Genomic DNA, 288,358 nt, shown 5'->3' with positions numbered 1-288,358 from the left:
ATAAACTCCTGAAGTTAAGTAGGAAGGAGTGGTGAGGAAAGGAGAAGGAGACGACAGAGACAGTTAAGGAAACTTTATCAGGCAGCAGCTGTAACTTGAGCCAGTGCATTAAAACAGGCCACTGGTTTTATTGTTATTATTTTGATAGAGGCAGTGGGAAATAATTGAAACTATAAATTAAGTTTCAAATAAAATGACCAATGATTCATAATGAACTTTTAAAACAGGCCATAAAAACACTGGCCAGTCACAACTGAATATATTCAACATATAACACAGCATCTTAGAGAAGAAACTTCTCTAGAGTTCTTCGACTTGTTTTGATTAATGTTGTTACATCCGAGTTGTGCTTTCCCCCCCATTACTCATAACATAATTCCTTATACATTACAATAAAACGCATGTAATCCAGGATACCACTGTTACTCTCCTATCACTGTTAGATTTATTTGTCAAACTAACAGTGAAGATTAAGCCTGTGTGATAACTTTAACCTTTATCTTAGATAAATTGAAACAATAAATTAATTAAAGGTGGGGAAAACAAATACATAATTGGAGCTTGTCTGTTCTCAGCTTTAATGTTGATTTTAACTTTTTGTTTTTTAACCCTTTCTGTCCTTTGCCTCAAACTGGAAGGCTGTGGTTTTATTTGTCAGATCTTCACTGTCCAACTCTCAGGTCATACACCCAGTAAGAAAAGTGTTGAATCCAAATTAAAATGAATTCCCTAACCAGCCAACTGCTGTAATGCTGCTGTGGCTGATCGGTGCACAGGAGTTTTGTTTAAAGGAGACATATTATCCCCCCTTTCCACATATTAAAATAGTTCCCAGGTGTCTTAAAGACATGTCTGTGACATGCTTCGGTCAAAATACCCCAAGGATCAAACATCACAGCTCTTTTCATCCTCTCAAAACAGCCCTGTTCAGAACGGCTGGTTTCAGTGCCTGTCCCTTTAAATGCAACCACTGAACCACTGCTTGCCTCACCCCCTCTACCGTTACCAGGTTGGGGTGGTATTATGCAAATTCGAATCCTAGTTACATCACTGGAAGACAACTGAGGGAACAGCTCGTAAAATCACGTGGATTTCAACCAAGGGAGCCTGAACATTACAGATTTATTTGTAAATTCTCACATTTCTGGGGCTGAAAGGCAAAACAAACATCTAAATGTATGTTAAAGAGCCTTCAAAAAGTGATATTTCAATAATATGTCCCCTTTAACTCACAGTAAACAGTGTATAGGTCACCTGGTCCTGATGTACTTTGCCCTGTACGGTGCATTTAATGGAGCAGAGATGCAGATTTTTCCCTTTTACATATGAGTCAAACTGTACAGTAGGTGGTGGAAACGTCACAACACTTTGAGTGGAGTGTCAACGGATTTAACGTCTCTCCTTCTCTCTAATCTCGTATGTGTGTGTGTGTGTGTGCATATTGATGCTTCTTCATCATCTTCTTCTTCACTTGGTTCGTTTTCTTTTAATTTTCTTCCTCCGCACTTGAAATGATTTACCAGCCCTTCTCTCACCCCTCTCTTCTCTCTGCAGTTCTCAGGAGACCCAGTAAAAAAAAAAAGAGGTTCATCTATTGTTGTGTTAATAAAACTGTCATAAAGCACTTGATCCAGTCACCGACCTTCTGAGACGGCTCTATTGTTTTAAGTAGAAGTAAAAGTGAAGTTTCTGTAACGAGGACAGTAAATGGCTCGCGGAGTTTAAACAGAGACTCGTCAAAATGAAACAGGTTCTGAGTGAGAATCAGCTCAGATGAAGAGAGAGAGAGAGAGAGAGACGCAGAGCTGTTCGGTAGGAAATTTAGATTTCAGAGCCGGAAGTGCAGCAAAAAAGTGTTTAATAAACAATTAAAAAAGTTCTCGTCGGGCTGAAAACCAACCTCCTCCCTCCTCCAATAAGGTCACGGCTCGCTGCCTGAGGAGGCTCAATCAGGCCACTAAAGTTCCTCCCATGAATATATTCTGGTGGTTGAAAAGGCTTCATCGCTGCCGCCGCCTCAGAGGAAATCACACACTGATGCAATTTCACAACAGTATCACCTTTTTAAAATTCATATGTTTTGTTACTTTTTTATTGCAGCTTAAGAATTTTTTGGGGGAGAGCGTTTTTCTGCTGTCAGCTTTGCATCAAGTCGGTGTGGGATGCAAACACACAAACTAAGAGCTTCTCTTCTTCAAGATGGTTGGTTTTCATGAGTCATAGTTTTGGATACAAACTGCTGAGTCACTTTGTAAAAACTCACGTCAAGTTACTTTACACACAGCTTATGCAAACGATTTAGTTTTAATAAGGTTTAGATGTTTTCTATCAGGAGATACATGCAGATTTGAACTTGACCTCAGTCTTGTTTTGTTTTGAGGTTTGAGTTTATGTGAGGGGAGGTTTAATTTGGTTCGTCTGTTGAGATAATGATTAAGTGATCTCATTTCTTGCAATCGACCAAAAAACTCTTCAAATATTCTCATGTATATGCGTGAAGAACAGTGTTTTTACCTTTTCTTTTTATAGTAAATAATGCATTGTGGAATAAAAATGAGCCGGAGCTGCGAACTTCTCACCTTGACTTTAACAAGTGCCGTAGGAAATTGCCTGTCTGCCGGATGATTAAGTCTGTTTTGTTGTGTTACTCAGAATTGCCAAGTCTGTGCTATAAAATTCGAGGCCTGTCTTTATGTGGCTGCATGAAGGTTGAGCTTCTCGCAGCTTCTCTGATAACAAACCTCCACCTTTTCACGTCATTTTTAATCAGCATAATGCCCGATCCCAACGCTCTGTGATTACGTCTGGTTTTTTATCTCTGAGCTGCAGAATCTGCGCTGAAAGTTTCAGGTCAGGGCCTCGTCTGTGATAAAACATGGAGGGGAAATAACTGGGGCTTGTTGCTGTGAGTTTATTCTTCTACTAGTATAAAACCTTTGAAATGATCCTCTGCTCCAAGCAACACACACCTTTGAACGCAACTCTCACCTGCAAGGCTTCAGACATTGACCTGAGGAGCCGTCCTGAACACAAATGTGGAGGCTCAGTGTTCAACCACGCAATGAACTGTAAAAAAATAAATAAAAACAAAACATTCATACAATGAAACATAGTGAGAAACTTTCTCAAAATTGAAACAGAGAAGAAAGAATTTTACTTTACTGTATGCACTTTTAGATGGCCTTTAACACCCTGCAGCACTGGTAGCACTTTATTGTGTTTTCTTGCAGCACTGTGGCACTTTCTTGTGTTTTGATGTAATATTTTATTGCTTTGATGTAAAGCACTTTGGGTACCGTCTGGCTATTGTTAAGGGCTATACAAATAAAATTTGATTTGATTTTTGATTTGATCAGAAAATGTTACGCAGCTCATTCGAGAGATGTTCTGCTTTTAGAGCTGTTGTATGTAACTTTTTTTTAATAAGTTGTGTCTTTACATCATCAGTATGTGATTTTAAATGGTAAATGGTCTGTATTTATATAGCGCTTTACTATACCTGTAACGATACCCAAAGCGCTTTACAGTACATCACATTCACCCATTCACACACACATTCACACACTGATGGTGGTAGCTGCCATGCAAGGCGTAAGGTGTCTTGCCCAAGGACACTACGGCAGCAACCGGGACAGGGCGGGAATCGAACCGCCAACCCTCTGATCATTGGACGACCTGCTCTACCACCTGAGCCACTGCCGCCCATGTTAATCATGATTAACATTTGATCACCTGTCAGCGATGTCATATCTTCTACCGTATAAGCTTGTTTCAGCTCCAATTAGACTTGAGACTTGATGTGTCATTTCCAGCTAATGTTAATTTTTTAACTACTTGGTTTTTATTTAAGTCATTTTTGGCTTCATCGTGACAGGGGCAGAGAGAGAGGGGATGACATGCAGCGAAGGGCCTGAGTGTTGAGCTACCAGAGAAACTAACGTCACAGTGTCACTATGCATCCACAGAGTAAATACAGGAAGAACAGGTTATAAAGTGTGTGTTTTACATGTTTGCACATGTGTTTAATTTGGATCAGAAGTCTTTTAGAGCTCGGGTCTTGGAAATAAAATGAGGAAGGAGTGTGGATGAGATGTTGACTGGAGCAACGAGGACGACTCCAGGTGAACATGTGAACTCCATCTCACTAAAACCTGAACAACTGGATCATAAAAACGGCAAAAAATCAATCAAATTCACTTTTTTTTTGCAGCTTCCACAGTCGAGGCAGTGAGATTTCCTTCTCTATGTTGAAACCATTTCAGCCCTCTATTAAAAAGTTGAGACAAATTTGACCTTTAATATTAAAAAAGTTTTTTGGTGGGGGAGGGGGAGGGGCGGAGGAACTTGATTAAATGATCTCAGTGTCACATCTGAAATTTTAACTAAATATGCAGTGACGTCCCGTCCTGACCTCGTCCTCCGGCGCCGGCGGTGTAACACTAATTAGTCTAATGGGGAGAATAAGCTGTAATTACAGTTTTTTTTTTGTTTTTAAACGCTATAAATTTTTACCCCGTGATGCTAAATGGCACTAAACCTGTCCGTCAAATCCTGCCGCTCTCCACCAACAGGCCTAATTACGCTCATTAGGTCGCTCTAATCAGAGATCAGACTCATTGAAATGCCATCAATCTGAACTCATATCCACCTGTTAACAGCTCCAATTGGAAGATTTCTAGTTTTAAAGGGATAGTTCAACATTTTGGCAATTGGTCCAATGCCATAATCCCTATAGTCATAGCAGTAGGTTTGTTACCTTTAATTGTCGGTGCAAGCTATTTTTAGAACGGCGGAGCAGAGCCGCGAGCTGCTCAGAGCTACGCTACGAGGCTCATGGGATTTCTTGGTTTCTCTCATCAAACTCATCAAATACACAATCCAACAACTCCAAAACGCTCTGGTGGACAAGTTGTGACCTGCACATTCACCACGCTATGAGATAATAACACAACGTTACGAGACAGAGTTGTTTTAGAGGTAAATGCAGAGGCTGCTTGCTGAAAAACTGCCCCGGCAGGAACGCACATCAGCGGTTTTGCATGAATTTACCTCTAAAACAACTCTGTCTGGTTATTATCTCATAGCGTGGTGAATGTGCAGGTCACAACTTGTCCACCAGAGCGTTTTGGAGTTGTTGGATTGTGTATTTGATGAGTTTGATGAGGGAAACCAAGAAATCTGCGACTCTGCTCCGCCGTTCTAAAAATAGCTTGCACCGACAATTAAAAGTAACGAACCTACTCCTATCTATATGGATTATGGCAATGGGCCAATTTGCCAAAATGTTGAACTATCCCTTTAACAACGAGTTTTTATCTCAAACTTCGTCAGAGCTGCAGAGATGATCGAAGTTATTAATTATGCATCGGTTTTGTAAACATAATTACCTGGGGGGGCAGAGTTGGAGGACACTTTCAGGCTTCATTCTGTCACTCGCTGTAAATGTTTTTTAGCCCCAGAACCAAACTGAGATTAAAGGCGGCGGTGGCGTCGTTGCCGAGGCAGCGGGGTGATAATGGATCTGCTCAGTGATGCACACAGTCGGCGGCGTCGGCCTCACTCTGCTCCATGTTTCATGATACCGGAGCCGATACCGGAGCTGCCATAGATTTCCAATAACAGGATGTTAAATGCTGAGAGATGATATTAATCCAGATGTATTTAGCTTCCACTCCTCAACATGATGCTAAAACGAGCCCACACACACACACACACACACACACTGGTATACATCTACAGCCTGATCTGGCACAGGTGCGTTATGGTATTGATTCTCAGTAAAGTGTGCAATTGTCGACAAGCTGTGTGTGTGTGTGTGTGTGTGGCGCTTTGCCTCTTAGCTTTTGATTTATAGCAGCTGCGTTTCACAGGCAGCGATTTATCAAGAAGAAAAAAATGAGCGAGGCCGTGGAAAACAAGCCCACTTCATTACTCAGACATCACATCGCGGCCTCCTGCGTGATGGAGTCGGCCTGTTAACAACGAGGGCTTATTAACAGGGTTAGCTGAGAGTGAGCGTGTGTGTGTGTGTGTGTGTGTGTGTGTGTGTGTGTGTGTGTGTGTGTGTGTGTGTGTGTGTGTGTGTGTGTGTGTGTGTGTGTGTGTGTGTGTGTGTGTGTGTGTGTGTGTGTGTGTGTGTGTGTGTGTGTGTGTGGTCGTCATTGAGAGCCGTGTTATCGCAGCATTACTCTGCCAGTCAAAACTTGTGTGTGTGTGTGTGTGATGGAGACGTGGCTGCAGCAGGTTTCTATATGAATGAGTGTTTTTGTCAAACTCTTAATGCGCCGCTGAACCTCAACTCTCCGGATGAGTCATGAATCATCTACTTTGCGCCGCTGTCTCTCCCTCTCCCCTTCTCTCTCTCTCTCTCTCTTCAGCTTCTTATTCATGCACAGCCTCCCTCGCCCACCACCACCGCCGCCACCACATCTCTCTCTCCATCTACCCATTCACTTGTAATCCCTCACACACTCATTTTCTGCATCACTCCATCTTCTCATTTTCCTCTGGAGTGTCCATCTCTCTTTCACTCACTCTGACTTTTCAATCACAGTCTTTTGTTCTTTCTGTCTCTGACTCATGCATCAAACTCTTCAGCCCTTTTTTTTTCCCTTCATACTATTTTCTGCCGTTAACACTTAAGTCAATCTGCTGCTTTTAAGAGTTTAACAATCCAGCTATGTGTTTGTTAAACCCTTGAACAAAGTTTAGGATCCTGTTTTGACTGTCAAATTCCAAGGGAGGAGGAAATCTTTGTCTTTTTTTTCCATTTCATTTATTCGTTTATTTGGATTGGACTGTGCATATTAATGGACGTACAATACAGGATTGTCATAATTAGCACAACCCAGTCGTCCCAAGACATAAAAGAAAACATAAAACCAATACAGACATACCAACACTACAATATCACATACAAATACAATACAAACAACAATTGTAATAAGATAAAACAGGACTAAGAAGGGAAAGTGCTAGTGCTTTAACTTGTGTGTTTGGAGAACTTTGTCACACAGATGTCGTGGATTTAAATCAGGATTTTAGCATCTGTTTAGTAACGACAGCAGGTTGACATGTCGTCTCTATGGGCCGTGTTTCATTCACTCATGACGTTGTGTTTAAACCAAACTAAACCGGACTTTTAAAATGAAATCTCACTAAATCAAATTCATAACGCTCCCAGTTAAAGCTGGATTTCTCCTGCATGTAGCTACACAATCACTGCAACCTCCTGTAGTAGAGTTGAACATGCTTCAGTCAGTAAATCAATTAAACTCCTTCCGTGCTTGTTTACCAGGAAAAGGACAGTCGTCTAATTACATTTCTTCATCGAGCTGTAACTGTAGCTGGACTAAACTGTGCCTATAAACCTACTGACTGTTTCAAACCCGTCCGGTCGTCTGAACCAGAAACAGACGAACAGGCTGCATTAAAACACTATACGAGAGGAGCAGATGGCCCAGACACATGCTGAGTTATGACCTAGTCTTGTTTTATTGGCGTAAATGAAGCCAAATTTAAAATGAATGGAATTAGTTTTCCACTGAGTGTTAGTTTTAACGCTCTATCATATTTCTAAAAAATAAACTCGGTGTCCTCAGTGAACTGATTTATGAAAAGCTGAACAAAAACATGAACAGAGTGTGACACCAGCACCTTCACAGACATCAGACAATCGGCTGCTGCCGGTTGAAGAGATCTTGACCTCTTGACCTCTATTTTCATCGCCGTCCTTCTTGTGCAATTATTTAAAAAGAAAAAAAAAAGCAACTGCCGAGTGAAAAGCCACAGAGATTTTCTCATTTTTGATCCACAGGTGCTGCTACTGATGTAAAATCATTCACCGTTGACTCCTCAAAGAGACGCGAGGGCAGATTTTAATTTGATTCTTATCTCATTTATAGATATGTCCTCCAAAACATTGATTAATGTTGACTCACAAACAGAATGTGTGACTTTCTATTGGGCAGAAAAGTTGTGACTCCTCGATGAAGTGTCGGTGGTTTCTGCCTGAATCCTCCGTTTATGTTGTCAGAAGAATAAGACAGGAGGCAAAACTGTTTATAAATTCAATTTTTTTCATGTTTATACAAAAAAAACTGAGAAAATAGAAGAAATAAGGCTGCAAAGTTACAGATAATTGGTCCTTCTTTAACATTTTAACCAGAAATCTCACTGAAAATAATAATTATTATAAATTCACTTTTTTTTTAAGGATTGATGTGTATTTTAAATCATTTTCATCTGGTTTTATCTACATGATCATATGAATATTCATGTAAACAAACATTAAAATCCCCTGACGAACACACAGACTCCCGACGGGTTCGTGTCTCCCAGCAGATCCAAACAGATTCATCTGAATTTCAGCGGCTGTGAGGGTTTGAAAAAAGTGATAAAAAGCCTTTAATATAAACTGCTCTGAACAAAATGAAACACATTTCTCTTGTTCAGCTGCATCACGGCTGTTGTCACAGACCCACCGCTCGGTCGTAAAATGTTGTGGATTGTCACTTTAAACAGAAGAGGCAGCAACCACCTCTTCTCCACCTCCTCCTTCTACTTTAAAACACAAGATGAGAGGCTTTTTTTTGTGTGTTGGCAGTGTTTGTAGTCAGATGCATTTTGCCCCTAAACCATCTCTGACTGCTCTCATGTCGAGGCTGCCGCTCTTATTCGGAGATCTGATCTATCTGAGGCAGCCGCTGCCGTTGGAAGCGCTTGATAGAGGTGTATCTGAGCTGTCATTTCGGAGCTGCGTGGGGATTTGTCAGCTAAAGCCAAGTCAGCTCGGCTCACTCTCACTCACTCTCAGCTGAGCTCCGCTTGTCTGGCAGCATATAATGTTTCTTTTTAACACGGCCTACTGTTGTTTTTTTTTCATAGAATAAGATTCAGCTCTCTGCAGGCGACAGTTTGGCAGAGCGCAAGACCTTCTTCCCCTCCTTAAGACGTTGAAGAAAGAGATCTGTTAGGGGACTGATTTGTATCTGGGTGGCTGGAGGCTCGGGGTCCATGAAGGAGTTGAAAGCTGTGAGGGTTTCCCTGCAAAGATCAGTCAAGTTGGGAGCGGCCGGTTTTCTCCCGCTAGATGACTCCCACCGATAAAAGAGACTGAAATGTTTCCTCTGGCCTCATTTAGCTGAGGCTGCCCAGCCCGCCTCGCTCTGCGCTGCTTGGCTGCAGGATCTGTCGTTTCAGCATCACAGTGTGAGCAGTAGTCACATCGCAGGACGTGCAAGGTTGTTTTGGTTTTTTTTAGAACATTTTAACTTTGTTTTGGCTTCAGAAAAGCATCTCTGAACCAGCACCTTGCTCCGCTGTAGAGTTCTCAACCGGTCTGAAAATTAAAACCCAACCCGGGGGTGTTGATGCCTGGACCCGACGCGGCTTGACTCACCAGCAGTAGTTCTGCCCAGCAGCCAAAAAGAGGAAGCCGAGGCCCGACCCGAGTCGTTTGTATATATTTTCACCCCGAACACTCTGAAAATGAGTGACAAGCAAGAGGAAGAAACTTGAAAGGGAGGAAGGATCTTCTTCATTCTCAGATGAGCCCCCTCATGTTAGATCATTGACCTTAACCTGGGCCAATAGAAGGGGATTATATGGAAACAGTTCTTTCCAAATAGCGCTATTTAAGTCAACGGGTGAACATTCCTGTAACTTTTAATATCGCAATAGAAAAAGAAAATATTGCATGTCAGTTTTTTACCGGAACTAATGATCGCGGTTGCCAGCGTCTTCTTTTTTTTTTTTTTTTTTTTGGCCACACATCTTCCGGCTCCTTTCATTTGTAAATTCAATTAGCGATCATGAATGCATTATTTATTTATTTTATTTATTTATTTTGCTTGTGTGCGCCACCTGTTACGTTGTGGAGGTGCACGCAGCTTGGAGACTGTGCCTAGATGACGGCTGTTTCCAGAGCCCAGTTTGACAGCGGTTTGTCAGCACTGATGGGCTGTCGCGGGGCGGACTTGTTGCTGAAGTTGAATATTTCAAACTTACACGACAAGCAAGTCGCCTCCTGCAGCGACAAGTCAAGTTTTAGACACATGACTTTGCATGTCATTCCAATGCGCTGCAAATTAAAAGTTGCTTTTGGTGCGTACACAGTTTATGAGGCCTGTGATCAGCGGTAAATCCTCCTGACTGTGTGGTCGGCCTGCTCTGGAGAAAACACTGTCAGGTTGTGTAACTATAACAGAGATTTAGAAACGCACTATAGTTGGAATAAATTATGTAAAAAACCCCTTAAAGGAAAACTGCAACTGTGGTTTAACATTCATAGCTTCTGTCATCAGTTACAATAACATTTGCTCTCGCAGGGTAATTTCTTGAGATAGAGCAGCAGAAAAAAAGTGGGTCAGCCAATCACGGGACGTAAAAACAAACAACTGCTTTAGTCAAACTTATTTCAAAAGAAAGTTTAAGACACACAGTGAAATTACTCTCAAACCGCCCATGTAAACACCTGTCACAGGTTATGCACACGATTTATGTACGAGCTTATCAGTGTTGCAGGCGTTGCAGTTTTTCCTGTGTATTTAAGGATTATTACGTACACTTTATGTGCACCAATTTTTTTTAGTTTTGCCTCCAAACAAAGTGGGACCTGCTGTAATCTATCTGAACACTTGTTTACAGCCGACCGATTATCCCACTGTCCTTGTTTGGACCTGTTTTTCGGAAACGACACCGTGCTCTGAGATCTGAGTGACTACAGCAGTGAGAGCACGGCGTTTTCACCCTGTACATGTTGCAGCGGCGGCGGCTGTTGTGTCATTTCGTCTCAAAGAATCAGGACCGAACGCCTCGTTGTTTTGAGTCCATTATCAGCAGCATCCTCAGATCCCACACGCTCCGACATCTGGCCTTTACTAACTAAGTGTAGTGAATATTTTTAAGTAATTGGGAGTAAGAGGAATCGCTGCTAATGCGTTGTGAGACGCTGTAATAACACTTAAGCATCTCTGGGAAAATGAATCCAGATTTAATAAGCTGACCACATGGACCGTAGATCTTTGCAGCAGCACCAGGATCAGATATCCAGCTCAGTGTGTGTGTGTGTGTGTGTGTGTGTGTGTGTGTGTGTGAGTGAGAGATTGTATGAGTCACTGCAGATAGCTGTGTCTGGTATTTTGACAGTCTGCTAAGCAGGATTGACAAAGACACCATCCATACCACAAGACCTCAGCTAGTCTGGCTCCCAGAGAAGAGGCCAAATCAAATACCACAGAAATGTCATCGAGCGTATAAACGAGACCCCGGCTTTCTAGTACCAAGACACACACTTTCACACACACACACACACACACACACACACACACACACACACACACACACACACACACACACACACACACACACACACACACACACACACACACACACACACACACACACACACACACACACACACAGAAATATGCACACTGATGAAAAGGGAGCATGCACAGGAACACAAAACAGACACACACACATCTGGACGGAGACGACCGGGTCATTTCTTGTCTCTGTCTCTTGTTGTCTGTCGTCTCTTTGTGATGAATTAACTCCAACTTTCCGTCCTCTCATTAGGAAGCAGCTCTGCCCGAGGTTTCTGCTTCTTCCTGTCGCCACTTGACATTTTCAAGCTCACAGCATTAAGCAACGATGAGCGTCGATTCCTTCATTAACCTTCACAAATACACAGTCAAACATTGTATTTGATTTTTGAACCATCGTTGAAAAGTAAAAAAAAAAAAAAAGAAAAGTGGCACAGTTGAAGAGTCTGATGAAGGATTTTAGAGAACAGGCAAAACATGTTGTTGAGGGAGACACTATTTTCTCTTTTTTGATCTTTACAAGTATGATTTAAGAAAGATTATGCAACAGATGCTGCCTTTTATCAAGATTTTTTTTTGAATTTCTTGTCTAGTTTCATAATCATAGACTGGAAAAAGTAAAATAGTGACAAAGTCTTGATGTTGATGAGCACACACATCCTCATCCCATGAAGGTTTCAGGTCACAGTCACAATATGTAAACATGGAGGATGCTGTTGTTTCCGACAGTTCGTGTCGTGAAGCAAATTGATTCCCTCTCGTTTCCATGTTCCACCGCGATGTGGTCTGACTCTACAGAGGTTTTATTATTGTTAAAACGCTGTCAGCTCTTACTACAGTGGACAACATGTCCGGCTCAAAGCTCTGGTCTCAGGCCTGGAAGCAATTTGCTTTATGCAGCAATGTCACGCTGCTTTTTGCTCTAATTGGTAAAACACAGGGTTACAAGAGTCATGCAGACACGCTGCTGGTTTCATGACATCACAGAGTCTCCAAACATGTAATCCAGGATTCATGTGGAAATGATGGAAGGACTGGCTTACATGGCTCTGAGTCTATGTTGGAGCTGCACTATTAACCCTCAGGCATCTATTATCACGCTGACATGATGATTTCTGTGTATTTTTGGGCTCAATGTGTTAATACAGTAGGTTAAAGTGAAAAAATAATACAGTGTCATGCAAAAGTTTGGGCACCCCTGGTCCAAATGTCTGTTAATGTGAACAGTTCAGCAAGTGGAAGATGAAACAATCTCCAAAAGGCATAAAGTTAAACATGAAACACTCTTTTGCAATATCAGTGTTTTTTTTTAGTTTTCTACAAGTTTAGCATGAAAAGGGGAAACAAAAGAACAGGAAACCCAGGAGACTTGAGCTCTCAGAAAACTTTGACCAAGGTATCAGACAAGATATTTACTATTTACACACTGTGATAGTTTCTAAAGGCAGGGGGGCTACTAGGTACTAACTGCTGAGGGCCCTTTTCTTTTTCTGTCATTTTGAAAATGTAAAAGTATAGTGTAAAAATATATATAAGAGAATCATTTGTAACTTTATGCCTTTTTTCCTTTTTACCAGGGGTGCCCAAACTTTTGCACTCAACTAAAAGATAGATAATAGATCACATACTGTAGATGAAGTTGTGCTGAAAAAAAGATACCAAGCATTTTTTTTCTGTGGTATAAAAAGCCAAAATCAAAAGTATTCAAAAACAAAATAGGCTCAGACCCCTAAGGGTTGAACCAAATGCAGTATAATCAAACTGCAGGAGCGTTGCCGTGGCAGAGAGACGCCGCAGCAGCCTGCAAACACATCCTGTATTCTCCAGATGTTTGTTTGGTATAAGTTTTTGAAACCGAAATCACAACACGGTTTGTTTACGTGCATCACACAGGACAGTTTCCACCGCCTTGCGTGATAAATCTGCGCCGCCGTGTCCCTTTTGTCGTCATAAATGAGATCATGTGCAGAGCTTAAGTCGCCTGGCGCTCCCCCTCCCTCCTCCCTCCTCCCTCCTGCAGGTTATTGTGATTCTCTCCTCTGCTCCCAAACTTCTTTCTTTGCATTTACCTGCTCTGTGGGATGTTGTAAATCCTTTCACTGTCAGTGGCATCCGATCCCTCCTCACCAGCAGAGCTTCTATTTCTGTCTCCAACTTAGTTCCCACCCCTGCATCTCTCTCCTTTCACACAGGAAGATGTTTGTTGTTATAATAGTATCATCACCTCCTCTGTCTCCTCTGTGCACTGTTTTCATTTGAAGTAGTATTATTTTTTACTGGGGATTGAAGTTAACCTGGCTTTCAATGTGTGTCACTGAGCCTCTTGTCCCATATTCCCTGATAAATAATGGAGTCTATGAGGAGGCCTGCTCTTCGCCAGCTTGTTTAAATAGCTGATAGCTGATTCCCCTCATTGTCAAATCACAACTTTCTCAGCCTTTATTTATTTAAGTCGTATTGAAACCCTGGAGAAACGGGCTCGCTGCCGATTCTGTGTCTTAAAATACATTTAGAAACATTGCCAGCCTCTGATTCTGTTTTGCATCATAATCTTTATTTATTTATTTATTTTTTAAATGTCTGACCTATTTTATTTCTCTCTGTTTCAGGATATTCTACGTGTCTCATGACTCCCAGGATCTGAAGATCTTCAGCTACATCGCCAGAGACGGACAGAGCAACGTCTTCCGCTGCAACGTCTTCAAGTCCAAGAAGAAGGTACGGCGGTTTACACGTTGACATGACACGAGTGCATGAGGGTCGCACGGCCACAGATGGACACACACACAGACCGAGCTCTGGAAACTCTCAGAGTGACTCCAGGATCAGTCGATGTCTTTGATTATTATAAATGAACCGTGGGAGCACAGTGATGATCAGGATTAAAGAGTCAATGGCAGGAGCTGCTTGTTGTGTTTGGGTGCAGCTCTTTGATTCAAGAGCAGCGATCGAAAGACAGAACAAGTCGTTGAGTTGAGTTTCTTTCCTGTAGCTTCTTATGGTTGTAAAAAAGAGAGATTAATTATTTGTTTTTTGTGACAGAGGAGGAGAGAGACGAGCAAAGATCATGATGTGACTAAATTAATTCAGAAAGAAAAGGACTCGTTTTTATCTCTTTTAATTGTGTTTTTGCACAAGTTGCAAAAAAAACCAACTCATCAAACTTTGTGTCTGTGTTGTGGCGACATGGGAGAAGCCAGAGTGTGTGTGTGTGTGTGTGTGTGTGTGTGTGTCACTCTCAGTGTGTTTTCAGTCGTGTTGTGTTTAAAGCGATTCCTCCTCCTCCTCTCGTGAATCATGTCCCCGTCTGAGTCACATCCTGACGTCCTTCGGTTCGGAGACACCGAGCAGCAGCGATACCTCCGGCCTCGTCAGCGCCGAGGGTCTGACGAACAAGTTTTTTCTTTTTTTTTCTGGTGGAGTTTGTGTTCCTGCGGAAACAGAGTCCAGTTGTGTGACAGCATCAGTTAGAAAATCGACTTTTGTTTTTCCTAATCCGTGTATCTTCGTTCTATCTATTTTCTATTGGCAATCAAAAATCAAAAAATGAAAATGTGACGGATTATTTTGTCACAAAAAAACAAAAAGTCTGGTTTTTCATATTTCAATTTTAGGCTCGGATCAAAAATACAAAATGGAAAAACAGGCCACAGGATTGAATTTGATTTGGATAATTAATTGGTCGGGTTTACATGTGCCCCCCCTTGGGTACTGTTGCTATGTTTGTTAAAGGGATAGTTGACCATTTTGGCATAATCCCTATAGTTTTAGTTTAGTTAGTAGTTTTAAGTTTTAAAAACAAAAAACAAAATAATCTGTCACTTTTTCATATTTTTGATTTCAGATTGCCAATTGAAAATAGAAAGAACGAATGATAGACAGATTTTTTTTTTCTCTTCTGCAGCCAGTTCCTAGAAGTTGATGCTTAAGTCCAGGGGTCAGCTGGGTGAAGCACGCCACTGCCTCATTATCTGTGAGAGACAGAGCGACAGTGAAAAATGAGCACGCACGCACACACACACACACACACACACACACACACACACACACTGCTGGGAAGACAAAATGGAAAGTGACACATACCAAGGTTCTCAGGGGCAGCAGTGGCCCTTAAGCCATTAGGCTGGAAAGTGTGTGTGTGTGTTGTGCTCTGGTGATGGAGACACTGTGGGAAATATTTTGATTTTAATACTAAAAACCTCATCATCACGTGTCGTGGTCAAACTTCAGCCGTCGCCGTCTCAGACAGTTCTAATCAGCTTTATGAGACACACTGATGTTCAGAAGTGTTTTTGTTTGTAGGTGGTGAAGTGTTTTTGTCGTGTCTGTGTGGTGATTGACAGAAGGAGGACGCCGTGTGCTGCGGAAAACACTCACACTGGTGCGGCGACACCAAAGTTAACAAAGTAAAGAAAAGTTAATTTGGTTCAACTGTGAAAGAAGCACATTATAATATAGTTTACAAAGTCAAAAATATTGACCCCTCAGTGTTTACCTGCTTGCTTCAAGCTCCAAACATCTGTCACTTGCATAGATTTAAACTTAATTTATTTATTATATTATATATTATTTTTATTTGTCTTTTAAAGGGGTGAAAAAGGCAACAGGCTGCAGATATTAGACCAAAATAAGTTTTAAATATAACAAAACAAAGATACAGTACAGTAGAATCACCGTATGATGATTAAAAAAACATTAAATCCAAGAAGTATTGATAAATATACAATGAAAGATTAGTCTTTAAACATCTTAGGACATGTTGGAAATAAATGTTTTCACTTGGTTTTGAATTGTCAGCGGCCCATAGATCACATCACATGTCGCAGCCACTGTCATAGTCACAAAACGGGGTTGTCACTCAAGAGTGAATCAAAAAGAAAAGGATGAATGGAGATGAAGAGGAGAGTAAAGAGACAGTTCCAAAAAAAAAAAAAAAAGTGACACAGTCAGCGACAGAGGGGAAAGTTTCACAAGATTGATTGAGCGAGACAAAAAGAGAATGAAACACTCTGCCGTAATGAAAAAGGGGATATACATATCAAACGTGCAGTAAAAGTGTCATCCGGGGGCAGTGTGTGGTTTTGTGCGAGTGTGTTTTGACGTGTGGAAGGTTGCGAGTGTAAGATTGAGTAGAAGATTAAGCCGACTTTATTTCCCTCTTAACTACCAGCAGTGAAAGAATGGCCGCGCTTTAAATCACAGCCGCATAAAAAAGACCTTAGCAGCGGCAACGGCTCGCTCCTCGCACTCGGACAGGTAGTGTGTGTGTGTGTGTGTGTGTGTGTGTGTGTCTGTCCTTTCCTCCCTCGCATCGACATTTTAAGGAGGCTAATGAACGACCTGCCCTCTGTGATGTAGAAGTGAAGAGGGCGTGAGCACCGACCAGCGAGTGTTCATCAGAATACCGAATGAGACGGGATGACACTTTATTGATCCCACGGAGGCGATCGATATCTACAAAAATAAACAAAAAATTGGTAACCCTTTAATTTACAGGCCACTTATTATGCGATAATTCAAGAACTAGCCAAGAAATAACAAGTAATTGCGTCATAAAGTCTAGAAATAGCCTAGAAATAACAGGCAATTTCATAGTAATGTCGAGAAATTGCAAGGAAACTTAATATGTGTACAGAGGATGTAAAGATAGCTTTGTTCAGATCATATTGTACTACACTGTACACAGCATACTTGTGGTGCAAGTACAGTGTTAAAAAAATGAGAAAACTGTTGGTAGCTTACAATGATGCAATTCGAATACTACTTAGGCGCCCAAGATGGACAAGCGCAAGTCATATGTTTGTATCTTGTAATGTGTCCACTCTTCATGCTCTTTTAAGAAACTACATGTATAGATTTATCTATCTATCTATCTTTCTTTCTATCTATCTATCTATCTATCTATCTATCTATCTATCTATCTATCTATCTATCTATCTATCTATCTATCTATCTATCTATCTATCTATCTATCTATCTATCTATCTATCTATCTATCTATCTATCTATCTATCTATCTATCTATCTATCTATCTATCTATCTATCTATCTATCTATCTATCTATCCATCTATCTATCTATCTATCTATCTATCTATCTATCTAATAAGGCCAAGAAATAACGGTCAATTGCAAGAAGACTTGGTGGAGAAAAATTCAAAGCATGAAAAGCATGTGTAATCTTTTGCCTTTATGAAAAACATGACATTACTATTATGAGATTGACCGTTATTTTTAGGCTGTTTATTTACATTATCAGGTAATTAGCGGCCTGTGAATTAAAGGGGTTACCCAAAAGTTCAGACAGTATGCAACAGCATAAGAGCAAAATGAACACAAGGATATGAATAATTATATATAGATGCACACATTATATGTGCTGTATGCAGAACAAAAGACAAAGTGACAAGTGCATGAATGCATAAACACCAGTACAACGTATAGCAGAGAATAGTAATTACTGTAGTGGCAGTAATGACAGGGTGATCGTAGTCCAGATGTGAGTGTGACAGCCAGATGTGGGCTGTGCTGGCAGCTGTGGGAGAGGCCGACCGCTGCAGGGGCAGACAGAGGAGCAGCTCCTTCAGCGACAGGCGGCTCAGTGGAGCTGCTGCAGGGGGAGGGGGGTGAAGTTGGAGATGTCATGAAATCTGGCGTCACCTTCCTCCCACTCGCCACCTCCACAGTGTCCAGCGGGAAAAACTGCTGCTGCTGCTGATCGGTTTCCTAATCAGCCACTGCAGCTCAGACAACTGTAATAACGGTGGCTGAGTCAGTGGGAACTCCTCCGTCCTCCTCCGTCCTCCTCCGTCCTCCTCCGTCCTCCTCCGTCCTCCCCGGCCTCATTAGTCTCTCTCCGGACCTGACGTAGCTCCTCCCTGTCTCCTCTCTCCTCGTTGACCCTGCTGGTCCCTCACTTCAGGTTTGATCTCCTGGTTTGTTGTTGGAGAATCATCACTGCCCCCCCACGTAACACACAGTCACATAGTCACAGTTCTCCTCCTCCTCCTCCTCCTCCTCCTCCTCCTCCTCCTCCTCTCTCAGACGACGTCCCAGTGCGGACACAGAAATGAGTTTGTTGTTGAACCAGAGGTTTGTGTGTAGGCAGGAGATGAACCAGCTCACCGGCTGAGAGACGCCTCAAACACTCAAACGGTCGTATTTTAAATGTGAGTTTAAAGAGGAACTACATGTATGCAAGATTGTTACCTTAACTATGCTACATTTTGACCTGAATTAAACAGCTTCAGAGTAATAGTGCTGGTTAAATAAATGACTAGTAACTTGTTATGAGAGAGAATGGAGGCTCTTGCATCTCTTGGCTGAAAACCAAGCTCCACAAACGTAATCTCTTGTTTATGACAGAAAAGATGACACAAATATACACATCGTAACATTGTATATATAACTATATCTAACGCTTTATTAATTGATTTCTCGCTAGCTTCGTTGTAAACAAATGCACATGACTCGATAGTTTCTCTGCCCAAAGTTTTCAGGCTGTGAATTTTTTATGCCCTCGCTCCTGCAACAGTTTTCAAGATGTTCAGTTGGACTCAAGGATGAATTGATTTTGATGGTAAAAGGCTAAAAGTTCACCTCATGAAATCTGAAGGGAATCCCCTGAAATCTGGTGACCTTTTGACCTGGTTTTAGCACCGTGTTTGGCCTTGGGAGTGTGATATCTGGACAACGCACAACGATTTTTTACAGAGGTGCTAATTACAGATTTGTGCTCCAGTGGGTGGATTTGGTTTCTGAGCCTGCGACTGGATCCCTGCTCATAAAACGCTGCAGAAACCCTAAAGCTTGTGAGCTGATTTCAGCTGACTGGTCAATAAATATCACATTTCCAGGTCAAGGCTGCGCACACTGAACAAATGTGACCTTCTACCGAGTCCCACCTTCCACCCCGTTGGCTTTACCTGCAGTCATGGAGCTCACGGGATTAATCCTGTGTTTCCTTCAGCTCCACCTGCACCTCAGTGTTTTGCATTTATACAGAAATCGAAAGAGCTATAAAATCCACTCAGCACCTCCATGACGGCCAGAGGACGAAGCCTCTCTCTCTGTGTGCGATCCTTCATCCACCGGTCAGATTCTTAGCTTGATGCCTTCGCTGTGCACAGTGATTAAAGACAACGAGGTGTAAAAACCCAGTTATGGTCTTTTAAACCTGATAATAGACTGCAACACTAAACATCCTATCACTGCTGCTGAGTGGAGAGTATAGCTGCCAGCTGCGCTGTTTTATGCTGTTATTGTTAAAATTATACTGACAGGACACACAATTCTTTCTGTTTTGTTTTTTTTAACAGGGGGAGTTCTGCAAAAGCACTTAACACCCACTGGATTAAAAACATAAAAACATCAAGTAATGGAGCATTTTTTAGGACTTAATTTATTTACTCATCCAACAGTTATGTTGGATATTGAGTCTGACTCGTCTCTTGTCCTTTGCTAATTATAGTTATCATATCAAATGCTGATTGAACTCCCTCTCTGCCCTCCAACCACAGTGTCATCTAATGGTTTGATGACGACAAACTGAATCTTTTGCCTTGGAAGATGATTACAAAGTAAAAAAAGAGATGCTTTAGATTTATTTATTTTGAAAAATTGCTCAAGGCTGTTTCCACCTGAGCTACAGGATAAATAAAAGCAGTTTAAAGTTCAATTTGAAGATATAAAATATAGAACTGAAGTGTATTTGTAAGTTCACATGGGCAGAGTATAAGTGTAAACACTCGAGCCGAGGGTCAGTGGGTTCATCGTTGTCAGTGAAGAGCACAGATATAAAATGACATCAGGCTCCTTTTGGACAAATTGATGGTGAGGACTCAGGTTTTTTTTATTTTTTTTTACTTAACTCAAACCAGCTTGGTATAAGATAATTGGATTTAATAGCCTTTCAGCACTTTTTATTGAATATCCATATATCAGTGAAACGATCCCTCCGTCTTCAGCTCTCTGCCTTTTTTTTACTTTCTCTACTTCATTTATTTTTTACCTCTTTGTCTCGATTTTACAGCAGCAGAGTCTGAATTTAATCATAAGTCAATGTGAACACAGGGTCTGGTCTGTGTGTTTGCGTCATATCACGACTTTTCCAGAAACAGTGTTGCTCATGAGGTGTCAGTGCTGAGGCGTAAACAGGCAGAAATCAATACATCTCCCCATATGTGCACTTTTTTCCCCCTTTTTTTTATGAGGCAGGATAAAGTTAAGTTTCCAGAAAGTACACCACCTTCCTGACTTATTCTCCAGCGGCTCAGACTCTGGCTGTTTCATTGTTTACACCTCACGCTCTCTGTGTGAGTCCAAAACCGTCCAGCAGGTCCAGTCTGAGACAGAGATAAACTGCAGGACTCAGGTTACACTAGTGTAGGATATTATTATTTTATCTTTATTTGTCACTGTACATTTTATAAAGCTGTGAAACTGTGCAAACCTAGAAAAAAAAAAAACACAGATTATATTCAATAATTCAATATTATTGATCAGCCCAAACTGATTCCGCAGCCTCTGAAGTGTACCACTGTCTGCTCCGTCGTCTTTGAAGCTACTCCTGAACCGTGTCCGTGATAAAAAATACATCATAACCACCACAACCACCATCTTCTTCATCTTCTCTACCTGTTTTTCCTGCGCAGGGCTCAGTTTGGACAGGACACCAGCACGGTTATTGTAGTTAAAGGTTATACAACGTTTTCATCAAAACGATTAATTTTTCCATAATAATACAGCCACAGAACGTCTAGAGGGGTGAAGAATAAAATTATTAATTTTACAGAATTTCATTAAAAGTATATAAATAATTGTTTTATAAATTTTGACGGGTCCTAAATATATAAATATTTACATCTGGTTACGTTGTCAAAGTCGGCATGAAATGATATCTGCAATGAACAGAGAGCATGCAAGCACTATGGTCCTGCTCTGGTTGGGTGTTAATAGGCAACATGACCGGAAGCTATTGAGAAAAAAACACTAATTTTTTTACATTACTTACGTTATGAAATGTCTCAAGAATTAAAAAATAAATGAGGAGTGTTAAAATGAAAAAAAGAGGCAAGTCTCACAGAGCATGTGTAGCACTATAGTCCTGCAGTGGTTTGGCATCAATAGGTCACATGACCGGAAGCTTGTCGTCGCTCGGGCCCTAACTAGTCAATTCCTCAAAAATAAAAACTTAACTAAAACTACTTAAAGCAGAAGTAAGCGATATTTTTGTGTTAATATAAGTCTTAAATAGTTATATCTTCCGACGGCAATCACTTACATAGAGTGTTTGGACCGAAACACGGGTCTGTCAGTCCCTCTGCTCTGCTCTGAGCCGAGGAGAAAACATTTATCGTATCCTACAATTTTTATCCAATGAGGAGAGAGAACAGCATGAAGGGCTGTGTGTGCAGCCAAGGGATGCGCGTGAATGTGGTGACGTAGGGACGAGGACTGTTATGGTGCGTTCAAGGCAACTCGTAACTCGTGTTTTTCCGACCTGTGAAGTCGTACCAGTTCGATCTGGTAAGAGTTTACAGGTCGGAAGTTACGAGTGGCCGTGCACTTTCACAGGTAAAACAGGTCGGAAAAACACAAGTGGGTTGCCTGGAACGCTACTAAGTTGTGACTTGAAGCTGCAATTTACGGTTTCAAAAGCCTGCCTGGAACGCAGCCATTACCCCGCATTACCCAAAACGACCGGATCGCTTACTTCTGCTTTAATCACTTGTTGAACTAACTGAAACTAAACTGAAACAAAAAAGCAAACTGAAAAACTAAATAAATATAAAAACTAATGAAAATGAAAACTATAATAACCCTGGACTCACCTCCGTCACATTCAGTAACGCCTAAAATGTAAAACATTCAAGTGTTTTCTGAACTCATCACATTTTGATAAAACTGCTACTACTACATTAACAACTCTGGTGAAAGCAGACGGAAGAAAAAGAAGAAGAAGACAAAAACTTTTATTTTGTAATTTTTCAGCAGTGATGCTGCAGACTGGATGAGCCTCTGCTGCCGTGGCAACGATAGATTAACCTGTGACAGCTGTTACGTATGAAATATGGGCCCAGCGTGTGTTCAGGAGACCTGCGTCATCTGCTGCTGCTGCTGCTCTGCTGGATTCATCGTGTCTTGGTTTCTCTGTGAGAGCGACTAGACGGTTGTTGATGCTCAGAACTCATTTCTGTGTTTACGGCTCCATAACCAGGTCTAGTCTGAGCTACGTGAGTGTGTTTGACTGTGTATGTGTGTGTGTGTGTGTGTGTGTTTGTATGATGCTGCCTTGAGCCACTGGGGCATCACAAACGAATTTCTCCTCCGTCAGGTTCTCCGACACAAACCTGCCTATTGATTAGTACCAATTTTAACCCTGATTACATCCTCTCACACACTCAGGCTCAGTATTATTCCTCTCACTTCTGCACTTGAAGCTAAAGTGTGTGTGTGTGTGTGTGTGTGTGTGTGTGTGTGTGTGTGTGTGTGTGTGTGTGTGTGTGTGTGTGTGTGTGTGTGTGTGTGTGTGTGTGTGAGAGAGAGAGAGAGAGAGCATCAGGTCCAGTGTGTGTCCTGATGGGGTCAGAGGGCGCAGAATAAATCAAATTGAGGCATCCAGGCCTCTGGATGCTGTAATCTCTCTTTTGTCTGTGTGCAGAGTGATGGATGTGTAAGTTGTGGAGATGTGGGGTGAATATGTAAACACGAGAAAAGACGAATGAATGCGTTCGTCACCAGAGGAGAGAGAGACAGAGAAAGAGACAGAGACAGAGTCGGAGAGAAAAGGCTTTAATCAGTCGTAACTCTCATTGTTTACCCTGCTTTTTCCTGGGTTGCGTTATATTCCCCCGTCTGCCTCTTTTGCTTGTGCCAAAAGCACCGAGAGGGCAACAGAAAGCACAGCTGAAGCTCTGTGGGTAATCTGGGATAAATAATGCATCAGGCTTTCTGACTGTTGGTCCTATCAGCTACTGAGATCCAGCTCCCTGGCAGTTTGATGTATAGAGAGAGGAGAAAGTGAGAGAGAGAGATGCAGAGAGGGTTGCATTTATTCAGAGAGGGAAAGTGATGGGGGAGTGGAGGAGGAGGAGGAGGGGGGACAGAGATAGTGACAGATGTCCAACTTAAGAGCTACTCTGTATCTTTACAACAGGATGTACAGTACAGTCTTTTACGTTTCAGTGACAAATCTCCCGGATGTCCTGTCAGCCTCCAGGAATGGAGATCCACTGGAGTGATATTGATGGCTCAGGGCAAAAAGAAAAAAACGAAAAAGAATAGAGAAAACGAGGGGGGGGGGGGGGGTGGAAAACCATCCTGTCAAAAAGAGAGAGAAAAGTTGAAGATACAGTAAGTGTGTGAGAAGACGACAGTCCATTTAACAAAGGTGGAAATGACACAAAGAAAACGTCAACAATCATACATGTCGTCTTTTTTTTATCTACCTCGGATACGACCGATGGGAGGGAGTGTTTCCATGGTTACAACAACAGCCACAGCTTAGATCTCAGATTGAGGATGAGATTGTTTCAATAACTACTTCACTAAAAACTTACAAAACAGTACTGTACAATACAATAAATAGAGTCCACATTACTGTTTTGTATTGTGCTGATGGACTCTGTTTATTCTATTGTCCATATGTATTTGCTTGTGCTGTATGAACTATTGTTAGAGCCGTCTTTGATCTAATAAGTATAGTTCATCGACATCAAATGATCTTTGTTGTCATGGTTACAAGAGATAACAACGTGGTCAGCCATGTCGAACACCTCGTGTGTGAAGAACCTCGTTGCTCTTAGTTTGTGCAATGTCACCAGGCGTCTTTGTAATTACTTCACCCACTAGATGTCACCTAGCAACAAAATGTAACTATAGATCATAACAACCTGCTGCACAAACAACTTGTTGACTTACTTTTTCAAACTAAAACTTTTTAAAATGAGATTAAGTTAAACCAATGGAAACGCTTCTGTTATTATATAATGAGGGATTATAGTTGTGGTTAAAGTTAATTAATACAGAATCCAATTAAATTTCCTTAATTAGGACCAGATGATGTGGCCTATAAATACTGGAAAACAATCACAATATAACATTTTTACTTGAAAACTCCTCTAAAACGGTTGATAAATGTGTGATTCAACCAGTGTTATTCTAGTGTCGGTATTGTGGTCTAATTAGCTTTTTCTGTTGGAGCTATTTTAAATTTGCATGTAAACAGAGAAAGTCATGATCAAGTTAGATTTGACTCTTCACAAAAACAGGGTTCAACAAAGCAACAACAACAAAAAAAAGCGTCAATAACAAACTTTAATTTGCCTCCACCTCACCTACGTCGCACCCAGGGGGGGGGGAGTCTGGTCTGTGAGAGGGAAACATCCACAGAGGAGAGAGCGAGAGGAGCAAAACGCCGGCAGCTTAAAACAATTATGTAACAATTTGTACTTAACGCTCACGGTATTAAACTCGTCCCACTGATAAATCACCTCAACAGACTCGCCACTGGTCGACCTCCTTTCTAAGTTGGACACACAGAAGCTTGTTGGCGTTTTTTTATTACATTTTTGGCAAAAAATACTTTGCCCCCTCCCCAAAAAAAAAAAAAAAAACTCCATAAAACAATTGCAGCTTATAAAAAGCCGCTGGCAGAGTTTAAGTGGAGCAAAGAACACAGCTCACATCTCTGCTCTCCCCAAGTTTCCTACACTGGCTCCGAGGTATTTTAATATACATACATTCTCACAGTAGCACACAACACTGGCACTGTGTAGTTGATATGCTGCGAAGATTCGTCCATGACCTCTGCAGCGCCCTCGCATGCTCCGACTCTCTGCTGCTGTGCTCACCCTGCAGAAGATTAAAGACCGGATGCTGCTGTTTTGGGTCCAAAGTGCCTGCTCAGAATTCACCTTTTACCCAAAGGCTGTTATTACCGCCACACAACATCCCTGCACACCTGAGTTCAGGTTTTAAAATATTAAAAATAGGGGGTTTGTCGCCATCGACCAGAAAGATGGCCACAAAATGTTGACATTGACATGAGTTGGATGCAATTTATCGGTGTATTTCCTTTTTTTTTTTTAAGAGGTCATTGAAAAGTTACAGTTGAGAGGAAGGTACACATAAACTTAAAAAAAAAGTGTGTGTGCACAGAATTGTGTTTGTGTGTTTTCCAGACAGTCGGTGTTTGAGTGCGGGGAGCTTCAGCCTTTGGTGTGTTCGCTGTGTGTCTGCTCTCGTCCCCCGTACAGCTGCCTCTGGAAACATCTTCAAAGGAAAAAAACACATGTGTTTACTGTCAAGCTGAGGGCCGGCGTGGGGTGGAAAGACATGAATGGAGGGTCCACAGAGGAGGAAGAGAAGGAAAAGGAGGAGGAGGAGGAAGAGGAGGAAGAGGAGGAAGAGGAGGAGGAGGCAGGGGAGTGGAGATGATGAAAAAGAAGGGTGCAGCACAGAGGAGAGTGAAGGGTGGAGGCTTCCTGAAGTGAAGCACACAGGATATTTCCCATCTCGTCATGTGACAAGTGCAAATGCAGCAGCAGCTTCCTACAGAACTCTCAAAACACACAACAACGACGACAACGACGACTCTCCCGACAGTGACACTGTGTTGTTTCGTATATGACTCTGTTAGTTTTTGACTTGACGTCTTGTCTGGCTCCGAAACCAATTTTCTCTTCAACTGACAAACCGTTTATCTTTGTTTTCCTCGATGCCGTCAGAACCATCTGTCTCATCTGCTCCAGGATATTAATACTTGTGAAAGTAAAGAAAGAAAGAAAAATTGGAAAAGAGAAGAAGACAGGTGTCAGGTCGTCGAATAAGGAACAAACTATTTGTTGTCATCTATCTATCTATCTATCTATCTATCTATCTATCTATCTATCTATCTATCTATCTATCTATCTATCTATCTATCTATCTATCTATCTATCTATCTATCTATCTATCTGTCTATCTGTCTATCTATCTATCTATTAGGGCTGACCTGATTATCATATTTTGATAATCGAAGCTTTGCGGACATAAAATCGATTGTAATCGAAGCTTCGGCGGCCGGCGGGGTGCGCGATCGTAACGTATGACCGGGGGGGGGGGGGGTAGTGGCAAACAAACACTGCATATCTCCAAAATCAGGCAGGTTTCCAGGATGCCAAGTTGCCTACTCATTTTAATGTAACAATTGCAGATGAGAACCGGTGTCAAAAAGGAAAAAAGGAAGACAACAAAAACAATCGATCACGGACTTTCATGATCGATTACCATGGCAACGAATGAAGCTTCTAATTTTTTGGGTCAGCCCTTCTGTCTGTCTGTCTATCTATCTATCTATCTATCTATCTATCTATCTATCTATCTATCTATCTATCTATCTATCTATCTATCTATCTATCTATGTATCTATCCATCTATCTATCTATCTATCCATCCATCCATCCATCCATCCATCCATCCATCCATCCATCCATCCATCCATCCATCCATCCATCCATCCATCCATCCATCCATCCATCCATCCATCGTTCTATCGATCATATCTATCTCTATCTCTCTGTATCTATCTCTATCTATCTATCTATCTATCTATCTATCTATCTATCTATCTATCTATCTATCTATCTATCTATCTATCTATCTATCTATCTATCTATCTATCTATCTATCTATCTATCTATCTATCTATCTATCTCTCAGATGCAAACATGATTAATTTCCTGAGGTACTGAGGTAAAATTGAACTGGACCGACACCAAAATTAAATGGATTCCTCCCGGGGTCGGGACACATGGTGCCACCAAGTTTGGTGCAAATTGGTTTTGTGCATCTTGTCTAATCTTGCCGACAAACAAACAAACACACACACAGACAGATACAGGTGAGATCAGGTGAGGAGCTCCTTATGCAGAGGTCACAACTCCACAAGATGCTTTGTAGTGAGTTTGCTTCAGTTTGAATGTGTGCAAAGTTTCAGGCTTTCACTGTGTTTCTTATTTGTTGTCTCAGTGGATGTGGATCAGATGGGATCAGAATGTGTATCTATAACAAGGGCCCAGTACAAAGAAGCTAAAAACTCCCAGAGGCGACCAATAAATGTAAAGCATCTTTTTTTTTGTTTGTTTCGATTGTATTGAGCTTGTGAGCACATGTGGGACAAGACTTGAGAGTGCTGTAGAGTGAGTTGACCATGGGGACGAGACAGAGAGAGAAAAGAGAGAGGGTTTTTGTCCTTTGGCAGAGTCCTGGTTCTGTTCTGGCTCTCGGGCCGCGGTGCATCTGTTCTGCTCATTCAGCTGTGGAGGAGTGGTGTTTGGAGGCCAGGCCTCAGCGCTTTAAAATGAAATCTTTTCTGCCTCTGCGCCTCCCCTGCCGTCTGACATGCCAGACAAGAGAGGGCAGATGGCAAGATAGAAGTCACCTAAGCTGTTTTCACTCGACCTGCCTTCTTCTCGGAGCGGGGTGGCGGGAAGAGGCGGACGCAGAGGAGATAAGCAGCCGCATCCAAGTCGATGCTCCCCGGGGTATAAAACACAAATCCATAGAAATCGCACAGTGGATATTTGCTCACATAACACTGAATTTGTAATTGATTCTGTGACCTACATATAAGAACTACCTATTGTGTGTGTTTGATATAAAATAACACATGTGGGTCCAGTCTGCACCTGACACCGGAGGGAAAAAAGCTGGAGACTCTGGTGTTTCCTAGAAAAATCCCCAGCTACATGAGAAGCGATGTGTTTTGTTTTCACCTCTCTGCAGGGACAAAAAGCAATAACACAAGACTCAGATGGTTTAATGATGAGTGTTTTCATCCTAATGACGACATAAATGTGTTATTGATTGGTGTTTTCTGAGAATTAAAACAGTGTTTTCTGTGTCTCTGTCCATCCAGAGTCAGGCCATGCGCATCGTGCGGACGGTCGGCCAGGCCTTCGAGGTTTGTCACAAGCTGAGTCTGCAGCACACGCAGCAGAACGCAGACGGACAGGAGGACTGCCACAGCGAGAAGAACGGCAACGACTCCATCTCAGGTACACAAACACACAAACACCTGCAACACAGTCGGTATCACATTTGTTCTGCCTTTGCATTGTGTGTAAACGTTTAGCTCTGCCGCCGGTTTCTAAATGATACAGTAGCTCTGAGGAATCCAAAGGTGACATTAGTCAGGGTGAATGTTTGCATTGTGGTCTGAGGCGTTGAAAGGAAAAACGAACGTATGAATATCTTGTTCAACCCTCTCTTTTTCTTTGTTCATCTCCTCTCTTTTCATCAGTAGCCGTTCTCGAGCCTCCTTGACTGTGTCATTAAGCAACAAATTGCAGACGTTCAAGGACTAAATCTGTGAGAGAGGACAGAGACATTGTTTCATACTTTAGAGAGGTCTGTGCCATAGCTCTGCTACATGAAACACAGCAGGTGATTCAACAGAAGTCAACTCAACACAACCAGAGTGTTTTCTGTGTGTGGAGAAGCACAACAATGAAGAAAATGCAGAGGCATTCAGACGTTGTGGGTGGAGCTGATGTAACGGGTCGGGGGTTCACTGATGGAGGAGGAGGCAGACGGATGAAGAATGTGTCCAAAAATTGAAAACAAAACATAAAGTGTCTGAGAGGAGGCAGCAGAACAAAGATCATCATGTGATCAACAGGTGTCTGCCACCTCTCTCAGCTCGGAGCCTGTGATTGGCTGTTTTATGAATGATAAAATTAGGGGTGCACTGATACCACTTTGCGTACGAGTACTTGCATTTGAGTACTCACCGATACCGAGTACTTACACATAAAGTTACTTTGAATTTTTTCACACAGGTATCGTCTGTTATCTGAACAACATTCCTCCTCAGTATGTTTTTCTTGTACATGGGTGACTGTCACAAGTTTCACTGCAGTACAAACACAAATTTAACAGAATTGTCATATAGTGTACTGACATTCAACATTAGTGCTTTTATAAACATACTGCCGAACATACTGTAAGATTTCGGTAAAACTTTGAGTACTGACATTTAACGTGCTTTAAACATGGCACTGCCACACATACTGTCTGAAATTTAATAAAACAAAAGTGAACTCCTTATATTCTGCGTCGTGCTGAGATTTCAAATGTTTAATCAAAGAGGAACTATGCAAGTCCGGTCGCTTTCCCGCTGTTTTGCTATAGCCGTCCGCCTGGCCATGTGCATTTGTTTACAACGATCGGACCGATACCTGATACCGGTGCTCGATGCATCCCTAGATAAAATAAATAAATATAGAAGATTTCAGATAAAAAGAAACATTTAAATCCTGCAGAACTGGACACTGGGTCCAGGTGGGCGGGGCTTGGGGCATGGTTGAGAGCGGAGGCTGCTTTTCTGTGACATCACAAAGTAACAGCTCCTGACAGCTGGCTTTAAGACTCAGTTTTTGATACTTTAACAGTATTGATATAAAATCTAGACCTGATCTATAATCAAACTACACATGGACATCCACCTTTATCCAGTACAGAACATTTAAAATAGTTATAAGGTTCATGTTTGATAAAATCCCAACGTTTATCCCACCTTCCACTGCACAGCATTTCTCTTACTTGCTGTCATCTCACTACTTCTTTCTTCAAAATAAAAGCATGAAATGCCTCCTATATATAAACATTAAGTGGAAAAATAACCATTTATTATCATTTTATGTGCAACTTACCTTTTTGTCGTGAAGCTCAGTAATAATGAGATCCTTTAGATGCTGTCGCCTGCCGAGCTTAATGGGACAGATCATATCGCAGCCTGAGTCATAATCTGTTTAGTTGCCAGGTGACAGCATTAACAGCTGTCTCATTAAACGTATGGCCTCCCTCCCTGAAGGCCCATGTTTGATAATCACAAAGGTTTAAGAGGCCCAAGAGAGAAACGGCCCGAGTCGTGTTTCCTGACAGAGCTGATGATCGGGCTGCGACAACACAACCAAAACAAGCTGCAGTTTTTATTTCTGTAAGAGGCTCGAAGCGACGCTGAGGGGAAGTGGGTCAGGAAGGAAGACGGAGTTCCTGGATCCGTCCGCAAGGTTTCAGCTCAGCAGAGGAGCCGCTCTCACCCCCCGTTTGGTTAAAACAAGATAAACAAACCTGGGTGGATTTTTATTTTTAGGTCATCGAATAGAAGTAAAACAAAAAAAATAAAAAAATAAATAAAGTGTGAAACCTGTATAATGGAGGACACGCTGGAGACGGTGGCAATTGGATATACAATCCAAAAATAATGCAAAATGTGAAGCCTCGTCAACCCATCGCGCACCAACACCTACACAATTCTCACAGTCGAGTCTCGTCAGATTGCACAAACAGATTGTGCTGTACATGTATCACACACACACACACACACACATGGGCACACACACACACACACATGGGCGTGCTAATTCCCGCCTGCATTGTGCCCAAGTTGGCAAGCAGGAGAGTGCAATGCTTGGGTTGAATGTCACGGATGAGTCAACCCAGAGAAAGGCTGCACAACAACACTGATGGGATGAGCTACTTTTATCCGCGGCCTCGTGCCCGGACGGGGGGACGGGGGGACGGGGGGACGGGGGGACGGGTCTCAGCGCGGCGGCGGCAGCGGCAGCGACAGCGGTGACACGTAGCTCCGAGGGGGGTCTGAGATGACAGACGTAGAGAGTCGGCGTCCATAAAAGTCGTCTTCTTTCACTGCACTGCTCCAGTCATTATTACAGCAGCCGGGCAGTGGTCAGCTCACCCTCCTCCTCCTCTCCCTGCTCCTCCTCCTCCTCCCCCTCCTCCTCCTCCTCCTCCTCCTCCTCCTCCTCCTCCTCCTCCTCTTCCTCCTCCCTGATGTGAAGGCAGGCGTCAGGCCGGGTGCGTTATCTCCACAGCCCCCTGCAGCCCTCCAGAGACGAGCTGGCTTTCACATGCTGATGAGCCCAGAGATCACCCACGCGCTATAACTGTTCATCCACACACACACACACACACACACACACATAGAGAAACAACCGCACATGCATACAAATGTGCACACACACACACAGACACACACTCGCTGTCATGGTGTGTTTGGCAACACAAGAGCTGCCATGCACAACCAATGAGCTTATCTGGAGAACTAATTATCATGGCAATGAAAGGAGAGAAGGGAGAGGAGAGTGGGAGATGGTGGATTAGAGAAACGCAAATCTGGATAGCATGGAGAGAGGAGAGAGAGAAGGGGGGAGGAGGGGAGGAGGGAGGAGTGGAGAAAAGGCACATTAGAGGAAAAAGAACGGAGGAGCAAGAAAAGATGAAATGTAGAAGTGGATTAGAGGAGGGAGGACGAGACTGAGCAGCAGGGAGTCCCAAGAAAAGACGATAAAAAGAGGAGAAAAGTGTGGAGAAAGTGATGTTTTGTTCATGAAAAAAAAAGTTTCTGCAGCTTTTCAGAACAATCGCACAAAGTTCTGCAACATAACATAAACAATATAATCCCATTAGCAAACAAACAAGCATGTATAGAAATGCTTAGATCTCTGGAACTAATAATGCCCAGTCAGTGGAAAACCATCATTACAGTTCACATTAGCATAAGACATAACCGCGCCGCAGGCACTTCCATTCAGCAGCTCGGTGCGCACTAAGCACTGAACACTGAATTAAAGCCTGCAGGACACACGGAGGAGCTTCTTATCGGCTCGTCAGCGATATTCACTCATGTTTAATGTCGTCTGGAATAAATCTACAGAACAAAAAAACGTTTATCGGAACAAGTCGTTGAGGCCTTTTGAGACGTGTTTCCGACGCAGTTCCACTTTCAAACAAGGCGAATCATTTTCCAATCACACAGTTTTGCAACGCACCATAGATAAGATAAACTGTTCTGTACTGCACATAAGCTTTACAGACATTGTAATACAAACACAAACAGCAGTGTAGTAATGTTGCTCAGGAGTTCATTAAGTTTCAAACAATTTAGTACTGGCAATATGCAAAGATTACATAAGAGCAATTAGATTTTATTATTCTGTATCTGTTGCGCCCGTCTCTTTCTGACCACCTTTCACATTAAAGCAAAATATCAAAGTCAAAACTTAAAGAGGAACTACGCAAGATTTTTACCTCAATTAAACAGCTTTGAAGTACTGTAATTGTGATGGTTAAATGACTTGTTACAGGGAGAGTGGAGGCTCTCTGTCTTCCATCTAGCGTCCTTTGGCTGAAAACCAACCATGTAAGATCAGTGCGTCTGACCCGGTGTCCCAGATCTCATCTCACAAGAAACGTGGACGGCTTTATGGCACAACGACACAAACACACCTGGCAATCCGTAATCTGTAGTTAACTTTATCCACCTGTGTAGGCATCGCTCCATGGATTGCCTTCTCGCTGGCTTCGTTGAAAACAAATGCACATAACCAGAGGGAGGAAGAAAATATGCACTTGAAACTGAAGGGGGAGCTCGGCAGAGAGAAAAAAAGCAACCAGACTTGCATAGTTCCCCTTTAAAAACAATCTACTACAACTAATGAAAAGCCAATCACAGGTAATGTTCCTTGAAACAAACCTGCTGTCAGACATATCACATTTAATCCACATTTAGGTCAAGAGGTTAAAGAATAAACAGAAATAAATATATTTATGACTGAAACAATGATAAAATCATGAAATAGCTTCTTTAGTTTGGTATTGATTCATTATAAAGAAACTCACGTTCACATCTTTGGACAATTTAAAGTCATCAGTCGATATAAACCGGCATGTGTTTGGCCTGAAGAGGAGGTACCTGAGGTACCTGGAGGAAACCCAGTGCAGGAAAGGAAACTCCACACAGAGCCGTCTCGCTGTGAGGCATCAGTCCGAACCACTGCACCACCGTGACGCCTTCAGTTTGGTACATTTTGCATTTAACTGGAGAATTGATTCAGTTCGGTAGGCATTGAACCGCCTCTGATGTTTCACTTTTTTTTCCCTTTTCTTTTTTTGTAATCCATATCTCGCTCAATTCACATTCACAGTCTCCTCTCAGCTTCCATGCTGGTCTGTTTGAGCCTTTTATATTTAGCTCATACAGCGCTCGGCTCATTTCTGCACCGTTTCTCTATTTGCATGTTGTAATGTAGAGGAAAAAACACCGTCTCTGCACAAAGATCCTTTTCTTCTGTCACTTTAATTGACAGTGTTGAATCTGACTGGGAAGTGGGAGAGAGGGGGAAGACATGACAGCAGCACAAAGCAGGAGGACGAGCGGTACAGCGCCGATCTGGAGAGAAAGTAGGAGGCAGAGGAGGGAGCTCAGAGCAGGTTGTTGAGGATTTTTGAGGAGGGAGAAGAGGATGGTGGTGTGTGCTGGTGCCAGATTGTCAGAGATGAGGTTTAAGTGTAGGGGCAGGATGGCGCTAATAGACGGGTAGGAAGAAGTGAGGCAGAGATGGAAGAAGAGGTTGAAGGAGCATGTGGGATGGACAGCAAGAGGGTGAAGGACAAGCCGTGATGATGATGAAAGGCCAGAAGGAAGGAGGAGACGAAGCGTGAAGGAAACAGCTGCAAAATATGGGCACGGAAAGAAAAAGTGAACAATTTTAAAGACGTGTGAGTTATAAGAAATAAAGTTTGATTGAAAACAAATAAGTGTAAGAAGTTAAACATCAAAGCTTATTGTCCATTTCCAGCAGAGTGGAATTTCTTTGGGGGGAATAAAGGAAAAGGATCAGATTGTCGGTATTGATCTGGAAGCTAAAAGGAGAATATGAGATGTGTAACAGAGGAGTCAGAGGAAATTATGTCACTTCCTGTTCAAAGCACCTCCAGCTTTTTTTTAAGAGCCAGGCAACACACACGTATCACACTTCTACCTTTCACCATCTGCTCCCCAATAAATATTTATTATCTGTTTAAACACTACGTTATCAACTTTGTAATCCTAATTAGACTTCTTAACCTAAAGGAATAGTTCAACAAATTGGCCCATTGCCATAATCCCTATAGTTGGTTCGTTACCTTTAATTGTCGGTGCAAGCTATTTTTAGAAAGGCAGAGCAGAGCCGTGAGCTGCTCAGAGCTACGCTATACGGAGGCTAATGGGATTTGGTTTCCCTCATCAAACTCATCAAATACACAATCCAACAACTCCACAACATTGTGTGTGAGGGTTGAAATTGTGGATGTGATTGTAGATCGATGGAGTTAATATTCCTGTTTGTCCAGAGTGAATGAAATCCAACAGGTGGTCAGATCTCACACATTTCACCTTTTGGATGTGTCCCAGTTTGCCTGCAGAGAGCTGGTTTATGTTCACCGGAGCCTGTTGGAAGCAGCGTTGAGGACGTATTAGTACCTGCCATCTGTTTTGTGTAGAAAATAGTTTCACCACTTCAGGGTTTCCGCTACATGTAATTGATCGTGGCGCACCGCCACGGCAAAATAAAAGCCGCCACACCTTCAGAATGATGATTTTTTTTTTTTATTTTTTTTTTTTTTTTAATGTTAAAACAATGTAAAGCAGGTTTTCCACTAGGGGTTGCACAGACTAGTCCCCTGCTCCACAATGACGTTTTGAGCTTGACGTCGACTAGTCGCTGATCATGTAACAGTAGGCTACAAGAGTAGCGGCTTGAAACAACAGCTGAGTGCGCTGAATGAAAAAAATACGAGCGCCGTCAAGCTGGATAGAACGAGCGCGTACCAGACAGGAAGTCAGGCACAGAAAAGGCGAGAGAATCCGGTCAATTTTCAAAATAAAATAAAAGTTTGCTTGTCCGTCTATAAATATTTGTCAGTTGCGTCTGCACACAAGACACATCCATAGGCTACATACAGCGCTAGAGACAGACCTGTGTGTGTGGAAAACCGAGTAGCCTACAGACGGGTCGATGTTTGACCGGCGTGGAGAGAGAGAGCAGGAGAAACTGCCGCTGCCGCGGGCAGTGTGTCCGGGCTGCCGGCAATTAAAAAAAAAAAACTCCGCTCATATCGACAGCTTTACGTCGCGCACAACAACAACAGCAGCAACCAACCAGGAAAAACTAAAACTGTGAGTGAAACTGTGAGTGAGCAGGACTGTGATGGTGACGAGGCCTGTGTGTCGTTTTCCTCCCTAATTGTTTAATGAACAGTAGCTACAGTATTTTCTTTTGCACCTGTAGGCTATATGTTACAAAAGAACAAACTGATTTACAGTTTGTTGTTTATAAAGCTGCTGTTCTGTGGACTAATTTCAGTGCGTGAGCTGTCAGTCAGTGAATACAGATTGTTGCAGAGCATTTCCCTCCTCCTGGGATTTTAGTTATGATGGGAAAAATATGAATGATGTCATCAGCGACTAGTCGACGATCCGGTCGCGCGCACCCCCCACCCCCCACCCCGTTGATCAGACCACCCTCGCCGCCACTCTTTAAAAAAATCCTGGAGGAAACACTGCCACTTAAGTGACCACAGTCCCTGCAGCGCCTGGTTATTTTTAGTTGGCAGAAACCGAATGCTTCTGTCTCGTAGGCAGTTGTTGATCACTTTGCTTTAAACTAGAAAAATTCAAATTCAAATTGTAGCAGAGCTGTGGCATCGTATAGTCAGTTTATACTTGTGTGAAGAAGTTGTGATGCACAGCCAGAAACTTCAGGCATTTTAGTCGAGGGGGAAGGAAAACTGTGACAAACAGTGTTACAAGGTTTTTATTCTGCTGAGGCAAATCAAATACCCTCCAAATAATAAAATGCTGAAAGAAAAGACGGGTTTACAATAAAATCAACATGTTTCTCAACAAATTAAACTTCTGTGTTGATTTTATGGGTAAAAAAAAAAGTTTATTATGATTATTCAAGTGTTTTTCCGTGTGTTGATTTAATACTGTTAATGTTGTGGATCTCCATTGTTAATTACGCCTCCTTGGGTGAAACCGCACACTGTTTCCCGTTCCGACCAATATGTCCCATTAAAAATGCATTAACTATAATTGAAAATGGAAACTCCAGGAGAGAGATGTATATACGTTATTATTATTTATCTGCATTGTGTTGTGGCTCTTTGTGCGTTGATGTGTGAACTAACTTTTCCTGTTTATCAGCAGCTTAAACAAGTCTTAAGTCTTTTTCAGTGACGTGATGTGTATAAAACTGTGTGATGATGATGTTTCTCACTCGAGTGTGTTTGTGTGTGTCCGCCTCATGTGTGCGTGTGTACATGCTCATGCCCACATGTGTGTATGCAGGCGTGCGTGCTCATCCACCTGTATGTGTGTGTACTTTCCTCGGCTCAGCTCGGGAGCTTACAGGCGCCGAGAAGACGCCGATCGTCGTCGCCGAGGAGACGGACATTGACGCAGAGGACGTTAGCCAGGTGGCGACGGTGGCGACGACGGCGGTGGAGGAGGAGTTAAGCATCAACAGAGGAGTGACGGATCTGGACGCCACGGTGAAGACGTCTGATGTGAACCACACAGACAACAAGGTAAAACGACAACACGGACGACAACAAATGTCTCGACGATAAACACGAGGAAATAGGAGGTCTAAAGTAATAGTGAGCTCTCAAACCTTCAGGCAGAGTTGAGGATTTGCTTTGCTCAGACTTTTGGGGAAGAAACACAACCCGGAGGTGAGAACCGATCTCAGCAGGGACAAAGAGAAAATGTTTGGCTTTGGCTTTTGTAATCCGGCTTCTCCTCAGGTGAAGGTCCAGTCGCCCCGGGCTGGTACCACCGGCCCCCGACTTTACTAACATTACTTTATTCAGAAAAGAGGAAAGACTTCAAAGCATCCCTTTCCCAAAACATCGACAGTATTCAAACTGTGGCTTCTCACAGGAAACGTTGGTGCTGCTCAGCTGGTGGCGTCTAGAAACTGAACCAGAGGTTATCACATCTGTCCAACCCATAACTGCACTTTAAGAAGAGGCTAAAACAACTCTATTCTCTGATTTTACTTCATCTCAGTCTCTGTACTTGAATTAAATACAGTATTGCATATTACATAATCCGTGTTTTATATAGTTTTTTAATGCCATTTTTATTATTCTGGTCTTTATGCTTTTTCTGCTAGTTTCTGCTAGTTCTTCTTCTAAGTTTAGCTGTTTCCACTGGAAGCTGTGGTGACTTAAAGGTCGGGTTGGAGATCCTGGAAAAACGGCTGCAGGCTGCAATTTGAAAATACACAAGTCAAAAGTCCCAGCCCCCTCTCCTCAGACTTTCCCTTTGCAGCGTTTGTTGCTGGATCCGACGCAGTTGACAGACGGCGGCGGCGTGTTCTTGAGGGTGGTGTTTTTTAAGGTGTCTGATGAGATTCGTGGTGTTGAAACCAGCCCTGTTGCTGCCGCCTCGTGAAATTTCACTCCTACACACATTACAGGTAGCAGTTGGAGACCCGGCTTTTGGTATTTTTAAAATGTTTCCACATTGCAGACATTTTAGCGTGCTCCACTTTTCCAAGCTCGCTAATGGCGGCTGACAACGACGACAAACTTGTGGGAAGCACAGCATTTTAGTGCAAGTTATTCAATGTAAGTGGTTAAAATATTTATTTTCGTTTGTGCAATATGAATATTTTATTATAATTAGTTTTATTTAGGCTTTTATTTTGAAGAAAAAAAAAAGAAAGGATCGGCCTTGAAATTAAGTATGATCGGCTGATTCCGATCCACCTTAAAAGCCCGGGAGTAATCGGGACATCCCTGCTCTGAAGCCTTCACCTTTCCGTGGCCGTAGGTGAAGACTCTGATCACGCACACGAGAGAGAGAGAGAGAGAGAGAGAGAGAGAGAGAGGGAGAGAGACGGCAGCTTGACTGGGCGAAGGCAGAACTAGACATGAAGGCATCTGATTGTTTTTTTCCTTTTCCGAGTGAAAAGCATGGATTGGTCAGAGTTTTGTGCGTCCTGCAGCTGCCACAGACGTCTGATTATTTTCGTTCCTTTTCCTGAATAAATACTGTATTGACTACTCTCAGGATTAAAGGACCATTTCACCCAGTACAACAAAAAGTGTTTCTGAACATGATTACCAACCATAACTTTAAAGCAGAGTTACATCCAGACCCAGTTGTGAAAGCAGCAGAACATAAATATAAATACTCCTTCTGTAGCTGCATGTGTCAATACACAGTTTTAGTCACAACCACTACTGTACATAGCTCTCGTCTGCTTAAAATCTAACATGTTGCTAAAAGGCAGAAGCTCAGCGAGCGGCAGGATGCTCCAACAGGCTCAAGCTGCTATTTTGTTAAAAGAAGATTTGCTGCAGGTGCTTATGGGGGATTGACGGCTTTTGAAAGTGGTTGAGTTTCTCACCATGAACCCTGACACACCTGCTAAACATCCAGCAGAGAAACTCTCTCCTCTCACTGTCAGATCTGTGATAAAGTGATACATCGTCAAAAAAAAACTAACTAACAAACACAATTTAAAAGAGTATAAAACAAAAAACACCTGAATAATAAATGCTGTTGAGTTGTTGATGCAGTTAAAGCAAATAAATGTTTCTGTGTCAGTGTTAGAGTTTGGGTTCAGGGTAAAAGCTATAAAAAATGCACCAAAGAATCTGGAGTCAGCTCAGGTTAATGTTTGGAAACTTGGCAGGAAATCAGAAATCTGTTCATTCACCTCCTGCCAGGCTGGACGCTGGAAATCCAAACTTTACACAAGCTTTTCTTTAGTTTTATGTCTTTCCTATGGGCCTCGGACGAGAAACTTCTTATTAGACTTAGAGATTTGAAAAAAACACATTCTTGCGTTAACTGGCGGTAAAGTCGAGTTAACACCAGGTGTAGGAATGATCTCCCTCTCTCTGCCTGCCGCCGGCCGGGTGTTGGCAGCTGAGCGCTCAGACCACAGCGCCAGTCATCCAGCTCACGTGTTTGTGTTTGCGCGGCCTCATAGTGTTAGAGATATGATACGGCTCGGTCAGGGACTCACCACCACCACCACCAGCAGCAGCAGCAGCAGCAGCAGCAGCAGCAGCAGCAGCAGCGTTGTCGTCTATCTATAACCAGAGAAATGCTCTGTGGCCCGGCTGGAGGTGTGTGTGTGTGTGTGTGGGCGCCGTCGCTGGGATTTCCAGCAGTATGCAGGGGTGTAATTGTGTTTTTGATGGAGGCAGCAGTGGGGAGAAGAAGACACTGCGGGGTGAGGGCACAGAGAGGGGATGTTGGGGTGGGGGGTTATTACATTACTCTTTGGCTCCGGCCCTTCGGCTCTGCGTGCAGTTGGCAGCGATGTTGCATCATAATCATTTTATTATGTTTTTATTTTTATTTTTTTCACCACTTCCCCACCGGTCCAGGCCTCGGAGCACCTGGACCGGCTCCATGTGCTCCATCCTCACCGCGCCGTTAACAGGAAAATATTGTTTATTGTCTCAAACAATTTGGTAGAATCGATGCTTTTCGTAGTTTTTTTAAAGAGACAACGAGGAGTTAGCTTTTGGTTATCAGAGAATCTCATATCAATGTGGATGAATCTATGTTACCCACACTTGTTAATGGCTCCATTTTCGATAAATATATGGTTTTGTCTTTATAGTTATTTTGATATTATTATTTAGTGGTCGACTCGCCCAGCATTTCCTAGTTTTCGGTCATGGGAATAACACCGCCGAATCGCTATTTATGGTTGGAACTACGACGGTATCTGATCGTCTTCGAACCTCCGACTTTCATTCTTGATCAATGAAAACATTCTTGGCAAATGTTTTCGCTTTCGTCCGTCTTGCGCCGGTCCAAGTATTTCACTGTGCACGCGGAGGCTCATGGGAAATGTAGTGTGAAAACACTTCCTCTTTCTGAAAGTCCTCTTAGTCCCTTTAAAGATGCAACCTTGTCTCCAAAAACACTTTCATTTCATCGCCTGAGTCTGAGTCTGAAACGTTGTTGTACGCACATAAACCTCCAGCTGTTTAACGTGTTAACTTTTTATGCTGGGGAAGATTTTTATTTTTTTCTTATTTTCTCTTCTTAAATATAGAATAAATACTGAGGGCTCTATTTTAACGATCCAAAGCACATGACCGGAGGCGTCAGTGCGTTCAGGGCGTGTCCGTGTGTTATTGTGCTATTTTAACAGCGCCAGGCTCGTGGGTCAGAAGAGTTGTATACTACATCTCCTGATTATTCATAGACGTGTTTTGGGCTTCACCTCCCATTCCCATTGAAAGCCTGACTCAGGTGTATTTCTGTTACAGTGGTGCAGACCAGTGAGTCCAGTCCCAGCACATGCACTATAACTCCTCCTCCTCCTCCTCCTCCTCCTCTCTGTGGTGCACCGAGCGGACTAAAAGGACTAACTGGTTGGTTTTGTAAATGTGTGTCTGGTTAACCAGCCCACCCCTGTAAAAGTAAGGCTCGCAGCCACTTCCTGGAGTTTTTTTTTTGTCTGTTCCACTTTCAGAGCTGGAAAAATCTCGAACAGAACTGGAGGTCGTGACACCGACTTCTTCTTCAAGCCGATTTAACCGCATCCACATTTTTTTTCCCCCCTCAACCTCAGTAAAGCGTTTTAGTGCCCTAAAGGTCTCGCCGTGCTTCAATCAGAGAGCTAACAGTTTGTGAAGACCATTGTAGGAGAACCGGGGGCTGCGTCCAACTATTTCTGGACCGTTCTGACAACAATAAAAAAAAAAAAACATTTCACACAGCGACTGTCCAGCTGTGTAGCGGCGCGGTCGAGCTTTTAGAAAAGTTTCTAAAGTAAGTTTCTAAATCAACAGAATAAAAAGAATGTATAGAAATCAGCCACATAAGATAGATTCAAGAACAAGGCTGCAGCAGCTTTCTTACCAGGACAAAAAAAAGATTGTTCCTACATTCATCACCGAGCGCTTTTGATACAGAAGCTGCGGCCTGAAAAGCAGCAATTTCGTGGTAGAATGTTGCAGCATTTGTCAAAATTATCCAAAGGCAAATCTGCCAACACGACTATGAAAACACACGCGTCCTGTTTCTGTTCCCGGAGATGAATTATTGAAGCTTATTGCAGCAAAACCTCATTCAAAGAAAAAGTTTTTAGTTTTTCCACTTCTCTATGTTGTTCTTCACCTTTGCCATTAAAGGTTTGCAGGAAGAAAAAAAAACCCTGATCAGTAGTTAACTCGGGGTAATTATGTGGTTCCTCAGGCAGCCTCCATCAACGCTGAATAATTAAGCAGACGAGCTGTGAGGCAACACCTCCAGACACAGTTTCTTCAACTTTTCATCAAGACCCCGGTGAGAGCGATCATCACCCGAGGCGCCGAAACACAGAAACCTGCGAGATCTCGGCGGAGCAGGTCTCTCTAGGACTCATTCTGGGTCCCAACTCGGAGTTACCGAAAAAGAAAAAAAAAAATGAAGAAGAAGCCCAGAGCTGTTCAGCTGTTTAACAGTCTCTGGGTCCCATTAACGTGAAGTTATGAAACCTTTCATTACAGCCCCTGATTGAAAGCAACATGGCGTGAAATCACTGAAACAACGAGCTCCCAGCAATGACCTCTATTCTCAGGTCATTTGAGGGAGTGTGTGTGTACGTGTGTGTGTGTGTGAGTGTGTGAGACAGTCTGTGTAGCTGCATATACACTCCGCTGTATGTGCTCTCTTCAATTTTTTCTCCCTTTGACAGATTTGTCACTCCTAACAGTTTGACAGATTAAATGGGAATGTGCAGGGACAAGCAGGAGGAGGAGAGGTACCACGGAATAAGATGTGTGTGCCAGTGTGTGTGTGTGCGTATGTTCGCTCAGCGCGGGGATCTGATGCACTACGGGGGTTTCTCTGGAAGCTCATGAAAGGGAAAGCAGCCTGCGAGTGTTAAAGTTCATTCTCTCCCTGTCAGCTCCCGTTAGACTGACAAATCTCTGCGTTCAAACGCTCCCAGAGGACGAGAGAGAGAGAGAGAGAGAGCATCAATTCAATCCTACCTTGGGCTCGGTGCGTCGTCGTCGTCCGTGCGAGGGGGGGGTCGAGTCAGGACGTTGACTTTTAAAGGGCTTGAATTAAACTCGAGACAAAAGGGGAACGACTGAAGTCACAGTCTGGAGATAAATGCGTTTTTACACTTTTCAAGAGGCTGCGTTGTGGAAGCAGGTGGTCATCGATACTTCAGTACAAAGCCTGTGGAGTGTGTGTGAGTGTGAGTGTGTGAGTGTTGTGCATAACAAAAGAATAAAGGAGAAAAAAAAAAATGCACCGTGCCTGAAACAAAATGTCAACATGATCTCAAAGCCTCGAACCACCAGATTTCCTTTCTCCTCTGTTGATCCTGTGTTTATGAGCTGCTGTTCAAAAAACTGCAGATCAGTGCAGCGGTTAAAGTCGAAGCTGCTGTTTCCTTTTGTGTGTGAATTAGAGAGTGAGTGTGTGTGTGTATATGTGTGTGTGCTTTAAAGTGAGGCTGTACAACAAATGCTTTGATAGAGGTTTTTGCCTCTGGCCTGCTCTCAGACGCTGTCAGGCAGGTGTAAACACTCTGATCTCTGAGTAGCGCTACAGGCAGCGCCGCACCGACACACTCCCGCTCTCTCTGCTGCTCTCCTGCTCTCATCCCGTCATTAGTCTGCCTCACTTGGTTCAGACCTGAAATTACAAACACGTTCCTCACATGGATGGATTATTATTGGATGGTATCTAATGGGAACAGGCTGAGGGGCTCAAAGGGTCAGGGAGGGAGGGGCCCCCTGGTCCGGAGCCTCTGTTTGAAGTGACAGTGGCAGTAAAGTCACAGAGCTCAGTTCTCCTGATGCGTTCACTGTCTACTCTGTTCAACCCAGTGTTTATTTTTGACATTTAAAGGTATAATATGTAGGAATTCCCCCCATCTAGCGGTGCGGTTGCATATCTGAACGTATTCTAGATGTTGCATTCACATGAAATCGGGCAGACGTCAGACAGACAACAGACGCTGCATGTAACGGGATAAACAAGCGTCTATGTAAACAAGTGGTCCGCCAGCACGAGGCAAAACAATACAGGCGTGACAATATGTTGTCATGGTGATGTCGTATTGTTTACCTGACCCACGTTTTACCGTCTTTCTCTCGTCGAGTAAAATGACATCCGGGTGGTTTGCCGACGGCCGTCTGCCTGACTGCACCTGAATGCAACACCAGTGCCTCCGTCCTTCCTCACGCTACACAGCGGTGACAGTTTTAACAGGCGCTACCTGGAAAACTTTCTCCCCGAGCCGACAGCTCCGGTGAATTTCTATGGTTACCTACAGTCACAGCCTCGGTTCGGTGCGTCGCCCACTTATGTATTTGTAACGACTTGTAACAACTCATTCTAAGGTACGAGAAAGCTTTCATTTGTATGCGGGTGTGATTTGACTCCAGTGAAATACGTATTTATGAAAGCAATATTTGATTTTTGCTAATAAAAAGCCAAATAAGTTACACACTGGGGCTTTAACTTAGGGATAGACCGATTATTGACATAATATTTGCCGATAATTGGTATCGGCCGTTTTTTCACTGATAACCAATATAATAAATGTATTATTTAAACGCACTCCTTTGGCTCAAATGTAGCCGTCTATCCGCCTGAAGTCACCGCTCTGAACCAATATCTGTGTTGGAGTTTAAGTATTATTCTACAAAAATGGATTTTCAAGGTGTACAAAAATTACTGTATTCAGTCTAATCCCGGGTGTGATATTCTAAATTCTGACACCAAATGAATATCGTTCTAAATGTCAGATATCGGTTTCCTTGATTACTAATAATCGATATCAGCCCTGAAAAAAACCATATCGGTCAATCCCTAATTTAACTCACAGATTTCATCATTTCCAAACGAATAACTACTGTAAAAGACATTTCAAAGGAGCTGTGATAAGTCGGCACATTTCTAATTGATTCATTTAAATGAAGTACGGAGCAATTTAGTCAGTTCACAGCAGGACAGCTGAGCATGTAGAAATGTGAAATTTGAATTACAAACAAACATGCGGAATGAAAGTTTCCACTCATAAGCAAATAACAAATTAACATTTATTATAATTACATGGTGCTAAATGACATAGTTTCTTTCCAGGAAACCTGTTGGAAAATAATGAGAAAATTCAGTAAATAGAGTAAATAACAGAAAGCTTCCCCTTATTTGCAGGTTAAACTTGAAAAGTTCAGGTTAATCAAATGTCGTCTGTCTGCTACACTTTGACCCTGCTAGAAATAACGCTTTGAAATTATTAATGAGTTGTTTGTTCTATCCAAAAGTTTGTGTTTAATGGGACAACAACCGCTGCAGCGCCTCCAGGTCACTAATGTAATCTCAGACGTACAGAATGTTTTTCTAACTCATATCTCCACATTAATCATGATGAGAGTGCCCGTTCCCGGCTTGTTTTGATGTGAAATTATCAGTGAAGAAGTAATTTACTGTCAGAACCTTGACATGTTGATGGTCCCATATATTAACTTGTCTTATCTAAATTGCTTTTCGCCATAATTTGCAAAGTGCGGCTGTAATTGATTTTTATTCCCTTTATTTTTGTGAGTTGTTTTGTTTTGCTGAACTTTTAAGTCCCTTTTCACTTCGACCGCACTGCAATTTGAGAAAAGATGCAAATATAAATTCAGGAAACATCTTCATCAGTGTGAGTTTGCAGCACATTTGTGTGATTGCATGTCTTGTCTCAAGTTTCCTATGAAGAATTGTTTTAATTTTGTTATTATGAATGGTGCTCGTGTTGTAGCAGTTGGTGTTCAAGCAGAGAAACTGGCATTATTTCCCTATACAGCTCTGGGGATGTACAGCTTTACTATGAAACACCCACACACACAGTGCAGTATGTGGTTTAACTCTGAAGCAGGAATGTTTGCCTCTCGCTCTTAAAGCTTTTATCGAGTGAGACTGCAAACACCGTGAATTTTTGTGTTTTCACACTTAAGATTATTTTCCTGACCTCGGGACAGTGGTGTGATGATGACATGGAGACTTGTGTAGGAAGTGTGTAGGAGGTGTAGAAATCACAGTTTTCCTGACAGTGTGACTTGGAAAGGAAATATGTCTATGCACATCATGCAGCCATCGATCTGGAGCAGAGCAGCTGCAGAGCCGCCAGGATTAACAACGACTTAGGGACGGGACAACTTCCTAAAATGCAGTCAATAGGATTCTAAGCTGAATGTAAATGTGGAGTGTAGAAGGAAAACATTAGAGACTAATTGTGCCTAAAAGCAAAATTCAGGTTTACACAACTAAAACACAATAATAAGGTTGCATAAAAAGAAAATGCTCCCTATTGCATCTAGCTCTGAATCTGATTTTTAAATAAATGATGATGCAAAAATGCATTTGACTTATTGTGATGAAGACCCATCAATTAGGAGGACCTATGCAAGTCCGGTCGCTCTTCCACTGTTTTGCTAACCCTCCTTCTGGCCATGTGCATTTGTTTACAATGAAGCTTTTGAGAAATCAATCAATAGAGCGGCACGTAAAGTTATACGATGTTACCATGTGTATATTTGTGTAGTTTAATCTGTCATAAACAAGAAATTATGGATTGGCGCGTTTGTGCCGCATAGACGAGAGCTGGGACACCGGGTCGGAGGCTCTGATATCACAAGGTTGGTTTTCAGCCAAGAGACGCTAGGTGGAAGGCAGAGAGCCTCCATTCTCCCAAGTTAAGCCATTTATTAAACCATCACAATTACTCCAAATCTGTTTAATTAAGGTAAAAATGTAGCATAGTTAAGATATAAATCCTGCATAGTTCCTCGTTAAATAGTTCCTCTGGCTGAAAATCAACAGTAGCCTATATCAATCCTGTTTTTTTTTTCATTATCAGATTTGTCAAAGAACATTATAACTGTGTTTCATCAATAAAAGGCCACGAATCAACCAATGTTATAAATGTAAATAAACACCATCTATACATCATATAGATAAAGTAAACTGTCATCTGCGTACAATGGTGTAACTCCACAATCATTTCCAGTCACACTCTGTATGTGGACTTCATCTGATAAAGAAAACAAGAAGGTTCAGTACTCAGAGCCAAAAGAGAAGATAAGACACAACATCTCTCTCTCTCTTTCCTTTCCTTCTCTATCTCTCTCTCTCGCCCTTTAAAGCCGGTCTGGACCAGAGCTGTTGGCAGGACATTGCACCTAGAAGCTAGACGTGGGAGAGCTCAACAGTCCGACCAGTGTGATTAAACATCCAATTAATTTGTTTCCAATATTTGCAGTGCTGCTGTGGCAGCTGAAGCAGCCAGAAAGAAAGAAAGAATGAGGGTCAGGAAGTGAGAGCTGGAACTAATAAAGAGAGGGATGTAGGAAAGAGGGAGGAGGAGGAAGACGTGCTGTTTTTAAAGAGCCAGCTAGGACACAGACACAGATAGAGCTGTGCAGTTATTTATGTGTCACAAAGTATTTTCAGTGCAGCATCGTATATATCCTGTTTTTACAAGTAGAATCTAACTCTGCAGAAGAAGTGAACTGAACAGGAAGTCATTTCAACCTTTAAAGGGGACATATAATGGAAATATATCTTTTTGAAGGCTCTTAAACATGTATTTGGGTGTTTGTCTTGCCTTCCGGCCCCAGAAATGTGAGAGTTGACAAAAAAACTGTAATTTTCAGGCTCCTGAGGTTGAAATCCATGTGGTTTTATGAGCTGTTCCCTCAGTTGACATGCAATGATGTCATTAGTTTTTGAATTTGCATAATACCACCCTTACCTGTGAATACTGGTAGAGGGGGCGGGGCAAGCAGTGGTTCGTTTGTATTTAAAGGGACAGGCACTGAAACCAGCCGTTCTGAACAGGGCTGTTTTGACCGGATGAATAGAGCCGTGATGTTTGATCCTTTAAGACAGCTAGGAACTATTTTAATTTGTGGAAAAGAGGCAGAATATGTCTCCTTGAATGCTAAAATGTTGGCTATTATGTTACAAACCATAATGAAAATATGCATTCCTCATGTGTCGGCCTTTGTCCACAGGCTCCTTCTGCCCTACATCCTGTTGGCAACAGTCGCCACTTCTCCTCATCCTTAAACTCTTGACTAACTCTTGACCTCCGTGTTGCAGCCGCACACACTCACACTTGGCTTCTCTCCCCCGGTTGCATTCTCAACACAGCAGCCTCACACGACAGAGATTTATCTTTTCAATACACTTCACGCACAAGCAGGCAATAAAAATACAGCCTATACTCCGACCCATTTATAACAGAGACCACAATCTCTTCTCTCTTTTTTTTCCACTGCTGTTTTCTCTCAATCGCCTCGCACTCGGTGATGATTTGATTTCTCAGGGAATGTTTTCCTCTTGAGTTTTCAGCTGATGACAAACCGCAAGAAAAACCCAATGACAGGTGAACAGCACTGACCTGATCAATCCTCGTCTGAGCGGAGTCAGTCTGGGATTGATCAGGATTACTTTTCGAGTTTCCACTGTCTCAAACAATCACACACACACTTTCACGCCCACACACACACACACTCAGGCTTTGTTTCCTCCCTCTGTCGCGCTCTGTCTCTGTCTCTGTCACTTGACTTTCCGCTCTATTAGCTTCCTTTTTGCGCCGCTATTCAATCTATATCTTTCTTTCCAAACTAGGCCACGTTCACGCCAGGAATCGAGTTTTCAGTGGAGAAGATTTTAGACAATCGTGTCACTCATGTCCAAGAAATAAGACGATTCAACTCCCAGGGAAATAAGAAGTGACAAACTAACAGGACAACGTCAAAATGCGTATGATCAATGAGGAAAAACTGCTGAAAAAAGCTGTAAACAACTTTTTTCAGAGGAATTTAGCTAGATCTTATTTAGATAATCGGCATATTCATGACATCTTCACATTGTATTTGCATTTAGTGAATGTCTTTGCTCTTCTCAGATGGATTTCCCACTTCGTACCACATTGTTTAAAAATCGAATTACACTTTACAAATCATACTGAGACATGATTTTCAAAAGCGAGACGGCAATATTTCACCTCAGAAACTGCTCTAACCTGCTGCCCAGGTTACCTTTTAATAATATCCTCAAGAGACCAGAGTGAACTGCAGCAGCAGCAGCAGCCACAGGACATTTAGGGCGCTTTCACACCTGACCATTTGTTCCGAAACAGGGAGCGTTTACGTCATATATCGGTTCGTTTGGTCAGATGTGAACACAGCAATCGCGCTCGATGCGGAACAAAACAAGCGGGCCGAGATCGCTTGGGAGAGGCGGTCTCGGCTCGTTTCCATCCGAGCCCTGGAGCGGTTCGTTTGTAGTGAGAACGCAACCGACACATGTATCGGAACAAATTGACTGGTTACCTGGCAACCGGAGGAGGAGGACCACGGGCAACTGCCCCAAAAACATAATGGAGCATCAGCAGCGTGTCGTCTTGGCCTTAAAACAGGAAAGCCGGTGGCCAAAAGAAAAGAAAGACGCAAACTCAAGCCACGAGTCCACCAGCCTTTCCAAGCTGACCCGCGGCGATCAGCACCGGGCAGAGCTCCGCAAACAACCCCTATAACTAGTCATGCTACGGTGCCCGTTTACTAGAAGAAAAAAAGAGTCAAACTGTAGGGTGTTAGAGCAGTGGTTCTCAACCTTTTTGAGTCGCGACCCCCAATTTCACATGCACTGCTGTCCGCGACCCCCCGCCCCAACACACAAACACACACACGCCGGTGTGAACGCATGATGGATAAAGCGCAGCGCTGTCCGCGGTGGGTTTTTTTTTTTTTTGCCTTTTTAGTTCTTGATCCCTGCACTGAAAAAAATAATTGGCTGCTGTAGTTTTGTCTCCTTGGCCAATATTCCGACCTGGAGGTTTTCATCAGGGCAAAAGAACAAAACAAAGTGACGGAGTTTAAATAGATGCGGGTGGCGAGTTGATGCGGTGTCCACACACCCGGGCTGGTTTATGTGACATGCGAGGACCTGTCGGCGCAGGAGCGAGTGGAGCGTGGATGCAAGCCAGTCTCCTTCAACCATGCACGGAAAAGGGGAATGACAAGAAAAGTTTTTCTAATTTATTAAGAAACAATGCCCAGGTCAGCAATGCATGCCAAGAAACATGTCGTTCATTCGCCCCCTCCAGCCACATCAACTGGGGTCGGGAGGGACCCCAAGGTTGAGAATGGCTGTGTTAGAGGACAATTCATCTGACATAACTATGACACCTGAAACTGAAAACACAGCTTGACCAACACAACCTGACCACCCCTCTCCCTGTCTCTCTCTCTCTCTCTGTCTCTCTCTCTCTCACGGGCAGTGACACGCTCTGTCATTCATTCACGTGTCAGCACTGAGACAGCGGACAGCACGCTTGGTCACTAGCTAATAATAATAATAATAATAATAATAATAATAAATAATAATGTAGCCTATTAGACTACATTTGTAGCTATAGCACATTATAGGCATACTTCAAGGTCTCGCCCCAGCCATAAACCAGTCAGCTTGGGCATTTTTTTTAATTGAACTTAAACTAAATACTCGTCTGCCCAAATATTAATAAGAAATTGAACCTCCTCACTACTGCAAGTCAGCCCGCGGTTCATTGTTGCCATTGTTGCTGATCAGCTGATGGGGTGTTGTTAGGGCCGTTGCTATGGCGCTGTTCCACAGCGCAAAGCGCTGTACCGCTTTAGAATCATGCAATGTGAACACAAACGGCCCAGAAAAAAGAACGCAACAGTTGTATCGGTTTAGTTGCTGAATCGGAACAACTGCAGGTGTGAAAACGCCCTTAGTGTTTTTTAAAGGGCACAGCTCTTCAGTTTTTTACTTCAGCTGAACTTCTCATTGTGGCTCTGACGAAGCTTTTCGACCTGTTGACCGGAGTTTGTCAGGAGCAAAATGTGGAAAAGTGGAAGAGTTCAATAAGTGAAGTGGGTTTTAAAACTCTACAGTAAAGTTTAATGGAAATTATTTTTGGTAGTACCACCTGTTGCATGTCATATTTTTACCAAATGACTGTGATTATGATTTGCATATGCATTATGCACATGCTCAGTGTGTTGGTATGTTGGCGAGAGGACGTAGCCTCAAACTACAACTATATAACGACATGATCTGATATTACAGATCCATCTTTCTTTCACAAGAGCCCCAGATAAAGTTGGAAATGTGTCTGCAGTGAAGGAAGCCAGACCCTGTCTAACCTTTTAGTGTTTTATTGCCTGTCTGTGTCTGTGTGTGTGTGTGGGAGGGGACGGGCTGTTTGACAGACAGAGAGCAGCCAGTGTAATCACAGCCAGGGGAAGTAGAAATAAAGACTTCCTTTATCCCATGTCGTCTATCTTTAGTTTCAGTTCTGTCTCTCTCTCTCTCTTTTTTTCTCTTTTTTTTTTAAACGTTCTTTATTTAACGAGGCTAAAAGATAAAGGCAGACTCCCGCTGCCTACTAACAACCTGTATTAGCATGTATATGGGTGGGAATTAGATGGTAATAGCCGAGTTTTTCCCTCAGGCGGGCCACATTTGAGCAGTTATCATGAAGACTGTTTTTCTTAAACCCCCCCCCCACCAGATCTGTTTGGATATTCTCCTCCACCGTCGTCTGTAATTGGCTTTAAATGTGTTAAACAGCTCAACAGGATTCAGTGTACAGAGGTGGGTTGTTGTTTCTCATTCTGTACAGTAAACACAGTGCACAGCGGCTAAAAACAATGTTTGAACACGCAGGCGTTTCACTCAGTCAACTAAGACCGTGTGTGTGTGTGTGTGTGTGTGGGATTTGTTCATAAAACCTTCATAATAGATTCAGAGCTTGTCACAGTTTTTGTCACTGTACATCATTGTCATCCATCCCTCCATCATCATCGCTTGACGCCTCCACGTCCACCGCCTTTGAAAAGATGATTAATCTTTTATTTTTTAGCATTTTGATGAATTCATTTTTTTTATTTCTCACCGCCTCCTTGTAATAATATTACAAATTTGTGTTTTCCTCAATAGTCGTCATCCACTGAAGGCCTCAAATGCCCCGTTAATCATCTTTCATGGCTTTTTTTTTTTTCTTTTACTCTGCCAAAACCCCTCCTAACTCGCGCAGCCATTTTTGAAGAGGCACTCCAGGCATCGATTCCCAAGAATAATTTGCCGCCCCAATCTTCATAGCTGTTTGGGCCCGGTGCGCCGCCGTGGCATTTTTGAAAATTACAGTAATTGGCCAAAGGGTACGCTGTAATTACAGGTCAAAGCAAGGTGACATTTCTCAACAAAAAAAAAGAAATCTGTTTTGCCCGGAAGCATTAAACATCCACAGCTTGATTTTTAGCTGTTTCACTGCCTCTTTATATGTTTTGGCTGCTTCGTTAATGTGCTGTTAAAGCTGCATGATGGGATTTGTGATCACCAGGGGGCAGAAATATTCCACAGCAATGAAGTCTTGATACACTTGAAGTGACTAAGCTCACTAGGATCTCACGGCTAACGTGTTAGTAGCGAGTCGTCAACCTCCACATCCAGCAGGCGCGGAGCTACGTTAGCATCCTGTTAGCGTTAGGTGCCACCGACTTCTCCAGATTATTCAACATTTTTAATAACATGAAACAAAATGTTAGGTTTAGTTTTGACAATGTAACACAAGAGAGTTAAAGGGATATTCCGGTGTAAATGTAACCTATGCTCTATTGCACCGTGAGACCGAGTACAACCCCGCCTCCAGAGATCAAGTTTGCCAATCGCAAACTTCTCTAGTTGTAGCGACTTCAGAACAGACAGCCAGATAACAAAACACTGCTGTCTATGGAGCCAAGAGCCATCCGCGATCAAAAAAGCCGCTCATAGCCACTAATAATGCTCAGAACAGCACCAAACTTCATCAACAGTACAAACAGGGTCCCAGCACATAATACGAGGCATCAAACACCTGCTAGCTTTGCCTGGTTTCTATTGAAAAGCAATAACGCTGTTAAAATAAACGCCGCTACTTTTTTCAGTGACGAGTAATCAAAAAAGTTACTGTTTCCCCCATTACAATGCCGTTACCATTACTTACAATAAGATGTGGCGTTATCAGCGTTACTTGACTCAAGAAGTACCATCAGAAAATAATTCACCCACTTAGAGAGGAACTATGCAAGTCTGGTCTGGTCGCTTTTCCTCTGTTTTTCAAACCTTCCACCTGGCCACGTACATTTGTTTACAACGAAGCCGGCGAAAGATCAATACATGGAACGGTGGATGACGTAACTGTCATAAACAGAAGATTGTGGGTTACAGAGCACGTTTGTGTCACGGTGCAGCAGAGACGAGAGCTGGGACACCGGGGCGGCGGCCAGGTACTACACTGATGTTGCAAGGTTGGTTTTCAGCCACAAGACGTATCATGGACTTTATTGGGGGTAGATAAATTCATGGTTCCTGTGGTCAAAAATGAAAATAGACGATCCGACATTCACACCCTCCTTGTGCAGTGATTGGTCAGCTGCTCTGAGGTGAGAAAGCAGCCAGGCTTTAAACTTCTCCCTCTCTTTCTCTATTCATCCGCCTGTTTTACCACAGAAGGATTCACCACCACGGATTCAAACAAACAATATCACACCTCTCTCCTCTTTGTGTCGCTCTGTTTTTCATCCTCGCCCTCAAAGTGCAGCCGTTCTGAGGAGCTATAAACACCTTTCATTTTCCAGCGCAGTCCGATAACATGTCATAACAACCACTTGTCCTCCATTAAGACCTTCACATTAAATGCACTCATTTGATTCAGAGCTTAATGTAAAAAAATACAGCTTTTTTTACACGGTGCTGCAGGAACTGCCCACAAATATCCAACTCTCAGCTGTGGAGGCTTCTGCCAAAGTCCTTTCTGTGCTAACAGGTTAATCTATCATTGTTATAAGAACCGATGGGACAGTAATGGTAAAGTAGATGTAGTTTTATAGGATACTGCTGGAGACGACCGGGCCTCCTGCTCTGTCTCACTCTCCTGCCGCTGACGGTCTGTTTACATCCGTCCTCCCGCTCAGTTTCTGTATAATTGAGAATTGCTCCTGTGTCCACAGTGCTTGAAATCCAAACATGTCACAGTCTCTGCTCTCTGTTAGTCAGTCTGAGTGCTGAATCATCGTATTCACTCTTCCACTCGCTGAACTTTCACTGTTTGCTCGAACATCCCTTTAGTTCGCAGTTGTTTCAGGAGGGAGCCTGTTTTACTGTACATGGTCTGTATTGTTTCATTCTGAGGAGACAATTTTTTCTCTTGCTATGACGCTCACACAGACACACACACAGACACACACACACACACACACACACACACACACACACATACACACACACTGCCATTTATTATGCGACGGCACCAAACAACCTGTCTACTTGGACAATTTCCTGTCATTAACCTAAAAGATCCACCTCAGACAGACCATCAGTCACACATCCTTCGCATAGAGAATGTGTGTCATTCAGTGTGTGTGTGTGTGTGTGTGTGTGTGTGTGTGCACAAACCATTGTCTGTGTGTCACCAGAAGGTGTTTAAGCCAAGACAGATGGGGAAGTGTTTTGGCATGGATTCCTTAAGGCAGGTTCAGGTTCAATTTAATCAGGTGTCGACTTTGTTTGCACCCACACACACACACACACACACACACACACACACACACACCACCTCCACGCTGCAGTCACTTTGAAGTGTCCGTCTTGTGTGTCTTCCTGTTAAGTCATGGGATGTAGTTCAGTCAGCAGCACATCTGTGTGAGGTCCAACAACCAAGTTACTGTGGAGGTGGAGCACGGCAAAAACTCAAAACCTTACCAAGAATATTTGTCTTATTTCTAGTCAAAACAAATCTAATTATACTCATCACAGTATAAGTATCACATTTAAAAAGTAGCTTGTTTTTAGACACTTTTTACTTCTTTCAAGCATATTTTCACTTGAAATAAGTAGAAAAATCTGATAATGGAGCAAGTTTTTCTTTCTTATTACAAGCACAAAAGAAATGTTTGAAACAAGTGAAAATGATCTAAAAACAAGTTCATTTTTAGGTGATGAGTCTTATTATAAGTGGAAAGAGATTAGTTTTGACTAGATATGAGACATCTGACAAGAAATAAGACAAATATTCTTAGAAAGATTTTGAGTTTTTGCAGTGAGGTGACACCATCAGAGACCAGTAAACACCTTCAATCCAATGTTTTGACTCTGTTTGTTTGTTGTCTTATAAACTTCCAGCAGAGCAGAAAATTACCAGCTAGCCAACATTAGCACTATAATGAGAAAAAGCTATAAACTCTTGTTTACAATGATGGTTTGGCAAGTGTCAGAAAACACTTGTAAAGGAGAATTGAAACAATCTCATTTAATATTAAAGGCTTCGTTTTCATTGTGCCTGATACAAACAACACACAGCATCACGATTTAACATTTCAATGAACTGAGAAGTTAAACCAACTCACACCTAAGGCAAAACTTGATTTTTTTTCTACTTAATGTGTTGAATATCGTGATTTTCTGTGTGTAAATGAATCAGAAATGGGCATAAATCTGCAGCTCATTGAAGCCAAATGTGAGAAGGTGTAAATGAAGCGATCGTCTCCCCTTCCCAAACATATGGTGGTATTTTCTCACATTAACCTGGAGGTTCATGCTCGCCCACGAGGTCCCGTCCTGCATCCTGCACCACCTGTTTCATTTGATTAGACACCGGTCAGAAGGGATGCATCGCTGGAAGGGGTCTCGAATCTTGTTTATTCTTTCTCTGTGCACTTGTTTTAAAGAGGAACTAAGCAAGATTTCATTTTATTTAAATTATACTCTTGTTTATGACAAATAAAACTACACATACACACGTTATAACACATACAGTACATGATATATAACATAATCTCCCACTCCATGGATTGCCTTCTTGTCAGTTTCATTGAAAACAAATGCACATGGCTGGAGGTGGTTTAGCAAAACAGCGGAAAGGCGACCGGAGTTGCATAGCTCACCTCACCAAATCAGTTGGAAAGATTAAAGGGATAGTTCAACATTTTTGGCAATTTGGCCCATTACCATAATCCCTATAGTTTTAGGAGTAGGTTTGTTACCTTTAATTGTCGGTGCAAGCTATTTTTAGAACGGCAGAGCAGAGCAGGGAGCTGCTCAGAGCTACGCTACGGAGGCTAATGGGATTTCTTGGTTTCCCTCATCAAACTCATCAAATAAAACAATCCAACAACTCCAAAACACTCTGGTGGACAAGTTGTGACCTACACATTCACCACGCTATGAGATAATAACAGAACATTACGAGACGGAGTTGTTTTAGAGGTAAATGCAGAGACTGCTCGCTGAAAAACTGCCCCAGACGGGAACGCGCATCAGCGATTTTGCATGAATTTACCTCTAAAACAACTCTGTCTCGTAAAGTTCTGTTAACTTGTCCACCAGAGCGTTTTGGAGTTGTTGGATTGTGTATTTGATGAGTTTGATGAGGGAAACCAAGAAATCTCATGAGCCTCCGTGCGTAGCTCTGAGCAGCTCACGGCTCTGCTCCGCCGTTCTAAAAATAGCTTGCACCAACAATTAAAGGTAACAAACCTACTCCTAAAACAATAGGGATTATGGCAATGGGCCAATTTGCCAAAATGTTGAACTATCCCTTTAAGGATGAAAGTTGAATGGCGGAGGAAGTAGAAGTAAAAAAAACAAAACAAAAAAACATCTAACTGTCCACACCGGAGCACCTGCCTCATTTGCTCGTGTTTGGTTTTCTGCCTCGTTCTCCCCGATTTCTCATCATCATCCTCCAAATACCAAACAGTGCTGATTCTATATTTTACCCACAGAGTGATCAATGCACCGTATCTGCATAACAAAAAAATAAATAAAAAACAAAACAAACAACAACAAAAAATGTATTTTTGACTGGTAGAGTGATGGAGAGAAAACAATGTGTCATTGGTTACCAGAGCCTTGAACCAATTAGGATGCTCGATGGCGTCGGATGAAGGAGAGCTGAGTCTCAGAGCTCATTATTGTTGGAGCGAAGAGTTTCTCTGCTGCTGATCTGCATTCTCAGCGCCGCTCATTCCACACGGGTGCAACTAATCAGCGATTCTACATTTCACATTCAGATTCTTGTTTTGATGATGTCTTGTTCTCTAGGGCATTTTATTGATGCTATTGCTTGTCCTGATTATATATTCATTAGTGATTTCTTTTCAGCTTTTTTTTTTAATAGTCTCTGTGTATTTGCATCCTCAATCTCACAACTTTTTTTATTTCTGAACTCAAACTTTTGAAAACTGATAAAACTGATCTGAATAGTAGTTGTCTCTTTGATTAACCCTCTTGCTCATTTGCCCTCCCTGATTAAGTATCAAGACCGCTCAAGTCCAGTGTGAATGCTAACTTTGATAATTGAGGATTAAAAGTTTAAAATGTGGCTAATTTCTCCGCCTTGTTTGAACATTTGTCACGTACGAGTCTTTTCTAGCCCAATTAAATACGAACATCGTCTCTCTCTCCCTGCTCTCAGGCTCCAGATGAGGCCTCTCTGCTGATGTCCAGCCCCAGGATGCTGCTCCCGGCATCGGGCGCGCTGCCCCCCGGCGCCCCCCTGTCTGTCCACCACCAGATCCAGCTGCTCCAGCAGCAGCTCCAGCAGCAGCAGCAGCAGACGCAAGTGGCCGTAGCACAGGTACATGTCTCTCATACACAAACAGTGTTGTGCACTTTTAACTCTTTCGCGACCATTGACGAGTTAACTCGTCACAGCCTGCCGAACGTTCACGACTATCGACGAGTTAACTCGTCAAAACCATTTTTTTTTTTTACAGATTATGATAATAGACACTCTGAGGTACCCTGTGTGTGAATATGGTAGTCCTCTGATATGTAAAAACTGTTTTAAACTACAATCAAAACATAATGTTTTTATAAACTGTGTAATCTGGGTTTTGTTTGAGTAATCTGTCTCCTTGAATGCTGCTCTGGGGACAGCGTGCAGCGCTGTGCGGCTGTCGGCTACAGTGTTGCGACTTTCTCGCTAAATCTGGCGACTTTCCAAACCCTCTTGGCGACTTTTTTTTTGACAAAAGCGACTGGCGACAAATCTGGCGACTTTTTCCGGTGCTGTTACAAACGTTTCTGGTTTGGAGACTCGGATCTGAAAGCTTGTTAACAGCTGTTTTCACCGTGCAGCGGAGCGGGCGCTGTGAGCCCCCGCTCCAGAGCACCCATCGCCGGCCAGTCACGCAGGAGTGTCACGGAGCTGCTCTGCTGCGGCCAGAGACCCGCACCGCTGCACCGCTGCTCTCCAGGCTGCCACACCCCCCAGATTTGCCTACAAATATATTTATTTAGCCGAAGAAATGATTTGGGAGACATGCCACACTGCAGAGTACCGGTAAAATGAGCGGATTGCCACTTGACACAAAAGTGCATTTTTCTCTGAAACTAGAGCAGGAGCTCCGTTTTTGGAGAAACCCAGCTCTCTTCTTCTACTTCGTACTCACGAACGAAACGGCGGAAAAACTCGCCGTTTTTTCGAGGAGCACGTTGGAAAGTCACTCTTCAACCACGTGAAGACCGTTTGTTTCTAGGTGATGTACAGAGTTCGGTTCGACATGAGAAAAAAGGTAGTCCGGAGCGGATGTGCTGAGCAATTAGTGTGGTCGTGAAAGAGTTAAAGGAGTAGTTCACCAAAAAATGAAATTCAGTCATTATTGACTCACCCTCATGTTGATGAATACTCCGGAATAGTTTTTTATTTTTAGTGCATCTGGAGACTTGGGAGAGAAAAAAGTCCATAAAACTACACAAAAATCTTGTAATCTTCCTCCGCTCGTCTACTGCAATCCAAGTGTCCTGAAGGGATATAGTCCAGAGTTTACTCAAAACTACGTAATTAAGGACATTTTTACAGCCCAAACAGTCCTGTATTGCACTCTGATTTTCACGTGCCCCAGGCAAATTCAATACAGGACTGTTTAGATAGATAGATAGATAGATAGATAGATAGATAGATAGATAGATAGATAGATAGATAGATAGATAGATAGATAGATAGATACTTTATTTATCCCGAGGGAAATTCAATTTCTCAGCTGCACAATAAACAAACAATCATTCAACAGCAGACTGTTTAGGCTGTAAAAATCTCCTAATGTCGTTTTGAGTAAACTCTGGACTACATCCTTCAGGACACTTGGATGAGCAGTGTAGAGGAATATTACAAGGTTTTTGTGTAGTTTTATGGATGTTTTTGTGTCGGACGCTATTGACTCTCATATAAGGATTTCGTTGGACTATGAACCCCCCTCCCGGGTCTCAGATGCACTTTGGGGAATAAAAAACTACTGCCGAGTATTCATCAGCATGAGGGTGAGTCAATGTGAATTTCATTTTTTGGTGAACTTTTCCTTTAAATAAAGGGTTCAAGGCTTCACTTGTGAGTATAAAGTAATAAAAGGTCGACCTTGGCCATGAGAAATACTCAGCTTTATTTGGCCAATCTCAACTTTTAAACCGTGCAGTAATTGAAACATCACACAGCTCCCAGGCAGCGCAGACGATCTGTAATTGAACTCTGACTATTGTGTTTCATCCGGATTGTTTTCATGCTCGTGAATAAACTCACTGTGACTATACATCCTCCTGTATGGCCTTGTAAGAGCTGTACCTCATCACTTGCTAATTGATTTTTTTGTCTCAGTGAGAGCTTTTTACAGTTTTACCAGCACCTGCACACACAGCGCAGCGACTGTCATTACCATAACAAGTGGAACTTTAACCTTGAGTATTTGTTGCCGTGGGAACTACACCGGCTGCTGCTCATCTTCCAGAGCCAGAGCACGGCGCCCTCGTCTCATTTACATTTGTTGAATAATGTGAACACTGGTTGCATTAGATAAATAGACTTTTATAGTTCTCAAGGTAGAAATGAGTTTCTAGGACGTGTGCATTAATAAACAGCTGATACACACACACGTCCAGACCAGGGGTCGCGTTAACCGGATATTTTCCGTCATTGACCGTTTTTTTTAAAACGGTGACGGAAAAATTTTGAGGCCATCCGTCATTTTGACAGATTGCAATTCACAGCCATGGCCGTCTGGCCATGTGCATTTGTTTACAATGAAGCCGGCGGATAATCAATAAATGGAGCGGTGGATAACGATATAAAACATATACAATGTCTCAAAGTCACTATGGTGAGAATTAGATAAAAAAAACAAAAAAACTCACAGCTGGCTGGTGCGCTCAGTAGAACGCTGTAGTACATACCCCAGGCCTGTGTGGAGCGTGTGTGGCGCTGTAGCGCTGCCACACATAAACACCAACAACAGAGAAGAAGACAGAAAGCTTCCCGCAGTATTCAAACTCCACACATTAGAAGTGGATTAAATGTTGACTGGGAGTCGTGTCAGTGCAAATATGACGGTCGATAATGATTTAACGGGCGAGATTCAGCTGCAGTGTCCGAGGGACCGACAGTAGTCAGCTGTTAAGTTACGTAGCTGTAGCTACACAGCGGTGTGTCTCGGTACAGGTCATGGATGTAGGTACAGGTAGAGCGGTGTGTCTCGGTAGGCTACAGGTAGAGCGGTGGGGGCAGGACATCACCGTGTCACACACTCGCCGCGCACAACTCTTCCAAAGGTAACGCTAAGCCTTATTTTAATGTATTCTGCCCGCCGTGGCATTGTTTATAACACGTAAAGCTGAGTGGGTTTTGTCTTGTCTGAATTTGTGCTGCATCTGGCTGTGTGGTCTATAGCTTCAGTTGTTTCAGTGATGCGCAATGGCTGCGTGCGTGCGTGCGTAAAAGAGAAATGAGAGGCAGAGAGAGAGAGAGAGAGAGAGAGAGCTAACGCCGGTGCACTATGCGGTGCCTATGTGAAAACGTGCTCCTTTGGATGTTTTGGTATAACACATGGGTTAGCATGTTGATTGTTGACAGAAAACTGATGTCATCATCAGGTATTTACGTTGTATTTAGATGTTGACAGAAAGTGACCCCCGCATTCACTGACTGACCCCACAGTATGTGCTCTGACGCAGACTCTGCTCCGGAGCATTCTCTGTTCAATTTGTTTGGACTTGATATGAATTAAACATGAATTAAAATTGAATGCTATTGAATATGGCATTATTATAATTTAAAAAAAATAAATAAAGTGACCGGTAAAAATAGATTATGACGGAATTTTTATGACCCCGTCAGTCAAAATGACCGGCGACGAAAAAGTCTAGCGCAACCTCTGGTCCAGACCCATGTGCACTGTGCATATAGACTGTAAATAAACAGTAGACGTCACATTCACATATATCTATATTAACAGGGCTGACCCGATTATCATATTTTGATAATCGAAGCCTCGCGGACATAAAATCGATCAAAATCGAAGCTTCGACGGCCGGGGGGCGCGCGATCGTAGCGGAAATAATGAAAGTAATGGCAAACAAACACTGCATATCTCCAAAATCAGGCAGGTGCCAAGTCGCCTACTCATTTTAATGTAACAATTGCCGATGAGAACCGTGTCAGAAAAGAAAAAAGGAAAAAAAACAACAACAATCGATCACGGACTTCATGATCGATTACCATAGCAACGAACGAAGCTTTGATTTTTTTGGGTCAGCCCTATATATTAAATTATAAAATATACAGATATTAAAGGGATTGTTCAACATTTTGGCAAATTCGGCCATTGCCATAATCCCTATAGTTTTAGGAGTAGCTTTGTTACCTTTAATTGTCGGTGCAAGCTATTTTTAGATCCGCGGGGCAGAGACGGAGGCATGCAGTACTTTTGCTTTTCCCTCATCAAACTCATCAAATACACAATCCAACAACTCCAAAACGCTCTCGTGGACAAGTTGTGACCTTGCTATGAAAATAATGCTATGATGCTATGAAATAATAATGTATATATATATATATATAAAATTATACATTATTATTTCATATATATATAGAACATTACGACAAATGAAGCAAATACTCGGAACTACTTCCGCTTTTGAAATCACTCCGCCCAGCAGCCGTGTCTGGAATGGAGTTCCGGCTACGCATTTGCCTCGAAAACAACTTTGTCTCATTTTGTTACATGATTATTTCATATTGTGGTGAATGTGCAGGTCACAACTTGTCCACCAGAGCGTTTTGGAGTTGTTGAATTGTGTATTTGATGAGTTTGATGAGGGAATGGCGAAAGTACAGCACGCCATGCAGAGCTCGCGTCTCTGCCCACGCCAATCTCAAAACAACATGCACCGACAATTAAAGGTAATGAATCTACTGCTATGACTATAGAGATTATGGCAATGGGTGAATTTGCCAAAATGTTGAACTATCCCTTTAAATGATTAATACAAATAGTCTTCATCAGAACATGACACCCTCGGTCGGACCTTAATATCCCATGGGTGCCACATCTACTAGCTGCTTTACGACGCCCACCCAGCACCAGACATCAGTCACCGATCAGAAGCTGCAGTGAGGAAGTGACTGTCACCAGCAGCAGCTTCAGGCTCGTGACCCAGATCAACACACACACACACACACACAGACATGCAGTGTGTCAGCCTGTTTTCAAAAAGGCCTCAAGACTTGAAACTTGGAATTTGGAAGCTCAGCACACACACACACACACACACTCCCACACACAGGCTCCTGACCCAGAAGTGTCCTGGACAGTTAAACTCTGAAGTCTCTGGGCCTCCACACTCAGATGCAGAGGTCCTGATTAAACTGCCAGATCACAGCGAGCCGAGCTGTTCCCCCAGTCCCAACCTGAGCGACGTTCAGGCCGGCTGCTGCTCCAGCTGACAGCTCACACTCTCAGGTGGAGCGTGCCCAGACATAAATGCCATCAATTATACCTCGATAAAGCCAGAGGTCACTGTCCGCTGCTGTACATGTTTTTTTTTTTTTAATGAGCCTAAACTGCTTTTTGCACATGAAAGGATTTTTTTTTTTTCGTACCTAATGTGGGATATTTCAAACGAGTACATGCGCCATCCAGAGGAGCTTCTCTCTGACCTTCGGCTCTTTTGCCATTTAGCGAGGTTTCCCCATCGGTCCCAACTTGTCTGGGCTGCTGTAACAGTTGGCTCCCATGCAGCATCTAAATGAGCCTCCACCGACTCGTCCTCTGGTTTTCCTCCAAGACTTCTTTATCATCTTGAGTCTGACTGTGTCTGCTCCCGATGTTTTTGTTTATTTCTCTCCTTAAACACACAGTGTGTAACTTCTGCCTCTGGGGGTCTCAATCAAAACAGAAACAAACGACCCTGCAGTGTTCACAGGACACATCTGAAGAATAATAACGTGACGGGAAAGAAGAGGAGGGAACGTGCAGGATTGTTCAAATTCCTCAGGCTTTTAAGACTCACACACTTTAAAATTTGAAATTTAAATTAGACAATCTGAGATAAACAGACGTGTATATGACGTATTTATGTCTGTCCATCCCGTTCCTGTGGACACAATATCTCAGTTACGCCTCAGTGGAGCTTCTTCAGATTTGGCACAAACATTCACATGGATTTGAGGATGAATTTATTAGATTTTAATCAAAGGTCAAGGCCACAGTGACCTCACAAAACATGATTTGGCCTTGGGAACACAATAACACAAAGACAAATTAATTAGATTTTGGTCGACAAAACTCTTTTCAGTCAATACTCAATACTTCACACAGCAAGTAATTATTAAAAATCTGGTTAATAAACTCTGGATAAACAGAGATGCGACCTGAAACTTGACAGGTGACTGTGAGGCAGTAATTCTCATTGTATTCAGTTGAAATCTTCTTGACTGAATGATTAACCCATTCATAAAAGAGAATCAACATTAATTAAGAACAGATTTGTAACGGGAAATTGGTTTGTTGAAATAACTTTTTGACTCCGGCTTCACATCCACATTGTGCATTCTTGTTTTAATGTGCTCAGGTTTTTTTATTATTATTTAATATTTCCATAATCAACTCAAATTGGAATTTAATCAAACCAGAATTAATTAAAACCACTTTATTTTAATGAATGCAAATTACAGCAGCTGCAGTTTAGACTGAGACTTCTCCCCACTGCTCAGACCGCACACACATGGACATCACTACTCCATGGTGGCTTTCACCACGACAGTGTGTGTGTGTGTGTGTGTCCACATACACAAACACACTGAAGCATAAAGACATACAGGATTTTTCTTTTCTTTTCCTTTTTTTTCTGGCCATGATTGACTGGTGGATGATTTTAAAAGATGCACAATCACGCACAGAGAAGCGAGCAAGTCTATGAGTGTGGAGGGAATGAGCTGAAGGGAATCTCAGGAGGGTCGGCCATCGCTGAGTGTTTACGAGCAGAGAAGAGAGAAGGAAAAACTTTGTTCCATATGTGTGTGAATATATCACAGTATCTCTGGTCTCTGTCTCTCAGGTGAGAGTTACATAACTGGCCCGAGGCTGCGTCTAACCAGCTCTAATGAGGAGAACAGCTAACTCCACCACTCAAGGTCAAATAATAGGAAATAATAAGCTGATTAGTTGTGCACTGATACTGCACATGATGGACGGAGGAAGAGACGTATCATACAGTATGGCCGACACCAGTAGAGCAAATTTCCCTGGAGTCTCAGTGTAACACCAGAAAAGAAAACTGAGAGTTAATTTTTCTCTTTTTTCCGACACTAAGTGACCCAGCGTAGACGTTTTCTTGTTGCGTATGATTTGATTATCTGAAACGGCAGCGTCGTGAGGCTCGAGGGCACCTTCCTCACAGAAATGTTGTACAATGCCAACAGTGATAAACAAAGACGTACGACCAGGAAGGAGCACAGAGTTTTAGCACAACACTAGTCCTGCTTCATTTCAAAAGCACAAGAAAACAAACATCATTTGAACAAGTGCATGAATTTACTCTGCAGACGGGGAAGTTGCAGAAAACACTATGAACAGCGAACAGACAGTTGTTGTGATAAACTGCAGAATTTACCTGCACAACAGCTGCTTCCAAGTAGGAAACAACACCATATGTAATCCAGCGTCTCTGTTTATAATTTCATCTAGTTGATAGAGTTTCCAGCTCTACAGTATCTCCTCCGTCATGTTACTGCCACTTAAAAAGCCTCCAGCTGGTGAAACATTGAGGCTTCGCAGCAAAACGTACTGTATCTTGTCACCAACAACAACGACAATCTTCGATCGGTTTAAAAACAGAGTGATGAGTGATAGATTCAGAGAGTAAACTCTTACATCCAGAGCTGATGCCTCCTCCTCCTCAGTCCGTCAACACCTGTGTCTGTCCACTAACAGGTTGGACATGGAGAGATGGAAAAATAAAATGATTACAGTGACAATTAAAAGCATATGAACCTTTTGAAATTACCTATTTTTCTGCATTAAAGGTCCAAGGTGTAATATTTGTCATGTTTTATTGGCAAAATCTGAACATACTACCCATTAATATATTTGTAGAATCGCTATAAAATAAAATTTGTTTGGTTTTTGTAGCCTTATAATTCTTCTTTTATATATGTGACCGATCTTGTTCTGGCCTGCCCTGAGGTCAATGACCACTTGGCAAGTGGATTAGCACGTCTTTTATGGGTGAGTGAGTTTAACTTAAGTACCGCGCTAACCACCACACGCTGTCACTTCTCCTTACTGGTACCTCGTGACTGTGACTACACCCGTGGACCTCTACCTACTGTAGAATCCGAACATTGGATGTCACGGTTTTCCCCTCATTTTACACACTGGACCTTTAATTGGTCATAAAATCTGATCCGATCTACATCTACAGACAAGTAATGTGCTTAATGTAATATCAAACAAACAGTTACAATATTTCACGTCTTTATTGAACATATCCATTAAACATTCACAGTGCTGGTGAAAAAAAGTAAATGAATCCTTGGATTTAATATCTGGTTGCAGCTCCTTTGGCAACAATAACCTGAACCAAGCTCTTCTGATAGCTGCTGATCAGTTCAGGACGAGTTTTACAGAACTACTTCAGCTCAGCCATGCTGTTAGGATGTCTGGTGTGGACGGCTCTCTTCTGGTCGTTCCAAATCTGCATCTCTGTTGGACTCAGGTCTGGGCTCTGACTGCATGGGTCACTCCAAAAGGCGGATTTTCTTTTTACGAAGCCCCTCTGTTGTAGATTTACTTCAATGTTTCAGGGTCGTTGTCGTTGCTGCATCACCCACCTTCCACCGAGCTTCAGCTGGCGGACAACCACCCTGACATTATCCTGTAGGAAGCCTTGATAAACATAGGAATTCATTTTGCCCTCGATGACGGCAAACTGTCCAGGCCCTGAGGCAGCAGATCAGCCCTAAAGCCATGATGCTTCCTCCACCGTGCTTCACCGTTGGGATGATGTTTACATGCAGTGCTCTTTCCAAAAAAAACAACTTTTTTTCATCAGTCCACAAAACATTTTCACTGTAGTGTTGTGGAGTAACAAGGTGCTCTTTAGCAAACTTTTTTGGAAAGCAATTAACGAAGAAATCTAGGAAATTCCAAAGGGTTCACATACTTTTTTATTGCCACTGAATCATGAAGTTTTTTTTCGGCTGCACGAGCACAAACACATCCACCAGTTTCCCCCCTCGTTGTATCTCTGACAAATCTCCTGCGGCACGAGCTCGCGTCTGAAATCTAAAAAGACCAAATGAATATTAAAAGACGAATAGTCACAGTAATGAGCAGATTAATCAATACTGAAGTTATTAATCATCACTCGCATCATTATCGTGCTGTAATTTGTCACCTGCCTGTATTTAGCTAATCTCACTTCAGTCGTCCCAACAGCTGCATTTCAAAGTCATGTTACTTTGGTGCATGAAAGCAATCTGTCATGTGTGGTGTTTTTTTTTAATTATTATTATCGTCCCATCTAATTATCAGAGGAATGTGTTAAAAGGCTGAGGTATCGATTACCATTATCGTTGCTGCCTTCAAGTTCACGTCCCTACCAGACAAGTGTGAGGGTATTCTCGGTGTCGACCCCACTGCAGAGCTGAAGCGCAGGTCACAGTAGATGGAGGTAAATTAACGAACCGGCCGGTGCTAATCACCCCTCACTTAGGGATGAGTGGAAGTGGAGATGTTTAATTAAGTCAGGGAGGAGAGGGAGTGCATCGATGGAACTGACTGTGCACTGCTTAATGAAATCTTATCTCTATCTCTCTCTTACTGCATTCCCTGTCTTATTTTATTTGTTCCATACTTCCCTCTCTTTCCCTTCCTTTCATCATCCCTTTGTTCCTCGTTCAGTCATTTCCTCCTGATGTTTTTTCTTTTCTTTCTTTTTTTCATCAGTATTCGCTCACTTTTCTTTCCTCCCTCCATCTTTTCTCCCTCCCTCGCCCTCTTGCTCGGACGTTTCTTGGTTTTCTCTCACTTCATCAAGCACTCGCTCGACGTCTCGCACGGCACGTGTCACTGTGTGCATTTCTAATGGTTTCCTTATCGTTGCACCAGCAAAATGATATTTTCTCCCCTTCGGTCTTTTAACCCGAAACTGAGATTAAAACGGGAGACAAACCAGTGTTGGAGCGGAGATTGAAACACCCCCACATCAAAGGGACCTGGCGTGGGCAGTGCAGTGCAGTGATGATAATCGTGTGTGAAGAGTACATCCTCAACCCTGTGGAGTCACAGCACACGAGCAACACTACTAATCCCCTTTACATGACCGACGGGAGAATCACAGGTTGTCAGTCTTGACAGTCTTGAGTCTCTGAAACGGAAAGGTATCGATTATGCAGTCACATCCTCACACCGAGTGAATTATTAAGCTCAAATTTTGGAAAAGTCATGAAATTTGTTTCTCACAATAAAAATATCTGGGGACAATATCTGACAATAATATACACGCGCACCTCTCGCTGTAAAGGGTAGGCTAAATATAACAGATAAAGGCTGAAAATTACAGGACATGTCTGTTCTGATGATACAAGTCAGCAGTGTAAAGCTTGTTGTGGGCACCTCCTTTTATATTTAATAGAGGGTGGGTCAATATCTGAGAGTACAACTGTCAAGATGATGATTTTTTTTATTATTATTCCTATATTTCATGCATACATTGATGGTTTAGAGGTCGTGTATGCCTGTACGGAAACTTGCTGCCAAGTCATGGAAAACTGTTGGTTAAAATGTGTATAAACCCTGCAGAGGTGTTTTAGATCCAAAAATAGGTATTTATATGTGTATGGAAAACATTCTTGCATATGTTTTAACTGTGTGGCAATGAATATATGAATATAAACACCCAATAGGAACTCTATACTTTAGACTTTGTCAATGAAAACCCTTGTGGCAGTAAAACAGGACAAGGTAATACTTTGATAAAGCACCACCAAGATCAAGTTGTTCGTCTTGTTTTGTTTTCATATCATCACAGTTGTTTTGACTAATTTGGTCTTCCGGGGAAAAAATCTTGGTTTTGCCGCACGTCAGTGGGCCAATGGATCCCCCACAGCCCCGAACAGAACAGTTCCTCGCTTTTTTCCTTTGTTCTGATCTCGTCTCTGATCGTCAAATCAAGTGCTCTTTACTGAAATGTTTTTTTCAGAGCACTTTCCAGTGATAACGCACCATCAATGTTTCATCTTTCTATTAAGTGAAGTTTGCTGAAATTGATTTTTTTTTTGTCCTGTTGAGCTTGGTTGGTTTTCACTTTTCATTCAAACAGCCCTGGTTCTTCAAACAAATTAAAAACATATAAAACAAGATATATGACAACCCAGAGGCAGTGTGAATAAAACGTATTTAAGAAATTAAGATTCAAGACCAACCATAAACTCAAAGTCAAACTTTTCTAGTTAAAAAGTAGGATTTTGAAGCTTTATATATAGATGTTTAAAAACCACTGCAGTGACTCTCAGGTGTTGTAAATTGAGCTAAATTAAATGTTCTCTCTGCACTGAATCAATGCATCACGCCAGCCTTCAGCTGTATGCACACATGATTAAGACACATTCATAGCCAGTGGACCACTCATGCATATTTCAATAGAGGATTATTACAGAAGAAGATTATAAGAGTTAACAATAAAGTACTAATGATATGTGATGCTATTATGGTGGATGTTGTGCATAAAATGAGTTTAAGAGTAAGATAGTGATTATTTTAAGTGGATGTCTGTAAAATGTTTCTATGTTAATCGACATAAAACTGAGGCATTTCCATGAAAACTTTACTATCACGTTGATGAGCAGCTCAGCTTATGTGATTCATATAAGATAATGGCAAAGATGAGACCTGGCATTCATTATAAAAATCTATATGTTATTTTTATATACGTGTATATATTATTTAGAGCTGGTTTTGCATTGCATAGAAATGAAATATGGAAGGAGAGGAGGTAGGGAAATGTCAAATCGTTGTGAGAGAGGGAGCTGGAAAGATGAAAATTGTCCTTGGGCTCCGCTCTGTTCTGGGGAACAGTTTTGAACAAAGAAAGCAATAAAAAGGCGGAGAGATGCCGCCGCCTAATTAGAGCTTTAAGGAGCCATTTCAGTCGCTTGAAGCTCCTTCAATTTCACGACACTCAGATAAGAGGCAGGAAAAAAACGTCGGGGTAGCAGCAGGTTTACCACCAAGGGACCACCACAGAGAAACACAAGGGGAGCACCTTTTAATTGGGTCTTTGTCTGAGTTCTACTTTTAGTCGGAGTTGTTCAGTTCTTCCTCTCTTGTCTAAGTTTTAAAAGAAACACAGACATTACTGCTCTAAACGAGTGGGTTGTCGTGCTGCGACAGTCGTGTCCATTCTGCTCTCTGTGCAGTTATACTGTAATCCTCTAATGTGCTTTATTTCAGTTCAGACAGACAGGAAGAGAAGAGTCGGCCTTATCTCTCTTTTTCTTGCTGTGTTTGTGTTTTGACCGTGATTAAACCAATTTCCCATCCATCCGGTATTTTTCGGCACCTGATTACGCTGTAATAAGACGAACGAGGCTGCTGTGGGTTAGCTCCGAACACGTGTAGGAAACAGAAATTTCATTTGCTCTAATACCAGTCCGCTGCATCACTGACGTACACATACAGTAGGCTATAGGTAATGAAAAACATAATGTAGAGAATGGAGCCAAACAGCAATTTCAACATGCAAATCAAAATCACCATGGAAATGAGAGAAATAATAGTCTAGAGAATAGAGTAATGTGTCGTGCAGTATGTCCTCCCTCTCAAATTATGATATAATACACTGCCACCATGGCAACAATGTCAGGCACACAGTTTTACTTCGAGACTGGACTGTTTTCAGCTTAAATTGTTGATACAAATATCCTTCAAAATTAAAATAAAGTAATACAGTAAATAAATGTTTTTTTTTAAAAGTTATTATTTTCCCTTTGGTATATTCTCATATTTAGTTTCAGAATATGGATGATGGTCTTACATGAAGTGGCACAGAGTTTCCTGGATTGTGATAACATCAATGTGTCAACATACTGTAGTGCTGTATTTATTTGGCCAGCAAACATTTACTCTGCTTCCTATTAGCGACCCACGTGTCCATTATTGAATGTTAGCGTGGCCCGATGACTCATCAGTGCTGCCAAGAGCTTCAGGAATCAATGAGTCGACTGTCCAAGAAGTTAAAATGCGTGTTCTGACAATGACTGGCAGCTACAGTGACTCGGTATCGGAAAACGATTGAGCGAGGTAGAACCGGTTACAGTAGCATCCTAACTTCAAGTTATGGAAATAGAAGCAAAAAACCTGAAAAAATAGAAGAAAAATAGAAGAAAATCGCCTCTAGCTGCTCAGAGAATTTCTTTGTTTCCCTCATCAAACTCATCAAATACACAATCCAACAACTCCAAAATGCTCTCATGGACAAGTTGTGACCTGCACATTCACCACACCATGAGATAATAAGGAAACGTTATAAGACCGAGTTGTTTTCGAGGCAAATACAGACACTGCTTGCCGAAATACTGACCTGACGGGAACGCGCATCAACGGTTTTGCATGAATTTCCCTCTAAAACAACTCTGTCTGGTAACATTCTGTTATTATCTCATAGCGTGGTGAATGTGCAGGTCACAACTTGTCCACCAGAGCGTTTTGGAGTTGTTGGATTGTGTATTTGATGAGTTTGATGAGGGAAACCAAGAAATCCCATTAGCCTCCCTAGCGTAGCTCTGAGCAGCTCGCCCGCTCTGCTCCGCCGTTCTAAAAATAGCTTGCACCGACAATTAAAGGTAACAAACCTACTGCTAAGACTACAGGGATTATGGCAATGGCCCAATTTGCCAAAATGTTGAACTATCCCTTTAATGCTGGCTTTGTAGTAAGAGCAAAACTTAAATAGCTCCTGTTGCATATTGTCATGCATTTTATTTCAGAAAAATTGATTCATCTGAGTAATAACGATGAAATAGACAATAAAACATTCAAGAGAAGAAGAGAAAATGATAATAAACCACTGATTCAACTCAGTATTTTTTTGTGAAAGTCAATGTCTTCTACATCGACCTTAAGAAGAAGTGAAAGCAACATAATGACAATAATAAACTATCTTGGATCAAGGATGTTGAAGTGGAGTCACATCAGTTTGACAGCACATTACAGAACAATCACCGTTCAGTCCTAAGAGATGTGACCTTTAAGTGCTGTGTTTCTCTGTGAATGAAACGTTGGAGAGATTGTAGCACATGTGGGACGAAGGAGAGAAAACGAGGCGACTCGCAGGTCACCAGACAAACAGACACACGATCGGATAAATGGAAATCTCCATGGAGGGTTCCAGCTGTTATAATTCAGGGCGTAACATTTCTCATCTTATCTGTTTCTCCTTCCATAGTTTTGTTTTATCTTCAGAGCCAGGGTTTGTTTCTATAGGTACCAGCTCTGATTTAACCTTGTGCGGCTGCTGCAGAGTAAAAAAAAACAACTTTGTCCCTTTTTTTAAATTACATATCCAGAAGAAAAAGTCAGATTCTAAGTATATTTGACTTTGCTCTCTTGCTGTTTCTGCATGAAATTATCCCGTGTCCTTTTTTTTTCCCCACCCGGTGCATCTCAGCTCAGTGAGACATTTAATATGGATGGCATCAGGATGAATGTGACACTTGCTCCCAAGGCCTCGGTATAAACCACGGAGGAGGGGCTGATGCGCTATTAGAGTTGTCAGCAGGGCCGGTGCGCGCGTTGGGAGTCGAGCTCCACTCGTCCATAGATCAAGATGAGGTCCTGTCGGCCGTAAATTACACCGCCAAAGTCATCATCGCGGTGTCAGTCTTTACAAACGAGGTCTGCGGAGGCGGCCTGGCCCCCAACACGATCTGGAATCACCTCTATTTGTTGCTAAGTGCGACGATAATGGACGAAGATGACTGCCTTCCTCGAAACCCGTCTTGTCTCTCTCTCTCTGGTGGCGAGCGGGTGTGTGAGAGCGGAGGAGGAGGAAGAGGAGTGGGTGGAGGAGGATGGAGGCCTTGGGACAGAGGCTGTGAATTCTGGCTCCATCTTGAGTCTTGTCTGCTTCACTGGCGTCTTGTTTGACTGATGAGGTTTCATCACTGAAAAGATGGAGAGAGGAAAAGGAAGGAGGCGATAAACACACAGACTACAGGTCGATAAATGACCGATAAATTAAATCTCTAAATTAGAAACTGCTCCAGAGGTTCATCAGTAGGTTGTAGCTCAGAGTGACATTGTTGTTATTTTATCAGAATGACATTTATGTCAATATCAGAGTTTATGGACCTGATTTCACTTTTTAAAGGGACATTGTGTAACTTCTCCTGTTATCTATTCACGAAAATCGATTATTTCGTTCAAAAGTCTGTTTTTCATTAATCAGTAATCCCCCCCATCAACAAACTGAAGTGTTCCTTTCAGCTCTGAATTTACCGTTCATATCATTCATATCTCCATGGAGCGGGTAAGCTCGGTGCTGGCTGCCATGTGGTTTCGCCATGTTTTTACGTTCAGTGGCAGCGTGACGGTAGGAAACCACGGAAACTCAGCGGAGACACCGTGCTTGTCGGCTCAGGTGGAGGTGGCGTCTGTGAAAAGTCACCGCGGTAACGCAGTGAGGAGGAATGGAGCGTTACACTGATGCTGCATTCACCTGCAGTCGGGCAGACGGCCATCGGTAACAAACCAGATGTCATTTTAGTCACAGAAGTGGAGAGAAAGCCGGTAAAACGTGGGTCGGGTAAACAATACGACATCGCCATGACAACATATTGTCACGTGTATTGTTTTGCCTCGTGCTGACGAACCACTTGTTTACATAGAGGCTTGTTTATGCCGTTATAACAGCGACTGTCGTCCGTCTGCCGTCTGCCAAATTTCACGTGAATGCAGCATGAAAAATACGATTGAGTTGCTTGCGATATACAACTGCAACGCTAGATGGGAGTAATTCCTACACAATGTACCTTTAAAACAGGTTTATTTATCAGAGATGGTGCATGATAATAAAATCTGCTGTCATCTGTTTTACCTGGACAGACGTTTACATACAGTAGTCACCCTGAAAACCCTTCAAAATAAAAGCACAGAGAGCAATATTATCAATCAGTCACATTTTATTTATACTGTAGAATACAGTAGGTGCATTTCTGTTTGTGGCGTGAAGTTATGCAATGCATTACCTGAAGAATTAAAATACCGTAAGAATGTGCTAATATTTAAATTTTAAAAAAGGTACAAAGACGTGATGATAGATAAATACAGACTTGCTCCTGGGTAACCAAACAATGGAAAGCATTGAGTTTAATAATACCTGTTTCTGTTCATATAAACAGCTTAATCAATAATAGAGTGGGTCTGAACAGGTGCCTGTAAAAGAAAAGAGAGAGCAGTAGCAACGTATTTTCAGAGAGCTGTGAATTACCGAGCCGCAGGTACGAGGTGCGAGTCGCTGACACTCATAATGACTCCCCGGTTCCTCGTTCCAGGTTGATGTGGTAATACAGAACTCGTTACCGAGGTGACAGGGAGGCTCTCGGCTCTCCAGACGTCGAGGACGGTGACAAATATCAAAGGGGGAAAAAAGTCGGCAAAAACGAAACTGTAATTGCCGTTGGAACCGAAACACAAAGGACACTTCAGCATCCTGAGACGCCGAGGCGAGGAGACGATCTCCAGAGAGTCCTCCGCTGCTTTATTTAGTCTGAAAATCATTTAAATGAAGTCAAAGCCACATGTTTACGACACTGTTGTCACTGCTGCTGTTTCAGTTATCACCTTTCCTAATATACAATAGCACAGCATTGAACTCATTGATCTGCATGTTGTGTTTGTTTATATTTATATACTAACATTAACATCTGTTATATTTCTAATATAACATATTTTTTTAGTTTTATGTAGTTCTTAGTTTTTATGTGTTCTCTGAACATGGGTTGTATGTTGGAAGGAAGCAGGTTATTTCTGGATTTGTACATGACTAACGCTGTTTTCTGGTCTACCAAGTCCATGAATTTAAGTGCTTTTGACCTTATGAATAATGAATTGGTATGATCATAAAAACCAACATTATTAACTATTCTCAGGTTTTGCAGGCTTGGGTCTTGGCGGTGGTGTCCCACCACACGTGTTAAAGTCACAGTGCAGCAGCCTTTTTTGCGAGCCCCATAACTGATATTTAAAGTTGTGCTGGACTCGAGGGTTAAGCTTCATCAAACCGCCGAAGGCCTCGTCACCTCTGCTGCTGTCAGAAAATCATTAGTGAGTGTGTTCCTCCAACACTCTGAACCCGGTCTTGTGATTTTGAAACCTTGAGAATTTCTCTTTTGAAATAGTTGAAAGCAATTATGTGCTCATGATAGGAGGAGGCTAAATAGGGCGGGAGGTGGGGCAGCTGACATTTGATTTGGAGAGTACTTTGAAGTAAAAGTGGGGAGTCGTCACTCCTAAACCTTTTGTGATATGTGTGTATGTGTGTGTGTCTGGCCACGTATGAGTGAACGCTGCCTTTCTCCAGTTCTTCCTCTTTTTTTATATATATATATAAATGATTCAAAGTGTAATAGAAGTCTTAGCCTTTCTGTCTTAAATTGAAATGGAGTCGTAGCTTTAATCTTGCAGACCACAGCAGGCTGTGGCATTAAGGTTACATGAGGATCAGAGCCGCCACTGGAGCTGCGCAATAAAAGTGTAATAGAAGATCATAGAGCTGTGGTGATAACAAAGACATGGCATCTGTCACTGATGTTTCCTCTGCACCGCGCGGCTCTCCGACTCCGACTCTGTATTTTGCACATGTGCGTAACGGCGAGACAAGAAGTGTGAGGAAGTTCAGTTAAAACCAATCATTCGTTTTAATTACTGATTAGTCAGTTGGTTTACATCTTGATTAATTGAACAATTTCCCAGAACGTTTGTGTTTTTGTAGATTAATGAGTCGTAACTCTCAACGACTTATCAAACCTCAGTCTCACATGAAGCTGTTGCTGCTGCTGTTTGTTGTGTTGAGTTTTTCTCAGACGCCGTGTTGTCGCTGATTGATCCATTTTACCTTCAGATGGAAAAACACTCAGAGGGAATTCCTTTTCTTTGATTAATTAACTCTCAGTATAAAATTCAGTGTGATGTGTTGATCAATGGCCGCCTCCTGCTGACTCAGCGACACCCTGAAGCCTCTCATCTCCTGATCAATTCAGGCTCCAGGTGAAGGGCTGAACAATAGCTGCTCTCATTAACTGCGTGGCCTCTGATGTGTGCTGAGCCACTTTGGGCCATTTTCCCTGCTGTTTTGTTTTTGTTGTTGTTGTTTTATTCCTGATGTTTTTCTCATCTGATAAATGTCAGTTGAAGCCACAGGGTTTTATCATTTGTGCTGCTGTGATGTAATCACATCTTTCAGTCCTTCGGTGTTAATGTTGTTTCCAGAGTCATGAGGAACCAGATCTTTACTTATTGACAAATGCAATGTACATATTATGAGTTGTATCAGGAGGAGTCAGTCCATGTTTAAAGGAGCCATATGATGTCCCTTTTCCACAAATTAAAATAGTTCCCAGGTGTCTTAAAGACATGTCTGTGACATGCTTCGGTCAAAACACCCCAAGGATCAAACATCACAGCTCTTTTCATCCTCTCAAAACAGCTCTGTTCAGAACGGCTGGTTTCAGTGCCTGTCCCTTTAAATGCAAATGAACCACTGCTTGCCCCGCCCCCTTCTACCGGTCCTAGGTAGAAGGAGCAGGGTTATGCAAATTCGAAACCTAGATACATCACTGGAAGACAACTGAGGGAACAGCTCATAACGCCACATGGATTTCAACCTAGGGAGCCTGAAAATTTGAGATTTTTTTTCAATTCTCACATTTTGCCGGAAGGCAAGACAAACACCCAAATATATGTTAAAGAGCCTTCAAAAAGTCATATTTCTCTAATATGTAAGACACCTGATGTGGTTCCTACAGAATGATGAATGATCCTACAATCATTGCGCCGCCTCAAGCACGTAAACCAACTTTTAATGCTTCATCATTTATCCTACAATTGCAGACATAAAAACTATGATTCTGTGTCTGAAATATGAGACAGGACTCAAACACCTGACTGTGCTCCACTGTTTTTATCTTGATTCAAACATTTGTAGTGAACAGCAGTCAGCTCTGATTTCCCTGATAAAGCAAATTATGTCGGCGCAGTTTGATCCCGGCCTTCAGGTGGAGCGCTGCGTCGTCGTATCTGTGTGTTTTCACAAGTGACCTGGAAAAAGAAAAAGGTGTTTTTACTGTACGCTGTGCACGGCGCCGACCATCTGTTTCTCTGCCTCTCGTCAGGTCCACCTGTTGAAGGACCAGCTGAGCGCGGAGGCCACGGCTCGGCTGGAGGCCCAGGCTCGAGTCCATCAGCTGCTGCTGCAGAACAAAGACCTGCTGCAGCACATCTCCCTGCTGGTTAAACAGATCCAGGAGCTGGAGACCAAGATGTCTGGACCAAACTCAAGTAAGTGGATTGTGTGCATGGCTTATGTGCTGAATGCCTATGCATGGAGGGGGGGGAAATATGTGTATATATATGCACAGGCATCTACAGAGAAACAGATGTACATGTGGGGGATGCTTTTGCCAAGAGGAGACACGGGGATTTTGCCATTTGTGAACTCCATCAGCTCCTACTGGCAGGTAGGAGGAAATAAAACAGCAGCAGCTGCTGTGTGGCGAAGCTCCAGCTCATCCCTCCCACAACAGAAAGAAATGACAGGTCAGAACAAATTCAATACCGTCGTCATGTTAAGCAGGTGTTACATGAACACATCAGTCCCCACAACAAATATCATTTTTGTTCATGTTGTACAGGTGGAAATTTTATGTGATTTGCAACGCTCTGCTCAGATAGTTCAGTCTTTGGAATGTGTTGGTTGAACAGTTTTCTACAGGAATCAACATGTGCATCTAAAACACACACAGAAAGACATTATGTGGGATAAAGAAGAAGTTCATCAGTCAAGGCCGCGTTATTATATTGCATGTTTCAAACACACAAGCAGCTCCTTTATGTAAAAAAACTCCACCAGTAAAAAATAAGAAAAAATACATCAGATAGAGTTAAAGAAATGCATCAATACAACTATACAGAAATAAATCCTCCAATGAAGTAAAGTGCAACAGTGCAAACAATCCAAAGTTTCCTCTACTGTACTTTTATATGAAGATTTGAATGTGGAGGTGTTTCAGCCTTTAACATCATCAGGAAGTCGGCTCCAGTTGATAACAGGACATGACCTTCATGTTTTCCAGGCAGATCAGAAGTTTGTTTTGGCTCAAGGTCGTCGGAAAAAAGTGAATATGTTCAAAAGTCCTTAAGAGACAACGCTGGAGTCGCTGAGTCTGCAAGAGAAATCTGTCCCTTTGTCCCTTTATTATTCTCCCACGGTTTAACACTTCACTGAAATCTGTCAGTCAAACAGGCATTAAGTTTCTATGCATGTGAAGAGGTTTTATACTTAATAAAACACAGATCTGTTCACAGATCAGCGCAGCGCAGCGGATAAAAAGAGACAGAAACACGTGATTCAGCGTTTTCAGGATCCAGGTCCACTGTCGCTGCATGTGACAGTTCAAACACTGAAGCCACACACTCAGAGCCGTGGCGGAGCAGACTCACTCAGACAGACAGCAGAGAGAGGGCGAGGGCCCTGAACGCCTCGTCAGGCCTAAATGGAAATTCCCGAGCAGCATCAGTATGAGAGTGGACCACAGCGCTCTGCTTTGTCAGTCTCCACATTATCCCCCCGCTGCTCTTTCATCCACAACCCCTCCTTCCCTCCCTCCTCCTCATCCTCACACGTTGGCACATTTTTAAGTCTGTTCATCGACTGTCAGAGAGCGACAGTCTTCTGGGTGCCGCTGCCCTGCAATTATCACCCTGTGAGAGTCAATCGTTTTGTTTTATCAGCCAACATTTTCAGAAAGATCAGTGTGAAAGAAAAAAAAGAAAAAAGAAAATGTTTTCATTGCTGCTTCTGCACAGTTCAAACCTACACTTCATTTCACACAAGGTCAGAGTCAGAGAAGCTGCTCTGTGAACGCTCATGGAGTCCAAATAATATTTTAAGTATAATATAATAACATCTTTACCGTGCATTTACCTCCTTTTACCTCACATTGTTGAACAGATTCAATACCTATCTCAAGGTCTCACACTGCACCGAAGCTTCAGTGTTGTCGCTGCACAGCAACTTATATAACAATGAGAATGTAATAATGTCGTATAATAATGAAAGTGTCTGTTTCTTTTACAGCACAATAAACATGTCGTTATGACTGAAACACATTCACATCAGTAGACTTTCTTCAAGGCACACTTCCACTTGTCAAACACGAGCGTAGCCAATCAATTAACATCAATTACCACCGCATTTCATCTGTAATGTAATGTGTCGCCTGGGATCGACCGCGCGGACACACTCCTTTTTAATGTCATTAGCTCCACCTGAGTGTCCACCGTGAGAGAAGTAGATTTCACGGCGTGTGACACGGTGGTCAGCGTCGTTCCACAACCTGAAGTCTGGTTTGTCTGTGGACAGGAGGTTTTATTAGACCCAGTTCACTGCATTAGCATTAGAAAGGCTGCAGCTATTGAGTCCCAATAGGTTTTAAAAAGTCAGTTACCTGCTCCTCAGCTAATAGGCTGCAGCAGCTGCACTCGGTTAAAGGGGTAGTTCAACATTTTGGAGGGGTACACTGTTAGACAGATGAAACTTTGTGATGTGGTTAAAGGCGAAAGAGAAAATAGTTTGTACTGTACTGAACCTCCCATCCACTTTAAAGGGATAGTTCAACATTTTAGCAAATTCTCCTATCGCCATAATCCCTGTAGTCATAGCAGTAGGTTCATTACCTTTAATTATCGCTGCATGTTGTTTTGAGATCGGCGGGGCAGAGACATGAGCTGCTCAGTGAACACAATGGAGGTGAACGGTCCAGGTCCCCTGTCCCTCATCAAACTCATCAAATACACAATCCAACAACTCCAAAACACTCTGGTGGACAAGTTGTGACCTGCACATTCACCACACTATGAAATAACAACTTGTCCACCAGAGCGTTTCATTGTGTTCACTGAGCAGCTCATGTCTCTGCCCCGCCGATCTCAAAACAACATGCACTGATAATTAAAGGTGATGAACCAACTCCTATGACTATAGGGATTATGGTGATAGGAGAATTTGCCAAAATGTTGAACTATCCCTTTAAAGTGGATGGGAGGTAGTAGTACAAAGTACAAACTATTTTTCTGTTTCGCCTTTAACCACATCATAAAGTTTCATCTAGCAGCGTATTTGCTGAGACTCCAGATGTGAATGAGTGTGATTCACGCAAGTTTCCTCTCAGTGAGATAAGATGATGTCACGCTGGTTTGGTTTTTGGTTGCACGCGTCTGAACAGTAACTGAGCGTAGAAGAAAAGTGTTTCCTGCTGCCGGAGATCAGAGTGACTCGCCAAAATAAAAGCGGGAGGTTTATGGTAAAACCTCGCACTTTGCTGGTTTCTGATTTGAGCCTTTAAATGTTTTAATCTGTTCCTCCAGCTGAGCCTCGTGGATCATGTTTCACGTCTCAGCGGCGACTCCAACAACACAGCTCCCTCTAATCTTCTAACACGGGGCTGTTTTTGTGTTTGATCGTCTGTAACTTTGTTACACATCTTTTAATCTGGTTTCCACTGTTTTCCACCTGACTATAGTCTTTCACCAGCTCTTTGTACCACATCAAACTGCACTGCAGATTTTCTACACCAGCTTTTGTCAGACAGTCGAGCAACTGAGAGAGGAAACAGATTTTTGTTGCAGGAAGTTTTTCCCGATGTATTTGTTGATTTCTTTGACAACACTGTAACTCGGTAGAGGTGAGTGTTTGATCCTGAGCACACGGACTTTTCCTTTAATGTATCTGTCTGCACCCACTTCCTATAAAGAATGCAAAGCATGTTTGGCTGTGCAGCCCCGGTGGTGGTGATGACGATGATGAAACGCTTTGAAACATGTTTCCTTCTTCTTCATCTTCTTATTTTTCCTCTTCTTCTTCTTCTTCTTCTTCTTCTTCTTCTTCTTCTCTTTTCCTCGCCCCGGTAGAAACACATGCATTGATTTATTGGAAGCCGAGTGATCGATTCTGTGAAGATTCGGCTTCACATCACATTCATTATTCTGCTGTGATCCGGCAGCAGGTGTGATAGAGGAGGAATTCAGATCAAGGCCCAGAGGAAGTTGAATGAATGTGGTATAAATATTTGATCCGTCCGATCTGCTTATTCATCACTTCCCTCCTTTTTATCCACCTCTCTCTCTGTCTCTCTCTCTCTCTCCTGTCCAGTGGGCTCCCAGGACAGTTTGTTGGAGATCACGTTCCGGTCCACGGTCCCTCCGGTGATCTGCGACCCCACCACCCCGAAGCCCGAGGTGTCGGCGCTCAACTTCCCCGCGCTGGGCAGCAACGGCGGCGACGGGAGCAGCAACGCCTTCTCGTCGTCCAACGGGACCCTGGGAAGCCCCCTAGGTAGGGACCAGTGTCTTCTCAAACTGGAGTGTTTCCGTTTCCTCCCGGGGCCGCCGGGGCCTCGGCCTCCTCCCCGACTCCCCTCGCCCCCGCCGCCGCTCAAGGCCAACAGGCTAGTAGAGGTCAAAAGCCCCAGCGAGGCGTCCGAGGGCACGGCCGAGCTGCTGTCCCGCGACGTCAAAGCTCTGGGCTGCCTGGACTTTGCCAGGTTTCGCGAGTCGGGCATCGCCTCGGAGTACGAGTCGAACACGGACGACAGCGACGAGGACGAGGGGGAAGACGAGGAGGAGGAGGAGGAGGAGGAGGAGGAGATGGAGATTTTTGGCTGGGGGACGGACGAGGAGACACTGAGGCTGCTCAATGTCCTCAACAGACAGGCCACTCCCGACTGCCTGGGAGATGAAATAGCGGTGTAACACACTAACATGCCCCCCCAAAACACACACACACACACACACACACACGCACCCTGAAGAATCCTGTGTTTGTCCATTCACTTCAAACAACATGTAGCAGACAAACAGATAAAACCAGAATATTATCAGACAGTCAGCCCCCCCCTCGGATTTTTATATTGTTTGATTATTAAAGGGATACTTCACCCAAAATCGATAAGTCACCAATTTTCTACTCACCGTCATGCCAAGGAAGGGTTTGGAGAACTTTCTGAGTCATCAAAACGCTTTTGGAGTTCCAGGGGGGGTCCGGCTGGCAACGGATTTTCATATAATGGTGGTGGATAGAGTTCACTTTTGAATCGTCCAAAACACACACTATGAAACATCCAGATACCTCCATACTGCTCGTCTGTACTGACCCAAGTGTCCTGAAGCCGCCACATGAAAAAGTTGTTGGGAAAAACTTAATGTGATCTCTGTTTTTATCCTTGTTGTAGCAGTAGCTCCCAGTGGCTCTGTTGATGTTTGTGCACATGCGTGAGATTTGCTGCCAGATGTTGGTTCGTCGTTGTAAACCATTGGATGTTTGATGTAAACACGGAAGAACATCTCGCAGCAAATTTTGCGTAGCCACTAGGAGCTACTACTACAACAAGGATAAAAACAGAGATCACATTACTTTTTTTCCCAACAACTTTTTCATGTGGCGGCTTCAGGACACTTGGGTCAGTACGGACGAGCAGTATGGAGGTATCTGGATGTTTCATAGTGTGTGTTTTGGACGATTCAACAGTGAACTCCGCCGCCATTATATGAAAATCCGTTACCAGCCGGACCCCCCCTGGAACTCCTGAAGCATTTTGATGACTCAGAAAGTTCTCCAAACCCTTCCTTGGCACGACGGTGAGTAGAAAATTGGTGAATTATTGATTTTGGGTGAAGTATCCCTTTAACACTAATAATATCAGATATTTGTGACGTCAGTATTAAAGTGGCTCCAGTTTCAACATGAAGCAAATGAAAGCAGTCGCCACAAATCATTTAAGCAACAACACAGGAGCCTCCTGTGTTGTTTTTAGTTTGAGGCTGCGCTGAACAGAAAGACACAGAAATGAATAAGTAACTAGATAAATAAAAGCAGAAGAAAGACGCGTCAGTTTGAGTCGCCTGACGTTACCGTCCTTGATCGTTTGACACGTGAGGATGACGTGTTGTCAGGAGAAACTTAAAGTGACAAATCAACAAAAAACACATGAGTCTTAGAGAGAAAGGAGATCCGTCTTTCATCAACATTCCTTACTATTTATTAATTATTATTTTGTTTATTATTATGTTATTCTACCACAGTTATAGTAGTTAGAGCCACAATCTCTCCTGACTCACCTGGATCTGTACAGGAGTGAATCTCCAGAGACACCTGAGGAAACACGAGTGTTTGAGCAGCACAGAAAAACGTTATTATCTATAATGAGTCGGATTTCAGTGGATAAAGACAAGACGATGATTTGCTTCATGTTCAGGCTGATCACACTTTGATATTAGCATCACCTGAAGGATCCTGTGACGACCACAGCTGTGAAACAGTGTGAAGCTAATCTCTTATCTCTATGCATCACGGTGCATACACCCCGCCTCCTTAAAGTCTCCTGCTTTTCTTTCCTTTCCTCCTTTTTGCCTCTGTTTTTCCTCTATCCACACACACACACACACACACACAGACACACACACACTCCCAACATCAGCTCACTGCTAAAAATCGAAATTGTGATTCAGGAGCTCTATAAATAAAATCAGGTATTTACCCTAAACAGTTTCAGCACAGATTGAAATCCAGTAAAAACGTCAGTCTGTGCTCGTCAATGTCAGCGTGTATGACAGAAAATCAAACCAACCTTAAATGTACATACACACACACACACACACACACACACACATCTCCCGTAGGTTAGTTCAGGGGCAAGCGTTCAATTTGTCAGGACCGGGGGAGCGTTCGCTGTCGGTCACGCTGAGCAGGAAAACAAGACGAGCGGGGCCGGACAGCGGAGAGACTGATGAGCTCGTGACCTTGAAACGGAGTGAGAAGTGACTCTTCTTCTGACGCGGAGAGACGGACACTCGGGCCAAATCTGGAGAGGAACTTTGTCACAGAGGGAAGTCCTCTCTCTCTCGTTCTGTTCATAATCGATCAAAAGACTATTTTTAGACGAAAAAAAACCTGTATCTGTTGTTTGTGTCGGAGCTTTGTTTTCTAGTACGTCGTCATCACACCTAACTGTCGAGCCGCCCCGTCCTTGACTTCTGCAGGCAACCCCTCTCTTTTTTGTCTCCTCACAATTTGTTGACTTGGTAGTCAGAGCATGTTTGCACTCTTTTCACGAGTCCACACATTTCCCCCTGCCTTTTTAATTTATGTAAAGCCGGGATTAGTTGGACCTCAAGGAACGCTGTTTGTTTCTTTTATTCAGCCCCATAAACAAAAACTCTCTCTCTCCCCGTCGTCGTTGTGCCAGAGCAGCGGCTCACAGATGACAGCCAAGAGTGGTCTCGTTTTTTTGTTTTTGTTTTTGAACCCAGCTCTGTGTATGGCGCCGTCCAGGCACAATGCAGTATTAAAGTCTTCATTTTGTTTCACCAGGAAAAAAAAGAGCCACAGAGTTTCATTTCAACGTGCACGGCCCTGCAGCTTATCAGATCAGCAAATCCTGTCAAATCAATGCAGGCAATCCAGTGTTTTGGCAGAAAAGAAAAAAGGGGGTAGATGCTGCAGAGATTTAAAGGGGAATAAGGCCAATTTTCAATGTGCTTTTGCAAACAGCTGCAGCCTGATCTGATGGAGGCAAAGCCAGTGAGAGTCCAGTCAACTAACTCCCAGTTAGCCGCTCGCTTTCTGAGAGCGTTTGTATTAAAGGATAACAGAGATCCTATCTGACGTGTTATTTCGCTGCGAGTTTGTGTGGAGATTTGTGCCAAACAGAGCGAACTGGAGTGTGTGTTACTCTCTGTGTATGTGTGTTCAGCTCCAAACTATTCAGACAAGGACCAATTTTCAGTTCCAATTGAAGGTTTTCACAGGTGCAAAATTTTGTTCCTGATCCAAAACAAACGTGTGAAGAGGCTCAGCTGACTGAGTCCAGACACTGAGCCACCAATTAACGAGCAGCAGTGAGTAAGAATGAGAGCAGCGATACTTTTCCTGCTGTTGGCGATGATGAAGCACCGTGTGATCCGAGACCTGCAGCGATAACAGAGGAAAACCCACACACACATCAAATAATATCATATAATTTTCTCACGTAGCTGGACTCAGGCCCTGAATCTGAAAGTGGTGATTTACCTGTTGTTGTTTTAAAGGGATAGTTCACCCAAAATTCAAATTTCACTCATTATCTACTCACCCTCGTGTCGACTAAGGGCTGGGAGAAGTTTCAGAGTCCTCCGTGCCTTCTCTGAGTTACAGCGGGGCTCGGTGCAGCACTGCATGTCCATATGACGGTTGCGAACGGAGCTCACTTTTCTTCGTCCAAAAAGACACACCAAAAAACATCCAAATACCTCCATAGTGCTCGTCTGTAATGTCCCTCTTGTATTGAAGCCCCAACATGAGAAAATGTTCCGAAAAAAATTAAATAAGTCTATGTTTTAAGCTTGTTTGTAGCGGAAGCTCCCAGTGTTGCTCTGCCGGAATCTCGCGCGATTTGCGGAGCCGTGAACTGGGTGTCGATGCAAATCGCACGAGATTTGGACGGACCAGGAAGAGCAGTGCTGGGAGCTTCCACTACAAACATTACAGACGAGCACTATGGAGGCATTTGGATGTTTTTTTGGTGTGTCTTTTTGGACGAAGAAAAGTGAGCTCGGTTCGCAACCGTCACATTGACATGCAGTGCTGCACCGAGCCCCGCTGTAACTCAGAGAAGGCACGGAGGACTCTGAAACTTCTCCCAGCCCTTAGTCGACATGAGGGTGAGTAGATAATGAGTGAAATTTGAATTTTGGGTGAACTATCCCTTTAAGGCTGAATGTGTGCGCTCATTCTCAGTGTCTGGTCCTCGTGTGGTTTCATTCAGACCTCAAGTCCTCAAGGTGAACGGAGCGAATATTTATGTACATGTGCACTGCTCTGCTACTAAAGGGGGGAAATATTATTTTGCTTTGTGAACCATCAGAGCAAACAAAACATTTACCTGACATTACCTCAAACACACACACACACATATGGAAAAATCTCCAAACTGCTGCTCTGTGTCGTCGCCGTATTTCTCTCTATTTCCACTTCTTCTAAAAGTGTTTAACCAAGACGACAGGAAACAGACGGATCAGACGTACGAGCCGAGGCGGCGACAGTATGAAGGATGTCCTCTCTCCTCCACATCCTCTCGTCTTCTCCTCTGATCTCCTCTCTCTTCTTCCTCTTCTTCTCTGTGGTTTCTTTTCTTCTGATGTTTATTTCAATAGATCTCAGCTGTGACAATAACGGCGTTAAAAAGTCAGATTTCTGCACTCGCTCTGATGTGTGAAACGGCTCAGCACCGGGGCACAGAGAGAGATAAGACAGACAGAGAGAGGAGTGTCGTCTCTTCCTGAAGAAAAAAAAATGACCATGTTTCAGCAGCTGATGCAACAACCTCAGATAATGTGATGAGGAGTTATACTGGAATAAAACAGACATCGACCGACAGAGATATACGGTATATCCAGACCTGTTGCAGCAGAAGGCCTGTTAACCACTGATATGAGGTCACACCCACCCCTCCCCCGTCTCACGATTCAGTGATCGATTTTAATCAGAGAACGCATAAGAGATGACTTCAGTATCGAGCTCAATCACATTTTTGACTTATGTGCGTAGAGTGGAGCCTGGAGACAAGGGCGTGCCTGGAGAACAGGCATTATGAGACTGTCAGTACGTTGTTGTAACTTCTGACCTAGAGACAATCACAAGACACACACATCCTCCAAACAATTAAATCTAGGTGCTGGACCGCAGAGAAAAATAGAGTCCGCACTCTAAAGTATGCTCCTGAATGTTTAATGTGAATATCATCAACATTTTTTATCCTCTATGTCACTACTTTTTAGAGTAGCAGAGGCGCCTCTTTATTCAGATATTTCTTGGTTTCCCTCATCAAACTCATCAAATACACAATCCAACAACTCCAAAACGCTCTGGTGGACAAGTTGTGACCTGCACATTCACCACGCGATGAGATAATAACAGAACGTTACGAGACAGAGTTGTTTTAGAGGTAAATTCATGCAAAACCGCTGATGCGTGTTCCCGTTGATGCAGTTTTTCATCAAGCAGTCTCTGCATTTACCTCTAAAACAACTCTGTCTGGTAACGTTCTGTTATTATCTCATAGCGTGGTGAATGTGCAGGTCACAACTTGTCCACCAGAGCGTTTTGGAGTTGTTGGATTGTGTATTTGATGAGTTTGATGAGGGAAACCAAGAAATCCCATTAGCCTCTTTACCGTAGCTCTGAGCAGCTTGCGGCTCTGCTCCGCCGTTCTTAGAATAGCTTGCACCGACAATTAAAGGTAACAAACCTACTGCTATGACTATAGGGATTATGGCAATGGGCCACTTTGCCAAAATGTTGAACTATCCCTTTAATATCAACTCTAAAACTGTTTCCACATAAGAACGAAGCAGCTCCTGTAGGAGGGATGATAAATACCTTCACAAGTTAGTAAGTGGCTACGACAATGTGGCTGTTTGTAGTTAAGACCAGACTCACTGTGCTTTTAATATCGAACACATTCATTTATTAAAACTGTGACAAACACCTGTGTAATTGGCTCCCAGTTATGTTGAGTGGCTCGCCACATTGTGTCTGCTGTACAAAACGTGCCATTATGCATTAGAGAGAAATGTGTATTTCTCTATATGATCGAGGGAACGAGTACGAGTTGCTGTAAATACTGAGTACGCCTCCGCTCATGACAGCAGCTGTGTGAGGTGAAGGACAACAAGCAACAGGCAGGAGTTTTCTTTTTCACTTAGTGTAAAGCAGAGATTTCTTGCCTTTGTACACAAACACCACGGCTGTTATCTCAACCTCAGACACGCGGCTCGTCGTCTCGTAGCCTCAAGAGAGAAAAAAACTTTCTTTTTCTTTTTTTTAGAGGCGTGAAAAAGTGAAATATCCTCAGTGCTGCTGCAGCTGCTGCTTCAGAGACGAGTGTGGACCAGTTGTGTGAAATGAAAACACAGCAGGTTTTATCATCTGTGAGGTTCATAATCGATTGATTTTAATGCATAAATCCCCTAGGTCTTGCATCTTAATAGTGAATATTTTTCAGGTTTTCTTACTTTTACTTTTACTTTTGATGAGTTGAGGATCTTCGAGTTTTGCACTGCTGGTCCGATAAGACAAGACATTTGAAGACGTCACCTCACTACGACTCTTTTCTCAAGCTTTTTTCAGTACTTTCTTTTATTTTGCAGAGTAGAAAACCGATCGATTGATCCAAAAATTAATGGATCATGAAAATAATTTAAAACCCCATTCTTGAAATTGATGAATTCAGTCAAACGGTAATTTATTTTATGGATTTAAAGACGTCTGGACCTGTCACATTTCCTTTGCTTTGTAATATTTTCTCATCTTTTCTTTTCTTACATTCCTTAATTTTTTAACCTTCTTTCCTCTCTTATGTTCCCAGCTGGAATCTCCACGCTTTTCTTTGGTCTAGCCTCCGGGAGAAGTCGTCTTTATTTCTCTCACATGTTCTCAGCCGTAAGCTCGTTGAACGCCGCCCGTCCTCCGACCTTCTCTCCTGAACGTCAAGTGCACTTGTGTTTCTAAAAACGGTCTCTCGCCGCTGATTTTTCTATTAGTTATTCATGTCGAGTGCTTGTAAGAAAATAACAACAGCCCGTGGCCTTTTACCTTGAGAGGACTGCTGGAGGTCAGTAATCCCTCCGTGAGCGGCCTGCGGTGGAGGGAGAGACACGAGGAGCAGCTTCTCTCAGCGTTTTGACTAATATTATCTGTTCGGGGGGTTCATAGCGAGATCACACACACAAACACATATACACACACACTTATAAAACGGAAAGGTGAAATCCGGCGATCTGATTGGTTGTTAACCGTGGTATAATGAGCATACTGGCTCTGCATATACCACGGCTACTATTCTAAAGCCTTATCACAGCGTAAGCTATCACTCCGCGTCAGGCACGTATGACTGGTATGAATGGAAGTTGTTGTCATGTATCCATGACAACGGACTGTTGCAGTCGGTAGCAAAAGACAGTTGATGTCTTTACGATGTTAAAAAACGGACTAAAGTAGTTGAATTCACATGTTTAAGGTGAACTTTCACCTCTTTATATGTCTATGGGGTTAACAACGGTAAAGGGGATTGAGCAGTGACTTTCACCTGAAAAAAAAGCAGAGGAAAAGACGAGATGCAGAGCTAACTTGGAGCTAACGTCTGGAGAGGTGGGACTATTTTTTTCACAGTGAGGCTATTCTATTGAATAATATGTATTTCTGGTTGAATAAAACTACATGAAATTGATTGCGTATCCCTCTTTCATATTGTCATTATTGGTAATACATGCGTCGTCGGGCCGAACAACGCCCCTTATCCATGGTATAATGAGCATATACCACGGCCTGTTGTGATATATTGCTTAAATATACTACACGTGAGCTGGAGGAGAGAAGTTAGTGTGTATTTGTGTGTGAGGTTCAGAAAAGTTTGAGAGTTTGAACTCATTCCCACATTTGTAAATAGTTATTGATTCGGCCTCTAATGAATTTATGGGCTACAGTCGAAATCTGGCAAGAACACGGGGTGTGTGTGTGTGTGTGTGTGTGTGTGCTCGTTGCTCTGTGTGTGTGTGTGGGTGAAGTCAGTCGTGGTCATCCATCATACCACACCACCATGTCAGCAGACAGCCGCAATAATGAGCCATTAGAGTCTCGATCATATCGTCTGGAGCCCATATTTGTAGTCCTGTAGTCCTGTAGGCAGCTCTGTGGCTTTTCTCATATCATAATTTGTCTTTTCATCCGTCTTTTCTGTTCATATTGTAAAATAAACTATTTCTCCTGTACTAGATTAAGAAAACTTGGAACATTTTTCAAGTTGTGTGACCATGAAACCTCTAATATCCCAGCTCCTGGTGACACCGAGTTATTTGTTTACGCAGCTGCAGCTCCGTTCATTTGGTCTGGAAGCAGGTGTGTTTGTCTGTTTGAGCATCGCTGGTCGTCGCCTCGGCCTCATGAATAATGACAAACATAACGTAACTGTAATGTTACAGGAGCGCGTGCTGATCGCTGCCAAGCTGCACAGAGCAGAGGGCAGAGTTAACTGATCAGACATGTTACTATTATAAAACACATGTGCTGCTGTGAATACATATCAATTATAATTGTTTCTTTGACAGCAGATGGATTTAGTTAAATAGCTTTTGAATTCGTTCCAATATCCCAAACTCAATATGAGGCTCAGGAGTCATTTCATTGTTTGAAACTGTTGAGCTTTTACATCTTTATTGTAAATCAGTGCGACGTTTATATTAACCTGCAGGAGACTTAAAAAAAAAAAAATCCATTCTTGCGTTTTTTTAAGTCTCAATATTGACTCCTCTAATATCTTTTTTTTTTAAACAAGGCTCTTGAGATCATAAACAGAAAATTGAAATCATTTAACAAGGATCAATAAACGCCTTTGTTCCTGTATTTATCTTCATATTTGCCGGTATCACACACTTTAAAGTGCTGAGTCGCTGAGTCTGGTCTGATCTCTGTCCCAGTTTGTCTCCCTCTCTCTCTCTCTCTCTCTCTCTCTCTCTTGTGGTTTCCCCTCCTCTCCTCATCATTAATTAATTACCCGGTGGGGCTTGTTGTTGCCATCTGATCTGAGGTCCGTGTTGGCAGCCGGGCCCCAAACAAGCTGAGCAGTATTTAGTGACCTGTGTCAATTTCCCTCCCGTCATGTTGTGTGAAACTGGGGTTAACCGCTGGGGCGGCGCCGATCAATACGTGTCTGTACGAGCTCGGTCCGTCACCTGCGGCGACACACTCCGACACACTCCGACACACACGCATCCCGGCACCAGAGCAAGTCGAGACACACACACACACACACACACACACACACACACTGTGACACGACTGTTCAGTGTTTTGGGAGTCAAACAGTGACACTTTTTCATTACTTTAGTTCTGTTCCCCAACAAATTGGATTTGAACTTTACAATGAGATTAAAGTGCTGACTTTATATATATATATATATTTTTTTTTTTTTTTTTTTTTTTTTTTTTTAACTGTTTGATGTACATGTCCATGTTTGGTGGGACCAGTAATGACTGGGCATTGTAGAGAAAAAACAAAACAATGATCTTAAACATACGGACAAAGCAGCTGAGGATTTTCTAAGGTCAATTCAGTCATTTGTGTTTTTTACTTGTGAAGCTCAGTGTGGAAGCAAAAAGCATCACAGCGAAGCAGAAAGTAAAGGCAGCGCAGGTCTGACACAAAGGGACGTATAAAACCAAGCCGGCCTCGAAGCATCATCAAAGGAGAGAAACTTTTTCAACAAAAGTTAGCGCGTCCCTTTCGCTCGGTGTTTGCCCGACCGGTGTCGTTTTTCTTTTGCCACATGTAAACAATAGCAAAAACTGCTGTTTACTTCCCAAAACAATACAAGTTCACTGTCAATTTCTGATACCGAGTCACTAGGTAGAAGGAGAAGAGTTATACTTCATGTCTGGTAAACATTATCTCTGACACTGCTGCAACAGCAAAAACAAAATTACCCACAGCTCCTTTAATGCTTTTGTGGCTGAATGGGTTTATTTGTGCCGTTCAATAATTACATTCAGTGGTGTCCAAAATTATTAGCATTTAACACTTGGCATATTTAAGAAGTTTCAGATGTTTTTGTTGAACTGGCCATTATTTGTCTATAAACCTTAGAATAGATTAAAAATTCTTGTTTTATTTTGTTGACATATTAGAGTCAGGAGTTTTTACAGAGGGGATTTTGGATATCTGTTTTTATCATAATCAAATACTGTCACCAGCCCTAGAAAATCAAATTCTGCCGTGTTTTTAGGAATAAAATGTTGTATAAATCAGGCTTTGAATGATCCCTTCAGTAAAAAAAACTTCAGAATATAAACATGAATAAAACTGGAAGGTTTGGTGTCTGTAAGTGCTGCTGAAGTGGAGATTTCTAGCTCAGAGTCTGAGGAAAAAGACTTGTACTGTAAAATTCCATTGATTGTTAATGTAAATCGTACTTTTACGATTGGTTGCAACTTGCAGATAGGGAGGAAATGACAATTTGGAGTCTTCGTCATTGTTCAGGAGAGAGAGAGCTTCACAATGATGCCTGACATGACATGGGTCAGACTAACTTTTGGTGAATTTAGGAGAAATCTACTGACGAAAGAGACAAAATGAAGGAAAATAACCTCCTTAATGTGGATTTTCTACCATTTCTTTCCACTTTTCTGAAAGAAAGTGGAAAGAAGTGCATGTGTCTCGTGCTCATAGCAACCATCTGCATATTTCAGGAACATTATGAAATGAAATCATGTTTTGGAGGCAAATAAAGGTCAGGTACAGTATCTTCAGATTTTTCAGCTGTTTTAATAATTTTGGCCACCATTGTAGCGCTTTAACGTGCAGGTGCTCATTTCATTTGTTAGAGTTATTTTATATTGTAAATATAATACAATATAGTATATCTAAGGTTATTTTAGGTTTTCCTGTCCGTGTCACTAGTCAGTGTTTGGAGCACAAGTTTTATTTTTTAATCCAACAGATCAAATAACAGCGAGTTTCTTCAGGAACAGACTGTGAGAGCTGAACAACATCAGACAGAAGATTAAAAAAAAAATATGTGGGTGCATGAAAAAAATAAAATAAAATAAATAAAACCCTGAACATAATAAATGTATTTCAGCTCCAGATACTCACAAACACACACACACACATACACACGTTCATTGACTTTGTGTAAACACCACTCACACACACAAAGAGGCAAAGAGCTGCAGAGCATTTACTAAGTGCCCCCTGTGCTTGTGAGTAGCCGAGGCTGAGGGTGTTTTGTTAATGTGCGAGCGGCGCTGACAGAGACGTGTGAGTTAGTGGGTCACGTATAAACAAACACTCGCAGCAGAGCCATCACTGTGCCGAAATTAATGACCGTGTCTGCACCAGAAGAGCAGAGGGAATAAAGAACTTTAAAAGCTGAGCAATTAATCCTCCTGACCTCAACGTTAATGATCAGAGAGCCAAGACGGACTCTGCCAGACAGACAAGATTCACACTAAGATTATAACAAACTTATCTGCTCTTTATAGACTAACCCCTGCTGCTGGGTTAAATTTGTGTACTCGTTTTGTCCTTGTGCGTTATTATTATTATTATCTTTAATTCATGAGCTTTTTGCTGCTCTTTTTTAGTCCAGACACAATTGAAGGGATAGTTCAACATTTATGGCAAATTGGCCCATTGCCATAATCCCTATAGTTTTAGGAGTAGGTTCGTTACCTTTATTTGTTGGTGCAAGCTGTTTTTAGAACGGCGGAGCAGAGCCGCGAGCTGCTCAGAGCTACGCTATACGGAGGCTTATGGGATTTCTTGCATGGTTTCCCTCATCAAACTCATCAAATACACAATCCAACAACTCCAAAACGCTCTGGTGGACAAGTTGTGACCTGCACATTCACCACGCTATGAGATAATAACAGAAAGTTACCAGACAGAGTTGTTTTAGAGGTAAATTCATGCAAAACCGCTGATGAACCTCACGTCAGGTCAGTTTTTCAGCAAGCAGTCTCTGCATTTACCTCTAAAACAACTCTGTCTTCGTAACGTAATCTCATAGCGTGGTGAATGTGCAGGTCACAACTTGTCCACCAGAGCGTTTTGGAGTTGTTGGATTGTGTATTTGATGAGTTTGATGAGGGAAACCAAGAAATCCCATGAGCCTCCGTAGCGTAGCTCTGAGCAGCTCACAGCTCTGCTCTGCCATCCTAAAAATAGCTTGCACCGACAATTAAACCTACTGCTATGACTATAGCAATGGCAATGGGCCAATTTGCCAAACATGTTGAACTATCCCTTTAATAGATTCATCAATGATGCCAAACGAGCTGGTTCTGGTTGCAGCCTCTCAAAAGTGACTGTGTGGATTGATTGTAAGTTACTCTGAACTCCCAAGATGCTATAATAGATTAATTAGAAATATCTGTGATCATACAGTAGTTGCAGACCAGAGTTTGTAACTGGGTGCTGCTTCTCTCCACAGCTTTAGATTCACTCAGTGTCATGGTTGTATTTTCCCGCCGGGTCGCTGGATTTGAACTGGCGACCTTCCACAGCCTCTTGGCGGCGGCTGCGGAGTCAGATTAGCCGTCCATGTGGAGGCGTTTTTCTTCACCGGGCAGTCGCACAAAAAAATCCACCATAGACATTTTGGAGGCAAAGCCGTGTTCATGTTCTGACTCCATGTCTGTTGCTGCTGCTGCTGCTGCTGCTGCTGCTGCTGCTGCTGCTGCTGCTGCTGCTGCTGCTGCTGCTGCTGCTGCTAGCGCGCCAACATCTGGATGCGGTGGCAATCTGCTTTGATGTTCCCGTTGATGCAGAGCTAGAGGCAGCAGCTTGGCGTGACCCCGTAATCTAGAACATGTGGAGGCTGCAGATGTGAAAAGAGCTAAAAAAAAAGAGCAAAACTGATCAGGAATCAGTGTAGTCACTGCTGTCTCCGCCACATCTGTCCGTCAAGCCACATCTGTCTTGTCCCGTTTCTTCCCCCTTACAGCTTCCTTCCTTTGTGTCTCTTCTCAGATACTGGCTCACAAAAGAAAGCTGACAAATGTAACACACACACTCACACACACACGGGTTGAATTTAAACCAGAGGTGAAAGTCGAGCTCAAAGCGAGCGGCTCCCGCTGAGGCCCGACGCAGCTGAGGGGGAAAGACAAGAGACACCTTTTGATAGTGTGAAGCTTTCAGTCGGTAATTTTTAAACTTTTTTATTATTTTTTTTTTTACAGTGTTTGATGTGTCATATTAAGACTTGAAATAGACACATTTAGAGATGAGGAATCCCCGCTGTGTTCGCGTCGTCTCGTTAAGGAGAAGAACTCAGATTAACAAATTGTGTTGAACGCATAAAGACAACAGCGTTTGTCTCAACTCGCCTCATTGCTGCAGCGTGTGGGCACAGACACACACACACAGACCGACTGCATGTTTTTGTGAACGTGTCTGATGTTTTTGTTTGTTTGTTTAGACCCTTTGTTTCCCTCTGAAGGGGAATTTTAATGCTGCAGCATGTGGTGGGATCTCGGTGTGTACAGCTCATCAGGAGCTATTCACCACTGTTCATCGCATAAACTGTAGGTGTGATGTTCAGGTGGCGAAGCAAACTTAAGAGATAATCCTTTACATAACATTTAAAAGGGAACTATGCAAATCTGGTCGCTTTTTCTCTGTTTCAGTCACAGTTTTGAAATGCTAATTTTTGTCGTGCCATGTGCATTTGTTTTCAACGAAGCCAGTGAGAAGGCAATCCATGAAGCGATGTCTAAGGCAAGTAAAGTTAACAAGAGATTACGTCTTGCTAGACCAGATCTGGGACACCAGGTCGGAGATCTTGCGAGTTTGGTTTTCGGGCCAGGAGACGCTGGGTGGAAGGCAGAGAGCCTCTATTTCTCCATGAAACAAGTCATTTAACTATCACAAAGCTGTTTGATTTTTTAAAAGGTTCTTAGAGGGACAAATAGTGAGGTAATTAAAGGGACTACGAGGAGTTTCAGAAAGTAAAGTGTTTTCACACTACATTTCCCATGAGCCTCCGTGCACACGTTGAAATTCTTGGACCGGCGCAAGACGGACGAAAGTGAAAACATTTGCCAAGAATGTTTTCATTAATCAAGAACGAAAGTCGGAGTTTCGAAGACGATCAGATACCGTCGTAGTTCCGACCATAAACAATGCCAACTAGTGATCCGGCTCCGGATCCATAATATGAGACTCTTTTATAACCAAAAGCAAACTCCTCTGGGTCTCTTTAAACTAAAAGCATTTATATCTATTAATGATTTTAAGTTTATCATAAAGAATGCAGTGAGGGAGAAGGAGGGATGTCATTGTTCTTTTGGACTGGCCACTGAGTAGCTGACATTTTGTTTATTGTGTATCTTTATTGTGTAATGCTGATTTTTGATCAGGTCTCCCTTGCAAAAGAGATTCCTGATCTCAATGGGACTTCTTGGTTAAATAAAGATAAATAAATGAATAATTAAGGTAAAAAATAAATAAAAAATCTTGTATAGTTCCTCTTTAACTGAAACCTCAGTGTAGACGTATTTCAGATTCCATCCCAAATCCAACTTCTTATCCTAAAATCTTTAATTCATTCCTTTGAAAAGCCGGGGCTGGCAACATGATTTCACTTCTCACAGATATCCTCACAAGGGTGGAAGCCCAAGGCCGAGAGAGAGAGAGAGAGAGAGAGAGAGAGAGAGAGAGAGAGAGAGAGACAGACACAAAGAGAATCAGAGAGAGAGAGTCGACGTCAGGAATGACAGATACGTTGTTGTGCTGCAGCCTCGTTTGCCTCGCTGCTGCTCCGTCCACTCGTATACTCTGTCTCTCAGATGCTCGTACGCTCCCCGGGGAGACGAGCCGCGCGGGGGTCAGACAGACAGACAGACAGACAGACAGACAGACAGACAGACAGACAGACAGACAGACAGTGATGTGGCAAATGGCTGAATGAATTATTGATCTGATGACTTTGATACTGAGGAGACTGAGGTTCACCCAAACGTGTCTGGAAGAAACAACAACCTGCTCTCCTCAACACCACACCACACCACACCACCACCACCACCACAGAGCTAGAGCTGCATGTTTCAACTTTATTTACATGATATACGGCACTTGGCTGCGTCCTGTCTGGTCAGTAATTTCCCAGAATGCTTATGGAACAAGTGCCAGTAAATTGGAGTGAACTCCCTCCAGTGTGGCCGTGGTTTTCTTTCAGCATCATGCATGTGGACGGAGGAGAGTGTAAACATGATATTACTGTAAGACAGTGTTGACATGAGGAGTGAGCTCTTCCCAGCGCAGAAACATGTTCCCCCTTTAATTAGGACAAAACGTGTGTGTGTGTGTGTGTGTGTGTGCGTGCTCTGCAGGGTGGTGGTTTGCAGCGAGGAAGAGAAACCCGGTTGTTGTATCTCGCCGTCTTTTTATGGGCGAGTTTCTTCCCGTACGTCATTATTTTGGAGAGACAGCGGAACACAGTGAATCTGAAACGAATGTCAAAAAATCTGGCATCTGCTGTTGTCTGACGCTGTTGCACCGACGTTGTTCTGATTATAGCTGCCTCGCTCGCTGCTGTGGAAGAGTGTGTAGACAGGATGTCACAGTGCAGGTCAGGAAAACGCAAACACTGCAGAAAAGTCCGACTCACAAATATGAAATATTTCATTCTTCGTTTTTGTTTTTCTCCTTGTTTGTTTGAGTTTTTTAGCGAAGCCGTTGCTCCAGGTTTTGGTCAGTCGGCAGCTCGAGCTCGTTAGTCCACACTGGTCAACAGATACTGTTTGGTTTACCAACAACTTTAGTGCAGGTATCTATTAGAGGATCAATTCTAATGACTTTATTGATCCCATAACAATTCATTTTGTAACACCATGAGTGGATTTAAAGGGGAACTATGCAAGTCTGGTCGCTTTTTTCCTCTACGTAGCTCCCCCTACAGTTTCCCAATGCATATTTTCACTCTCGTAAAACTCACTTGACACTGCGCTGATCTTGCAAGGTTGGTTTTCAGCCAATAGACAAGTCATTTAAAGGAGTCACTAACCCTCCTCTCGGCCATGTGCATTTGTTTACAACGAAGCCGGCGAGAAATCAATTAATTGAGCGGTAGATAACGTTATTTATCATGTACAGGTTACGATTTATATATTTGTGTAGTCTTATCTGTCATAAACAAGAGATTACAGGTTACGGGGCGCGTTTGTGTCGCAGAGACGAGAGCTGGGACACCGGGTCGGAGGCTCTGATCTTACAAGGTTGGTTTTCAGCCAAGAGACGCTAGGTGGAAGGCAGAGAGCCTCCATTCTCCCTGGAACTAGTTACAAGTCATTGATTTAACCATCACAATTACTCCAAAGCTGTTTAATTAAGGTAAAAATGTAGCATAGTTAAGCTAAAAATCCTTCTTCTTTAACATGATACAATTACTCCAAAGCTGTTTAATTAAAGTGCAAATCTCACATAGTTCCCCTTTAAATGACTTGTCTCATTAACTATTGAAGGGATCCTCATGAAATTTGCCATGACAGTTATTTTTGATTGTTACATGAATGTTAGATCACCAGCATCAGGTTTTAATTAAACTTTACATTATGTATTTTGTGGCTAAGTAATCTACTATTCCCATCAGCCTCAGCTCTACTTTGTCTCTGGTGCTAATAAGCTCGTTTTCATGCAAACACGCTAATCTAAGACAATGCAGAGCGACTCACTCTCTCTCTCTCTCTCTCTCTCTCTGTGATGAATATGTCCTGTCTGCATGTTTTAACGTTTCCTCACTTGTGACAATGAGTCCATACTGTAGGACGGTGTTTGAATAGTCGGAGGAACATTTGTCTCGGCTCCATCCTGCTGACCTGGTAGAAAACTCTCCTCAATGGGCAAATCTAAAACTTTTCAGCTCAAATCCACTGTGCTGCTGTGTTTTGACTTTTGACTTTCCCACATTTCTGCTCTGTCCTTATCTGACCAGTGTCACCGACCTGTCATCCATTTGTCAACCCAGAGGGAAGAGAGCGAGAGAGTGAGAGTGTGTGAAATGAAATGGTGTGTGTCATCGACAGACACTTCGGTCAAGTAGAAGAGCACTGGTAGTGTGGAATGAGGAAATAATTCAGGCTGCTCTCTAAGAGTTTTATGACTAACTTGGTGGTTGAGTCTCGTTTTTATTTAAAGCAGCAGAGCAACCGGAGAGTCGAACGGGTTCATAAGGTCGTGACAGGATAAGAGGTGTATTTCTTTTCAAGTCAGCAGGATAAACGCTGCATGTGGATCAGCGAAGAGCCAGTTTAACCTGCAGGTGTTTCAGTCGGAGGAGGAAACAGACACCGGTGCCGTACGTGACCCAGTTAATTACAGAGATCTGTTGTGGATTCTAGTTGCAGGATTATGATTTAAATTCTGCAGCGGTGCAGAATTTTTTTTTTTTTTTTTTTTTTTTTTTTTAAAGTTTATGATGAGCGTGAGGGTTAATGATGGGAGTTTCAGCTCTGCACCGTCAGAGGCTCGTTCCTGAGACTCATTAGTATTAATATCGTCTGACAGGACCTGCCAATAAAACAGACAGGGAGAGGCGGGGACACATTATGTGAAGAGGTTACATCAGGTAGAGGAGAGGAAGAGAGAGAAAAAGAGGAGGAAGGAGGAAGACAGGTCGGCTTTGTTAATGGGGCCTGTGCTTTCCCCCTGAGGCTCAGGTCAGACCGGGATGCTCCGTCACCGCTCTGAGACAGATGCTGACTGAGTTTGCTGCCCTGCTGTGTTCACAATCAGCGAGGATGTGTTTAAGAGGAGGAGGGAGAAGGTCAGCTCTGAAAACGAGAGGAGGAAGAGAGGTCAGCTGAGTGTACAGAGCCTCAGTCATCAGGGCTTCCTGCTCCCTCTGATGCTTCACCGAGAGAAAACATGGATAATTAGATGAGAGCAAAAACCTTAAATAAACTTAAATTGAAGATGATACAAGAAACGGCAAATAAATAGATCAAAAATTGATGTTTTTATTCAAGGTTTATTTAATTCTCTTTTTTTATTTCTGTAGTAACGAGTTTTTACTGAAAAAAAACACAAACTACAGTAATGCAGGAGTAGCACGTTGAAGCCGAAGAAACTAATGATGTCTGTCCCCTGAAGGTGAACGGTCTTTGTTATTGCAGAAAAACATCTCGAGGAGTAAAGAAGAGTGAGTGACTCATCCCCACTCTGGTCTCCATCTCTCCTCCGTCCAATTATCAAAACTATGATCATCCCCCAATTAAACTAGAGTTTTAGTTGCCCGAACTGAACTGGACTGACTCGATTACAGCTGCAAATATGGGAGTGGAGTGTCTTCAAATGTTTTTTTTCAACCAACAGCCCAAAACTATTTAATCAATCTTAAAGAGAGAAAAGCTGCACATCTTTACAACCTGAACATGAACACTGGTTTAGCTGCATGACAAAACAAAGTCGTGTAAAATAAAATATGAGACTTGTTATTCCTGTTCTGATATCTGTGCAGTTTGGTTTAGTTTAAATCTTAAGGATTAAAACATGGAGATTAGGATAAAATGCTTGAATGTTTGCAAAGTGGTAATGAACTTAAGCAGTTTTACAGTTTGTCAGTAAAAATCCAGTAGAAAAAGGCTGAAGCAGAGGGAAGGAGACGATGTGACCGTCAGATAAGTGAGAAACTCCCTCATCAGTCCCAGACAGACCCCCACCACAGCCCACCCACTTTAATCATTCATGCTTTAATGAACCCAGGTTAAAGATTGATGAGTGGCGCTACCTTTTCTCTGTGTGTGTGTCACTCTCTCACACACACACACACCAAGAAGCACACAGCCAAGTGTGGAGCTCTAATTTAATACATCAGTGATAATGACCCGGTCTGGCCTGAGGATTAGTGTGTTTGTGTGTTGGAGCGAGTGTGTTTCAGGTCACTCATCCCCTCACCCGTCTTTCACAGTCATGCAGCTTCGCCCCCGAGCTGCTGCCGCTGCTGCCGCTGCTCTCGGTTTTGTTTTCGGGTTTGCTCGATTCTCACGAACGCCTCGAGGGACTGTTCTTAGATTTGGCATAAAACCTTAAAGGGGAACTATGCAAGTCAGCTCGCTTTTCCGCTGTTTTGGTTACGCTCCTCTTGTTTACAACAAAGCCGGCGAAAAATCAATAAATGGAGTGGTGGATAACGTTACATAACATATACGATGTTAGGGCGTGTGTGTTTGTGTAGTCTTAACCGTCAAAAACAAAAGATTACGGGTTACGGAGCGCGTTTGTGTCGCGGTGCCGCAGAGACGAGAGCTGGGACACCGGGGCGGCGGCCAGGTACTACACTGATGTTACAAGGTTGGTTTTCAGCCGTGAGACGCCAAGTGAAGGCAGAGAGCCTCCGTTGTCACTCGTAACAACTCACAAGTCATGTAGTTAACGATCACAATTACTCCAGAGCTTTTTAATTAAGGTAAAAATGTAGCAGAGCTACGGGAGAAATCCTGCTTAGTTCCTCTTTAACTTAGACTTGAGGATGAACTAATTAGAATTTGATGGTCAAAGCCAATGTTTTTAACTGTGAAATATTAGTAGATAAACACATAAAACTGCTAAATTTGGATTATTATCACGATGATTAAATTGTGAAATACCATTCATAGCACAAAAACTCTGTATTGTGATGATAAATTATCACTTTGGCAGATCAGAAGCAGGATCTTGAACCGTCCTAACACGACTCTGAAGCCCTGAGCTGTTTTTCTGTGCTTCACATACGCAGATGCTTGGAGACGTTATGTGGCTGTTTTTCTTACTAAACGCAGAAACTTCTCCGTTAGGATTTAGTGCACCCGAGGAATAACTCTAGTTTTAGTTTCTTAATGTGTCCTTTAAATGTTAAGTCAGTGCTGGAAGAAAAGAAAGAGACAGAAACACCTGCACCCAGACAACGACCTTTGATTCCTCTTGTTTCTCATCTGGGGTTTTTTTTAAAGCAATTTGAGTTTTATTTTACTTTAGATCCAAGATTCAAGATAAAACGTTTCATTTTTGGCCATGGAAACATCAGTTATGAAACTTAAGTCATGGTCCACTTGACTTGCATTGTAAATATGTGAAATAATCAACTTTTTTATTTTACATTAACGATTAAGAATAAACCATTTTCAAACTTCTGTGTAGAGATACAGAAACTTTTTCCAGTCAAAACTTAAATCCACGTCAAAGTGAGATTAAATTAAGTCTTTAAAATGAGAGAGAGACTTATCTATATGCTGCTAAGAGAAGGGTGTGTGTGTGAGTGTGTCTAAGTATGTGTGTGTTCATGCTCTGTGACAGAAGTGGGTTACCCTCAGCTAAGAACAAAGCGGAGAGTTTGGCACTTTGATCAGTGATGGCAAAGCGAGCAAAGCTAATTACAACCTCACGCTGGTTGTCTGGCAGAGGCGATGCTCAGTGACACACACACACACACACGGACACACACACGCTGCCTGGGAGGGCGGCGGGAGCTGATTTCACCAATTACCAGTTCCACGTGAAAAATTTAATATTCTAATCATAATTACATCATGATTCATAATTATTCCCTTTTTACAACAGAGGATGAGCGTGACAAACGAGCCTGTGGTGGAAAACATGTTGGAGTAAAACCAAATGTTGTCACAGAGGAGGAGGAGGAGGGAGGGAGGGGAGGGGGGGTGAGGTGTTGATCCACAGTGTGTCAACATCTGATTGAGTGCATATGTGACTGCTACACCACTGTGTGATTCATCATGGTGCCATAGACAGACAAGATGTGACTGTGTGTTTGTTTTGAAGTGGAAGTGGTTTGTGGATAAGACACAGTAAAGCCCAGGTGTTAGCTCACCTGCTAGCTGTGCTGTTAAAGAGGAACTATGCAGGATTTGTACTTTAACTATGCTACATTTTTACCTTAATTAAACAGCTTCAGAGTCCTAGTGCTGGTTAAATCAATGACTTGTAACTAGTTCCAGGGAGAATGGAGGCTCTCTGCCTTCCACCTAGCGTCTCGTAAGATCAGAGCCTCCTCTTTGCGGCACCGTGACACAAACGCACCCCGTAACCCGTAATCTCTTGTTTATGATGAATAAGACTGCAAAAATATACACATCGTGACATGGTAGATTATATATGACGTTATGCACCGCTCTATTGATTGATTTCTCGCCGGCTTCGTTGTAAACAAATGCACATGGCCGAGAGGAGGGTTAGCAAAACAGCGGAAGAGCGACCGGACTTGCATAGTTCGTCTTTAGCTCAGGCTAATAGCAGCAGCATCATTATGAGAAGTAATATTTAAATCAAAAGAAACTGTAAGCTAAACAACTAAAGGGCATAAAGTATTACTGAGGGAGTCACATGACCACATTCACTTTAGATGGATCAAGAAATGAATGAGTTTTCAAAATGTCCAAAAGAAACAAGAGTTTGTTGGCTTTGATGTGAAATTTTAAAAAAAGAGAGATGGTCTTCAGTAATATTTTTACGTAATAAATGACTGATCATTCAAAAATCATTGATTGATCTGTTATTAAACGTAGCTTCGTCTTTGTTGGTAATGTGATAGTCGTAACATCCACTCACTCAGACACATGATAGTTTCCACATGTGTGAAATCAAACCTGTTGTAAATCAACCACAAAAAAAGTCTTTTGAAATTCTCTCTCTCTCTTTCTCTCCTTTCCTCCTTTTATTTCCTGTCACTGGAGTTTGTCTGGACTCTCGTTCTCCTGAGACGTCACTTGTTCAAACGCACTGTGCTAAATGAAACTATAATTACACTGTGAGATTAACATGAATTTTCCTTTGGGGTTGGGGTAGATTTTCCAATTTTTGTTAGTGTTGCAGGAGATTGCGTTATGGCCTCAGTCGATTCAGCGCCGCTGCCCACTGCTGCTGCTGCTGCTGCAGGAGTGGGAGTCACAGCGTTCTGCTCAGGGTTTCCTTGACCGTGTCGTCTTGTTGTGCGCAATAAACTGTGTCTGTTTCGCTTCCTGCTCTGAATCCAGTTTATTCCACACGGTTGAGAAATGTCTGATTACATGTGCTGGAATTTTTAATTTAGCAGCAAATCACAGGGGGGTGTAGGAGGGGGATTACACGTTGAATTACACCCTGGAAATAGCCGTCCCAACTCTCGATCTGTTTCCGTTTCTAATCTGGCTGTTGTTCGACTAATGCCGTTAATCCACAGCAACTCCTGGAGAAAGAAAGAGAGGAAATCCTCATTTCACTGTTAATGAACGATAATTATTACAGATGGATTCCTTCAGGCTTGTTTTGTAATTAAAAGACCATATAAACCACACTCGCCCACTAATCTGCCACTGGTGCTCAGTCCTGCTGTAAGAAACAAACAGTCTGTGAACGGCTCTTCAGCTTTTATGTTCACTTTGATTAAAGCTTCTTCTAGTGTTTCTTTGCCTCTGAGCTGGCGATGGTTTTGGCCGGAGGCTTAATGTTTTCATCTCGTCTGTCGGGAACTTCTTTAAATTTGGTTCAAACATTCAAGGATTGAACTCGTGGTTGAACTCATCTGTCTGTGCTGGTAAAAGGCCAAAGGTCACTGTGACCCTGAATCTATCACATAACAAGAACAAGAGGTCACCCTGACCCTAAACCTTGAGCTTAACCTGCTCAATGTGCAATTTGAACATGCAAACTTGCAAAATGAGTAATGTTTGCAGTGAAAATGTTTGCAAAAAAGTGTGTACACAACATGGTTTGACATGGTTTTTCAGACAGACTGCTGGAAATTTGACATCACATTAAACTGGGATGATATGTAAAAGCTTTTTATCTTCACTCTATGGAAACAGAAACCCACTGTCATGGTCACTGTTTCTTGAAAATATCGTCTGGCTTTTCATCGCTGCAGTTCATCTCTGAGTCCAAATGAACATTTATGCAAAATATAAATAAAACCCACTCAGGTGCTCTTGAGAAATCTCATTCAGGAGGACAGAAATATGTTTATTGTGAGGTCACAGTGACCTTGACCTTTGACATTTGCCACCAATATCTAATCAATTCATCTTGTGATCCAAGTGAAGTGAAGAGAGTCTCTTCTGCTTCAGCCATGAACAAAGAGTAGACATCGTTCAGTCGGCCGATTCAGACACAAGCTGCCGATACATCAAACACTGCGTACAGACTCCTCCAAAACTTTAAAATACTGTATTCAGTTTTTTCATTTCTATATTTGACATTATTTTATTTCCACATTCAGAGCTGCCAGTGGAGCTGTTGTAGCAGAGTCTATAGTTTTGCCTTTTACTTGTATCTGTCAGTGTACAGTATGAATCTGGGTCACAGTGCTGTCTGAGGGTTTAACGTTTATTTCATTCACAATAATGACTTAGTCTAAGAGTGAATGTGAAACATACACAGCTCCAGTCTTCACAAAAAAACACGAGCTCTGACGAAGTTCGACTCTCTTGCTCTTATTTAACAATTACTTCTCAGCCTGTGACGCCTCAGTGGGCAGAACTCACAGTGCAGAGGGCTGTCCCATCTCCGCTAATTGGAAGGACATAGATTTAGTGTTTGGGCCTAAACTGAATTGGTTTCTTGTGAGCTACAGACGCTCGTGGGAAATCTCAGCACAGGAGGTGACAAATTGAAGAAAGCGTCTCTTAAACAGCGGAGAACGAGCATCCTGTCGGGAGGAAACAACTCTCACTAACGTTAGATCTTTCAATTTGAGGGTATTGAAACCTCCAGAGAGCGGCGGCAGTGACGTTTATTTATGGTTCGACCCGCTGAGAGAGACAGAGGAGGGTCTTCACCTGGTGTAGTGATGGAGGGAAGAGCCACGTACCTGTCAGATACAGTATAGAGACGGATCGTTTGTGGCCTCGGCTGCAGTTCGAACTCCTTAGAGAAGAAGGATCTGTCTTCAAATAAATCACTCTGTTATTTATTAGCCACTAAATATAGTCGTTAGCGTTACATCACACACACACCGCTGTACTCGGTCCGTTTCAAACGTGACCTTGTTTTTCTGTTACTGTTCAATTTGTGATGAGACGACAGCACGTCTTCTGCAGGTCGCTGTCACCGCCCACGTCTCACGTTCACGCTCCCACACATTGTTTTTCTGTAACAAATTTCTCGACACTCTCCTGCATGATGATGACAACTTATCTTACAACGCACCCTGGCCTTGTGCCATAAACACACACACACACACACACACACACCGCACCTCGACTTGGCAGTGACCACGGCTGATAATGTGCAGACGGATTTTGCATCAGCTCCCGAATGCACCACACTCACAGCCCAGTTCTTACACTCAGCAATCTTAACATCCAGACAGAAGCATGCAACGCACCAAGAAGAAATTGAGCTTTTTGGAATTAATTTAACTTGAAATGAAATAAATAACAAAGTTTGTATTGCTTCGGGGTGAGGAGTTGCTTTCTGAACATGAACAGGAAGAAGATTTGTAGTTAATGGAGGAGACGTCTCGTCTTGTTTTAGAAGGCAATCAGAAAAACCTGGCACATCCATCTTGTTGTTTTGTTGCTATAAAAACAGTAAACAGTCATATCTGATACTGAGTTTTAGCTCCAGCGACTCTCACATGTTTTGTTTCTGGCCTCGACTGCTTCACTGTAACTCTCCTCAGTCAGGACAGACTGACCTCTAGTCTCAGTAGACAACAATTGCTTTTCTCACCGTGTACTTTATCCACCAACCTTTAACACAATGTCTTTGTGTAGAGAGTACAGGAGCCCCCGAGGGCAAAGAGGTTCAGAGCTGACACTGGGACAGTTTGACCGAGAAATGCTCATAAACAGTGAAGATAAATCACATCTGTGTGCAAATGGGCCCAAACTGAGGCACTCGGGGTTGGTTTCAAAACGGCAGGTTTCACCTCAGCATCATGGTTTTGAAAGAAAATCTGTGAAAAAACATGAAACGCTGACTTATAAATACATTTTCACGGAGCGCGTTGTAAGTCTGGTCGCACAAACAGCTTCTCTTTCCAGTGCCCTTCACCGAAGCCCTCCACAGGGCGTACTACATTACAAGTCCATCCATTACTTCTCCATTAGGAGTTAAAGTGGGAGGAATATGTGGCCTCATTGTCTGGCGGGATCAATAAGAATGTTTTTATAGCCGATGCAATGTGACACTATCGATCCCGAGATCACTTAATGACCTTGATGTACAGTCAGTAGCCTACACGGATGACCTTGGCAGACAGGCAGCATATCGAACAAAGACTTAATGCATGTAAATTATGTGTCTTTTTCTGTCGCAGCTATGAATGGACAAGGGTAAACGGACACAGGCTTTATAGGAGACGGTTAAAACACATAAAAGACCAAAATATACAGTAGGCTTACATGTGCCGACAAACTGCTGCTGAGTCATGTTGCTAACTGGCTAACAGCAGTGGAAGCTAGGCTAAGAGATTTAATTTGCAATAAAATAAAAACACAGTAATTATGTTGTTTTACAGCACCTAATATTTGTTTTATATCATGTTTCATCACACATTTTTACAAAATATATGTGGTCTTAGAATTGGCGACAATGGTATAGGCTAGTAGCTGTTTATGTAGTGAGCTAATAGCTAACACATTGTATCCACAATAATACTGCAACATGTTTTTCTCACATTCACGCATTTTTTTCTCTTTTGTGGGTCATTTATGTTGCTCTGGCATTTTGTTCTCAGGCTTGTTCTATTTTATTTAATAAGAAGTTGTTACCAGGCAGGAGAAGATAACAAGGCAGCAGGAAAACATTCAGATGTCTCATTCCAGTGTATTTCTTGTGTTGTTGTTGTGGAATCTGATAATCTTTCAATTAAGTGCATGTAAATAGATTTCTGGATCACATTTTGTCTTTTACCCCCCAAAACATGTGCCCTCTTTTGCTATAATGCCCATTAGCCTAATTGAAGTTACTGAGTAAAAAAAGCCAAAACAAATAACCTAATCGAAATTGATTAACCACAACCAGAGGCCAGATTTCTATAAAATAATTATCCACAGTAATTTTAAATGCACTCATCTCAAACACAACGTAGAACCAGAGACGTTCTAATATGGTAGAACAGCCTTGAATGCAGATTCTACCCTATCTACATCTGCACACACACACACACACACACACACACATAACGGATCTCTGTTATGTAATTACATTTATAGCGAGTCTTGGTGCAGTTTCGCTCTGCTGTGGTAATTGATTTGCGATTTGATGACTTGCTGTAAAGTAAATGTGTCTCTCTCCCTCTGTTCCTCTCATATCTCTGCCTGCCATCGTGAACTTACAGTAGGCTACTGTGTGTGTGTCCTCTTTATCGAGCTGATTCATAATATTGGATCACATTTCCTCCCGTTTCTGGCTCTTGTATCGCTATCTCATGATTGGGGACATTAAGCGAGTGCTAGTGTGTGTGCAAAGTGAATTCAAGGTTGTCTGCTTTGATGCTTCATCTGACAAGGCCTGTTTCAGATATTTACAGTTTTAACCCATTACCTTCTCTGACTTCATCCCTTTTGTGCTAAAGCAAAAACAGCTCAATAATCTGCTTCTTTAGACGTAAAATAATCTGAAATCTGGTTCTTCTATGTCTTGTTAAATGCCTTCTGAGAAACGTTTCTCTCCAAGAGGTAAGAACATCTGTCTTCAGTGGATTCACAACCATCTGAGCTCCTTTTTTTAAGTTCTGGTCTCTCTGTTCCTGCTTCATTTTCATTGGTTCATTGGTTTGTGTGCATGTGTCGTTGGAGTTGTTTTACTGTTTTGGTTTACTTATTACCCTGTGACTTAACAGTGTTACTGCTCTGCCATGTGGAGCCCATATGTCGGCTGTTTTTTCCTCATGAATCCTCTTTGAATCCTTCTCTGATGGCGTTATTGTATAAATCTGCAGAGTAACACAGGAAGTGTCACAGTTCATTCATATATTCTTTTATGCATTCACCGCCTGCCTTTTCCATTTTATTCACTGCCCTCATTCATCCTTTGATTCATCCTCATCGACTTTCTCAGCTGTTCTCGGTTTCCTCATCTCCTCTCTGTATTTTTCCCAGACTCGTTCCTTGTTTTATCATCTGTTGTGTTTTCCTGCTCGTTGTTTTCCGCTTTTTTCTGTTGTAATTTGGCTGCTTTTCCTGTCGTTCCTACCCGCTGCTGCAGTGCTTCACCTCGCCCACTGTTTGCCTGCCTCTGCCTGCTGAGCCTTGAACAAGAAGAAATGTTTTTCTACCTGTCCCCTCTAAACCTGAGTTGTGCCAGAAGGAACATGGCATGATTACTGTATTTTGAGTATCAAACACTTCCCACAATTCGGCTCAGACTAGTTTCTGTAGTTCTTCATGGACGGCAGTTTTGGTTCACAGCAAATTGAGACACAAGAAACATTTCATTGCGGTGCATCTCCCAGCTATTGTTCCATATGTTCAGTATGTTATGTAATCCGGTCCCAAAGTGAATAAATATGCGGTTTCCAGCCGAGTTAGTTTCAGAGACATGGCAGCTGATAAAACAGGAGTAGTGCATTTGGCAAAGCCGTACTAGAAAAGCTGAACATGTTGAACATCCAGCTTTGTTGCACTGCAGTGAAATATCCCTTTCATTTCCCTTCAAGAACTGAAAGTCTGCATCTCATTCTAGCAGCAAACATCCCAGCAATTCGGTCTAATTCTTAAAGGGTCTGCAGCTTTGTAACCACAGAAACCTCCTCCTCATCTTCTGTGTGTTTACCTCTCTGTCTTTGTCTCCTCTCCCTCTCTTTTATCCCCAGTTGATCAAAGTATGTTTGAGAACTCCGTTGCCCAGCAGCAGAGTCCCCAGATCTCCAGGCAAGGCCCGCCGTCGGCCCGACGCTCCCCGGCTTCGGCTAATCCCAACCTGGGCTCCGGCTCCGTGGACTCTCCATCCTCCGGAGGCCAGCAGAGGCTGAAGAACGCCATCAACCTGGGGAAGGCTGTCGGAGCCAAGGTTTGTGAGACTCAAACAGAAACTGAACATGACAACTCTGATTAACATTATTTATCCCGTTAACCTTTAAAGGGATAGTTCAACGTTTTGGCAAATTCGCCTTTTGCCATAACCCCTATCATAGCAGTAGGTTCATTACCTTTAAATATCGGTGCATGTTGTTTTGAGATCCCTCAAATACACAATCCAACAACTCCAAAATGCTCTTGTTGACAAGTTGTGACCTGCACATTCACCACGCTATGAAATAATCATTTATAATTACAGTATGTAACATTACACACATGAAGCAAACAATCAGAACTACTTACGCTTTTGAAATCACTCTGGAATGTAGTTTCGGCTATGCATTTGACAATTTTCAATTTTCTCTTGTAATGTTACATGATTATTTTCTAGCGTGGTGAATATGCAGGTCACAACTTGTCCACCAGAGCGTTGTGGAGTTGTTGGATTGTGTATTTGATGAGTTTGATGAGGGACAGGGGACCTGTACCGTTCACCTCCATTGTGTTCACTGAGCTCACGTCTCTGCCCCGCCGATCTCAAATCAACAATGCCTATAATTAACGGTAATGAACCTACTGCTATGACTGATTATGGTGATAGGAGAATTTGCCAAAATGTTGAACTATCCCTTTAATATGAGGCCATTAAACATCATCACCCTTTCTTCCTTCCTTCTTTAGGTCAATGACTTGTTGAGGCGAAAGGAGCCCAGTCACCTTGGAGACATCGGGGTCACTGAGGTCAACAAAAACGTGGGTGCCGTGTGGAGCTGCATGGACCAACTGAACCAGACTAACAGGTAAGAGGAAAGCGATGTGATGCTGCTACTTCGGTCATATTAACGCGACTGTGAACTATGAAAAAGCACTTATACAAGCTGAGTTCAAACAGAGCTTCATCCAAACTTCATCTTCATCTTAATTTAAACCCTAATCCTGAACATAAGATCTTCATTAATTAAACATTTATTATCTTTTTTAGTGCCTTTGTGCTTTCAGGACGAATATCTGAAAATCACTTTCCAAGGCTTCACATTCATTTTAATGATAAAAACCCCTGAAAGACATTATCTCATTGTAGGCCCAAATATTAAATAAGCTCTCCTGAAAGAAGTGTCTGTCAGTGTAAATTAGGCATCGGGTCAGAAAAGGTGAATAATTTAAGATTTTTCCTGTGAAATGTGGATTTGAATTAGTGATGACACATCAAAGGCTCCTGTGAGAGGTCTGCAATTGAATAAGACTGATTTTTGTAACCTCCAAAAATGGAAATGAGCTTTTTTTTTAAATTCTGCATTTCTTATTTCCTCTCACACACACACTCAGGTTGTGTTTGGTTGTGGATTCATTCCAGAGGCATTGATCATCTGATGATCACTCAGGCAAACGTCATTTTTCAGCCACTCTGCTCACATTTGTGTCCGTTTAGTCGACTGTGAATATATTTGGTTTAATTTACCAGCGTCGACAGGGGTGCAAACTCATCAGGGGTAAAAAAGGTGACAAGATACCGACCCCCTAGGGGGGTCCGGGGGCATGCTCCCCCGGGGAAATTTTTTTAAAAACCAACTTTAAAGGTGAATTTACAGTCAATTTTAGCATGAGACTAGGGTCCAGATTTACTCAGGTTTGCACAGCTTTTGCTCCTGTTAAACCTGCACAATCTGTCTCTCTGTGTTTGGTTTTGAAACATGTGAAGAGGGTCTTCAGCCTATGCAGGTTTAGCATGAGCAAAAGCTGTGCAAAACTTGGGAGAATCTGTCCCTTGATGTCCATCAGATGAACCTTGCAAACCTTGCCTTCAAACTAAATAAAATTTAATACAGACTGATTGGTTCATTGTGAAACATTTATTGATGTAAATGTGTTTTCTGTACGTAGGCTATGCTCCGAGGCAGCGCTGCTCTTTCTGTCCAATAACACACATGAAGCTTAAAAATGCCATAGGTTACATAAAACATATTAAGCGGCAATATGTATTTAAAAGATGTTCAAGCAAACGGTTCGGTTCACGGTTTTGTGGTCATGGTTTTCGGTTCGGTTTCGTATACTTTGATCGTTGGGAAAATCAATCATGTCTTGTATATTCAGGTTAAAACTGAAAGAATGAGGCAGTCTGACATCTGATACATCATTGTGACAGTCTGAGGATAAAAGTAGGTGATCTGGTGGCAAGAGAGGAGACATTGATAGTTCCAACATGTTTTAATTTATTGGGCAAATAAAGTTATCTAACAAATGCTAAGAACAATTAGATATTCACTGAAATATATAACCTATATTTATTAATTGTGGTTCTTACAAAAATTATATCTTATAAAATATAAAAGCTAAAATGTCTCTTAAAGCTCTGCCCCTTTAATTAGTGCATACAAAATAATTTAACTTTAGCCTACTACTTTTACAACCACATTATTTACCAGCAACATGAAGTGAAACAGAGGCAGGTGTCCTGCCACAGTCAGTCAACCTCCTCCTCCTCCTGCTGCTGCTGCTGCTGCTGCACAGGTCGCGCTGGAGCTAGTCTCGCTCGCCAGACCCTCCTCCAGAGAAGAGGGAGACACTGGAGCTAATAAATGCTAAACGCGCTAATCGCTAATTGGCCGCGATCGCGATCATCACACACACGGTCCCATACAGCACCTATACAACGCTGCTGGCGCATCTTCTTGCTCCGACTCTTTCACTCGCCATGCTCACAAAGTCGCGTTAGTTAGTCTGTATTAAAAGTGAAGCTTGTGTATTGCTGGACAGAAGAGGAGCGCTGCCACCACTCGTTGTCATCCAGGTAAGGTGCATGCGCCTTAAAGAGACAGGTGCATTGGCTCGGCTCGGCTCGCCGGACCCCCCCCCCCCTCTCAATTTTTTTTTTATTGCGGATTTACACGAATCACACAAATGACCAATTTGGGATCCAAAACGGCGAATTTCGCCGAAAGGTGACGAGTTTGCACCCCTGCAGCGATGATCTGCAGAGATTTCACTCGACCACCAACCGGTTCAGACGGGTTGGAGTTTGAATCGTGGATGCATGAGATGAGATGAGATGAGATGAGATGAGATGAGATGAGATGGGATGGAGAGACTGAAGCCCAAAAGGTTCAGTGTTTTCTTTCCAGATGTTGCTATGGTGCTATTTATCATGAGGTTTTATTTCTTGTATAGTATTTACATCATAATTGATATCTCCTGTTTGTACAGTGAAGCTACAAACATAATTAATTATTTCTAGTTCTAAAAATAAAGGTATCTATGACCTTTATATTCTCGCTCATCACATCAGAGTTTAATGAAGTTGAATTATGAGGAGAAAAGTCAACACAGTTATTTTATGTCACCTTGTTTTTTAAACTCTGTGTGATGTCACATCTGTGTGAGCAACTCCTCCCTGAATCAGCGGAAAAACTTTTTTTAAAAACTCAAAAATTAAATTGATTTTTTGACACAGTTCATTGTGTTTTAAGCTCCAACGACTCCTGACAGGTTATTATAGTTACAGCATTTCTCCAAAAATCACGGCGGCCATCACCCAATTAGTTCTTCTTGGCAAAATGAGCCGTGTTCAGTGAGGTGAAGCTGCAGAACCAGATGTTTAGTAATGTTCAGATGTTCACCATGAAAACCTGCAGCAGCACGCGCTCCAGTTTGTTGTTGCAGACTGAAAGAAACTCACTTCTCACCTGCAGCTTGTAAATATTACTTTTGTTTTCTTTCTTTTTGAATTTTTATTCATCCTTGTCTGTTCTGCACGGATGAAGCTGGAGATGCAGCAGCACTGGTCTGAGTCCAGCCATCCCATCCGCTCTCATTCTCTCACTGCAGCTTTAATAAAAGGGAGAGGAAAAAAAATGTCAGAAAAAGTAACTTTTAAAAAAGAAAAGAAATGTACTGACGTTAACAAATCATCTCTGGTAGGTTTTCATTTTCATATTCCAGCCCAGCATGATACCAGAGTGGAAAGCCCCGGTTTAGTCGAATCAGTTTGACAAGAGCAGTAATAACACACGAGCTCACTCACAACAACTCACTGAAGTTGCATCATATTTTTTTTGTGTGTCTGTGTGTGTCTTGTTTTTTCCCTCATTTCTTCTTGCCATCACCTCAGATCATGTGTTCAGAGCCGGCTGAAACACAAATTGCAGCATTTGTGCAACTAAATGTTTCAAAAGTTTAACTGTCTGCAGGAGCTGCTGCTGCTGCTCTTAAAGGACAATTCCAGGCAAATTCAACCTGGGGCTCTAGTTTCCTAATATTTTAGGTCTAAAAGAATGAATCTGAAGATTTTCTTTTTAATGTTTAGCGTATAATGGGAGCGGACGGATCTTAGGCTGTTTAGGCTGTTTACATCCCACAAAACCACAGACAACGTCAGATGGCTTCAAACACACACCGGGGGGTTTATTTACTTCAAGAAAGCCGACATGTTTGTAAACAGAGCTGTAATACAAAGTACAGGCAGAATGAACAACAGCCAGATTTATTCTCACGGCTACGAAAACATTGTGCCTCCGAGTTGATATTCCTTTGTTGATAAAACAAACAGGAGCTTCAGACGACCTGTAAACATACTGAGCCGCACGAGACTTTGCGAGACTTTGTATTACAGCTCCATTTTTCAAACATGTCGGCTTTCTTGAAGTAAACAAACCCCTCGCGGGGACAGACAGACCTACTGCAAAACAGGCGACATTAAAAAGAAAATCTTCAGGTTCATTCTTTTAGACCTAAAATATCAAGAAACTAGAGCCCCAGGTTGAATTTGCCTGGAATTTTCCTTTAATAAAGCATCAAACCTGCCATTTTCATCCCTCTGCATCATTGACAGTCAGAGCCATGTCAGAGATGTTGCTTTTGTATTTTTGTCCATCTCAGTCTTACGATTCAACATCTCACAAACATTCAGTTGTACCTTCACAGGTTCACAAAGCAATTTTCACACAATGGTTCATATTTTACACGACTGGGTGAACGACGATGTGACCTGAAACTAGTCTGATCGGTGGAGATGGATCAATTCCTTTGTATCATCCTCACATGTTCTCCTCTCCTCTCCTCTCCTCTCCTCTCCTCTCCTCCAGTCACATCTCCTCCTTCGCCTCCTTCCCTCGGCTCGACCCACCTCCGCCGTCCGGGAAGAAGCGCCTCCCTCGAGCGCTGAAGACCACCCAGGACATGATGATCTCCTCCGACCCGGTCGTCTCCTCTCCGGACGCTGCAGACTCCTCCTCAGTCCTCTCCTCCCCGGAAAAGACGCCCCTCATCGCCAAGGAGGAGGAGCCACAGCAGCAGCAGCAGCAGCAGCAGCCGGGAGAGAAGGAGGAAGTCACATCACCTCCTGAGAAAGACGCAGCTCATCCAGAGTCGACGGAGAGTAAGGTGGAAGGAGGGAAAGGTGGAGAAGAGGAGGAGGAGGAGGAGGAGGTGGAGGACAGAGGCACAGACGGAGACGTGGAGGAGCGTCAGCCTCAGCTCCAGCTCTCCGTCCCAGACCTCATCCACAAAGATCCTCCTCCTCTGCTGGAGCCCAGAGCCAAACCCTGCGACATCTGGGAGAAGGCGCCGGGGCCGGACTCGCGGCTCGCCTCCACGCCCCGCTCGGGGAAGACGCCCTGTCGCATCAGCCTGGGCGAGGAGGTGCTGCTCGGTAACGGCGCCCCGTGCACTAGAGGCAGCACGGTGAGCGCCGATGACCCGGAGCCGCACCCCGACCTGCTGTCCTTCGAGTAACGAGCAGAGCAGAGCCGAGCCGAGGTCCAGATGCCATTTCAGTATGATTCAGAAAAAGTTTGGAACTTCTTCTCTTCATTTTTTTACTCGAGAGGCTCCAGATGTCTGCGGCAGAAACTCAAACAGACTGCTATAAGTCATTTGGATCAAATATTCACTGCCACTTTTTGAATATATAACTCGCCCTGCTCCGGGCTGTGCTGTAGGGAAAAGGAAACGTGTGGTTTCAGGGGCCGAATCTGTTGCTTTTTTAATTTCTCAGCGGCTTTTTACAAGTTTGTACAGGTTCACAGGTCATGGAAATAAAAAAAAACATGGCCCTCCAGATAATAAAGTATATATATCTATATCTATCCAGCCTGGCTGATCTGGGGTCAATCAGACACTACGAGCTTCTTCTTAATGAATAACAATAAGACTGACCAGCACTGGATGATGGAAAAGACGCAGGAGAGAAGATGCGGATTCATTTCAGTGCAGTTTAGTAATAACACGACACAAACCTGCTAAAGGCAGATCAGGTAATAATGAATGTAATTAGTGAAATGTCTCTTTGAGGGTTATTGAGCAATAAATTATAAGATCATCCCGTTTTAAATCCATATAAAAGGGACGTTTCATTACATGTTAGTCATAAATTCATATAATACATAAGCTGCTATAATGAGATCATTTAAAAAACTGCAACTAATATGACAAACAGTGAAGAGTGGAGGAGGAGGAAAAGGAGGAGAAGGGGAAGAAGGAAACGAGTGGGAGAGTGTGAACGAGAGTGGAAGTGAGGGAGGGGAAGAGTTTTGGGTGAATTTCACTTTTATGTCGGTCGGTTCAGGATGTGAAGCAGCCGTTTGTGCCAGAGGCCGATCACAACTGGAGGCTTTTTAACTTCTGGCTTCATTCATATCATATTAAATCTTATCACTTTTTTTTTTTTTTCGGTCCAAAAGAAGTTTGAGCACCAGCAGAGCGACCTCTGGCACCGAGAACGACCTTTTAAAGCTGCAGGTCTGAAGCATCAGCAACTAAAAATATCAATCAGTAATGTTTTATTTTAGAAACTTCCAAATCATATGAATTTTTAGTAATTGAAGCATTAAAATTAGAAGGATAAATTAATTTGTGAACAACATTGTAGTGATATTTTTGTATTTTTCTAGAGCTGAAACATAAATAACAGTGACTTTTAAGCTCAATTGTCTCTCTTTATTCCAGAAATTGTGGAATATGTTGCCGTAAGTCACTTATGATCAACTCTAGATCATATAAATAATATATTAATTGATTAATAATATGTTTTTTTCTGCCCTGTGCACCTGGTAAGATTTAGTTTTCCCTCAATCACCGAGTACAGACAGAAAATTTTGTAATGAATCCCAGAGCTGAGCTGCTGCAGACGTCCAGCTGTCGGCTGCTGATAAAAGTCATTTTTTCTGAACTGGCTGAGCTGAAAGTGAATTTAAGAAGAAGAAAAAAAAACCCGACAGAGCGTCTTGATGAGTGGATGGAGAGGCGGCATGTGGAGGGCGGGCTGGTGGAAAGTTGTTGTGGAGCAAAAGATAATTAGTTGTCATTAGAGAGAGATGAAAGAGGTGTGTTTTATTGAAGCAGATCGTGAAGTGACAGACCAAAGACACAAATTAGTGGCTCAGTCAGACAGGTAAATTCTGTCATATTGTATTTTTTACAGAGCTGTCTGAGTGAGAGGAGAAGCAATAATTCACCCAGAAGAGACATTTTCTCCTTAATCTTCACTTCATCTGTGAACGAAAGCGTCAAAACCAAAGTCAAAGTGTTTTTAACATTTTAATATCTGCGTATTTTTTATTTTTTTTGTAAGTTTTAAAATCTTCTCGCTCACCATGAGGAGAAGGATCGCGCTGCAGGGGTCGATCAAAGAGGAACAATCAAAGTGTGAAAGAAGTGTTTTTTCTAACACTGTTATCGATTGATCTGATCTGTGGGACCGGATTAAGATTAAGATCCCAGTCTCAGAACTGAAAACAGACGGTGGGACTTCATAAGTGACCAGCAGGGATTTCCTGACCTCAGAAAATAGCAAAAAAATAAATAAATAAAGTTTAGCTTTAGCTGTGACTTAAGCTGTAGCTGTAGCTGTAACTGTGGTTGCTGCTGTAGTTGTAGCTGTGGTTGCAGCTGTAGCTGTGGCTATGGTTGCATCTGTGGTTGTAGCTGTGGCTGTAGTTGCAGCTGTGGTTGCAGCTGTAGCTGTGGCTATGGTTGCATCTGTGGTTGTAGCTGTGGCTGTAGTTGCAGCTGTGGTTGCAGCTGTAGCTGTGGCTATGGTTGCATCTGTGGTTGTAGCTGTGGCTGTAGTTGCAGCTGTGGTTGCAGCTAACTATGACTGTAGCCGTGGTTGCAGCTGTAGCTATGGTTGCATCTGTGGTTGAAGCCGTAACTGTGGCTGTAGCTGTGGTTGCAGCTGTAGATGTGGTTGCAGATGTAGCTGTAGCTTTGGTTGCAACTGTAACTGTGACTGTAGCCGTGGTTGCAGCTGTAGTTGTAGATTTGGTTGCAACTGTAACTGTGACTGTAGCTGTGGTTGCAGCTGTAGTTGTGATTGCAGCTGTAGCTGTGGTTGCAGCTGTAGTTGTGGTTGCAGCTGTAGCTATGGTTGCAGCTGTAGCTGTGGTTGCAGCTGTAGCTTTGTTGCAGCTGTAGTTGTGGTTGCAGCTGTAGCTATGGTTGCAGCTGTAGCTGTAGATTTGGTTGCAACTGTAACTGTGACTGTAGCTGTGGTTGCAGCTGTAGTTGTGATTGCAGCTGTAGCTGTGGTTGAAGCTGTAGTTGTGGTTGCAGCTGTAGCTATGGTTGCAGCTGTAGCTGTGGTTGCAGCTGTAGCTTTGTTGCAGCTGTAGTTGTGGTTGCAGCTGTAGCTATGGTTGCAGCTGTAGCTGTAGATTTGGTTGCAGCTGTAACTGTGACTGTAGCTGTGGTTGCAGCTGTAGTTGTGATTGCAGCTGTAGCTGTGGTTGCAGCTGTAGTTGTGGTTGCAGCTGTAGCTGTAGCTGTGGTTGCAGCTGTAGCTTTGTTGCAGCTGTAGTTGTGGTTGCAGCTGTAGCTATGGTTGCAGCTGTAGCTGTAGCTGTGGTTGCAGCTGTAGCTTTGTTGCAGCTGTAGTTGTGGTTGCAGCTGTAGCTATGGTTGCAGCTGTAGCTGTAGCTGTGGTTGCAGCTGCTGTAGCTGTGGTTGCAGCTGTGGTTATAGCTGTAGCTGTGGTTGCAGCTGTGGTTATAGCTGTAGCTGTGGTTGCAGCTGTAGCTGTAGCTGTGGTTGCAGCTGTAGCTTTGTTGCAGCTGTAGCTGTAGCTGTGGTTGCAGCTGTAGCTTTGTTGCAGCTGTAGTTGTGGTTGCAGCTGTAGCTATGGTTGCAGCTGTAGCTGTAGCTGTGGTTGCAGCTGCTGTAGCTGTGGTTGCAGCTGTGGTTATAGCTGTAGCTGTGGTTGCAGCTGTGGTTATAGCTGTAGCTGTGGTTGCAGCTGTAGCTGTAGCTGTGGTTGCAGCTGCTGTAGCTATGGTTGTAGCTGTGGTTATAGCTGTAGCTGTGGTTGCAGCTGTGGTTATAGCTGTAGCTGTGGTTGCAGCTGTAGCTGTAGCTGTGGTTGCAGCTGCTGTAGCTATGGTTGTAGCTGTGGTTATAGCTGTAGCTGTGGTTGCAGCTGTGGTTATAGCTGTAGCTGTGGTTGCAGCTGTGGTTATAGCTGTAGCTGTGGTTGCAGCTGTGGTTATAGCTGTAGCTGTGGTTGCAGCTGTGGTTATAGCTGTAGCTGTGGTTGCAGCTGTAGCTGTAGCTGTGGTTGCAGCTGTGGTTATAGCTGTAGCTGTGGTTGCAGCTGTAGCTGTAGCTGTGGTTGCAGCTGTGGTTATAGTTGTAGATGTGGTTGCAGCTGTGGTTATAGTTGTAGATGTGGTTGCAGCTGTAACTGTAACTGCTTGTAGGTCAGCCGGCAGCAGAATGACAGGAATGTGGAGCTGGACTTTGGTAGAGAAAAGACTCCTTGTCTCCGTCCTCTGTCTCACTGACTGAGTGATGTATTTTAAAGCTGTCTGATGTTGCCCACAAGTCAGAGCATTAAATCATTTTGACAAATTACAAAAAAAGGTTGAAGCACCTGCAAAATGCAGTTTTTGAGGATATCAAAACAACAGTTTTAGGGCAAATTTACAAAATATATGGATTTAATGTTATGAAAATAAACCAAAAAAATGAAAATTGAAAATTTGAATATGATTGAGTTGTCCTGACAGATCACGAGTAACATCAACGCTTTGACTTTTATAGTTCGAAAACTGAAAATGAGACGTCATTTTAAAAACTTTTTTTTTCTGACGCCTCAGTTGTGTTTTTTTTAATCAAGTCTTTTTTAATCTCTATAGCATTAAATATTTGTAGCTAAATGTGCAACAATCAAACAGTGAGTTTCATCAGGACTTTGTGGGTGTGGCTTGATCACATTTGATTGACAGTAGCTTAGCAACGTTAGCGAACAAGCCACTAACTCTTATTACATTTTGCCTCATGTAGATAAAGTTGTTTTGTTTTTGTTGTTTTGAGAGACAGAGACGAATCAAACCTGTTCAACCAGAATGTCACCCAGTCACATGTGGGTGAAGGGAGGACGTTTCAACCTGATAAACCAAACACACACACTATCAGACCCACAACAGCTGCTTGTATTGATTGATTGATTGATTGATTGATTGATTGATTGATTGATTGATTGATTGATTGATTGATTGATTGATTGATTGATTGATTAAGATTCAGATTGTATGGAAAAAAGTTGAATGTTTTTTTGTTGTTATTGTTTTTTGAAGCAGCTTTAGAAAAGTTATAATTTGACTTTATATAAAACCACTAAACTAGATTTCTGTTGTATCGTCTAATGAAGGAACAGCTGTGTATATTTTATGGAAATATTCTGTCGCCCTTTCTTTTTTATACGATATCTGTGAATATGCAAATTTGGTCCTCGCTCTAACAAATGAAGGAAAGTGATTTATTTTAATACTCAGCCGTAGAATCTAGTCGTGGCGATCTGTTGTTGTGTAGCCGCCTCTGAATCAGATTATAGAACATTTTTATGTTGTTCAATCTTGTTGACACGATACCAGCGATGATGATGATGATGATGATGATGATGATGATGATGATGATGATGAAGGAAGCTAAATGCTGCACATGAAGATTTCTGGGACTTTTTATCCCTTATATCTTCACTCTGCTGCACATTATAGTGAATTCTCTAAAAAAAAAATTTTATGTAATGAAAATATGCTACAAAAATCAAAATGCATCAATGATTTTTTTTTTTATCTTTTATTTTCCTATATTGTATCTTTTATAAAGTGTGGATGTAACAACTCCTGTAATCTTGTAAACAAAAAACTGGAAATAGACCTGATCGTGACTTTGACCTTTGTCTTGTGTGACTTTTTTTCTCTCTCTCCCTGTAGAAAAAGACTCTTTTCTGATGTTTTCTGGTCATTTCCGCTCTTTTATGTTTTTATGACTTTCCGTCGTCTCATTCAGCCTCTCACTTCCTGTTTAGATGGAGGCGCCCGTGTCCATCCGTCCGTCCTCCTCGGCACAGACCGGGCCTTGTGCGTCGCCGCTGTCCTCCTCCGTCTGTTCGATAGAGTGTCAAACATGGAGGAAATTCAGGAGCTGAAGTCACTCTGATGTTTAATTCATCCGTGTCTGTCCCAGTTCTGGGAAGTCCTGGTCCTGCTCGTGGCGTCTCCATGTGTCACTGCATGGCCTCGTGTTTGTTTGTTCGTTCTGTCGAGACGAGTCGAGGAAGCCCCGAAGGAATACGACCGAGGACGAGGACGAGGACGAGGGGGAAGATCCAGAGATGGAGACGAACTTTATTTACCTAACTCCCACATCGGTGGAGTAAACAGCCGATCAGCTCAGACACTCAGGTCTTGTCACTTGATCAATAATTCAAACGTGATGCATTTATTCATTCTTTACAAAGGAATCTAGGCCCCCATGAATAATGAATCACTGAGTGTGTGGGACACTTAAACGTCCTGTTTCAACACTTCTCTTTACTGCACGTCATGAACTGAGCAGAAGAAGCAAAATCAACTTCAACCAAGCTCAACTGAACTTCAGAGCGAACACACACACCAGATCATATTTGGCCCAGTTTCATAACTCGATACAGGACGTGTTGCAAATAAGTCAAGAGTGTTGAGTCAATACAATTATTTTACAGCTCCGGATCCACTTCAGCAAATGAGAGCGAGTCAAACAGGAAGTGTCGCCAACCAGATGTTGTGTACTCACCTGCAGCTTGCAAGCACATGTACTGTAAAAACCACACACACATCGTCTCCTCAGCCTCCATGTCACCTTTATTCTTTTCTTTTTTGTTTTTTGCTGCATAACACACCATAGACATTTCCATACAGTATACACATTGGTCGCTGTGATGCATCTCCACATCCATCATATTGGTCTGGGATAAATGTTGGAGTTGCAGCACTATAACATTTACATTTATGAACTGATTTCAATAGATATACTTTGTATTTCAGTAAAAAAAAAAAAAAGTTCTCTACATGTGAAAGCATGTTTAGAACAATAATAAATGAACTTTGAAATATAAAGTACAGGAAAAACAAGAAAATATAAGACAACATAATGGGTTTATATATTTTAAATATCAATATCTAAGGGTGTATATGTCTCTAGTAAGGACAGCCAGCTGTTGATCTATTCTGTTATATGTCTGTTAGTAATCATCCTCCATATTTGTTTTTCATCTGAAGTCACATTTGACCACATGAGTTTGTGTGAGATTTCGAGTCGCGGCTGTGTAATAGTTAAAGAGACGTGTGTGTGTGTGTGTGTGTGTGTGTGTGTGTGTGTGTGTTTGGAGGATTATCATGTTAAAAAATCAGTTTAAGCTATCCTTTTATCACTTCTCTCTGACGTTTTTAAAACCAATTTAGATTCAACAGGACTCATCTGAACTTTGTGCTCGACAGGTTTCTAGCAGGTCAGCGGCCTAAAAGGAGACTCCAGAGAATCACCATGAGGTTTCTACTGAGTTCACAGGTTTGTACAGTATGAGACAAATAAAAAACACAAAAGTGAAACAGTGGACCTTACATTCATCACTCTGCATCTCAACAACACGTTTCCTCTCAGACTCATTGATCACTAAATACTCATAACCGTCTTTCAGCCTTTGCTGATTTTAACCCCAATTTCCAAACTTAAACTAATTCCTCCCTCCTCCTCTTTCTGAAACCCAGAAGCAATTACTCAACAGTTTCCACCAAGCTGAGCTTCTTGTGTAAAATCAACGGAGTATGTCTTTAAACAAGATAAGCGGCCCCTCAGCCACCGTGGGTCCCGGGAGGATTAGAAAATCTTTTCTGGTTTCATGTTTTGAAAAAGAGAGGCATCGAACGTCACAGGTTAGCGAGCGAAGAGATTAAAGCACGATTCATCTGTGAGCACAGACAAAGTTTATCTTAACGAGTTCTCATCCCAGTTTTTATATTGTTTTTTTCAAGGTCTCGCATTTTATAAAATGTGTTTTCTGGCTATGAAGCGGGTTAAAGTTTTGTATCAATGCAGATGTGACCGGGTTCTTGTGCAGCCTCCGCCTTAATACTCATTAGTGTTTTAGCTCCGATCAGCTGCTGCTGTAGTTTTATTGTCTGTGATATTTTTTTTATTGTGTTTTCCTGATGGTTGCTGTTTTAAATTGGCTTTATGATGTGGGATTAACACTGTTAAAGGGATAGTTCAAGAGTTTGGCAAATTGGCCCATTGCCATAATCCCTACAGATTTAGGAGTAGGTTCGTTATCATTAATTGTCGGTGCAAGCTATTTTAACGTAACATTACGAGACAGAGTTGTTTTCAAGACAAATGCAGAGACTGCTTGCCGAAAAACTGTGCCCGACGGGAACACGCATCAGTGGTTTTGCATGAATTTACCTCTAAAACAACTCTGTCTGGTAACGTTCTGTTATTATCTCATAGCGTGGTGAATGTGCAGGTCACAACTGGTCCACAACAGCGTTTTGGAGTTGTTGGATTGTGTATTTGATGAGTTTGATGAGGGAAACCAAGAAATCCCATTAGCCTCCGTAGCATAGCTTTGAGCAGCTCGCAATTCTGCTCCGCCGTTCTAAAAATAGCTTGCACCGACAATTAAAGGTAACGAACCTACTCCTAAATCTGTAGGGATTATGGCAATGGGCCAATTTGCCAAAATGTTGAACTATCCCTTTGAAGTATCAAATCCTCAGTCCACAGAGAAATGTACACAGTCTGTATTAAGAAAGTGAGTCTTAAAATGAGCTGCCAGCACTTCCTGAACTTTATGATGTCACAACAGAGCAGATTACACAGACTCAAGCCCCGCCCAGCTGGTTCACAGAGGACAGCGCAGCAAACGTCCCTGAAAGCACTCGGCCCGGTCGTCCCTCACATTTCTTTCATCTTCTCAGTGTGTTGTTGTTATTTACGTCAGACTGTTGTTTGTCTCGAGCACAGAGATATGAAAGGAGAATTAACAGAGTAATGAGAGCGAACGCCTCCAGAGTCGCTGCAAATGAGCTCTGCAGTTGTAAATAAAAGTCGACACCCCACTGAGAGAGAGGCTGTAATATCAGTTCTATGTATATTTAATCTGGTCTATTGTTTGACAAAGCAGCCAACGGAGAAACACCGTCATCATTACCACCCCTCCTGCTCTTCCTCCTCCTCCTCCTCCTGCTCCTCCTGCTCCGCCCACCAGAGTTTCAGTATAGCTTCGGCTCACAGAGGTGGAACAACGTGAATCACCAGATCCAGAGGAACTGAATGTCAAGAGTGTGATGGAAACGATAAGAGCTGCAGTGTTGCTGATTACAGCCACGTGTTGAGACGAGAGCTGTGCACACACACACACACACAGGTGACATCTGGAAGGACGGGTGACCGGGTGAGGATGTAAGAAGCAGATAAACACTGAGAGAGATTTTTAAAAAAAGAAAAAAGTCTGAGTTTGTTGTTTGAGTAGGAAGTTACCTACTGTACAAGTGAGTTTGACACTAGATCAGGCTGTATCATCAAGTATGAAGTGTCATGCTTCCTGTTTTATTTTTGAAAGGGCTTTAGTTTATTAAATTAGTTCCTACTGCATTTAGATTTAGATTTAGATTCCCTCTTTTCTTTGGCTTTTTTGTTGATTTTATGTGCACAGATATTTTATCTGGGGTGGACAGTCTATTTATTATGTTTTATTGTGTCTTTTATTTATCTTTAGTATTTTGTCTTTTATTATGTTTTATTGTTTATATTTTACTATCCAGCACTTTGGGAACCTTTGTGTTTATTAAAAATTGTGCCTTATAAATAAAATGGATTGGATTGGATTGGATTTCTCTTTGTTTTTACTAAAGTTACCTTTTGTTTATATCCTGTTAAAACCTGAAGGTCGCAGAACACTTTAAAGATTTCATTATTAGTCTCACTTTTTTGTTGTTTGTTTGTTTGTTTTTTGTCGATGTGAATTAAAGTTATAATGGTACAGATTTAAAATAACATCACACAACACCACATACCTCTGTCTGTCTCAGGTGGAGCTGTCTTTGCCGGCTCAGACCGGAGCTGAAAGGATGGAGTTCTTATCAGGTTTATTGATCGGCATGGTGGTGGTGGTGGTGGTGGTGGTGGTGGTGGTGGTGATGCTGTTTACAGCTCCTTGTGCTCATGAGGGAGTCGACCTGAGAGGAAACTATAATCACCTGAGCTGCTGGGAGACACTGAACACAACAGTGAGATCCTATAGGCTACAGCTTTCAGGAGTTTCCTGTTGATTACACATTATGGATGGATGAACGGATGGAGAGGCCGATGGAAGAATATCTTGTCCACAAATCAAACCCAAGGCAGATTTATACTTTATACTTAAAAGCAGCGACTTTAGTTCATTAAACTGTATCGTAAGTCAGTGGAGCAGGAACAGTACAAGTGACTACAAGCTGTAAATCAGTGGCTCTTGAACGATTTCAGCTTCAACTTGTACTTCTTTTTTTTATTTTTTTATCAAGGATTAAAAACCTCACAGAGGAACAGAGGGCACCAGTCAGACAGACACTGGTTTGTGTCTGTGAGGATGAAGAAGACACTGAGAGGAGATCTCCAACAAAAAATCTTCAGTTCATCTTCTTAAAACTAGAACTAGAACAAGTCCAAAGTGAAACTCTCTCAAAGAAAAAATAAAAATCTGAAAAAAGTCTGGGGCGGGGGGGGGGATCTAAGACTGTGACTTTATCAGATTTTGGTTGGGAACAGAGAGAAATGCTCTTTGCACCTGACTCAATGGGACAAAGCACCTGCTGCAGTTTAAAGGAGACGTATTCTGCCCCTTTTTCCACATATTAAAATAGTGCCCAGGTGTCTTAAAGACATGTCTGTGACAAGCTTTGGTCAAAATACCCCAAGGATCAAACATCACAGCTCTTTTCATCCTCTCAAAACAGCCCTGTTCAGAACGGCTGGTTTCAGCGTCTGTCCCTTTAAAAGCAAATGAACCACTGCTCACCCCGCCCCTTCTACCAGTCCCAGGTAGGGGTGGGATTATGCAAATTCAAAACCTAGTTACATCACTGGAAGACAACCGAGGGAACAACTCGTAAAACCACATGGATTTCAACCTATAGGGAGCCTGAAAATTACAGATTTTTTTGTCAATTCTCACATTTCTGGGGCCGAAAGGCAAAACAAACACCCAAATATATGTTAAAGAGCCTTCAAAAAGTGATATTTCCATAATATGTCCTCTTTAAAGTACGGTGGCCCGCAAGGCTCAACACACTGGAGCTGAAGAAAACACATACAAAGACACAAATGTGCTGTGAATTCAGAAAACAACTGCAACAATGTGACAACACATGATGGGAAGTGATTCTGGGGCTAATGAACGCTACATGACGTCATAATGAACCAAACAAACAGACTTTATCTTTACACAAATGTCCGTCTCTCTTTTGTGTCCTCAGAAACGCTTTCTGTTGTGCTGGGAGTTTGTGTGTGATGAAGTTGTTTTCTGAATTCGTAGCATGTTTGTGTCTTTGCATGTGTTTTCTTCAGCTGCAGTGCGTTGAGACCATGGATGTATTATATTAATAGATCCATGGTTGAGACTGAGCACTTGAGACCTCAGGGCCACCGTAGAGGCCGCCATTGACCTTCCTGTTAGTTACATGATTTAAAAGAGAAAGTTTGTTGTTTATATTCTTTTATTTCTGTGTTGTTGTTTTTGTTCACTTCCTCTCTTTGCTCAGATCCAGAGGACATCCAGTCCCTTGTGGTTTTACTTCCTTTCCTTTATTCTTCTTCTTCGTCTTCCTGTCCTCCCTCCTCCTCCTCCTCCTCCTCCCCTCTGCCTCCCTCCCTCTCTCTCTCGGGGCCAATGACGTCTCAGACAGTAATTGCCTCCGTCTCTCGCGGGCCGAGTGTCTGGTTCCGGCTTGACTTTGACTTTTGTTCTTTGTTCACCCATGACTGACTTAAAAAGACGGAGAATGAGTCGATTTTACAGCTTCCTCCGTCTTTACCTCATCTGTCCATCCATCCATCCATCCATCCATCCATCCATCCATCCATCTGTCATCCATGGGGACCACTGCAGCCTCTCACAGCCCAGACAGAGCCTCCTTTATGGGTGGAGGCTGTCAAAGGGTTGCCCTCTAAAAACCGGATGGGAGTGGTGGGATGCACAGACAGACAGACAGACAATCAGACACACAGCCCGTTAAACTGTAGCAACAGCAGCTGTGGCCGAGCAGTCAAACAGGCCTCTGGGACTTTTACTGCAAAACTGTTATTTTAACAAGCCACTAAAACGCAAGAGAGCAGTCTTTAAAACTTATTTTTCTCTGCCGGGAAGGAGAAAGGAAAACTGTCGCTGTGATATAATTGTTTCATTTGTTTCCGATGCAAATCAGCATCTTGTTTAGTTTCCGCTTGTTTAAAAAGAAAAATAAGTTTAAATACGAAGCCTGAATGAGAATACACTTTTTTTTTTGTTTTTTTGATTTCCATTATAAGCATTCCCCTCAGGATTAGATTAAAAATAAACAAGCGCCTCTTAAATAAATAAATAAAAGCAGATAAATGCACACACACACCTCTGGCTGAGTGGATTCTGTTTCCTTTTCATTTGTTCAATGTTGCAGCCAGGATAAAGAGGAGATGATGTTGTTGTTTTTAACCTGTCTGCTCTGGGCCGACTGTGGGTCGTACGTGGCTGCAAACACATGATGCATCATCTGCACAAATTAACACATAAACAGATACACACATATAGGCACATGTGTGTCTTAGTGTATCTACAGATGCTGCACAACTGGCTCTTGACCCTCATCTTTAAGTGCAGCTGTTACAGTAATAGTTTCACTTTAACTCAGTCTTTGAACAATTTTGCTCATTCTCTCAGAAAGTTTCAGAAACATTACATAAGTGTATTTTATTTTTGCATGTTAGTTTGTTAAATCATGTTATAACACTTATTTTCTTTAAAAACCAAAGAAAATTTGAAAAAAATGTGAATTTCAGCTCAGCTCAACCAACTCCGTTTCCTTTACCTACATAAAACATAACTGAACAAGTTGTTCAAAATGCAGCTGCAGGAGGACGCCTGAAAGTCAAATTTAGAAACTCTTGTGATCACTTTTAAAGATCGTCATCACTGAACATGAGCTCTTCTGCAGCCTGCGTCACTAGCAGGTCTCTAAAGTCCTCAGATTTGCACTTTGAGACTCTTTGCCTTTGAAAGTTACTTACTGGTGAAGTGCCGAAACTTTAACGATCCTCCATCTTTTCCTTCATCATCAAATCACAATTTTTAGTTTCCCAACTCATGGTTTATGATGAAATACAAACACCAAAACGAATGTAAAAAAAAAGCTATAAACATTGTAATACACCTGCAAAAACTGTCATTATGTAAGCAAGCATGTAAGCACACTGCCCTCAGCCCTGTTTGCAGTTTCTTTGTGTTCAGTGTCATCATATCATATCATATCATATCATATCATATCATATCATATCATATCATATCATATCATGTCTCAGCAGTGTGTACAGTATGATCTGAACCCGGTGGATCGTAGTAGGATAAACAGCTCTATCTAGAGGACACATGGAGTCGTTACAGCCTCAGAAAACAATCTGACCCAATGACCCAGAAACACACGTTTTAGTTGGTGAATTAACAGTAGTTTACACCATAATGGTAAAATATAGGTAAGTTTAGTTTGTTATTCATTTCAAAAGAAGTAGCCTATAGAAGATCAGAGACAGGTGTCTTTTTGATTGAAATGAAACAATTTTATGACTTTGTACTGTGTTAAATATTTGACATTATGATGTATTTTATGTGTTTATGTTTTATAATTTGATCCAAATGTAATGTAACTCACAGATGAGAACAGTTATTGTGTGAACTTACTGTAAAAGTGACAAACTCTCACGCTGCAGTTCCGGTGTGTGACCAACAGGGGGAGGTCTAACAAACTCAACTGAGACTTTTCTCCTTTATTTTTCACTCTTTTCTCTCTCGTCTGGTTCTGTCGTTTGTTTCCTGTTCCTCCAGCTGCTCCTGCACAAGACACACAGCTGCAGGTAAACACCATGGATGTATTATAGTATTAAACACCATCACATTTTCTTTTTAAAACAGATATAGTTTAATGAAGTTTGCAGGACGGTGAACGCAACACGGTGTTTTCTTATGTTATAGGTTTTAACGTGACTTTGCTCTGAAGTGAAATGTCAGATTTTTACTGATAAACACTCATCACTTCATGATGCAGCTGAAGTGATTTAAAGATGTTTAATTTAAATTATAGGCTATGAACTTTTCCTCCATGTTAAACATAAACTCAGTATTGTTATTAGTTGTGATCACTGGTAAATAAGAAGCTACTCTTATATGTAAGTCCTCGTCTCTGTCTATTAACTGTCTTGGCCACTGTTCATAAAATAGCAGTGTGCAGATGTGGTGGAAAAAAAACATTTTATGAATGAAAATCAAGATAAGAAAAAAAATTTGTAAATCCCACAGTGGAAACTTTAGGAGTGTTACAGCACAGCGACAGTACAAAGAGACAAAAAACAGTAAAATGATAATATCTGTTCCTTCAAATATAATATAATGTAACATGTACAATTAAACATTAAATATATACAAACTAAATAAGACAATATCATAAGAGTTGTATTTGTGAAATAGAAATTTAGAAATTATTGCACATGATGATTTACCAGGTTATTTGTGTGAACAAGTGTTTTCCGTGTTTGTGCAACAGATTCATGGTTTAAAAAAGATTAGGTACTTCAAGATTTTTTTGTGAAACAATATTTAGTTTAAATTCAAATCTTCTCATTCTCTCGTCTTCTCTGCCTATAATCCATCAAAAGGTTGATGGATTATGGATTTATTATGACATCTTTGTTTTGACTTTGATAAGCAGTTTGGCATCTTTCTTGTTTTTTGGCACTATTGAATAATAAATGAAGCTTTAAGGCTTAAAACATGAATAGGATTAAAGTGTAGGCAGCTCGATAGCTTCAGCCTACTCCTTTTCATCATGTGCCATAATTATAAACTCATAAATTTGATTGAATATAGTCTGGAAGGAAGATTGATGATGATGGGTTGACTATTGATATGACCTAAATAAACTACAACTACCACTATTGTAATAACAGCTGAAAAACTCTGGTCATAACTTACAGTCACTGCGCACTTTATTCTTCTACACACACATCGCACATCTTTTACTTTGCACTAAAATCAACACGGCCAATTCTGTTGTATATACTTTTGTACATTTTATTTTATTTACTATTGCTATTTTGCTATTTTATTATGTATAGTCTGTTCTTTATATTCTTATACTATATGTTGTTATCATCACTGTGTGTCTGTGTAATGCTGCTGCTGCACTGTAATTTCCCAGCTTGGGATCAATAAAGTCTATCTATCTATCTATCTATCTATCTATCTATCTATCTATCTATCTATCTATCTATCTATCTATCTATCTATCTATCTATCTATTGTGATCTACTGAGCTGAGGCAGCATCATGACTCCGTGTTGTCTCTTTCTTCAGTCTCCTCCAGCTGCGATGGCTCAGTCTCCCCCCGGTCTGAACGCGGCCCAGTTCAGCTGCTCCATCTGCCTGGAGCTGCTCAGAGATCCCGTCACGGTGCCGTGCGGCCACAGCTACTGCATGAGCTGCCTGACGGCCCACTGGGACCGGCAGCTGGTCTGCAGCTGTCCTCAGTGCAGAGCCACCTTCAGCCCCCGGCCGCGGCTCGGCAGGAACAACCTGCTGGTGGAGATGATGCAGAGCCTCGGCGCCGTCCGGCTGGACCACGACGACGGCCCCTCGGCCCCTCCTCTCGACATGGACCACGGCTTTGCACACGCCACCTTTGACGTGTCCTCGGTTCGTCCTGAGAGGCCTGGAGCAGAGGTGAGGGAGGGGAGATACTGACACTGTCTCTAGCTGATTGTTCACTGTTGTTTTAATCCTAACAACGTGTGTGTGTCGTGTTCACGCTGCTGTTTCAGAGGTTTCTGGGGGAAACACGGAGGAACATCTCACAGCAGATCAAAGACAGGGAGCAGGAGCATCAGCAGCTCAAACAAACTCTTCACTCCTTCTCTGTGAGTAGAGGAGACGCTGCAGGTCACAGTGCATCTAACTTTACATGTTCAACCTCAACAGACCACAGATGACAGAAACTGACACATCACAGTTTATAGATTTCAGATTCAGTTTATATTTGAATCTGAATCTGAAAAAAATGATTAATGCAGAGAAATGCATTAACTTGTCTGTGCATCTTACATGTTTACGACGAAGTATAAGGGCCACACTGAGAAAAACATTTTTTTCACAGACTTTGAGAATAAAGTCATAGTTTTATGAGTAAAGTCATCATATTACAGGAAAAAAGTCATAATTTTACAAGAAAAAGGCAGTATTTTATGAGAATAAAGTCATAATTTTACAAAAAAGTGGCAATTTTATGAGTAAAAAGCAGTTTTTTCCTCCAAGTCCGCCTGGTTCTTTCTGCAGAATAGATGCATTTTCTTGCATATTCTGTCCTGATACTGATGACAATGTGGTGCTGATGAGCCAAAAGATGAAGTATCTCCTTGTTTATGAAACCTACACTGAAGTAAACTTAACGAAATGCTCCACTGCCTCATTTTAATAACTTTCCTCCTCTAAAGCAACAGGTTAAAATATTATGACTTTATTCTCATAAAATTATGACTATGTGAAAAAACCAAAAATCTCATTGTGGCCCTAATACTCCGTCGTATTAATCAGGATAAGACTGTTGCATCATTAACAGACGACTCAGACTCTCAGACTCTCTGATCTGGTTCCTGTCCTCAGCGTCTGGCCAAAGCGGCGGTGAAGGACAACAGCCGGCTCTTCTCCGAGCTGCAGGACTTCCTGGAGCGGCGTCGCGTTGAGATGAAGGAGCTGATCCGAGCTCAGGAGAAGGCCGAGGTGACGAGAGCCGAGAACCAGCTGCATCGTCTGGAGCAGCAGATCTCAGAGCTGAGGAGGAGGGAGGCCGAGCTGGAGAAGCTGACGCACAGCCGGGACCAACAACGCATCACACAGGTGAGCAACACACACATTATTCATGAATGAAATACAGTTTGTTCTGTTTTACATTGTTTTATACATTCAGACTGTACAGTTTTATATTTTGCAGCTCCTATAAGTTGCACAAAGGAATAAACATCTGATACAATCTGTAAAAAAAAAACAAAAAAAAAAACCTCAGTGTGTGTATAGGAAGGATCAGATAAGCATTAAGAAATTAAATTTGTCATTAATATTGTCTCTGCAAGTCCAGCAACATTATTTTTGTGCACAAATTACAGTTAGAGGCTCAAATACGACAAAAATCACCATGTAAACTATTGACATTTTCAGCCTTGTAGGATTATATTTGCCCTGTCCAGCAGAGGGAGCATATCTTGATGCATGTTATACAACTCATGTGGGGGCCTCCTTTCATATTTAATACAGAGGTGACAACATCTGACAGTACAGCTATCAGGACGCTGACCAGGTCTTTCATGTCTCAAGAAGACAGGGAAAATCTTCTCTATCAATATTTGTTTTTGACTGCCCTCCTAGCTGTAGAACTTGTTGAGTCCAGTGCTGATTGCTGGTGCTGTCCCGTGTGTCCCCTGTGTTTCCCGTGTGTCCTGTGTGTCCTGTGTGTCCTGTGTGTCCTGTGCAGGTGTGTCAGTCCTACAGCAGCCCCGTCCCTGCAGCTGGATCCAGTTGTTTGACCGTCAGTCCACATGTTTCCTTTGGGCCGGTGAGGACGGCCGTGTTAGAGCTGAAGGAGCAGCTGCAGACTCTGTTTCACAGCCAGTTCACCAGCGTCGCCTCCGCAGGTCCGTCCGTCTGTCTGTGTGTGTGTGTGTGTGTCTGTCTCTGTCTGTCTGAATCTTTCTGTCCGTCCGTCCGCCGCTGTAACATCTCAATCTGCCTTTAGTTTCATGTGAACTTTTTATCAGGATGTTGTTTTGTCCTGTTTCCACAGTGAAGAACGTGAACGTCCTGCAGATGGAGAAGCCCAACAAACGTGAGTGTCATCAATGCGCCACCTGCTGTGTCACTATAGCAACACATCAGCACATTTTAAATATTTGATCATTTGTTTATTTGATATGTACTCATACAAATAACATGACAATGCAATCTTAAAGCTCTATTTTTCCTCATACAGGTAACACTTTATTTTAAGGGGTCCTTGTTCCTGTGTATCTACCTAATTAATTACAGTGTAATTACCTATGTAACCGTATGTAATAACATGTACTTACATTGTAAATACATAGTGTATTTTGGTGTACTTACAGGTCCTTGTTACACTTGTAATAAGAAATGCCAAAGTGGCCTCTCTCTTTGCACAAGCATTTCTTATTACAAGTGTAACAAGGACCTGTAAGTACACCAGAATACACTATGTATTTACAATGTAAGTACATGTTATTACATACGGTTACATAGGTAATTACACTGTAATTAATTAGGTAGATACACAGGAACAAGGACCCCTTAAAATAAAGTGTTACCCTCATACATATCATAGTATAAGGACATAGTTTTCTAATATTCAATAAATATATGTGTCAATTTTTTTTTTTTATATCCTTTATATTGTCTAATCTCAGAGCAACTGTAACATAACCTGATTTCCTCCTGGGGAAATGTTGATAATAAACAATATATACAGTATATACAGTATATATATTTTATCTTTACATGCCATTTAAAGATAGTTTGAGAATTATGTACATCATTTTTAATTTCAGAATATTGCACATTGATAGAAGAATAGATGCATAAAATATAAGAAAAAATATCATTATACTTTATATAAAAAATACAATATGCAAATGTAAGTGAAAAATTGCACTATTATGTTATTTGTGTGAGTAATAAATACACGAGTTGTGACATTTTTGACTTTTCAGTCACAACTTATGTTTATTCATCCATGTTTTATTTTTATTAATAGCTGATGAAGATTTACTTTCTTAACTCAGTCATTATTTCTCTTTTTTTAACTGCAGCGATGGCGTCTTATGATTCTGGACCCGTCCCTTCTCCAGACAAGCGATACGATCTCGTTCACTGTGAGTAAAACCAAACCAGTCTGAACCAGAGCTCCCAGTTGCCTCATCCCTCATGTCACATGGTCTTTTCCCCCTGTTCAGACTTCAGTCCGCTGTCCTTGGACCCGTTCACGGCGCACAAGGAGCTGACTCTGACTCAGGGGAACCGCATGGTCAGTCGAACCGGAGAGTGTCAGGACTACCCGGACCACCCGGACCGCTTCGACAGCTGGGGCCAGGTGTTGTGTCGCGAGGGGCTCCAGGGCCGCTGCTACTGGGAGGCCGAGTGGGACGGACAGCAGGCAGCACTGGGGCTCGCCTACGAGGGCATCGGGAGAAAGGTATGCTGGGAAATTGAGAGTAAATATAATGTTTAATGCTTGCAAAATCGTGACAGAAGAAACAGTTTTAATGAACCGTCAGCTGCTGTATCACAGTTTCATCTGCTCCAAATGTGTCGCTATGTGCAAGATTCAAATCATAAATGTGGAAGCCCAACTCCGCAGGTAAAAGAAAAACACAAGGTTAAACAGAGCGTGATGAAAAATATTCACATAACTAGTTATAATCAATAGAGAAAAGGCCATAATTATGTTATAAAAGGTCAAAATTATGAGCTGAAAAACTAAACTCAGCCTAAATAAAGACGACAAAATTGGGTAACCCTTTAATTTACAGGCCAAAAACCACACACACACAATCATTTTTCTTATTTATCTCATTAAAGACTCATAATGTTGTGTGCACAAACAAATACAGTTCATTTATTTACATTATTTTATCCATTCAGGCTAAACAGTTGCACCTACATTTATATTTGCAGCTCCTACAAGTTGCATAGAGGAATTAACATCTGCTACAATCTGGGGAAAAAAAAGACTCAAAAGGAACAATCAGGGGGCGGCGTCTAGCTCACTGGGAAGAGCTGCCGCCCCATGTTGAGGCTCAGTCCTTGGTGCAGGCGGCCCCGGTTCGAGTCCCGCGTCGGACGGCCCTTTCCTGCGTGTCATTCCCCCACTCTCTGCCTCCCCATTTCCTGTCTCTCTCTCGACTGCACTATCAATTAAAGGTAATAAAAAAGCCCAAAAACATACAAAAAAAAGGAACAATCAGATAAGGATAAGTCATTACAGTAATATAATATAACACATGGTTGCTGTAACACTATTTTTTGTGCAGAAGTCAGCATCAAATACAACAAAAACCACTGTCACCATCTAAACTATTGATAAAATATCAATAAAGTAAAATTAAAGCAGAAGTAAGTGGTCCGGTCGTTTTCGCTAATGCTGCGTTCCAGGCAGGCTTTTGAAATCGTAAATTACAGCTTCAAGTCACAACTTAAGACTTTGTAGCGTTCCAGGCAACCCACTCGTGTTTTTCCGACCTGTTTTACCTGTGAAAGTCACTATAACGGCCACTCGTAACTTCCGACCCGTGAACTCGTACCAGATCGAACTGGTACCACTTCACGGTCGGAAAAATACGAGTTTCCTTGAACGCACCATAACAGTCCTCGTCCCTACGTCGCCACATTCACGGCGTTCCTTGGCTGCACACACAGCCCTGCATGCCGTTCTCTCTCCTCATTGGATAAAAACTGTAGGATACGATAAATGTTTTCTCCTCGGCTCAGAGCAGAGCAGTGACTGACAGACCCGTGTTTCAGACCAAACACTCTATGTAAGTGATTGCTGTCGGAAGATATAACTATTTAAGACTTATATTAACACAAATATATCACTTACTTCTGCTTTAACTAAACTAAACTTAGCCTAAATAAAGACAAAAAAATGAAATAGCAGAATATGAGATAAAAGAATATAAAAAAATGAGAATAAAAAGTCATAGCTGTAGCCCTTTGTTTTTAAATCTGTGACCATGTGATTGATTTTTGCGTCCATCCCCTCAGGGGTCGTCCAATCAGTGCCGGCTGGGACACAACCCCGTGTCGTGGAGCGTGCGCTGCAGCTCCGCCTCCTCCCTGGTCTACTGCCATGGCAACGAGGAGCAGGCCTTGGTGATCCCTCCGGCCGCGGCGTCCCGGAGGATCGGGGTGTTTCTGGACCAGGAGGCCGGGCTGCTCTGCTTCTACACGGTGACGCCCTCGGGGGTCCACCTGCTGCACCGCGTGGAGAGCAGCTTCACGCAGCCGCTGTACCCGGCGGCGTGGCTCGGAGTGCAGTCATCCATCGCCTTCTGCACCGTGGACTGATGGGAGAAACATCTGGGCAGCTGCTCTTGAGACACTCTGGACGCCGTTGGGTCAGTAAGTCTTTCTCCAGATGTTGATGTTATTTAGAAAAACTGACTCTGGACCACAACGGATACATCAGTTATCTATAATAAATACATTATTACTGATAAAATGACGACCAAAAGAAACTGTAGTTGTATTAATCCTGTAGACTGCATCGTTAGAGTCAAGAGGCAAAACAGTAACTTGATGCATGAAGATGAAATTTAAGTTTAATGTAGCTCTGACTTTTTACATTGCTGAAACGTTTTCTAGTTTTTTCAACTTTATACTAATTTCAGCCTACTGTATGGAAGTCTGTTTCCGCCAGTTAAAGGGATAGTTCACCCTAGAATGATATTTCGCTCATTATCTACTCACCCTCATGTTGACTAAGGGCTGGAAGAAGTTTCAGAGTCCACCGTCCCTTCTCTGAGTTACAGGGGGTCTCGGCGTAGCAGTGCATGTCCATATAACGGTTGCAAAGGGACACCAGAGCTCTTCGTAAAAAAACACACACAAAAAAACATCCAAATACCTCCATGCTGCTCGTATGTAATGTCCGTCTTGTGCTGAAGCCCCAAATTGCGTAATTGTCCCGAAAAAAATTAAATAAGTCTATATTTTAAGCTTGTTTGTAGCGGAAGCTTCTCAAAGCTCCACTTCCTGGTCCGTCCAAATCTCGCGTGATTCGCAGTAACCGCACTGACGCTGGCGCAAATCACGCAAGATTTGGACGGACCAGGAAGAGGAGCTTCGAGAAGCTTCCGCTACAAACAAGCTTAAAATATAGACTTATTTAATTTTTTTCGGGACAATTACGCAATTTGGGGCTTCAGCACAAGACGGACATTACATACGAGCAGCATGGAGGTATTTGGATGTTTTTTTGTGTGTGTTTTTTTACGAAGAGCTCTGGTGTCCCTTTACAACCGTTATATGGACATGCACTGCTACGCCAAGACCCCCTGTAACTCAGAGAAGGGACGGAGGACTCTGAAACTTCTTCCAGCCCTTAGTCCACATGAGGGTGAGTAGATAATGAGCGAAATATCATTCTAGGGTGAACTATCCCTTTAAGGAAAATAAATATCCTCAATGTTAAGTCATAATTATGAGATATAAAGTTGAAATTGTGGGATACAATAGTCATACTTATGAGATACTGGAGCACAATGGGTCTAGCAGCTCTTTGGTATTTGACTCAGAGATGGATTGTGAATTCATAACCAACATTTTTGGTCCATCCACCTGTAAGATAAAAAGTCATAATTGTGAGATAAAAAGTCAAAATTATGAGAAAAAAGTTGAAATTATTAGATAAAAATTAGATATAAAGTCATAATTGTCGGATAAAAAGTCAGAATTATGATGACACTCATAATTCTGACTTTTTATCCGACAATTTTGACTTTATATCTAATAATTTTAACTTTGTCTCATAATTATGACTTTTTATCTCACAATTCTGACCTTTTATCTAATAATTTCAACTTTTTGTCTCACAATTTTGACTTTTTGTCTCATAATTATGATTTACCTTAAGGATATCTATTTTCCTTCCCTAGCAGAAACAGGCTTCCATATCAGCCTTTATTTTCAGTGCAGGCTGAAAACACTTGATACCTCGTTCACTGCTGCGCCTGTTACCAGGAGTTTCCTGTTATGTGTAGTGTGTGGTTATTAATAGACACAAAACAAACATCTGTTGTGAATGATTCATGAGGCTTCAGGCTCTCAACTAGTTTAACCACATTTATTCTCAAACGCTATATAGAAATTCATGACACGCCTGTGACTGATCACTACATTTAGTGATTGTACTGTAAATACTTTTATCTATGCAGCAGAGTTGTTTTTTTTCCTCAGGTAACAGAAACTGAAACATTACTCCTAATTCCTTTCACTCAGACTATCTGCATGCCGAGACGCCACTTTGGGTGAACTTGAACTGTGTTAAAGAACAAAAGAGAGAGATGCATTAGCTTCAGTGCTAGAGTTGGATTTTATTGTTATTAACCGTTGACACAATCAGCAGAGAAACAAGGCGTGACGAAAAGACACAGAAAGACAGACGGACTGGGATCAGATCTTGTTGAACGCTGCTACATCGACGCTCTGGACCTGAAACAGATCAAAACGTTTACATTAGTTCACCAGATTTCAAATATTAACAGTATTTATAGTGAAATCTGTTTTTCCTATATTGTAGTGCAACATTTCAACTTTTTGTTAATGCCTTTTTGTGCCTGTAATGCTGATTCACTGTAATATAACAGCTGCCAGTTTAATAGGTACACCTCGTTGTGTGAAGTACATGAACAATCTTTGTTTTGAATATTTTTACCTTTTCTCTTAACATCAACCCAACTACATTTTCTCAGCTGTATCGTACAATCCTACGCACAAGTGCACAAACACTTTAGCTCAGCTGTCAGAGCTGAGTAGCATGAACACTGGAGTTCAACACTTGAGAAAGTTGAGCTTTAAAAAGCGTACAAGGTGACAAAATCAACTTGAACTTTTCTCAGGGACATAAAAGTGGCTAAAACATTATTTCACAGACGGCTGCTCCCACTGCAGCAGTTTGTTACTTTGCAGGCTGTAACACAATTCAGCAACATCCTCATAATAAAAGACCGGGATGATTCAACTCCATAAAGCTGGGTGTAACTGAAACTGGCAACTGACTGACTTTTTTTTGCGTATGATGGATATTTAAAGACACTAACCAAATAATTAAACACTGAATAAACAGGTTAACAACGACCATTTGAGTTTGTGATTTTGTTCCAAGTCAAACTAAGAAGAAATGTTCAACAGAATAACAGCATTTATTTAACGACATTTAGAGCCTTTTTCCTTTAGTTCTGCTTTTTTTTTTCTAACTGCACCTACAGCACGAATCGAATCGGAAAGAGCTGAACTTCACTTTGTTTTGATGGGAAAATATTCAGCATAAAGCAAATATTTTAGAAGATACTGTATTATTTCTGTGGGTCATTTTCAAGCAGCTAAACTGATGATAACCTCAACTATCCCTTTAAAGATTAGATTTAATGTGTTGCAGCCTGGAATTAACTGTAACCACCTTAACAGCTGCCTGTGATTTACACCAAACTCAACTCAACAAACAGCGAGCAGCACTTACGAAGTCTTCAAACTTGGTGATCTCCTCCTCCAGCAGGTCTGTTCCCACCTTGTCGTCCTCCACCACGCACGCGATCTGGAGCTTCTTGATGCCGTAACCCACGGGAACCAGCTTCGACGTTCCCCATAAGAGGCCGTCGGCCTGAACCGAGCGCACGCACTCCTCCAGCTTCGCCATGTCCGTCTCGTCGTCCCACTGAGAATAAAAACACAAAAAACACAGGAGATGGTGATGAAAGACCATTCAGATGAAGAGATTTTGTGTTTTTTTTGTCTCTTGAGAGTTTAAACATCTGGACAAGAACACTTACGGGTTTAACGTCCAATAAGATGGAGGACTTGGCGATGAGGGCGGGCTTCTTGGCCTTCTTCTCTGCGTACTCCTTCAATCGCTGCTCTTTCAGTTTTTCTGCCTCTTCGTCGTCTTCATCGCTGCCGAACAGGTCGATATCATCGTCGTCGTCTTCGTCGTCCTCCTCCTCTTTAACCGGGGCGCCGGCCTTCTTCTGGACGGTAGTGCCCTGTGGAGAAGAAGAAAACATCCTGCTGTTCACTTATACAAAACCTCTGCAGTGGTTTTTCTCCTGCTGTAAAACAAAATGAACCGATGGAAACTTTCTGCACAGACTTACATTTGTGTAGGGGACTGATGGAGTCGGCGCCAGAGTCACAACTGCAGGAGTTTTCTCCAGGACCGCTACCCGACACTCCAGTTTGGAAAGTGCTGCTCTTAAGTCGTCCACCACTAAACAAACAGCAGCAGAGTCACATCATATACACTCGTTACTCGTTAGTGAATTACTGAGGTTTTGACGATATAATTCTGATCAATTCATTGTCCTGTTGAGTCATCGCTAAGTGACATAAACCAATACATCTCCTAGTTTAAGCTAAATCACTTGAAGCTGCAGTTTGAGCCTTTTGTCATACGTTTCATAGGCAGAACCACATACACACCAAACATTAATAACTGAGTCCTCATGCACTTATACAACAAATATTTTCATTAATCTGCCTTTTTCAGCAAATCCACTGCATGTCCAAAGTCCGGCCCGGGGGCCAATTGCGGCCCGTGTTCAAATTCCCACCGGCCCGCAGCCTCTGTCATAAAATCAATAATATGCGGCCGCCAGCACGTACAAAAAAAAGCGCTATTTTATATTTCACCAGTAGATGGCAGCAGACCTGTGGCCGCACTCTAGCCGCGTGACCCTTGACCCTTTCCAGCCCATTTCTAAAATATAATATAAAATATAATATGCTATGTTTCAAATGAACCTAGACATGTTTAAGCTTCCTGTAAGTTTACTTAGTTTACTTTTTCTTCATTTTATGTGGTCTTCATATGAAAAGCAGAGTGATTTTGGTAAAAACTTGTTAGATTTATTTGTATTATATGTGAAGAAATGAAAAGAATGCCATTTGCAATAAAAAAAAAGTATTAAATAGTTAATTTGCATTTAATGTTAATGGTTCAAAGGATGCCAGGCTGACTGGTCGGCCCCCACACCAAATCTGCCCCTCTTTGCAAAAACGTTTGGACACCCCTGCACTACTTGGACTGTTTGAAAACTGTGTTATGTGTCTTGATCTGACAGATAAAAGCGGCCAAGCCTCAAAAATAGAGAAGCTGGAGTCGACAAATGTTTGCAGTTATTTATAACCATCGTCGTGTCATCGATGTATTTGCTAGCAGCAGATCTAATAATAGCTACACACACACACACACACACACACACACACACACACACAACACACACACACCACACACACACACACACACACACACACACACCACACACACACACACACACACACACACACACACACACACACACACACACACACACACACACACACACACACACACACACACAGAGTCAGTGGACACTAAAATACCCTCCATGCAGATGAAGAAAAAGCAAAAAGGCATCAATACGTGGATCAGCATTGACAAACAAACCGACCTTTGTGTAAACTGTGGTTCTCCAGCTCCAGGCTCTTGATGCGAGAGATGATTTCTCCTTGGTCACCTGCGCCGCTGCTGCTGGTGCTCTGCACAACGAAGACACAAAGAGGGATTTATTGAAGTTTAGTGAGAGTTGCGTCTAAAATGGACAAACCCAGGAGCTCATACGTATGTGACCACAGCACACAACACACAGCCAGTGTCCCATCTCAGCAGCATCTACACCCAGACGCCTGCAGCACAAACACAGCAGCTGGAGATTAAACCTTGAGAGGAGTACGAGGGTGAGAAGCAGCTACTTGGTCTGGCTCTGCAACACCGCACACCAGGGATGTCACGATTATTTGTTTAGAAATTAAATGGAATTGGTAGGAATTTAAATATTTGTGCGTGTTATTTGTAAGAAAGAAAACAAAAACGATTCAAATAAACTTAAACATTTGATGACAATTTTTGACTTGAATATTAGATTTCCCCTGGAGGATTAATTGGTCCTCTATTAATAGATACTTTAAATATTTTGTGCATATATACTTAGTAATGTAATTATATTTTGACTATATTTGATTTTACACATTCATAGTGTTGTGTTGTAAAAATTAATTCAAGAGGAACTATGCAGGATTTGTAGCTCAACTATGCTATCAAACAGCTTCAGAGTAACTGTGATAGTTTAATAAATGACTAGGAGGCTCTCTGCCTTCCACCTGCGTGTCACTTATTGCATCTCTGGGCTGAAAAACAACTTTGCAAGATCAGAGCCTCTGACCCGGTGTCCCAGCTCTCGTCTCTGTGGCACCGCGACACAAACGCACCATGTAATCCATAATCTCTTGTTTATGACAGAATGATTAAACTACAAAAATATACACATACGTAGATGGTAACATCATATATGATAAATAATGTTATCCATAGCTCCATGGATTGATTTCTCGCTGGCTTTGTTGAAAACAAATGCACATGGCAGAGAGGAGGGTTAGTGAAACAGTGGAAAAGCGACCTGACTTACATAGTTCCTCGTTAATGCATAATAAATCATGATAATCGTAATACCGCAATTATTTCAATGACAATAGACCAAGCAAACCAAGAATATCTATAATCGTGACATCCCTACTGCACACAAAAATATAATCATGATCGTCATCATCATCTAACAGCCGAGTCGACTACAGGCTGAAGTCTAATCAACTCAAACTGGAGCGTGGACGTCAGCGAGGCCTCGCTGACAGAGCGGAGCGTCCAGTGACACACACGACAAGCCTTCGGAGGCACTTACAAACTGGGAGTGTTGGCTCATGGGAGGTAGATCAGACCCTCTCTTAGACAGTGTTGTCTTCAGCTGGGGGGAGGAGGGGAGGAGGAGGAGGAGGAAGAAGGGATCTCAGGTGTGACAGGACAAGGGACAAGAACTGAATAAGGTTCGACGAGCTGAAGGAGAGGAAGTGTCGAACTGGGAGGTTGTGTGAAAACATCCATTGCACTTAATGTGTCGCCAGGCAGAACAGGTTTGTACGGTTTGAGCCGAACAGACGGCTTATACTTTGATTCAGAAAACCAACAAACACTTAATCGGCAACAAGAGAATGACACAGGATTATTAAAGTAAAACAAGATGAATTCTCTGAAGCTTATCTGAGCTTACGTGTTGAATGCAACGAAGGTTTTCTGAGTGTTAACATCTACAACTGCACAAATGCTCTTATCTGCTCTTTATCTGACTTCAAAAGGTCAAAGTAGTTAAAAGTGGTTTGACTGAAGTGTGTCAAAATGACACGTAGCACCACCGACAGGGCCGGTAACTGCTGCAACAGGAGTGTTTCTAGTGTGTAATCATTAATATTTCCACATGACCATGAGGGGGGTTTAACAGCTGGATATATTCTATTAATAATAAATAAGTATCACAGCAGAAGTCTACAGGTGCTGACAGACGTTTCCCTGGTTACAGGACATCTCTAATCTCTCTCTGTTCGAAGTGTAATCCACATTTCTGCAGCTTCACATGATTTAGGACTTTTTTAGCACGGTGGATTAAATGTTTTCTAACAGCGAACGGCTCAGTCCAGGTGGAAAACATGAGATATTTCTCACAACTGCAGCTCAGATACAAGACAAAGTGATCATACTCACTCCTGCAAGAGATTTCTGGATGTTTTCACGGGCCCGTGCAATGTCTTGCAGAATAGTGTTCGCGCCAACATCCTGAAAGAAAAACAAACAAGAGTCAGTGCTGATCCGTCCTTATCTTCACATTTTGAGTTTCAATATAAAAGAGAGTCAATGTGCAATGAAAACTTAAAGCTTCACTAAGTCAAAAGGTTTTTGAACATCTATGTTTCCATGAAAATTACACCTAATGTCTCAATAAGCTCTGAAAATTAAACAAAGCGTTGTAGAGAAGACAAAGAATCATTAAATCTTTTACTTTAATTATCTAAAGCTTAAGAGCCAGATACGCTATATATTTACTGAACTTGAACTGTGTATAATTAATTAAAAAGTGGAAAATAGTGCAGTTCTACAACTTTTGATTAGTTGTGTATATCATTTCAATATTTTATCTTCTAATCCCATCCCATTAATTTGATCACATGGCTTTTGTGTGTTGATTAACTGCATCAAAACTCAAAAAGTCAAGTTCAATATCAATTTTCTCTTTTCCCCAAATACTGTTAGGTAATGTAATGTGGTGCAAAAACAAGATGTAGGTCTAACATTATCAATTGTTATAATGTGTATTATTAATGATGTCACAAAGTTAGAGAGAAAGAGAACACAGCTGCTTCATTCACAAAATATACACAAGTGAACATTATCATGGTCAACAGAGCGACCTCATTGCAGAAGGTAAACTCAGGCTGTAAAGCTTAAAAAAAAGAAGGTACCTGCGTTGGTTGCGATGAGCCGTTCATGTGCTCATAGAAGCGTCTCTCTGCCTCGTCGTAGCGAGGTTTGTCGAACCAGATCTTCTCTTGGGCGAGAAAGTCGACTGCACTCATCTTTCTATGGAGAAGAGAGCGAGGGAGGACAAGAGAGGGATGTATGAACAGGACACAGCAGGTCAGGGAAAGAGAAAAAGAAAAATCTATGTTACTGCAACTAATAATAACAAAAAGAAAAAATAGAATAATCACACTTATTAGATGTGAAATAAATGCTTGTTGTATTCTTTTATCTGCACAAACAGACAACAGTCCCAACACAACTATACAAAAGAAAAACCCAAAGAAGCTTTAAATGAAGCAAAGCTGGCAAAACACAACAATGGTTCATACAGACAAAACCATAAACATACAAAGATCAAATGAACAAAGACAAATGAAAGAAAAAAAAGGAGAAAGAAGGAAAAAAAAAATGAACAAGGTGGGGAATGAAAAAAAAACAAAAAAACAACAACTCACGCATTCAGTAAAAAGGGAAACACATGATGGCATAAAGAGAAAAACAATGAAAGATGAACTGAAAAATCTGGAGCGGCTCCACTCTCCCAGTTTGCTCATACTTGTCCCTCAGCGGGGCGGTCGGGGCGGTGGAGGCGACGACTGGCGAGGCCTCGGCTTCGGCTTCAGGCCTCCCACCACCTTTCTTCACCGCCACCACCACCGCGGCGGCGGCGGCGGCTTTATTCCCACCACTGTGTCCATGGAAACGGCTCTCCGCAGCGTCGTACCGCCACTTGTCCAACCACACCCGCTCGCTGTCCGGGTGGAGGAAGTAACAGACTCCCGATTCCTCCTCCTTCTTCTTCTCCTTGGCGAGGACCTCCACCGCCGCCGGCTCCTCCTCCTCCTCTTGGATCGGGTGCAGAGCGTGAAAGACGTCGGCTTTACCCTGCTGGGCGACGGGCTTCTCCTCCGCCGCCGCTGCCAGTGCCACCGCCTCTTCCTCCTCCTCCTCTTCTTCTTCCTCTACAAGGCTTTGAGGGTGGTGGTCGCTGCTTCTCGATGATGTGGAGGCGCCGCCGGTGCAGGTCGGGCGCTTGGACGTTGAGTTGCCACCGCCGCCGCCGTAGAGTTTCTGATAAAAAGCTGCTTCGGCGCGGTCGTACTGTGGTTTCTCCAGCCACACGTCCCTGAGCAGCTCCACTGGGACGCGAGGCAATCCGTTTATCGACTGTCGATTGGCGGCGCCGGCGGTGGGTGCGGTGGGTGTGGTGGGTGTGATGGGCGTGGTGGCGGCGGCCTGCTGGATCACAGGGGTCGCAGGGGTCGGAGCGAGAGACTGATATCCTTCATCGGGCGTTCTGGGCGCGAGGGAGCGGCGGTTCGACGGTGCCGGGAGGTTCAGAGAGTTGGGAATGGACGGCTGCATCATGGACGCTTCCACAAAGCGGCGCTCTGCTTGGTCAAAGGTCGTCTTGTTCACCCACACCGACTGGACGACGTGGTGACAGGCCACCTGGTCGCCATGGCTGCAGGCCGGCCCCGAGGAGGACGATGGAGCGGCGGCGGCTGCGGATGTTTGAGAGTTTGAGTGTTTCCCTCGGGCCGGAGGAGAGCGTTTGGGCTGCGTGGTCCCGTTGGAAGAGCTCGCCAACCAGCACTGGTAGAGGCTCTCGGCTCGCTCGTAGCTGCTGCGTTCAAACCACACGTTGGCGCACTCGGACTGCAGGCCAGCCAGACCGGCGCCGGGGTCGGACGGCCGGTTGGACGCCGCCGCCACCGCCGCCGCCTTCTTCCCCGGCTTCTCCTCCGTCTTGGGTTTACCGTCCGCCTTCTCTTCGGGGCGGCTCTCGGGATTAGATGAGCGTTTCTTGCGGCGGCGGCTTTTCCCGCTGCGTTTCCCGTTATCTCCGTTCAGGCTGCCGCTCTCCGGGGAGGAGGACGCCGTCTCTCCGTTTCTCTGACTCGACTCTGACTTGTTCCTAGTACAGCCCGATGCTGCGTTCGCGGACCGGTCCACCTGACAGTGGCTGGGAGGCTGATCGTGCTCCGACTGATCCGCCGCGGAGCACTGGGAGGTCTTCTTAGACATCATCTTTTGATCCGTTGCAGGGAGAAAAAAAAACAAAAAAAAAGAAGAAGAAAGCAAAAAGAGAACAACAAGTACAAGGCTTTTGGATTATTTAGAGAGTCGCAGGGAGGTTTACAGACACAGAGGGATTGATCTATCGAGACTCATCACTACAGACACCAACGTTTGCTTTTTTACAGAGCTGCATGTACAACACAAATCAGTCCCAGACAAACACAAACGGCATGCAGGGAAATAAAAAGTAAAACCGTGCAGATGAATTAAAATGTTAACTGCATGATGGAATAAACGTATTGTCAAGAGTCAGTCTCATCCAGAAAGTCATAAACAGCAGAATTAGTCTTTCCAATGTTACAGCAAAACAGCCTAGGTGGGTCACTCTTAAAGGGATAGTTCAACATTTTGGCAAATTGGCCCATTGCCATAATCCCAATAGTTTTAGGAGTAGGTTTGTTACCTTTAATTGTTGGTGCAAGCTACTTTTAGAATGGCAGAGCAGAGCTGCGAGCTGCTCAGAGCTACGCTACGGAGGCTCATGGGATTTCTTGGTTTCCCTCATCAAACTCATCAAATACACAATCCAACAATGGGCCAATTTGCCAAAATGCTGAACTATCCCTTTAAGGGCACTATGGGAAAACTCTTGCTGTAGCCAAAATGACATCCAGAGACTAGAACAGCAAAAAAAAAAGGTGCAAAGGTGGAGCTTTTCCTGCAACACAATCAGTTTCAACAACAATCTACTGAAAAACCTTTTTTTAGCAGCGCTTTAGGGAGGTTAATGCCAAGAATCAGTTTAGTAGATGTGTACAACACTGTGATCCCCTTATATGCATTTACAGAGAAGATCTTTGGCGTCATGGTAACCAGGCCACACCAGGTCTCCGACCCGACATTAACATGCATCTAATGTGATCCGATCACAGCTCGGCTCGAAATACAGACGTATCAAAGACGACCACGATGTGAGGCAACCTGAGCCACGAGTAAGGACATCCTCCGCCACCGTCTCATCAGTCCTGTCCCAGTTTGATCAAATTGGGGCCAAAAGTATTTCTACACCGTCTCTCATGCAATGATTAGTTTGTACTAGTGACCCACTACAATATGAGTATGGTCTGCGACGTATTGGTGTTTCTTTTTCGTTGAGAATTTCAAGTGTCATTTAAACTTCTTGCACTGATTAAACACCTCTTTGACCCATTATCACAACAACACGCACATGTTTATATCAGAGCTGCAACAAATAATCGATTAATCGAACAATAGGCCTAATTGATTTTTAAATTAATCGTCAACTATTTTGACAATCGAATAATCGGTTTGAGTGGTTTTTTAAAGAAAAAAAAAACCCAAATTTAAACTCCTTAAATGTGAATATTTCTGGTTTCTTTGTTCCTTTATGACAATATACTGAGCATCTCTTTGGTTTGTGGACAAAACAAGACATTTAAGGACGTCATCTTGTGGTTTGGGAAACACTGATTGACATTTTTGAACATTTTATGGACCAAACAACTAATCGCTTAATCGATAATGAAAATAATCGTTAGTTGCAGCCCTAGTTTATATGCATAAAAAGTGCTGATGTTCAATTCGATAACTAGAGACGCATGTGTCTATTGAGGACTGGACCATCCAAGAGGCACTTTAACTCCAGGTCTGAACCTTTGATTGCATCATAAATGGCTTGAAAATGTCTGGCTTGCCCGACCTACAACTATAACAAAGTGTATAATAAATTATCCACAGTAAAAACAGACTCATTTTGAATATCAAAAACTGAGCCACAAGACAAGACCGATCTTGACACAATAGCATGAACGCATGCCAATAAAAGTAAAGGGTGTGATGAGTCTTCAGGCAAAATAAAGATAATGAAATAAAATAAATCACAATAACTGCAGACTGATATGCTCCAGCATGCAAACAACTGTTTCACCAGGCACTGGGCTTCTCTGTTAACAAATCACAAAGAGCAGGCCATGCAGTTTTAATGAGCTTGAAGTATTGAGTTGCAAAACAGGAAATGTATTCCCTTAACGTTTCATCATATGAACACTAGTTCTTTTTTTTTTTTTAATCCGATTTCCACTCATTTACCACTGAAATTCATTTGAACACCGTTTTGGGAAGTCATTTCCTACTTAATGTTTATCTATTTTAAAAAATAAAATATATTTTTTCAAGCTCTTAGCTCACCTTCTGTTGTCAAGCTGCTGAGCTCAAACTAGTATCAAAGTCAAATGCTCAACACGTTCTTTTCATCCAGTTTACCGCAAGCCATTGGGAAAAGAAATGTAACAATCACCACCTTGCAATACAATGACACTAATATACAGAGGGATACACATAAAAAACAGCAAGACAAGACAGAAACAACAAGTTTTTAAGGAATACTCACTTGTCAAATTCTGAATGCAACATGAGAGGAAAGAAGTGACATGTTAAAGATTTCTCTAAAACAAAACCACAACATGAGAGTCAGCCTTATTACACAGGATTTAACATCCCTCTTTTTAGTCGTATGTGATGATGAATGTGAGAAAAGCTTTCAGTGTCACTTTCTAAAATCTAACAAACTAAATTTGGACAAAGCCAACCCCCCCCTTCTTCTCCCTTCATCCATTTTCCTCCTGAAAGCTCAGGGGACAGTTAATTTCTCTCCAACAAAACTGACTTCTGCTGTAAAAGCAGTCTGATCAAATCTCCTCAGTCCAATGAGGCAATAAAGTAAATTAGTAGCAGATCTAGTAGTTTAATTAGCCTAGATGTTACAACTGTGCAGATTTTAAGCCATGCTGGCAACTGCATACACCATGACATCACATGCCACTTTCTATTGACATTTTAAGGATATCAATAGTCATTTTACTTTTAAAAACATGGATCAATTCCCTGGAGCAGCTGGTCACTGCAGTCAGTTTTTAGTAATCACTCCTTAAACATATGTTGTTGATAGTGTATTTGTTGGGTACTATTTTTAGCCACAAAGTTGCACGACTGAGTTTCTCTGGCAGCAGGACAGTGATCGACCCAAAATAAACTTGTGTGTGTGTGTGTGTGTGTTTTCTAATGAACTAACATGTGATCCGGTGCAACAGAAAGACTCATTGATGTGTTTTTAATAATCAATGGGCCACAACAGAGCTCTGTGTTGCAGAAACAGGAGCTATATTGGGCTGTGGATGGTTACACTCACAGGACTTATTGAGATCAATTCAATGTTGGATCTGTTTTTGGTGATGTAATTTGTTGATTATGGAAAACACATAATATGATCAGTATTTAATTTGGTACTGTACTTTTCTGTTGTTTATAACTAGTTCTTTTTTTCTTCAATACAGTAGCCTAAATACACTACATTGTTTCACAGCAATAAGAAATGATACTACCCAAATGTGAAAAAGGTCTCTGCAGGATTCACCAAGTTCAACTGCACACAAAAAACATTTACATCATACATACTTATGTATGAAAGCAATCACTGACGAGAAAGCAGCAATGCCTTGACTTGGGGTGCATGAATATGCTGATGTTTATCACATTTTTGTCCCTCCTCCCTACCTGTACATAATAATACTAGCTGGAAATACAAGCATTAGCCTACTGAAGCAGCAGATTATGAATTGACTAATGGACAGATGGATTTATTAAGTAATAAAAAAAAGACATGTGTCATGAATGAGAGGCCTAGTGCAAAAGAATCTGGAGGTTTTCCAACCAGTTTTCAAACCCCAACCCAGGATACAAGAGTGCCAGATATTTGTAAACTTTATATCAAACCAATATTTTTTTTATCAAGACCTCTCAAAGCCTGCAGACACAGTGGATGAAGATGAGTTAGTGAGATAAAATAGGTGATGTATAGAGGACATTATGCTACAACTCAAGATATTTTAGGTCATACATTTGTGATAACATTAGGAAAAAGCTTGTAGAGTGAGATGTTGAACAGGAAGAGTCAGTTAATTGCCTCCACGGAGCTGTCACCCATCACCTACCCGGCTAACCTTTAACGTTAGCAGTCTTTCATCATCTCCAAGTGGGGAACCTAACGTTAGCTAACATGAGATGCACTCAGTTGGTGGCGAACGTTTAACACGACACCTAAAATGACAACGGCTCCTTAAAATACGACACTAAATTGTTAGTTTTCAATTTAAACATTAATGTAAAATGTCACACACAACCACGGCTGCTGGAGCTGCCGGTGTCTGCCCTGCCTGGCGGCGGCGTGACTGACTGACTGGCTGCCTACCGCTCCTCCTGGGCAGCAGTTAGCACCGTTAGCAGCGGCAGCGTAGCGTAGCAACGTTAGGAGCGCTCGAAGCGTTAGCAGCGGCAGCAGCGTCATAGATGCGATATAGCAGCGTTAGCAGCGTTAGCAGCGGCAAGAACGTCAGCGGCGATAGCAGCGGCAGCGGCGTTAGCACCGTTAGCACTAGCGAGCTGTCCCATTCAACTAGCCGCTTCCTTGCTCGCTAGCCCCGGCTAACACACAAGCCGAGTACCCGCTGCCTCTAAAAAATAAAAATAAAAACTACCGAGTGTCTGTTCATTAATTTCCCCTAAAATGTCTGTCAACACTAATCCCACTGTTACTTACTGTTTTGGTTTTGTCTTGTCGGAGTGAGTGAGAGAGACCAGGCCGGTGGTGGTGGTGGTGGATGAAACGCGTGTTTCTCCAGCCGTGGGTGAGTGACAACGGGAAGGAGGAAGAGAAGGAGGAGGAAGCAAAGAGCAGCGGTGACTGTGTGATCCTGGAGGGGGGAGGAGGGGGAGATGGAGGTGGAGGAGGATGTGGTGGGTGGGGGAGGGGGAGGAGGCAGCATGAATCATTAATATTTCCACATGCTCCATGTTGGGGCTCCTGTATTGTTGACGGACACCCGCTGAGGTGGGGAACTGTGGATAAACTGAAGCTGCTACATTTCATTTAAATTCTGCATTTTCAACCTTTGTCCTTTTTTTTTTTTTTTACTACAGTTTTTTACTAGTCTATTGCTGTATAATCATTTCCTGCAAATCATAAACCTGGTAATGAAGTGACAGACCAGGTGAAGTAATAGGCTAGACACTTAAAGGCATGTCATTTATTCTTTTAAAATAGAAATGGAAATATTTTTAGTTTTTCTTAGAAATTGTATCCTTAAACCTTAAAAAGCATTTGTCTTTATCTCACATAACTACCTAATAAACTACTGTAGGCCTACACATAAAATCTGACCCGCTGACCAAAGCTGAAATAGAAGAAGTGAAAGTGAAATCTCCATCATAACTTTGATGATGATATTCATCTGCAAAAGTTCATGATTGACAGCTGGGCCCATATACAATAGGTCGAAATCATGTGATATCATTAAAAGCTCAACAGTGGCTACTGAATGCACCATGCAGGGGATTCATCATAAATTGATCTGATTATTTCTGGATAAATCAATTAACCATCTGTCAAAAAAAAAAGTAAAATATACATCATTGTCCATTTTTAATCTGAAGTCCAATCAGCAACCCAGAAATATTACATTTAAAATGCCCCTTTGCTTAAAAATATACTAAGTGCTTAAGGTGGAATAATTTATTTATCTGCCGCTTCATAGGTCAAGAACCATATATATATATATATATATATATATATAAAGAAATGTTCAAACAGTTCTACAGCTTGTACTGTTGTATCTACTGTTGCCCGAACTTTATGAATTTTACTATCCAAGTATTGTTGTATTTATTATTATATTATTGTATCTTTCAGGAGCACCAAAAAAATCCCAACTTCAATAAATAAATACATAAATAAGGCAATGCACAGTGATCCAGTTCACAGTACACTTTATGAAAGTCGATTTTCTATACACGTGGAATTGTAGATCATGAATATTTTTCTACACATTGTGCCACGGAAAAACCCAGAAACTAGATGGAAGCAACGCCTGGGACAGAAACTATCACTGGAACGGACCTGTACAACCACGACCACTCTCAACATGATCCCAGAGATAAAAAAAAAATGTATGCTCCACTTGGCAAGTATTAAACACAATTTTTTTTTTATATAATCAAATACATCCATACATTTCGCTTCTGTTCTGCAATAGACCTTATTACATACACAGAATAATGCAGTCAAGGCTCGTAAGGCCTTTAAAGTGTACATCGTCGTTTTGTTGGACTCACTGATGCTACTGCTCATGTGATATTAGATTCCTTCTGTGTTCAAACACACAGGCCAGTGTTCAGTAAAATTTGACTAAAACTGAATTTAATTGTGATGATATAAATCCACAGCTATGGAAATAATCAAATTCAGGTTTGGGAATTTAATTACTGCCATAATTCGATAACTGAATTATTACTGTGCATGGAAATGTTGGCTGCCCCCCCCAAAAAAAAAAGAGAAAAAAAAGATCACAGGGTCATGAGTAAACAATTTACTTGTCAGTGTCAATGTTAAGATGAAGCCATTATTCATTTTTTGTTCGTAACAAATCCTTCGGTTGAGGAGACAGAAGAGAAGAGAGGTATGAAATGCACTTGTTTAAGAGAAATGATGATGGAGAAACAAAAGTCCTGGTTTGTTTCTTTGATCCATGATGAGGTTGAGTCCCAAAAAAAACAAAAACTGTTTGTTGTTCGGCTTCACTTCAGTCCGATGAGCAGCATCTAAAAGGCAACCAGCAGTCTTCACTTTCTGCTTCCAGCTGCCGACTTTCGTCCGAGCTCCCTGGCCCGCTCCGTGGCCGACTCCACGGCGCTCATGGTCGTCGCCCTCAGGCCGCCCTGCTCCAGGGTATGAAGCCCGTAAATGGTCGTTCCACCCGGGGTGCAGACCTCAGAGCGGAGCTGGGCAGGATGCTTCCCCGAGTCGCGTAACAATCTCCCAGCACCCTGCAACACATGGTAGCCAAGTTTACTTTTCCAGGTAATGTTTCCTCTTCCACTAATTCATCTGCATCATACTTGAAACCATAATATTAATTGTAAGACTATAAAACTCACTAGAACCGTCTGAGACGCGATGCTCTGGGCCAGAGCGCTCGGCATGCCCATTTTAACAGCTCCTTCTGCCAGCGCCTCGGCAAACAGATACACCTGCAGAGAAGATACACATGTATCAGAAATAAAGTTTCATAAAAATACATAACATGGAGCAGTTGCTGTGAATGGGTCAATGCCAACTGTTGTTGAAAAACCACATACACATCAACATGTTCTTAGCAAAGCTCCATTCATATTTATTTGTATCCTAATGTGATTTAGGCTTTTTATATTGATGTACTCAACAGAGCACTGTCACCAAACAGCAGATCTGGGATCAATGAAATTCTATAACACAATCAGCATTCAAGTTTGTGAAATGAGTTCAAACAAGTTTGCTTTAAAAAACAGTTTGAAAGTAAATGATCTGAGATTTGCAGCGGTGTGTGTATAAATTATGTATTGAATAAGATCCTGCCTTGAATTATAACCAGTTCTGATGTCCTATAACGATAAAACAAAACGCATAATCCCAGCTCACTCACAAAAGCCACCCCGCTCCCGCTCAGTCCCGTATGGATGTCGATCCAGGTCTCAGGTCCCTCCTCCACCAAACCACAGCGATGCAACAAGGAGCGAAGCAGAGCTCCGTCCTCCGGCTTTGCATGTGTTCCTCGTGCAAACAGAAGAGCTCCTTCCTGAACCATGCACGGCAGATTTGGCATCAGCCGGATGACGGCTGAACCCTCTGGAAGCAGCTTCACATTGAGAAAAGAGAGCAAGAGTTGAGAGGGCGACTCACAGCCACAGAGCTGACGTCTGTTTTAAACACTGTGGCTCTCACCTCCTCCAACGTCGCCAGCGTTATTCCCGCTGCAACAGACACAATCGTGTGTCTGTCGGTGACGTGCTGTGAGATCTCATTGAGGACGACTGGAATCAGGTGAGGTTTGACCGCCACGAAGACGACATCTGAGCCACAGACCACCTCCACGTTGGAGTGAGTGACAGCAACCCCCAGCTCCTGAAGGCAAAAGGAGGAGATGTTACTGACTCATGTGTAGAAACAGTCTCATGCACAATGACCCAAACACAAACACACAAGATAAATCACTGCACCCAACTATGTGACAACCATGGAGCTCTGATGCTGTTGTGGCTCAATTTACAGATTACTTTGTAAAACTGTACAAATTCTTTTAAGTCTTAATTGTTTGAATCTTCGACTACGGGTGACGGGCGTCCGATATTAAAACATTCAATCTGTGCATTATTTCAATAATTAGAATGTATTACACACAGACATTTAAACAACTGATGAAAATTACACTTGCAGGACTCAAGCTGAGACCTGAGGTATCACGTGTCATTGTTTTTAGCACAAAAGGTTTTCAAGACATTTTGTTGTCAGTGTGTTTGTTTACAGTGAGAGGGTGAAATAGAGTGACAGAAGTTGTACAAATGAATATACTGTCAACAGCTCTAATAATGACATAAAGATTTATCCATTTGAAAGAATATTTGTGGTTCGTCACAAAACATTGGGACAAATGAAACTGAGTCAGTAGAGTTGTTGGTCCTTAAAGCAGAAGTAAGCCAGCGATCCGGTTGTTTTGGCTAACTTCGTTAGTTAGCAGCCCCCGCCCTCGTCATGAATCATTGGTCCTCGTCCCTACGTCACCACATTCACGCGCATCCCTTGGCTGCACACACAGCCCTTCATGCCGTCCTCTCTCCTCATTAGATAAAGGTTGTAGGATACAAGGAAGTATACAAGACGTTTTCTCCTCGGCTTACAGCAGAGCAGAGTGACTGACAGACCCGTGTTTTGGACCAAACACTCTATGTAAGTGATTGCTGTCAGAAGATATAACTATTTAAGACTTATATTAACACAAATATTCCGCTTACTTCTGCTTTAAATGTGGACAGGATGCATTTGTGTTCATGCTGCTAAAGGAATGAGGATACGTGTGGTCTGAGAGACCGGATATCAAATGCGTCCTGAAAGCATCTTGGGTGCGTTCACACCTATTTAGAGCTGTCCACTTGTGTTCAGATCACCAGAGACAGATGTTAATACCAGGCCTGAGCCTCTATGTAAACACCAAAGAGGCTGTTTTATATTACATCTGATCGTACACACAGGAACCATTATCATAGCCACAACTGCTCACTTGCCTCCAAACTGACCAGAAAAGCAGAAAAAGAGGGAAACTTACCTGGAAGCGCCCCAGGTTCCTGGAGGACGGTGCACTCACTTTGATATTTACAGGAAGAACATTTCCTGCAGAGGAAACACACAGTTAGATCCTGAACCCCTTCATTTGAAATATCCATTTGTATGACTGATATTTTTTATCTTTTTGACTCACCGGCTAAGATGCCCTTTGTGATGCCAAAGGCCATGTTCCCAGCACCGATGAAACCGAGCTTTAGCTGTGTGTCCATCTCAGGGTCCATTTTGATCTGGAGGAGAAAAAGCCAGAGGAGAGGTTAGATCAATAGATTATGACAGAGTTTCTCAATTACCTAATAATAAAGTGTCTGAACCCACAACACCATATGTTTCCCAGAGCAACAATAAATCTCTCCATTAGTTGTTAAAGCTGCAACGATTAGTTAATTAGTTAATTTATAGTCATTTTTAATTATGTTAAGCAAAGATGCTAAAAAGGAAAAGCATCAAACCTAAGGATTTGATGCTTTTCCTTACCATACACAATAATGAACAGGATATATTTAGGTGTTGAACATTTTTCACTATTTTTATTGACATATTATAGACTAAATAATTACTGATAATCGTCCAGACGATCGATTAATCATGACCAAGGCATCTCCAAATGACGAAACTCCACTGAGGTAAATCCATATTTTCACAGTGCTACAGTAGGTATCACAACACTTTCATAAAGTATTGTGACAAAAAGTTACAGTGTGGGAGCCCACGTGACCGGACACAACTGGTGCCAATGCACCAACACTGTATGGCAACAGAGAGATGCATTGTGGTTGTTTACATGCACACGCGAAACCCGATCATGTGAGAAATCGGGATAAGGCAAGAAATCAGATAACATGGATAAATCCGGCTTGACAGTTGGTCAGTAATCAGATTTTCTCTCCTCCCCCTTCCGAATGTTGCCACAGCCGAGCCGTCTCCCTGTGCTTGGGTCTTTTTTATTTTTTATTTTGTCATGCAACTGCATCTTTAACCCAGTTACGAGTTCACAGGGCCAAGAAACCAGCACAAAGGCCGGTCAGTCTGACTGTAGATCACATCTCTCTCCCTCGCTCTCACAGCCCGGTGGCGTTTCAGAAAGCAGGGCACCAGTAAAAAGCTGGTGGCAGTCAGACTTGTGAAATGCATCCAGTCCACTGAACGGAACAAATCATCATCATCATACATCAAAAACGTATCAAGATACGTGGATTTACAGCTTTTCTTCATTTCACATGAGCACATATTCAACGTCTTGTTCAGACCTGGAGTCTCGGGAGATCCACATATAAGTGGACAGGTGTGAACACACCTCTGTTCTGACCACATGTGGCCACAGTGTGAACACAAATACAACCTGAGGCACACCTCCCTCTCTCCGTCTGTCACTTTCACCCAACACACTGATGACTGACCCGTTTGTCACTGACTGGCAGGAAACAACAACACCCAAGAGTTCATTTGAATGTGGAGTGAGGAAGTGGGATCTGATCACAAGTGGTTTGATGGCAGGTGTGGACTGATGTGCTGAGAGCTGATCACTGCATGTTAACGTCAGGTCTGAACAGGTCCTCAGGCTGAACTCGGAGGACTAGCCACTCACAGATTCACTGTGAATCTCAAATGGTTTAACTTCATAAATCATTGTCGTGCCAAGCCCTCCTTTCTCCACACACAAACTCAACAGACCCATCTGTTACTGACTGGCTAAGAACCAATACGAACACGCGTGTGTATCTGCAATACTGCATACAGAGCGGGGAAGTGAGATCTAATCACAAGTGGTCACTCGAGATGCATTTTAATGCCAGGTGAGGACCGACATCCTTGGAGGTATAGACGTGCATGTTAATACCAGGTCTGAGCAGAGCCTTTGGGTTTTTAGCTGCTGGTTGTCACAGAAACCTGACAACACTGGCATCTTTCTCAAACCTTCCTATTTGGCAGTGAACAACAGAAAACACATACACCTCCGAGGCTACACACCTAAAGATATGGCAATCAAATGTATTTAGATATTAGTAGTACTATTAGATTATGTGGTTATATGCTGCTGTAGCAATTAGTTTTTTACATTAAGCTGCATTTTTGAACAGCTTGGTCAAACTAATACAGTTTATTACTACAGTCTATTAAAGCCTGTCCTCTTTATATAAGGTTTGTACTTCATGTTTCATAGACAGGCTCATATTCCCAAGGCTGCAGCTTGTGATGCAGTTTGAACTGTACTGTATAAAAGGAACAGAAATTAAATCACAACTATTAAGTCTGGAAAATTAATCGTCATCTAATTAGATTTGTTTTGTGTTGACAGGTTTCAGCTTCTTAAATCTGATTAAGCGCTAGTTTTTGTTGTTGTCCATGATGCAGAGTTGCAACACTTAATTGGATTATCAGCTTCTGAGGGATGATTGATTTATTATTTCAGTCTTTTTTTATGCAAAAGCACAAATGTGTTCAAGTTTGAGGTGTAAAATAGAGAACAATTTTTAGTAGATCAACATGAAGCTATGAAGCTGTGATGGACATTGTTCACTACTAGTGTTGTGGTACTCGAGACTGGTCTTGTTCTCAAGACCGGTCAAAAGTGGGAGTCTGTTCGATGATCCAAATTTTGTTTCAATGAAATATGATTTATATTTTACATAGAATTATCTTTTCTTTTTAGCTGAGGAATAATGTAATCAATCATGAGCACTGGTACTGGTCTCGCATTGGTTAACACTATTCACTACTACTCTGTTAGCTGACAGAGGCAGCTCATCCAGCAGCACAGCCTGCAGCCTGCAAGGTGTAGACGGAGTTGAATCAACTCCTCTACAGAAGTGTAGTGCCTGTTGCATTATTAGACTGCACAATACGACACATTGCAGCTGGCGAACGAATGCATGCATCTAGACAACAATAAATAAATAAAAAGAAATAATCACAACTATATGATCTAATGACAGACGACACCGCATCATCCCCTACAATTAAATCCAGGTTCTGAGTGGTATTGTCCGGGCAGGGCTGCGGTGGCGGCTGCTGCTGCTGCTGCTGTTGCTGCTGCGGCCAGTGCAGCATCATCGACGCTTCTTCTCCCTCCGAGTCTTCAGTCACTTCATCGTTCCTGTCAGAGTTCACGACGGCTCCGACCAGCGGGTGTCTGGACTCCATGATAGCCACCATAGTCTTCTCGTACCGCCACCAGCCCTGTATCTTGGTCGGGGCCGGGGAGTGCGGCTCCCTCTTGCACTTGTAATACGCGCTTTTGAGAAGTTTCCAGCGAAACTTGAGCTGGTCCACGGACCGGTGGTACCCGGCCGCCGTCATCCTCCGGTGCGCCACCTTGAAGAGTTTGTTATTCCTCACTTTCCTCCCGTCTAAGCATTTCTTCATATCCAGCTCCTTGAGGATTTCCAGAAACAACTCCGTCTCCTTCACGTCCCAGTTCTGCTTCTTGATACCGGAGTCGTCCATTGTTGTTGTGGTTGTTTGTTTGTGACCGTTGGTGGTCAATTTGCTCAACGGCTACGAGCCCGTTTAAATCCAACGGTAGAATAGAATCCTCAAACGGCTAGGCGGCTAATTCTAATTAGCATGCCTGATGTGGCAGTGGCCGCTGCTAGGTAGCCACCTAGCAACCGTTGCCGTGTTTTTTAACCGACGTGGCCCGTGCAAACCGTGCCGATAAAAACGTTAAAGTCCCCTCGTTAGCACCAAAAAAACTAGCCCTGCTATTGTTGGTATCGGACAGCGAGGAAAATAATCCAGAGCAGATTAGATTAGAAATACAATGCACGTGTTTCTTGTTGACTGGACAACCATAAACTAACACGGAGTGACATAATAAACACGGTGCCCCGGGACGAGGACGCCGTGAATAAAAACCGGCTAATGTTTTAATCACCTGGGTGTTTTCTTTTTCAGATTTGCAGATGCCCGTCGATTTGTAAAGCTCAAAGTGCAGTTTTAATACTAACTGTGAGAGATTCAGTTGCAACATCCAGAAAAAAAAGACCAACCGGCTGACTGTCAGAAGTGGAGTATATGGGTGTTTGTTTTGTTTTTTCTGCCGCACCCGCTGCGCCGGGTGGGCGGAGCCGTCACGCTGTTCACATCTATGGTTTACGTAGACACCGCCCCTTCAGCGCTACGCCGCGATATAAATCGAATGCACCGATTCCTACACGCGATCCCATTGGCTGCTTCCTCCTCGTTTAGGGCGGAGAGATGGCGGGTGGAAAAAAATTAGCTGTCATTCCAATCAGCTGTGAGGGAAACTCAGGATCAGCTTCTTCTGCTCTGTGCAAACGACCATCCTGCAACTTCAACAACAGGTAGGAGGATATTTTAATTTTGTGCATTTAATCCAGCCTTTTGCAAAAGATAAGTTTATTTGTTTTCAGGTAGCCTATTTTACTCACACGTTTCTGTATTAAAAAAGTGGGTGCTGATGTGGTGAAATGTAAAGTTGGAAACGTGGTGTTTTTTTGTTTTTTTTCATGTTTCTCACTTTCCAGAGGCGACGTTTCTGTGCGTTTGGTTTGGTTAAATCTAAATTGTATTGCCTTCCATGCTTTTCTATGGATGCATTGTCTGGAGTCTGGAGCTGCAGCAGCAGACATGCCTGGGCAAGTCTGCAAGTGGGGTACCCAGTCAGTCAGACATGAATGAATGAATGAATACATGAAGATCATCAATACCCAACTCTCCTGAGCTTATAAAACACCCCAAAAAATAATCTACGTGATTTAAAAAATGCATCACACATTTTGAAATAATCATCCAAACGCATTGAATCGGGTTGATGTCGCCATCTAGTGACCAATTAAATTTGAAATATAAGAGAAATCTGGTGTGTAGCAGGTAAACATACAAAAAATATATATTATTCTTTTTTACAGTTACAGATAAGTAGGTTTACTTATAAGAAAAACATGCATAGTATTTTTTCCCAAACATTAAGAATCCACCAATTTGTATAGATAGAGAGAAGTCTTCTTGCTTTTTGCTTACAAAGCACTTTTGACCTTTTGTTAACGTGATATATAGTAGATGAGCAATTTATATTATTCTGGGAAGATGGTATTAAGAGTGTTGATCCTTACATGTAAGGAAAAAGTTTGCTTTAAGGAAAATGTATCACTATCATTAATCTTTAATTGATCGTCCTCTCCCAGACATGAGTCGTCTCTTGATCCGCCGTCACCAGTTTCTCCTGCTGCTCATCACTCTGGCCTGTCAGCATCCTCCAGTCACTGGGCTGTTTGAATGGCTGAGGCAGGCGGAGGCTCCTCCAGCTCTACCACCAGCACCACCAGCAGCAGCAGCAACTGTACCTCCATCTGTTCTAGCAAAGGATGCTAAGTTTGAGATGGCTACTGTAGATGAGAAGTTTCTGGCTGAGGCGAAGCACATGGAGCTCAGCCCACTGGACAGCTGTCATCACAGGGTAAACATGTCCCTCACACGACACTCGGGTCTTTTTTATTACTGATTAATCTGGTAAATATTTGTTCATTTGGCAAGAATCAGAAAGTAAAGACAAATAAATATCCCGATGAATTAATTTACTGACCAAATACATTTTCAGCGTCTTTTGAGAGCAAACTAGAAATGGAAGAGGCCAGAAATTTGTCAGTACACTCCCATTTTCTTCTTGTCACATCTGGGTCCAGTTGTTCAAAAGTAATCTGATTGGATTTTGTTGTTCAAAACTAAAAATGGATTCTGAGATCGGATTAGATCATGTAATCTGACTTTGGTTTTAATCTGGCTCAAACCCTCAGTTTGTCTTGTTCAAAATGTTTTAGCAGGGTTGTTATAACTTTCATCCAAAGGGTAAAATGGATTTTGGGGGGATTTGAGGAACAAACTGTCATTTAAATTCAATTCAAACTGGTCAAATAAACAACATTTATAATCTAATATATATTTTGCACCTGATTTTTAAACCATTACAGTGATAAAGTAAATGAAGTAAACTTTTGATTATTCCACAAATGAAGAACTTTCCCCCAACTGCTGGATAATTAAATTAAAATTGAAGTTTGGATTTGAAACGCATGGAAAAATATTCACAATGTATTTGACTAATGTACTGTAATATTTGTTTTTTGTTTTTTATTTGTTTGTTGTGGGTCAGATAAAGTCTGGCAGTTTAAAAGACATTGAAGAAACAAAAAACAGCACAGAAAACAATACATACATCCCATTTTCAAATAAATACACTTTGAGTGGCCCCATGCTGCTGCTCTACCTTCGGATAATTTTGATCCAGATTACACCTTTTTGAAAAACAGCGACGTTGTGTCCTGTGATAGGTTGTTGCCCGGCTGAAGGCGAGCTGTGAAAGCCTCTCAGAGGAGCAGCTGGCGAAGCTCGGAGTGGTTCTGTTTAACTGCCAGTCGGAGAGCGAGGGGCGGCAGACCTACACGTGTACAGACGAGATGGTAAACCCACACAGAAGAAACTGTACTATAAAGACAATAGAAACAAAAGGTTATATAAATATTGATGTGATGTTTCAGTCTATTAAAGAGTGCACAGCAGACATGGACTCAGACACGTGGAACGCCTACCACATAGTGAGCAACCGAGCTCGCTCTGTCTGCTACGCAACTCGTCAGCAGCTCTTTCGGCGCAGAGCGGAGCACACGGTCAACGCCCTCATCTCCACAGCCACCAGCCAGCTGGACGCCATGAAGGACCTGAAGGTAGAGTCGGCTTCTCCTCCTTTTTGCTCCTCCTACTTCACATGCACAGTTTGTCGTCTGAGTATTCGCCTTCTGATCTGGATGTTTGTTTTTTCTTCTTTTCTTTGTGATTAACATTTTTTTATTTTCATTATTTCAACGATAACGATAATAACAACAACAACCAAAACCACCATATAACCCCTTTCAGGAGCTCTTTAAGAAATTTAAGTATTTGCCCCACTTTGCTTCTTATAGATCCAGTCTACCCAGTTGTTTATATGACATTTTTTCGAATGCTGCCACTCATACCACCTCTTTCAGAGAGGGCAGCCCCTTCTTCTTCCACTCCCTGACAAGTATTTGTCTACCAATCATAATACTGGTTTGAACATAGATTTTAATGTGTTAACCCTGTCCTGTCAGAACTGAATCATCACCCAAAACTAATAATCTAAGTCTAAATGGGATTTGTATGTCTGTAATCTCACACAGATTAATATAAATATTGGTCCAGAATTGTTGCACTTTGTCACAGGACCATAAAACATGAACTAAATTACTTGCGTCCAGTAAAAATGTATGTATAATTTGAATTGAATTGAATGAGGCGTACTCTCGCACCCCTTGATGCAACTTTAACATTTTTACAAATTCTATTCCAATCCTCATCACTGAAAGTCAAGTCCAGATCCTTTTCCGATGTCTTCTGCAGAGCTGAAATGGGCCCATCACCAATAGGGGATGTTTGTTTGTTTGTTTGTTCCAAACACAGGAGGGCCAGCTGGAGCTGAGGGAGCTGACTGCAGCCTCCCTGGACAAGCTGCTGGAGGGCCACAGTGCTCTGCAGGCCCAGCAGGGTAAACTGTCTGAAGGCCAGGGCCAAATGGAGACGTCACTGAAGGACAACCTGGAGCGTCTGGGTCAGGAGAAGGCGCTCATCGCCTCGGGACAGGAGCTCGTAGCTCAGCTCATTCAGGGCATCACTAAGAAAATGGGTGAGTGAATTCACACTGTTGGACTAGAAACGCTCCATGATGTCTCAGTCACTTAAAGAGATGGTTCAACATTTTGCCATTTAGGTTCGTTACCTATTAATGGTCGGTGCAAGCTATTTTTAGAATGGCGGAGCAGAGTTTCTTGGTTTTCGTCATCAAATACACAGTCCAACAACTACAAAACGCTCTGGTGAACAAGCTGTGACCTGCACATTCACCACGCTATGAGATAATAACAGAACCTTACCAGACAGAGTTGTTTTAGAGGTAAATACAGAGACTGCTTAGCGAAAAACTGTCGGGAACGCGCATCAGCGGTTTTGCATGAATTTCCCTCTAAAACAACTCTGTCTCATAACGTTCCGTTATCTCATAGCGTGGTGAATGTGCAGGTCACAACTTGCCCACGAGAGCATTTTGGAGTTGTTGGATTGTGTATTTGATGAGTTTGATGAGGGAGACCAAGAAATCCCATGAGCCTCCGTAGCGTAGCTCTGAGCAGCTTGCAGCTCTGCTCCGCCGTTCTAAAAATAGCTTAATTAAATTAATTACTCCTAAAACTACAGGGATTATGGCAATGGGTCAATTTGCCAAAATGTTGAACTATCCCTTTAATCTGAAATCACATTTGTCTTCTGTCCTCCTCCTAGAGAACGTGAGTGAGAATCTGCAGATTCAAGGCTCGGAGGTGCAGGACAACCACAAGGCCATTGTGAAAGACCTCTCGGACGTCAGACACCAAGCCCAAGACATCTACCAGAAAATTGGTAAGAAAACCAGAGCATCACAGAATGAAGTCGTCGTCATCTGTCATCACACGTTTTCTGAATTTGTAGCTGACGTTGGTGTCGTCTTCCCTCTGCTCAGATCACAGCATGATGGAGTTTCTGCAGTACCAGGACCAGACCTCCCAGTACTACACCGACCTGATGAACAAGCTGGAGCGCATGAACAGCACGCTGGGAGTGATGCTGCACTACATCGACAACATGCAGAGCCGCATGGAGGAGCGGCTTCGCATGATCCAGGGATACCTGGGCTGGGCAGGTGAGGCCACACACACCGACTGTATGCCCACACTTTTCATAGCTTTGTTTTGATTTTATGCTACAAAAAAAAATAGAGAAACCAAAAAAATTACTCCAAAAAACAGAAAAAATATCTCAGAAAAACAGGCTTTTTTTTTAATGCAATACGCTTCCGCAGTTATTAATTATGGATAAAAACATTTACATGACACAAGACAAGTCACATTGTCTGTTATCTTGGTTCTTTTTAGAAATGCAAGATCTCAGAAGTTTTAGGGTGATTCATAAAATTGTTACCAATGTAGTATTATTCTTAGAAACAATGTTTGATGGAGCCATTATGTAATTGTCGGTTTAGCCACTAGGTGGGGCAGTATGAACGCTAGCACATAGGTAAGGCATGTGAATAGCTACAGATGTGTAGATGTGGAGAAGCAAATACGGTAGTTTTCTGACCGTGTGAGTGTTTTGAATGTTGAAGCGTTTTTCCCGTCAACAGAAACGATTATCATGTATGAAATCTTACCTGTTTTGTTTTGTTTTTTTTTTCAATCTGTGCATAAAGTGAGCATTTGTGTGAATAAATGGGTCACAGCACTCAAAGAGTACACTGTATCGGACATGATGAATTTGTTTCACAAGAATAAACATTATTCTTTCACAAGAATAAACTAAAAAAGTGTACGTATGTTCTGTATCTCCAGTCATGAACTCATCATCCTCATCATCATGGGTCACTGACCATTTCCCTCGTGCTTGTTGTGCTCACAGGTTTGAGTCTGTCGGCCATGTGGACGTGCGTTTCACACAGCGGCTACTTCGTGCTGTGTGCCGTCCTGCTCACCTTCCTGCGCTGTCCCGGTTTCTCCCGGGCGATGCTGCTGCTCACCGTCCCTCTGAACGCAGTGGCCGAGGTCAACCAGCAGCCGGCGCTGGACCTCTGCAGCCTCAGCCTGCTGCTGCTCGCTCTGTCTCTGGGTACCGACCTGAAACTGCTGCTCACAGCGAGGCAAATGAGACGTCACCGTTAATTTACATGCATTGCTCACAGCGTTTTTCATTCCTGTGTGCAGGTCACTGGTTTCTCAGTCAGCTGGTGTCGTGCTTCCAGATAAGAGGAAAGCCGGCCGCCCCGGCGCCGCTGCCTCCATGTGACATCGTGAAGCCGCAGAAGCAGCACGTTTCATCCTGTCACTCATATCCTCCGTCCTCTACACCTCAGAAGTGAGTCCACAGACAAGACTGCAGCTCATGACTGGTTTTAAAGGGATACTTTAAAACCCAAAATCGATAATTCACCAATTTTCTAATCACCGTCATGCCAAGTAAGGGTTTGGAGAACTTTCGGTGTTATCAAAACGCTTTTGGAGTTGAATTATGGATGAAGTATCCCCTTTAATAATAAACCTAACAATTATTTTCCCCATCTGTCTTTAAACTGCCTGATCTAGAAAAGTGATATAAATAGAAATGTACATTTAAGACACTGGCAATAACACTTAACCTGTTAAGTTGTATAGACTCAGGCTATTAATCAAAGTTTAATGTTAACATTAAGTGAACAAAAGATTAGAAAGTTTTAATATTTTCCCTTTTTAAAATATTTTTAAACATTTGTATGTCTCTGTGCTGATGACAATCAGAACCAGAGATGGATTGTTTTCAGGTTGTTGTTTTTTTATCCATCCCATTATGGTGGACACCATATAATCACTAACGTCTTGATGGAGCTTCTTCATACTTGGCCGAAATATTTACTTGGAACCAAAAATCAACTGATGAGATTTTGGGAGTCAGTCAAAGCAATAACGTGAGACTTCACGCAGTAATTTATGACAAAACTTCACACATAGTTGATGTTTTATGATTCTGGAGAAACAAGGATTTAACCTGCAGCTAGTCTGAGTGGCAGAGGCCAACAATTAGTTTACATGAGTCCCCTGATAATGCATCATGGTGCGGAAGAGAAACTCTATTGCTTTGTACTTAGTTTATTTGATGCAGTCTGTTATTTTTTTCACCCTCAGGGACGAAATTGACGGCTTCGTTGAGCATGAGGACCTGTTGAATCAGGACAGCTTCATAACAGGTGTGAATTATAAATTGTTGTTTACAGAAAAATGACATGATGATTCCATTAAAGTTAGACTAAAAGTTTGCTCACATTTATGTCTCTCTGTGTGTAGGCGACCTCGGCATATCAGCCGTGTCTCCCCCTCCGAGGAAGCCGAAGCTTGAGTCCAGGTTTATACCAATAATCTGCGGCACACCCGGTCACTCCACTCCGAGGCTCGTACCACAGCCAAGTCTGCCAGCGGTGAGCAAATCCATCAGTGTCACAGGAAACATAACTCTAAATGAATCATCCATTCACATCATCACAAATCCTGTTTTGTTTTGTTGTTTTTTTCCAGGCTCTGATTGACGACATACCCCCCAGAAACCTCGGAGGAGTTTTTGATGCAGTGAACGACTCGCGTGATTTTGTGAATGACTCACGAAGTGCGAGTCCGACCGCTTCGGTGGTCAGCAACAGGTCGGTGTTCACTCTTCTGATGGTTACAACACACCTTTTTTTTCTCCAAATTTGAATTTGTCCCCAATAAACTGAATGTCTCTGTTTTATCTGCTCCCGTCTTCCTGCGGCAGCTCCCTGTCTGGTCGCCAGCTGTGCAATGGAACCACAAAAACGGGGAAGGCCTGTAAGAAGAGAGCCGTGCTGGGACAGGAGTACTGCAGAGTGCATGAGGGGGGTCACACCTCCTACATCCACTCCTGAAAGAACTTCACTTCTTTACCTCTTTTTTTTTGTCTTCTTTATTAGAGAGACTTCTCTGCAAATACAAACTGTTACTGCGTCTTTGTTGTTAAATTCTGCCTGCTTTGCTTAACAGATACTGTGGTGTTCAGATATTTTTACGCTTTTATATTTTTATTTCAGTGGTGTTGTTGTTGTTGTTGTTGTTGTTGTTTTTTAAATAACTGTTTTTAAGTGAATAAATTATTTCCACATCTGTGATTCTGACGAGAAAAATGTTTCAATGACTCGTCCAAAAATCTGAATTAGATAAGAAAACTGAGCCAGTCAAAGTGAAAAAAATATTTATTTGCTCAATGCCAGTATACGGAGGAGGAGAAAAGAAATCCTAGTCACCAGTCTAACAGCAGCACACCATTAACCTCCATTCTGGTCAAGGCAGAGTTTTAACATCCCAAATGCTCTTCTATAAAATAAAATATAAAATCCCCAAACTCTCCTACAGTAAAAGTAATCATGTTTTTCTGTATTACTGATTTTTACGGAATAAGACTTGCTGAAATGAAATATTGTGCCAGCACCTGGATTCCAAAGATTAACAAAATGATTAACAGTGAATAAGACCCTGGAAATACTACAAACCGGTAGAAGTGGAATATGGTGACTACAAGTACAAGAGATTGGTTATTATATGGAAAGAGAAACAAGTCTGCAGCAAACATAATTCACTATGGTGCTGAAATGTGGGTTTAAGGTGAGACATTCAGTCCCTTCAGTCAAGAGTGCAAAGATGGGAAGTAACAGAAGCAGGTCGTTTCCTCCGTCTCTCTGCCATCACAACAGTCTCCTTCATTCATCTTCTCTCCCTTCAGAACAGGTCACAGATCCACAGAGATTTTGTGCCAACTTCGTGAAGCTGAGTTTCTTTTTTTCATTTGCGGGCTTCATCATAATGGGCAACAAACCAGTCACAGGTTTCCTTTAAGGCTGCAAGTGGTAAACAAGAGGAGCCAGTAAGGACAAACAGAAGATGTAACCACTATGCCAGCTGTAATTTGCATAAATCATCCAAATATATGCAGGAATTTAATTTTAAGCCAATCCTCACCTTGGTTGAAGGGTGTGAAGGTGAAGTCTGGACGGTAGCGCCGCAGCTTTGCATTGCTCGCCGTCTTTTTGAACTGACCGTCTGCTTTACTTGTGTCATACTACAGGTCTGAGGTCAAGGAAAACCACATGAAACACACAACAAGAGTAATACATTTTGCATATTTTACATATGTAGTCATGTGACTTCATACCTGTCAGGAAAACAGCTGTTACTTATGATTCATTTCAGTAGCGTCTGATATTCAAATTCAGATTCGTATCTTGGTTGAGAGGGTAATCAATCACAGTGAACAAGACACAGATTTGGCTTTTTATGTCAAAATTCCGCAATTTATGCATTTTATGTGAGTAACGCAATTTAATATCACACATTTGGCACTTTTATCACCCGTGGATAATTCTAAAGTCTCAGCATTGAGTTTTGTACGTAGACTGAAGCTGGCTGAACCTACTGAAGGGCCTGTAGGGTTGTAAATCCTTAAAAAAAAAAAAAGAAGAGTGCATTGGCCAATTTTTTTCCTGTCTGTGGAGTAAGTTAAGTGAATGATCTGGAAAACCTTTGCTGAGCAGAAAACTGCAGCAGGAACAACGACTACAACTATAAATCACTGATACGGCTTCAACAGCTCATAACACCTCATCAGTTACTGATAGTTTCCATGATTGAAAGGATACAATAACTTCTCCTTTGAAGCCTATCGCCGTGACGACAGATTCTGCTGCTTCTTTGATGGACACTTCATCCTCCTCTCCAACTGCAACCAACAGACAAAACACAGTGATTATTACACCACAGTTAAGATTCAGCTTCAGTACCTGATTTCCTGCTATGTGTCAATGTTTGCTGCTTAAATGTTTGCTCTTGCATGCCACACCCTTGTGTTGTGTCTCCGTTTGCTGTGTGCTTCTGTCAGACCTACAAACTTTGGAGTAGTGAAAAAGGTGACAAGCTACAAAACTAAAACCTTCTTCATTCACTTCTACTACCCTGGTTGACATAAAAAAGGTCACTGTAGCCAAAAGGTGACCAGTTTGCAGGTGTGTTCTGTTGTTTTAACCCACAAGTGTTGGTGAAATAAATTGATTCAGAATAATCAAAACTAAATACTCACTAAACAAAATACTAAACTAAACAGCACTAAATACTAACAATAAATAAATAGCTCCAACAATACACAAAGGTTAATGAAAACATTTTAAAAAAAGCAAAGTAAAGTGTTTGATGACTCACCAGAGAGAATAATCGGATCAACCTCCGGATACTCCCTCAGCACCCACAGGAAGAGTCGAGCCAAGTCCAAAGAGTAGATGAACTGTCTTCTGGGAGTGCCGGAGCCCCACACCACCAAGGACTTCTCCTCCTCTAACAACACACAGAAAGTACATTATTATTCTTCGCATATCCAGGTCCAGTCTTAGCCTCTCAGTGACTCATCTTGGTTGAAGTTGCTATAATTCAAACACTCATTATAATTCAATTCACGCCAAGAAAATAAATTCACTTTCTACTGAGTATCGGCACCATGTATGAGAAAGAATGAGCCTTACTTTGAGCGATGTAGGCTTTGTGGATGAGGCCGGGCAGCACGTGGCCGTCCTCGATGCTGAAGTTGTCATGAGGACCGAACACATTGGTGGGAATCACGGCTGTGTAGCACCTCCCGTACTGCTCCTGATACCCCCTGTGGAACAAACACAAACAAACAAACACCTCTAATTCATGCGACTAGATTTGGATAAATTCAACTGGACAGATTTACGGGAACAAAACTAAAAACAGCAGATTCAGCTGACATACCTGTTGTAAACATCAATCATTCTCTTTGCATAAGCATAGCCAAAGTTTGACTGATGAGGCGGACCGTTGTGGACCTGGTGCAAAGTTGATAAAGGGAAGTTAGTGGGCATTTATGGAAAACATATCAAAGCTGCAAAGGTGTGAATTTAAAGGGATACTTCAACATTTTGGCAAATTGGCCCATTGCCATAATCCCTATAGTTTTAGCAGTAGGTTTGTTACCTTTAATTGTCGGTGCAAGCTATTTTTAGATCGGTGGAGCAGAGCCGTGAGCTGCTCAGAGCTACGCTACAGAGGCTGATGGGATTTCTTGGTTTCCCTCATCAAACTCATCAAATACACAATCCAACAACTCCAAAACACTCTGGTGGACAAGTTGTGACCTGCACATTCACCACGCTATGAGATAATAACAGAACGTTACGAGACAGAGTTGTTTTAGAGGTAAATACATGTAAAATCGCTGATGTGCGCTCCTGTTGGGGATGAGTTTGATGAGGGAAACCAAGAAATCCCATGAACTCTGTAGCATAGCTCTGAGCAGCTCGTGGCTCTGCTCCGCCGTTCTAAAAATAGCTTGCACCGACAATTAAAGGTAACAAACCCACAGGGATTATGGCAATGGGCCAATTTGCCAAAATGTTGAACTATCCCTTTAAGAGACACTCACCATGGTCTCATCGATAGGATAGGTGGTCTTATCTGGAAAGATGCAGGTGGATAAGCATGACACCACCCTGACGACGTTCATCTCATGTGCCGCCTGCAGCACGTTGTCATTTATGTAGATGTTGTTCCTCTGGGGGAAATAGGAAAAAAAAACCTTTATTTTATAATGCAACATATACATGGAATAATCTGCAAAACGTCTTTAAATTAGAATTTTTTTTACCGTCAATACAACTGTTCAAAGTTATTAGCAGTGTGTGATAGCAGAACAACTTCCCCGTACCCAGAAGTCCAGGTTGTACTTCATGTTCTTGAAAAGCCCTCCAACCATAGCAGCCAGGTGGATGACGTGGGTCGGCCGATGTTTCTCGAACACCGCCCGTGTCTCCTCCATTTTCCTGCGGAGAGGTCAGACACAATATGAAAACAGTCTCTGAGTCATGTGAGTTTGCACATAACCAACCAACACCTCAATAATTAAAAACACTTGCAGGCGGCTCTCACATGAGGTCGGCATCTTTGGAGGAGAGGAATATCCACTCTTCCCCCTCCTTGGCCCCCCCCTCCTCCTTGACCACGTGCTGTATGGCCCTGCCCACCAAGCCAGAGCCTCCTGTCACCAACACCCTCATTGGGCTGGTGTGATTATTATCCTGACCGTTCATCTACAAAAAAGCAGGCACACAAACGTTTTGTTATTGATTTGTAATTTATAACAATAAGTAAAGACCTTGAAGAAGCTTTCATTACACAGGAACAATTACAGGATAGACCGATTCAAATGTTACACCTTTTCAATATCGCATGCAATGTGATAACTTGAATGTTGGACAACGAATGATCAGCCTGCCTTACAATAATTCATCCAAACAATTAATTAAATTATATCGGAGCTGTGACAGCGATTCCCTAATAGTTCTTAGCTACGTGATTAGATTAGAACCCAGAAACACACATAGAAATAGATTTAGAGATACTTTATTGATCCCAGAGGAAATTCAAGTATCCAGTAGCACACATTATAATATAATATAATATAATATGGGGTTAGCAAAATAAACAAGAGATAATAAAAGTAAGAAAAATACATATACATTCATATAAATTAGGTATGTCCATATGTTATTGAGATAAACTACTAAAATTAGAATAAATAGAAGAAACTGTTTCAAATTGGGTTATATTGGAAAGACCTAAAAGATCCAGGGACTGCCTGATCCCTTTGGGTGCAAAGTAATCTAATATTTTTGTATGACAGTCACAGAGTCCCATTAGAAGACCACAAAAGCGGGACAAACCGTATGGGAGAGAAACAAAATAACTATGAAAAGATGTAAAACAAGCACAAACAGACAATAACTGACATCGAAACCTGGAGGAGCCAGATTTCATTTTTCAAAACAGCTAGGGTGCTGTATTTCGTTTTTTTATTTTTATTGATAGGACCTGAGGCTGAGGCTGGCCCGGCCTGCGGTCACGGTGTCAGGTTATCTGAGGTGATTGTTGTCAGTTTGCTCAGTTGCTGATTGTGAGAGAAAGAGACAAACAGTTTTCGACTGTGCTCGGTTATAATAAGTTAAATTTTTGAATCGAATGATAAGTAAATGTACACGTCAAAACAATTAGTACATACCAACAGTTCGCAGCCAGTAGTGCTAAAGTACAGGTTTTAGTTGCTACCTACACAACCATAGCCATGACTGTAGTAAAAATGTCTCTCTTTCGGCCTGGGAGACCTGTATAGGAGGTGAGGGGGATATTTACTTATCTGTGCTCAGTTGCTTATTAATCTGTCTATGCCTGGACCCAGATTAGAATTGATAAACTGATAAAAAAATAAAACAAATGTATTGATAAAATGTGAATTGAAGTTTTCTGATACACTCAAAAGTTGTCCATTATAAGCCAAATGATATAATGTCTTAACTCTGAACTCTAACAGTCTGAGTATACATGTGAATTTTTATTTATTCTTACTCTATTTTATCTTATCATATCTTTATCTTAAAATATTTTATTCATCTATGTATATCTCACTTTGTGTTGATTTATTCAACTATTCAGGAGTTTGTAACAAAGAAGGCAATAAGTAAAGTAATCCTGAATCTGAATTTAGCTTTATAAACATGCTTTATTGTGTCTTATGTCTTCCTCGCCCCGGATACTCATAGTTAACAGTGCAGCTGTTGTGTGTACAGGTGTGTATCATAAAGCTGTAAACCACTCAGCTGTTTGCAGAGCTGAATGCCACGTCATTTGCCTGAAAGCTCAGGTAAACCTCACGTACATAATGATTTTTTTTGCATGTACATATGTGCTACATGTGCATGTGAGGGCAACAAACAAAAAGAGCTTATAACAACAACCACAACAACAACAACAACAAAGGAAGTTGGACAGCTAACGGTATCATACCTGAGTCCAACCTGAAGCAGCTAACTAGCTGTAGCTTATTTTTGCTAACTAGCTGCTCTGTTTTTAGACTCAGTTTAAATAGATACGATATCCACAAGTCCACCTGTAACTTGTTACCTGCTTGTCTTCGTGGGTAACTAACTAACTAAGTAGCTCCTCTGCACCAAAGTCCTTAGATGCTGTCATGTATTTAGCTGTTAGCCACACAAGCTAACGCCATTAGCCAAAGTTGTTCTTAGCCAACGGTCACTTTCATTCATTATTTCAGACAGAATATATAGTACGACCTCGCGCCGGCGCAAAGAGTAACGTAAACAACATGTAAAGTAACTGTTACTCACCAGTTAGCTGCAGACTGCACACACACACACACACACACACACACCCTCACTCTCTCACACATGCACGAGAGGAAAGCGTTGTCAATGTAAATACTCCACATCCGGTCTCAACCTTCAAAATAAAGGTCTATTAACGAATATTTCTTTGCACATGAATGAAACTAAATATGAATTTAATTGATATTTATAGATGATTTTAGTGATTTAAAAAAAAATTGTTACAGATTTAGATTATTTTTGTTTATTTTGCGCTTGAGGAAATGTTGACATGTTTTTCATTTGATTTTATGGGTTTATAACAGAATCTAAAGATTGTAACATACTGTTGTGTATTATTTTTTAACTGACACTGCCCCTTAGTGGAGAGAAGGAGAGTTGGCACATTTAAAATACAAATTAAAAACTAAGAAGCCACAGTGTGGGTCAAAACACAAAGCATGAAATATAAGTGAACATTTTACTTTTCTAGGAGCTATCGTCTGAGTTTGGATTAATTTATTTGTCTTTTTTTAATACCCTCTTTTGTTAGTCTATAGTCTCTTTATAGTGTTGGCATGTCTAGCAAAGTTAGTTTGTTAAACTAGTATTTTGTTTAATAAAGGTATTGATTTAGGACCAGTATGCACTTATGTGGGCACATTGTTGTTTTAGCAGGAAGCATGATTTTCTTTCTTTTTTCCTGGATATATAAATCAAAGAGAATGCAATGGCATTGTTTGGACATTTATTTATTTTTTTGTGCCACATGTGCATGCTACACCAGTGGCCTTTTGGTTGATTGGATGAATCAAAGCTTGTTTATGGGGGGGGGGGGAGAAACTTTTTAGGATCAATTTAGCAAATTAAGTTTTCTATATTCCATTTCAAGAGGCTTTGAGATAACTGATTTGACAAACTATGTGAAATCTTGACTCTCATCAAATGTTATTTTGTCTTCTGAGGTTCTTACTGACACTCAAATATAACAGGTGAATAGGATTTTATTGCATTTTACACACTGAAAACAGCAGGTGAAAAAGTCTAAAGCAACTGAACACATTTCATTGGAGTGCGTCACTTTATATTATCTATATGTTTTATATCTATGATATACTGTAAGTGGCTCATCCTTTAGACTACAGAGATCCCAATATCAAAACCAATATTACAATCCATGAATTAATCAAATAATCAAAAGTAATCAAACCTCTTCAGTAATTATAAGCTAAATCTACAATTTCAGTGCAAAATAAGATATAAATACTTTCATTAGCAAAAACATCATAATCACAATTATATTTTCTTTAATTTGTGGTGGCCCGACATCTTCCTCCCCTGGTTCTGTCTACTGAGGAGACGAGAACCTGCCGAAGAAGAGGATGGACTTGGTCTTGTTGTGCCTGATGAAGAAGAGGAAGGGGTGGTCCGCCATGAAGTGCTCCTCCCTCAACATACAGAACGACACCATGCCGGCGGTGGCCGCGGCCGCCTCCGTGCCCTCCTCGTTCACCTCCACGAAGGTTTTGTGGGCCACCGTGGACAGGAAGAGTCCTCCTTCCCCGTTCATGTCAGACAGGTCGGCCTTTGCCGAGCAGAACACGTCCGTCATGCCCAGTTTGGCCAGAGGCTCGTTCAGCTCGTAGTCTTCCTCCAGCTTGAACTTCGGCAGGTGAACGATGACCTCTGAGTGGACGTCCATCATTTCCCTGTTGGTCCATTCATCCAGCCTCTCTAGGGTTAGCTCTTTCTCCACCTGCAACACCACAAATATATTTTATTGCCTATCTCAAACTTATTAGGCAAGGCAGCTTTATTTATATAGCGGATTTCTTACCAAGGGGGAACTCAATGTGCTTTACATAAAAACATTTAACAGTAAGAATTGGGAACGGGGGGAAAAAAAACAACATCATAAAAACATTGCAATGTCACATTTGGATATAAAACGTTTTCATCATCTCAACAACCTTAGAAAGTGACTTGTCTCCAGGCAACAGGATGAACATGCTGAGCTCCTCCTTCACATACGGCAGCTCCAGGATCTGGAGATCATGTTCGGGAATGTAGTTGTACGGCAGCTTCCTCATCTGGTGCATCATCTGGACCGGCTTGGTCTCGAGCTAACACACACAGGACACACATAAGTTATCAGGATGTCTGTTTTCAAGTAAAATTATGTTTTCTGTGTTTAAATTGGTCCATTGCCATAATCCCTGTATTCATAGCAGTAGATTCGTTACCTTTAATTGTCGGTGCAAGCTATTTTTAGAGCGGCGGAGCAGAGCCGTGAGCTGCTCAGAGCTACTCTACGGAGGCTCATGGGATTTCTTGGTTTCCCTCATCAAACTCATCAAATACACAATCCAGCAACTCCAAAACGCTCTGGTGGACAAGTTGTGACCTGCACATTCACCACGCTATGAGATAATAACAGAACGTTATGAGACAGAGTTGTTTTAGAGGGAAATGCAGAGACTGCTTGCTGAAAAACTGCCCCTGAAGGCAACGCGCATCAGCAGTTTTACATGAATTTGCCTCTAAAACAACTCTGTCTGGTAATGTTGTGTTATTATCTCATAGCGTGGTGAATGTGCGGGTCACAACTTGTCCACAAGAGCGTTGTGGAGTTGTTGGATTGTGTATTTGATGAGTTTGATGAGAGAAACTAAGAAATCCCATGAGCCTCGTAGCGTAGCTCTGAGCAGCTCGCGGCTCTGCTCCGCCGTTCTAAAAACAGCTTGCACCTTTAAATAAAGGTAACGAACCTACTGCTATGACTATAGGGATTATGGCAATGGGCAAATTTGCCAAAATGTTGAACTATCCCTTTAAATGTGAGTATTTGTTTTCACCTTGGTGACTTTAAAGTCCATCTCCTTGGTGTTTGCTTCATCAAAGCGATGCTTCCAGCTTCCCTTGAAGTAGATGGCGTTGACCAGAGCCAGTCTCGTCATCGAGTTGACTGTTCCTGGCTTCAGGAGATCTTTAATCTTATCTGGAAAAGAAGTAAAGACAATGCAACCACTGAACACAGACTCACAGAAGACAGTTGTAATGGTTTATCGCTGTATGAGCTGAAGGCTGAAGGTTCAGTTAAAGGGATAGTTCAACATTTTGGCAAATTGGCCCATTGCCATAATCGCTATAGTCATAGCAATAGGTTCGTTACCTTTAATTGTCGGTGTAAGCTATTTTTAGAACGGAGCAGCGGAGCGGCAAGCTGCTCAGGGCTATGCTATGGAGGCTAAGGGAATTTCTTGGTTTTCCTCATCAAACTCATCAAATACACAATCCAACAACTCCAAAAGGCTGTCGTGGACAAGTTGTGACCTGCACAATCACCACGCTATGAGATAATAATGGAACGTTACGAGACAGAGTTGTTTTAGAGATAAATTCATGCAAAACCGCTGATGCTCTGTATTTACCTCGAAAACGGCTCAGTTTCGTAACGTTCCATTATTATCTCATAGCGTGGTAATGTGCAGGTCACAACTTGTCCATGAAAGCGTTTTGGAGTTTTGGGATTGTGTATTTGATGAGTTTGATGAGGGAAACCAAGAAATTCCTTTAGCCTCCATAGCGTAGCTCTGAGCAGTTCGCCGCTCCGCTCCTCCGTTCTAAAAATAGCTTACACCGACAAATAAAGGTAACGAACCTACTGCTATGGCTATAGCGATTATGGCAATGGGCCAATTTGCCAAAATGTTGAACTATCCCTTTAAGATGTAAATGCTCACTCTCTGTCTGCTCCTCGACCCAGCTGTTGATCTCCCCTCGGCACGCCTCTGCAGCCCCGATGAAATCAACCGCCCTCAGGTCTGCCTGGTAGTGCTTCTGTGTGGCGTCGAGGAATTTCTGCGAGGAGAGAAGTGGAGAGGAGAGGAGGCAGAGGGTCATTGACTCGCTCACGTTCACCTATACGCCTTCTGTGATGAAGTGGAGAAAACTCACCGTGAGGAAGTTGGCCGTCTTCTCTCCGTAGAGGCGATTGGCTGTTTTCAGGATGTACGACGCAGACGGTGAGTTGACGTCGGCGTTCAGGGTCTCAAAGTCTGTGTGGACGCCCTCACCGGAGCCGAAGGACAGCGCCTGTTGGATGGAGGATGGAGTAACACACAACGTTAGAGGAAGAAAAAAGATGCTGGGAATTAAAATAAATACACTAATTATCATATTACATTACTACGTCAATCCGGTGTGATTCTTTCCCTCGTTATGCTGGAGGTTTACATCTGACTCCATTATGTTTACTGCAATTGTAATGATTAGTTTGTAGTTTTAAAGCAGATATCAGTGGAATGTTTTTGTTAATATAAGTCCTAAATAGTCCTATTTTCCGTCAGCAATCACTTACATGAAGTATTTCAGCCTAAACACGAGTCTCTCCGTCACTCTGCTCTGCTGTAACCCGAGGAGAAAATTTTCCTTGTGGGATACAAGTGTTATCCAATGAGGGGAGAGAACGGCATGAAGGGCTGTGTGTGCAGCCAAGGGATGCGCGTGAATGTGGTGACGTAGCACGAGGACCAATTGATGCCTGACAAGGGCGGGGGCTGCTAACTCATGGTGCGTTCAAGGAAACTCGTACTTTGTGTTTTTCCTTCCTGTGAAGTCATACCAGTTCGATCTGGTACGAGTTCACGGGTCGGAAGTTACGAGTGGCCGTTATAGGGAACTTTCACAGACAACAGGACGGTAAAAACACGAGCTACGGGTTACCTGGAACGCTACCAAGTCGTAGTTGTGACTTGAAGCTGTAACTTACGGTTTCAAAAGCCTGCCTTGAACACAGCATTAGCCGAAACGGCCGTGCCGCTGTTATCTGCTTTAATGTATTTAATTTATCATAGTGCCTGCTGTGCATGCTCTCTATATACTTTACAGTGGCATGCAAAAGTTTGGGCACCTCTGGTCAAAATTTCTGTTAATGTGAACAGTTAAGCAAGTGGAAGATGAAACGATCTCCAAAAAGCATAAAGTTAAACAAGAAACACTCTTTTGCAATATTTTAAGTTATATCAGTGTATTATTTTTGTTTTCAACAACTTTATAGAGTGAAAAAATGGAAACAAAGCAGCAGCCTGCAAAAGAATGGGAAACCCAGGAGACTTGAGCTCTCAGATAACTTTGACCAAGGTATCAGACAAGATATTTACACGCTGCGATTGTTTCTGAAGGGGGGACTAGGTACTATATGCAGGGGGCATAGTTAGTACCTAGCTCCCAGTGGCTGCACAAGATTTGCTGCGAGATGTTCTTCCGTGTTTACATCATACATCCAATGGTTTACAACGACGAACGAACATCAAATTAATATTTTCCGAACAACTTTTTCATGTGGCGGCTTCAGGACACTTGGGTCAGTACAGACGAGCAGTATGGAGGTATCTGGATGTTTCATAGTGTGTGAACTCTATCCGCCGCCATTATATGAAAATCCGTTGCCAGCTGGACCCCCCCTGGAACTCCAAAAGGGTTTTGATGACTGTGAAAGTTCTCCAAACCCTTCCTTGGCACGACGGTGAGTAGAAAATTGGTGAATCATCGATTTTGGGTGAAGTGTCCCTTTAACCATTTGTATAAATATGGCACATTTATAATATAGAAGTAGGGATTTCCCCAAACAGATTTCATGAAACTGCAGAAACTTGACCTGAATGTGGAACTACAGCCCTCTGGTTTTCAGAGAACAGGGCATACGTTGTTCCAGACGTGTTTATTGAGGCCAAAGTGCAGCTGTGCCACACCTTTAGGTCTGTGACTAGAGTAGAGACACACCTGAACGGGAAACGTTGAACTTGTTTTATGGCTACGGAAGCCCGGATGACTGGCCTTCGTTCTTTACAACTGGGCTACAAATCACACTAAAATGACACGGTGTCATGAATGGAGGAGGTGCTGCATGCATGCGTGTGCGACGCCGATGACTCACCTGTGCCATCTGAGCAGCCGTGTCTCCTTTGGCTCCCAGGTAAACCATGGCCAGAGCTGAGCTGATGCTGAACGGGGAGATGAACAGATTCCCACTGGGGTTTGCTTGGCTCAGAGTCCGGAAAAGGTCCAAGGCAAAACTTGTGTTTGAGCTGCTGATGGCGGCCATGGCTGACTACGTGGTGTGGTTACTATGTGGTTGTCCTGAGATTAATAAAAGGGTCATTCTACGAAACCGGTGCCATTTCAACCTTCAAATTTTCAAAGATTTCATGGCGAGATTTTTTTTTTTTTTTTAAGCCACAACATGAAATATATGTTAATCCTCCCAAAAAAGATATTTTCCCACCTCAGGCATAAAATCCTTATTAATATTATCATTTTTTTCAAGACGTGGGAGATATTCATTTACCACCCCGTCACGGACAATGTGTACACCATTTGAGTAAAAATGCATGAAATAAATTATAAAAGAAATATGTTTTCTAAACAGTTAAATGTCCTTAATCAGGAATCCATCTATGTAAAGTATGTTATTTAATCAGATTTTTTCATTTTTAGATGTTTGATATTGAATTCTGAATTTAACATGTCATCGATCACATTGTTTGTACAAAAAGTACTACTTCACTTGATTAAAAAAAAAAAAAGTTACATTAATTTCATTTGTCCACAAAATAAGAACATTAATAAACATTAATTTATGGAGAATTTCACTCCCTTCCCATAATTTCTTTGACAAAATGACTATGTGACGGGGTGGTAAAAACCTATATGATCTGTGGTATTTTAGCTTTCATGTTACATGAGAAACTTTTGTTGATTCTAGATATCACTTGGAAACACTTTTAAACACTTAAAATACTTGAACACATTGAAAACTGCACCTTGCTTCAATGACTTGAAAATCTGGATACTTGCACATTCATTAACTGGATATACAGTACTATGCCAGTACTATGCCTACCACCCATTACCACCCCGTCACATACCACCCGCGTCACACTAAAACGTGACGGGGTGGTATGTGACAGGGTGGTAAATTTCATGCCAAAATGACTGCAGTTCTCCATATGGTCAAGTTCCAAGAACAAAACTACATGCATTCAATTTGAAATATCATTTTCTTTCTAATAATATTGAAAAAAACTGAATAAAAAACGGTTTTCCCTGTCTAATTTGCGTGACGGGGTGGTAGGGTCATGCTTGACCAACCCCATCTAACATGAAAAAACAACAAATAAACAATATAAAAGAATAGCAGAATTTGCTGGTTTTTAGTCCTGGCTGCTCCAAAGACCCAAATGATGTCACTTCCTTTTTGTGATGTAATTTAAAACAAAAGTACAGTATGGTAAGGTCCAAAACAAGTTAGTGTGACGGGGTGGTAGGTCAAACTGAGGGACGCACACAAATCATAACATTTTAACAAAAAATAATGTTATTATTTTGAATAAATATATGTGATGTAAACAGGGATACACATATAATCCTGAAGATAATAAAGTTTTGAGAAAAAATTCAATATTTTTGGGTGAAATTTTACATGCAAATGTCATGTTGGACAATACGGACACATGAAAATGACCATGTACAAATGAAAAATGATTATAAATAGTATGTTTATGTTTAAAGAATAGCATTTTCTGATATATCATGTTAATGATAACACTTGATTTAATAGCTGTAAGCTTTGAAAACACAATTAGACAATTTTTTTTTGCTTTGTGCATCTCATCAAACATTGCGGACACAAATGGCACCCGTTTCGTAGAATGACCCAAAAACAAAAAAGCAAAACATTTGAAGTTCCATGCATGTCAAAACAGACTTCAAACTAAACACAAATGAGCCCATGTAAAGGTGTTTATATGAAAGAAAATGTCACATTAAACGCATCTCTTTGGGTCTTGTCCTAAACACAGGTGCAGCTCAAGTAAGATCAAATATGAAGTAATTTAAGGTGCAGATCAATATAATAGGCATCTGTTCATTGCAATGAAGGAGGACTGGAAATGTCCCAGTAGACAAAGTGATCCAATATTCATTAACTAACTTTAGTTGAGTTTCATCTCTGTAGCTGTCTGACACAATTTATCAGCTGTTGACTATCAAAAATGCAAACACAAACAAACATTGGGATAAAAAGCGTTGATACATACAACACAATCATTCACTACCTGCAAAAACCTAGTGTGCGTAATATATGTCGAGAAAAAAGGTAAATTTGAGTTTGCATCCGGTTTGCGTGGACATGCCATGACTCGGCAGTGAGGGGTCTCCACACAGGTCAGTACCACCAGTACCAGTTCACCAGCTGGTTTCGTTCAATCCATTCATTTCAGTGAAGGAAGGCTACAGCCTAATAACACTGCACGGTGTTAGCAGATCACGTTGGTTTGTAAACACTTTCATTTAACGCGTTTTTTTTTTTTTAAAGCACCGAGCGTCGTTTTGTGCAAAAACAGCGTCCAGGCGGTGGTCGACACCCGGAAATATAAACATCTACAAACCTGTACACGCCTTTAAACCTTACATAACACACGAGCTGGTGAGAAATAACATCGTAGCCCATATTATATCAGAATAAATGAGTTGTTTACCTGCTGTTCGTCCTGCTGCTGCGGCTGCACTGCACTCCACTGAAACTGAAAGTTAGAAACAGGCAGAGGCTGATAAGTGAAAGTAAAGAATAATTTAAATAAAGTCCCTAAAACACCCGACAAAGTGGGACCTCTCGGTGTGTGTGTGTGTGTGAGAGAGAGACTGCGCTTCGGTTGTGATTTACCTCGTTTATACCGAGCACAGTGCGTGTGTGTGTGTGTGTGTGTGTGTTAGTGTGGGTGGGGACGCGTGACTGCGCGATAACTCAACGACAACAGAGAAAAAAAACCTCCCATTATACTGAGGCCTTTAAAAAACATGCGTTTGTTTAACACACACAGGCCGGTGACATGATGACTTCATCATCATGCAAATGTAATGATGAGATTATTTCTGAGTTTGTCCACATCCCTCCTCCTCCTGTCCTGCAGGACCCCACCCATGTCCCCTCAGCAGCACAGACCAGACTCCATAAAAAATATTAAAGATACACATGTCTTATTCATGCCTTCTTATTTCCCTAAAAATGTTGTGCAAAGGGTAAATTGTCTCTCTACATAACCAGGTGCAGGAGAAATACATTTAATTTATTTTATGAAATGCCATTGGTTAAAAAATAAGGTTATAAGGACAGGCTGTGGTTATGGTTTTACATTGTGTGATAGGTACTGCATAAATGAGGGTGAGAAAATAGTAAAAGTAAACCGTGCAACAAAAATCTAATTTATAGAAATAATAGCCTACATCAGCGGCTTTGATGATGTAGACAGTCAGACAGTCAGACCCCCACCCTCAAATGTCGTCTCTGAAACAATGGAAGTTGTACCCCAGACTGGATTTGTGTCTTTACACCCTTTGGTTATTAGTGATTTAATCAAGTATATTTGTTAGAGTTTCACCATTTGATGACTGTCTCTAATCACTCTGAAGTGTCTCAGTGCGAGAAGTATAAAGTGTAGGTGATTCATTGTCATTGTGATCATAGTTATATGGTAAGTTTCACTGGGCGCTATTCATACCCTTAATAAACTAGCTAACTGAGTACCAGGCAGACAGGTGTACAGGTAAATTAAATCAGTCAACAACAAAAAAAAAAATCCAGATGTGAATCACTGTGTCTGTTTGAGAATAATGTCACTTCAAATATCTCGTCAGTGTAGTTAACGTGGAGGAGTTGATAGCAGCCGTGGAAATGCTGCTGAACTATTTCACTGAAGAAAAAAAAAGAAAAGGAGTACTTGGATTTGAAGTGGGGCTGCTGAGGAATGTGATGTTTACTTTGTGCTTTTTTTCCCTTATAAACAAAAGATTTTGCTCTAAACGGGAGCCTTCTTTTCTGAGTCAAGTGGAAAAGAACCACCGGGTGTCTCTATGTTAGAAAAACTCAAAGAATCAATGAGCTAACAGATAGACTAGATCATTTTCCATTCTTAATCAAAACTGTCTTTTTGTCTCGTTATTTCAATATTTTTCAGTGTTGCAGATGTTTCCTGTGACCCCTTCAGACTGCTCACTTTGAGACGGTGAATGAACCTTAGCACAGAGACTCAGACACTGTGGGCTTGTGGGTATAAGAGCTGATAAATGGTTACTCAGTGAAACAGGTGTGTCCGTCCTGTTGCTATAATTTACAAAGCTGAGATTATACCTTGTCTCCACCTGACAGACGGTAGAAGTGTAGCCTGGCAACCGTTCAACACAAGATAAAAATGTCTGATTCATTGGAAACCTTTGGACTCTGTTACATAACCACCGTCCTATAGCCTCGCATCATATAATTCTTTATTTCAGACATATAGTCCATATGACAATCAAGGAAATTAAAAAGAATTGGAGGAAGTACATTACAGTCTTTAACTATAAGTTACCATCGCAAACCATACATATAGCCTAAATAAAATTACTTGTAAAAGGGTCAAGCTAACATGCCATATTTTGGGAAGTTGAATGTTTTTTCGCTGTCTATCATTGGGCAAAAAAAATTATAATTGGAATTCCAATTATATATTTTCATAATACACAATAAAGTTAATGCCATACTTTTTGGAGTTCCTGTATTTATATTCATATGGAAATCCAAAAAATATGGCATCGACTTCACTAAAGAGATTTCAATAGCCATATGCTTGGTTTACACAGTGTATTCTTGTTAAGCAAAGAATTGAATATGTCGTAGGTTGCACTGCATTGTTCATTATTGTCTGTCCTGTCCTTTTTTTTTGTAATGATTTTGCCAGATGTTCCTCAAAAATCTGCCGTGACCCGGATTCGAACCGGGGTTGCTGCGGCCACAACGCAGAGTACTAACCACTATACGATCACGGCGAGCTATCCCTCGGCCTGGTATGGCACGTGCGACTGATTGCCACGAGCGCATATGGACAGAGCAGCAGCTCGACCTCTGATGAAGTTATTTTACTTTTCAAAACGGAGGTGAATGGAGATTAGACCTGTCCCACTACTATTTGTGTATTTGTGACAAAACACTTTATAGCTACAGAAATACACGAAATTTATTTCTTTTTTAATTCAAATATTGGCCTTTTAAATTGACGACAGTGTTTATTTATTTATTTATTTATTCGTTATTATGTTGTGGTGTTAGTTGTAGCCTACTGTCACTGCAAATCAAATTTTCCCTAGAGAGAATAAGCTCTGAACTGAACTGAACATAAATCTGTAAAAACGTAAAAACTAAACAAACTAAAAGAAAGGTAATGGAAAAAAGAAGAGGGATCTCCCACAGATACACAAACAAATCCCACAAATAAATACAAATATGTATATTACATTACACTTAATATTTGTGAGCTGGTCTACCTTTCTTATATTTATTTCACCCGAGCACATGAGAATCAATGGTTCCGACGTGGAGCTTGTTTCTCCGGACAGTTTCAGTGTAACACACCATCTCTGCTCCGTGGCTGCTAACGACGCTGTTTGGGCTAAACTGAGTAAATATGAGCTGGTTTCTGTGTTTTGTCTCACTGGGACCGGATGGGGCTTTAAATATATGAAACTATCGAAACACTTAAGACATTTTATGACGACAAGAAAACAAAAACAAAAACAAAACACCCACCACTACCTGTTTGACAATGTGACCGCGGCGCTGCAGCAGCAGGAGCTCGGTCAGGATGGACAGAGACTTGTTGAGACAGTGTCTCACGTATCACGGAGAGTCGTTGTTCAACAAGCTGAAATGTGAACAGACGGAGAACCCAGACTTCCAGGCTGTGGTGTCCGACCTGTGCAAGGCCACGGGAGAAAGGTGAGACACAAGGCAAGGCAAGGCGAGGCATCTTTATTTATATAGCGCATTTCATACACTCAATGTGCTTTACATAAAGACAAAACATTTAAAAAAAAATTAAAAAAAAGAAGAAGCATAAGACAGAATAAAAACAAACAAAACACTGAAAACAGAGTTAAAAGCAAGAGCAAATAAAAGTAAAATAAAAGAAAATAGATAAAGTTTTAAGTTCTCAGCTATAAGCACGTGAAAAGAGAAATGTTTTTAACCTGGATTTAAAAGTGCTCACAGTTGGGGCTGATCTCAGTTCTGCTGGTAGTTTGTTCCACTTGTGTGCAGCATAGCAGCTAAATGCTGCTTCACCATGTCTGGTCTGAACTCTGAGCTCCACTACCTGACCTGAGTCAGTAGATCTCAGAGCTCTACTGGGTTTATACTCTACTAACATGTCATTCATGTATTCTGGACCTAAACCATTCAGTGATTTGTAAACCAGTAGCAGAACTTTAAAATCTATTCTGTAGCTGACTGGGAGCCAATGTAAGGTCTTAAGAACCGGGGTGATGTGATCTGATCTCTTTGTTCTGGTTAAAACTCGAGCTGAACCAGTCAGAAGACCGTTACAGTAGTCTAGTTACACCTTTAGCTCCACGTGTGTAGATCCACTGAAGCTCCTCATGAAGAAGATATTTACAATCTGCTGTGTTATGGTTATAACCCTGTACAAAAACATTCACTGTCCCTACCAATCACATATCAGCCTAAAACTCACGCAAAAATACATACAAACATACTCACGGTTCCTGGAAAATGGTTGACAATTGTTCCAGTCCAGGAAAATGAGAGGGGGAAAAAAAAGACTAATGTCCTGGAAAATTATTTATTTATCATCGTGACGTCAGCTACCAGAGCTCTATTTGAGTTTTTCAGACCCCACCAAGGATTTTTTTCCCCAAAGAAGTGACTAGTGAGAAAACTAGAGACTTATTTGAGTTGATGAGTGTTTCTAGTATTTGTTCTATGATAAATTTGTCATAATTTCTAAGCATGTAAGAGGTTATTTCTAAGTTAGAGCCATAGACTGCACATCTTTAAATCAGACTTCTGGGGGATGAGAGAGGAACATACATAGAAAGTTTAACAAACGTACAAAATAAGGTACAACTGTTGAAAGAAGACTTCTCCAGCATGAATGAGACAGGGGATGTGCGTAATAACATGTCTGTCAGACTGTAGCAGCTGAAAATGTCCTGGATAAGTTCTGGAAAATGATTTCAAGAAAAGAGTGGGAATCCTGATACTAAATAGAAGCGGGTTGTGTTTATTGTACATACACACATGTGCACATGTAACATATACCAACCTATGTTTTGCACAAATATATCTGGCCGCCAATAAATCTGATTCTTATTATTGTATGATGTGCTTCTATTTTAAGGTCTTTTGTAGATTAAAAATATCGTGCATCACCCCTCAGAGCTTTTGTTTGGTTTGTATTTATAGGTTTATGTAAGCTCCTTCACATAGAGAAGCTGCAGCTGTAGTATTTCAGTGGTATCTCTCTGTGGGTTTTGAAAAGTCTCTTAGTGAATTCAGTTTTAACAAAAAACTCTCAGTGAATTCAGTTTTAAAGTCTTAGTTTTCATTTGTGAGGCCTTTTCCCTCCCCTGCTATAATCATTAATGTTTCTTATCTGATTGCTTCTGCTTACATTAGGTTGGCGCAGGTTTTGAATTCGACCGCTAATACTTTTTTTTCTGTGCAGCAGGGGCGAAGAGCAGAGCAACCCCCTTGTGGAGCAGTTCATCGCCAGGAAAGCTGACATCCTGTTCTGTCCAGCATGGAGGACGGCCACTCTTCAAGACGAGGAGCACGAGCAGGAGGAGGACGCTGCAGGTCAGTGAGAGTTTGACCACCACAAGTCTGAAACCCCATCCATGTTTAAAAGTCAAATCTTCAGAATATGATCTGTGACTGAAGATGATAATGTGCATCCACTTTTTGACTGTTTTTAGAAAAGCTAACATGAGCTTTTAAAAGGATAGTTCAACATTTTGGCAAATTGGCCCATTGCCATAATCCCTATAGTTTTAGGAGTAGGTTTGTTACCTTTAATTGTTGGTGCAAGCTATTTTTAGAACGGCGGAGCAGAGCCGTGAGCTGCTCAGAGCTACGCTACAGAGGCTCATGGGATTTCTTGGTTTCCCTCATCAAACTCATCAAATACACAATCCAACAACTCCAAAACGCTCTGGTAGAAAAGTTGTGACCTGCACAATCACCACGCTATGAGATAATAACAGAACATTATGAGACAGAGTTGTTTTAGAGCCAAATACAGAGACTGCTTGCTAAAAAACTGTCCCTGAAGGCAACACGCATCAGCGGTTTTGCATGAATTTACCTCTAAAACTCTGTCTCGTAACGTTACATTATTATCTCATAGCGTGGTGAATGTGCAGGTCACAACTTGTCCACGAGAGCGTTTTGGAGTTGTTGGAAACCAATAAATCCCATTTGCCTCCGTAGCGTAGCTCTGAGCAGCTCGCGGCTCTGCTCCGCCGTTCTAAAAATAGCTTGCACCAACAATTAAAGGTAACAAACCTACTCCTAAAACTATAGGGATTATGGCAATAGGCCAATTTGCCAAAATGTTGAACTATCCCTTTAAATTCAGACCTCTTCATGAGGACAAACTGTAGAGACTGTGTGTGTGAGTCAGTTGTCTGTCTGTGTCTTGTCTCCCCAGAGCCCTATGCCATCATGCCACCGGCGGAGTTGTTCATGGACGTGTCGTACGAGGAGAGGAGATCCATGTTGTACAGGGACTTGGAGCGAGGAGACATCGTGGTGGGGAGGATCAACAACATCAGAGAATACGGCTTCTTCCTCACGCTGCTCTGCATGGCAGGAGGCCTGAAGAGGGACATAGAAGACCTGGAGCTGTCTGTAGGTTAACAAGCTAAAAATCAATAAATGCACAACATAATCGTCTTGTTTCCTCTTCTCATCGTGTCCAACAGCTGACATCCTCCTCCTGCTCACCAGGGATTTACAGACTCTCTGCTATTACAGTTTAATCTCTCCCCAAATTTCTTTAACTAAATATGTTTTCTTCTTTACTTTCAGGCTTTATGTCACATCAAAGAAATCCCCTCCACTGGGAACCATGACGATCCTCTGTCCTACTACCAGACTGGGGACTTCATCAGGGGTTAGTAACCAACTTCCACAGTGTCCCAGAACCATTTACCATTTATCACAGCTCTGTACATAGGAGCACAATGCTAGAAAATGCAGCTCCCTCATTCATTTATTTTTCTTTAAAAAAAAAAGAAAGAAATTGTTTTGAACATGTAAAACAAAATAAGGCACAATTTCAGTTTGTTCCTCCATATGTAAATAACATAAACAATTTAAAGGGATAATTCACCAATTTTCTACTCACCGTCATGCCAAGGAAGGGTTTGGAGAACTTTCAGAGTCATCAAAACGCTTTAGGAGTTCCAGGGGGGGTCCGGCTGGCAACGGATTTTCATATAATGGCGGCGGATAGAGTTCACACACTATGAAACATCCAGATACCTCCATCCTGCTCGTCGCTACTGACCCAAGTGTCCTGAAGCCGCCACATGGAAAAGTTATTGGGAAAAAATGTGTGTGATCTCTGTTTTTAGCCTTGTTGTAGCAGTAGCTCCCAGTGGCTGCGCGAGATTTATTGCGATGTTCTTCTGTGTTTACATCACACATCCAATGGTTTACAACGACGAACGAACATCTCGCAGCAATGCGCACATGCGCACAAACATCAACACAGCCACTGCTTCATGTCTCGGCTTCAGGACACTTGAGTCAGTACAGACGAGCAGTATGGAGGTATCTGGATGTTTCATAGTGTGTGTTTTGGACGATTCAAAAGTGAACTCTATCCACCGCCATTATATGAAAATCCGTTGCCAGCCGGACCCCCCCTGGAACTCCAAAAGCGTTTTGATGACTCTGAAAGTTCTTCAAACCCTTCCTTGGCATGACGGTGAGTAGAAAATTGGTGAATTATCGATTTTGGGTGAAGCATCCCTTTTAAAGAACAAAATTTTGGGAAAAAAACACAAAAACATAATCATACATTTTAGAAAAGGAGTGAGAGAAAAAGCTGTGCTTATTGAATCCCATCCCTTTTTCCCAAATCATAAATAAATCGATCACTTGTCTAGCTTCCTTCATTGCCCTTCATTCCAAGAGAAAATTAAAAATGCATGAGGTAAATTTAAAAAAAAGTACTTATTGTTTAGTTTTAGGTTTGGACACCATCTTCCCTGTACCTCTCCAGAGTTATGTTTTTGTACTTTATTTTGAAATGCTCCATGTTTCATTCAGACACACTGGACATATGATATGAAAAGAGCTGCAAAAAAAGTTGATTTCCTCTGTGTGGTTTATTTTTTTGCAGCTGGAGTCAAAGACATCGACCGCTACCAGGAGAAGATCACCGTGTCCCTGCACCCGGCCTCTCTCTCCCCCAGCTTACAGCACATCAAACTGGGAGTCGTCACCCGGGAGGAGCTGCCCGTGCACTACAGGTAACACCACACACATAAAAAAAAACACTGCGCCTCCTGACAAAACCAAACTCTGACCGTCACGTTCTCTCCTCTCAGTCGTAGCCTCCGTGCCGTCAGCGACTCCAGCGAGACGTACGAGTGTATACTGAGGAGTTGCCACGGCTACCACAACCCCTCTGTGGTGGAGCACCTGCTGGAGAAGGTGGGGATCAGCGACACCCACCCGCCCTCGATGATGAGAGGACTGCAGAGGTAAACATATCTTCCAACAAATTAATCGAGCTGCAACAAGCTCCTCATTTTAAACATCAACACAAAAATAAACCCAGAACAGAACAAAGAAGAAAGTTGTAGCAGCATCAGAAGCCTCGTTTACATGTGCACTTCAGTGTTTACATGGACATGAAATAAATTGATCTGGTTGAAACGTGCGTGTACATGGATCAAGCAGTTAATCAGAATAAATTCACAGTGACATGCACAGTGAAGTTTTTCCGGTCATAACTGTTGAAAACAGTAGAAACAAATGCTGTCAAATTGCGATGGTCAAAGTGGCTGTTTCCTCCTCCGATCAAAATGGATCTACAGTATATCGTGTGCTGCAAACGTTACTTTTTTTTGTAATTAACTTTTTTTTATTGATTCCACATATCAATATTCCATCAACATTTTACATATACAATTTTCCAACAGTATAAAACATTTCTACTCCACCGGGAAGCAAAGACATAGATAGACATAAATTCTCAAGTAAAGTCACAGTAGAGTAAATGTGAAGCAGAATGAAACACTTTTTCACTCCTGTCCTTATTTTTTACACCACTCTTACAAGTTCAAATCGAATGTGTTTCACAAGTTTTTAATTCATATTTGAATAATTTTTCTCTGAGAACAACAAGTTTTCTCCACATAATGTCAGTTACATACCATTAAACTTGGATATTTAACTGGATATTATCTATCACGTGAGTGATACACAGATGATTCTGGTGTCTGTACTTCCTGTTGCGTTATGATGAGAAACCAAAAACCTCTAAGTGTTAACGTGTCGACATGAGAAATATTCACCTTGTAGGAAGTAAATACTTTTTCCTTTTAAGAGTCTTGAACCTGTGCTTCTTTTCTCTGCAGTAAACTTTTCCACCAGGAGGATTTTGCGTCTGCGATCAGGAAGAAGCAGTCGGCCTCCTGGGCCTTGAAGTGGTAACGCTGAACGTTTTCATTCTGACCACAGTAAATGCCGCTAACTGTGCCACTGATGAACTATATTATTTTAATTCACTCTCTCTCTCCCTCGTCCTGTCACTTGATTTTTTGTTGATTTAAATGTGATATTTAATTTCAGTCCTCCATGTTTTTGTTTCTTTGTGTTTGTGTCTCTCCAGTGTCCGTGCAGGTGTCGGCCACTTCAAACATGGCCGTCACGTGGACGCCATGAACGAGTACAACAAGGCCCTGGAGATCGACACCAACAACGTAGAAGCTCTGGTGGCACGAGGAGCTCTGTGAGTCCAGTCTTAGCTTAAAACATTCAACCTACATTGTAATGTCTGGTGTATCTTAAAGGGATATTTCAACATTTTGGAAAATTCTCCTATTGCCATAATCCCCATAGCAGTAGGTTCATTACCTTTAATTGTCGGTGCAAACTGTTTTTAGATCGGCGGGGCAGAGACGTGAGCTGCACGGTATTTCCATGTTTCTATTATCAAACTAAATACACAATCCAACAACTCCAAAACGCTCTCCTATATATAGAACAGTCACATGTGTTAATATCAGAGCTCAATGTCTAAGAGAAGAGAAAGGAAACTCATTTTTAGTAACATAATAAATGAATAATGCATCATGGTGCATATTTGTAAACACATTCATCATAATTGCCTGTTTTACTCCTTTAAACTGCAGCTTAGACTTTGTATTCCCTCTGTGTACATTAATAATATGTTGAATATCTTGCCAGTTTACTCAGTTTTACATAAATGAGTCTCATTGTCACTGATGTAGTTCTCCCTTTTTGTTTCCACCCCGGCTCAGGTACGCCAACAAAGGCAGCATCGTAAAGGCCATAACAGACTTTGAAGTGGCTCTGGAGAGCTGTCCAGATCACCGCAACGCCAAGAAGTACCTCTGCCAGACGCTGGTGGAGAGAGGACGACAGTAAGCACGTTGTTCCCTCTGTGTGTTCGACACCGTTAACGGTTCAGCTGAAGAGTTAAATGACTCTTGACCGGAGCTCAGCTTCACGTTGAGTTCACAGCAGGTCAAGTTCAGAGGAGACAGGTGGTTTGTTTGCAGAATGAAAAGCAGAGAAGAGCGACAGGAATCACTTTATTGTTACTGGTTAAAAGTCCTGAGGCCTGTACTGCGAAGGAGGCTCAACATAGCCAGGCGTTGTGTTCATGATGCAGCTCAACAAAACCTCAGAGTTGACACGGTGCTACGACGCTGGTTATCAACTTGGTTTGTTAAATCCGGCTCTCAGCTTTGTGCTCTGTGCACGACAAAGGGGGCGTTTGCCGTCATACGATTCTACTTCTGCGCAAAATTTCAGCTGATTTCAGCCAAGAGCAGCAGGTTGTTTTAATGGAGAGAGTATGAGCGATACAAAATAGCGTGATCGCAGCCTGAAGCCTCAGTTTTGCTGCAAATATGACAAGAGAGGAGGCTGCTTTTAATTTCTGACAGCTGAACATTGCACTGCTTTTAAATATGAAACTTTATCCATTTAAACAAAATAAACTAGAGCATATATATTGATTTCATTACACTGATAGCAATTATAGAATGCGAGTGTGTGTTTTATTGAACACAAGGCTGGGTGTGTGCGTATGAAAATAGGCTGCAGTGGGGTTTTTTTAGCTGGTGTACAAGCAAATCTCATATTCTCTCTGTACAAAGACATTTTTAAAGTAGACCTATTCAAGATTTGCGTTTGGGCAACACATATAACAGGTGAAACATTGAAAATAGTTTATTCTTGGCCACATCAAAGTGAAATTGCTGTATTAACTTTACCAATTATCCATCTGATTATCTGTCCTGCTGCGAGCGTACAACTTTCTTCAGTGGCCTCCATTGACTGTATATAATAATAATAATAATAATTCTTTATTTATATAGCACTTTTCGCAGCACAAAGTCACAAAGTGCTTCACAAAACATAATAAAACAACACAACAAGAGCAGCAGAGTCCTTCATGAAACATAATAAGACAATGCAGTATATACATAGCTGAAGAGCAACAAAGAATAAAGCAACAGCAGTAATTAAGTGCCATGCAGTTCAAAAGCCTGTCGAAACAGGTACGTTTTTAACTGCGCCTTGAAGGCTTCAATCGACGCAGAGGCTCTTAAGTGTGGGGGAAGAGCGTTCCAAAGTCTGGGGGCCACCGAACGAAAGGCTCGGCCCCCTTTTGTTTTGAGGTTGGTCCGGGGAAGAGCGAGGAGCCCTTGGTCGGAGGACCTTAGGGGCCGACTAGTGGAGTAGGGCTGGAGGAGGTCGGAGATGTAGGCCGGGGCAGACCCATGCAGGGCATTGAAAGTGGTTACCAGAATTTTAAATTGGAGTCTGAAAGCTATGGGGAGCCAATGTAGGGCGCGGAGGATAGGTGTGATATGGCAAGACTTCTGTGAGCGAGTTAGTAACCTGGCGGCAGCGTTCTGTATTAGTTGTAGACGGTCCAGAGATGATTTATTGAGGCAGGTAAACAGTGAGTTACAGTAATCTAGTCTTGATGAGATGAAAGCGTGGACGGCCAGTTCGAGTTCTGAGTGTGATACCATGGTTCTGAGTTTAGCAATATTTCTGAGGTGGACTGTATATAAAAGTAAAATATATATAGCCTAATATATAATGAGCTCCTGATGCGAGTCGGCTCAACAGCTGCGGAGCGTATTCCCCCCACCTTTGTAGTACAGGAGAGCCTGGCTTTAGACTCAACATACCTCACTAACCCACTAAACTCGCTTCGCAGTACAACCCTCATTAACTCATAGGCCTTTGTGTGTGTGTGTGTGTGTGTGTGTGTGTGTGTGTGTTTGTAGGCTTCAAGAACAAGAGAAACTAGTCACAGCAGAGGGAATGTACAGGAGAGCTTTGTCTCTAGACGACTCCAACCCTGAGGCACAGGCGGCGCTGCACAAGATCACAGACGCTATACAGGTGAGTAGGCAACACACACACACATTCACACACATACATAGATACATAGATACACACATACAAACACATAAAAGCAGGCGATGTAAACAAATGAACATCACTGAGTGTTTTTGTTGCCAGGTTTATAAAAAACAGTTGAGATCAGCGTTTATCTCATGCGTCTAGGACAGACACACTCCTGATGCTGTGGTTTGTAATACTGATCAAGTGTTTTGGTGTGTGTGTGTGTGTGTGTGTCTCCAACCCTGGGACTCTAACCTTTGACCCTCCGACTGTCACGGCCTTGACGCCTGCTTTTCTGGGGGTGGAAAAAACAAAACAAACAAACAACAAACTGAACAACGATGCTGTTTCCTGTGGACTGTGGGTGTGACGCTGCGTCTCTGGTCCAACACGGTAACGTTGAAACCTTCTCTGTCTCAATGGGAAACAAATGCTGTTTGTTTTTATCTGCACATCTCTGTCTGCACCTCCATCCATCCTTCTGCTCTCGGACCACGACTCTTTTTCTCTGGTAAATATGTGACTCTGTTTATTCCTCCGTTATCCGTTGTTGTTGACTGTGACCCTTTTCTTTAAACCCTTCCCCAACAAATGACGAATAAATGGATAAATCTTTGTTTATGCTCTCGGATCGTGGTGTGTGGTATGTGTTTTTGGATTTTTGTCTCTGTGGACTTTGTGACGCCTTTTACGTTGCCTTGTTCGGCGACTGTGAAGAAATCGATTCGCCTGCGAGAAGAAGCGCTGGCGAAGGAGCAGGTGACGGCAAACAGCAGCCAGAGCAGCGCCGAGAAATTGCGTAAGATCTTAAAAGCGGAGAAGAGGTAAGTTGGTCGTGATGGCTTAAAGGTACGGGAAAAGGCATGTAAAGCATCTTGTAGCACCACATTATGTAATAACGCCACATTTTGTAATACAATTTTTGAAGGTAATACGTAATAAACTTTTATAATAATTACATATTGCATCATTTATTACAAATTCTGAGTGTTGCACTTTTTTATGAAGAAAATATAATAATTTGGATCATTATGTAACAACTTATTACAAAATGCGGTTACGTTTATTACATATTGCATTCAAGAATTTTATCATAAAATGTGGCAGATTATTACAAAATGCGGTGTTATTACATCATGAGGTGAAAATTTATTACATTATTACATAATGCAGCATTATTACATAATGTGGCACTACACATCTCATATAATAATATTCATTATTATAATAATAATAATATTTATTAATTATAATAAGGAAAAGCAGCTGTTAGATCAAGAATGACAACATCAGTGAATCTCTCTTCTCCTCAGGATGAAGAAAAAACGAAAGAGATCAGCATCCTCCTCCTCCTCGTCGTCCTCCACTTCCACCAGGAGCTCCTCTGCTTCCTCATCTTCATCTTCCTCTCGCAGGAGGTCCAAGAAGAAAAAGAAGAAGAAGCGTCGGAGGTCTGAGCGTGGAGGTAAACGCCAGCACAGGATCTCCTCGAGGGAGAGCAGGAGGAGCAAGGAGGGTAAGAGCGAGAGAGACAGGAAGGAGAAGGACGAGGAGGAGGAGGAGGTGGAGTGGTACCCCGCGCCTCCCAACACCTCTGCCACCTTCCTGAACCAGAAGGGAGGCCCGGGGTTCGGAGAGAGGGATGAGGAGGATGCGGAGGAGGAGAGGAGGATCTGTCAGCTTTACTCTCTGTCTGTGAGTCCAGACCGAGAGGAGAGGAGGGAGAAAAACAGGGAGAGAGGGAAGGAAGATAAGAGGAGTCACAGTGACTCCAAGAGGAGAAGGAGCTCAGATGAGAACAGGAGGCGTAAAGTGTCGTGCTCGTCAGCCGACTCCGAGTATTCACGCAGATCCAGCGTCCGGTCCGAGTATTCGGCAAACTCTGCTTCTGTGTCCAAACTCTCAAAGAGGAACTCCTTTGACGGAGGTAGGTATGAGAACAGAGGGAGGGAGGAGCTGTCTGAGGTTGGAGGAGAGAAAAGAGAGAAGGAAGGTAGAAAGAGGAGAGAGGAGGACGAGATCAGAGAGAGATCGGAAACAGCTGGAAACCCTCGTGGCGTGACCTCGGCGGCGCCTCAAAAAGGCCTTCCTGCTAATCTGCTAAATATTTTCAATCAGATCGCTCAGTTTGAAAAGGAGAAGGGCGGTGGCAAACTGACTTCAAAATAAAAGCCCAGAATTTGCCAAATACACAGAGACATTGAAATGGATGATTGTACCATTTTATATCGCTCTCAAATGTGCCGAGGATTTAATGTCCCAAGATGTTTTTTCCTTTTTTTTTGTTATTGTCCCTCTGTTGCAGAAACTGAGTCATTTTATTTTGAAATGTTTCATTCTTGATGGTAGATTTTAGGCCTTTAGTCAAGATAAAATATTCATCTGAATGGACTGAAACTATTGATAATAAACTGTGGATGAACGATCCCAAATAATGTGACATCATCATATTAGTGTCATTCATTTCTGCTAATTACAAAAGAACAGTATCAACTGTATCTAACATCTTTCACCAAGATTAAATGAGCAGTGTCATTTTTTTGACTGATTAGTTGGCACTTTGGTGTCAGATCAGTTGCTACAAGCTTTAACGTCGGTTATTTTTTGTTTTTTTTTCTGTCAAAGGAGATGTATGAAAGTATCTGCTAGTGCTGCATAGCTAACATTAACATTAACGGTTGCTTACTGTTCACTAGGTTAGAGGACACCGAGTTTGATCAGTTTACTGTTTATTGCATCACAAATGAGACAAGAAGTAGCTACAAAATATATAACATTATGGAGCGCAGTCGGGTATATTATTCATTAACTTATTGACATGACGGCAACTGAGGGTACATTACAATAAGCATTTAAATTTTAAAACTTTAAAAATACCTACAAAATCAACAGTACATGCTGCAGTTTTTAAACTTTCATCAAACTGTAGCCCCAATACTGCTGAAACTTTTGTCCACTTGAACTCATTACAAATTATTTTAAGTCCCATCACTTAGTTTTTTTAAAAAACTGTAAAACTTATTAAACCTATCTCCTCCCACAATTTTTGCTCAATTGTCACCAAACTTGCTACAGAGCAGCTTCAGACCGTCCTCCACAAAACTTCTCTGATTTTTGATTTATCAAAAATTGAGCCTACAGTGCATCAGAATGTTTGACTGTAAACAGTAATGTAAACATATACTATCAAGTTCTTGCTAAATACATTTTCAAACTTCCTGAAAAGAATTGACAATATTCTGGAGTCATGGTTGATGAAGTTTGGCAAATATCTGAATTTTATCTCAAAAACTGAATTTTTGAGAACATTTTGAATTCTGCTCTCATGGGAACAACTGCAGTCAATGTAAGAGTGGTGGTTTTAAACATCATATTTTCTCTTATGAAGCAAAACACTTATTAAAAACAAATCACCACCATTCCCATGCTGTCTAGATGCAATTTATGTATTATCAGATTTTTGTTTAGATAACAGAATTTCTGACATTTTGACCATTTTTGAAATCTGCCTTGACGACAGCTGCCCGGACATTGACTCCCTGAGTGGATAAATGAAGCTACACAGCAGGTCTCACTACCAGCCAATCAGCTCAATGGATCTTGGTGTCAGAGGTTCTGGGAGTAAGACCCAGCCAGGGTGATGATGATGATGACAGATCAAAATGTCAGATGTCCTCAACATGAAATACAAGACAATCGTCCTGATGGTGGCATCACAGCAATCATCTAAATAAAAACAAAACAAAACAAATAGCTTGGACCGGACCATGGGCGAAAGCTTACAAAATTTTGCACAAAGGTCCAGTCTCATCTTCTTCTTTCTTCTGCCGAGGAAATCATACTTCCCATGGGTGAAAACTCAGATGATGTTTGACAAGTACATATCAGAATTTTACCTCAAAAACTGATTTTTTTTTTTTTTTTTAACAGTGGTTTCAAATCTGCCTGCGCGACAGTGAATGGCTTACTCAATTTGTGAAGCCACTGTTGAACTGCCACTTGCCAATTAGCTCAGTGCGATAGACAATGATCTTTGGTTCCGGTGCCTAAATTTGCCAAAAAAATAGCCCGGACCCGAAAATACAGATCAACTTCTAAGTAGTTGTTTCAAATAGTTGTACAATCTTCATCTTAAGAGGAAGAAAAGTAAAATGCAAGTTATTGAGTTCACTTACCGATACTTGGTATTCTCGCCAACAGTCGAAACGTCCAGAACATCCAATAGAGAGGAGTGTTGACACCAGGAAGAACGTCAGTTGTAAGGTAACTGATGAACCTGCAGGGACAGTTGCAGCCAGGAAAGAGGGAAGACATCACCAAAAAATGTGAATATGCAGTTTTCAGAGTGAGTACGAAGTCCTAAAAACACTAAATACAGGTGCATCTCAATAAATCAGATTAGAATATCATGGAAAAGTTCATATCAGTAATTCAATTCAAAAAGTGAAACTAATACATTATATAGATCCATTACACACGGAATGAAACATTTCGTGACCTAAAATTCAGTATCTCAAAAAAATTAAATATTACAAAAGACGAATTTAAAAAAGCATTTTTAACACGGAAATGTAGCCTTCTGAAAAGTATGTCCATATGCACTCAACACTTGGTTAAGGCTGTCTGACTAGAACTACTGGAAATTTAACTTTTCCATGATATTCTAATTTATTCAGATGCACCTGTATAGTGAAATACTAGAAGGCAAAGTTAATAAATAAATATATGAGAAATAGATACAATGCACTGCTGTTGTATGGACAACAACAGTGTGGTACTGACTCTCCACAGTATATCACGACGTCCATCAAGTTCCAGTCGTTGCTGCTGAAACTGTTGGGGCCGGAGAGTCCCAGGGCCAGCAGCTTGATGGTCATCTCCAGCAGGAAGAAGGCCAAACTGATCCGGCTCAATTGCTGCATAATCTGGAAACAAAAATATAAAATCATGACATGCTTTTTAATGGCAAAATGCAACAATACAGATGGAGACTTTGACAGACTCACATCAGGTGTCTGGCGAACAGGCACTGGTGTAAACTGTGTTGAATGGCGTTTAAGTGTTGTTGCAACAATTAATGCAAGTTTTTGACCTGTAAGTGGGCGGGCATGTGCAGATGTGGTGGGTACATGTACATCAGCACAGCATGGAGCACAATGACCAGCACCGACGAGCTCCTCAGCCACGTGGATTAAGAAGAGGTTAAGGTCAAAGGTCACATATTAATTCGATCATATGGTTTATGAGGAGATGGAGCAATAATCAATAGCATAATAACAATCATCATCTGTATAACACACATTATATTCTCTACATGTGAGAGCATGTCTAGAATGACAACAGATAAACACTGAACCTTGAATTAGACAAGTGTAAGGATATGGGCCACACGTCAGTCTTAGGCACAACTTCCGGGGTTCTGTGGTCTGTTTAAGACCCCAGACCACCGGGACCACGTCCGGGTAGAGCAGCTGCTCTCCCTTCTGCTCTTTCCCCTCCTTTCCTCCTCCTTCCATGATCTGGAGGGAGGACGTGAGAGGACATGGGACAGACCGTTGGTGGATCACCAGTGTCACTGGGATGTTGCTGTCTCTTGCTTTTTTTTTTCAAACTCTGCCTGAACAGCACCAACAGACAGTAGGCTCCAGTAGGCTGTTAGCTAGTAAAAATCTATAAATTAGCCACATCGTTGTATAGGCCGCAGGGTTCAAAGCGTGTGAAAAAAGTAAGGCAAGGCAATTTTATTTGTATAGCCCGTTTTTACAAACAGTTTGTCTCAAAGGGCTTTACATGGCATCACAACAACATCCTCTGTCCTTAGACCCTCACATCGACTGAGGAAAAACTCCATGGAAAACCCTTTTAACAGGGAAAAATTGGAGAAACCTCAGGGTGAGCAACAGAGATGCGGCTTATAGTCCGGAAATTACGGTAAATTACTCACTGCTAAAAAAAAAAAGTAGCACCGATAGAAGTCACATTAGTTAACTGAACATCATGGTACATTTCTCAGTTTCACCGGGATAATTGAAAAACATGAGAAAAGGAGGGCCACTCACCAGAACAGCTGTCAAAGTTGTCAAAATGTTGATTTTTAAATTTGCTCCTGTTGCAGTTGTGTCATCATCACACTTTGGAACACTGTACAAATTAATAAAATTCACATTACTGTTGCCAAGGTAACAACTAATGAGGATGATACCTTTGTTTGACCCTCTGACCTTTTTATGCAACACCGTCTTTGGGTCAAACTTTCTAATAATCAAATTAATTGATCTGCAAAACCAATGAGGTTTCCTGCAGCCTCAGCTCTACTTTTTTTTTTTTTTTTAAATCATATTTGACATTTTTTGGGAGGCATCTTTGAATAAAAGACTTTGTTCTTTGTTAGAGGGTGTGACATTTTATATTTGATTTTTTTAACCAATCGAACAAAGTCTTCCAAAATTGTGTGACTACTGGACCAATGGTAAAAAAAAGATGTTCAATAGTTTCACTGTCTGTCTGACAGAAACCACATGGCTCCACAGGACCCAGAACAAACGGTGAAGGGAGCTCGCGACCAGGTGGAGCTTGCCCGCTACAGGCTGTGGTCACATCACACTGGCTGAGTGTCAACAGTTTTATTTTTAAGCAAGGTTAATCTGTTGAATTTGTATTTCATGACAGTAAATGAATATATAGGTACAGTATGTATGAGAACTGGGAACACGACTTCAGTGTGACAGGAACCTCATCACTGATATGACAGTTTTATTGTCTAGGAGGTCTTTTATTGTACAAGTCTAATTTTCTTTCTTGTAGTAAATGCAAAATGGGGTTTAAATTTATGTTCTTAAGGCCTTAGAATATAAAAAAACAACAATAATTCATAGCCTTAAGAGGAACTGTTTAAAACATCCCAGTTTGCCTTTCACTATCACTCACAGCATAAAGAGACGTGACTTCTGTGCTATTGTTGCTGTGTGTTTCACATACAGATCACACATAAAGGTAGAGTTATGTGATTCTATGGCAAGCGGATTTAACATTTAAAAACTAAGTTTGACTATCCGGAAGATATCAACATTGTCTTTCTGACTAGTCGTAAACATTTGGAGTAGTTGGATTTTTGATTCAAGATATTTGTAATTCAGTTTTGCCTAGTCAAAAATAATATTTCAGATATCTGCAACTACATTCTTCCTATCCACAATTCAGATATCCACAACTATGTTCTTCCTAGGACAAATGACGTCACTTTTGCCATTCATGTGTATGGGGTTTGTCATTACAGATATCTACAATTCAGTTGCAGATATCTGCTTTGTGAATTACAGATATCTTCAACTGAATTACTACTATTCCTAATTCCAGTTTGAGATATCTTCAACGTCATTTTGACTAGTCATAATTCCATTTACTGATATCCACAACGTCATTTTGCCTAGTCAAAACTTAATTTAAGATATCTGAAAAGGGACATGTAGATATCTTTAATTGAGGTGAATTAAAGATATCTTGAACTGGAATTATGACTAGTCAGAATCAAATTGTAGATATCTCAAACTGGAATTAGTACTAGTCGTAATTCAGTTATATCTGCAACTGAATTGTAGATATCTGTAATGACAAACCCCATACACATAAACGGCAAAAGTGACGTCATTTGTCCTAGAAATGACTATTGTGGATAGGAAGGAAGAATGTAGTTGCAGATATCTGAAATGTTCTTTTTGACTCGGCAAAACTGAATTACATATCCAGTCTGGCTTTTAAATGTTAAAATGGCTTGCCGTATGATTCAGCTGTGTTTCTCACACTTGTTTAACTGACACGAATTCACCATCATCAGGGGTGTGAGGTCTGCCCCTCCTCCCGTGGCCCTTCGTTCACTTCCTCTGCAGGAGTCGTCTTATGTTGGTGTGTAGGTGTTCAGCAGCTTTCACACACTCAGCAGCCAGACCGAGGCGGCTGCACCTCTGACCCAAATAGCTACTCATACTTATTCTACACTTTTCTATTCTCCCCTTTTTTTTCTGACAATAATGTTAAGAAGTCACACAGGTGCATCATGGTGTCTTTTCCTCCTGGCTGCTGTTACTCCAGGTAAGTTTGATGATATTTATATGTCATTTCAACCTCAGACCTTCACCCACAGTTTTGTTTTTTTCATTTATTGACCTCTAAACCGAGTCTTTTACACAATATATCAAAGAATAAATGAGCATGAACCACTGTTTTATCACTCATCCCATTCTGTGGTCATCATGCATTGAAGTGAATAATGTTGGGAGCGATTTCTAACTATTTTTACCGAACATTTCATAATGCTGTTTTTAACCTTTATTGTTCGCTGCTCTTCAACTGAAAAGGTCTGGTTTCCTGTCATCGTGTGGTCTCAGTGGTCCCACACTTGTCTTCCTCACTCTGTGGTTTAACCATCCACTCGATGATAAAATGAAGATCACATAGCTACAGTTTCCATATGACATGGCATTGCTTTCATTTTTGAGTCCCAGACTGATAAAGACAAAAAGGTGGAAACCTTCTTCAGCAGCTTTTTGTTGTATACTACTGTGTATACAAAAACAAAAATGTGTTCAATGTGATTTATTTCTCCTTCTTGTTTGAAATGTTTTGACAGATGAAAATTGTGTTCACGTTTTTGTGGGTAACCGTAACCTTATGGATTCCTCCACCAGGTGTCCACCTTCTAAGAAATGACCCCGAGGTTCGGATTGACAAACCAGTCCTGCAGCCCTCTGAAGCCGCTCCTAAAATAGGTACAAACACAAACGCAGGACTAGATTTAGCACCACTTTCTGCAGCCACTTGCAGAAGGAACCACTATCAGGGCAAGCTGCAGTAAAAGTGAGATGTAACAGATGAAATTTAAAAGTCTGTGAATGGTTTTGTGAGGTTCATTCATGTGCTTTAAAACTTAAAGGGCTGTGAAAGCTGTTATTGGAGGCTGAGGCTGGTTTAGCAGTGAGAGCAGCGAAATCTGAGATGATCCTGAATTCTTAACAAGAGCTGAGTTCAAATGCTGTATGAATTTTAATATAAAGCATGAATAAAATGGTTCCCTTATAGCTTTAATGATGTTATAAATCAAATAATACAATGATATTGTGTTAAACAGAGTTGTACTGGCAGGTATAATAAAACATTTATCATTTTTTATGCATTTAATGCACCATTAGGTAGAAAATCAGTGCATATAAAGCACATATCATTTTTCTCTAATATTCTCAACAACTCTAGTTGATAATGAACAATGAAATTTACATGATAAAACATTTTGAAGTTTTAGACGATATTATGTATAACTGTATCTATAGATGTATTTGTTAATGTTTGTGTGTGTTTTGTGCACAGGGATCTACATGGTGACCAACCGCACTGGGAAACCCTGCATCAAAGCCACGATGGGAGCAGAGTTCATCATCACTGCAAAGAAGGTAAATGTGTGTGTGTGTGTGTGTGTGTAGTATTTCACTGTCCAGTGATGTTACACAATACTTTTGTCCTATATTCCCTCAGAAGACCTGGTATTTTAACCTGGACCCCTCCATGGTCTCGACCAGTGGTTACTGTGGCAGAGACGCTGCTGGTCTGTCTCTGACGCTGCCAGGCAACACAACCAGTCTGCAGTTCACCTTCAGAAAGGTATATACAGTAGTTCAACATTTTGGCAAACTGGCCCATTGCCATAATCCCTATAGTTTTAGCAGTAGGTTCGTTACCTTTAAATGTTGGTGCAAGCTATTTTTACGGAGGCTAATGAGATTTCTTGGTTTCCCTCATCAAACTCATCAAATACACAATCCAACAACTCCAAAATGCTCTGGTGGACAAGTTGTGACCTGCACATTCACCACGCTATGAGATAATAACAGAACGTTATGAGACAGAGTTGTTTTAGAGGTAAATTCATGCAATATCGGCAAGCAGTCTCTGCCTTTGCCTCGAAAACATCTCCGTTCTGTTATCATCTCATAGCGTGGTGAATGTGCAGGTCACAACTTGTCCACCAGAGCGTTTTGGAGTTGTTGGATTGTGTATTTGATGAGTTTGATGAGGGAAACCAAGAAATCCCATTAGCCTCCGTAGTGTAGCTCTGAGCAGCTCGTGGCTCTGCTCCGCCGATCTAAAAATAGCTTGCACCGACAATTAAAGGTAATGAACCTACACTCCTAAAACTATAGGGATTATTTGCCAAAATGTTGAACTCCCTTTAAGCATACATGTTCATTTCAGTTAAACTAATGTACTGTATGAATATAATGCATTACTTCTAGATCAAACTGTTCACAGCAATTCATGAAACAATGTTTTATTTACAGTAGTACATGTCTCTGTCTCTAGGAGAAGGAGGTTTTCTACGTCTCCACGGTGACTGCTCATGTGTCTCCTCGGCCGGTCTGCCAGAGATGCGCCGGTAAAAGAAAAGAAAATATCTCCTTTTTCATTTCTAAATTCTCAGGAACAAACTGCAAACTCTGTTTTTACATCCTGTTCCCTCCAGATACGACATACTCCGGTGTGTTGGACCACGAAAAGTTGTTCACAACGACCGACGGCCACAGCTTCAAATGCAAATCCGAGAATCTGCTGCTGCTGTCGTCCGAGCTGCGGGTGAAGCTGGTGCCTCTGCAGGTCCAGGCCTTCACTCTGCTCAACGGACTCTATGGAGAAGGTGAGTGAAGCCGATTGGTTTGGGTTTCACAACTGGATCAGAACCAAGATGCTTAAAGAAAAACCTGAGTGGTCATGTTGAACTTAAACTTATTGAGTCTCTTCTACAGATTTTGTTGTTTTTTGACACAAAGTACAAGATTTACACTGCTCAGGTACAAGTTAATCAACTCACAAACCACTGATTCATTCATAACTATTGTGACTCTCTTTTCCAATGGTTTGTGTCATCAAGTGAACAAATGCGAACACCGCTTTTACCTTTTTTTAATGTATAAAAACAAACATTTTCATATTTGTTAACCTCCGTTTGTTTGGGCTGTGTTGTCTGCAGTTGGACCAGATTACGTTGTTGCTGTTAGAAAACCTAAAAACTCACTGACAGCTTTAGTTATTGCTGTTTATTGTCCCATTTGGCCTCAGCTCAGTTAGGCTGTCAAAAGGTTTGATGCATTTTCATTTCTAAAACCTATGAAAAGATGGATTAGTTTTTTTTTTTTTTTAATTGTCTTAAAGAAATGTCAGACATCCAAGCCAGAAGCAGGAAGCTGTACAAGATTAAATTTATAGATAAGCAATAAAAACAAATAGACGGAAATCCTGATTTGTCACTCTGTGTAATGAGTGAAAAGATAAAATGGGGGTCTTTCTGGATTTATCTCCCCAGATTTGAGAAGGATCTTTACCCACCTACCTCTCTCTCTGTCTCTCTCATGTTTCAGAGGAGGAGTGCTGGGCTGACTACATCAAAGAAGTTGTTCCCATCATCATCGGAGCCATCGTGGTGGGTCTCGTCCTGACCGCTCTGCTCATCCACCTGTTCATCAAAGACCGACGCAGACAAGGCTACAGCAGAATCTGACCTGAGCTCGCTCTGATAATGAATGGACGTTAACTTACAAAGAGTTCTCAAACTTCCTCTACCCTACCTGTACTTGATTTAAAAAAAAGAAAAGAAAAGAAAAAGAAATGTCATGGGGTGCCGTTTAGATGTCTAGTGGGTAAAGCAGATGCTCCAGATGCAGAGGCTATAGTCCTTGCTGCAGCCGGCCCTGGATCGAATCCTGAGTTTGGTGGCCGCTTGCTACGTGTCATTGCCCATCTCTCTGCTTCCCCATTTCCTGTCTCTCTCCACTATCAATTAAATGCAAAAAAGCCCCAAAAATATATAAATTGATTTCATATCTCCCATTATAACATATAGACGCCTAAAATCTGACATCCAAACAGTAAATGAAAAAAGCATTATGTAAAATACATGTATTTATTTCACTATTTGTCCTTCATTCTGCTTTCAGTGATGACTTTTTATTCACTGTTGTATGTTTTAATATTTTAACGTTCTTGTGTTATTTGTTTACATTTTTTAAATAATCAAATAAAAATTAGAATAAATCATGTCAGAGTTGATATACTGTATATATATACTTTATTATCATATTAAAGACATTAAACAAACAAACATGACATTATACAAACATTAATTAAACAGCAGTGACGTACAGTGAGTGCGTAATAAATATCACACAAAAAGCAGAGGTTGACAAAATAAAATAAAGAAATACAATGTATCAGGATGCATAAAGATAAATTTGATCAATTAAGAAACAATAAATAAATAAATAGATGTGCTAAAATGGAGAAAAGAAAAAAAATATAAGTAGAAACATTTTATCTAGTAATATGGATCATCATATTTTCCATAATGTCTTGAAACAGATTAATAATATTAAAGCAAACAAAAAATAGTAAACAGCTCCACCAAAGATATTCAATATACTTTATTTATAATGTTTATAAACCGCCTTTGGCTCCATTAATGTCTCCCTCTGGTGGATGTCTGTCGTCACTGCAGCTCCATCCCCGCCTCCATAAATCCTCCTTTCCCATTGGCTGTCGCCGCTACGAGTCCTTAGAAGGGTCAAAATTAGTAATACAGACGTTAAAATGCGTGTTTTTCGGCATTTAATCGTGCGTGTGTGATATTTGAATGCAGCAAATATTGGTCTCCAATTGACGTTGATTAGTTATCCGTAGTTAAAGTAAAACCAGACCATTTAATAAGTTTTTAAATAAATTCTCCACTTCGCCTTTTCCTCGTCAGTGAGCTCAGTTAGCAGCTGGTAGCGATGGCTGCAGTCATCCTGAGTTTCCCCACTCTGCAGGGTCTGAGGATATTTACACAGTGAGTACATCAAATAGCGACATGTCTGCTCGGTTATTTTCATAACAATCTCTCACTTTATATATTAAAAAAAGTCTTCCACCACTGAGATATTTACCTTGTTGTTAAAAGTTTTCCCAACCGGACCGGTGTTGTCCCACGGCTGAGCTAACAGGATAAGATGCACTATCATAGCTATAATATTGTAAATTATCCACCGGTGGCCATGATTACTAATTATGGATAAAACACGGTATGTTTGAACTCTATGTCGATGTGTTTGTGAATGATTTTTTATTTTACACACCAGAGAAGAGAGGGTTCAGACCAGGACAAGGTTAAATAAAGGTAGCAGCGTGGCTAATGTTGCTGCAACAACATGCACACAGTCTGTAGCAGCAGACACTTATCAGCCAGCTCAGTTATCTATTCTAGATCTAGTGACTGTATCTGCCAAAACTACTTCTTAAAACCCACTTTTACAGACTTGCTTTTATGTGATGTCATCCTCTTTTTTTATCATCTATTTTTATCCCACAGTTTTACTCAGATGCTCTTATATTAGTGTTACTTTACACCTTCTTTTATTTTAATTCTTTTATCCCATCTTTTCTTATTGCTTCTCATCTTATCTCCGTTTAAAAAAAAAAATCAGATATATCCCCCTTGTTATTTATTTTTATCTAATTAACTGCATCCTGCATTTTAATTTGACTCCTCCTGGCCTCATTTTGTTGCTGTATTGCTTGGGCGATTCATCTAATTTGTGACTTGTCTCTTATATGTTGTTTTGTGAAGCACTTTGTTAACTTGCTTTTTTAAAGGTGCTCTATAAATAAAGTTATTATTATTATTTATTCATCATTTCATTTCAATTCAGCTCCGTTCATTTACTGTTTGTTCTGCACATCACAGTTGTGTGCTGCTGAGGTTGTTGACTCCTCTCTCTCTCCTCTGCTTCTGTCCAGAAAACTGTCATGGACCAAAAGAGGCGTGAGGCTCGTGTCAGGAGGAGGTGAGTTGGGGACATTCCTCCTATCATCATCATCAGCAGCAGCAGCAGCAATCATATCACCAGAGCAGAGACCCAGAAGATTAAAGGGATAGTTCACATGCAAAACCACTGATGCGCGGTCCCGTCAGGGGTAGTTTTTCATCAAGCAGTCTCTGTATTTACCTCAAAAACAACTCTGTCTGGTAACGCTCTGTTATTATCTCATAGTGTGGTGAATGTGCAGGTCACAACTTGTCCACCAGAGCGTTTTGTAGTTGTTGGATTGTGTATTTGATGAGTTTGATGAGGGAAACCAAGAAATCCCATTAGCCTCTGTAGCTCTGAGCAGCTCACGGCTCTGCTCTGCCATTCTAAAAATAGCTTGCACTGACAATTAAAGGTAACGAACCTACTGCTAAAACTATAGGGATTATGGCAATGGGCTAATTTGCCAAAATGTTGAACAATCCCTTTAAGAATATTATTGAAGAGACTTAGTTTAGTGTAAACACAATTCTCTTAAAGCTGTGTTATAGATTTATGTGTAGACTTGACACCTCAAAGAACAATATTGGTACAGATGCCTCTTTTTTTTTAATCCTTTTAAGAAATTTCTATTTTTGATTGTTATTAAATATGAACTTTTAGCTTTCATCATCTTTTATTATATGAATGAATTGAATTGAATGAATTTATATTTATTAACGTGTCATGCACCAATTAAGGCGCCCAGCCTATAAGGGCTTACAAGACACATCATCATCACATCCAGACACCAAACAAAATAAAATAATCAGAGCACAGACAAAACCAAACAAAAACAAAATAATTCACCTCTTCTTTTTGACCAGGCACTTTTCATGAAAGTAGCTATAGTCAAGACTTCTTTTCTGAAGAACCATTCCAACTTTACCTCCTCATCAACCCAAAACAACTCCGGTTTCACATTTTGCATTTTCTGAAACAAAAACTGCCTGGCTTCGTCATATAACGGACAATGAAACACAAAATGCAGTTCATCCTCAATTACATTTAAATTACATAATGTGCATAGTCTTTCATCCTCAGGTACTGAGTTAAACTTACCAACTTCTATTGCCAGAGGGAGAATCCCAGCCCTCAACTGGGCACATAAAGATCTCTTGGATCTATCCAATGGCAAAGTCACATAGGGTTCTGAACAATATACATTTTTCAATTGGCAATAGGTTCTGAGCTTTGGTTTAAACCAGATATCATTAGCCCATTTTTCTTTATACTCAAGAAATAACTTATGTTTCACAAAATTAACATTACAACGCAAACTATTAGTGAAAATATGTTGTTGATCAGCCTCGCTAAAAATAGCTTTTATGTCACGATACCAAGGATAGTTATATGTTTTATCCCAGTTAAAGACTTTTTTGGCTATTCTATCCTCTGGCATAGAAGACAAGCGATTCCAAAGCCTAAGCATTTCCCCTTTCTGTTTAATCAAACAGGGTTCCCAGCCCATGTCACCCTGGAGAGCCAGAGCAGGAGTAAATTTATGCACACCTAGAAAACAACGAATAGCTCGACTTTGAATAGCATTCATTTATACGTATTGTGTTGTCTGTTTCTTTGTTGTCGTGTGTATGGAGCTGAGTCTGTAGTAAAGTTTAACATTGAAAGAGCATTATCTTTACAGCTGTTAACACTGTGTCTTCTTGTGCAGGCGTGGGACGGATAGAGAAAGTGTTGATCGCCAATCGAGGAGAGATTGCGTGTCGCGTGATGCGCACGGCCAAGAAGATGGGCGTCCGCTCCGTGGCGGTGTACAGCGACGCAGACAGACACTCGATGCACGTGGCCATGGTGAGAAGAGTCGTCACTGTTTGTTTCCATCGTCACTCTGCAGCAGTTGTTACGCTTATTTTAATTATTGACACATTATTATTATTATTATTATTGTTCATTGTTTGTTCCTGGAGCTTGCATTAGGACCCAGTCTGTTTTTGTTTTATGTCGTTTCGCAGGCAGATGAAGCGTACCACATCGGGCCTCCGCCATCCCAGCAGAGTTACCTCTCTATGGAGAAAGTGTTGGAAGTGGCCAAGAAATCTGGATCACATGTGAGTTATCCCGCTAAAAGGAGATTAATGTGCACATACTTAATAATGTTCATAGGGATGTCACGGTTATAGTTTTTCTTGGAAAAAAAAAAAATCACGATTATTACGATTATTATATTAAATCATTTTACAACACAATGAATGTGTAAAATCAATTATAGTTGAAATATAGTTGCATTACTAATTATATAAGCAAAATATGTAAAGTATATCAATATAGGACCAATTATGAATCCGTCAGAGGAAATGTTTGAAGTATTAAATTTGAAGTTTAAAAAAAAATAAATAAAAAATGTCCTTACGCTTAAATTCCTACTTCAGTGTTACGTTGACTTATTGACATTAACAACATTAACCCAGTTACTGTGTATTTACCTTTACTTTTCCATTCAAAGCCGAGTAGGTATCCTGCAGGTGATGATTCATATCAGATGTATTTCCTCTTTTGGCCACTATTTTGCGAGCCGTCATCGACTTAATATGTTTGTTTGGAGGGAATAAGTTTCCTCTGCTAAATTTAACCACTTGCACACGTCTCTGTGACGTTTAATAGACAATTATTTAATCGTAAACGTTTAAAAACCTTTACGATTAAATAATTGTGGTGTTTAATACCGTGATTAATTGTGAAAACAAGTAATCGTGACATCCCTAAATGCTCAGATTTCTTCACTAACTATAAATAAATAAATAAATAAATAATTCACATTTTAAAATCATTATTACACCTGGTTTTCTGTGTGTTTGTGTGTGAAGGCGGTCCACCCCGGCTACGGCTTTCTGTCTGAGAACACAGAGTTTGCAGAAGCGTGTAAACAGGAAGGCATCATCTTCATTGGCCCTCCGTCGTCCGCCATTCGCGATATGGGCATTAAGAGGTGACACACACACACACACACACACACACACACACACACACACACACACACACACACACACACACACACACACACACACACACACATATTAAAACATATTTATAACATCTGGTCAGGACTTTGCGCCAACAGCTGTACAGAAACTTCAATAAAAGAATGTGCATGGTGACTAAACATTCATTGCTTTGTGTCCATCTTCAGCACATCCAAACACATCATGTCAGCTGCTGGCGTGCCAATCATTGGAGGTTACCATGGAGACGACCAATCAAATGAGAGGCTGCAATCAGAGGCTGCCCGCATCGGATACCCCGTGATGATTAAAGCGGTCCGCGGAGGAGGAGGAAAGGTGAGAGGACGTGGAAAAAGTCTAAATAACTTTAACTTAAAGTCCCACTCCCACGACCCTTTTTGGTCATTTTAAAACCAGCTCATTAGCCATGCACATTAGCAATGCACCTCTGGCAGGGGGGCGGAGACTGCGCTGCTCTGCACCCGCCCAGCCACCTCCTCGCACCCCACCCCCCGCTCGCTGACAGCTGGACATTGTACAATTACAGATTCAGCGCGTTTAGCGTAAAACTCCACACTGGGATTCGATCCCAGACTGGAACATAGTCCTTGCTCATGGTGCAAGCTGCTCTACCAGGTGAGCTATACCTGTTATACCTTGACAGCTACACTGAGCTGTCAAGCCTTTCACCTCTGAGCCAGATGCAGAGCGGGGCGGGAGCTTGTAGCACTAGTGCCCTCCCCTGGAGCTGTGACACGTCAGCTCCAGTCTCCCTGAAACGGCCAGTTTGCGTCTGCCATTGGTTCACAGCAGTTTGAAGGCAGAAAAACTCAGAAATGCAATTTTGCACTAACTTTTCTGCTGATAAGTGCTCTAACACAAGAAAAATGCCACAGGAACATGTGAAAAGCACGAAAAACACGATTTTCATGGGAGGGGGTCTTTAATAACTCTAGGAAACAAATTATAACCTTGTTTGTTGGCATTTGTGTGTGTGTGTTTGTGTGTTTAGGGGATGCGTATCGCACGCTCAGACTCAGACTTCTTGGAGCAGTTGGAGTCAGCGAGACGAGAGGCCAGAAAATCCTTCAACGACGACGTCATGCTGGTTGAGAAGTTTGTCGAGGATCCCAGGTAACAGTCACAACCACACACAGGTCTATATGTTGTCGTCGTTATTTATTTATTTATTTTCCTTTTACAATGCATTTTATAAAATAACACATGAACATGGGGTGTTTTCTGTTATAATAATACAATAAAACAGATAATAAAACAAGTACATCTTGATATAGAAATATACCTTTTGCATTGTTTCCAGATGTCTTAGATGTCTCAGATTGCTGAAGCCTCATTGAAAAAGTGTCATGCCAATGGGATGTCTGGCTTAAGCCATTTCTTTGTAATTGCGTTTCTTGTCGTCGTTATTTTCACCCATTGTGTCCTTCTCTCTCTCTCTCTCTGTCTCTTGTTGTGCGTCTCCTGCAGACACGTGGAGGTGCAGGTGTTTGGAGACATGCACGGTAACGCCGTCTACCTGTTTGAGAGAGACTGCAGCGTCCAGCGGAGACACCAGAAGATCATCGAGGAGGCGCCGGGGGTGAGAGCACCACGACCGCCACAGAGACGCATCGCTGAATTAAAACTGGCTTAGGAGGAATTTATTTTAAAAGTTGTCAATGATGTCAGAGCTTAAAGTCCACAGTCCACAACTTTTATTGATCCCAGAGGAAATTCAAGTATTCAGTAGCGCAGACATACATATACATATAATATAAGGGCATAGAAGAGCAATATATAGGCATAACACATAAAAGTAAGAAAAAATATACACTATATACATCCTTATGAAACTATGTGTATACATATGTTATGCAAAATATATTAAAATAGAATAAATAGAGAGGAAACTTAAATATGCATCATGTATAAAACTGTGCAAAGGAAGAAAGAACTGTGCAAATGTAGTTGTGCAAAGAATTGTTTGTTATTATTTTTTCCCATGTGTTGCACAGTCTTACAACATAATAACATAACCTGCACAGTCTGGCAACTACACATGTATAAAACCAATATTATAAACTTTATTGCTGTATTTATTATAATTTGTGCTCTAAATTCCTTTGGCTGATGTAATACCCTAAACTGAATAAAGGAATATCCTTATCTTTTATTATCTTATCGTAAAGTAGTCTAGTTTCTCTTGCAAACAAAAACACATGTAGAAAACCGGAAACTCATTTGGGATAATTTAGTGTTGGCAGTTACAGTGTAGGACAAATATTCCTGAACTGTACTAATCTGTAGGTGATTGGACTTGATGCACATTAAATTAAAGCTCTTAGTTGAGCTGTCGGTGAAAACTTAGGTGACTAAAAATGGAAAGGTTCAGCTCTGTTGGTGGAATTTAATACTGTATTTGTGTTAATTGAAGAAGATCTAGTAGCTATCTATTAGAGCTGTGATCACTTGTGGAGTGTTAACACTGTGTTTTCACTCTGTGTTTTCCAGCCTGGCATCAGTGCTGAGGTTCGCAGGAAACTGGGAGAAGCGGCGGTCAAAGCAGCCAAAGCTGTCAACTACGTCGGAGCAGGTACGACTCTCAGCCTCATATTATAGTTTTAAAATGTTCATTATTTTTTTTTTATGTTTATTTAGTTTTTCAGTTTGCTTTTTTTAAAAAATTCAGTTTAGTTTTAGTTAATTCAACAATAAGCAGTTTTAGTTTAGTTTTCATTTTTGAGGAATTGTCTCGTTTTTATTCAGTCTTAGTTTTAGTTTTTCAGGTTTTAGGAGAGAGACTGTGAGACCTCCTCTCCTTCCACACTTCCACTCCTCCTTTCCTACCACTCCTCCTCTCTTTCCACTCCTCCTCTCCTTCCACAGCTCCTCTCCTTCCACACCTCCTTTCCTTCCACTCCTCCTCTCCTTCCACTCCTCCTTTCCTTCCACACCTCCTCTCCTCTCCTTCCACACCTCCTTTCCTTCCACACCTCCATGTCCTTCCACACCTGATTATGAACACACTGTTTGTGTCTCTGTGTAGGTACGGTCGAGTTCATAATGGACGCCCAACACAACTTCTACTTCATGGAGATGAACACCCGGCTGCAGGTGGAGCATCCCGTGTCAGAGATGATCACTGGGACCGACCTGGTGGAGTGGCAGCTCCGGGTGAGAGGGGAGGGAGGGAGCGGGCGGAGGAGAAGAAGAAGGAAACTGATCTGAGATTGAACTGTTTTATTCTCCAGGAACTGTAATTCTGCTCTGTGAAACCTCCTGCAGGTGGCAGCAGGGGAGCGGCTGCCTCTCCTCCAGGATGACATCATCCTAGGGGGCCACTCGTTCGAGGCTCGGATCTACGCCGAGGACCCGAACAACGACTTCCTCCCGGGGGCGGGGCCTCTGCTGCACCTCTCCACCCCCCCGCCAGACCAACACACTCGCATAGAGACGGGAGTCAGAGAAGGTGAGAAGGTTTTTTTTTTTTTTTATATAAATGAAAATAAACAAATTATAATTGTTTTAAAAGCATGGATCAGATTTGTTAAAATGTACATTTTGTATTCATGTTGGTTTTATGTCATTTAAAACTACAATTGAACCATTTTTTGATTGATTGATTGATTGATTGATTGATTGATTGAAAACTTTATTGAACAACATTAGACAAGTGTTCAAGAGGATTAAAAACACATAAATAAAGCCCAAAGGCTTATTTCCATTGTGGTCCTATTTGATGGTAGACGGTACACATGGATTTAAAACAAGGAAGACAAACACACAACACATGGACTAAAAACATGGGAGAGAGACACTAAGGCACATAGACTACAATATTGAAGAGAAAGAACAAGATAGCATTTTAACAAAAGTCAGACTGAATGCTCTGAAAATGTCAAATGGTGTAACCACAAAAGAATGATAAATAATAAATGTTTGATCCACCTACGCTGGATTTAAGTGTACTTATAAAAAGTATACTTTCTTCTGGAAAAAAATCAATTGAGAGAGATTTTTTTTGCTGTTTCTATATTTGAATTTTAATACATTTTAGCAACACTGAGCAGGACAAAACCCTAAAACCACCCATTTTTTTCTAAATAATGTGACAGATTATATAAAATTTGTCAAGAAACACAGTGCTGCATTGCAAAAGTGAATTACATTTATTCCACATTTTATGAGTCCAGAATTATTTTCCTGTATAAAGTCAGATTTGTATGAAAAATACTGGTTACACCACTTGACACTGGATTGCATCACGGCATTGACCCATTCACGTGCATCCACTATACAGGTGCATCCCAATAAATTAGAAAGTCCATTTCCAGTAGTTCTAGCCAAACAGCCCTAAGCAAGTATTGAGTGTATATAGATGGACATACTTTTCAGAAGGCCAACATTTCCATATTAAAAATGCTTTTTTTTTTTTTATTGGTCTTTTGTAATATTCAAATTTTTTGAGTTTGAATTTTGTGTCCTTCATTAAATGTGAAGCCGTAATCATTACAATTAAGATAAATTAAATAAATGAAATGTAATGAATCTATATATTGTATTAGTTTCACTTTTTAAATTGAATTACTGACATAAATAAACTTTTCCATGATTTTTCTAATTTATTGAGATGCACCTGTAAAAACCACAAACGGTCAGTTAGTTACCACAATGCAAAAACACTGGTGAATTATCAATTTTGGGTGAATGGTCCCTTTTTAATAATGTGCGTTTGTGTTTGTGTGTTTTCAGGGGACGAGGTGTCGGCTCATTACGACCCAATGATCGCCAAACTGGTGGTGTGGGGAGAAGACCGATCAGCTGCCTTGAAGAAACTGCGGTACTGCTTACGACAGTATAATGTAAGAGACACACACACACACACACACACACACACACACACACACACACACACACACACACACACACACACACACACACACACACACACACACACACACTAATCCACACTAATGAATTAAAGTGAACTGAGTGTGTCTCTCTCTCTCTCTCTCTGTCCTCAGATCGTGGGACTCAACACCAACATCGACTTCCTGCTGAGTCTGTCCGGCCACCCGGAGTTCGAGGCTGGAAACGTGACGACCAGCTTCATCCCGCAGCACTACGCCGACCTCTTCCCCGCCGCCGCCGCCCCGTCCGGCGCCACGGTCTGCCAGGCGGCGCTGGGGCTGGTGCTGCAGGAGAGGAAGCACACGCAGGAGTTCACACAGGCCTCCACCGGTGAGGAGAGGAAAGGCTTTATTGAGAGAGATACTTTATTGATCCCTAGGGAAGTTTACAGCTTCTTTACCTGGAGAATAATCAATACTGAGTGTATATACAGCTCTGGAAATAATAAAGAGACCACTCCAAAATGTTCTTAAAGGGATAGGAGCAGAGCCGCGAGCTGCTCAGAGCTAAACTACGGAGGCTCATGGGATTTCTTGGTTTCCCTCATCAAAGTCATCAAATACACAATCCAACAACTCCAAAACGCTCTGGTGGACAAGTTGTGACCTGCACATTCACCACGCTATGAGATAATAACAGAACGTTACCAGACAGAGTTGTTTTAGAGGTAAATACAGATAGCCTGACTCTCGCCAGACCCTTGTAGTTCCGCAAAGTTACGCTGAGCTCCGCACAAGGGTCTGGGACTGCTCCATAGGCGATTCATTTCAGAAGGCGGGGCCTTGTAAAAAAATCTTGTATGTGATTGGATAAACCACTTGTCCGTTATCTTGAATGACGTGCTACTTCAGCCACTCACTGCGAGCCGCCATTGTTGTTTGACTCAAACAGTCGCTTCAGCGCTACGTCACACCTCAGAAAGTCCCGCCCGGCGATCCTGATTGGTTCATTATTTTTTGCTCCGGGGAAGAAGTTTGCATTGGCCTCGAGTCCAGACCCTTGTGTGAAGCTGAGCGTAGCGCCTCTGGCGTAGCTTTGCGGAACTACAAGGGTCTGGCGAGAGCCAGGCTAAAATACAGAGACTGCTTGCTGAAAAACTGTCCCTGAAAGCAACGTGCATCAGCTGTTTTGCATGAATTTACCTCTAATACAACTCTGTCTCATAACGTTCTGTTATTATCTACTGCTATGACTATAGGGATTATGGCAATGGGCCAATTTGCCAAAATGTTTAACTATCCCTTTAATAAATCAGCTTCTCTACATGTATGGCAGCCATTGACTCCAACACAAGCACACCTCACTCTTAGCTGATCACCTGAACCAAATCATAGTTTTTATGAGGAAGAAAGATTATAAATATATATAAAAAAACACTGCTGTGATTAAAAATTGGGATTATTCCACCAATTTTGAGTTTAAAATAGTTAGTGTTGTGTTGTTTTAAAATGAATATGAACTTGTTTTCTTTGCATTATACAAGGTCTGAAAACACCAGAATTTTTTTGTTATTTTGACCTGTTGCCATTTTCTGCAAATAAATGACAATATTTTTATTTCCAATTTGGGAGAAATTTTGTCAGTAGGTTAGAGAATGAAACAAAAGTGTTGGTTTTACTCAAACACAAACCTATGAATGATCATTTTGAAGTGGTCTCTTAGTTTTTCCCAAAGCTGTATATATATATATTGTGTGTGTGTGTGTGTGTGTTTCAGACCCGTTCTCCCCATTTGGCTCCAGCAGCGGCTGGAGGAGCAACATCGAGTTCAACAGAAACCTGACGCTTCAGCTCGGAGACAAAAGTAAGAACCAGTCGCACTGTTGTGTTTTGTCTCTGCCGCCCCCTGCTGCTCAGGAAGAGAAGGAGAAAAAAAAAAAACAAGGTTTCACAGCTCAAAGGGAGTTTAAAAAAAAAAAAACATCTCACAGGTGCGTCGTAGGCTCTAAACAAATGCATGTTTTTCATAAAATGATAGAATCAAAGTGAAAAATGCCCAGGGTGGGTTTTCAAATCCTAATGTGACAACTAAACAAAAAAGCCAAGGCACTCTTCTACAAATTTTTTTTAAAAAAGCCTGTATTAGGAGGCTGTTTCATGATGAAATTACCATTGCATCCTTCTCCTTAAAAGGCTTTCATGATTTTCATGAGTATCACTGTAGCATGAACTTTTTATAGGGATATTCTTGTCAAATATCCCTAACTTTTTGTGAGTAGTGTATACAGTATATGCTTCACCATTTCAGACACATGTGTTTTAGGTTTTAGGTTTTAGTATCGAGTAAATTGTTTATAATGTAATACTGCTCTGTTGTTTCATAGGCTGGCAATTAACATCTTGCTCAGGGACCGCAGTTGAGAATTAGCCACTTGGCTAACACTGGCACATTTATAATGGTGTCGATTTAATGTGCACCGTCCCTGTAAAAATAAATAAATAAAATAAAAAAAATGTTAATGTCGTCTTTAAAGACTTTCAGTTGAACAAACAAACATTTAAAACACTCAAACCAGTAAATATTGGACATTTTTACACAATAAAATAATTTAAATAGTAAAATGTTGCTGATTGATCTTGCATGCACTAGACCAGGGTTGCCAACTTTTGGTCCTGGGCTGGAGTGAGATTCTGTTGGTCTGTTAGCGGGGGGGGGGGGCTGTCTATAATAATAATAATAATAATAATAATAGTTATCTCTCTCTCTCTCTCTCTCTCACACACACACACACACACACACACACACACATTATACCTGCAAACTGAGTAGGCTAGAGGTGTAATAGGTGACAAAATATATCCCTCTAGGGGGGTCTGGGGGCACCCCCCCAGGAAAAAATGGTGATTTTAACATGTATTTGAAGCATTCTGGTGTACTCTGAGAAGAAAATAAAAGGAAAACACAACATTTGCTTCAGATAAGAGGGAAAAAAGCAGATCTGTGATTCCTATCATTGTATGGCTGGAGTGTATGAAACTGGTCTAGTGGGGAGCTCTGGCTTTTGGCCTGGACCAGCCTATTGACCCTATTAATATATGAAAGGACAGAACAGACACATCCTGTGATTTTCAGTCTTCTATTACAGCCTGATGATACAAGTCAGGTCCTGAAATGTGTGTTTCTCTTCTGTAATAAACATTCTACATACCCATTCGGAGTTTGCAGGTATGGCACACGTGCATGCATGCGCAGTTGCGCACAGACGTACACACACACACACACACACACACACACACACACACACACACACACACACACACACACACACACACACACCTGTTGCTGCGCTGTCTCTCTCTCCTCTGCTCTCTGGACTGAGCTGCCTGGCTGTACTTTTGTGCTACCCAGTCTGCATCTTGATTTTATAGTTTTCAACGGACTGGCCCAACCAGCCCGACCGCAGGCGTCAGTTCGAGCCGCGTTCAGTCTGAAAACATAACTCGGTCAGGTCAGGTTGTGTCTCGGGCTTCGCTCTCTCCCTCTTTTTTTTGGCCATCGGATTCGGACCAAGTCGGGTCCAGGCTTCAGCACCGTGCCGCTGTTGGTGTGTGTGGGGGGGGGGGGGGTCGCGGATCGACAACTCCCCGTCCTACTGTGCTGTGATCACAGGCTTGAGCAGCCGTCCAATCGACACGCGGATAAGCATCGCGCACACCAATCAGAGAGCCTATTGATGAGTGCCAAAGCTTGCTTTAAATTTTTTTTTTTTTTTTGCCGAATCGCTTGATTTTGGCGTGAGAATTGTTTGAGTGGCGTGAGAGCGTGAGACAGGACCTAAAAGCGTGTGACACACGCCAGATGCGTGAGAGTTGGCAACCCTGCACTAGACAAATCATTGACTCGTGATCATTTTGGCGCTAATTGAAGTGACAGGAGTGAAAAATGTGCGTCTGAGAGAGGATGATGACGAAGCCACTCGGCTCCTCCGCTCCTCCGTGGTCGTCACTCAGACAGGTGAACAACATTAATCATCTGGAAAGCCCGTTCTGCTTCAGCGAGTGTTTGGTTTTAGGTGAACAGACGACACATGTTGAAGCTCAGCAGCTTCGTCATCGTCTCAGCGTGTCTGACGTCCTGTCGAAAAAAACTTCCCTAAAACCTGAAAACGATGCAAAACAAAAAATATAAACACATCAGTCACAAACACAGAGAGCTGCACTAACCGGCTTATAAACAGTAAATATCTGTAACACACACAGATGTACATGGATTTCTGAGTGTTTTGAGTATATGTGAGGGGTAGGACGACGTTTAATTAGTGTTGCATTAGTTAGTTTAGTTTTAATAAGCAGATGAAGCAGCGTCGGGGGTTCGGCTCGTAACTGTGGATCCGTTTCGTTTAATGAGAGTTTGAATAATTAAGTTTGAGGCTGGTCGGGTCTGCGACAGTTTGTTAATGAACTCGTATTCATTATTCAACGTTTCTATTAAAAAAACGTAGCTGAGAGGCCAAAAATAAGTCGAGTGGCTGCTGCTGCTGCTGATCTGTGTTTCTTTACTTTCCTTACTTGTTTGCAAACCGTTTCTCATCTTGTGTCTGTAGAAGTCGACGTGGTCGTCAAGTACAACAAAGATGGCAGCTACGGTATCCAGGTGAGCTGGTTTTTCTTTTTGTACCGTGTCATTATTTACTTTATTATGTCAAGTTTGTTCAAGAAAATGAGCTCAACGTCACTTTATTTTGAAATTCCTTGGTAGCAATTAAAAGGCAAAGTAAACAGGGGAGACTGGGGACAGTTGCAACTGTTTTTTTTTTTACTTGAGACTATTTGGACTATCAAACTTAAACATATTAAACTTACACGTGTCTGCTAATGAGCCATTTAAAGTTGGTGACATGCGACACATCAATCACAATATTCATTTGGACGGAAGAATCCAGACGTTGCAACATATTAAACACACATTAAATTTCACTCATTAACTTTTGTTTTTTGTCTCAATAATCATATTATGCATTGTTTTACAATAATACAATAGTATTATTTATTTATTTAGTAATATTTATCAAATAACAGTCAGAGTTTGGTTTGCAGCAGAGTACATTACACAACTTGAGACAATGTGCAGATGTTACTGGTGATATTAAAACTCAATAGACAATACAAAATATTTTAATTAAACATGTATTCTACTATTAGATGAGTTATTCACTATATGACATGAAATAAATTTAACTTTTTTTGTCCCATAGAACAACAATAGTTGCTCAGTTATTTTTGGGAATCATTTTGTTTATCTTTAGCATCAGTCTCTCACAGTCTAATTGGCTGTTCTGTTGAATAACATTAATAAATTGTGCCTATTTTGAGCTAATAATGTTTAATTTTATACATTTATGTTTGCTTATGCACTTATTATGCATATTTAAAATAAATTCTTGAAATTCAGAAACAAAACTGTCGTGGTCTGGTTTGATATGGTTGCAACCGTCCCAGCCGTGACGAAATATCATGTGCCAGCTGGACACGGCAACTCATTTATCAAACTTGCGTAGAATCTGGTGCAGATTCTGGTGTTTGCAGTTTACTAAACATAGCCCAAGTGTTTGAGAAATAATAATTATTGCCGTGAACGCGACTTTATAACCGTCAGCACTGATGACACGGTTCGGCTGATGGAGGGATGTGAAACACTGGCCAAATCCCTGCTGACAGGTGACAAAAAAAACAAAAAAAACCCACCTCTGCTGTGGAGATGAGCTGCACCTGGACCGGTAGCTATCACACCGAGCGGCTCGTCTCCCTCCTCAGTCGGGGCTCTGGTGTCTGGCAGAGAAAGAGGCTGAGCAGCCGTTCATCACTCTGTTGCAGGATCACAGAAACTTCTGTCTGTGATCTAACAACACTGTAACAGATCTATCATTGACTGTTTCTGTTTACACAGCTGATTCATGAGCATCTGTCACATCGTGGTTTTTAATTCACCTCATTGCTCAAAATCGTGTCGAGTTAAAGCAGAAGTAAGCGATCCGGTCGTTTTGTCTAACTTCCTGTCAGCCGATGGAGTTAGCAGTCCCAGCCCTCGTCCCTACGTCACCACATTCACGCGCATCCCTTGGCTCATTGGATAAAGGTTGTAGGATACGATAAATGTTTTCTCCTCGGCTTACAGCAGAGCAGAGTGACTGACAGACCCGTGTTTCAGACCAAACACTCTATATAAGTGATTGCCGTCGGAAGATATAACTATTTAAGACTTATTTTAAAGCAGAAGTAAGTGATATATTTGTGTTAATATAAGTCTTAAATAGTTATATCTTCCGACAGCAATCACTTACATAGAGTGTTTGGACTGAAACACGGGTCTGTCAGTCACTCTGCTCTGCTCTGAGCCGAGGAGAAAACTTTCCTTGTATCCTACAGTTTTTATCCAATGAGGAGAGAGAACGGCATGCAGGGCTGTGTGTGCAGCCAAGGAATGCCGTGAATGTGGTGACGTAGCGACGAGGACTGTTATGGTGCGTTCAAGGAAACTCGTATTTTTCCGACCGTGAAGTGGTACCAGTTCGATCTGGTACGAGTTCACCGGTCGGAAGTTACGAGTGGCCGTTATAGTGACTTTCACCGGTAAAACAGGTCGGAAAAACACGAGGGGGTTGCCTGGAACGCTACAAAGTCGTAAGTTGTGACTTGAAGCTGTAATTTACGATTTCAAAAGCCTGCCTGGAACGCAGCATTAGCGAAAACGACCGGACCACTTACTTCTGCTTTAATAATCATTCTGACACAGCAGCACTCGTTCCTGCATGTTCTACGCTGGTTCAAATGTGCGTACACCTGGTCAGAGCTGCGTACCCTACGCTCACGTTCATATTGATAAATGTCGATTCTTGCGGTAGATTTGGCGTACACCCATCTTTTTTGGTGTGCGCACATTTGATAAATGAGGGCCAATGACACCGAGCCATGACAAAAATACAGCTCATTAAAAAAGCTACTTTCATACCTCTAAAACAAGTTTGTCTCAGTATGAGCAGGAGCAGAACCGTCCCCCGTCTCCCCTGCGAGATGATGATGATGATGATGATGATAATAACTGCATCAAAGTATTGATTTCACATTGATTGCATCACTTTGAAACGTGTGAATGAAGAGTTAACGAGCAGGCGAACCTGTGCTTCCTCTCCGTCAGGTTGGCGAGGAGTTGTTCCACGTGACCGGAGAGGTGGAGGTCGAGGACGGAGCTTCGTTCCTTCACTGCTCGGTCAACGGAGTGAAGTCTCGTCCCAAACTGGTGATCCTGGACAACGTGGTCCACCTGTTCTCCACGGTGGGTTTGATACACATATATGATATATACACACAGATAATGAAGCCGGTGAAGCAGAAATCATCTTCTCACGTCCATGTTTGATGTTTATAGCAACAAGAAAAATAATTTTATTTGTTAAAAGTGTGAACTTTGGCTGCGACTGATGTGTTTGATCCATTAAATACAGAAAAAAGTGAAAAAAGTGCATCTAAGTGTCTAAGTGAGTGGGAAATTAACTTTAAATGTCCTCTTTTTTCATTATCATGGTATACATTCTACACATGGTAGCACATATTAACATAATGAACACATTGTCACCATGAATGAAAAGGAGCAGGATGAAGAAAACTTATAGCACCTGCCCCTCTCTGTTGTTATAATTACATTGGCTTACTTCAACACCAATATCATACTCTATTTCAAAATATTAAAGATGATGAAACATAGTAGTGACAAGAAAACAAACAGAATATCATTGGACACCACTCGTCTATCTATCTTTTTCTCTTTCTCCTTCTTTTTTTGTAGACGCTTATCTTTTCTATTTTAAACATTTTGAGACATACTTGTACAACTTTTCAATTCCTTGCTTTGTGAATGCCATAGTTTTACACCAGCAACAGAAATACACGTTTGTTTTAAGCTTAGCCTTGCAAATGTATGTTTAAAATCAAGCTTCAGTCTGTCTGTCCCCTTCCTCCAGTTTGAACAAGTTCTGTAAATGTTCTGGTAATGATCCGTTCTTTGCTTTTAAACATTATTTTTAAGGTCTGAAATTCTATTATATCGGCTCTTAAACACAAATATATTCACTTTATTATCTCAAAACAGCAAATATACACATGTCAGAGGCTGGAGCCACAGAATATTTGGCACTTTAGTTATATAAAGTATATAAATGAATGAAATCTTTCTAAACGTTCAACATTAAACATCTTAACTGGTTGGATTTATGGGATTGTGGATGAAAGTCCATATTTATTTCTGTCTTTGAAGCTCAGCGGTTTTAAATCTGTGTTTATTTCTCCGTCACGTTTGTCAGCTGATTTTTTTTTTCCCCAAATGAGAGAATAAGTTGAAGCTACAAATTCACACTTTTCCCAGTCAGGTTGTTGCAGAGAAGTTTGTCTCCACCTGTCGCTGCACAAACTGTCTGAGGACCGAGACGAGTCATTAGACGAGTTATTGAACCGTCTGTTTCTTCTCCTTCTTCTCGTCCTCTGCTGCAGGAGGGAAGCTCCGAGGTGTCGGTGCCGGTGCCCAAGTACCTGGCCGGTGTGAGCGGCTCCGGGGCTCAGGGAGGAGCCGTGGCCCCCATGACTGGAACCATAGAGAAGGTGAACTGCTGTTTTATTTATTTTTGCCAAATTAGTGGTCGCACATGTTTTTTTTCTGGATGTTAGAGCCATTTCGTATGTTGCGGATAAGGTGATAAATAATTTAGATTTGTTGTATTTCTCCTGATTTCATATATTGAGGTTATAAGAATGCCTATTAGTTAATAATAACTGCTCTCTTCTTATTGGCTGAGACGTGTGTAACGTGATATGTGCGTATACTTTGGTTTAGTTGTGACTATGGAGACGAGGAGGGAACACTAGTTTTTGACCATGCTCATGATTATTGCCCCTTTTTGGGATATTTTTATTTCCTTCCACTGGTGGAAACAGACTTCCATAATTTCCCACAATTGTTTTTCATCCAAACTAAATAATAATAATAAAAAACCCTCAAAATTGTAATAATCGATCCCAGCTGCTTTTTAGCGTTTAAAAAATAAAATTATTGCATGTTTGTTTAATTAATGAATTTATTCCAGTACAAACAAACAAACAAACAACCTGGTGTGTTGCGTTCAGGTGCTGGTGAAGGTCGGAGATAAAGTGACTGCAGGAGATCCACTGATGGTCATGATCGCCATGAAGATGGAGGTGAGACCACACACACACACACACACACACACACACACACAGATGGACAGAGTACTCGACCCCAGTACTTGAGTAAGAGTACAAATACTACTGGTCAAAATTTACTCCGTTACAAGTAAAAGTAGCTCAGTCGACATGTTACTCGAGTAAGAGTAAAAAAGTACTTGCTTTGTATCCAAAAGTACATGCTTTTAAATTTACTTTAAGTAAAAATAAGAGTAAGAGTAAATTTTTTTTTTCACATCAATTAATAACTATATTTTTTTCTAAATGAATTTAAGGACCTTTTAACTCTTGTTTCTGAGAATGAACTCTTTGAAACCAGCTGCACTGATGTGCTGCTTTTAGGGGTTAGGGTTTCCTTCTTTGACAAACACAGCTCGTGTTCAGTAGTATTTTAGAAAAAAAAAAAAAGAGCAGACCTGAAAGTAACTTTTCAGCCTTCCTAGAAATTAACTCGAGTAAAAGTAAAAAATATTTGTTTTGGAAATGTATTCAAGTAAGAGTAATAAGTACCAAAGAAATCTAATACTCAAGTAAAGTACAAATCCTCTGGATATGTACTTAAAGCAGAAGTAAGCGGTCCGGTCGTTTTCGCTAATGCTGCGTTCCAGGCAGGCTTTTGAAACCGTAAATTACAGCTTCAAGTCACAACTTACGACTTTGTAGCGTTCCAGACAACCCACTCGTGTTTTTCCGACCTGTTTTACCTGTGAAAGTCACTATAACGGCCACTCGTAACTTCCGACCGGTGAACTCGTACCAGATCGAACTGGTACGACTTCACAGGTCGGAAAAATACGAGTTTCCTTGAACGCACCATAACAGTCCTCGTCGCTACGTCGCCACATTCACGGCGTCCCTTGGCTGCACACACAGCCCTGCATGCCGTTCTCTCTCCTCATTGGATAAAAACTGTAGGATACGATAAATGTTTTCTCCTCGGCTCAGAGCAGAGCAGAGTGACTGACAGACCCGTGTTTCGGTCCAAACACTCTATGTAAGTGATTGCTGTCGGAAGATATAACTATTTAAGACTTATATTAACACAAATATATCACTTACTTCTGCTTTAAGCACAGTACTCAAGTCCGTTACTGTCCACCACTGCGCACACACACACACACTCACACACACTCTCTCTCTCTCTCTCTCTCTCTCACTCTCGTCCGTCTCTCCCCTCCAGCACACGATCCGAGCGCCCAAGTCCGGCGTCATCAAGAAGGTTTTCTTCAGCGAGGGCTCTCAGGCCAACCGCCACGCCGCGCTGGTGGAGCTGCAGGAGGACGGAGAGGAGAACGGGGACGCCGCCAACCAGTGAACGCAACACCAACCACACACACACATAAACAGACAGACAGGTGGGAGAGGGGCGGAGCTAGTTGCTGTGACAACCAGATTAGATAGATATCTCATCGTATCGTGTGTCTGGGACGAACACCTTCTACCTGATTACCCAGAATGCATCTGGGGGTCAGACCTGTCGGACCTGAGTCACACACATCTGTACTGTACCTGTTGCCTTTCACACATCGGAGCGTTGCCTTCATGTTGACGTCTGTTTCTACCTTTTATTTCTTTCTTCTGTGTTTTTTTTTCTCCTCTTCTCTTTCTTCTGGGTTTTTGCCAAACTTTTCTTTTTTTCTTTTCTCTTCTCTCCGGTGTCGTGTTTCTTTCCCTTTTGTTTGTTTAGTTAAATGCACTTGGATGATGTCGATTGCCTGATGTTTTGTTTTCTCTGCACTGTGTGTGTGTAACTTCACTGTCTCTGTATAAACACACGTGAGACAAGATATCGAGCAGGTGAGAAGTTTAAACCGTCAGTGGATAAAGGAATAGTTACTGATAAATGTCTCACTTTAACAACCTTAAAATGTTCATCCTCTTCCTCACATGTTGCATTAGTTTCTTTGTGCTGCCTTCACTGTCACTGCTCATTGAAAAAAACAAAACACAAAACAGATTTCCACTACATTTCCTGCGTTAAAGGGATAATTCAACATTTTGGCAAATTGGTCCATTGCCATAATCCCTATAGTCATAGCAGTAGGTTCGTTACCTTTAATTGTTGGTGCAAGCTGTTTTTAGAATGGCGGAGCAGAGCCGCGAGCTGCTCAGAGCTACTCTATGGAGGCTAATGGGATTTCTTGGTTTCCCTCATCAAACTCATCAAATACACAATCCAACAACTCCAAAATGCTCTGGTGGACAAGTTGTGACCTGCACATTCACCGCGCTATGAGATAATAACAGAACGTTACTAGACAGAGTTGTTTTAGAGGTGAATGCAGAGACTGCTTGATGAAAAACTGTCCCTGAAGGCAACGCGCATCAGCTGTTTTGCATGAATTTACCTCTAAAACAACTCTTTAAGCTCTGAGCAGCTCACGGCTCTGCTCTGCCGTTCTCAAAATAGCTTGCACCGACAATTAAAGGTAACAAACCTACTGCTATGACTATAGGGATTATGGCAATGGGCCAATTTGCCCAGATGTTGAACTATCCCTTTAACCAATGAGCTGAAGGTGTGAACCCTCTCCTACCACGTGTATATACTGGAAAACTCTGCTTGTATTTAAACACGCATCGTTACTAAGGTTTAGACTGACACATGTTGAAGCTGTGTGGGTTTATTGAGCAGTGATGCTGAAAGAAAGAAAAAAGGTACATTTGGTATATTTTTATCAGGGGGAAAATGTTTTGTATTTGGGTTTAAACTCTGTAAAAGATAAAACAACGGTTGTTATTTAGAGAAACACTCCAGCGTGACTTCATCCACAACTTTATTCTGATAAAACTTTTTGAAGTCACATTTTTTTCCAGACCAGATTTGGCTCAAAATGAAATCGCCACTTTGGGGATGAAAAGTCGGTCAGCGGGAGCTTTCAGCAGACAGATGGTTGGTCAGTGTGTAAATCCTCCGTCATGTGAACTTGACCCGTTTCTGTCGATCCCTCTTGTTCTTTACTAACCGTGTGCTGCTCTGAGGCCTTGTCGACTAAAACTCATGTTTATTTCCTGGATTATTTTGTAGATACAGTAGCGGATGATTTTTATATATATATAAATATTAAAAAAAAGAAAAAAGATAATGATGATGATGGTGGTAGTGGACCGGGGAGATACTGTAATAAAATTTTGTTCAAAGTATAAACAGCCTCATGTCGTGTTTGTTGAACGTCTATTTTATTTTTTTAGGTGAAACAGACTGAAACAAGTTGTTACTGATCAATTCAGTGTGTGTGTGTGTGTGTGTGTGTGTTTTAATTAGAGACGTAAACAGCAGGTCAGACTGTGAGGTCGCCACATTCATCTGAAGTAAATGACCAGAGAAACGTCTTTTATCAAATTATTCAGAGCTGTGTGAAATAATTATGACTTTTTATATCATAGTTATTACAGAGTTTTTTCAATCATTATTTGGACTAAAAAGAAATCTCACAATTGGGACTTTTTATTTCATGTGGACTTGTGGTCATAATTTTCACTTTTTACGTCATGAATTTGACTTTTTATGTCTAATTATGAGTTTTTATCAGAATTTTTCATGACTCGCCTTAGCAATATTTTTATTTTCTTCCACTAGAGGAAACAGACTTCCATAGTTTCCAGTGTTTAATTGATAAAAAATGTGCATCACAGTTGTTTTTTCATTCAAACAAAATAAAAAAAACCTTCAAAGTTGAAATAGTACATTAACAAAAACAAACATGTTTTTTCTTTTTACCCAGTTGCTTTTTGTTACCTACTGCATGTTTGTTTAATTAATGAATTTATTCCACTTTTTTATCACAGTCCAGACAAACTTAACTCGTGTATGTTATTTTCTTACCCTTTGTTTGAACGAATCTTAAAATAGCTGAGTTAGTCACATGAACTCTGTAGATTTAACATGGTCGTTACACAAGTTAATTGGATCAGTTGATTACTTCCTGCTCTCACTGATATAAAGTCCTAATTGTTTTCTTTCCCTCATTAACCACACCGAGATTCATTCATTAATTTATTTATCAGTCGTGAGCTGTTTTTTTTTCTTCCTGTTGTTTTGTTTAGTTTTGATCATTTCACTCAGAGATAGACTGAGTACTCAACCCCAGTACTTGAGTAAGAGTACAAATACTACTGGTCGAAATTTACTCTGTTACAAGTAAAAGTAGCTCAGTCGACATGTTACTCAAGTAAGAGTAAAAAAGTACTTGCTTTTAAAGGTACTTTAAGTAAAAGTAAGAGTAAATGTCTCATTTTTCACACCAATGAATTACTATTTTTTTTCTAAATGAATTTAAGGAGCTTTTAACTCTTGTTTGTGAGAATGAACTCTTTGAGACCACCTGCACTGATGTGCTGCTTTTAGGGGTTCGAGTTAGGGTTTCCTTCTTTGACAAACACAGCTCGTGTTCAGTAGTATTTTAGGGGAAAAAAAGAGCAGACTTGAAAGTAATGAGTATTTTTCAGCCTTCCTAGAAATTAACTCGAGTAAAAGTAAACATATTTGTCTTGGAAATGTATTCAAGTAAGAGTAATAAGTACCAAAGAAATCTAATACTCAAGTAAAGTACAAATCCTCTGGATATGTACTTAACCCTTAGATGCATAAGTGGGGTCAAAAATGACCCCATGCGTTGTTATTCTTCAAAATCTTTAAAATTAAAAGTAATTATAATTTCATATTCCAGGTATTCCTCATAAAACATGTTTGTGACATGAGGCCATTTGTATTTTTTAAAAATATTTCATTAATTTTAAGAAATTTCAGTTTTTGTATCACTACCCCACTCTTCCATAAGCGGGGTCAAAAATGACCCCAAGCATTTCCTATGGAATTTCCAAGGAACCTTTGATTCTTATCAACACTGACTGTCAGTATACTGTTACTGTCCCACTTACACATCTGATGTTAGCAGTCTCACCACCCAGGAGGTCATTTTTACACAGCAACATACATGTAAGTATTATCTTTATTTATGAACTTATTTTCCACATCAATGAGTTTTCTGTGATAGAGTATAACGTTAGAATTGTTGTCATCAAATTAGCCTAATTTCGTGTTACAAAGTAGGCACTATTTTATTTAGCTACAACTGATGTTAGCTAGTATAGTAAGGTAGCTAACATTACTGCATTTGTTGTGTAGAGAGTGAGACTCTCAATATATCTATAACTTCCCTGTAAAAAAGCTAACCCGTTATATGATTATTGATGTGATGTACAGTATGTACAGTATGTGGTGTGTTGATGTGATGTATGTATATGGTGTGTGTGTGTGTGTGTGTGTGTGTGTGTGTGTGTGTGTGTGTGTGTGTGTGTGTGTGTGCATGCATGTCTGTGTATTTACTTACATATGAATGCACAGAAATTGACTTACATAGCTACGTATGGATTTATACAGTAGTTTTGTGTGCCATTCAAACATTGTCCTTTTTATGTTTTCTCATCTAAAGTATCATGGCCGCTATAGGAGGCCAGCTAGGATTCCTGAGGACCTTGCCTGACAAGCGATCCTGCTACACACTGAGAAGAGAGAAGATGTTTGTGTGTTTACATATGTGTGGACAGTGTTATGGTCTCCGGATCTACTGAATGTTCTCTGTTTGTCCTCCATAGTCAAACAGACAGATGGACACACAAACAATGGATTTTGACATTTTTGATACTTGATTGATTGTTTTGTCATCAAATGTGAATAAAAAGTGATAAATGAACATGTCAAAAATGAAATCACTCTTTTGTTGACCCAAATACCGTATTGATCCGAATATAAGACGACCCTGAATATAAGACGACCCCCCTTTTTCAAGACCTGTCTTTGGAAAAATACCTTTTTCAGACAAAATCTAAGAAAAAATTAATCTTTTTAAAATCATGTTTTCAGTATCTGTGAAATAACGTTCTGGTAGATTGTAGCGCCCACTGATCTCTCTGAATGTGTGTAGGTGTGTGTCCATCTCTCTTGCGCTCTGTTTACACAAAAAGGCACGCGCATCAATTGCGGTGTTTTATTTTGAAAATTATTTTGATTTTGAAAGTTGAGCGGATTCTCTCGTGTTTCTTTGTTTGACCTGCCCGGCTTGACGCAATCACTCGCAGCTCGCGCACAAAATAGACCAGACACCGAAACGATTGCTGCAGGACGTCTGGTGTGAACAACACAATCTTTTAACATGAGCCCCGAAAGGAAACGGGCTCAGCTTCTCGGCGCTTCGCAGCTATTCGGCGCCTCCGCGTCCGGTGTGTCCGGTGTGTCCGGTGTGTCCCTGTCCCCAGCGACAACGCGGCCGTAGCCGCTGTGATACGACGACCCCGCCCCCGGAGTCAGCTGTGATTAAAATGACCTAAACCGAGTCGAGTTGAGCTGTAACTGTGTGGCAGCGCTCTGCTGTGTGGCGAAGGGGTAACACACACACACACACACACACACTTGGCGCAGATGCAGCTGCATCTCTGCAGGTGACTGGTGAGTGAGTGAGGAAGAAAAGTCCTGACTTGCTTGGACAGACGTTGTTTGATGTCACCCGCTGATTTGCATATATAAATATCTAGACCCCGAATATAAGACGACCCGTCTTTTTCAGACTTTTTTTGACGGAAAAAATATCGTCTTATATTCGGGTCAATACGGTATAATGAAATTCATCATCTTTAACCAAAATTAAAGACATTTATTGCAAAAACGCATTGATTCTAATTGGGGTCATTTTTGACCCCACTCATGGAAGAGTGTAGGTATTGGTAGCTCATGCATCCAAGGGTTAAGTACAGTACTCATTACTCAAGTAAATTTACTCTGTTACTGTCCACCACTGATTCCACTTCAACAAAGTCACAGATGAAACTCTTTGTTTCTTAAAAATGTCTTTATTTAGTAAATAGAACTGCATCTTCATAAACATGAGCTATAAGACAGATTTACTGACAGGAGGACGACAGACAGACAGACAGACAGACAGACAGACAGACAGACAGGTGTCAGTCAACTGAAGAGTGATGATGATGATGGTTTATTAATCCTCTGATGAGAAGTGAAGAGGTGATGAAGAGGAGGAGGGCAGACTGGAGCTCAGCAGCAGCAGCAGCAGCAGCAGCAGCAGCCCGGCTGTGAAGCTGCTGCTGAGTCACTGAAGCTGCTGCACAAACCGATCACTTGACATTTTAATTTAAATTCCAGTTTCTTTTCCTTTTTTTTCTGTCTTTTTAGCTGATTTGATCAGAGGAGCCTTAATTTGATTCAAGTCTGCTGCTGTGAAACCCCTAATATAGATATATAACTGTGGCTCCAGGAGCAACGACCGTGCGCGCCGACGTGACGTCACCTGTAACGGTGCCAGCAGCAGCAGCTCGTGCAAAGTCTCTGCTGCTGTTTGACCCTCACATCCATCAAATATCACAGAGTAGACATATAAAAGTCGTCATTTCCATTTTTACGGGTCTCGATCAGAGGACAAAGATGACGTCGCTGCTCCGTTTCGATATGTGGCCAATTTTCTTTTACAGAAGCACCAGAACAGATCCAGTTAAAGTGGGAGTGGGCTGCTGATGAACGATCATCATCATCTCAGTGTGATAAAATATGAAATGATCCTTCTTTTTTTCTTTTCTTTTCCAATTATGTGGTTGAGTAGGTTAATCTCGTGCTTCTTGAAATACCCCAGAAACCTCCTCCAGGTGACGTCAGCGCTGTTTTCAGTCTCACATCTCGTCTCAGGAAAATAAAACAGCAGAGGCACATATAGGCTATGTCACACAAATGCCTCCAGGGACACAATTATATCTGATGTGTTAAAAAATTAACATTAACATGATCGACTTTTAGAAACCAAAAGTGTTCAAAACAACTCTAGCAGCCTTATTTTCATAATAATATCACTGTTTAAATGTTTTTTTTTTCTGCCTTTTCCCCAAAACAGGATTTCTATAGCTTTAATATTAAAGAATCCACGTCCACTGCAACTTTTAAAAGACACCTATTCACCCAATGTTTCTAACCTGTCTTTTGTGCGTGATTCTTTGCTTATTTGGCTTATCTACTGTGTTTTCTTTAAAATTGCACTTTTTGTAAAGTGTATTGAGACCATATTGCTACTACACTATGGTGATTTAGCTCTCTAAATAAACTAAACTGAACTGAAACTAATACATTAAAAATGATTAAATGTTACTTTAGGCCCACTATTTTCAAATCTTCACTCCATTTCCCCCTAAACTAACAACTTTTCATTGATTTTTTTTTTAACATCATTATATTGGAATATTAAGTCTTAACTTCTGTCATAATGGTTTTATTGAACACTCTGGGTTTCCGTAGTTGAGCACCAGGGGGCGTCAGAAGAGACTTGACACTGCAGGTGTTTGTGCTCAGCTCAGCTTCATCTCCCTCCTCCTGCATCCGGCCGACCGACACAGTGCAGCAGACAGAGATGATGATGAAGAAGATGATGAGGAGTTGTTGTCGTCCTGTTCTGGTTCCTTCTTCCTGGTTCTGTCCGAATGATCAACTTTCTGTATCGATATGAACATTAAACTGGTCTGATTTTTGATTTTTGATTGGTCGTATGTGTGATTTTACACGTGAAAAGTTCACGTTTTATCTTAAAACAACATTCAGGTTCCTGTGTGTCACTGTAAAAACACTCCTCCTCCTCCTCACTAACAGATTTTCTCTTCCTCACACGTTTCCAGTGGAAGTGAGTGAATCAGTCCACAGTCTACTCTGTGCACAAATAGAAACAAAACAAACAAAATAAAAACACACTCTACATCTCTGCTCCCTGACTGAGGCTCAGCAGGAAGCACTGAGGGATTTTCACACTAAAACGCCGCTGGAAGACGCCTGGACGGAGCAGCTGCAGCACAGACAACATGGACGGTGGAGTTAGTTTGTCCCTCGGTTGTTGAGAGAAGAGCGATCACAGCGACCAATAACTGCTGTACAAAAGTTCACACAGTGATGTGGATGTTGTTTTAAGATAAAAGTGAACAAACACATGTGAGTCTTTACTTTGACAGAAGGAGTGTGGACTGTGGAGCTGGAAAGACACGAGCGTTTAAATAAAGATCTGAAGATCAACATATCAGAGATTTTAGGATATTCTGAACTCTGCTGCATCACATTTGACCAATTGTCTCTTTGTCTCCTCTGGATTTAGTAGAAGTCAGATTTCTTCAAGATTAAAAACAAGCAGATGAGACTTTTAGTTCCCACTGGTACTGACTCCATCTCCCATAATGCAACTGCAGCCTCTTCCTGGCTTGTTAAACTGTTGAACGCTCTCCACAGTTCTAGTTTATAACAATAAACCTGTTGTGTTGACATCAGACTTTACAGAGAGGTCGCATTTAAGTTTAAAAATGAAACAACCTAAGTGTAAAATCAGTGGAGAAGTGGAGAGAGAGCTCCTTTTTAAACAGCTGCATGTGTGTGTTTCCTAATCCAGGATACACGATACATGAATTCATAGGTGCATCCACGACGTACAGTACATCCAAAATGTGAGGTCAAATGGTTTAAAAAAAAGCTACTTCCTGTGTAAATGTGGCCTTAAGGTGCTTATTGGAGGAACTGTGTGATGTGGGGTGGAGTGATCATGTGACGTACCAACATCCTGCTCATTTCTGCTCAGGTGGAGAAGGAAAAAAACAAAAAAACAAAACAAAACAAAAACATGTGGCCAGATGTGAGGCCTCCTCCACATGTATGGATGTGTAAGAAAAAAAAGGTGCGACACAAACACAGGAAAACAAACTTGCAAGAATAAATAGACACTTTCATTGTCAGCTGAGGAGGATACAACAGGCATCGAACAAACAATGTGTTACCGTGGAGAAATGAAACATCACGAATATTCAAATGAGTCGACAGGAAGAAGAGGAAGAAGAAGACACTGAAACATCTTCACACAGTCAAAGTCAGAACATCCTACGACAGAGCGAGTGCGATTCCCTGTGTGAGCTGAGGCGTCTACTGTGTGGTTCTTGATGTCAAGTTTAAAACGGTTGTCTTGTCGCCTTCACAAACACACACACTCTCTTACACACACACTCACACGTTTCCCAACTTTCGCTTTTTTTCATCTTACAGAGAAGAAAACACAAGAGAGAAACATTTTGACCTTTAACCTGGCGGCGACATGTCGTCATCAACAACAAAGCTAAGTACCGTATTTCCTTCAGACAAACATGGCTGCCACACAGAGGAACACACCAACACACACACACACACACTTCATTGACAGGTGATAGAAACACACATGGCAAGATCAACGTAACAGCAAAAAAAAAAAAAACATGATTCAGATATGGTTTCGATTGGTGACAGACGGGCGATGATGAAACAGAGGAACAACAAAGAAAAAAAGGGGATTTGATATGTGACTTGTGCAAACGCTCTGCTTTTCTTTATCTTTTTATTTTTATTTTATAGTAATATCTCTGTTGAAGCTGAGTCATATTTATCTGATAAATCTACCTCTCTGAAGATAGAGACATTCTGCCGTCTGGGTCAACATGCATTAGCCGTGATTTTGAAAGAAAAACAAAACAAAAAAACATCTCACCATTAAAGCACATTTTCATCCTGCTGAAAGTAAAAAAAAAAATCGACGCTGCAGCCACGAATTCTTTCATGAGCTCAAAAAACTTTTTTTTTTTCCCTGACATCGTGGCGTTTGATGCTGAGACGTCTTTTCCTAAACCGAGGCTGAATGAAGAGAGAACAAGGCATTCAAGGGGGAACAAGTACAAAGTAACAACAGGCTCAAGCAGCTTCTCTGTCACCGTCTACAATAATCTACCCATAATAGCTATAACCTCGTGAAAAATGTATGGCTTTTTTTATTATTATTATTGTTATTATTATCTGAACGGACCCCATGATCCGGCCCCCTCCTCCTCCTCCTCCTCCTCCTTTTTTATTATTTCTAGAGCGGCGCACCAGGAAGACGGAGGCCCGGAGAGTCACGACGAGAGAGAGAAAGCAGCAACGAACAATAATAAGTTCTTCTCAACAACAATAGAAGCTTCTGTACAGTCAGGCACAAAAATAAACACTTTTTCCTTTTTTCTGTCTGAATCCTTTCTTTCTTTCTTTTTTTTTTTTTTGCTCTTTGGTACCACAGTAGAGATGATGATGATGGTGATGATGATGGTGGTGATGATGAAGGATTGAGGGGAACCACCGTGCATAGATCTGATCTGAAGAAAACGAGCAGAACCCGGCGGCGAAGCTTTTTCCTTTTTCCAGTCTGAGTGAGAATTAAAAAAATAAGAGGATGATGAAGCGAGTCAACACCTCTGAGATGAGTTCCTTAACGCCGACGCTACATCATGATCGAAGGCGGCGTCGTGGGTTGAGCTGCAGCAGCAGAAGCGGCAGCAGCAGCAGCATCGTTGAGTCCTCGCCGCTCTGCATCCATGAACGTTATGTTATTAAGACTTTAAAGGTCGTTTTAATGACAGTTGCAAGCAAGAGAAAAAAAAGAAAGTTTGGCAACTGTATAGAAAATGAAAAATAAATAGTTGCATGATCATTAAACCGGTCTGATCCATCAACTACGAGTCAGACTCGACATGTTTCACTGTGTAGTCAAGTTAAATATGTTTTGTGTTGTTTTTTTGCAGCAGGTTTCTGATAAAACTGTTGCTGCTGAGATGTCGACTTCATCTTTTTCTATCGGTCCACAGACGACGTCCGCTTCACATCCTTTTCTCCCAAGAGTTGATAGATGACAGAGCCGTTGCTGCTGCTGCTGCTGCTTCTGCGATGAGCGACGGTCCTTTTGGTTTCACATGAAGCAGCAGCAGCGGCAGTTTGAGTCCAACTGCATCCAGCTGCATCGAGTTTAAACTGGAGTAGGTTTATAAAATGGTGGCAGGAGTGTGGGGGTGTAATTATGACTCATAGCAGAGTGGCAGCCCCCCCCCCCCCTTCCCCCCTCCTCCCCCCCAGCTCTGTGCTGTGTACAGTCAGCGGCCCGGGGAGTCAGTCAGTCAGCAGTGGGTGGCCTCGATGGGCGACAGCGTCAGGATGCTGCGATCGTTGGAGTAGAAGTTGTCCGTGTCACTCCAAGACCTGAAAACAGGCAGCAGTGACTGAGGGTTAGGAGGCTGACGCACCGGCTGAGTGTGTGTATACATGAGTGTGTGTGTGTTTGTGTGTGTGTGTGTGTGTGTCACTGGCTAACACAGGTTTGTGTGATAAGAATCTAGTGAAGGAAGAAGCAGCAGAGAGGAGTGAGGGTTAGTAATGGGTGTTGATGGTGTTAGTGGATGATTATCAAGTCTCTTCTCATCTCATCTCACCAGAGAACTGAGTTTCATTGATAAAAAAAGATGATGTCACTTATTTACACCAAGAGATCTCACTGGAGTTGAAGGTTTCAATTTTAACATCAACTACAACACCTCTAGATGAGACGTCCTGCGCACAGAGCTGAAGCTGTTTAACAGAAAAAAAAAGACTATAAATCAAGATATTAAAGGGATACTTCACTCAAAATTGATAATTCACAAATTTTCTACTCACCATCATGCCAAGGAAGGGTTTGGAGAACTTTCTGAGTCATCAAAACGCTTTTGGAGTTCCAGGGGGGGGGGGGTCCCGTTCACTTTTGAATCGTCCAAAACACACACTATGAAACATCCAGATACCTCCATACTGCTCGTCTGTACTGACCCAAGTGTCCTGAAGCTGCCACATGAAAAAGTTGTTTAGAAAAAATGTATTTGATCTCTGTTTTTAGCCTCCCAGTGGCTGCGTGAGATGTTCTTCCGTGTTTACATCACACATCCAATGGTTTACAACTACGAACCAACATCTCGCAGCAAATCTTGCGCATTCGCACAAACATCAACAGAGCCACTGGGAGCTACTGCTACAACAAGGATAAAAACAGAGATCACATTGATTTTTTCCAAACTACTTTTTCATGTGGCGGCTTCAGGACACTTGGGTCAGTACAGACGAGCAGTATGGAGGTATCTGGATGTTTCATAGTGTGTGTTTTGGACGATTCAAAAGTGAGCTCTATCCGCCGCCATTATATGAAAATCCGTTGCCAGCCGGACCCCCCCTGGAACTCCTAAAGCGTTTTGATGACTCTGAAATTTCTCCAAACCCTTCCTTGGCATTAAGATACATGTAGGTAGATGATTGGTGAATTATTGATTTTGGGTGAAGTATCCCCTTAAGAGAAAAAAAAGAGCAGATGAATAATTGAGGATCATGAGCTTATCTGTGTTTAATCACTCAGGCCCAAGGACGACTTGACACTGTACATCCAATTTGTCTAAAATCTAAATTAAATTAAAAGAATGAATTAAAGCATGTCAGTGCTGTTACCTGCTGATTATTTCCTTCGTTAGTGGAACAAGCAGCAGCAGCGTCGCTCAGACTCAGGCTTGTAAGATGCAAATGAAGCCAATCTTTGCTGCTAATTGGTTTAGGAACTGATAAATCAATGCTCAGTGCTGTAATGTCACAAACGATGGTGACGGTCGTTTGTGGGCTGGTGCCTCTTTAAAAATACAGATCAATCCTGTTCAATTTCTCTATAATCAATACTCTTTAAGTTATTGCTGATTAGTTATAAATGACCTGTGTTGTTTTTAGTCTCTAGTTTGTTCTTGGAGGAGGGAGGAGATGAGAGGAGACGTGAGCTTCTTTAATAATGGATCAAAGTCAAACGTAATCACCATAAAGAGAAATAAATCAATGACCATCAAGCATCAACAACATTCTTGCCTCATATCCACTCTCAAGATAAACAGGATTAGTATCTCATTCCACAGCAGTAAATATATCAATATAGTATAAAATCTATGATATATTATTTATATTATGTATAAAACCACCTCTGTTAGCTTAGCACGCTGGGTCTCCTTTGGAAATATCTGACAAAAACACACATACTGTAAGTCGACAACATCGCTCCTTTCCGTAAACGGCTCAAAACATTTTCATACGAGAAGAGCATTAGCACCAACAGCGGAGATTTTTTATTTTATTTTAAGATTCTGAGTTAACTGCAGCAGGACCAATCGTTCAACCTGGATCAGTCTCTGTTCAGGTGCTGGAAACAAAAAGGTCCAAAAGGAGAGAAAAGATTTCCACACGCTTGAATCTGTGCGATACTTCACTTTAATGTGAGCTTTGGGTCTACAAAACCTTCACCTGTATACTCTGATGAAGGCCTTGTAGACCAAATGCTCACATTAAAGTGAAGTACTGCACAGATTTAAGTGTGCGGAAATCCTTTCTTTCCTTTAAGATTCTGAGATAAAGTCAGAAATCATTCCTGAGATAAAAAGTCAGAAATCCTGAGAGTTTTTATCTCCGAAATGATTTCTGACTTTTACCTCAGAATCTTAAAAAAAAAAAAATCCGTTGTTGGCCCCAAGGCTCCTCCGTATTATTAAGTTTCAAGCTACAAGGGGGAAAAATATAAATCCAACATGGCTCCATCATGAAAGCCACAGCTTGCCACTGTTAAAGGTCACATCTACAACCGAAACCTCCACGACGGCACCGACTCACATCAAAGTCGAACCAGAGTCGATGATCAGAGCTGCTGCCTCAAAGCCGCAGCAGAGAGACTGTGGATCGACATGAGCGGCGTTCAAACAGAACCTCCGCTCTGTCTGTCTGTTGCTACTGTACACCTCATCTCTACCTGCAAAGCTCTGACGTATGTGCAGCTCCGACACACACACAGATGCACACACACACAGACGCACACTGACATCAGACTTGGAGATTTTCTCATTTCTGCACCACGTCTGCAGAGGATTTTTTTTTTTTCTTTTTTTTTAGATTTCTCTTATTAATTCTCTTGACCTTTTTAGCTCCACGCAGCTCTCTGAGATGAAGACAACCGTTTTAAGACCTGCGTAATAGGAAAACCCAGGGACTTTTAAAGGGACAGTTCAACATTTTGGCAAATTCGCCTATCGCCATAATCCCTATAGTCATAGCAGTAGGTTCATTACCTTTAATTATCGGTGCATGTTGTTTTGAGATCGGCGGGGCAGAGACGTGAGCTGCTCAGTGAACACAATGGAGGTGAAGGGTACAGGTCCCCTGTCCCTCATCAAACTCATCAAATACACAATCCAACAACTCCAAAATGCTCTGGTGGACAAGTTGTGACCTGCACATTCACCACGCTATGAAATAATCATGTAACTGTGTTCCACTGTGTTCACTGAGCAGCTCACGTCTCTGCCCCGCCGATCTCAAAACAACATGCACCGATAATTAACAGTAATGAACCTACTGCTATGACTATAGGGATTATGACATTAGGAGAATTTGCCAAAATGTTGAACTATCCCTTTAAACAGGCTGATGGCTCAAATGGAGGTTTGACTGAAGGGTCTCTCGGACACATCTTGGTGCTAAAAACCATCTTTGCTCCGCGGGTTACGGCAGAACAAAGAGGACGTTGGTGATAAAGCCGGCGGGAACATGAACCCACGAAGAGGACAGGACAGAACAGAACAGAACAGAACAGGCAGATTTCTGACAAGACGGAGTTCACAGGGGACATCAACGGCACAGGAATAATTAATCTGGAAGGTCAGACAACATTATGCAGATTTCAGACACAGAAGGAGAAGGACACAGAAAGAGACGAGAGACAGAGAGAGAGAGAGAGAGAGAGAGAGAGAGAGAGAGAGAGAGAGAAAGTGCAAGAGGAGTGAGTGGGTGGAGGTGAGAGGAGGGGTGAGGGTGGGGGGCACTAATACATACAGGTTTACATTGTGTACAAAATACCAAAGGCAACAGCAGCCCCCATGCAACAAGACAAGAGTCTGGGCACTCCGGGGTGATCCAGGGCCGAGGCGGAGAAGAGTCGACTCCACCCGCCTGGTTCACCCCAGGTTGTTAAAACGAGCATGCCCTCAAAGTCGGCCTCTTCTCAGAAGCTCATATAAGGCTTCAGGATCCAGTAGAAAAAGACAAATAGATACAATAGAAGTTTGAAAAGACAAAGCAAACAAAAAACAAACAAACAAACAACAATAACTCTCTGAGACTACACTTCCCAGCAGCCTCTCTGGTTTTTAGGGTGTGGTCCCCAAGTTCTGGGGGAGGAGGAGGAGCAGACGTCAGACAGGAGCCGAGTCTCCGTCCAAGAAACAGCGGCTGCATATGACAAAATAATGTCGGAGGCTGGTTCGGCTTTGTGGCTTCGGGTGTTTACATTTCTCATGTGTGTGTGTGGCTCCTGATTGGTGCAAATAAAAAACTTTAACGTCTTTTTTTAAGGTCTCTGCACACAAAGTAAGTTTTTTCTTCTGAAATTGCTGCACGTTTGAAAATAAATTCGACCTCATGTTGCTGTCGATCACATTTATTCACCGTTTTCATAACAGGTTTGATTTTCTGCATTTTTTGCATCTCTAAGAAGCCTTTCTGACCACTCACATCAGTGTGTGTGTGTATGTGTCCTGGACATAATGCCAGCTGCTGCTGCTGTTCAGGATCAACATTTTTTATGTGTGGCTCCACTAGAGCCAATAATCAATAATCTATCAAACTGGACCACTGACATCCTAAAATAAACTGTTGAAGTGATCATGATAAACCCGCAGCTCATTTACAAGCAAGATTGGATGGACACAATAATTCCTTTTTCTCTTTTTATTTTAGGATAAGTGAGACGACCACAAAACCATCCTCACTGCGTGCGAGACGACTTCTGTCACCCTTTCCAAAGTTTGGAACAGTAAATAAAAACGCATCGTAGTAAAATGCATCGGACTCGGTGTGTAAGGCGTCTGTGTGTAACGGTTTTTGTCGGGTGACGGATTCGAAAAACACATACGAAAAAAAAAAAAAAAAAAAAACGGGCTTGGTGTACAAAGACCTTTAATCTGCAACTTTGTTTTTCTCCCACATTTCGAAAGGTCTGAGTAAAATCAGCTTGACATTTGGACGGAGACTGAGCTGCTGGGATGTGACAAGTACACACAGGCGTCCATCTTGTTTTGTTTTTTTCTAAAGGAAAACATCTTTGACTCCTGACAGCCGTGTCTGTTGCTGCTCCGTCGCCCGCCCCCCTTTGACATCATTCAACTGTGGCCGGCATTCAACACCAAGTCAACAGGCTAAGTCAAGTCAAGCAGCAAGCTACAGTTGGGCTTCCAATAAATATCAGATAAATACTTTGGGAGTATCATACTGTATATTCATGTATATTATATAATAAATACGCTCGCTAAATGTCCCTTCCAGTCACTAAGCATATAGGACCAGGTGGTTATATTCCCTTATCCCTATGGCAGTATCCTAGCATTAAGGCCAAACGTGGGCTGAGTCTCACTAGTCGCTCAGTCGCTCTGTGGTTTTCTGCTTCATTTCCTTAAATCCAGAGGATGAAGAAGAGGGAGAGGAGGGAACGGACGAAGGTTTGTGGAAAGCAGGAGTTGAGGAGAGGAGGGATAAAACCTAAACCTGCAGATTTCACCTCAGTTTAAAAAAAATATATAGACAGCATAACGCACACCTAAGCAAAGCAGTTTCCGTATGTTCTTTGTTTATGTTTATCCTTCTAGCAGCTCTGTTTGCTCAGCTGGAAGAATCTAATTGGCTGCTTCGCGCCAAGGTCAGAAAACAAATCAGTCATTCCCACAGGAGGAAGTTAATCTAAACTGAATCATGCATTTAGTGGTAATATGACCCTGAAGCGACGGGAACAGTTTCCTACATTTGGAAATGGATCATTTTTGTGTTGTTGCATTATATCCCACCACCCAGCAACGTCTGAACGGCGTGAATATCAAACTGTAGGAAGGAATTTATGCTCTCGACTGGATGAACCGGAGCTTAAATCATCAGATGATACGGCCGAGTAATAAAATTAGAGCCAGTCACAATTTTATGTCTCTCCAATAAGATCCCTCAGAGCTGACTGACTGAGATTACACAGTCCTCCTCCACTCAACCCGAGTTTAGAGAGAGTGAGAAAGAGTGGGGGAGGGACAGTAAGTGCATCTCTTCTTTGACCTGCATGCTGTCATTACCTTTGCACACACACACACACACACACACACACACACACACACACACACAAAGTCATGAATGAAACGACATGCGTGGCCACACCAACCCACTGTGCAAAGCCAACGACTACCACACTCACACACAAGCACACACACACACACAAAGAAAACAAGAATGCTACATCTTCATTACTGATCTGATCAATACTTAGAGACCCCAAGCTGTTTTGGGGAATATTGATTGCTCAGCAGAAAGAGCCGATCGGGTCAATTAATCAATGACCCCGCAGTGTCACTGGGGTTCAGGTAAAAAAAACAAAACAAAAAAAAAAAACAAAGACACTGAGACTGAAACTGCAGACTGAGCAGAGCAGGAAACTGTGAACTCAGCTCACTCGTCTTTAAAGCTGCACTCGGCAAAATATTTTATGACGGTGGGGAAGGGGAGAAATATCCAGTTGTTGATTCTTTATCTTCCTTTTATCATGAAGTTGAACGGCAGCACAGATGGTATTTTATCTGCACTTACTGAGGGCTCACCGTGTGCACTAAGTGGACATCGTGTTTCATTCTTTTTTTTTGTGTTTACCTCTCGCTGCCATTTAGAGCCACAAAGATGCAGCATAAGTGCCGAGTGCAGCTTCAAAGCGAAGTGGCAACAACCTCCTTGTCCCTCTCACATCTCTGCGATCACACCCACAGTGGGTGTTTGGATCACGCGTGATTTTGGATTTATCTCAAACTGAAAGGAGAAGCCCCCCAAAGAAGAACAACATACAGAAGTCAAACTAAAAGCAAATGAGTCAACTAAATAACCCACATATAGACATCGGTGTCCTTTTTGTTAAAGTGCATTACAGATTACACAGTTCTCCGCTGAAAACTGGCTCCAAACTCTCATTTGGACACCGACATTTGATTTTTAGGTAGTATTGAACAGAAACAGAGGAGACAGACAGAGAAACAGATGATGAGGACACAGACCCACCCTCATGTAGGGGCTACACAGACAAGACAGGTTACATACTTATACTGCGTGTAATACTGAGGCCTGTATATCACGGCAGGCCTCCTCTGCTCTACGAAGCCTTAAGTCAACCGACCTGGGACCCAGCTGCTCTCAGGCTTCAGGCCGCCACGCCAAACATCCACATCTGCATGCTGCTATGTAGACGGCGCGGCCATCGCAATCTATTCAGGCATTGGTCTCTGTAGTTTTTGGTTACAAGGTTGTTGTACCGATATCGATATACTTTCAGTACACTACTGTGGATATGAGGTTAAGCACATCTTACATCTGTCAGTCCAGACCCTTTCCCCCTCTCAAAAAAAAAAAAAACCCAACAGGATATAAGAAACTCATAGTGCAGTCCAACGATGGCTTGATCCCCTCTCCGTCTGCTGCTCTCCCAACGTCCCGCTGAGCAACACACCCTCACACCAGTCTCTATCACCGCCCGAAACCCGGCTCCCCCCCCTCGGCTACAGTATGTGCACAACAACACCATCCCCCGTTATGAATCGGAACAAGAGAAGACTTACAGTAGAGTCGTAGCCACATTATGGGCTATAGCAGTCGGTACTGCAGCCCAAATTTTTGAAACCGTGATGCGGCGACGGTTCATCGGGATTCAAAATCATTGTTTGCTGTGGTCGTCCTCCCCACCTGTTGCTGCGGCTGGACGTGTGGCAATTGGCGCCGGCCTGGCACTGCCCGGTCATTTGCTCCAGGAAGCGGGCCAGGCGGGAACAGCCGCTTTGCCCATGTTGGTAGCAGCACAGGGACTCCACACAGCTGAGGGCCTGCGCCTGGGGGGCTGATAGAGACTGGAGGTGGAGAGAGAGAGGACAGAGAAGAAGACAAAAGTGGGGGGAAAAAGAGGGGAACAAAAGAGGAGAAAATATAGGAAATTAATACACAACACAACATAGTTTGACTGTCACACTGGCAGGATGATAAGGGCGACTGGAGGAGGATGACATATTGCATGCTGTCACAGGAACAATGATGTATAGGGAAAATATTTCAACCATGCTACACGAGGGGCTGAAATGTTGCAAATAAATACATAAATCATAAAACAAGTGAACAAAGAAATAACCAAAAGAAGAAAAAGAAAAAAAAAATCTTGTAATTTCGAAGGAAAGTTGGGAGTTTTTCTTTTTCTTTTCGACATCTCGCTGCCGACAAGAATACACGATTGCCTCTGTGCTCATATAGATCTATAAACCTCTGGCTGGAGCAGTGATTTCTCTGCCACGGGTCAGGACGAACCTGCGCAGTCTGAGTTGTAATGTCAGCGCTGCTTCAGAGCAGGACGACCTGCCGCCTCTCTGTTGCAATTTTCTCCAAACCTCTGACTGTAATATCTGTGATGGATCAATCCACATCGCATAGCACAATCCACATCGCATAGCACAAACTAGCTGTGATCCGAGGCCGGTCCATCAGACTAATACAAGACAAGCTCCTCCGACTTCACTTCCTCATCCTGAAAATGATGTTGTGTTGGGTTTTATGTTGTGTTTAACAATCTACTATTTGCACAAACTGTATAACTTCATGTCTTGAATAAAACATGGTGTATTTTCCCTCTTCTGTTTTGTACTTTTCATTTTTGTGATCATAAGAATGTGTATCAAAGAAGCAAGTCAGAGCTGTCATCTTCTATCATCTGTTTCTTTTTCCTTTGATGTACATAAAACAAAAGATGCTGTTTGAGCTTTTATAAAGAAAACTCTCTCTGCTTCAATAAAAAGACTGACACTGTTTGTCAAATGTGAATGAAGTCGCTGCCTAGAAACCTGTGGGATCAGGTGGCTCAGCTGATCTGAGTCAGCAGCCGAGGGAGAGAGGAAGGAGAAAGTAAAGACCAGAAAGACAAAGAGAGAGAGAGAGAGTGTAAGGTTACACCCATGTAATTTGCATCCTGAACCCTTCGTGTCTGCAGCTTTACCAGGACAGTGTTATTTCAGATTAACCTGGATAAAGTAAATATACAGAGGTTCTTTCTGTTCATAAATCACCTTTAACATTTTGCAAAATAAAGGTAAGGTCAAAACTTTAAATTCTCACAATATTTTCTCTTAGCCACTGACAATTTAGTTTGAACTATGTTAGTTTTTAAACCCTCCAGTTTCTTTCAGCATTTGGGGAGATAAGTAAACTCCCCAGTCTCCATCCTACTTCCTCTCAGAAGTAAGAAGCTTCTTCATGATCTAGGTTTAAGCAAAATGTGCTTCTATTATAAACAATTTCCAAACTCTTGTATTTTATTGCTTGTTGACGGAACTATCTTTTGTGCCTAAATGTGTGACCCGTGTGCTCCAGCTCCTCACATGGTGTCTGGCTTGTGATGTGGCCGTTTCTCTGCAGCAGAAATCGGAGACTTTGTTGGCATCGAACCAAACTTCTGCCTCTTGTGCCAAAAAACAGGAAAATACAGACAGAGACAAAAGTGAATATGGATTACGCTGACAGTGTCATGTGTCCCCGGAGGTATAAATGCAGGGTGTTGTTGCTCTGCCTCTATCAGAACAGATTGTTTTATTCTATTTGAAAAAGGAAAGAAACAAAGAAATATAAATTTATCCTTGTTACTGCAACATAAAACTCCACTTAAACTCTGCCATTGCACAGATAAAAGATGAGGTTGTACGTTGTGATTATTCCAAACCACAGAGAAAAAGCAGCGACAACAACAGACACAGCTGCAGCCACAGATGTGTAATGTATCCTAGAGACTACTGTTTATTTGTTGGTGAAGTGTCCTTGGTGTTTCTTTATGTTGGTATGACCACATGGGCGATAAACACTGTAGGTTTTTCATTAACTCCGTGAAGACTGATTTACCCTGGTCTAACCAACAAATCATCGGATCAACCACTGAAGCAGCGATCGGTCACACACACACACAACAGAGAGCAGAGCTCAGACACTGGACGATTTCAGCAGCAACAGTCATGATGATAAAATAAAAGTTACACCACTGCAGTTTCTGCAGGAACTCTATGGAGCTATAACTTTTTTTCAGTTGCAGAGCAAAAACCAGGCCAAACCATGTGATTAACAGCTCTTTATCACACAGAGGTTTTTCTGAGAAACGATGACATCAAACCGAGGCTGATTTACTCGAGAGGCTTCAGAGTTCAGCTGCAGTTCATGTTCGCTGTCGTCTTATTTTAACACATGATGCTGCTTCACACAGCTAAAGAGTTCGGCAATATCATCTCAGTGGCAGTGGTATGATAGATTGTGATAAGTCTTGGGGGTTTACGGTATGATATATACGGCACTGAAAGCACACTCTGTGTCTCGAGAAAATAAAACACACAGGAAACGACACAAGAACTTATAGAAAAGCAGTGAAACTGAAACATGGATAAAATAAATAAAAAATAAATAAAATACTTACAAGCTGACAATGAAACATCATTCAGCCATCAATATGAGGTAACATTACTGAACATGGGGGGATGTAAACACACAGCAAAGACGATGAACGCAGCATGCCAACAGCATTCTCGCTCTCTCTCTCCATCAGCTCTGAACCCAGATCTAACCAGTAACAGTGAGGGCTGAATTTAAAATAGTTTAATGGATGGGAGCGATCATGGTTGGAGGAGGGAGGGAGGGTGGGGGTCGATCGTTTCAAGAGGAACCCGCCTGCAGGGAAGATGGCGGACACGGGTGGCGCCATAGGTCCAATCCACACCGGAAGTGTGGATTGGACCTAGAGTTTTTTCATGCATCTTATTCATTATACTATATTATTCATACATATCATTTACATTATATAATATATTAATTGCAAATTGATGAAACATTAATATTGCAACTAGTCTGTGATTATTATTTTTTTCTTCTAAATAATAACTTCTCAGTTTTACATACTGTAAAGTCGTGTGAAAACGTCCTCCTGTCTTCTTTCATACTTATTCAGTTTTATCTCCGTGATCCACTTAGTTTAATATACAGGTGCATCTCAATGAATTATAATATCATGGAAAAGTTTATTTATGTCAGTAATGCAATTTAAAAAGTGAAACTAATCAATTATATAGATCCATTACACACATAATTAAACATTTCATGTCTTTTTCTAATTTAATTTATTTTAATTGTAATGATTATGGCTTACATCTAATGGCCTTTTGAAAAGTATGTATCTATATGCACTCAATACTTGGTTATGGCTATCTGACTTGAACTACTGGAAATGGACTTTTCCATGATATTCTAATTTATTGAGATGTACCTGTATCTACTTTTTTTAAATGATCATTTTATGGTGGATTGCAAACTTCAGTAGATCAGATTTCTGGTATGGAGCGGTGAATAATATACACGAAGAAGAACAACTTCCGGATTGTGGATTGAACCTATGGCGGCGCGGCCCGTGTCCACCATCTTCCCAGCAGACGGGTCCTCTTGATCGTTTCTGGATAGAGAGGGGCGAGGTCATTCATGCCAGGGCAGCAGGGGTGGATGGAGCTGATGATGAGGATGATGGTGTGTTGGGGGGGAGACAGTTGTGTCATTCATACAGGAAGTGAGACTGACAGAGAGACATACAGGGGAGGAGGGGGCAGTATTTGTATATATGAAATAAAAAGGCGGAGGGGGGGGGGGCAGTTGCGATACATACAGCCATGGGAGAATGACCAAGCTGCGGGTTGTTTTAACCAAACATACAGGTTGGTTGACTGCAGCTGTTTGGGGAGGGGGGAGGTTGGCCATAATATAATGTACAAAGGAGGAGGGAGAGAAGGGCGAGCAGAGGGGGCGCGATGGGAGTGATATACATGTGTGGTTACTACCTAGGGGAGCAGGGGTCTTGGCCGGGGGGTAGCAGGGGGAGGATAAGCAGCTAGCAGGTGCCAATTGTCCTCCCCTGGGCTCCGCTGGGCTTTAACAGGGTCATATTCTGGGCCGACTGAACCCTCACCCTCTTCCATCTGAAGGACACAAGATGCTCAGAGTGAGTGAGCCTCGCCGGCCGCCGGTCACACTGCCCAACCATCAGTCAGCCGGCAGCCGGGTCGATAGGTCGGTAGGTAGATAGGTAGACTGACTGACTGACTGTGTGGTAGGTCAGACACCAAAACGAAGCAACATAACCAGTGAAGCCAGCCTGTTAATTCAACAACCACACTGCAAAAAAAAATAAAAAATATATCCACTTCAGTCTTATATTCAGTCTTCATTTGGATTATGGGGTCAAATAATTAATAATTTAAAGGGATAATTCACTCAAAATTGAAATTTCACTCATTATCTACTCACTCTCATGTCGACTAAGGGCTGGGAGAAGTTTCAGAGTTATCCGTGCCTTCTCTGAGTTACAGGGGGTCTCGGCGTAGCAGTGCATGTCCTCTGTAACTCAGAGAAGGCACGGAGGACTCTGAAACTTCTCCCAGCCCTTAGTCGACATGAGGGTGAGTAGATAATGAGTGCAATTTGAATTTTGGGTGAACTATTCTTTTAAGTGAGATACTGAAAACAAATGATTTTGAGTTAGCTGTCATTCGATACAGATTTCTAATGATCTTTTCTGGGCAAATAGTGAATTCAAGACTCAACACAAGACTAAACAGCCAATATTAAATGTGGATATGTTTTTTTTTTTTTTTTTTCCCAGTGCTGCTTATTTACCAACCAGCAGATTAAGTAGTCAGTTAGTAAGCAAGTGGTCGGTCTGTCATTGTCAGTCCAGGCTGCACTGTAGGGAGGCCGTTACTTCTGACCCTGACTCTACAGTGACGCTGTTCACAAGTGACCCCACAAACAAACAATCTTTAATGCAGCAACGGAGCTGAAAACAAGCAGCTGACTCCTGATAATGAGACGACAATGTGCAGCAGCCTGGGCTTCTTATTCCCCCGTGCTGCAGATCTGAACCTCGTTTTTAATTGGGACTGTGACATAATCATAAATCGCTGCTTGAAAAGAGGTCTCTTAGAAAATTTGAGCGGTTTGATGAGGTCACTGGGGGAGAGCTGTAAAGTTTCACAAAAAAGAAAGCCAAGACAATGTAACACGGGGGCATACGCTCCCGAGGTCAGAAAAAGCTGTAAAATCGAGCAACAACTGAGCAGAAAGAAGCTGCAGGCTTCTCAAATGTCTCGAGGGAGAAAGATCCTTCCAGCGCAGATAAGAGTAAATCTATTAGCATCCGCACCAATAAACCTGCTGCTGAATCTATCAGAGCGACTGTGCAGGCAAACAACAGGAAACCCAGAAGAGCCCGCTGGGTTCTTCTGTGATTAACTCTTGTCTAATCTAATTATGAAGGAAAGATTGACAGATACGGGAATTCCTTCTGCAGAGCTGAATAAATAGCATTATACAGCACGTTAACATGAACACAACCTGGTAAGAGCGTCATGGGGAGCTCCACAAACAGATTAACCTTTTTACCACAAGGCTTTTATCATCTACAGGTCTACAGTTTGTTTCTGCTCATGGGATGGCACCTGTGGCTTGGAAAACACACCTAGTTTCCGGTTTATGAGGTCCAGCTCTGCCATAAATCCTCAACCTTAATTAACGTTAAAATGTTTAGTTTTTTGTTGTAACATGCTGATTCAACTTCATGGTCATTTTGAGGCTTATAAAAAAAGGTTTACACATCTACAGACTGCATGACCACAGAGGTTGCATCAGGTTGAAGGTCAGATTTAGTAGCTGTATTGGTTTTTGTTGGGTGTGTGTAAACTGGCAACTAAGTGTAATGTACACCACAACAAACAGTAAACACAGCCTGTTATTTTTATGACTATGGTCGGTGGTAATATTTCCCAGTGAGTGCTTCATAACCATACACTAGCTTGCTGTGTATATATACTATATACAGTATACACATACAGTATATAATATAAGGAGATATATAAAGCTTTTAAATTAGCTTAAAATACAATTTACTTGTTATGTTATAAACATATTAGCTTATATGCACTTGTTAACCCAGCGTTGTCTAAGACCAAGGATTTATTTTTGGCTTTTGGTCTTCCCCCTTAACCAAAGAGAGCTCACGCTATTGTTTGTATTCCCCTTGCAGGCTGTTTGTAGTGATATCTGCTCTGACAGGTCAAGATCTTAAAGTCATCCTTCTAAAATAGCTGCGATAATAACACAGCTGTCCGTCATGCGTGTAACGAGACAGCATCATGCTGCTGTGCAAGGCAGGTCAGGCCAGTCCAAGAGTCCGTCATGCAGCTGTGTGTCTGTGTGTTGTCAAGTCTGGTTGTGTGTGTCTGCTGAAACCATGCAGGTGGACAGCTCCGAGCTGAGCAGGGTGGTCCAGAGTGGTGAGACCGGTCTGAGGGCGTTAAGTCAAGAAGATGGGCCATGCTACAGGTGTGATGGGCTGCACCATGCGGCTGATCGATCAGTCACTTGAACATGCCAGACTGTGGCTGTGTAACGAGACCACCGTCTGATAGTCAGGAGACGGGTCTGACCACTAATGCAGATGCAGGACGTCGCAGTCTGGCAGCGTCCTTTTGAAAAATCACGACTCAAGACAGGAAACGGGGTCTCTGCATGACAACAGAGCTATCGCAGCATAATGAGTGAGAGGGGAACTGTCAAAATTAAGTCAATGAAGATTCCCAGGTGATTTGACATCCACTCAATCACTCATCCATTCATCTGTTTGTTCATGCAGAGGGGGTGGGGGGATGTGGGATAATGGTGGGCCCATGCTGTAGCAGGCAGAACAGGTGGAGATCAGAGGACACTTTATCGGCCTAAATGAAACACATGCAGCAGCTGAAATGATTTATGTCACATTCTTCTGCATCGTCTCAGACACCAAAAGGCACAAAATTAAGCTGAACACCCCCCCTCCCCTCCCTCCAATCACAGAGAATGCAGATTGGCTTGTCCGGGGGGCATGCAGTCACATGAAGACATGAAACAAACGGCCGAGTTCCAACACCGGCAGCGTCACAAACAGTGAGCATGCCGCCAGTGTTAGAAACAGGCCGGAGCACAACTAAATCAAAGTCCAGACCTGGGAGGAAACAACATCTCAGTGCTGTATGAATTATCATAAACAGGAGTGCTTTTTCCATAGAGCAATAGTTCTGTTTTGACAAGTAACTTAACCTCTGAATAAAATAAATCTTTACGATATCCTCAGACTTCTTAGAAATGATATCTGTTCATGACCTGCTATAAAAGCAAGTGAATGTTTGGCCAAACACAATCACATCTGGAATAAGCTTATGAGGAAGAATCGAGTGTTGACAAAGTTGTTCAATCAACAAACATGCCTGGAGTGCTGTATGGGTAATAATTGTTTGTTAGTTAGTCTCTTTGTCTGAAATAAAGGCTTTTGATCATTTTTCAGCTCTGAGTGCCTCAGTTCCTGCCCCCCAAAAAATATACTTTAAAAAACTGGAAGGATAGTGGTGAACCATCATCTTCTTCAAGGAAGAAATGTGGTCCAATGTGATCACAGAGTCCAGACCTTAAACCCACTGAGAATATTTGAAAAAATAAATCTTTTGGATGGAAATAAATGTTGTGACATTGCAGAAGCTTATTGAAACGATGCCACAGCAAATCCATTCCAAAATTAAAGCTAAAGGCGGTCCAACGAAATATTAGAGTGTGCGACTTTCCTTTTGGACAGGCAGTGTATATTATAAGTGTAAAGAGCCAGTTCCAAAAATTAAAACATATCAATGGTGAGTAAAAATCAAAAGAGAGAGATCTTATGAATTTTAAAGCAGAGTAAGACTTGGATTGCTGTTTTATGAAAAGATGAAAAATAAGTATTTTTAATTTTTAATTACCTGGGAACGATTTCTGATAATTGGCTTTTACTATATACTTCAATGCAATTAATTTTAGTTGCAGCCATAAAATGAATATTTCCAGACTAATGGAAAAGAAACTGAATTTAGACATGGTACTGTATCATCAATGCAGAGAAATAGACCAGTCCAGGGCTGACGACAGCTGACTATTCAGAAAACTGTCGACAATTTCCTGCCAAAATCTGTTAATATAGACAAATTGCTCTTGAAGAAAACACTCCCGGGATACTTGTTTCATTTGAATTGATTCTGGATGAATTTTAAGCCCAGGGCTGAATCAGTCTCAGCTCCTCTACCTAATTTTGCCCAGCTGGCTCTTGGCTCTGGACAGAGGCTGCAGAGCGATGAAGTCATCACCTATTGCCACACGGTTGGAATACATCTACACCCGGAGCGCACACACAGAGAAGACAGAGGGGAAGAACACACACAGAGACAGAGTCAGGTTAGAAATCAAACTCTAATACACACACATACACACACAGTCCAACACAGCATTCATGCTGAATCCACTCTCACACACACACAGAAAGACAAAACTGGACAAAGGTTAGAGCAGAAACAACAAACACCACAGAGGAATGGAAACGACAGCTCACTTCTTTTTTTTTCCCCTTCTGAGAAACGAGAGGAGAGAAGCTAAAAACATAAACAAAATCTCCATCTGGACAAATCAGTACAATAACAGTGTGGGTGTGCTGAAAGGTGAGCATGCACACTGTGTGTTTGTCTACGTGCGCATGTGGCTGTGCACACTAGATCAGAGGGGAGTCATGCGGTGTGTGTGTGTGTCTGTGTGCGCAACTTAACACCATGCTGTTTGTGTTTGTGAAAAGAAGTGGGTTACTTCTGACCACGGATGCTGAGGAAATAATGAACTATTTCAACAAAAGTGGCACATTTTCTCTCTCTTTGTCCGACATCTGAGATATATTGACAGTTCAGATTACTTTCTGCCTCTGGCCTCTCGTCACCAAACAGGACGTGTAATTTCCATTTTTGTCGTACAAGCAGGAATACGTATTAAATCTATCACGATAACAGAGAGGACAGTTTAACGGCTGCAGTGTGTTTGGCCTTCCCTTGCTGTGCCATTTCATTACTTCTGATGAGTTTTACTTTTGAGGCTGCAGACCAAAGAAAACCAAAGTCCATGGAAATGGCTATTCAGCATTTTTAAATATCGATAGTTAGGCTAGCGAATGTCCAGCTGGTTGGGTCCTTTTTAATTTGAAGGTAAATAATTAACAAAGTTGACATAAAATTAACATTTCTAAAGATGCTGCTGCAGAGATATTTCCTGATTCCACAGCAACATTTAGATGAATTATTTCTGACTTTCTGTAGAGCTATGGGACAAACAAAACATCAGATGATACCAGAGTAGCTACAGCAGAGTGACTAATTAGAAAAAATTGCAGCTTTCTACAGAAAACCGAAATTAAAACAGTGATCTGACCAACTGCTGTGACCACAGATAACAACAATATGCACTGGACTCAGACCAGCAGGTTGCAGGGTCTGACTCCATCTGTTTGGACAAGACTCCCCCAGCCAATACGAACTATAACCTGCACGTTTGTAAAATTAATTTGACTTTCAGTTTCTCCCACTCACTGTTACCTGACTCTTCTGCGTGCTGGTGGGCTGCAGATGTCTGTAGAAAACCTTCTTCACCATATCGGGAAAAAGGCAAGTGATAACAATGATGATGATGGCGAACCATGCTGAACCGCTGGACAGCAGCTGGACGAAGACAAAGTACATGTCCTGGGTGTGGAGGAACGGCCTGGAGGGAGGCAGAAGTAAACAGAGGTTACATAACGCAGCAGAAGGAGGAGATATTTCATGTCAACTTTAAATATTGGCAAGCATCTGCAGGTTGGTTTGTCTGAAAAGTGGCGGTAACATTTGGGCCAAGTTGGTGCCAAAGCTGACCACAACCTTTCAAAACAACTTTCACAGGGGCTGCAGCCAAAAAATACACACACAGTAAATTCAAGTGTCACTGGACGTTGGAGCTGCTGTGCTCCTTCACTGATTTTATTATTCAAAAAAAACACAGAACGAAAGACTCTGTGGCGATGTCTGATCACAAATATCAGTTATAGTCCAGTTCTGTCAGGATGGCTCCGATCGGTCTGTGATTTAACGGCACTGGGTAAAGTGCTTAAGATTGATCTGATCAATCCAATGCACTCTCAGATAATCACATAATAATTTCTGAAAAATCTCCTTGTTTGAAAAAACAAGTGACAAGACTGATGAATCTGGTGTGTATCAGCCTTTTTTTCATCTGAAGTCTCATCTTTGGATCAAACAGTGCACACTGTGCAGACTTGTTTTACTGCAAGATCAATCAAATCAATCACTTTCAATCTTTCACAAAACATTGATGATTGTTCTAAAGTAAATATGGACTCGACTCAATTTCAGTGAGCAACATGTTGAGGATTTATTTTTCAAAGTGACTCTTGACACAATGAAAATGGACCCCCCCTGAAACTCCAAAAGCGTTTTGATGACTCGACTCTCCAAACCCTTCCTTGGCATAACAGTGAGTAGAAAATTGGTGAATTATGGATAATCAAGTCACTTCAACATGCTGCTCTTTAAGTGAGGAGCAACGTCTTTACCAAAGACTGTTGACAAAAGCATGGCATTCACTCAGTGGGAGTCTCATGGTGCCTTTAATGCAAAGATTTCCAATTTCTCTGTTGTCTCACCATATCGTAATTTAAAGACATGTGATACTGCAGGCAACTTATCAGCTCAGAGATGCTTGGCAGATCAAAGGCAGACTGTGCTGCTGTAAATACAATGATTTAACAGCCCTAACTGTGTTTTATTATATACAACCGGTGTTTATGCAGCTCTGTAACATCTTCTGTAGAGTTCGTATGGTTCTTACCAGATGATGCCGCCATAGAAGAGAGAGAAGATGAAGTAGAAGGCGATCGAACCCCACGTCACAAAATGGTTCATCCACGTCCAGAAATGAGTCTCTAAAGCAAGCTGCAATTACACACACACACACACCCAGACAACAAAAACACAGACACACACACACAACCACACAGACACACATGAGGGGGAGGGACAGTAAAAGCTACTAGGTGTAAAACACTGAGACAGGGGCAGGTGAGGCTCCAATAAACTACATCCATCTGCCTCAGTGCTGTAAAAGAGACCTTGACCTCAACCTGTGATAAACACTCGTCTCTTATTAATGACCACTGACATCATCCTAATACCTCACACACTGCGTTTCATATTGGGACAGTAGGAACAGTGTGTCCCTGAGGACTTGAACATGTTACCCAGCTTCCAGCTACAGCACACACTGACCATCATCATCTTAAAGCTTCATGAAATATTCAAAACATCTAGGGCTTAATTGGCTTAAACTGTGGAAAAAGACAGGCCTCCTAAATAAAATGAAAATACAGAGTTTATTATTATTATTCAGTTTGTTACGTATTTGATTTGATTACTTTGGGTTTCACTTTCACAGGTTCCCATGTTGTGATCGGTGTAACTTACCTTTAAAGTGACTGTGATGACCATGACAGTAAAGACCAACGTGCCGAATGTCCAGTTTCCAAACATCTATAAAACAAACATAAAACTTAGTGACACAGTCAAGTTAAAACAGGGAAATTGTTTACATGCTGTACATACAAGGACCCAACTGATAGCAGTTATATATGGTATCACAGATACTGTAATGTGGCACCTTCATATTTTGCAACCATTGCTTCTTTGTTTGTATTATTAGTGCTAAAATATAGGACATTTTGTTGGAATTTCACTACAATGAACAAAGGAAATACTTAAGTTAAAACTATTAACTATTAACTATTACAAAATCAAACCAAAAATCTGGATGAAAGTTGGGATTCAGGGCCGTCTTCGTCTGAATAAGTTTAGAGTTGTGTAGTGAAGAGAGCAGTGAAGTTATACAAGACACCAGTTATCAAGTTGTAAGGTGCAGATAATGAGGCCTTGCTCTCCGACTGTGTGACTAGCATCGGTGGCTCCACCGCTTGTTATGAGAATCACTCTACTTAGAGAGCTGTGGGGGGGGGGGGCACAGTTTTGTTGCCAACCAATTCAAGACCCTGCTGGAGTCTGAGCACTGAAAACTAATGGTGAGTGGCATATGGTGCATCCACAGAGACACTCAGGGGAGCAAACAACAACACTGGGATCCTTAAAATATATTTTTATTCGAATTTTAGTTTGATCATATCATGATTAAAAAACCAACCAAGGTTATACAAGTTAATTTACAACTCTGCTCTGTGTGCTGTGTCCATCGCCACCTTTTAAAGCACAAAAACATGAGGAAGAACCGTCCTGATAGTCCTCTCATTAACCCCCAAAGGAGACATGCATTCATCTGTGGAGCAGACTCTTACCAGCTGCCTGTTAGCTCGCAAGATCTGAAGACATGCACAGCGTGAAGGCAGAAGGAAAAAAAAGAGTAATGAACAAACGATAGAGGAAAAACACGAACGAAAGAGAGAGAGTTTTCTGAAATACCAAACTTAAGACAGACTGAAAGACAGCAAGACTATGCAGCAGTATGAGAAAGAGAAGGAAACTGAATTTGTGAAGAGAGAAGATATAATAAGAGGAAAAGGTAAGATAACCAGAAACTACTTATTAACAAGTGAATGAGAAACATGCTGTAACTGTAATAAAGACAACCAGGCCTTTGAGAGGCTGTTAAACAGAGATAGAATGAGGGAGAGAAGAGCCAGACTGAGGGAAGAGGAGACTGCAGAAAAACCAGCAGGCAACCAGTCCAATCAATAACTATAAATCATCATAACATTGTCAGTCGTCCTGCATTTGTTTACGGCCAAACGTTTGTGCCCGGAGGCAACACTTTCCTAAAATGGTTTTTGCAAATCCTCTCAGCGGGGACCCTACTAGACAGTAAAACAAGTAATACACCATGCACACACACACACACACACACACACACACACCTGTCCATTGCCCATAAGTGTGGTGTCTTCTCCCATCAGGATGTACGACCCGAAAAAGAAGACAAAGGCGTGACAGAAGCCCAGCAGAGTCCAGTACAGGAACGTCCGGAAAGACAGCAGAGAGTTCTTACTGATGTCCCTGAAGGATGAAAAAAAAAAAGTTGCTTATTTATTATTTAATTAGTTCTCTATGTGTTATTTTATGGCAGTTCGACAGACTTCTTTTGAAAGATATGGAAACCGACCAAAGCAGGTTCCCCACACATAAACAAACAGAAGCCTCACCTGTACAGGCCGGGTTTACTCTGCAGGACGTGTGGATGGACCAGCTGTTCAAACAGACTGTACACCAGGATGGGAAGCGAGGTGAAGCAGATGTTGTACAGTGTCAGATAAACACTGTCGTACAGAGTCTGGGATGGACAGAAACACGATTCACTCAACACAAAATTTATCAGCTACAACTGATAATCCCAGCTCATCCCACCAAACTCGTACATAACAAGCAGTGAGTTTGAAAAGAGTCTGATATACAAGTAAAAAACAGTGGGGACATATTATTCACTGTGCATGTGGTGTATAACTGTAACAGATTAAAGCTTTCACATTCAATCCTACTGTAGTTTGATAAAACATTTGACAAATATTGATTCCCAAGTTACAGATGAATATCACATACTGTTAAGACTGATTGAATCCCATTTAAGTTCTTTTGACCCTCACACATATCAAATTAAAAATGGGAATCAATCTTGATATCGAACACACGTATCCCCAAAAACACTCTCAATCAAATAATGCTGTAAAATGGCCAACATGGACGACTGTGCAACATCAAAACAACAATGACAAGAACCAGTGAGAGAGATGAGAGAGATAAAGAGACTTACTTGTTGTGAAAACAAACAGAAGAACTGGTATAAAAACTGGGGCGTGATAAAACACACATTCTAGAAAAGACAGTGAAGGAGAGAACGGTTACAAACACTGCAGAGCGAGGATACATGACAGAAGCTGAGGTAAAAGCCCATTTATATAAATTACAATGAGCTCCTTGGTATGAAAGGGAAACTTCAATAGCAGAAATCTCCAAAACAAACAATAACATTTATCACTAAAAACCTCATTTAGAGCTCACAGCATCTTATTCTCTCTGCATGTTTTCAGATCAGGACATTGACCACCGCTGTGTCTTACCTTGTAGAAAAAGTACTGTACAAGGGTAGCTATTCGAATGTAGTAGAAGTGACCGTGGACCAGCAGTAGTTTAGCCAGGAACTTAAACCTGGCAATTGCATAGTCACTGTTTCTCACGGCCTGACGACCCTCCTTCCCCATGATACCTGCAACCACAAGCACAAAGCACGTTAGAGGTGAAAAAAAAAAAGAAATCGGAGAAAAAAACGCTCCGGCCGTTTGGAATTCTTTTAACCAGTCACAGTCGTTGAGGACATTGATGGCGATGCACTTGCAAAATATTGCTGGTTGGAAACTGGATTTGGGTCTGCGGTGTAACGACGGTCGGCAACCGTTGACGGATATTTATTCTTTTGTTCGGTTTAACGGCGGTTGGCAACCGCTGATGGATATTTCTTCTTCTGTTCAGTTCATGACACGGATGTATAATAGATCCATGGTTCAGTTCCTGTTGTTGTTAATTGATGTTTCGCTTTGCCAGGCGGACTGTGAAAGCTGCAACACGGAGGCGGAACTTCCGCCGGGTGGCTCGTTCCGGACAATCAGAGGCTAATCGCAGCAACGCACTTCCGTCAGGCCAGACTACTAGTTACCCCTCCCCAAAACGTTAACTGAGTTAGTAACTGAATTACTACAGTACATTATAAAAGTAACTAATTATCAGGAAAAGTAACTATTGCATTCGTTTTTTTCACAAAATGCTCAAATATAACCCTAACCGACCGTTTATCTGAAACTAACCAACTCACTCAGTATTCCTCCACACAGACAGGCAGCACGTCACGCCTGTATGGAGGAATACTGAGTGAGTTGGTTAGTTCCAGAAAAACTGCTTTTTTCCAACCAGTTGATGAACTGAAAAAAAAAGAAAAAAGTGTAGGCTATATAATGTACACGTTAATGTACAAAATGTATTATTTTGTGACGGGACTTCTCGAGTCAAGTAATGGCGAGTAACAGCACTTTATTGTCAGTAACGGTAACAGCGTTATAATGGGGGAAACAGTAACTTTTTCGATTAGTCGTTACTGAAAAAAGGAGCGCCGTTAGTAACGCTGTGATTCCCATCACTGCTCCTGTGTGTGTGTGTGTTTGTGTGTGTGCGTGCTAAATGTTTACCTATGCCCACATGGGCTTCCTGTATCATACTGACATCATTGGCTCCATCCCCAATAGCTAAGGTGATGGGTTTCTCTGGAGATGTTTTCAAAAGACGAACCACCTGGACAGAAAGCAGAAACCCAGACATGTAGGTTGAGTTTAATAAACCATAACTAACATGGGGCTGTGGTAATATTAATACTAATAACACAGCATTTTAGCTCATGTAAAAAAATCTGCATGAGTCTCCAAAAGAGCAGTGTATAGGGGTGAGTACAGACTCTGGTACCTTGGCCTTCTGCAGTGGGGCCATGCGGCAGCACAGCACAGCTGAACAGTTTTTACACACTTCCATGAAGAGCTTCTCGTGTTCCCTCAGCGCTAAAGACAGGCTGGCCCCATCCACGACTAACCCGTGCTGTATGACATGGTCCTCCTTTATCCTGGGAACAGACGGAGAGAACAAGTCAGAAACAGGATGGAAGGGCATGGAAGGAGTGGAAAGAGCTACAGAGATATTAAAGCAGATATCATCGGCACGGCCGTTTCGGCTAATGCTGTGTTCAAGGCAGGCTTTTGAAACCGTAAGTTACAGCTTCAAGTCACAACTACGACTTGGTAGCGTTCCAGGTAACCCGTAGCTCGTGTTTTTACCGTCCTGTTGTCTGTGAAAGTTCCCTATAACGGCCACTCGTAACTTCCGACCCGTGAACTCGTACCAGATCGAACTGGTATGACTTCACAGGAAGGAAAAACACAAAGTACGAGTTTCCTTGAACGCACCATGAGTTAGCAGCCCCCGCCCTTGTCAGGCATCAATTGGTCCTCGTGCTACGTCACCACATTCACGCGCATCCCTTGGCTGCACACACAGCCCTTCATGCCGTTCTCTCCCCTCATTGGATAACACTTGTATCCCACAAGGAAAATTTTCTCCTCGGGTTACAGCAGAGCAGAGTGACGGAGAGACTCGTGTTTAGGCTGAAATACTTCATGTAAGTGATTGCTGACGGAAAATAGGACTATTTAGGACTTATATTAACAAAAACATTCCACTGATATCTGCTTTAACTAATAACTAACATCCTGTTAGATGCTGTAATGATTATTTAGCAGCACTTCTGAGTTGTCAGTCTCATGTGTTTTTATTGGTGCAAATTATGTTGTAGTAACCAAATGTGGAAATTACATATGCAGGTTCAGTTTTTGAGCTAGAACGTAACAGGAAGCAAACACACAGTATCTCTTCCTTTTACTTTTATCACAGTAACCACACCCTAATCAGTTGCAGCACTGTCAGCCAGGCAACTTCTTCATTCTCTTGTAGATTCTTATTTTGCCTCTACAAAAATATATTTAACCTGTTTTCTTCCTTAAAAACACAATAAAAAGTCAAGGTTTAGACTGTTGATGATGAAAACTCAACCAAACTCACAATCTAATATTTGAAGAATGAAAAGAACACATTTCAAGACTACAAGCTGCATTTTAAAAATGATAATAAACTGTGTCTGTGTCTAAGGGAGAATGAGACACTCACCTCCGGGCCAGTATGCGGAGCTGCTCGGCACATTCGTTGTCAGAGCGCTGCTGCAGGAGCTCCAGGATGTTCATGGTTCTGTGGAAGTGGCCACAGGACAAGCTGACACTGACCGCCGTTTCATGTTTGTCCCCCGTCAGCACCCATACTTTGATTCCTGCCAGCCGTAAAGCCTCAATGGTCTCCTGGACTTTGTCTTGGAGTCTGAGAGGAGACAAGGAGGAGAGAGAATAAACACCGTGGTCACATCCCATTTACTGTGAAGCTCTCAGTGATTCCTCAATATAATTACAGCTAGCTGGCATTTAAACCTGTTTTTAATGTGGTCATGTCTTGGAGGCTTGTTACTTAACCACTAGTGCCTACAGTTCAATAAGATTAGAAGAATGTACCGCGCAACTCTTTACACTTCCTAAAGCTCCATTTATCAGGTTAAGGTTAAGTTTGTGAGTTGGATAAATATGCTTACAAGAACACAAGCGACAAATAATTTAAAAGAAAATATATAGTTAGATCAATAAGTTGCTGTAGTTTAAACATTTTTCTTCATCAGGAAAAGATGAAACTAAAGGCTGCTGACTTCCATGGTGCTTTAATGTTATCTATATTTAATGAGAGCAGGAGGGTGAAAACTGCCTCTGAATCTCTGCAGCACTTTTAAGAATATTTGTCCTATTTCTGGCCACGGTTAATATTTCTAAAGAGGTTAAGAGACAACGAATAACATGTAATATTACCACAGCTATCAGATTTACTTTACTCATACCGGACTGGAAAAAAATAAGAAATTCTTCTTAGTCTTGTCTTCAATAGTAATAGAGGAGACCCTCTGATTGTGCCTCAGGGACAAATCTTTCCAGATACAGGAACAGAGCAGTGGCGAGAACAGAGAGAGAGTGAACGTGAAGAGATAAACAGAGTGGGAGAAGCGAGAGGCTTATGTGAGGAGCAGATGGTGAGTGGATGCAAACACATATCAACATTCATTTCCAGAGAGGCTCAGTGAGGTGACGTCTCCATCTCCCTGCTGACTATACATTTTGTTTGTTGGTTTGAGATTCTCCCTCCCGCTGAGTTTATCCGTCTCTTTTTGCCAATATGTTTTCTACTGTTTTTAGTACGTACATATATTTAGTATACACTGTTATAACCCCATGCTTCTTCTATTTAAAACAGTGATTATTAGAATATAATCAGCTCCCAGCAGCTGTAGGTCTCTCTATGAACAGCTCCTTTCAACTCTCATCATACAACTGACTGTACTGCTGGATCCTCCAACTACAGAACATTAAAAAAAAAATGCACATTGAGCATAAAACAGTGAAACATTAACTTAGTGCCATACTGTAAAATTGGAAAAACTAACCATGTGGAAATTAAACATATGTCAGTAGCAATATGTTATTTACTCACAGCACTACATGTATATGTATATATAGTGTATGTTGGGCAGTTTAAGCAGCTTTCAGATGAAGGTCAATAACCTCTCTCATTAAATGGATTTACTTCAAAAGGAGTAGTTTTAGGAAATTATGTTAAACGATGAGATCGCTGCCACTCTCACATCTGTAGGCGAAATACGAAATGAAAGCTAGGAGGTGATTAGTTTAACATAAAGACTTGAAGGAGAAGGAACACCGCGCCTGGCTCTGTCCAAAGGAATAAGAAAAGAGAAAACACTAAACGAAAAGCTTCTCGTTACCTAACGCATAATGTCTGACGTTGTACGGTAAGCAGTCATGGTTGCCTTTGGACAGAACCTAGTTAGATCTTTTACTCTGACTACATCCTTCATGCTGGAGAATCATGCCTATTCATGCCTATTTCCCAAAAAGTGGAACTACTGTTTTAAGGCCTGTAACCATTTCTAAAAGTCCCAAAGTCATGATTCAGAATCATCCTCTTCCTCAATTTAAATAAATCCTACATCTGTGTTAGAGGCAAGAAGAGAACGTAAGCTTAGCTGACACTCATGCTGACATATTTTTGCCCAGTTTGTCCTACACTACTGCTGCTTGTTTGGAAAGCTCTGACAAGCTGATTCATTGTATTTTCAGGGTGATGTAATATATTCCAATTTATTCTTTAAACGTCCATACTTGTCCTCCACCCCAGTCGCTCCCAGGAGCTGCAGGTCTCTCTCGATGTAGCTGAAGGCCTCCTGCAGTCTCTCCTCCCTCTGCTGCAGCGCGGTGCGGGCACTGTTCAGACGCCTGTCCACATCGATGTACTCCTCTGGGCTGAAGTGGCGACATGCTACCACCAGGGTCCGCAAACCTTTCTACAATGGGGAGAGACAAACAAGAAAAAAGCAGAGAGCGTGTAAGAAAAAGATAATGATATTAGATAATAGTAAAAATAAACAGCCAAATGAAAGAAAACAAGTTTGCGTGGATACAAATGTGATGAATGTGGGGAGGAGAAGAGACGCAAAGAGAGACGAATGAAAGAAAAGAGAGAGAAAAGACAGAAAAACAAATTATCAAAGCTTGGCTTTAAATCAGGGAACCAGCCCGAGGGGCAGACGACCACAAATCAACCCAGTCCACAGCACTGACTCCTGGGTACTGGCGTCCGATGACATGATGTGGCGGCCAGATATGCGTGTCTGTGCTTGTGTGTGCGTATGTGGCTGTGGTGGTGAAAAATTTATCGTCTAACGGGAACAGAAAGCAAGGGAGTCAAAAGTAATCATGACTACACAGGGAAACGTCCAGCTGAGCACACGCACACACACAAGAAGCATCTCAGCCAGATATTTGAATGATTTTTTTTTTTTGTCTTAAAGGCTAAATGGAGTGAATTCAATATGCCACAGCTTTTGGACTCCCTCATAGTGTTTGTTTTGGATGCCATCATGTAGTTCAAGTTAACATTTTTGCTGAAAGTTCGTGTAAATCAGCAATGATGGTATAAGTCTGTAGAAAACTTTGACGCACAGGATGTACATTTTTGTAAAACAAATAAATCCTCACCAGTGCAAACTCATCAACGTGCAATCTCGTCTTCTCAATCTCACCACTGGTGGTGAAAGGCAAGATGGCCGACTCTGCTCCTTTGGTGAACAAAACCTGGCCTCCTTCAAAGTCAAGATAGTAAGGAACACCAAGGAGAAATTATTAGTCAGACATATGAACATTAAATGAGGCTTATGAAACCATATAATTACATTCTCTATCTTTATATAATGGAAAACATTAATATAGTACGTATATCCATTCTCTCTAACCAAATCACTGAATTGCATTTGCTACATGCTTTGTATTACTGTATAATCAAGAAACTGCAAAGTGCTTTGGATAAAGGAGAAATATGAATACACTCCATTAGCCATTCACCAAAACTGAGGAGGCTGAGGACATTGTGTTACCTGAGGGAGTCTGTAGGATGACGCTCATCCTCCTTCGGTCAGCATCAAACTCTAACACATGGAGCAGTTTATACCTGAGTGAGCAAAGAGAGGATTAACTTCACTTTGGACTGAACTGCTTTAATACAGGCTCAATGTTGCATTCATCACACGAGAACTTTGAACTTAGACGGCTTTAAACCTCAGTCAATAACTGGCTGATCATTTCTATAGTATTTGTAATGCAAGAGGTGCACATGGGCTGAGACATACTTCTCCATCGCGCCAAATGTTTTGATTTCCATGGTATCTCCGTTGCTGCCAGTGAAGGCCACGCCGATTCTGAGGAAATAAAGACAGACGTTAATAGCCTGAATGCCTGGGAGAATGAGGATTATGACCTTTAAATATGAGGTGGAAATCCAATTTGGAGTTTAGAAGTTTTGAAGGTAATTGGGCTTTTAAGAGCGCAAAAACGGTAACTTTTAGCCACCGTGCTCAACTCAACCCATTCAAGCGTTCATTCACACAGTTATTAATTTTTCTGGGGAGGGGTCAAGGAAAGTTGATGCCTGCAGGCAAAACGAGGGAAATCCTAATGAAACCAAGCCTCTAAACAAGGTGATGAAATCTAGGACCTTCTTAATGGGAAGTGACTGAACTGCAGAATCAAATCAAGAAAATCACTAGAAGTGAGAAATACAATTTATTTCAATTCCAGTGTCCCTTTGGACTCAATGCACAGTGCTGGTTGACAGTTAAGATCAAGGTTTTACCTATAGTGGTGCTAAAATATTAACTGAGTGTTATATCCACCAGTGATTTTCGAGGTCAGAGTGCAACCGTGTCGCCTTTTGGTTTAAATCAACACAGATACTGAGTTTTTGCGGCTCAATGGAGCAGGGAGACTCCGGGTCACGGGTGCGGCCCCTCACTGCTCAGCATAATTTAACTTGATGGTTTCTAAAACTACATTGACTAGACTCACTGGCTTCATGCACCATGAATCCTGAACGATTCTGTAAAAGGACAGTCTGACAAATTAGACTTGTGTTAAACAGCCACATCTCTTAACTGTCAATGCTCCCTTGTTTTCACGTACAACTGGACGACGTTTTCTAGCTTCGGCGCTTTTAGTTTCCCCTTTTCGAAACTGGTATACAGTAGTAGAATGTGGTCACCTTCTTAATAATGAGCCATTTGAGCCAGTTTCCACACAGACCTGCTTGAGGGTTTTCTTAAACTGCTCTCTAGAGAATAAATTTTTACCAGTGCTATACGTCTCTGACAGTAAAATGAACAGGAGTGAGAAAAAGTGGCACTTTCTATTTGTCCAGCGGTAAAACTTCCAGGAGTATCTTAATGTCCCTTAGCAGCTGACAATGAGAAGAATAAGAACAGCAGGTAGAATTTAGCCTCATGTCAACAGCCAGGGTTTCTATTAAACGAATGAGAAAAGGTGTGTTTATTATGACCTTGACTTCATCAAAGCCCAAACTCTTCTCTTACAGTCAGAAAATAAAATGCTACAAATAAAGGGCTGTGATATGCACAATGCACCACCAATGCAATCTGGTGAAACTAGAAGCTCTTAGCTCTTACGGAACAATCACAGCACAGTAAACATATTGGAGTCATTTGTCTTTTTTTTTTTTTTAATCAATCCCTGCTTCTAACACATGCACTATTTTAATTTAGACGACTCTCTAATGGAAAGCTCTGATGTGACCTCACCTCTTTGCTGCCTCTACTAAAGCTTTCTCGTCTGGTGAAGAGGCATAGTACTCCATGTGATTGGAGGAGAAGCCGTTTGCGTGGGAGAATGGGTCTCCTCCCCCAGCCAGGCAGTCTGGCTGGTCGTAGCTGATCTGAACCGTGTGACACAATGACACCGCCTTGAGAAAAAGCAACTCCTCACCAATCTGGAGGGGAAGACGACAGAGACGGATGAGAGAGGAAAGAAACCTCAAAGAGTTATTACCATAGCTTCTACAGAGTGACTGTTTGTGATGATAAACATGTGTGATGATGTAGTGGACTCTGATTTAAGCACTGTGATCACATTTCTATGTCTTAGCTGCAGAAATATATTAATCAAATGATCAATTGTTGAGCACATGAATGACCGGAGGCAAAACACAAATGCTTTGCTTATTTGATGGCAGCAGTGGAAGCAGTGCAGATGTACAGCGTGAAGTAATGTGTATACGTATATGTGGGAGTTACCAGGTGAGGCATGGAACCGTCTGGTGAATCGTCCGTCATTCCCTCCGGTACCAGTTTGCCGTTGACTTCCCGGTACTTGGTGCCGTTAATTGAACACTCACGGAACTGCATCTCGTTTTCCGTTAGTGTACCCGTCTTATCTGTAAAAACATATTCCACCTAGAAAACAGAAACACACAAACATGCAGATGTAAATCAAGGATTAATACAAGTGAGGTGGAGAAGTTTCCCCTTTTTTTTAATCAATTTATTTAAATGATCTACTTTCAGGCTTTTGACATGTGAAAATAAACTTATATTTAAGGCAATATTCATTTCCACTATCTTTTATCTATAAAACAATATATAAATGAATATACACAGATGTTTATGTAAATATTGAGTGTAAATGTTGTAGGTGTGAGTGAATACATGTTAATGTATTCCCTTGTGTGTGTGAATCTACTCCTCATCCATACCTGCCCCAGCTCCTCGTTGAGGTCAGAGGTGTTGACCTGAGCTTTCTGGTCACTTTCCTCATGGTAAAGGTCCAAATCCCAGCCAATGAAAAAGGATCCCAGGAATTTCTGCATCTCCACAGTAACGTACAGCGAGATGGGGATGATGAAGTTATAGAGGACCAGAAATGCCAAGAAGTCTGAGATGAACTTCAAGATCTAAAGTGGACAGGACAGAGCACAGTTTTATGAGGATGCAACACAATAAGTCCACACAGTGAAACAAGGAAGAGAAACCAGGAAAACTTGAACAACCCTGAGGTAAAACAGATGTAAACTGGTTGCATTGTCTTAAAATGTTAGGAGTAATGGTAAAGACTGCAAAACAAATGTGCTTCATGCACATCTAAACTGCACACAGAAGGCTGGTGCTTCAGTACTGATCCTTTTAAATCAAAGCAGGCAGTGTAATCCATTCCCATAAAGGAGTTAATTACTTTACGTGACAGGAAAGGAGAGTGAAGAGAGAGACTCTCAGCAGATATGCAAAAGCCATGTTTGCAACATGTTAGACCTGGAAACGAGCTCTGGCCAACTTGCATAAAAAATGAATAAATAGTAAAATGAATTAAAAGCCATAAATGTAATAAAGCAATAATAAATTGGGGGGTCTAGAAGCTGTTAGGATATGCAAAGAAAATACTGCACCTGTCACAGTACAGTGCTCTTACTATTTGTCCCTTTTAAACTTGTATATTATAATCGTTAAGCTCTAAACGTACACAATTTCCAGCCATTTAAAGGACTGGAGGACTCCTCAGTTGTCGAGAGATGCTGTCACAGTTTAGGTGTATAGAGACTGTAACAGGAGCACCTGTTATACTACATCTAACACAGCCAAGGTTTTGTGGTATTCCTCTCTTGTCTCCAGGGAGCCGGATGGCCAGTTTACAACTGACTGATTAGTGCTGACAGGTCGGCTGATAGGCTGGCAGCAGGCGGGCCTGGTGACTGGCACTTCCGCCGTAATGCCTTGTCACAAAATCTAGAGACATTAAACTCCCCTCCCAGCACCATCCAAAGATCCTGTGTGGTTGAGACGTGTCTGTGTGGATTCAAACTCATCTTAATCTTCACTTATTAATTCACAAAAGAGGGGAGAGATGAAAATGGAAGACAGTGTTGCATAGATTTCACAGGAGTGAGACAGAGCTGGAATGTCGACTAAAATCTCACCTCATCTTATCTCTAGGGGCCGATAGCGTGTACTACTTACAAAAGACAAATCAATAGGAATGTATTCCTCTTGGCTCTAATACAAGCGAACTAACCGGACTGCTGTTTCTCTCCTGTTCAGTCTTTTGGTTGTAGAAGGGCTCGTCCCATTTCTCCTCAGCCTGCCAGGCGTACTTCAGGATGGTGCTGAGGATGGCCTCGAACAGGAGGATGACCAGGTAGATGATTAGGAAGGTATTCATGGACCTGACAAGGGGAAATATTTTTTTTTACGTTTTTTAACGTTTAATGATGCGTATCTGAGACCAGAAACGAAAGGCAAAAGTTTGAGTGCGTACTTCTCCACTGCAGAGCGTTTCTGGGACTTGCACTTGTAGTTCAGGGCCATCTTGGACTCCATTCCTGTGTAAACTGCCACACCTGCAACATCACAGTTGGTTAAGGCATTAAATCAGGCTTGTGAGGCCAGCAGGCCATTGATCACACTGTACATAAAGTCATCATAAGAACATAAAGCGCCAATTATCCATATGTCCATGGCAGATCAGTGGCTCTAGTTCTCCATGCCAAACAATTACAACAGCATACACATGCAGATTAAAAGGAGATTTGAAGCGTTTAGTTAACTTAATCAGAGCCCGGCCATATGATGAGGAGCGGCTCCAGGGAGCTTCTCTCTGCAACAGCTGCAATGTGCCTGTGTCACCTCTCTATCTTCCTTCCAATATCCCCTGGACGCGATTCAGAGGAAACTTGTTTCCTTCTTTCTCTCTCTCATCTCAACTGGAAAGTTTCCATTACAAGAAATAATTCTCCCCTCTAGCTGCTCCCCTCTCAGGCGCATGTTTGAGTTTCCAGAACCATTGTCTGCTATTTCTCGTCGTATTGACTCACCGAAAATCTCTTTGGTATTTTTCAGCCTGGCCCCTCGTAGCAGCAAATTCTCCGGACCCAGCGGTCTGACATAAACACAAAGACACTTAACATAAACATTATGAAATTGTTTTTCATTTATTTAACTATTTAAAGTCAATGGGATTTGCACATCTTTTGAGTATGTAATTTTGCATTTCCATGTGGCTATACATTGTCTTGTGAAGTAGCTGCACACTGCTGATTAAATATCTTAAATAGCTTTAAATCTATTTTGAGTAGAAATCTTTAAAATCTTACAAGGTGTAAGAAAATGCACACAGACTGTAAAATTGAATTTGGTCGCAGGTGCAATGCAAGTGTTTCCTCTTACACCACTCTTGAACATCTCTATCCAGCCACTGGGAAGTATATGAAGCAATACTCATTCCCTATTGTATAAACCTGTTCAGTTCATCTTGCACAAATATAATTATTAGTCAAACCAGAGGGATAAATCTGATCTCACCTGACGATCTCCTCCCCATGCTGAGTCACCGTGATCCGACCAACATACCTGGGAAAGAAAGCAAAGCCATTAAAGCTGAGTGGATGGATTGAGACAGTAACAACATTCATACAACACACACACACACACACACACACACACACACACACACACACACACACGGTGAAACAGGCTACTTCAAGAAATCACATAAATGCATGAAAATATTGGAAAGGCTTTTAGATGCACTCCAATAACCAGGTTACTGTGCAGATTGTACTTACACGCAGCTGGTCAGTAATCACATCTCTCCCCTATACTCTTGATATTCTAAATGCATTAGATTGATGTCTCTGCGGCCTGTACAAGTTTTCCTTTGAGCATCTGCACTGACAGAGCTCAGAGAATAAGCTCTGTGGTGAGCAGCTTTTCTTCAAACTGTGAGAAAGTGTCTCCACAGTAACAAAAAAGACTCTGACAGATTTAGACCTATTAAGTTTCAGCTTTCTGGATTTTGGATTAAATCATTGTGAAAAGAAAGATGCATCTTGACAAGCACAGATCTTCCCTTTCATCCTGCTGTAATGCTGCCACAGCAATACTCTCCCTGTATGGATTACTCTTCATGCACATGCTCACGTGTAAAAGCCTCATAGGAAACCTGGTGAAGTGAAGTGTGTAGAGTCAGGCTCCTCCGGCAGAATGTGAACCAGGTTTTTTGTTAACGCTTTAACCTGATTGACAAAACTAGGTTTCTTGATAACATGATTATGAAGAAATCAGATTACTGCAGAAAGCTGCCAATAGCTGGGTTAGTTTAACTCGGGGAGCGTAAAAACAGACACAGCAACTCAGAGACGGGGGAGGGGAGAAAACTGCCGTCGAAACAAACCACCTGATCTAAAAATAGACACTGATCGATCGTTAAGTAGCCAGCTGAGACAGACAAGAGGAAGACCGGTGGTTGACGTGGTGATGAAGCCATCTCACACCATCATCCATTTAATAACACATCACAGGCAGGATATTTCTACCATGTATTAATCATGGTGGATTTTCAAATGGGGTCTAGAGACTCCCAGGGGCTCCTTTAAGGGATCAGATGAAATGATACTGTTACTGTATTTAGAGTGCACCAGATATTCAAAAACAGAAACAACGATTTAAAATAATAAAAATACAAGAATCTTTGTGCCTAATGCTCTGATATGGGTTCAGATGGGAGGATCTTTTGTCTGTCTTAAGTGACTTGACACACTAGACTCTTCATGTTCTGGCCCTGAAGGCGTGTTTTCACCAAGGTGCTGATTACCTGTAAAGGTCAGCTTCCGGTTGTTGACACTCCACCACGGCCTGCAGAGCCTCCAGCTGGGACACCGACTGACACACTGATGTCTCTGCCACAGAGAAGTGCGTCTAAAGACACACACACAGACACACACACAGACACACACACACACAAAAAACACACACACACACAAAACACAAATACAGAGAGATACTTTTTTCAGTTTATGAGGGACAGGTTTTTACACCAAGGATACTGAGAACTCATGAACACACACACATCACACAGGTAGACTGCTTCACCACACTGGTTCCTATTTATGAAACAACCGGTTCAGTCAGTTAGTGCAGCTCTGCGGGAGAGGAACCACCTAAAGTGTCAACATGGCCAATGTGTCGGTGGAAGAATGTCAGGTCCGTCTGTGACTGATAGATTTGAGGAATTATGATTTCATTTGCATCATATTTGAACCAAAGTGAAATCCTCAGAGCAGCTATTCAGACAGATCTGAAAGTAGATAATCACTCAGAGTTTCCTCAGGTCAATTATGTATGAGATAGTAAAACATAGTGGAGATGGAAGGGCATTGTTTAATGCATGGAGATAGAATGAGATATAATCTGCCAAGTTCATGTGGAGTCACACTTGCATGTCTTAAAAGGCTTGTCACATCACAATGGATTTTAATTCTCACTTAAGACTGGAAATTCATGTTAAAATAGTAAAAATATGCTCACAATACAAAATAGTCATGTTATGTGCACTTGTCTCACCAGACATACACAACAAAACCCAACAGCAAGAAGACAGTGAAGCTCTGCAATATCGCTGTACGACACAATATGTAAACAGCTGCGGTTGGCACCAATTTCTCAATATATCAATATGTCTCTAGACCAACACAAAACCCATCATGCTGTACAAATGAACTGTAACAGATGCAGCAGAGCGTTGTAAGAGAGACAATTAACCGACAGAGGATACGACAGGAGAGGAGAAAGGAAAAAAAAGGAGAAAGGGGTGGATTTTCTAAAAATAAAACAAGAGATAGTAAAATTATATCATTATATCCAAGTCATTTTAAGACGTTTTGATGATATGCAGACACCTGGCAGGCAAACACACAAGCTGGCATCAGCCATGTGACGGATACACAGGAGGTCTGCCAACTTAACCCTACACTCCAACCAATTAAAGACTAATTCCCATTATATGCAAACACGTCTCATTAAAAGCTCATGAATGAGTCTCTCCCTCTCTGTTAGAGAGACACAGAGCTTCAATATGAGCTCCATCAGCCTTATGCTGCAGCACGTCAACCCTCTTTTCTCATGCATCAGTCTGGAGAGTCCATTAGAAACCAAAGTAGCTGCACTTCATTCACAGCACAAAGCAGCTCTGAATGAACTTTTACTTTATTTGTTTACACTCCACAGGACTTGTGGTGTTTGCAGGTTTGAATCCTGGGACTGGTTGTAGATGTGTATCTTTTTCATTCAATCAACAGGTTGCTTGTGCAAAAACCAACACTTTTTGCATAAGGAAGGAAAACAGGGCAACTTTAGTATTCATCCAAAACCACGGCGTGGATGAAAGCTAAGCCAAAGCTAACACACTCTCACCACCCACCCTCACACACACACAGACCTTAAGGTTGGTCTCTCCGTCGAGGCTGGCTGTGGTGATGTGACAGGTGCCATCTGCCCGATCTGAGGACAGCAACACCAGGTCGACAGGGAACGTTTCATCTTTTGCCACGCGAACAATGTCCCCTACCTGGATGGAGAAGGAAAGACAGTCACATAAACCAAGAGCAGCAGGACATACAGACACAGGCAGATTGTTTCAAGGTATATATCTTTAACAGCTGTTTATTTGTTTGTGTTGAGTACATTTCCTTTTGTAAAAGAGGAAATACATGAAATAATCTCTTTTTGCCGATTACAGTATGACTTCAGACTAGTTCATGAGTCACAGAAACCTCAAATTATATGCACAGTTAGACAATGTGGCGGGTTATAAGGTTTTCCATGTGTTCTACTACTTAATGCTTCCTGAGTCAGAACAAAACTTTTGTTTGTTATTAATTAAATGATTGTCTGTGAGTAAAAAGTTAGCCGCCAATATTCAACTCTCAGACTTCTAAACCCCCAGTAACTCTGCACACCTTTGTGTCTTTGTGTTAAATGAACTGTGTGACTGCAGGTGACGGCAGACATCTGGCTGCAACTGGGTAAACAGTAGCTTCAGGCTTCAAGCAAGGCTGATTTACTGTTTGACTAAACCACTTAGGCAGCATTGCGTTGGCTCCAGACACACTAGTTACAGTGTCTCTGAGGCGCTGGACCTCAGAGGATTTGTGAGCACTGGTGTCCAGAGTTACAGACATGGCCAGGTAAGAGAGAGAAGGATTTAGTACTGTCACGAAAACCGACACTTTGGTACCAAGTTGATGCCGACACGCAAAAAATACGTCGGTACCTGGTTTTTTTCAGTATCATGAGTACCGGATATACAACGGGTTCTGTTTTGTTTTGTTTTTTAAATCGTGCTATCGCATAAGTTTCAAGAGTCGTGGAAATTTACTGGTATTGGTATCGACTACTGAAATTCTGGTGTCGTGAAAAGCCTGACTGGTCTTATTACTCCAAAATAAGTCACTCTGGTTCATGGACAGTATGGACAAGCCCGCTTCAATACAGATCAGGAATACAGTATGTGCATGACGAGAAACTCATGTTACTGCAGCAGATGCATCAGTTACAGAGCATTCCTGAGATATTTATGTTGATGCCTCAGTATTTGCATTCCTGACACATGAGAAACAACATGCAACATGTAATATTACATTTCTATACAGTCTGGTTCTACAGAAACACCACTACCAACAGGAGTTTGACAGCAAGGCTAAAGTTAGCTGTGGCTACTGGCTATGAAGTGTCAAAAAAGCAACTATTTTTAGTTCATGTAAGGTGCAGGTGTCGGACATCTTACCCTGATGTTCTTAGATCTCGTCTGGACCAGACTTCCACTGCGAACCACAAACACTGGAGCTCCATTCACCTCGTTGTCGGCTTTGTGTCTCAGCCAGTCCTCATAGCCCTGTGAAAACACGCGGTCAGTAATTAACAGATTCAGTTCACAGCTTCACAATACAATACAGCATTACGGCTAATGACTGGGGACAACAAAAGGACAGCAAGTCACACATCGACTGACCTGACCTATAGCTACTACGATGCAGACTTATATCAGTGTCTAGTTCATTATCATAAGCGAATATTTCATTATAAACAACTTTAAACAGGTTTCAAGAACTTGATTTCAACTAAACTAAGATGTTGACAACAATTATACAAACAACAATCATACTGCAAGTACCTTACTTCCTATTTTCAAAACACAAAGAGGAAGTCATCATGTGTTTATGTCCTCACCTGTTTTATAGCAGTTACTGTGATCACAAAGAAAAGAGGCAGACCGCTGGTGACTGGGGAAGTTGGGGTGTCTATCATTAACTGGAAAGATAAATAAAGAATAGGGGATGCAATGATGTTAATAAATTGAACAAACAATGGTGAAAAAAGAACAATCACACCAGAGATTAAAGTGGAGGTGAAGCAGCCAGCCAATTTAACATAATTCATTAAATGGATTTCCAGTGTGCTTAAACTTAGACAAACTAACACATGAAACACAAGCATTTAGGAGAAAATGAGAGTTGAAAATTGCATTTTTTAGCTAGTGCGCCGCCATCTTGTCGTTCGACTGTCCGTGACGTCACGGTGTTGGTTGCCTCGGCTGGCTGACAGCCACAGACAGTGAAAGTGAAGGACATAGCTACAGACAGAGACGGTAAAACATGAAACTGTGGAGGCACTGGATTAGAACAGACACAGAGGAGACCTCTACTGTGTTGCTCCTTCTGTGAACTAGTTTTACAGTGTTAAAAACTAGAAAAAAACCTCTGTTTTCATTAACTGCCGCTAAATGAGCCGCCGCAGCAGCGGAGCTGTTATCAAGACTCCTCTGCTGATCTTGGAGTGATCATTTCTACAGCATGTTTACATCCAGTCTGGATGTGGTCCAGAGGAAAATTCTGATCAACTCTGAAAGTTGATCATTAACCGGATCAACCGACAACAACCTGACTTTACTCCGAAAGTTTTCAGTTTAGCTGCCACAGCCCGTCCTCCCCCGACCGGCCCACGTATTCACACCGTGATAAGCATCAGTCACCGCGGGGAGAGAGGCTGGACCCTCCGCTAGTCCGCTCACACACCGAGGGATCATTCACAACCCCCCACACACACACACACACACACACACACACACACACACACACACACACACACACACACACACACACAGCAGCGATCTGATGACAATGGTATTAACTGTAATAGCGCCCATCACCAATAAATAAGAAGGGAAGATCTCTGATCTCATCCTCCACCACCCAGCCCTCAGCAGAAGACTATTCAAACAATAAATATGTCTTACCTTTACAACAGGTGTCCAAAACAGTCAGCAGCAGCAGTCATCCAGCTCCAACAGTTTAATAATCCACCGATATTCCCGTTTACATCGCGTTCCTCATCTATGGCAGCTAGCGCGGTGTTTCATTCATTTGCATTGTGTGAAAAAAAAAGTTTTAGCTAACGTTAGCGTTAGCTTTAGCTTCAGCTCCTGACAAGAGAGGCTGACAGAGGAGACAGTGAAGCCTCTCTGCTGCTGGTACCGAGTCCAGACCACCGGTCCAGACTCCAGACAGTCCGACACACCGCGTCCGAGCCGCGCGGACTGTGTCCGTGTGGGAGTAACGTTGGACCGGGAGTAAACAACGCGGTGGAACCGGACAACACAGACCCGGTTGATCAGAAACACGGCTGTTGCCGCCGCTAATTTTATTTTATTTTTTCACACAATGCAAATGAAGGAAACACCGCGCTGGCTGCCATAGATGAGGAACGCGATGTAAACGGGAATATCGGTGGATTATTAAACTGTTGGAGCTGGATGACTGCTGCTGCTGACTGTTTTGGACACCTGTTGTAAAGGTAAGACATATTTATTGTTTGAATAGTCTTCTGCTGAGGGCTGGGTGGTGGAGGATGAGATCAGAGATCTTCCCTTCTTATTTATTGGTGATGGGCGCTATTACAGTTAATACCATTGTCATCAGATCGCTGCTGTGTGTGTGTGTGTGTGTGTGTGTGTGTGTGTGTGTGTGTGTGTGTGTGTGTGTGTGTGTGTGTGTGGGGTGATCCCTCGGTGTGTGAGCGGACTAGCGGAGGGTCCAGCCTCTCTCCCGCGGTGACTGATGCTTATCACGGTGTGAATACGTGGGCCGGTCGGGGAGGACGGGCTGTGGCAGCTAAACTTGAAAACTTTCGGAGTAAAGTCAGGTTGTTGTCGGTTGATCCGGTTAATGATCAAACTTTCAGAGTTGATCAGAATTTTTCCTCTGGACCACATCCAGACTGGATGTAAACATGCTGTTGAAATGATCACTCCAAGATCAGCAGAGGAGTCTTGTTGACAGCTCCGCTGCTGCGGCGGCTCATTTAGCGGCAGTTAATGAAAACAGAGGTTTTTTTTCTAGTTTTTAACACTGTAAAACTAGTTCACAGAAGGAGCAACACAGTAGAGGTCTCCTCTGTGTCTGTTCTAATCCAGTGCCTCCACAGTTTCATGTTTTACCGTCTCTGTCTGTAGCTATGTCCTTCACTTTCACTGTCTGTGGCTGTCAGCCAGCCGAGGGCAACCAACACCGTGACGTCACGGACAGTTCGAAACGACAAGATGGCGGCGCACTAGCTAAAAAAATGCAATTTTCAACTCTCATTTTCTCCTAAATGCTTGTGTTTCATGTGTTAGTTTGTCTAAGTTTAAGCACACTGGAAATCCATTTAATGAATTATGTTAAATTGGCTGGCTGCTTCACCTCCACTTTAAGAGTGGGCGTGCCCTGTCAAAGAGAAACCTAAAAAGACAACAGAGAGAAGTGGTGGCTGATGTGTCAAACAGGAAACTCCTTTAACTTCCCTCAGAGGTTAACTGTCAGATCAGGGCCAATCCAACACAAAGACACACAACAGTGTATAAACACACTTGAATCAATGATGAAGCATTTTTTTTTTTTTTTTTTTTTACAGTTTAACACATTTTCTGATGCAAAAAACTAAATCCATCAACAAACAATCTCTACAAAGTTTAAGACGTGCTTAAATACTATTTTACCTCTATTCATGCATTGATTTGCAAATACATTTTTAAATAAATGTGTATTTTATGCAAATGAGCCTTTAATGAACAGTTGTGTGTAGACAGTGAGAGACAATGAGAGGAGAGAGGGGACATGAAGCTAAAGTCCTGACTGGACTGGATATAAAACATTTATGTGCAGATTAACCAGAACTGTAATAGCGTAGAGAAGAGAACAACACTGGTGCACACTACCCTCTTAGTGTTTCAATCATTACCCTCTGGATCACATTTTAAAATCTGGTTGATTATCCACCAAGAGTGAAACTAGTCATCTGCCTCCTGTTAGTCCACTTTGAGTCTAACAAAAATAAGTCAGCTTCAAGTTATGAAGGCAGAAGTGCAAGTTAACCCTGTGGTGTAATTAACCACTACTGGAGAGATGGGTCTCTGTTTTAGTTCTTTGATTGTAGGTGATGCGGTGCACTTTTCTAGGCAACTGTTTCACACTACCAGACTACTAAACAGGTGGCAGAGAAAAAGAGCCATGAAAAGCAGCAATGGTCCAGCAAAGGAAGAAAAGAAAAAGAGTGCTACAAGGTAAATTATTGTGGATGTAAACAAAGTGGGTTACAAATAAACAAAAAAATGTTGTTGTGCAAGTGTTTTGTGAGAAAGAAAGCGAAAGAAATAGAGAAAACACAAGCTACATGACTGTTAGCCCTCAAGGATACACACAATGGAGGTAGGCCAGACACACTGATTGTAAATTGAAACTTTGTTTGTTTACAAGAAAACTCCTCAGGATACCTTAAAGAAGACACACCCAAGACAAATTTGAACATGGAAAAACAACCATCAAGATCTAAAGAGAATTTACTACAGTGAAACCACAAGTACTCTTTCTTTACTCAGCATGTTGAAGGACAGCGGTTCTCACCAGTTATCTAGGAATTCATCTCAGGCCATGTAAAACATGATCAAATGGGTCATCCAAGAAAATGTTGTGCTCATAGTGTCAAGATAAAGTGAGGGCGGTCCTTTCAGTGATATCAGGGGAAGCTGACTTCAGCTTCACCGACAAGTTGAGTGGGTGGAAGGAGAGCCTTTTTTAGAGAGTCAAGTCGATTGCTTGGGCTTCACTACACAGGCCCCGAATAAATCAGAAAGTCAGAAAATTTGAAAGCCAAATCTGACTTTAGCACGGGCTGAGTGATGCAAAGTGAAGGCCTAATGCTTAGGGCTGGCTTTAAAGTCACAGTTACAGTTAATGTGTGGGTGGGACGTGTTAATACAGCAGCAGACCTGTCTCTCTGCTGGGCCATACAAGTAAATGAGTCACTCACTCGCGCCTGAACACACACACACACACACATTTGTATTTGGGTCACATATGAACTGTCACTGTCTAACGGAGGAGAACATGCACCTGCAGTAAGGAATAGCGAGTGTCTGTGTGTACTTGTGTGTGTGTTGGCGGAGTGTTATTACCTGTACAAGGAAGATAATGAGAAAGTAGAAGTTGGCTATTCTTCTGAACTGCTCAAACAAATTCTTGGGGACGAAATTCCAAATTGTGTACTGAAAGAGAAAGAGAAAGTAAAAACTGAAATTAGTGTTTACATACAGTCTAAACAAATGCATGAGGCAGTAAAAGCAGCCTATTTTACACTGGCATTTAAACAATGAATGTAATTTATTACTTTTTAAAGGATATTAGGTTTAATTGTGTAGTATGAGACAAAACCAGTGTTTGGCATAGTATCATAGTGGGCTGCCAAACATAACAGATGTCCCTTCAAATCTTTTCATACAATTAGTAGATTAAAAAGAATTGGTCTTCTGCTATGTGGTGAAATACTTGAGCCAGTTGGACTGAGCACACTGTGTTAGTTATTGCGACTGCTTTTGTTACTCTTAAGTTTCAGTTCATCATTTCCTGTGCAGCATGCCCTTAAAAGAATAACAGATGGAAGAGGAAAAAAACAACAACTGCAGCTGCATTTACTCTTCAGTAAATGTGGAGCTTCATGCATCAAGGTCAAAGTCCACGGATCCACAGAGGTCTCACGGATGTTTCTGTTTCTTAAAATCAATTTAATCCTGAGGTAACTTAAAGATACTGTCGATCACGTAATCAACTTCTTAATCTATCAAAGTGATGGCTGCTGGAGGCAGGCAGGCGGCAGCAGCCTCTTTGGATTATTATCCTTTTGTTCTGTCGTCTTCCAGCTGACCCTTTAATCCTCTCAACACAAACTTTTTTATTTTTTTTGTGCAAGTTGATCCTGTTATCAACAAATCGTGCTTCACCTCTTATCTCTCTGTCTCTCTGCCAAACCTACTAGAGCGTTTTCTTTTTCTTTTTGGTAACACTGGTCAAGTTGGTGCCAAAAATAAGTTCAAGTGTTTCCGTTGGCGACATTCTTTTGTTTTCTTCAGGCACGGGTGTCGTCTCAAGCTCATGCAAAATGTCATGATCCATATCTCTCAACTGAAACAAACAACAACTGCCTCAAACTAGCGAAACCCATGAATAAAACAAACCAACACTTCTATCTGCTTCTGTCACTCAGTCTGTTTTGCATTTGTGGCTAAAGATGCTTAAATTACAACAGTGTGAATTTTGTGGTTGATGACACAAGGTTTGAAAATGGGCTTCTGGCACTCATGCAGAAAAATGAAGCGCAGCTCTAAAGATTCATGATAAAAGTCAAAACATTTTCCAGAGGAGAACTTTTACATTTTCTTATACGAGACAATAAAATTATACTACGTATGGTAATTGCTGACTGACAACCATGAGATCTTGTGGTGATAACACGGGGAGAGAGAAATCGCAACATTTGGTACCTTGGATGAGATGATTCTGTTGTCTGCAAAGCGTTGCGGGACGTAGTGGCCATGCTGGGGGAAGCGGTTCGCTATGTAAACCGTCCTGGTGTCGCTCTGATGAGGGGGGTCGAAGCCCTGAGGGAAGGGAGGAAACATGGGAGGAGAGAGGAGGGAGGAGGGAAAGGTGCAAACAGAGGAAAGAAGCAGACAGCAGGTTACTCACAGAAAACTTATTTCGTTATGAATATTCCTTTGAACACAACTCTTTCTTTACATATGCACTGAATGTAAAAACTATTTTGATGATCTATTCATTGTTTACATCAAGTTTTCAAACAGTAACACCCAAGATTTTCATCACATACCTCTGCCCAACATATGCAAACAACAAAACAACAAATAATTGCCTAGTAAACACTGGTTCATTTTCACAGGATTTAAAATAACTCAAAGACATTAGCATTATAGATAACTGACTGACTGAGGCAATGCATCATGGGCCCAGCGAGCCCCCACCTGGCATTAACATGCGTATCGAGTGACCACTTGTGATGAGATCTCACTTCCTCCACTCTATATGCAAATAACATGTGGTTGTTTTAAGCCAGTTCATGACAAACTACTGCCACATCGTCAGTGTGTTTGTGTTTGTGTGCGTATGTCGTGTGTGCAAAACAGATGTTAATGCCAAGTCTGAACAGGGGCCATTGTGACCTTATTTTAATGCAAGTTATTTTATATTGTTGGTACTGAAGAAAAGCACAACTAATCCCTGTAAGTCTACACCACACTTAAAACCACTCGGGGCAACGTTTTTCTGCTTCTATTCAACAGGGTTTCAGTTTGTGTATCGTAAAGACTTTTCTCTGTGGGTTTATTATTTTGCCTTGTGCAGTGGAGGCTCAGGCATCCTAGAAAAACAATACCAGAAACTACACTATCGTCTGGCCTTCTTAAACTGATTCTGATTTATTTTTGCTGTGACTCTTTTAGTTTTTATTCTGTATTCCTCCTGTGTTTTAATGTTATTTTATTGCTATGTATTTTATTTGCACTAATCATTTTATTGTTAAGCACCTTGTAACCATGTTTTGAAAGGTGCTCTACAAATAAAATTATTATTACTACAAGTGCAGAGGTTGGCTATACTACATATTGAACGCCTTCTTTAGTTAGTTATTCATGTATTGATGCGTTTTGTTTTGTCTTCTTTTCTTAAACCTTATCTAACTACTGTATATATATTGAGTTATAGTTTTCATTGCACAATGTGTTGTGTTAAACCGAAGACCGAATTAAACCAAACCAACCACCAACCAACAAGTGGCAGAACATGGTGGTTAATTTCTGAGCGCAACGCAGAAGTGTACATGATGTTAGTACAATAACATCACATCACAATATAATAACATTTTAGGCATCTAGGCAACAGCCATGTCACACTTTGTTGCTCCAAATGAGATGACATTTAGATCCAAGAGTAGCTGGCTAACTGTAGTGAGCTGTGGTTAATTTGGCATTTAGAGCAACCATGGCGATTGTAAACTGTTATACACTGAAACTCCCATTACATCCTTTAAACGGAGATACAATCTCCTTAAGCACAGCTTAACAGTGGAGTTGTCAATATCTAATGTTATCAGCTGATGCAATTAATTTTCACATATGTTACATCCACATTACTGTTGCATAACTCTAATTTTTCTAGTAGTCATTTCTATCACACTCAAGTCAACTACATAAAGACGGTTCATGGAAGGGTTTACAATTATGTGCAAATGACGTAGGGTGTAACACACACTCACATTCTCACACACACACACACACACCCATACGCACACACACAGAGGAATGTATCCGGGCCACGTCACTCACTCCCGCACTGATTCACCTCGTTCCAGGGACACATGTAAGCCATTAGTTCCTTTCACTCTCCATGCTCCACATCTGCTGCTGCTTTTCTCACTGTTTTTCTGAGGAAATCAACCACTTGGGTTATAACAACAGCATCTTATTAACCAGCGCAAAGTAGCTATAGCTAGGAGGTCTCATTATTTCCTCTTAATGATAGTGTCGATCTCTTTTACAAAAAAAAATTCTCATGAATAAATCACTTTTTAACCCTCAGGGTGCCGTGAGTGCTCTTTGTAAAACTTTGCCCAAACAATGCAGTTTCTGTCATCACCTGGAAGAAAAATCAACTGATTCACTTTTAGGAATGAAAACAACATGAGAAGGATTTTCCACTGTTGCTCTTCTGTTCATTTTCCACTTTGGTCAAAGCTTGTAAAAGACTTTTCTCTGGCTTTATGTTCAGTTTTTAGTCAGACGGTCAGTTTTCGGATGGAAATGGAAGAGAGGGGTCGAACCGAGGCCAGAAAAGGAGAAAAAAAAGTGGCTAAATGTACACTCATAACAACTTCCAGGCTCTAAAATTTTGCGAGTGTAATGCATAATTAATCTAGCCGGGTTGCAGCATGACATAAGAGCACTGACTCCATGAATTAATTGCAAAAAGAAATGAAAATATGCAGAACAAGTTCAACTCTATGCGTCTGTCTTGTTTGTCCTGAATTACATGGTTCCCCTATACAGAAAATGGCATGCACACAGTCTACCTAGTCAAATATCCAGTTTCTATACTGGATCCACAGTCAGTCAGTAGTACTCCCACTGTTGCACCAACCCAGACTCAATTGTGGCAAACAGCAGCAGTGTTTCTCAACTGCATGTGAATTCCTGACCAGGAGAAACGCAGCCAACAAAAAGAACTTCTCACACATTTCAAGTGCATGAATGAACCCTAGTTAAAAACCTCTCTGTGTATCCCTGCTGTGTAAAAACGCCTCTACCAGCTCACAGAATACTGTTTACTTTTCTTTTTCTTTTTTTATGAGCCTTCCAACACAACTCTGACCTTTCTTGTTAAAACATTTTACAGAGGAAGGTCAACCGAGCCTATAAAGCATGAAAGATCTTTTAAAGCAACATGCTGCATCAGATTCAATCAGGGCTGACATACAACGCTGTATAAGCAGCAGTGAAGAGTTGCCCTTTATAACCACACCTTCTGTGAACAACAGGCCCACACACAATGCTGCCACTGTTTGTTAACACTGGCTGCATGATGCACTAACATGAAATACAGGCTTTAAAGGCAGGGTTGGAGATCCTGGAAAAACGGTTCCAGCAGGCCACATTTTGGAAATACACAGACAAAAGTCCGAGCCCCTTTCCTCAGACTTCTCTCTGAAGCCACGCCCCCAGAGCGCAGGAACACGCACAACGCTTGTTCAGCGTTGGATTCACATCAAGGTGAATCCCCGCTACACACAACGGTACCGCGGAAAGCCGCATATCTCGGGATTACAATGGAGTAGTATCACCTTCACGGCCCGACACTGCACAGAATCGCTAGTAACTTTCCGCCAACTTTTTCTCACGGCTCATTTACGTGAAAAAAAAACAGCTTAATAGCTAATAAACCATCCAGCATCCAGTTTAGAGCTACATAGCCACCTACCAGACTTCAGTGTGGTATATTGTATCATAGAAGTCGTCTTTTCTGCGGCGTAACTCGTAGGAGACTCTGAGCATGCACGCGATTACTGCGCAATTAGAACGTGGCGTTCAAGATGATGGGATGCTGTTCTTCCAGGCTTGTTCGTTCCACGGGTGATTGACTTGTTTCATTTTTGTGAAAAAGCATTAAATTACTTCAAGCAATTCAGTAAAAAAAAAAAGCCACAGAATAAGATCTCCAACCCTACCTTTAAGTAATAGATGGTTTTAATTCAACCTGTATGACACTTCCTGACACACCCAGGAGGGGATATTTGTAAACCATGAATCCTTCTCTCCAGCAAAGTAATTGCTGAGTCAGAGACATTAGGCAATGAGCTGCAGATGGATTATGGTAATGCATTACACTTTAGGACTGTTAACATCTTACTTAAGGCACTTTTACATGATTACAATAGAGACCTCGGTGGTGGTGGTGGTGGTTGTTGTTGGAGGAGAACATCTCTCATTCCTTTTCTCCACCCAGTTTCTCAGACAGTCTGAGGAGTCAGAGGATCTAACTCACGACCGCATCAATAAGACGTCAGTTGCTTAACTATTGATATCTTTCCACATGGCGGCTTAACTGCTTAACTGCAAAGTGTAACTGTAACAGATGTGGCCTTGAGAAATGGGAAGGGAAACACCTCACAATGTTTCTGTAAAAGCACCACGATGCAGCTTTAATGCAGTCAATGCTGCAATTCTCCGTCACAATGAGAGGAACAAGTGATTTCTACATTGCACAGTAAATAATGCAATATGCTCACACCAGGATTATCCCTTCAATGACACTACAAAAACCTGTATTGTCATCTTGAGGCAGCATACATTAAATGACAATAACGATCCTCAATATCTCAGTTATGTCAAGTAGATAAGTCTCACATAAAGAGGTAAACAAACTGCTCTTCCATTTCAGCCTTCAATATTGGAGGAAGAAAAGATGTATACAACCAAAATAAAGAACTTAAAGGGATAGTTCACCCTAGAATGATATTTCGCTCATTATCTACTCACCCTCATGTGGACTAAGGGCTGGAAGAAGTTTCAGAGTCCTCTGTCCCTTCTCTGAGTTACAGGGGGTCTTGGTGTAGCAGTGCATGTCCATATAACGGTTGTAAAGGGACACCAGAGCTCTTCGTAAAAAAACACACACAAAAAAACATCCAAATACCTCCATGCTGCTCGTATGTAATGTCCGTCTTGTGCTGAAGCCCCAAATTGCGTAATTGTCCCGAAAAAAATTAAATAAGTCTATATTTTAAGCTTGTTTGTAGCGGAAGCTTCTCAAAGCTCCTCTTCCTGGTCCGTCCAAATCTCGCGTGATTTGCGCCGGCGTCAGTGCGGTTACTGCGAATCACGCGAGATTTGGACGGACCAGGAAGTGGAGCTTTGAGAAGCTTCCGCTACAAACAAGCTTAAAATATAGACTTATTTAATTTTTTTCGGGACAATTACGCAATTTGGGGCTTCAGCACAAGACGGACATTACATACGAGCAGCATGGAGGTATTTGGATGTTTTTTTGTGTGTGTTTTTTTACGAAGAGCTCTGGTGTCCCTTTGCAACCGTTATATGGACATGCACTGCTACGCTGAGACCCCCTGTAACTCAGAGAAGGGACGGAGGACTCTGAAACTTCTTCCAGCCCTTAGTCCACATGAGGGTGAGTAGATAATGAGCGAAATATCATTCTAGGGTGAACTATCCCTTTAAAATGGAAACTTGATCCAGATTTCTTAACACTGCTGCTCTACAGTGACACACATGTACTAATATGAACTGATTTTAAGCCCTAAATCACTCCATTGCAGGGTGTGACTTAATAGATTTGCTAGTGTAGAAGCACAGGTACACCTGGGTTATTATGACTTTAACATGAATTGAACAAACTAACTATTATGGGCGTTTTTCTTTTTTTATTTCTCCTGTCAGAAAAAAATCTAAACGGATGATGCTGAATAATACAAAGAAAACAACAGGCCTTGTTCTTGCTTTTTACTGGCAGCAATAAGAACAAATACTGCTGTCAGTATAGCAAAAATGGCAATGGGCTTTCTTGTAAACACTCGCACCGAAATCATACTTTTTATTTTGCCTGCAGGCTCTCGTGCCTCCATCAATTTGGGAGAGACCGACAGGTAATTACTCCCCTGCATAAAGCCTACAAGTCCCACACTGCCTTGGAGGAATCACTGCCCCTGAACAATGGCCCGGAGACTGCCGAAGGCATCAGAACCAAGGCAATGCACCGAGTCGCATTAAAGGCTAAGAGCATTTAATCAAATGGGATGAGCTAACTAGGGAGGGGAAGAGGGGACAGAGAGATGAAGTCATATAGAGGGTAATGGTAAAGACAGAACGCCTGCAACACAAAGAGGAAGACGGAGAGCAACAAGACTGTGGTCAGATGCTGTGGGAGGTACTTTTGATGGTATTACAGATGACAAGAACAATACTAACATGACCAAAGGCATGCCAAACATATATTAGATAACATGTGGCATGGAATAGATAACCTGAGGCACTGCCACACAGGATAAGGAACTGGCAAAGACTTATTAATTATCATTTGTTTTACTGCTTTATCATAGTGATGTCCAACAGTGATCATGAACGAGACTCTAAAAGGCGTACGACATCCTGTTCACTCAGCAGGATATAATGTATGTATTCATCATTTTATAAATACCAAATGTCAATTTTTCACTTCTTAGAAGTTTCTTCTCTCTCATATGAATTTGCCTGCAGGGGCTGGATTTCGTTTGAGATAAGAGCAGTGAATCAAAGTGAGCAATGATTAACCTATGCTTTTGTTTTGGCATTTGTTTTCTTACAAAATTACATCACTTGGAGGCGACGATAGTCTTGAAGTTTTCCTTTCTGACTTAATGAATTTGAAGCAATATCAAAAGCTTTACATCTATGAAGTATGCCTTTGGGAAATAAAACTCCAAACACAAACAGTAATAATATATTATTAAAGTTATGAAAAGGACAATGTGCATGGGGTGGATTCTTACATTGAAAGAGCTGCTGTTTCATAACACTTCTCAGACATCCTGATTGTGAGAGCTGAAATGATCTACCATACATAAAACCTTGTGATATGCTTTGAAAATGGTCAGAATCACGTAATCTCTCATTTTAAATCACACATAAAGGTTTCTAGAACAAGATGTCAAAGGGTTTTCCCAGTTGTGACTGTTATACGTAATGTAATTATAGTAAGTCTTTTGTGATGTAAATGCTGCATTACCAGCATGATGTCAGTCTTACTGATGGAGAATAATAACTGACTTTAAAAGCCTCTCTCAGACTGTGAGTTAGCACTCCCCCACCTCCCCCTCCTCCCCTCTCCCTCCTCATGTTGGACCAATGTCACCAGAAAGAAGCTGATAAGCACAATGTGAACGAATAAACATCTGTGCATTTACCTTCTAGCTGATATCGAGGTCAGACAAATGCCCCTGACAAACTTTTTTCATTAAGCCACATTTCTAATTAGCTGGGCAGGTCAGTTGTTGTATGGGCGGGTCAAATGAATGGAGCTATCTCAAATTAAGAGGAGGCTACATTTACATTTTCTGTGGACACAAACTCCCTACGGTGCTCCTTAAAAAGTGAACAAACTGTCAAAGAAATCCAGGAAGTTAACACTGATTAACCTCACAGGCTGGCGATGGTGACATCAACAGTTTGGTCATTGTGTGCCTCATTCAATTCATTCTTTCGTTCATGGTTCATACATTCCCATGGGCCTCAACATCTCACGTGCTCACACAGCCTCCTCCACTAGTCACACCGCTCTTATTTATACTTTATGATATCAATGCAGGATCTTATTCAAACTTGAACTGTACTTTGCCTTACAGACAATCTTATCATAAACCCACCATCATATGACCCATTGTGTCACATTGCAGCATGATTGAAACACCAACCACACATCCCTCAAGTATAACTCATAACTCAATTTTATCTACGCCCCAGTTTTTCCCATTCCCAATGACAGCATTAGTTATTATCAGAGTCAGGTAGGACTCATTTACTTGACATGGTCCATTATTGTTGGTTTACTGCTCTACTGATGCCAGTGTGCCTGTCGATGTGTCACCACGTATGTTTGTGGGCAAACAACAGGTGAGCACTGCAAATACAGGATGCACCCGGAAACGTGTTGTAATCAATCGAGGACCGTTGTTAATGTCTAATTTAGGGAAAATACACTACACAGCAAAAAAACAAAACAGCATTTAAGTGATGCTAAAATAAAATCCCATTAGATGAAACATAGTGGGCTTTGTTTACACTCGAGATTTGAGGCTAATATCTAACCAGCAAAGTTGGTTTATTGACTGGTGTGGCACTAATAAAGTCAATCCCAACTCAGAGCGGTGTGTGATAGCAAAGATTAAGAGTTAATACCAGCTAAATGAAATTAAGGAGGAAAAGTCGTTTAACTTTTTTGTATGTTTATATTGTATACAACGTTAGCCTGCTAGCTAACATGAACTTAGTTGCCCTCCTTGGTCTCTTTCAATGGGAAACGGTTCAGTTGTTGATAAACTTCACCTCAACTTACAAAATTTTAAAGTCTAAACCTCGATGTCAACTACTCAGCAGAGCCAACCGTTGGTAACCGTTGGTAACCGTGGTGGCTAATTAAACAACGACGGCTAGCCGGGTGACGGTGGCTAACGTTAACGTTCTTTTTTTAACGGCTACACCTGGCTGTCATAACAACAACAACCGTGTTTTAGAATAGACACCGTGGCAACAGAACAGCTAAGCTAAATGGCTAGGCTAAGCTTGCTTGCTAAAAATTGATCCAAATAAAGTTCATACAGCTTTTTTTTTAGTTATGTGCTATGTGTTTTACACGACTGTTGCTCTGTATGCTAAAGAAGAGGCTAACGTAATGAGAAAGGGTTAGGGGGGGGAGTAGTACAGTACCAGCTGTTGTCGGATCCAGCGAAGCATCCTTGCAAAAAAGAAAAAAAAAGAAAAAGAAAAAACGTTCCAAGTCGCGAGCACAGTCGTTAGCAACTAGCTACTCCAACAAAACCGTCCCGGACCATATATATTTCCCCCTAATAATAATAAAGGCAGCTCTCCTCGGTCGCATTATTACGCGACACATTCATGCGTCGTTAACTGTGCAACAAAACAAAACAGATCCACTTCGACTTCCCATTCCGCGGCGGTAATGTCAGAGAAACGAGCCCCGGTAAAAGTGACAGTCGGCTGGCCACGGAGTCCCAGCGAGCTGCTGCTGCTGCGCACCATCTCTCTACTCTGCTCTGCTCTGCTGCCACGATCAGCAGCTTCCCCCCCTGCTCCTACTGCTGAGCTGCTGCTGCTGCTGCTGCTGCCAGGAGGCGCACACACTGCTCTGTGCGGACACTGGTGCTGCGTTCAAGACAACTCGCAACTCGGATTCTCCCAGGTGAAAACTCCGAGTTCCGACTTCAAAGCGTTCAAAGACGCACCACGCAAAAACATGGCGGACGGACCGGGACAAACTTTGCATTCAAAGTGCTTCACGTAAAGCATTAAAACATTACAAAGTGCACAAAAACTTTTTTGAAGAACATTCTAACGTATTTATTTTTACAGAAATTGATGTTTTGCCGTTGATGGTGTGGTTCGATTGCACTTTTTCAAGCAGGAG

The 288,358-nt window shown here is 41.8% G+C and overlaps 11 protein-coding genes, 1 long non-coding RNA gene and 1 other non-coding gene across 24 annotated transcripts in view; 6 read left to right on the top strand and 7 right to left on the bottom strand.

The window, feature by feature from the left end:
• Positions 1-115,137, top strand: part of LOC146989110 (carboxyl-terminal PDZ ligand of neuronal nitric oxide synthase protein-like) — a 249,511-nt gene extending 134,374 nt beyond the window's left edge. The window contains exons 5-13 of one of the 2 annotated variants that reach the window (XM_085775086.1): positions 13,937-14,045; positions 28,227-28,365; positions 36,555-36,745; positions 56,677-56,838; positions 75,922-76,087; positions 79,959-80,141; positions 108,125-108,321; positions 109,011-109,129; positions 113,408-115,137. In XM_085775086.1, the coding sequence (XP_085631212.1) occupies positions 13,937-14,045; positions 28,227-28,365; positions 36,555-36,745; positions 56,677-56,838; positions 75,922-76,087; positions 79,959-80,141; positions 108,125-108,321; positions 109,011-109,129; positions 113,408-114,056 (1,915 nt within the window). In that variant the 3' untranslated portion in view covers positions 114,057-115,137. Of the gene's footprint in view, positions 1-13,936; positions 14,046-28,226; positions 28,366-36,540; positions 36,746-56,676; positions 56,839-75,921; positions 76,088-79,958; positions 80,142-108,124; positions 108,322-109,010; positions 109,130-113,407 lie in introns of both variants that reach the window. The other variant, XM_085775085.1, reaches the window with a different exon arrangement.
• Positions 115,138-127,685: 12,548 nt separating this feature from the next.
• On the top strand, positions 127,686-135,297 carry LOC146989109 (E3 ubiquitin-protein ligase TRIM65-like). Its single transcript, XM_085775071.1, has 9 exons — positions 127,686-127,718; positions 129,214-129,579; positions 129,678-129,773; positions 130,516-130,749; positions 131,381-131,540; positions 131,690-131,731; positions 132,726-132,788; positions 132,870-133,108; positions 134,680-135,297. Exons 2-9 carry the CDS (start codon positions 129,229-129,231, stop codon positions 134,980-134,982), a joined length of 1,488 nt encoding a protein of 495 aa, XP_085631197.1. The 5' UTR covers positions 127,686-127,718; positions 129,214-129,228; the 3' UTR covers positions 134,983-135,297.
• Positions 135,298-136,989: 1,692 nt separating this feature from the next.
• Positions 136,990-149,866, bottom strand: LOC146989108 (uncharacterized). 2 transcript variants are annotated; one of them, XM_085775066.1, is made up of 11 exons: positions 149,702-149,866; positions 147,305-147,362; positions 143,631-145,105; positions 143,014-143,131; positions 142,259-142,330; positions 141,405-141,467; positions 140,121-140,208; positions 138,786-138,898; positions 138,465-138,674; positions 138,155-138,349; positions 136,990-137,127 (listed from the first exon to the last, which is right to left on the bottom strand). In XM_085775066.1, the coding sequence occupies exons 3-11, from the start codon at positions 145,103-145,105 to the stop codon at positions 137,089-137,091; spliced, it is 2,373 nt and encodes a 790-aa protein (XP_085631192.1). In that variant the 5' UTR covers positions 147,305-147,362; positions 149,702-149,866; the 3' UTR covers positions 136,990-137,088. The 2 variants fall into 2 exon arrangements, with proteins under 2 accessions (XP_085631192.1, XP_085631193.1); XM_085775067.1 differs by lacking the exons at positions 141,405-141,467; positions 147,305-147,362; positions 149,702-149,866.
• Positions 149,867-150,922: 1,056 nt separating this feature from the next.
• Positions 150,923-158,275, bottom strand: pycr3 (pyrroline-5-carboxylate reductase 3). 2 transcript variants are annotated; one of them, XM_085775063.1, is made up of 8 exons: positions 157,362-157,919; positions 157,281-157,325; positions 154,459-154,552; positions 154,306-154,370; positions 152,928-153,107; positions 152,629-152,841; positions 152,105-152,197; positions 150,923-151,993 (listed from the first exon to the last, which is right to left on the bottom strand). In XM_085775063.1, exons 1-8 carry the CDS (start codon positions 157,767-157,769, stop codon positions 151,790-151,792), a joined length of 1,302 nt encoding a protein of 433 aa, XP_085631189.1. In that variant the 5' UTR covers positions 157,770-157,919; the 3' UTR covers positions 150,923-151,789. The 2 variants fall into 2 exon arrangements, with proteins under 2 accessions (XP_085631189.1, XP_085631188.1); XM_085775062.1 differs by having other exon boundaries at positions 157,281-158,275.
• A 324-nt stretch (positions 158,276-158,599) lies between these two features.
• On the top strand, positions 158,600-166,031 carry bmb (brambleberry). Of its 2 annotated transcripts, XM_085775060.1 has the most exons (13): positions 158,600-158,617; positions 159,475-159,744; positions 160,616-160,744; positions 160,823-161,008; positions 161,763-161,985; positions 162,636-162,752; positions 162,853-163,032; positions 163,785-163,991; positions 164,087-164,237; positions 165,041-165,102; positions 165,200-165,330; positions 165,428-165,549; positions 165,663-166,031. In XM_085775060.1, exons 2-13 carry the CDS (start codon positions 159,475-159,477, stop codon positions 165,790-165,792), a joined length of 1,908 nt encoding a protein of 635 aa, XP_085631186.1. In that variant the 5' UTR covers positions 158,600-158,617; the 3' UTR covers positions 165,793-166,031. The 2 variants fall into 2 exon arrangements, with proteins under 2 accessions (XP_085631186.1, XP_085631187.1); XM_085775061.1 differs by lacking the exon at positions 158,600-158,617 and having other exon boundaries at positions 159,460-159,744.
• A 277-nt stretch (positions 166,032-166,308) lies between these two features.
• Positions 166,309-172,173, bottom strand: LOC146989105 (GDP-L-fucose synthase-like). Its single transcript, XM_085775065.1, has 10 exons — positions 172,105-172,173; positions 169,853-170,013; positions 169,632-169,746; positions 169,350-169,478; positions 168,680-168,753; positions 168,430-168,563; positions 168,113-168,244; positions 167,557-167,636; positions 166,880-166,979; positions 166,309-166,758 (listed from the first exon to the last, which is right to left on the bottom strand). The coding sequence occupies exons 2-10, from the start codon at positions 170,011-170,013 to the stop codon at positions 166,703-166,705; spliced, it is 981 nt and encodes a 326-aa protein (XP_085631191.1). The 5' UTR covers positions 172,105-172,173; the 3' UTR covers positions 166,309-166,702.
• A 1,213-nt stretch (positions 172,174-173,386) lies between these two features.
• Positions 173,387-180,839, bottom strand: serpinb1 (serpin peptidase inhibitor, clade B (ovalbumin), member 1). The gene is made up of 7 exons (XM_085775072.1): positions 180,621-180,839; positions 178,019-178,221; positions 176,038-176,175; positions 175,824-175,941; positions 174,936-175,078; positions 174,051-174,203; positions 173,387-173,836 (listed from the first exon to the last, which is right to left on the bottom strand). Exons 2-7 carry the CDS (start codon positions 178,184-178,186, stop codon positions 173,429-173,431), a joined length of 1,128 nt encoding a protein of 375 aa, XP_085631198.1. The 5' UTR covers positions 178,187-178,221; positions 180,621-180,839; the 3' UTR covers positions 173,387-173,428.
• A 2,035-nt stretch (positions 180,840-182,874) lies between these two features.
• trnah-gug (transfer RNA histidin (anticodon GUG)) lies at positions 182,875-182,946 on the bottom strand. The gene has a single exon. It is a non-coding gene; the product is annotated as a tRNA-His (tRNA).
• A 600-nt stretch (positions 182,947-183,546) lies between these two features.
• On the top strand, positions 183,547-195,044 carry ttc14 (tetratricopeptide repeat domain 14). 2 transcript variants are annotated; one of them, XM_085775069.1, is made up of 12 exons: positions 183,547-183,892; positions 185,643-185,770; positions 186,624-186,823; positions 187,004-187,088; positions 188,325-188,454; positions 188,533-188,688; positions 189,568-189,639; positions 189,822-189,941; positions 190,474-190,596; positions 192,484-192,601; positions 193,322-193,428; positions 193,918-195,044. In XM_085775069.1, exons 1-12 carry the CDS (start codon positions 183,759-183,761, stop codon positions 194,771-194,773), a joined length of 2,229 nt encoding a protein of 742 aa, XP_085631195.1. In that variant the 5' UTR covers positions 183,547-183,758; the 3' UTR covers positions 194,774-195,044. The 2 variants fall into 2 exon arrangements, with proteins under 2 accessions (XP_085631195.1, XP_085631194.1); XM_085775068.1 differs by having other exon boundaries at positions 185,640-185,770.
• Positions 195,045-196,779: 1,735 nt separating this feature from the next.
• Positions 196,780-197,938, bottom strand: LOC146989101 (uncharacterized). Its single transcript, XR_015035776.1, has 3 exons — positions 197,697-197,938; positions 197,387-197,529; positions 196,780-196,880 (listed from the first exon to the last, which is right to left on the bottom strand). It is a non-coding gene; the product is annotated as an uncharacterized LOC146989101 (long non-coding RNA).
• A 2,588-nt stretch (positions 197,939-200,526) lies between these two features.
• Positions 200,527-204,166, top strand: lamp3 (lysosome associated membrane protein 3). The gene is made up of 7 exons (XM_085775443.1): positions 200,527-200,692; positions 201,289-201,369; positions 201,965-202,047; positions 202,130-202,255; positions 202,955-203,027; positions 203,115-203,285; positions 204,007-204,166. The coding sequence occupies exons 1-7, from the start codon at positions 200,632-200,634 to the stop codon at positions 204,144-204,146; spliced, it is 735 nt and encodes a 244-aa protein (XP_085631569.1). The 5' UTR covers positions 200,527-200,631; the 3' UTR covers positions 204,147-204,166.
• Positions 204,167-205,206: 1,040 nt separating this feature from the next.
• On the top strand, positions 205,207-226,676 carry mccc1 (methylcrotonyl-CoA carboxylase subunit). Its single transcript, XM_085775070.1, has 19 exons — positions 205,207-205,469; positions 206,417-206,463; positions 208,139-208,278; positions 208,440-208,535; positions 209,292-209,413; positions 209,615-209,762; positions 210,439-210,560; positions 210,915-211,026; positions 211,938-212,019; positions 212,473-212,600; positions 212,712-212,895; positions 214,179-214,288; positions 214,451-214,667; positions 216,054-216,140; positions 218,881-218,930; positions 221,472-221,609; positions 222,821-222,928; positions 223,451-223,522; positions 224,709-226,676. The coding sequence occupies exons 1-19, from the start codon at positions 205,414-205,416 to the stop codon at positions 224,841-224,843; spliced, it is 2,154 nt and encodes a 717-aa protein (XP_085631196.1). The 5' UTR covers positions 205,207-205,413; the 3' UTR covers positions 224,844-226,676.
• Positions 226,677-233,262: 6,586 nt separating this feature from the next.
• atp11b (ATPase phospholipid transporting 11B) lies at positions 233,263-288,020 on the bottom strand. 7 transcript variants are annotated; one of them, XR_015035741.1, is made up of 32 exons: positions 287,641-288,020; positions 279,139-279,255; positions 277,777-277,866; positions 273,516-273,596; positions 273,073-273,180; positions 271,726-271,854; positions 270,103-270,206; positions 268,812-268,859; positions 268,325-268,389; positions 267,769-267,850; positions 267,526-267,676; positions 266,216-266,413; positions 265,758-265,916; positions 265,266-265,453; positions 263,805-263,873; positions 263,553-263,626; positions 263,158-263,261; positions 262,282-262,463; positions 260,183-260,386; positions 258,932-259,085; positions 258,661-258,763; positions 257,542-257,687; positions 257,235-257,294; positions 256,630-256,757; positions 256,345-256,483; positions 254,891-254,956; positions 254,259-254,362; positions 252,971-253,136; positions 251,644-251,729; positions 247,340-247,477; positions 243,186-243,346; positions 235,531-235,586 (listed from the first exon to the last, which is right to left on the bottom strand). XR_015035741.1 is itself a non-coding variant. In XM_085775056.1 (30 exons), the coding sequence occupies exons 1-29, from the start codon at positions 287,665-287,667 to the stop codon at positions 243,080-243,082; spliced, it is 3,513 nt and encodes a 1,170-aa protein (XP_085631182.1). In that variant the 5' UTR covers positions 287,668-288,020; the 3' UTR covers positions 233,263-235,586; positions 243,062-243,079. The 7 variants fall into 7 exon arrangements, 3 of the variants coding, with proteins under 3 accessions (XP_085631182.1, XP_085631184.1, XP_085631185.1); XR_015035738.1 differs by lacking the exon at positions 247,340-247,477 and having other exon boundaries at positions 235,339-235,586; positions 243,062-243,346; XR_015035739.1 differs by lacking the exon at positions 247,340-247,477 and having other exon boundaries at positions 235,339-235,586.
• Between the last annotated feature and the right edge of the window lie 338 nt (positions 288,021-288,358).

The sequence above is a fragment of the Trachurus japonicus genome, chromosome 4, assembly GCF_045865225.1.
Source record: "Trachurus japonicus isolate A0001 chromosome 4, Traja_1.0".
NCBI lineage: Eukaryota > Metazoa > Chordata > Actinopteri > Carangiformes > Carangidae > Trachurus > Trachurus japonicus.
The sequence above is the reverse complement of the archived record's forward strand: the minus strand, read 5'-3'. Positions and strand labels throughout refer to the sequence as shown.

Excerpts from the sequence above, each read along its gene's own strand:
- LOC146989109 (XM_085775071.1), top strand. The coding sequence starts at position 129,229 with ATGGCTCAGTCTCCCCCCGGTCTGAACGCGGCCCAGTTCAGCTGCTCC. Across the intron at positions 129,580-129,677 it reads CTGAGAGGCCTGGAGCAGAG|AGGTTTCTGGGGGAAACACG; the intron begins GTGAGGGAGGGG and ends CTGCTGTTTCAG. Across the intron at positions 129,774-130,515 it reads AAACTCTTCACTCCTTCTCT|CGTCTGGCCAAAGCGGCGGT; the intron begins GTGAGTAGAGGA and ends TCCTGTCCTCAG.
- LOC146989108 (XM_085775066.1), bottom strand. The coding sequence starts at position 145,105 with ATGATGTCTAAGAAGACCTCCCAGTGCTCCGCGGCGGATCAGTCGGAG. Across the intron at positions 138,350-138,464 it reads TCTTATTGGACGTTAAACCC|TGGGACGACGAGACGGACAT; the intron begins GTAAGTGTTCTT and ends TTTTATTCTCAG. Across the intron at positions 137,128-138,154 it reads TCACCAAGTTTGAAGACTTC|GTCCAGAGCGTCGATGTAGC; the intron begins GTAAGTGCTGCT and ends GATCTGTTTCAG.
- pycr3 (XM_085775062.1), bottom strand. The coding sequence starts at position 157,769 with ATGGACGACTCCGGTATCAAGAAGCAGAACTGGGACGTGAAGGAGACG. Across the intron at positions 152,198-152,628 it reads GCGGGAGCGGGGTGGCTTTT|GTGTATCTGTTTGCCGAGGC; the intron begins GTGAGTGAGCTG and ends TCTTCTCTGCAG. Across the intron at positions 151,994-152,104 it reads TCGCGTCTCAGACGGTTCTA|GGTGCTGGGAGATTGTTACG; the intron begins GTGAGTTTTATA and ends CATGTGTTGCAG.
- bmb (XM_085775060.1), top strand. The coding sequence starts at position 159,475 with ATGAGTCGTCTCTTGATCCGCCGTCACCAGTTTCTCCTGCTGCTCATC. Across the intron at positions 162,753-162,852 it reads AGACATCTACCAGAAAATTG|ATCACAGCATGATGGAGTTT; the intron begins GTAAGAAAACCA and ends CCCTCTGCTCAG. Across the intron at positions 163,033-163,784 it reads GGGATACCTGGGCTGGGCAG|GTTTGAGTCTGTCGGCCATG; the intron begins GTGAGGCCACAC and ends TTGTGCTCACAG.
- LOC146989105 (XM_085775065.1), bottom strand. The coding sequence starts at position 170,013 with ATGAACGGTCAGGATAATAATCACACCAGCCCAATGAGGGTGTTGGTG. Across the intron at positions 169,479-169,631 it reads AGTACAACCTGGACTTCTGG|AGGAACAACATCTACATAAA; the intron begins GTACGGGGAAGT and ends TATTTCCCCCAG. Across the intron at positions 166,980-167,556 it reads GCTTCAAAGGAGAAGTTATT|TATGACACAAGTAAAGCAGA; the intron begins GTATCCTTTCAA and ends TCAGACCTGTAG.
- serpinb1 (XM_085775072.1), bottom strand. The coding sequence starts at position 178,186 with ATGGCCGCCATCAGCAGCTCAAACACAAGTTTTGCCTTGGACCTTTTC. Across the intron at positions 176,176-178,018 it reads CGGCTGCTCAGATGGCACAG|GCGCTGTCCTTCGGCTCCGG; the intron begins GTGAGTCATCGG and ends TCCATCCAACAG. Across the intron at positions 175,079-175,823 it reads GGTCGAGGAGCAGACAGAGA|ATAAGATTAAAGATCTCCTG; the intron begins GTGAGCATTTAC and ends CTTCTTTTCCAG.
- ttc14 (XM_085775068.1), top strand. The coding sequence starts at position 183,759 with ATGGACAGAGACTTGTTGAGACAGTGTCTCACGTATCACGGAGAGTCG. Across the intron at positions 189,640-189,821 it reads GCCTCCTGGGCCTTGAAGTG|TGTCCGTGCAGGTGTCGGCC; the intron begins GTAACGCTGAAC and ends GTGTCTCTCCAG. Across the intron at positions 189,942-190,473 it reads CTGGTGGCACGAGGAGCTCT|GTACGCCAACAAAGGCAGCA; the intron begins GTGAGTCCAGTC and ends ACCCCGGCTCAG.
- lamp3 (XM_085775443.1), top strand. The coding sequence starts at position 200,632 with ATGTTAAGAAGTCACACAGGTGCATCATGGTGTCTTTTCCTCCTGGCT. Across the intron at positions 201,370-201,964 it reads TGAAGCCGCTCCTAAAATAG|GGATCTACATGGTGACCAAC; the intron begins GTACAAACACAA and ends TTTTGTGCACAG. Across the intron at positions 203,028-203,114 it reads GGTCTGCCAGAGATGCGCCG|ATACGACATACTCCGGTGTG; the intron begins GTAAAAGAAAAG and ends TGTTCCCTCCAG.
- mccc1 (XM_085775070.1), top strand. The coding sequence starts at position 205,414 with ATGGCTGCAGTCATCCTGAGTTTCCCCACTCTGCAGGGTCTGAGGATA. Across the intron at positions 209,763-210,438 it reads TCCGCGGAGGAGGAGGAAAG|GGGATGCGTATCGCACGCTC; the intron begins GTGAGAGGACGT and ends TTGTGTGTTTAG. Across the intron at positions 210,561-210,914 it reads AAGTTTGTCGAGGATCCCAG|ACACGTGGAGGTGCAGGTGT; the intron begins GTAACAGTCACA and ends CGTCTCCTGCAG.
- atp11b (XM_085775056.1), bottom strand. The coding sequence starts at position 287,667 with ATGCTTCGCTGGATCCGACAACAGCTG. Across the intron at positions 268,390-268,811 it reads CATGGGGAGGAGATCGTCAG|ACCGCTGGGTCCGGAGAATT; the intron begins GTGAGATCAGAT and ends TGTTTATGTCAG. Across the intron at positions 265,917-266,215 it reads TCAACGAGGAGCTGGGGCAG|GTGGAATATGTTTTTACAGA; the intron begins GTATGGATGAGG and ends TCTGTTTTCTAG.